The following is a 288,358-nucleotide window of genomic DNA, read 5'->3' on the forward strand; positions in this document are numbered from 1 at the left end:
GCAGGTGAATCCCAGGGAGGGCTGCAAAAGCAATAGAAGGAAAAGAAAACATTTTAACCCATCCTCAGCTCCCCATGGCCAGAGAAGGCACAGGTCTCCATCTTCTTGCTCCCAAGTTCACAGGATGACAGAATTGTTAGGGCCTGGAAGGGACTTTTGGAGATCATCCAGTCCAGCCCCCACTGACCAGGCAGGTTTACCTAGAACAGGCTACACAAGAATGCATCCAGGTGGGTTTTGGCTATCTCCACAGACAGACACTGCACGACCTCCCTGGGCATGTTCCCATGCTCTGCCACCCTCAATGTAAAGAAGTTCTTCCTCATGCTGAGATGAAAATCCTTGTGGTTTAGTTTATGGCCATTGTTCTGTGTCCTATCACTGGGGCACCACTATGAAGAGTCTAGCACTGTTGCCCACAAAACTGCATTCATTACCTGGTGTGTGACAATCAAATAATTACACACTCTAGAGAGACACTGGTTATTTATTTCAGAGTCGTGCAAGCCTGGGTATTCGGTGGTATTCCACGTATCAAGCACACGGACCGGACTTTTTGTGCCATTGTCTATAGACGGAAATTCAGAGTAACTCTCCAAGCGCAGCCTCTCTATTACGATTGGACAGTCACTTCCATACAAGTTTTGTAACTCCAGTTAACTTCTACATATGTTCAGGAAAACGATCTTTACCTGGGGAAGGGTCTCTTTGACCTGTAAGCATGACTTTTAGTGTAATAATTTAGTTGTTTCAATGATACCCCTTTTCAGTCTTAGGTCCAGCTGCCTGCGCTACCTCATCTGTCAGGGGACCAGGCAGGTCTTCGGGGCATGAAAAAAACAGGGGAGGGGGCAACATAAAGAGAGAGATTTATGGCTGAATGGGCTTTGTAGGGTGGTGGGGGCGCAGGGAGCACCGCAAACCGGGAGGGGCTCCGGTCCCAGAGAGGGGCACTCTCGGCTGCTGTGTCGCACGCCGGGCCGCACACACACAAGGACACACAGACACACACAGACAGACACACAGACACACACAGACGTATCCACACGAACACACCGCCACCGCCGCCCGCTACCTCCGCGCCGCCGCGGCTCAGGTGCACCAGCGCCGCCGACGCCTCGTGAATCTCGCTGCCATCGAAGACGCCGCAGCCGGCGAGCACCAGCGCCACCCGCTTGCCCATGGCAGCCGCCCCTCAGGCCCGGGAAGGAGCTGCGGCAGGCGGCGGCCCGGCACCCCCAGCCCTGCTCGGCACCCCCGGCCCCGGCACCCCCGGCCCCGCTCGGCTCCTCCTGCTCCGCTGCTCCTGCCCCGCCTCCTCCTGCCGCGCCTGCGCCGCCGCCTCCATCTTCCGCCGCCGGGCGGGCGGACTGGCGGACGGAGGGAAATAAATGGGGAATCTGGAAAGCGAATGGCACGCCCCTCTAGCTCTCACGGGACTGGCTCAGGCGTGTTTTCGGCCTCACGTCCGGCCTGTGCCCCGCGGTGGGGCTGTGACCCGCGGTGTGCTGTGGAAGGTGCGCGTTCCTGTCGCTAGCCCCAAGGTTGCCGGGCCTCGCAGAGCCTCGGGGGGGTGCCTGTGAGGTGGTGCTTGTTTGGTCGGATTGTTTAGCGCATTGGGCTATAATTGTGCTATGAAAATCGGCTTCCAAATTGCTTTGAAAGCCAAAAAAAAGCGTGGAGTTTGGTTAAAAGGCCTGTGGTACTGCTGGCTCCTGATGCTGTTAGTTTCGGTGACGCCTTGCTCTTCAGACCCACCTAGTCCTTTTTTCTCCCTTAACCTCATGCCTGGTTTCAAGGAGCTGCTCCTCTTTATCAGGAAAAACTGAGGTATTTTAGCAAACCAGCCTTTCTTTCTTGACCCATTCCCAGCTTAGTCCCTTAGGGCATTGCTCTAGTGAACCAAAAGGGAAAGAATGCATCCCGTGTCGCTTCCTTAGGACTGTGCACACAAATGCCACACCAGGATTCAACTGTATTGAATTTTAGTAAGATCCCTCAGCTCTTGGTCCTTCGTTTTTCATGAGCTGCCTCTCTTATAATAAGAAGAAGCTTGTGTTTAATAAGGAAAACTCATTCTTCTGTTGGACCAGAGAACTAAAAAGCTGGATCTTGTAGAAAAATTACAGTGTCTCCCAAAAATTCAGAGTATGGGTTTTCTGCAGAGGACATGAGAGTGAGTAGGCAGAACAAAAACGGCATTTGAAAGCAGAGCCTTTTCCTGTAACAAAATGCATTCAGTTTAATACTGATTGGTTGGGAGTCTGTGTGGCATGATGGACAGGGAGATTCTGGAACAGGACAGGGCCAGGACAGGGGAATTCCCTGCTGAAGGGCAGACTCCTGTCTGCTGGGCAATGTTTACTCCAAACGTGTGTAGGGCTTCAGCTCAGTCTACACCACAGCCCACACTCTGCCTTTTAGAATGGAGCAGGACTACAGCATAGCTCCACTGAGACTCTGCAGAGCTGGAATCCCACTGGAATCATCTTCATGCTTGAGAGCTAGCAGAAAGCTTCTGCCTGGAAGGAGTCTAAGCTCAATGCATTTTTGGAGAAACTAGTGTAGTCCCAAACTCTGCTGTTTATTAGGGCCAGGGTTAATGTTAGAGCTAGGGAAGTGCACGCTTTCAAAACTGCAGTTCCCTGCTCCTTTCTGACCTGACTTACTGGCTAGTCTTTCTGGATGGATCCTGGACCTGAACTGTTAGTATCCTCATCTCCAGTCTTGTTTTTGGCCCTGTCTCTTAGATGGACTTCAGATTCACATTACAGGTGGTCCTTTTTCCTGGATGGACCCTAGACTTGATGGCATATGATAGTCTTATCCCACTTCAGGTTCTCTATGTCTGACACATCTCTGTGCCAGCTGTTCCCTGATCCAGCTCCAACTCGCTCCTCCCATGTCCATGACCTGACTGTGTGACCTTGTCATGGCTCTCTGTGTCTTAGGTCCATGTTTTAATCCCAGCTCATGACATGTCCTTGCCCTAGGTCTCTGTCACCCCAAAGTAGCCTTAAGAGGACTCTTCTCTATCCTGGGCCCACAAAAGCAAGAGCATTTCACAAGGAGTAAGCTCTGAGTCCAGATGTTTGCAAGGTGAGGGGTCACACCTTGATGGGAGAAGAAGCTGTGGTTGAGGCCCCTAGCGCACTGGTAGCCCTTCTGCTGTGGCCTCGACCCACATCTGCTCCAGCCACAGATCCATGGGCACTTAGGCCTGGGCATCCAGACATCACCTGAGCTGTGTGTGGTGTGTCCTGCTTCCTGTTGTCCTGATGTATGGGTTGCTCTTCCTGCACATCCTGTGAATTGACCTTGGCACAAGTAGTGTAATCCCAGCCCCTACCCTGCGGTATCTGGGGCTGCTGCTGGATCCAGTCACTACTGTGTGCCTGTTTGCCTTCAGAAACTGAATAGCAGTCAGGTTCCATCATGAGTCTGATCACTAGAAAAATCCATGGTGATGAGGCAAATGCAAGGTTACGCTGGAATGACCAATGCATGGATTGTGTCTGCATCAACAGCATACACAGCTGGGTTCAGGTGTGGCTGCAGTGTAGCTCAGGAGGGAGGCAGGAGCTTTGGCTTAAAAGCAGCTCACCAGGAAAGGAGCAGGGAGCCCCTTCCGAGGTGTCTCTGCAGAGCAGAAGTTTCTGACTTTCCTCACAATTTTTTATCAGACCGTGAGCAACTAGCTACATAATCCAAAGGGAAGAGAGCAGGTACTGACCCCTCCAGACTTCAAGGGGTTGAATTACAGCTCTGTCCTAGACCCCAGCCTTTTTCCTTCTGCCCAGGATTTGTGAAAGATGTTTTCTCTTGTGGAAATCATGCTTTGAAGTGCCTTAGTTGCCTGACAACAGCTGTTACCTTAAATTTGACTTGGACAGCTCTTTGTATTTCACAGGCTGAAGAGTCACCCAGCTGACTCATCAATTCACTTATCCCTACCCTGCAGCAAATCTCAGAGGGTTCATCTCAGTTTAAAACTCATTACGAACTTCCTATGCATCCTTATCCCAACCCTCATTCTATCTCTCAGGCTTCAGCAGACCTCCCCTAGTATTCCAGCTTGAAAGGAAATAATTTCCATCACCTGCCCCCTAAGTTAGCAGACAGAGGAGCTGCCCTGCAATCCCAAATGTTTACTGAACTGCACATCTGTCCCAAGCACAGCTCTCATCCTGGCTGTCAAGGTCAAGGAGGTGGTGAGGGGAGCTCTTAGCAGTATCTTACAAAGCCCAGTAATTACCGCCCTCATGTAGAAAAAGACATGGCTTTTTCCCAGCCCAGCTCACAGTTCAGATGGTGTTTCAGGCTATGTAGCAAAGTGTAGGTGCACAGGAGCCCTGTTTCTGCCTCTTTTTCTCAAAATTCCTTTCTTACCCCTCAAAGTTCATCTGACTGATGAACTCCTGTCTTTCAAAGCAGCTTCAGCATGGCTTCAGGTAATGTTTGTATTTCTCATTATGCATCCAGCTGACTCAATTGCTAACATATGCCAGTGTGAGTGGGGAAAAATCTTCCTGTGATCAGTTAAGGTGCCAGATGTGTAGCTTTATCTGCTGTGATCCGTATATATAACTGTGACTTTCCTGCTGAATGGCACATTGCCAATGTATGCATAGGCTGGGAGATATGCAGCTGTAAGCACCATCCAGAGCAACCCATTTTTGTGAGACAGGGGCTGTTACTTCAGGTGCAACAGCCTCTCTGCTGTGACTTACAGTGTGATGACTCAAGTACGTGTCAAAGCCAAACTACCTGTTCAAACCCACATCTTCTGACTGAAGCAGCAGGATTTGTTTTCCCTTTTCTCTCAGTCCCTTCCATCCTATTCATGTCAAGGGTAGACATGGAGGAGGTACTGATTTATAATGGGAAACTGTTGTCTCAAGTTTGCTTGCTTTTCACTGTTTGCATTTTGTTTTCATGCAGCTTCAAGTAAACTATGTATATTTTTAGAATTGTTTACATTCTTCCTCTCTAGGAGGAGAAAGATGATTGATGGTGATGTTCACCAAGGAGGTCAAAGAGGTGGCTACCTGTGAGGCCAATCTTGACCTGTCTATAAAATTGTATATAATATGGAGTCAGAAAAATAAAGTAGAAGCTTTCCTGCTTGACCTCCTGCTGGCCTGCTTCGTCCTTTCGTGCTCCTAACAGCAGCCGCACGTGTGACCCTCTGTCACAGGAAACCATCAAGAGTCTGTTGTTTCAGTTTTCACTGACCAGAAAAGACAATACTCTGGGAAATGAGAAAAAAATTATAAATCCTGTCAGGCCTAGAATTTGATCTTTGTTGCCAGACTCAATATTTCCCCAAAGCCTGTTACTGGACAAAGATGCAGATCAGCTCTGTGGGTTTATAATGGGGAATTTGACATGTGTTGTGATTTTACTAAACCATCACAACAGGTTTCTGCATAATAAGCTAGACAGTGGCTTTTTAGCTCAAGTGTATTTATTCATAAATTTATTAGTGGTTTATTTTCTATGCTCACAACATAACTTGGGTTGCATGAGAAAAAGGTACATTGCTGCAAAAGTTTCCTGTGGGATGTAATGAGGTGAGATATAAAAATGCTATTAAAATTTAAAAAAATAAAGAACAATCCCTTCAGCATCCACATAGTGGAGATTAAATAATCCACACTGCAAACATATGCTGAGCCAGGACTAAGAACCTGTTCACACTGCATTTTGAGCTTGGCTAGTGAGCAGTTAGGGCACCTTCACTATGCCATTTCACTTCCTTGCATCCTGGTTTCAAAGAAGGGATAAATTAGCCTTCTTTCATTACATAAAGCACTTCCAGAGTTACACATCTAAATCTCTAGCACTAGGAATTGTGGCTGTATTCCAAACAAACACATATCTTTTTGAACAAATGAAAGAGCTGGTATACTGTACGACACTCAAGCTACGAAAAGTGCATGATTACTGGCACACTTTATTTTCTAACAAATAAACCAGAAATTTTATAAATCAGACACAATTAACATGCATGAGATAAAAATGGGATGTGGAAAGGTAAGTATGTATTGGGTATGTAAGCATGCATTACATTAATGTATAGTGCTGAATGGCATGGATTCTAAAAATAAACACTGTAGAATCTGACAGCAAGGAAGTGAAATAAAGAAATGTTGCTGAAATGAAAGGTTTTAAGGCTTTCTGAACATCCTTAGTATCCCCAGCAGTACTGAAACTGATTCAGCAGCCTATGCTGCATTTTTACGAAAGATGCAGGGTTTTCCACCTGCAATTTGGTTTGAATATATAGCCTAGCATAGTGCTGACTAGAGAACTGATTCTTCTTTAGGAGCTCGCATGAAATGACCAGGGATATATTTCTGGCTCCCACTAGTCAAAAGTCCACAGCAGTTATTATTTACCCAGTGAATAGGATACACCAGTGCTTTCACTCTGGATGCCAACTACTAAACTTAGCCTCCTGGACTCTGATGCCAGCATAGCCAGTTTTGAACTCTGCAGAGCTGGAAAAGGCTGTGTTTTCTGCAGGGATGCTGCTGGCAAACCTGTCTTCACAGTTTGTCTTAGTTCTGAAAGATACTTCTCACCATTATCATAAAGATGAGAGAATAAAGTGCTATATGATTCCCGTAATATAAAGTGTTATGATTTGAAAAAGCGTCCTGAAATGGGTGACAGATACACAAACTTAGCTTGGAGCCCTGAAAAAGCTTTGAAAAGTTCCAGACAAGACTTCTGAGCAGTCTGAAGAGGCTCAGGGTTAACAGGGTTTATCACAGCAAAAGCTTCTCTGCCATTTGGTGAGGCCTCACGTCATCATCCTGGGGCCAGACCCAGAGGTCACCCCCTCGGTGGGTTCTGGGTGTGAGAATGGGCACTTGATGTGTCTTTTACAGAATCATAGAAGCAATTAGGTTGGAAAAGACTTCTGAGATTATAGAGTCCAACCTAGGACTGAACACCCCCACGTCTACTACACCATAGCACTCAGTCCTGCATCCAGTCTCAAACACCTTCAGGGGCAGTGACTCCACCACCACCCTGGGCAGTCCAGTCCAATATCAAATCACCACTTCTGTCAAGAAATTCTTCCTAATGTCCAACCTAAATCTCCCCTGGCGCTGCTTAAAAATTATGTCCTCTCATCCTGCCACTGGTTACCCGGGATAAGAGGGCGACCCCGACCTGGGTACGAGTCCCTTTCAGGGAGCTGTAGAAAGCGATAAGGTTCCCCGTGAGCCTCCTTTTTTCTAGGCTAAACACCCCCGTTCCCTCAGCTGCTCCTCGTCGGACTTGTGCTCCAGACCCTTCAGCAGCCTTGACGCGTCTCCAAAGCAACGCGGGGAACGACAGACAACCCCTGCTCCAGCTGAACGACAACCTGGTGTGGCCGCCTGGACCCGCAGGAAACACAGTGGCAGCCAGCCGGGTGGCGTTCCTCAGGCATGACTCGGCACTTTCCCTCGGGAGGAGGAGGAGGAAAGGCTCCCGCCGGCGGCCCCGGCCCTGTGGGCGGCGCGGGGGCGGCCCTTTCCCGCCCGGCCTCCTCCGGCCCGCCGCTTCCCCCGCGCTGCGGGCCGCGCTGTGGCTGCGCCATGGGCGCCGCGGCTTGTTTCCGCCTGGTGCCGCCCATCCTGCTGCTGCTGCTGGCGCCGTGCGGCCCGCGGGTGGCCGGGGCACTCGGCGGGCCGCGGCGGCGCTGGCCCGTGCCCTACAGGTGAGTGCCGCTGCTCCTGCTGCTGCTGCTCGGTGTCTCAGACCAGAAAGGCCCTGGGAGGCTTCCCTGCTTAGTCTCGGGGCACGTCGAGCACTGACAAGGTATTTGGCAAGTTTGGCTCGCCAAAGGGGCCGCAGTTTGATATCTCAGCAGCGGGAGGGGTTGGTGCCCCCTTTAAACGCTTAATGCCCACCTTTAAACACTTAATGCCCGCACAGAAGGTGGTGATGAGGGAAATCAGTGTTTTGCTTTGTAAACTTAACTTAACGTCATGCTTGGTGACAAATGGTACAAAATCCCGTTCGCTGCTCCAGAGCTGCCTGAGCTCCTGGTGGTGTCGGGGACAGCAGGGGGACAGCACGTTCTGGCGTGAAAATAGCGATAGATTTGGCTGTGCCGAGGAAATGAGCCCCTTCAGAAGAAAAGCTACTCTTGGTTGTTTATTTTGTGCGGGTTTGCTGTTTGTAAAGGGAGTAGTTAGCAATGTTTGACTATAACTTAATAATGCACACCTGAAATTTTGAGAACCTATTGCTCAATTCCCAGCAGTTAAATTTGCGTCAAGTGATGCCTGAAGGAGCTGATCTTGCAGTCACGAGTTCTTGGGATTTTCCAGCAAGTTCAGTAGCTACAAGACTGGGTCTTGGGGGGGGTCAGATTTGGAGAACAGTTCTGTTGGTGTGAGATGCTCAGAAATGTGGGGGTTCAGTCCTTCTTAAGACGCTTGTTACCTTGTCACATGCAAGGGGTCATTGAAAATGTAAGGTGTGCAAGCTGGAAACGGGACTTGAATGTGTGGTTGGCCTAAGTCTTTGTTTTCTATGTGGTTTTTTTTTTCAGACATATTCGTTAGGGTTTGGGGGTTGTTCTTCCCCTTCTTTTTCCTTTTTTCCCCATACACCCCCCACCTCCCCCTTCCCTGACAAAATAAAGGCAGACATGGTGGAGTTCCCAGCAAGCCTGGGGATGAAGTCCACAGGGAAAATCAGTGATTCTTCAGCTGAGCTGCTGGCTTTACTATTGCTCAGGAAGTCCTGTGTCCTTGAGTCATCTCATGGCTGAGGTATTTGTGTCAGTAGCCCTGGGCAGCTGAGTGTGTTAGAATCTCAGGCTAAGCAGACAAGATCTGGACAAACTGTGCATGGTAATTCGTGTTGGTAACAGAAATATAGGAACCCTGTTTTAAGTGAAATACAGTGAGTGACTCTAAAGGAACTTGGAAGAGGAAGACTTGTTGACCTGGCTGGATGCCACGTGCCTACCAGCATCATTTCATCACTTCCCTCCACAAGTGGATGGTGGAGAGAAAATACAACAAAAGGTTCATGAACTGAGATTAGGACAGGGAGAGGTCACTCATCAAATACCATCACAGGCCAAACAGACTCAGCTTTGGGATATTGACTGAATTTATTACTAACAAAATCAGAGCAGAATAAGGAGATGTGAAATAAATCTTAAAAACAGCTTTTCCCCACCCCTCTCTCCTTCCCAGGTTCTACCTCCTCTCCCTAGTGGTGCAGGGAGATGGGGAATGGGGGTCACGGTTTTTTCATCAGATGCTGTTCCTGCTGCTCAGGGAGAGAAGTCCTTTCCCTGCCCCAGTGTGGGGTCCCTTCCACAGGAGACAGTTTTCCATGAACTTCTCCAACATGAGTCCATCCCACAGGCAGCAGTTCTTCATGAATTTCTCCAACATGCGTCACTCTTCCCTGCAGTCCTTCAAGCACAACCTGCTCCAACATGGATCCCCCAGAGGGTCACAAGTCCTACCAGGAAGCCTGCTCCAACATGGGCTCCTCTCTTCATAGGTCTGCAGCCTGCTCTGTGGGTTCAGAGGGTTCTTTAAAGCATCCACCTGCTCCAGTGTGGATTTGTTCCACAGGCTGCAGGAGAATCTCAGCTCCAGCGCCTGGAGCAGCTCCTGCGACTCCTTCTCCACTAACTTTGGTGTCTGCAGGGCTGAGGCTCTCACATATTCTAACCCTGCTCTTCTCTGGCCACAATTACATTGGTGCAATAACTTTTTTTTTTTTACTTCTAAAATCTTTTGTCTCAAAGGTGTTGCTGTCATTCCTGATTGCCTCAGCCCTGCCCAGTGCAGGGTCCACTGTGGAACTGGCTGGCATTGGTGTTGTCTGACATGGGGCAAGCTCTGGCAGCTTCTCACAGAAGCCTCCTCGGTAGCCACCCTGCTACAAAACCTGGCCACACAAACCCCACTTGTCAAAAAGGTTGCTGTTTGTATACAGTGTGATAAGGAAGTGGATTAGGTCTTTGGTTTTTGAGGTTTAATAGGAATGAAATAGAAACAATGATCCCAGCTATGTTCTTAGACCTTTTTATCTAAATTAGCATAGCGGGATTAAATATTTTTCTGATCTTGGCAATACTGTAGAGTCAAAATAGCTTCATTTGAGGACCTCTTACTACAGAATAGCAAGAACAAACTGGTCAATCCCCGTGTAAATAAATTTCCAAGAGAATGTTTTTGAGGCAGATTTCTAACTATTCTTTACCCACTGTCTGTGTCCCTGACCTTGTGAGTATGTCACTCTTTGTAATCCACATTATTTCCGCTCCTTCACAGTTGGTACAACATGACTTCCATTTGTGAGCCTTAAGTCCCAAAGTCCTGTTTCGGCAGATGGGCACCTCAGCAGCCTTTTGAACTCGTGTACTCCAAGTGCTGCAGTGCCTGGGTCACGGAATCTGTCTTTGGGGGTGCTGGACACGTAAGCTGTCCCCTCAGGAGGCTGTGCCAGTTACTCCAGCTGCACAGCAGCGTGTGTCATTCTGTGTGCTTCTCTTTCCCAACACAGGCGCTTTGATTACCGTCCCAAAACTGATCCTTACTGCCAGGCTCGTTACACCTTCTGTCCCACTGGCTCTGCCATTCCAGTTATGAAGGAAGAGGATGTCATTGAAGTGTATCGATTACAGGCTCCAGTATGGGAATTCAAGTATGGGGACCTGCTGGGACATTTGGTAAGGTGATGTTTTTAACAAAGTTAGAGTGACAAATTCAGCCGAATTTAACAGCAGGTGTCAAGAATTGGGACCTGTAAGGTCCCAAGAATGGGACCTACAAGATATACTTGTATGGAAGAATATTAGAGCACACAAGCTAGGCTATCTATAGGGACAATACTCAAAGAGCACTAAGTTTCAAACACAATGTACAGGATTTAGCTCAGCTAAAGACAGGAGCATGAACAACACTGTTGGTGGGTCCCACCCATGTAGCTGCATAATGAGTGCTTTGTATATACACACCATTATGTCTTGGATGTCTTTTCTTCTGTGCTATCACCACATCAAGAAAATACTTTTATTTGTCCCCTGATATCAGATAAAATAGTTGCTTAGTGTATTTTTTTTTCTCTTGTTAAAAACTCACTTATTTGCTTGGACATTGGTATCTATCAGGAGCAGACAGCCAGCTGGTCAGAATGGTGGATCATGAGGGTTTGGTTGCTTTTACAGCTCTTTCTTGAGTGTTATGATCAGTAGGGAATTGAAGGCTCCATTCATGGAGTCATGCAAATATGAAGTCTCAGCTTTAGTGATGTTTATAGTTATAGCAGTAGCAAAATCAATCTTCAAAGCATGATTCCTAACTAATAAAGAAATGTTAGTGAATCAAAACCAAGCACAAAGAGTCAAAAATGGAAATAGATTCAAATATTGTTATCTCAGTTAACTAAGTTTGGATTTAGGGTTTTACTATACAGCTTTTAAATGAAGTATTTATCTCATTAGTTTTATGACATTTATTAGCAAGATCTGGTTTTGGTAACTTGCTTCTGCTCTTTATTTCTCTGATACCCCCATGAAGTATGAATCCTTTTTTGAAGGATTCAAAAGTCAGCTTGAGTCTTAATGATGAGCTCCCACAGAGTATCTGCCTCCAAGTCACAGAATTTACAATGGAGGGATAGACAACCACTGGGACAGTGTGATGCTCTGATAAAAGTATGTGTGTCATGCAATGTGGTGTGTTGTGCTTCCGTGTTACTGAATCCAAGATGTTACAGGAACTCCCTCCCCTCTCCTCACCCTGTTACAGAACAGCTCCTGAGCATCTTACCTTCTGTACAGGTCAAGCTGAAGTTGTTACAAAATCAAAGTTTTGATGGTTTTGTTCTTTGTTTTTTCTTTATTTTCCAGAAAATTATGCATGATGCTGTGGGTTTCAAGAGCTCTCTAACCGGCAAAAACTACACAATGGAATGGTATGAGCTCTTCCAACTTGGGAACTGCACATTTCCACACCTGCGGCCTGGCATGGATGCACCGTTCTGGTGTAACCAGGGAGCTGCCTGCTTTTATGAAGGAATAGATGATGCACACTGGAAGGCAAATGGAACTTTAGTTCTTGTGACCACAATATCAGGTAGGTTTTAGATGCTTTGGATAATGTTAATACAAAATACAGGGTCAGCCTTGTCTTTTGTAAAGCAGTGTCTTGTAATTTATGTTCTGTAGGTTATTTGCAGTGTTAGTCGATGGTGCTAATTTCAGTCACACTCTTGAATACAGGAAGTGGCATGAGGCTGCTGCCTTTTGAACAATTCACAGTGAGAGTTGTTAAGTGAGAGTCATTTGGTGTTGCTGTACAAAAACACTTGAGTCTCTTGAGTGTAAAAATAGCAAAACAGCTTATACAGAGTCATTATGGACTCTTTTCACATGGCTTCACCAAAACAAAATCTTCTATTGTGAAGTGGCAGATGACTGCTGAGATAGAAAAACTGTTGAAAACATGTTCGTTACTGAGCAAACAAATAGGGCATATTTAGAAATAGTCTCAAAGGTATAAAAATATTAATCTCTATTTCTTTCTCCCTCATTATGTGTCCTAAAAACTGTGAAAATGTCCCCAGTAATAGGTCTCTGTCATATGTTATAGAACAAACCTAGGCCTTACACCTCGAAATACATAGGTGATCACCAGAAGAGTTTCCTGGTACATACTGTTCACTGCTATCCTAAAATAAAAAAGTAATTCAAATAAATCTGATTTGATTGCTCTAGCAATAGAGTGAACAACTTAGAAAAAAAGTTCACTGAGGACTTGGAGAGTTAAGTTTTGTGTGACCAAAATCACTTAGCTTCTGAAGTTGGTGTAGTGTGCAAGACACAGTGGAGAGTCCCGTTACAGCTCATGTGACATCGTGCTTTGTGTGTGCCCACTTCCACCCTTAGCAGCTTTGCTGGCCCCAGTCTCTGCATAATCTATCCAGTGCTGCTAAGAAATTCTAGGCAGTTCTTTAAACAAAGTAATAAAGTGGAGCTGCTTTCCTGTGAGTTTGTAGTTCATGACTGAAATACTTGATACCTGATACAGTTGGATTCTTTTGTATGAATACCAAGTTAAAATTTTTTCATACAGCTGAGGGAACTTGTCCTGCTTCCTCTCTCTGTGGATTATTTGATGCCCAAGAAAGGTGAGGCTACACTGGTGCCTCGTGGAGGCATTGTTACAGTCCTCCTTGCCTCTCTCACTTTCCATTTCCGTGAAACTTTTAAGGAAGAAGCATGTCTGAGAGTCTGAATTTCACAATAACTTTCAGATTTCTACTCAAAGAGGGTGAGTGGATGCAAGGACAGATCAACAGCATCATGAGCTGAACTTGCTCCCTTCAGAGAACATTGCATCTTATTTGTGATGAGTCTTACATCCCACTCATCGTTTGGCTCAATTCAGCTTTGCCAGCTGCAGAGCTGCTAAATCAGCAGGATGTCTTAGTCTGCATCCCTTTTCTGAAGAGACATGAAAATTTCTGCTCTGAAATTTTGAATTTAGTTAAAACTTGAAGTGCAGAAATGTCTGTTGGTCTGGTGAGCATTTTGCCAGCATCTCCTGTAGACTGTACTACCTCTGCCCTGTTTGCATGGGTAAAGCAGAATGAGAAGTGTCACGATTCTCTGATGCTCGAATGATCTGGCATAGTAGCAGGAAAAGGATCAGAAAAAGGAACCACAGTTTAAATAACCTGCACGTGAATGTGGTTTATTCAGTGGGTTATCTCTTGCCCCTCCAACTTAAGCCTTCTGTCTGCATGCAGTGAGGTAGTGTAGGTGAACTTCTGCAGTGGAGGCAGGTAAACCTTGAAATAGACGGAAAATATTTTGAATCTTGCATTAGTTATCTCATCTCTGCGATACTTATTTTTATCTCTTATAGGAACCATGTTTAATGAAATGGCACAATGGGTAAAATACGACAATGAGACTGGCATTTACTATGAAACCTGGACAGTTCAAGCAAGTCCTGACAAAAAATCAACAGTGTGGTTTGACTCTTATGAGTGCTCCAAGTTTATACTGAGAACCTACCAGAAGCTAGCTGACTTAGGAGCTGTATTCAAGAAGATACAAACAAACTATACAAGCATAATTTTATTCAGTGGAGAACCTATTTATTTGGGGAATGAAACATCTATTTTTGGACCACAAGGAAACAAGACATTGGCAGCAGCTATAAGAGACTTCTACAATCCATTTAAACCTCATCACAGTGTCAGAGAGTTCTTTGTTGATCTTTTCAAAATAATTGATCATGTTATCTTGAATCATCAGTTTTACCTGTTCTACAACTTGGAATACTGGTTTTTACCTATGAAGTCCCCTTATCTCAAAATAATTTATGAAGAAGTCCCTTTGCCTGTTGGAAGCAAAGCATCCTTTGGTGTGTGACTACCTACTGAAGAACAGAACCTGCCTTTATGGCAGAATATTCTTAAGGATTTTGGAGCACTACCATGATGGTGTTTTAAAGGGTGGTTGTATGTTTCACTGCTGACTGCAGAAAACTGTGTTTGGAAGGCTTTGCTGAAAGACTCTACATTTGTTTTCTTACTACCTGTATAACATACTCGTGAAAGCTTCAGCATCTCAGACCTGGCTGGGTTCTGTGTAACCACAGCCCCCTGCTGCCTGAAGGGAGACTGCAGTGGCTCCTCTGGCTGAGCTCTGCAGTGCCCGGGGGGGAGTGGGGAGGCAGCTGCCTGCTCTGGGCTCAGGTGCTCTCCACATGCATGCCCACGTGGCAGCAGATGGCACCTGGCCACCAACAGAGGTGGGACACAAGCTACAAGGACTAACTCGCTCAGCATGAGTGTCTTGATGTGTCCAGTTCCCTCAACAAGTGCCTTACACTGATGTTCCTGTAGTTCTTTGGTTTGTAACAGCTGGGACCTATGAACCATTCTCTTGTATTCTGGGGCAGTGAGTGAACTGGAGGGTGGCATAGGGGATGCTTTTTCACCACATTGCTTCCTTCAACTGCATTGTAACCACAATACATACAGATGGGTCTTCTCGTGGCATGGGTGTTCTGTGGCACAGATAAAAGCCAAACTGCCTGTTTTGATGTCGAGTGATGCATAACTGCAGTGTTCCTCCAGTCTGCTATCTTAAAGTCTACTTGAGTTTCATAGAACTTGTGTGATTTCTTTCAATTTTTTAACAAAACATAGAAAATTTATTATGAAAGAAGTAAGGACAGCTTGTGGGGCATCGACATTGGAGTTGAAAATCCATGCTTGTCATAGAGCTGCCTCTAAAATGTGACTGCAGCCTCTTGCTGGCAGTAATGGTTGCAGTATTGGTGCTGTGCCAGCTGTGCTATCCTTGAGTCCTGTTCCAGGCTCAGCCTAGTTAGTTCCTTTGGCAACTAGTTAGTTCCTTTAAACTCAGGGGACCAAAGAGGAACACTGGCTTTCTGGAAACTACTGAGGTGCCTGCACACAGAAAAACCATAGCTGCAGCAATGTAATTAGCTCCAAGTGTTCACTGCTCACTTTAATGTTGTTTTTAAAACTAGCTGTGGAATCAATAGTGCTCCTGCAGAGGTTATTGCTGTCTTGTGGCCAAGCAGGAACACAGGATCCCAACTCTGCAGTTATATTTGGCTTGAGCCAAGCTTATAGCCTGCTGCAGCCAGAGAGGTGAGTACACAGTGCTTGGATTCAAATAATAATAATGGCAGAAAATCACCCATGTATTCAGAAAGTCACTAAAATTAATTAGTTGAATTGCATTATCGTGTAATGGGATGAGTGTGAGAGGTAATGGGAGAGGAATGAGGGGATGAGCACACCTCTCTTCAAGCTGCTACTTCCACTCCTAGGTGAAACGTCATCTTTTGCCTCAGACTGAAAGACTTGAGTCTTTTTAGCTGAAGTGACAGACCATTGTGACTGAGCTCAGCTTTGGATTAAGATACTGTCATGGTTTCACACTAGCCAGCAACCAAGCACCACACAGCACCACCAGGAAGGTAATCCAGGGGGCTCTAGGGAAGTCAGAGGGGCTGCAGCAAGCCTGGCTATGGAAGTTACATTCTCCTTGATGCATGTTTTCATGACTTTGAAACTCTCAATGTTAAACCCACATTTTTCTTGCCAGGGAAAAGCCTCAACATCACAAACCAGTGTTCAAAGCTCTGAAGGGGAGATAGGATCACAGAACCAAGTCCACAGATCGCACTGCCACTGATGTAGGGATTCCTCCATGCAGCCACCTGTGTCTATTTCACACTTGGTACCTTTAAACTGAGGGTAGTCAAAGTGTCATTGTAGGAGTTGCTCTTTATGTAACATACATGAGTTCCTTCTGAGGCCAACACTGATTCCTTCTGAGCACACGGGTTGGAGAGAGAGCTCTCGCTTTCTTTGCTTCTCTCAACTGGGGGAGGACTGTGTGTTAATTGTTTGGGCTGAATGCACAGCTAGGTGGGAATAAACTTCACCAGTACAAACTGCAGTCCTGAAAGAGGTACCGTTGTTGCAATTAAACTGGAATCATTGCACTGGAATGAGTTGAAGTTGTTGAGTGCAGTGCTCTCTTGTAGGCAGAATCCCCAATCCTTGAGTTTGGCCTACAGTGTTAGATATAAAAAACCATGTGATGAATAGGCTAATTCTGCAAAGTTTAGATATGTCCAGGATAGATCCATAAAAATGATGCTTTTGTAACTTAAAAAAGGAGTGTTAGATGTCACAAACAGCTTCTGTGTACCTGATGATCTGTTTGTGATTGAAAACCACCTATTCACATCAAACACTTAAGGATGGCCTCCTCCTGAAAGTCACACAGGGAGCAGAAATAGGTAGGATCTCACCTCATTTCACTCACAGCCAGGTGCTATTAGCACTTTCCCAACAGTATGAACCAGGGGAGTGTCCAAACTGCCAGGCTCAAGGATAAGCCTGGCATCGTGTCACTGTCACTCAGTCTTTACTCACACTTTGAATACAGGACTTGTTCATCACTTTAGACTGTGCTTGGTTCTGCTCCCTGCTCTTAGACATGTTGCACTTTGAGGGCAAAAATACACAATCATTCTGTACTACAACACTTTCCAAGTCTGCACAGTGGTCTTGTGCAAAACTGCTGCATTGCCACGCCCGTGAGCTGTGCAAGGCACACTTCATTCCAGGAGGGTTCTCCAGCAGAGCACATCCTGGCTCATCATCCATCAAGATCAAATGGAGCGTGCTGCTCCTGTTTCCCAAAGGGTTGTGCAATGAAAATCACTGGTACCAATGCTCTCCGCCTTCCCCCTCACAAACCCACCCTCAGCTCTCCTGCCTTCTGCATCATAATTCGTAACCACTTGGATTCAGAGGTAACATTTTTCACTGCAAACATTAGGTCCTGTCCAAAACTGGACAACTGAGTTTTGTTATTTGGAAAATAAGAAAGAAAGGTGAACTCAGGGTAAAGCGATACATCTGTGACACTCACGTTCATGTTTCCAGTGAACTTTGTCAGTCTGTGGTACTCTTTACTACTAGTGCCATGATGTTTACATACTTACTATTAATTTGTTTCAACATGCAGAAAGCAAAATAAAACGTACAGAATTTGCACAAAAAGCACTGTAGGCTTGCCTGGCAAGTTTATGTTATGGCTGGATTATGTGAACCAAGGATGCAGTAATTGATTCAATGCATAAAAATTGCTGACCTCCACTGGAAGAGAGAGACAACTGCTTTTAAGTTTTCTTGTTTTAATTTTTCTTGTGCTGAACATCTTAATAACCAGTATAATGTGGTGTTGCATTGAGGAAGGACTTCTTGAAGTCGGTGCAACAACACAGCCTTCTCAGAGCCAGCCAGTTACCTTGCTGGGGAAGCAGTTCTGCTGCAACCAACCCTGCCACCTTCAGCTCCTCGTAAGTTCCTACACCGGGGTCTGACAGAGGCCTCTCTGTGAGCAGCAGAACGCTGTGTTTACAGGTGTGAATTCCAGGAGTGGGATCTGGTACTGAGGCCGTGCCTTGCCTTTCAGTTACTCCCACGACCAACATGCTGGTGACTTACCTTGCCAGCATCAGGACACCTGCAGTCAAAGTCCAAAGAGGTTTTGGCTCTGTTACTAATGGTATTATTTCACATTAATTTAATGAAAGCTAAATCCTATTCCCCAGACTACAAGTGTTGCTCCACTTTTCTCACACAGGCAGTTCTGAGAGTCGGGTTATAAAAGACACAGAGCTTTTTTACTTTTACGGACTAAATATATTGACACCTTTTGTACAAATAAAAGCAAATTATACTGTTACATTAATTTAACAAATTCTAATACAAAACCCGCGTATTTCATAAAATGCAATTTTTAAATCAAAGCTCTACAGAAACATACAACTCCCCTATAAAGATGTCCAGTCCACTGAGCATTGTTTGCTCAAAATACAGTTATGAAATTAAATACACTCATAAGTGTATTACACTAAATTATACATTTGGATAAACATGACTGAAATCAGAGATGAAGGAAATCTACTTACTACCAGAAGGGGCTGTACAGCTCGAGTGAGAAGCAGCCACCAGCTAAGCTCAACCCAGCCCGCAGGGGCAGCTCTGCCTTGCTGAGGGGCTGACCACATCTCTCAAACATGCAGCTGTCTGGGCAACACAGTGTTACCATCAGTGTTACCATCAGTAACCTCACAGAGAAAGTAACTGTTGGCAGTAGGAAATGAAGTCACAAGCCACATCCAGATCACAGGCAGTTGTCTTACCTACATCACTTACAAATGAAAAACTGTCTTTAATAAAACTGATTTATCAAATGTTCCAAACAAATTTTTGCCTATTGCTCTACTTCACCAAGTCTACTCCTTTTGGGTTGTTAAATATTATGAAATGACAGAACTAGCTGAATTAAAGGTATACAAAAATTATCTATCAAACATCCACTTTATACATAAACATTTCTGAAATAGATTTACAGTATACAGTTAGTTTATACAGCTTAAGCAACAGTTCCAATGTCATTTCTGTCAAACTGAAAGCAGCCAAAAGGTCTAAGGTTTTGTGAAAAGGTTCTTGGTCAACATTCAAATTTTACCTTTCTCACCTCACACTGCGCTCACCCACGTCATCAGAATAACATTGCTGGGTTCACTTCACAAACCATACATTATTCCATCTCACCTACGCTGCCAAACCAGTTAATGTGCAAGAAAAGCTCATTAACTCCAGTGTGGTTTTAAATACAATGTATCTACATTTTTCCCAGGAATGCTTTTGCTTCCTGAGCTAGACATAAAATACCTTAAAACAGGTTTAGACGCAGATCTGAGACCCCATAAGCAAACTACATTAAAATGCATAGAGGGTGGAAAAAACCCCACATTGCTTTCGGTAGCTCACACTACTGGTTAATGTTCTAAATACATTTTAGATGGATCTATTAACCTGTTGAACAAGGTGGTAAACTTACTACTTCAGTTGTCTAAACGTATTATTGTGTATTGCTCTTGCCTTGATGACTTAACAGAATGTGTGTATTTCACAGGCTACTAAACACTTCTTCTAATCATCATCTTGTCACCGAGGTGACTGGATTCAGAAATGCTACAGTCTGCAACAAAAACATGCAATTTTGGTGGGGTTTTGTTTGGCTTTTTAAGATCAAATATCATTGTGTCCAACACTACTAATCTAAATCAAGAAAAACAGCATATTAAAAATGGTGTTTTGCAAGTACATTTCAACATTTTAAATAATTTCTATTTCCAAAAATGTTTGAGGTCACTTATAATGACAAAGAATAAATCTAAAACAGAAATCTTAATTTTGTTTGGAAAAAACAGGTTTTGGAGCCGTGAACTCTCCTTTTGGTTCTTAAGTTCCAAAACAATTTTTGAAAGAAAAATTAATTTTCTAATCAAACCATTAATTAACTTGCACTAAAATCTATATTATTAAATAAGCTTATACAGGAAATTACAATATGGTAAGCTTGGGTTTAAGGTGCTACTCCATTCACCCTGGAGTCTTTTAAGGACTTTACCAAGTGGGCATCATGTCTGGGAACCAGACTCTACCGAGATGCTTTGAAACTTCCCAGTGAATCTGCTCTAAGCTGTATTTCTGATCAGGAATCAGAACTTCCTCCATAATGGAGAGCTGAGAGAGGCGACCGCCGCACATCTTCACGAACTCGACGAAGGCACTGCAGGAGACTTCGCACTCTCCGAGGCCCACGGCCGACAGGAACTTGCAGCGCTCGGCGATGCAGATCAGCTCCTCGTCCAGCGGCCGCAATCCATTGGCACACACCACCAGTTCCACCAGCCGCGGGCACGTCATCCCGACGCGGCCCAGCACGTCCTTGCTGACCGACCTCCCGAAGTAGAGGTGAGTGACGGGCGTCTCGTAACGAAAGAACGGGTCGAACTCCTCCTCGTACAGGAAGAAGTACATGACTAAATTCACTTTAGGAGAATGCTTGATGAAAGCGTCCCAGCTGCTCTTCTGGATGGTGTGGAACTGAGTCTGTCCGGGGTTTTCACTGACAACATCAATGCGCAAGTGTTCCAACCTGACGTGTTTCTCCGAAGACAAAGCCAGCAGCAGCTCGTCGCTCAGCAGGTGGTAGTTCAGCGCCAGCTCACGCAGGCCATGGCACTGGTCAGCCACACAAAGGATACCTGCCAGAAGAGAACATTATGCAAGGGGTCACACAGATAAAGGCACTGATGACTGAACAAGACACAGGAGGGAATTGGTTTATGTGTGTCAAGAGGGTGTTGTGGGCACTTGTTTCAAACGTGCAACCAAGACATTAAATCAAAACCAAATCACACTGGACCACCTGAACATTAACCTTTTTCACAAGCAGGATCTTGTGACTTCTTTGTACCTACATCTAAGGCAGACACACACACAATGTGACTACATCTCTATTTTGCTGGGAATCCTAAAGATTTGGACAAGTACATCAACAGAAGTGACATATATAAACAACATATTCTGATTGTTCTGCCCTGTTGTAAGACCACATATACTCAATCTCATTTTTGTAAAAGGTCCTTACTCATGATAAAAGTATTTCCTTAGCCAGCTCTGGAAGAACTGCTGACTGCTCTGTGGCTGACAAAGCAACTATGAATGAAATTTGTCATCTGAAGAAGAGCAAATATAAAGCAGAAGTAAAATAAATGTTAGATTTTAATTCAATACAGAGGCTGCTGCTGTCAGTATTTTTTAGGAAAGTATAAATGGTTTTTTCTAGTAAAGTATAATGATTAAATTTGGAAAAGCTACAGCAAAAAAGAGGCAAAACACTACAAACTTGGAGTAGTAACTTCTAGAAGAGCAATTTTCAGACTCTTTAATGATTCAATATAAGAAGGATTGCACACAGAAGACAAAAACATTAAAAAGAGAATCCAGGTCAGTCTAAGGTTTCCACTCATACTATTTGTAGATACAAGCGATGGTATTATACTGGTAACAGTACTGAAAAAAATAAAAAGCACTAAGAACAGCATACAGTCCTCTGCATTTCAGGTGACCCAGAAAACCGCATGAAATGTGGGATACGGCCTTTCCATTAATAGAGGGGATGAGAACATTGCATTTAACATGGAACTGAAAAACCTGAATTCAATACACTATAGCTCTGAAGCAACAGGAAGAAATTCAGAAAACAGCAGTTATTTTAAGGTGCAGCTATTAAACTTAAGCCTATACTGAGCACTGAAACACTTTCTTCAAAAAAAATCACTCCAAAAACATTGCATGAACCAGAAGGGTTGCTAAAACTCTCTAAGGAAACTCAGATATGCTGCTTCAGAATACCTAGGTCTGCTGAGATCTGAAGTATTTTAGGCAGTTTCAAGATCCATATACTGTTTTCTCATCTTGACAAAGCTTGTTGTCCTGGCTGCCATCCTTCCACAGATAATCTTTTTTAACTTTAAAGGGTACATTATGGACCAGTGCAAAGCGAAAAGGAAGAGCTGGGGTTCAACTTACTCTGATTTTTATGGGTCTAGAGCTGGATATGCAGAGTCTGTCAATGCAATTATGCATCCTCCATACAGAGCTGACAATGAATACAGTGTAGAGAGCAACTAGAGGGCCTGCCTGGAGCCCGTGTACTTCACAGAGCATCCCTATGCACTGCCTACACCTTTGTGTCACTGACAGGGAAATGGCTCTGCTCTCTGATCTTACTGCACAGAGCTGCATCAAAAAAATCCCCGACCCATGACGTCCCCTGATGTAGGCACACCTGACACCCACTCTGCTTCCCAACTCCCACTCCAAGAGAAGCAGCCCTCCTACCCCCATGCCAGAGCAGAAACACCTTTACAGGAATATTTTCCATTCCCTCTGTTCCAACAGTAATTTGGAGCAGAAACAACAAACAGAAGAAACTTCAGATAAGCTCACAAAGATTAGAAATATATCACTGCCTTTGTTTCTCCAGCCCAAACTCAAATGTGCCTCTTTATCTTTGCACAGTAACTTTGAGCAATTCACTGTTTGATACCAATCTTTTCCTTTATCCCTGCAGTAGTGGAGTCTCTTGCTCTACTTTCATTTCTGTCCTTCACTAAAAAATTTCTTCAGAGCTGACCTAGTAATGAACATTCTCCCCTCCTCCAATCTGAAGACATTTTAACTGCATCTCTAAGTAATTAGTTTTGCAACTCACAGCCTTTTTGGTTCAAAAAAGTTTTTCCACATTTACTGCAGCCTGCTAATTATAATATTCCCATTACAAAAAGAAAATCCAGGTCACATTTTCCTTCAAGAGTCTTATTTTTGCAGCCTGCCTGTTCTTGAAGCCAACTATCCATATACCAGCTTCTTTCTTTTGTTCCACTTGGTGGGTTGTCCCTCCCTGGACACCAGGTGCCCTTCAAAGCTGTGCAATCACTCCTTTCCCCAGCTGGGCAGGGGAAAGAGAATACAATTAAAAACTCAAGAATTAAGATAAGGATGACAGGGAGAGATCACTCATGGATTACCATCCTGGGTAAAACAGACTCAGCTTGGGGAAATCAGTTCATTATCAACTGAATCAGAGTAGGGTAATGAGAAATAAATTTGAATCTTAACACACCTTCCTCTCACTCCTTTGTTCTTCCCAGGCCTAACCTCCTCATGATTTTCTCTACCTCGTTCCCTCCCAGCAGGACAGGGAATAGGGGCTGCAGTCAGTTTGTCAGACATTGTCTCTGCCACTCCCTCCTCCTCAGCGGGAGACCTCTCCCGCTCTTTCCCGGCTCCAGCATGGGGTCCCTCACATGGGGGCAGTCCCCCACAAACTTCTCCAGCAGGAATCCTCAGACTGCAGCTCTTCACAAACTCCAAGCACGGGTCTCTTCCATGACATGCAGTCCTCCAGGACCACATTTCTGTCCTCCCCATGGTCAATTCCTGCCATCAAACCTGCTCCTGCATAGGCTCCTCTCTCAACTCTTTCTTCTAAGAGACTCTTCCAGCATGGGTTTGCCCCAGGCTCACAGTCTCCTTCAGGCATCCACCTGTTCCAACATGAGGTCCTCCATGGGCTGCAGGTGGATCTCTGCAGAGCTGCCTCACCATGGTTTGCACCATGGGCTGCCGGGGAATCTCAGTTCCGGCACCTGGATCACCTCCTGCCCCTCCTTCACTGACCTTGGTGTCTGCAGAATTGTTTCTCTCGTGTATCCTCACTCCAGCTGCAATTGCTCTCCTGCAGTACCTTTTCCCCCTTCTTAAACAAGTTATCCCAGAGGCACTACCACTGTCACTGATGGGCTTGGCCTTGGCTCTACTGGACATGGGGAAGCTTCTGGAAGTTTTCACAGAAGCCACTCCTATAGCCCCATCACTGCCCTACAAAACAGTGCCATGCAGATCCAGTGCATCCACTTGGTTCTCCATCTCAAGGCACACCCATACCTGAATTAAGCAATTAAACTCTCCTACTGTTTGCTTAGCACTCCCTGGTTTTGTTACTAATGCATCTTACCCCAATCTATTCACCTCCACTCCATGAAGGACAATAGTAGCAGTGCTCTTTAAACAGGCACAACCATTTCTTACCCATTGTTCTTTCAATTTAAAACCATGCAAGATAAATCAATCAGAACACACCCATGTCTCCTCCCAAATTATCAAGTGTATGATGTCCCAATGAAGCCTTCTAGCAAGGATTATCCACAAACCAGCAAAGTCTGCTGGAGCTGACAGGTTACTGTTTGATCCAAGCCCATGGTAAAAACTCTCTCTGCCTAGTGACAGAAATTCCTGTTGAAGCCTTTTCCTTTTGACAGACACATTGCAGCTCTTGCACTTCTCAGACACAAGGATTCTCAAAAGACAATTTTAAGTTGGAAAAGCCAGTCCCTCAAGCCAATTTAAACAACCCCCATCTATGATTACAAAGATTTGGAGGAGGCAATATTGCAGCTAAATCTGTGAATACTTTGCTAGACCAGGCTGCTGCATAACATCATTCCTGCATTTTCAGGACTTCTTTATACAGAATCAAGCACAAGGTTTTGACTACCCTACACTTGCAAAAGGTATTAAAGTTTGTTTGTTATCACTACAATAACACACCCTCTGCAGCAGTACTGCTCTCCCCTTTTAGGAATCCTACTTGTGAATTTGACAGATAAAGATCAAGCATTTAGAGCTGCAATGTATTTGCATGGAGAAAGTTATGGTGTTATGGTTTCCATAGTTTCTACTTATCCTCAAAAGAGGAATCATACTAAGTTGTCAGCATTTCATTTACAATTCCTCTTCCCTTTCTCAGTGGAAAACTGTAAGTGTTAAGCTGATGGGCTGTGAATAAATCTTAAACCTGCTGTGTGTTGCGGAAGTCTACCACAAATGTTAATTCTGTGAACTTCAACAATCTTGACAGATTTCATTCTGATATGAGCTGGCTTCTTTCTTGTTACAGACACACTGAAGAGTGTTAGAGAAGTACATTTGCTGACAGTCGAAGTTTTGCACAGCTCAGTCTCATCTCCCCTTTTTGATGCTGTCTACAGTTACTCTCCAGCAATGACTTTCTTTCAGAAAAGAAACCAGCATCTTCCTAATGCATGGCATGGCAACAGTCAAATCCCACACATATTGAAGTATGGGAAAGAAACTGGTATTCTAAAAAAGCTTACTTGTATTGGAATACTTTGTCATTGCACAAATAGTGCACAACCAATTTTATACATTCTCATTAAGTTCCACACGAGGTTAACTATTTGCCTACAACAGACATGCACTATTTTATTATTAGCCCAGTAGTCACTGTGAAGTGGTAGGATAGATGGATTGACCACCAGCTGAAAGTACTTTATTCAGGGACAATTACTGGTAATACCATACTCATCTTCCCTCTTACCCCACCCCTATTTTTTCACAGGTGTATTGGTTTCCAACAGAATTTAATGCCCGCATTAAAAAATCCCAACCAGCCAATAAATCCCAACCAGGCTAATCCCAAAACCACAGCAGCTTACCAGCTGGAGAAACATGAGGACAACTGCTCATTTTCAACAGTTTGAGCGTGTCACTGTTGTTAGCCACCAGAACCTTGAGAGATGGATCATCTACTGGTGTGTCATCAATCTTAAGTGAAGAGAGGGATTTGGAGTTCACAAACACCACTGTCAGTGCAGAAATAAAGTGAGACTGGAAAAATAAGAAGTAAGTTTAAATGAAAGAGTAGTATCTGAAGTAAAAATCTCAACAGTTTTACACTGTACACAGCAGTCCTAGTTTTTACTTCTTATTTGTTGAAAAAGCATTCAATATTGCATAATTAAAAGCCAACACTAAAACTGACATTTTTTAGTAGAGGAAGTGCAATCATTTTTTACTATCCATTTATGAATTGAGCAACTCAGAATTTGTAGCATTAGATGCTAATTAAGAACCTGACCCTGGGCAATCCACTGCACAAATTTAAACCTACAGAGGGATCACACACAAAGGGAAAGCCTAGTAGCCCTAATTCTGAGGATTTTTTAATGCCCTTTGAACAGATGAGGCAAGTCACACTCTAAAAGAAGCATCTTCTAGAAGAGGAATTCCTGCACGGCAAGTTGTGCTGCATTGGTGAGATGCAAACACAGTCAGAAGTGTTTGTATTCAAAGGCAAATGACTGTACTGCCTGCCTACCACCCACACAAAAGTACTTAAGGTTTGGATGGATTTCTTGGAAAGCTAACTGGAGTGGTCCAAACAGAGCCAAGGAGCAGGACATCACTTAATGACTGAATAAGCAGCATAGATAAGGTAGGACAAGGTGCTCAGCATTTTTGCATAATCACTGAATCTTATCATTAAAGATAGAGCCCTGGGAACCTGAACTTGAGAAACACAGACTAAAGAGCAGATACAGCAGTGATGGTAGAAACCCCTGGTGGTATGAAGTGAATAGTTAGTTCATGATTTCCTACAAGACTGACCAAACAGAAGACTTCAAGAAAGTATTTTCTCCATGCGCCACATTAAGTATCTTAAAAAAATTGACCTACTACTTGGATTTCAAGCCTGTTTCACTCTGAGGCTCAGGCACATATCCTGAATACAGTTATATGAGTGAAGGCCTGGCAACAATATTTGTTCATTCTTAGGTGATATATTTGTGATTTTTGATAAAATTGTCACACAATTAGATTTAGAACAGAACTTACACTGCTTTCACCTATACACAAACTTTCAAAGTCAGTTCATGTAAATGTGAACAGGAAGTTCAACTCAGAATCTTTATGCACTTCAGCTTTAGGGACCACTCCAGCTATCCTGACAGTATGCTGTTTATATATGTTATCTACAGAAGAGAAGATGCTTTAATATTATTTCAACTCTATGGTATGACAGTGTTAGTACCGTATTTTCATTCTCTGTGCTTTGAAAAAGAAGACTGTTAAACAGGAAAGCAAAGAAAGTTACCACACTTATAAAAAAAGGTAACTTGAAGCTTCCAGTTTGAAGAGCTAATGGGAAACAAGCAATAGTCCAATATATAAAAGCTGGTCTTCTCAGTATTGCTGCATCTGTAGTCTGCAGTATGCTTCTTTAAAAGATTATACTCATCTAGAATGCACTGAGTGAAAAGACAGGCAACACACCTCAAACTATGAGTTACAGATATTTGCCACATGTCAGGTCACTTGACAACCAAAGAGCACTGATGAGCATAATGCCAAGGGGTTCTGACTTCCTATACAGTTTGATAAAAATAAAACCCACCACCACCCCCCAAAAAAATCCAAAACCACAGCAAAGTATTAATGCCTCAAATTAATTCATCTTTGGCTGCTTCTCATCTGCTGGGCGTGTCCCTAACAGCTTCCCACAAAAATACAGTCATAGCCAAATTCAATTCTTTAGTATCACTAGCTGTCCCTTTTGCCAGTGATGAAGCTCTTGAAGTTGTAAACACCGTAAGGCAAATTATTCTTAGAGCTAATTTTGGCTTATTTTCAATCTATTTTTTTTAAAGGACAAATGTGAACTTACTGAGAACAAAAAAAAAAGGAAGCCAGTGCTTTGTAAGCCTTGAAGCTGAATAAGAACATAGCATGAACAATTACAAGTAATTACTAAGCAAGCTGGACATGACCCTAATATATCCCTCCAGTGAAACCTAAGAGAGCTAAAGCAGCATTCAGATTAATAAAGAAAACAATAAGAAAGAGCTGAAAGGACAAAGTATTTTTAACACAATGTGAATTGTTTTCACTACATTCAGGTTTTTTTTATCATCACACCTCGAAAAACATCAGAAAAGGAAAATAATTTGGAGCAAAACTAGTTAAAATATCTGAAAAGCCTCTTTGAAAACTATGAATTAAAAATACATATTGAAGAGAGCTACATGATGTGGCAATGACCACTGCAATAACTGATAACCCTCCTGTAGCTAACCTTACCTGCAGCCTACCTCTAGTTCTTCCATGTCCTTACTGCCATCACCAGCCACGACATCACTGAGATTTAGCTAATGGTCTGTTTGCATCTGCCCTTCACAACCACTCCCCTGCTCCTTAGCAATAGTACACATCCACCTCACTAGCAGGAATGCCTCTCTAGATGCACATGTAAGAGATTAGTTGTCTTCCAGATTAAATGCCTTCTAACAAGACCTGATTTTTGGAAAACATGCAAGGTAAAAATCTTGCCTGAAAATTTCAGAAATACAATGCACTTCACCAAGGATGCTGACTGCTTGACTGCATGACATGAAGCCCTGCAAATCATGATCCTGTTTCTTTCTGAAGAGACTGTGTAAGACCTATGGCAAGTCCACATGGATAAAACTCTACCACTCATTTGATTGTAACTGCCTCCTAAACAAACCCCACAACACAATTACACAGACCTGAACTGTCTACCCTCTTAAATTGCACCATGCTGCTCAGCACTACATTGAGGTCAACAGACAGGACAACTTGAGAGAACAAGGTCAGGCCTGCGTTCTCACATGATTCACAGAGTGAATGGAACTTGATATATCCATCACTGCACATATCACCTCCTCCCTCTATTAGAGACCAGACCACTAACAAACTTTTCTTTATCAAAGATTGATATTTCTACGATAGAACTGTTCATAAAGTTACAGAAGTACTGTATGAAACACTGCAATACTTTGCAATAGAAAAGATACATAATAAAATACCTTTGGTAAATCCATGAAGCTTGGCCGGGCAGTTGAAATTAGCCCAAGTGTTTTCAGAGAGCAATTCACAAGCTGTGATAAAATATCACAAGCTGCTTCTGCAGATTCCTTGCTACTGTCCACCTTAAAACAAAATGAATTTTGTGTTCAGAAAGCACTGCAAATAAACTCTTTAACTTTTTTTTTATGTTACCCTCTGAAATGTGATGTCAAAAAAAAAAAAAACTCTCATTGTGAAACCATCAGTGTTATTCTTTATTCCCCAAAAAAGTATGAACCAAAACTCCAAGACTATTTGCTGTAAGTTTACTATTCTTCGAAACACTTTGGTAAAATATAGCATGCTGAGGGGTCAGCTAAACAGTTTGTTCCAAGACACTCATTCCACATCAAGTAACAAGGGTCCAGAGCCTATTCCAACTCCTCTTTACATTCCTCCTTACCAAAATGCAAGAGTTCTATAAATCCTTTACTATGTGCAAAAGCCACTTCTTTTTGCAGTGGCTCTGTTCATAAAATTGAACTGCTGGAGAGTTAAGTGCACAATCATGTGAACCTGTATGACTGGCCTTACATTGGTAAAAACACAAAGGATGCAATGGATAGTCTAAACCAAACCAAACCAACCAACACAAACCCCAAAACCTTCATGGGTCAGCTTGCTACTCAACCAAATCTCTCAGTGTGTCTCCAGTGGACTTCCCCTGACACTCAGATGTGCTTTCTGAATAACCCCTGATGTACAGCAGCCATGACAGATTTGCAAACCTACACAACAGTACAAAGCTTGATCACAGGATCAGATTTAACTCTACCATAAGCCATGCTACCCTAGCAGCAATAGATTAAGTCCAATGAATGTTCATCTTCTCCTCAAACACAAGCTGAAAAACCTTGACTTTGAACAATTACATCTTTCTTTGCCTACACAAAACACCTTTCTTGTTTTCAGCCTTTACAGAGAAATGGTGAGTGTTGCACTCACTTCCTTTTGTACTCTGCAGCACTGAGGACAACTGAGGTGACACATGAAAGAAATGATGGATCACCGCACAAGCAAAGGGCACCTGAAATTCTTTGGGTGTAAAGCAACACAGACAGCAGATAAGACACTGGGAGGTCACTCCACTACAGCTCCAGGTTTTCTTTATTTGGATGCTGATAAAGCCCTGCAAACCTTGTAGTAACAGCTTGTACCTGGTATTGCAAGCAAGCAGTAGCAATACATGTGACCAAGCAGATGTGACTCAGCTACTCACATGCTGATGATTCCAGCATTAGAACTGCCTGATCTCAGAAACAAGTACGCTGAACTTGCTGCAGAACACATTTCCGTTCCAAATTTCTCACACAGCTGATGCATGTGCAGCCATGAAATTCACAGTACCCTTCCAAAACACGCTGGTATGTAAGCCTAGCATTAAAGGTTTTCATCTGCTAAAAATAATTCCATAATGTGAACAGAACCAATTCTCATCAAATGGCATTTCTCAGCCAGGCACAATCAGTACAATCATGCACTATCCTATGCAAGCCCCATGCACTTTTCCAGTCCCCTGAAATGCAGCTGTGCTGAGTACAGACAATCCCATACAATTTAATATTAAAACTGCTAGTTGATGACGAGTAGTACTGAAGTCACTCTTGGTGCATTACGTGTTTGCAAACCGTGAATATTAGAGCCAAGTACCCACAGGATGGGAAATAGGGAAATGCTCAACTTATGCATCCTGACTGGACTTAATTCTGAGGCTGTAACCCACACATGCAGTCATATCAGAACTATTCCTGCCCACTTCATGACGTAGAATTTTAAGCAGCTAAACTGCTACAAAAAAACACCAAAAAACCAAAAACCTCAAAACCAATAAAAAAATCCACAAAAAAAGAACAAACCCACAAAAACAAACAAAAAACCCCAAACAAACCACACCAACCAAAAAAATTCTCATCTAACAGAAGTAAGACACTGAAAAGATATGTTCAGTACTGTTATTCCAAGTTTTGGTCCAGAAAATATACCCAAACAAATTAATTGAGAGGGAACCACCATGTCTACATGTCCATTTAGAGAAACTATTTCTTCTGTATATTAAGCCTGAAAACAAGGTCACTTACCACACTGACAGCTGCCCTATTCCTTTTAGAATAAAAGTTACTTTTAAAAAGCAGCTAAAATACACTACCTTGAAGCTAACATACTGCAGGTGATTGGAATGCCTCTTTATTATCTGCTTGATTAGTTCAGGGTGTGTAGTCCTCAGGTTGGATGTGGCTGGCTGATTCAGTTCAAATTCAAAGCACCTCCAGAGATCAGGCATATGAAACACTTGGTTCCAGCTCCTGCAGACCTGGGAGGCATGAGCACGATCCAGAAGTGGCAAGTACTGGAACACCTGCAGGATAATGTCTTGGAGCAGGTTTGCCCAGTCAGGACTCTGCACAACTGTGGTTTTCTTCTCTGCGACCTTATGTCTCTTGGATTCCTTCCCAGCTGTGTCTTCAGATGAACTGCTGTTGGCCTCATTAGTTTTCCTTCCTCGTTTCATTCTATAAAAGTAATTAAAAAAAATTAAATTTATTTATCTTGTAGATGTAAAAGAGCTGAGAATCATATTGATAGAAAACCGTGGAGGTGAAAAAGGGTATTTTATGCAGCAACACCTAGGCAAGTTATTTTTTCCCTGCCATATATGAAGGAAAAAAACTTCAAGTAACAAACAAAAATGGCAGTCCAGAAATAACACTGTCATCTACACTGGTATCTTTAATATTACTTCTTTAATCATTAACAGTGCCAACCCATTTATAACAGTCACTCTCCTTTCAGTGTTTCATTTGTGTTTGAGAACACTTTGAACCTAATTTGCTTTCCTGTGTTGTTGATTATTACTCTACTGTTCTACTAATGGAAGGATAATCTTCCAAACAATTTTTTGAACACTCACATAAATATTGCTGCCCCAGTCCTATTTATTAGAAACAACACTTGAAACTGTAGAGATAAAAATCAGGTAAGGAAGTAAATAATTACTGTATGCATGCTTGCAGGCACTGCATATTGCAGATGTTTTATCAGAGCAAATATTATTTTTCTCAGAGAGGAAGAATATTTTCTTTTTTCATTTATTGATTTAAAATACATTACTTTAACAGGCATCTGTTTTAAATCAGCATCCTTGAAAATATATTTAACTAAATCCACTGGTGCACTTTCATTTTTCCAACTAACTAGTAAATAGGGATTACAGAAGATTTCTAGTAACAGTCTGGAAGTTTCAACCCACAGAAAAAATTTAGAGAAGGACCAGAAAGGTTTCTTCAAAATTGTATTACTTCAGCAAACTTTTTCCATAATGGCATCACTTAAACAACTTCTACCTTATATTATATGATTAGAGAGAAAAAAACCCCTTACCACTACATATATCTGAAATAAATCCAGGGCTCACTGGGTTTTAATCCAAATGTGTTCTTTTGTACATGCAATCTTACAACTGAACTTGGCATGTGATCATTTATTTTTAAAAGCCTCAGTGTGATGCACATCATTTCCTAAAGGGCTCTGCTACCTCACACTCAACTACAATGTGCTCAATTCCAGTCTCTGAAGAGCTGAGAGAATCCAGGGGTGGGGACACTTAGTGCACCCCCAGTCTTCCTGATTTGCAGAAGATAAACAAGGACTTCAAAGCCAGCAAAATCATCCTGAGTTAACATTCAAGTACAATTACACATCTAGGATTATAATTATAATATATGCCCAGTCCCTCTGGGATCTGAAAAGTTAAGTTTCCCTGCTATGTACTGGGACTAAGTTTGGAAGGACTTCTTAAAACAAAACGCCAGCTAAAAATTATACTGTTCATAATCCAATGCATCACAGATTATTTTCTCCAAGACAGCACCTCTCTACCTATCTTTAAAAGGCTTTAATCCCAGCTACTCACATGACAGAAGCAAGCTATCACTTAAGGTCTAAAGCCACTCATCAGATGATGCAGACAAACCTGAACATATGGTCACGAATGACTGATGAAAAAAATTTGTCTCGACTTTTTTCAACTCCTGGTTTTACTCCCAGCACACTTGGAGGCAAGCAGAGGATGAAAACAGTTCTGGGCAAAAACCTCTACTGGCTTCCTGAGAACTGTTTCCATGATTCAGTTCCTGTCTCTGGGACTATGCACAACACAATTTCTGTGCTGGAACAAGCTTTCTGTCAGAGACAGTTCTCTTGCTGAGCCACTTCACCAGTGAAGAAAAGCAAGAAAACTGAACAGTGACTCAGAACCATCTGCAACTAACAAAAATATAAAGGAATTGGATTTTGCAACCATGAAACTGGAATTCAACTTAAAATTAATCAAGAATTAATTGGCAAATCCACTGCAAGCTTGTCATGTTTCTGTCAGAGATAATAATTCAGCACAGTGCAAGAACAACATTTATAATGTTATAACATTTATAACTAGTAGTAGTTCAAGCTTTAGGCTAAACAGATATTTCAAACAAGTAGGTTACAATGGGCATTCACCACAGGTAAGCCATTAGCTTGCCAAATTCAGGCTTGCCTGTTTGATGTCCAAGCCTTTCCAAAGCCACTTGCAAAAAGCTACACAAGGCACTGTTAGACTGAGCTCTCCAACTCCTCCTTTACAAAGATCCTGTCCCACCTTCTGCTAGTAAACCTGCAGTTAAGTTAGGCTACTTTTATCACTGCATTAAGGTAGGGTTTGGGGGCTTTTTCTCTCTTTTTTTGTCTCCCTTTCAGAGAAGACCAGGAGCGAGCTGCCACTGACAAAACTGTATTCATTTTTCCTCTGAAAAATAGGCCTCTGGGATGTGATGTGCTGATAGGAGTGGAATAGGTCACTGACAGCTGTCAATGTGCACCTCTGAGCTAACTGGGATGAGCTGGAAGTAGTTCATATATGCTGGTTACAGACCAAAACTCACTCATGGAAGCTGTGGGATACTGTCCCACATTATTATAAACAGCCAACTGAAAAAAAAAAAAACCCCCACCCAAAAAAACCCCGAAAAGAGACTATACAGCCATCACTAGAGGTATACTGATGATGATATCTTCTCCCAAGAAAATAAAAAGTTACATGTTCTAAATGACTTAAAGCAAGGGATGGGGAAAAACCACACCTTTCCAGACAACAATTTTCTTTACTGACATCTTGTAATTAAAAAGAGATTAAGTATAACCTTTTGAAATTATTTCCTTGGCAAACTTTTTCCAAACAGGAAAAAAGTGCCTAAGCTCGGGATTAAAAAACATTATTTTAAGAACTGCATGACTGTTCTGTCATCTATTTTTTAACCAATTTGTTCATCTAATTTTTGGTTTCTCATTTCAGAACCTAAAGTATTAGATTAGTTTTTTTAAATGTAACTGCTTTCAACCTCTTCACATGCCAACAATAAAACAAATATAAAATTTAAAGACTGCATATTTGCCTTCAGAAGTTTGCAGAGCTATCTGAAAACGTATTTATTTTTAAAAGGCCACTTAAGAGAGTAAACCTTTCTTGGTACTTAATGTAAGAACAAGCAAATGCAATTAGAAGTTCAGTTCATTTTGCTTTGCGTATCAAGTAATTTAAAGAACTGACCATTCGAAATCCAAGGCAAACTTTTCAACAAGGAAGACATGAATGCAAAATTCCATGCTAGCAAATTACTGTATGAGTAAAACCTATTTTTCGAGGGATGATTGCTTATCACTTCTTAGCAATGCATCAATCTGGCTTTTAACTCTCTCAGGACATACACGCATCACTGTTTTTCAAACTGCTGCCATAACCAACTTTGCTTTAGAAGCTAAGATCTTGGCAGAAAAACAAAAACAAAAAACAAACCCACCAAACCAAGAAAAATACCCAACTCTACCGGGCAGAGAGATAGGTGAAAGCAGGGGTGCCTGACTCCTTAAGATTTTCCAAGTCAATTTCCCCACCTATTATAAGGACTTGTTTCTGAACTCCGCACCCGGGCGCAACCCACGCTATCTTGTTTGCAATAGTCATGTCCTTAATCACACAGTTCAGTCACCGAGCAGGAGGACGAGGAGGAGGAGCAGAGCACGTGCTTAACATTGTTTTTATTGCCGAGTAAGGTGCAGCCAGAACGGCAGTTTAAAAAAAAAAAAAAAAACACAAAAAAAACACAAAAAAAAAAAAAAAAAACCAACCAACAAACCACCACCAAAACCAAAAACCACCCTACAACCAAAACCAAACAGAACAAACTGTGCAGAGCTGTTTGCACCCGACTGATAACGCCTTCCCAAGAGCCTGCCCAGCCGAGCTCGCTGTGCCTCACCCCCGCACAAAGGCTGTTCGAGGAACACCAGGAATGCGCTAAAGGGGAGCTCGGGCTGAAAGAGGGGGCGACCTGGACACGAGCCCAACCCTCCCTGCCGCAAACAACCTGTTCCGCTGGACACAGCGAGGGTTTCACGACTTACTACCGCTATCACGGCAAGGCTGCGAGGCGGCGACCCCCAAACACGACGGACCAGGATTCAAGGAGAAGGTTCCCTCACGGGGTCGGCTCCTCCCGGCCCGGCGCCGCCCGGGGCCCCGACAGCCCGGCAGGCGCCGCACTCGGAGCCCGCTCCCGGGGCCTGGCCCCCTGCGGACGGTGCCGCCGCCCGCCCCTTCCCGCCCCATCACCTGGCGGCTCCCTGCTGCGCTTCGCATTAACCGGGGCTCGGGCCGCGCTGGCGCCTCCGCTCCGGCCACATCAGCTCTCTCCGCCAAAGCCGACCCCAGCGCCGCCGCCGCCGCCTCCGCCCGGCCGTCCGCTCCGTTCCCGTCCCGCCCGCGTCGCCGCTCCGCTCCCTCCCTGCCCCGCTGTTTACTTCCAGGGGCGGAAGCGACGCGGAGCAGCCAAAATGGCGGCGGGCGGGCGGGAGGCGCGGCCCCGCCCTCCCCTCAGCGCACCCCGCCCGCGGCGCCTCGGGCACAGGGCCGGCGCCGCCTCCCGCCCGCTCTGCGCCGCGCCTCGGGGCTGGGCGCCTCGGCCTCGGGCGGGCCGGGAGCCCTGCCGTGTGGAGCCTGCTGGGGCTAATCTCGCCATCAGTTGGGTTGGAAAAGGCTTCCGAGGTCATCGAGTCCAACCCATGATCGAACACCCCCATGTCAACCAACCATGGCACTCGGTGCCTCCTCAGTGCCGCTTCCATCTGTCCTTAAATGTCTCCAGGGGTGGTGACTCGGCCACCTCCCTGGGCGGCCCATTCCAATGTTTGGTCACCCTTTCTGTGAAGAAATTCCTCCGAATGTCCAACCTTAACCTTCCCTGGCGCAGTTTATGACTATGTCATATTGTCCCGTCGCTGGTTACCCGGGAGAAGATGCCGACCCCGGCCTGGCTACAACCTCCTTATCAGGAGATGTAGAAAGTGACAAGATTACCCCCTGACCCTCCCTTTCCTTCGGGCAAATCGCCCCCAGCTCCCTGGGCTGCTCCTCCCAGGCCTCGTGTTGGCAGCGCTCCCCCGGCTGCATTGCCCTTCCCTGGGCACTCCGCATTGCCCTTCCCTGGGCACTCCGCATTGCCCTTCCCTGGGCACATTGCCCTTCCCTGGGCGCTCCGCATTGCCCTTCCCTGGGCACTCCGCATTGCCCTTCCCTGGGCACTCCGCATTGCCCTTCCCTGGGCACTCCGCATTGCCCTTCCCTGGGCACTCCGCATTGCCCTTCCCTGGGCACTCCGCATTGCCCTTCCCTGGGCACTCCGCATTGCCCTTCCCTGGGCACTCTGCAGCGCCCTTCCCTGGGCACTCCGCATTGCCCTTCCCTGGGCGCTCCGCATTGCCCTTCCCTGGGCGCTCCGCATTGCCCTTCCCTGGGCACTCCGCATTGCCCTTCCCTGGGCACTCTGCAGCGCCCTTCCCTGGGCACTCCGCATTGCCCTTCCCTGGGCACTCCGCATTGCCCTTCCCTGGGCACTCTGCAGCGCCCTTCCCTGGGCACTCTGCAGCGCCCTTCCCTGGGCACTCCGCATTGCCCTTCCCTGGGCGCTCCGCATTGCCCTTCCCTGGGCACTCTGCAGCGCCCTTCCCTGGGCACTCTGCAGCGCCCTTCCCTGGGCACTCTGCAGCGCCCTTCCCTGGGCACTCCGCATTGCCCTTCCCTGGGCACTCCGCATTGCCCTTCCCTGGGCACTCCGCATTGCCCTTCCCTGGGCACTCTGCAGCGCCCTTCCCTGGGCGCTCCGCATTGCCCTTCCCTGGGCACTCCGCATTGCCCTTCCCTGGGCACTCTGCAGCGCCCTTCCCTGGGCGCTCCGCATTGCCCTTCCCTGGGCACTCTGCAGCGCCCTTCCCTGGGCGCTCCGCATTGCCCTTCCCTGGGCACTCTGCAGCGCCCTTCCCTGGGCACTCTGCAGCGCCCTTCCCTGGGCACTCCGCATTGCCCTTCCCTGGGCGCTCCGCATTGCCCTTCCCTGGGCACTCCGCATTGCCCTTCCCTGGGCACTCCGCATTGCCCTTCCCTGGGCGCTCCGCATTGCCCTTCCCTGGGCACTCCGCATTGCCCTTCCCTGGGCGCTCTGCAGCGCCCTTCCCTGGGCACTCCGCATTGCCCTTCCCTGGGCACTCCGCATTGCCCTTCCCTGGGCGCTCCGCATTGCCCTTCCCTGGGCACTCCGCATTGCCCTTCCCTGGGCGCTCTGCAGCGCCCTTCCCTGGGCGCTCCGCATTGCCCTTCCCTGGGCACTCTGCATTGCCCTTCCCTGGGCACTCTGCAGCGCCCTTCCCTGGGCACTCCGCATTGCCCTTCCCTGGGCGCTCCGCATTGCCCTTCCCTGGGCGCTCCGCATTGCCCTTCCCTGGGCGCTCCGCAGCGCCCTTCCCTGGGCACTCCGCATTGCCCTTCCCTGGGCGCTCCGCATTGCCCTTCCCTGTGCACTCTGCAGCGCCCTTCCCTGGGCACTCTGCAGCGCCCTTCCCTGGGCACTCTGCAGCGCCCTTCCCTGGGCGCTCCGCATTGCCCTTCCCTGGGCACTCTGCAGCGCCCTTCCCTGGGCACTCCGCATTGCCCTTCCCTGGGCACTCTGCAGCGCCCTTCCCTGGGCGCTCCGCATTGCCCTTCCCTGGGCGCTCCGCATTGCCCTTCCCTGGGCACTCCGCATTGCCCTTCCCTGGGCCCTCCGCATTGCCCTTCCCTGGGCGCTCCGCAGCGCCCTTCCCTGGGCACTCCGCATTGCCCTTCCCTGGGCGCTCCGCAGCGCCCTTCCCTGGGCACTCCGCATTGCCCTTCCCTGGGCACTCTGCAGCGCCCTTCCCTGGGCACTCTGCATTGCCCTTCCCTGGGCACTCTGCAGCGCCCTTCCCTGGGCACTCCGCATTGCCCTTCCCTGGGCACTCTGCAGCGCCCTTCCCTGGGCACTCTGCATTGCCCTTCCCTGGGCGCTCCGCAGCGCCCTTCCCTGGGCACTCTGCAGCGCCCTTCCCTGGGCACTCTGCATTGCCCTTCCCTGGGCGCTCCGCATTGCCCTTCCCTGGGCACTCTGCAGCGCCCTTCCCTGGGCACTCTGCATTGCCCTTCCCTGGGCGCTCCGCATTGCCCTTCCCTGGGCGCTCCGCATTGCCCTTCCCTGGGCACTCTGCATTGCCCTTCCCTGGGCACTCTGCAGCGCCCTTCCCTGGGCACTCTGCAGCGCCCTTCCCTGGGCACTCCGCATTGCCCTTCCCTGGGGACTCCGCATTGCCCTTCCCTGGGCACTCTGCAGCGCCCTTCCCTGGGCACTCTGCATTGCCCTTCCCTGGGCACTCCGCATTGCCCTTCCCTGGGCGCTCCGCATTGCCCTTCCCTGGGCACTCCGCATTGCCCTTCCCTGGGCACTCCGCATTGCCCTTCCCTGGGCACTCTGCATTGCCCTTCCCTGGGCACTCTGCAGCGCCCTTCCCTGGGCGCTCCGCATTGCCCTTCCCTGGGCGCTCCGCATTGCCCTTCCCTGGGCACTCTGCATTGCCCTTCCCTGGGCACTCTGCAGCGCCCTTCCCTGGGCACTCTGCAGCGCCCTTCCCTGGGCACTCCGCATTGCCCTTCCCTGGGGACTCCGCATTGCCCTTCCCTGGGCACTCTGCAGCGCCCTTCCCTGGGCACTCTGCATTGCCCTTCCCTGGGCACTCCGCATTGCCCTTCCCTGGGCGCTCCGCATTGCCCTTCCCTGGGCACTCCGCATTGCCCTTCCCTGGGCGCTCCGCATTGCCCTTCCCTGGGCACTCTGCAGCCCGTGTCCTGGCCGCAGCGAGGGCACAGAGCGGGACACAGCGCTCGCCTCTGGGCCTGCTGGGGACAATCCCTGCCCCGGTCCCGCTGGCCACACTGCCGGGATACAGCCGGGACGCCGAGGGCCTGCCTGGCCACCTGGGCATGCGGAATATTGCCGGCCATGGAGCTGGAGCCCGTTATGTTCTTCTGTGGTTTGAAAGCCCCATGTGAGGCTGGCCTTAGGAATAGATGTAACAGGGAAAGCAAACCACCAATGCGTCCTGGGGCCGGCGGGCGCTGGGAATGATGTGCTTGGGGTTTTGCCAGGCAGAGAAGACAAAGTGATGTGTGACATTTCCCATGGGCTGCAAATGCCTTGTCGTCGTGTCCTTCGTGCGTGTGGTACACTCCAATATAGCTCATTTTTCAGCCCTGTATGTGTCCAAACTCTTTACAGTTGTTGAGATTCACAAAGCTTAATTATTCATTTATTGCGAGCTATAGCAAATAAATTACGGCTTAAATTACTGTAATCCAAATTCCTGTCATTAAGTTCCTTGGAAACGGTACTTGTGATCCAGTGCTTGCCCCAGTCTTGAAATGGCTTTGAAACATTCTTCAGTGGTCGCTCAAATGTCACCTTCCCTGAGATCTTTAAGAAGCATTTTATAGAAATACATTTCCTTGCATGCTTTCAGTCTGTTAATTTTTTTAAGCCTAGCTCCTTGAGATTATTAGTGGGTGAGGAGGAAAGATTTGTCCAGAAACAGGATTGTCTTTCAGTGAGAAACAGAATTTTTTATTTTGAGTTTCTGTGAGAAAATAATCTCTTTTTCTCCATTTCAGAATGTTTTAAGCTGTTTACTAAAGTTCAGCCGTTATAGTTTCGTATTTATGCATATTTATGAATTTACATCTAGTCTTCAGCTCTTCAGGAAATGCAACAAAAATCTGGAGATAAGAGGTGAGTTATCACCTCGCCTTGAGCAGATTAATGAGTATCTTAGACAACCTTGTAACAGCAAATATGTTACTATATAATTTGCTCAGTTATATGGGACAGCTACATAAACCTGGGTAGGTAATGAGATGTGTTTAGGAATAAAGCCAATACGGTCAAGAAACCTACAATAACTGTCTTGCTGTCCTCATCTGGAAATGTTCTGTGTCTTCCATTCTCACTGCTTAGGAATTCCCTTTTCAGCACTCCTGTTCCAGTTCAGAGCTGGTTTCTAATGGTGGGAAGATAAACAGCGCCCAATTGCAGTCTCCAGTAAGGACAAGTCATATTTGCAAGTATGTAACTTGGAAACTGCTGGAGATGTGGGAGACAAAGTCTGCAAAGACTGACTGCAAAGGTTGGGCCCAGTGTGTGGGGAGAAGGATCTGTTTTCTATCAACCAATACAGAGCAAGTAGCTGCTCTTTCTCCTGGTCACCTCTCTTACTGTTTTAAGGCAGCATTACATGCATTGTGATGTGACTGAGCCATGTCACGTGAAGTCAGTAAAATTATATTTCCACCACATATCAGATTTATGCTCTGATCAAATTATGGTGTCTCCAGAAAAAAACAAAAAACAAACAAACAAAAAACCACAAAAACAAACAGACAAAAAACCCAACCCAAAACAAAACAAACTAACCAAACATCTTTTGATCAAAACAAATATTTTCTGAGTTTGTGTAGAAGTCTTGGGAGATGTAAGAGCTGCAATTGCATTATTTCTAAGGTAACATGATTTTAAAACCCTGCATTATCTGAGTTTTACTGTATTGACTTACTGGGAGGGACTTCTTAGAGTGCCGAGCAGTTACAATTTGCTGCCTTATCTTTGGAGTAAACAAAGTTTGGCTCACTGCCTCTGCCCTTCTTTGCTTTGTTGTAACCGCTTGTGTAAGTTTAGGCACCCTTTGTGTGTGTAGGAGGGGAGAACATGTGCAGAAAGAACTCCCAGCATCACGCTGTTTGGGGACACAGCAGCTAAAATCAGCAAGAAGGGCAGCTGCAGCTCTGTCCTTGGGGCCGAACCAGGACCTGGTGCAGCACGCTGACAAAAATGTCTGCGGTGTCTGTGGGCAAAGCACAAGAACCGGGCAGCTTATCAGAAGTGACTGAAAGAAAACCTGCGGGCAGCTGGTGGTGTGGGCTCTGGTGACCCCCAGGGCTGGCTCTGGTTTAGCTGCCAGGCAAAGCCCTGCAGAGCTCTTGGACTCAGGTAGCTGGCACTGAGATAGTGGCAGCAGGTTAAGAAGAGGCTGAGCAGTAAACGTTCAAAGAACATCCACAGGTCTGGGCTGGTCTGTGTAAGAGCCATTTTGTTGTCAACGGTGGCTGGGCACTTTGGAGCTTTAGTCAGTAACTTGGACACCATTATCAGGTGTGTCTGCATTCAGCAGTCTCTGCCTTACTAATCACTTAACTAACAACAAGTGGGTTTATATGTTGTTGTTGTTGTTGTTGTTGTTGTTGTTGTTGTTGTTGTTGTTGTGTACACTTTCAGTTCTAACAGAAAAAGGCTAGGGCCTGCGCTGAGCCCTGCTATGCAAAAATGAGATTATTGAGGAAACTGCATTGTAGCTTTTTATTTTTCCAAAAGAGAAGGATAAGCTCTCTGAAGTTTCAGTTTTTCTGGTGGGAGAGTCACTCACCTATAGCAGAGATGTGAAGCAGCCCTCATTGTCACCATATGAAGATGAGGAACAGCCCACAGACATAAAAGCCAAGAGATAGCCAGTAAAATCCCAGTGTCTAATGGGGGATCTCAGCACTTCAGGCTGAAGTTGTATAGAACACCTCATTTCACCTGACAGACTGGTCTGCCTGATGAAGCCACGGCAACATTTCAAATGCCAGGCCTTGATTGTTAAAGCTGCACCTCTTAGCACTGGAAGTGTCCTGTGCTGATTTTCTGGCCATATTCAAGTAGCTCTGAAGCATTCCTGAAGCAAGCAACTGTGCTCCACCCTGATAAGCCTGGCTTGCATTTGGCTGGGATAAGAGTGCAGAGGGGAAAAATCACAGAAGCAGCTAGAAGAGAGTTAAGTAACCATAGCAGACCAGATCCAGCTATGATGAAAGTATGTCAGGCTTGCAGGGCATGAGTAGCCCACTCTGATTACATGAAAATAGAAAATCTGAAAAATATGGAGAATATTAATGTGATTAGTACTGGCTGAAAAACCTGATCTAGAATGTCTGTGACAATCTTAATTCTCAACAGATTGTGCTGAAAAAGAAATAACAGAAGAAAGCTGAACCTATTCTTTATCAATGCCAAAAGAAGTGAATATTTTTCAATAATGGATATCATTAGGGAAACTTCCAGGTTTTATTTTCTTAATATGTCTATACAGGAAGATTTTCTGTGAGGAACTTTCTTATACTGTTAGAATGTGGTATTATGGGCTGACAAAATAACTATATTCTATCCATCACAAGCAAGACCTTACAGAACAGGAGCTGTAACTCAACTTCTTTTTTTGTTTTGTTTTTGTTTTTTGCTGTTTTTTTTTTTTGTTTTGTTTGGGTTTTTTTTTTGTTTTGTTTTTGTTTTTGAACAGTAGCTGCAAATGAAATGGTCTTTAAACAAATGGGCCTCAATTTAAGGCCCCATGGCCACAGAAAAATAAAAAGGTAAAACTTAAGGGGAGCAACAGCAGGATAGAGTGACACGCTGGTTACCTGGTGTTGCTCATGGGTCAGTAGAAGCAAAAGATAATTATTTTAAAAGGTTCCTCACTATCTAAATATTGTTTCTGTTCCTAGAGTCTCTAGTAATTGTTTCCAGATGAATGGCTTCCATGGTTGCTTCATGGGTAAAAGCTGTTGTACCACTCTATTTTGTTGGTAATACAGTAAAATCTGCAGTTTGCTGGAGCCCCTCTGATAGGGGAGTCTTGTGGCACGGCCTTGGCTAGGGCTGCCTTACGAACTGAGCACAGGCAGCACCTCATCTTTTCTGTGGTGTGATCCCTGCACAGAACAATGCTGCTGGAAAGGGCAGTGCCAGCTCATTGAAAGGTTGGTCTGGCAGCAGCCTGGGAGAGGAACTCTTTGGTTTACAAGAATTTTCTCTGTGCTTTGTGTGGCTCCTTGCAAATCAGTTCAGCTGACTCTGCCAGTGGGTGAGGAGTTAATATGATTAGCAAGCCACAGTGGTAAAAATTCCGAAACAGACTTATTGCTCAGAGGGGGCTTGCATTTGTATTAGGGCTGGCCTTGGTACCAAGGTGCAGAAGGAGGGTACCTTATGTGTCACATGAAATGTATCCTGTAAGGACACCTAAAGCTGGTTTTCAAACACGGCTTCTTTCTAAGTCTTGTATCCTAGCACTGGAGGCAAAACTCAGAAGTTATTCACCAGTTCCTTGAATGCATGAGAGTGCTGGATGAACAGACCCAAAGTCCTGCCAGTGGGCGCCTATTCATGGAAAATGTCAAATTCAGTCAGCAGTAAGGCACTTGGGGTGTACTGAAATGTAGGATTTGCTTGGTGGGGGGGTACACAGTTGTGCTCAGCCTCCATCAGGAGGGAAATAAAGGTTTATGAACCCAGGCAATTCCACAACCCACTAGGAGTACAGAAAAACCCAAAGATGTAGAAATAGAGACAACAATCTTATGAGTAACAACTGGAGTGTTGTTGCTCAAATTCTGTTTGTATTGGAGAAAAGGGAAACAGAGATGGATGCAAACCCAGCAGATCATCTTACACACGTGATGTCCATTAGAGCAAAACGTGTGGGGAGTTGTGTTTACTGTGTAGCTTGGATCATCCCACTGCAATTACTGCTCCGTGACAGAGTCCACTGATACAACCTGCCCTCAGGCAAATGCTTTTAAAAAGCTGTTGTTCAGGTCTCCCAGCCAAGTTTCAAGTATCCTTGTTAGGAATTGGCATTAGGATGGAGAGTTACTGCTAGCAGATCATACCCAAATCATACCAAACCTCTAGCTTAAAGTGATGTGACACTGCTGCCCACATGGTCACAGTGGAGCATGCATTCCCTTTGTGTGCCAGCATACTTAATGCCATCCTTCCTCTAAGGGCTGTTCTGACAGAGTCTGTGGCAGAGGTGAGACCTGGGACTGGGTTAAACCGTGTGGGAGAGGATGTATACAGAGTCACATTCAGGAAAGGAATATTACTGAATGAACACACAGGGAGGTGGAAATACTAGATTAGCTGAGACCTAACATGGGCTAAGGATACAAGAACCACCTGGGATGCAGAAATGAGTGGGAGTATAGAAGGAATGCCATGGATGGCAATAGCAAAGGACACTGTGTGTGCTGCTCAGTGGATGATGCAAAGCACCACCTTAAGTATCCATCCAATGTTTCATGTCCAAATCCCCTTTCAGGTAGACAAAAAGAAACTTGATACATCCAAAGAGACTGTATTTCAATGAGCAGCCAACAGCCTACATGAAACATTAAGAGAAGTGCAAAGAGTACCTCCTGAACCCCAAGAGACTGCAGAGGTGGGTAGTACCACCCCTGGACCAGCTGGCAGGGGACATCTTTGGGTGATTAGTAATGACTCACAGCCCCCATTGCATCTGGCCGCTGTGTAATCAGTGTGTTCTGTATTTAGCTGCATCTCTGCAGGAATACCTGGTGAGGAGCCAGATCCTGGAATGCTTGGCACCACAAGCTCACTACCAGACCTGTCAGTGAATGGGGGCTCTGACAGCACAGCCCTTCCAGTGCACCGTGGGTGAGGGTCAAGGCATCTGCCCTACAACCACTGCACTCTGGTACCTGCAATGTGTGCCGCGGCTTAACGAGAGGGCTGTGGAAAAGCTCTGCCAAGTTTGAGTTCTATCCTGAATGACTGGTGGGCCTGAAGCTCCCTAGCTAAGCCTCTCTCTAGGTGAAACATGAGCCTAGTATGATGGAATTAGTAAAACCTGTTTTGTAAGGACCAAGCCTATCATCACCCTGATGGTGACATGGTAATTAGTTGTATCATATTAACTTTTACTGTTCACATTGTGTTCAGTGGGTGGATACACCCATAAAAGTTTAAGTTATTTTTAAACCAATTACCCAAGTGCAAGCACTGAGGCCTCACCTTGGCCAGGAGCTGGGTTTGGTATAAATTAGCTGAGTGTGGTGGGCTGTGGCAAAGGGGGTGGTACAAACAAGAACTGACTATTTCCATTGCGTGGGCTATGGATCACCAGCTGACAGAAAAACATGTGAGACTGCTAGAAAGGCATACAGCAATCTTATTGTGGACTGATCTGATTAGTGGCCTGTGCTGGCATCTGCTGTAATCACTGGCAGAGATCGGCGTGGGGGGGATGTTGTGACGTGAATGCCTGAGACAGTGTGGGAGCAGCGTCCAAGGTTCAACCTTTACGTGAGGAGCTGAGCTCTGTGCAAGAGCCTGATGTTCACACGTGGCCGTGCTGCCTCCCTGGAGTGGTCAGTTCTGTGGGAGAGAAACATTTCTGCAGTACTGCCTACTCCCTACTCCATCAATTTTAAATAAACACAAACAGTGTCATGTCCTTTCCACACCATAATTTCAATTTCATAAATTAATACCCGTATTATTCTAAAATAAAAGAGAAGGCTGAAAAATTAAAAAATAGAATTAAATTGTAAAGATGGTGCTACACTCCAATTTTCTAAAAATGGCCATGGGTCAGACACGCAATACAGGGACAGTCACTGTCCTGGTCCTGCTGGCCACACTCTCTTTGACACAGGCCAGAGGCCACTGGCCTCGGCACCTGGGCACTGCTGGCTCATGTTCAGCAGCTGTTGACCAGCTCCCCCAGGTCCTTTTCTGCTGGGCAGCTTTCTCTCTTCCCCCATCCTGTAGCACTGCATGGGGTTGTTGTGACCCAAGGGCAGGATCCAGCACTTGGCCTGGGTGAACCTCACACAACTGGACTCAGTCCACAGATCCAGCCTGATCCCTTGGCAGAGCTACAGTGAGTAAGATCAATTGTACTTCACAGGTGTGTGAACTATTCAGAACTATTTCAAAGTACAGATACAGATGCTGCTCTAGGTGGACCTGTTTCAGCAGGGGGTTTTGGACAAGATGATGTGCAGAAGTCTCTTCCAACACCAGCTTTCTGTGATTCTGTGATTACAGATGTGTGAAGTTAGGCAAGATGGAGCCCATGGTTCCAGTCTGCTCAAGACTGTCTGGTGTGGATGCCCTCTACCAATGTCTTAAATGTAACACACTTTTCATCAGCTTCAATACAAAGATGCTAGAAAGGGAGTTGAATGCATCTAAGAAAAAAAAAATCTAAACAGAAAATCTTATAAAAAGATATAACTTGAAGTTATATTTTGCATTCACTAGGCAGGTGCAGAGGACTTTAAGACTCTTAAGAAATCAACATTTTGAAATTCAAAAAGCTGTTTGTCCTAAAAGTGGGAGTGATTAGGAGTCTTTTAGGAGTCTTCAGTAAAATAAAACTGATCGAAAATAATTTAAAATGCAGTCTTCTTTTGTGTTTTAAAACACTGTTGGTAATTGAAATGGAAATACAATTCTTTTTACGAATGCTAGCACATTTAATTTAACTTCTCTGTTGAGAAATGGAGCAGTGCTTTTCATGTGTTAAGTACTTCCATAAGCACCAGTTTACCCAAAAAACTTCCCTACCTTTGTTCAAGAGTCTGCTGAAATAATTGAAGGACCCGTCTCTTCTTCCCCTTCCCTCCCACCCTCACTCTGTTTTGAAAGTGGAAAATGGAGGCTTACACATTTGTTAGACTTTCACTGTATAAAAATGTACAGTGGCTTTATTGACATGTACATTCCATTATGTTTACAGCTGCAAGATATGAGGCACACTCAGTATTGCACTTCATTAAAATTTCAGGCTCAAACATAACCCAGAAGTTTAAATGAAACTGCTGTTGTAATTTAATATTTCTTATACAGGACAAACATTGATACCTTTATATACAGTGTGATACTTGTTACATTTATGCCTTCCTAACACATTTTTTTAATAACAGTCTAGGAAATAAACCAGAATATTCCTCTTTCCCATCCCCACTTGTGATGTGTTACAATTGTACAAGATTACAAAAAGTCAGTATACAATAATCAATATTTTTTTCCTTTCTCCTGAAAACCAGCATCATTCATAGTCCACAGACACACAGATCCTTTAATAACAATTGTTTATTTGTAAATGTCCAAATGTTTCCTAGCCGATGACTGTAATGGCCACATGCAAACACCTCACAAATTTTGATGTCTCGGTTCAAAAAATGTCAATATCTCACAGCAAGAATTATGTACATGGTATTTGGCATCCTTCTTGCACTGTAAATTGTTCCTTTTACCTGGGTTATGGAATGGTCCCATCCTCATCCCAGCTGGACTTTGTTTTCAGGACACTTGAGGGATGAGGGCACCTGTTTTGCTCTGGTTAAAAAAAATGCTAGTCTAAAAAGTGTGAGCATTTCTGCAAACCCCACAACCCAGAGCAAATTCTTCACCAGTGGGTGGATGGACAACATGAAGTGGACATTCTGTTCCTTCAAGTTGTTTACCTTTGGGACCTACAGAGAATTTAAGAATGAGGGAATAATAATAAAATAAAAAAAAAAAAAAAAAAAAAGAGAGAACAGATTAGTGCTTGCAGACAATGTAAACAAACATATATCACATTTCCTACCAAAAAAACCCAAACAAAACAACCTCCCCCCCCCCAAAAAACAAAAAACAAAACAAAACCAAAAAAACCAACCCAAACTAAGTAAAGGTAATGTATCTTGTTCAAGTGTTGAATGGATTTGAAAAGAAAAAAAAAAAATCAAACTGCCATGTAATTGAAACCAATCAAATTCAAATTAAAAAAGGCAAGATGATTATCAAGAGTCACTTAAGGAAGTTTCATCTCATTAATACTGTCGAAGAAATTTGCATAAACTAAGAGAAAAACTGATAATAATGAATGAGAGTTACATTCCCCAGTAAACAATAATTCTAAGGTTATAGCAGGAGTGGTAATTTATTTGTTTACTTATTTTATGTAAATATCTTAACAAAAAAATACTCTTTTTACCCTCCACCATTTACTAATATCAAATCAATATACAGCACATGAACTTGGTAACTACGGCATTGGGGTAACAGTTTGCAGATAATGGCTACCTAAGTAGAGATATATCACTTAATAATGTGTTAATTTCATCAATATATAGCTTTACACATCATTCTACAGCTGGAGTCTGACCTGGTATAGGGAAATTGAAATGTCTTTCTCTATCAAAGTTGCTAATGTTGCAATGATCAGTGCAATGACATTGCCAGAAAACAAACAAACAAAAAAAATCACCAAGAAAAGCCAGTATAAATTAAAACTTGTTACGTATTTCAGAACTCAGTGTGGTAAATTTGCTTGTTCAAAGTCCTACCTGCAGGACAGTGTGGGAGCTCTTCTTTAGGGATGCTTGTCATTCTTTGGAAATCATCATGGCAAGCATTGCAAAAATGCGTTGTCCCAAAACAGAAAAAAACAGCAACTGAACAGCAGTAGCGGCATTTGTATTCTAAGAAATCCGTACCGTGTTTGGGACACATCTGAACAAAGGAGAGCAAACACAGGTCAAGGAAGTAGTCATGTTCTAACAATCCCAGCAACTCACTTCTACATTCTGTAGAATATATTAATAGTAGACAAGATTGTACAATACATGTAATTACAAATGACTGTGAATTATTGTACAGCTCAGGTACTCAGAGTTTCAGTATGAACTAAAAACATGAACAGAAGTTATCTACTCACCTGAGCCCTTGAAACATCAGAGCATGCACCACAAATAAGCTCTCTTGGATCATAATCATCTCCTTGTCCAGCCTCAGCATCACAACGAGCTTCACCACCAAAATACGCCTTAATTGCATATAGAAATGATTGGATGTTAAACCAGAGACAATTATTCTTTTAACTATTATTTTCAGTTTAACCAATTCCATTTGTAAGGGGAATATGATGAATGACTGCCACTTCAGTGGCCTCCACTACTCTCATCTCTGTTGACTCTGCCTGTAGGTACATGGTTTTGAGGCACTCAGACAATGTCCCTCAGTCTCAGGATGAACAAGACCAAAAACTGCAACATACCCTGCTCTATGCAGGTGCCTGTAAGGCTTTTGGAACAGTATTTGGATGCTCTATAACCCTGTGTCAGAATTAATATCAGCTTGAAGTGAATAGTTACTAGAGGAAGTAGGTACTGCACCTTCTTGTAAGTGGCCATTGACCCAAAGTGCTTTTGAAATACTAAATACTTCATTTTGCTCTGTATACACACTTGAGCTTTACTAGCTAAGATGCTATGTACATCTCATTAGCCCAACACTTGATTTTTAAAATTATGATTCTATAAACAACATTTTTTCCTGCTTTTCTGCTCCATACAGAATATATTAAACCCATGTTCCGTTTTAAGAAACTACTGTTGAAATGATAACATACATTTAATAAATAACAGCATACCTTTTTGCACTTGTAGCAAACATAATAAGCATATCTGTTCATAGCATAGCCAGCTGGGTCATTATAAAATCTAACACCCGGTGTTGTGATGGCCTCGCTCTTGTGCAACCCCTCATACTCCAACCTCATTAGTGCTTTTCTCCTTACATCTTCATAGAGTTCTTTGATTGGATCAAGCAAATCCTTTAATACTGTGTGATTGATTTTGTTCTGAAATTAAAAAAAAAAAAGCTGATTAAAGTATCTTGCCAAGAGCTATGATCATTTGTGTTATGGTTAGGCACAAATAGCATGATAGATGTCATAAAAACATATGGGCCTGGGCAATGGACATTTAAAAAAATGGCTGATATAGAATGCACTCTTTTTGCTGCAAAAATAGTATCCACAAATGCTTTTTCTATGGCCTGTTGTGATATGCGAACATCAACCCTTCCAACAGAGTAACAGCCAGGGAGATGGTGAAGAGTATATGAAATATTCACCACAGCACAGAATATTCTGACTCCGTATTTTCTGTAATTTCCTTTTTGGCTTACTGCTCAGCAATTAAGCATAATGACTGACAGTCCTCTATGGCAGCTCTTTATCAATTAGTGACCACGAGCTACTGTCATAAATTACACAACACAACATGACAGAAGAACCACAGCATGCAGAATGGCTGACCATTCCCAAATTTCCAATTCTTATGCTGGGGTAAGGTGCTCTTCTTTCCAGCAGCTATCACATGCTTTTGCTTACAGCAATTTAAATTTTATAGGGTACAAGAGGAATTGTTAGTAACTTAGCTGAACTAAGTACCTGCATTCTTCAGCTCTGCCCTAACACTGAAAAGCAAAGCAGCTTTAAAAGTGGTTAGTAAAATGGAGAGCTCCTGCTTCAAGACAGTGTGCTTTAAGATTACTTCTTCTCCCCACCATCACCAGATCCTGGGAATTTGTAAGCTGATGGTGGTAAGAATAAAACCAATATTAATACAATATCTGGACTGTGCTTTCTTTTTAAGAGGACACCTCAGGGAACAGTAGGAGAAGGTAAAGAGATGCATCAGTGCTAGTCTTTCTATAGCAATATGTGGAATTAAGGAAACAAGTAATGTAAAATCATTTATACTCTAACAAGCACTACAGTATTAACAAACAAATAAAAAAAGGGAAAGCAAAATATGAGGTAAGTTGCTTGACTTAGGCAGGCACACAACTCTTTTACCTTGCAAATTGGGCAGGACATAAACCCAAAAGTTATCCTTGGCCCAAGCCATCTGTTTTCTAGTACTCGTTGACAGCATTGCAAATGGAAAACATGGCTGCAGTCCAGCTTTAGAAAAGAGTAAGTGTAAGTGAATATTGAAGTTACATTAACCACTAAAGTAGAAGTAGCTATTTGCTTTTAACTGGCAACACAACATATATCGATTCCAATATAAATTAATTTAAAATCCTAGAAGACCCCTATTTTCTTCTTAACGAGAAAGAACATAAAATGGGCATTAAAATCATAACCATTCCAAGATCACCTACAGATATATAAAATACACGTGGAATTATATCCACTAGTTACCTCAGATGTTTTTCTCCTTTACAAAACACCTGTATTTTAATAAAGTAGACATAGCAAACTAAATTGATCCAGTTAGCTTTCTTGAAATAGAATGCCAGACAAAAAGAAAGCTTTTTAAGTAGCTTAATTATTGTTATGATGCCTGTTTTCAAATTTTGAAGAGCATAATTTGAAAGACTTTAAATTTTCACTTCCTCCACACTACACATTACAATCATGATAGTAATCTCTTAAAAGGGCAGACAAATCAACAAGCAAAAAACCTGGATAGCTGGTGCTGCTGAAAGTGCTTCAGTAAAGCAGATCATGCACATGTCATCAGCATCTTGTTTAAGAGTTGTAGCGTTTTTATCACAGCCATGCAGGCAGGGCAAACAGTGCTCTTCGTTCTTAACGCCTCCACAGGGGTGACCGCAGGGGTGTGTCTTGCTGCAGGCAATCTTAGCATACTCCTAACAAATTTAAAACAAAGAGTTAATCAGCTTTTCGCCTGCACTGAGTGTTCTGACAGTGTTGCTTTTTGAAGGGCTGCTGGTCCGTGCAATAAACTGAGATGGAAGAATCATTATTTATAGTCTGCTCCTGCCTCAGCTACTTGGGAAAACCTGAACCTTGTGTACTTGAAATAACAATGTTTCCTTTGTTTACCTGCATTGCTCCTGAACGCAAATGGCTTAATGAAACTGTAATTTTAAACTTTCAGTAGAAAGAGAACTGTTCTTTGATCCTCTGTGTGCTTTTTATATATTGAGTGCTTCCTGCATAAACACTGCTGACCCTGTATTAACAATATCTGCAGATTTTGGAGAAGTTTCAAGTCATCCACTCTAAAGAATACATTATAAGCTAATCATTAATCAGCACAAAGCAATTTTACATGGAAATAGATTTTTAACCACCTCTAATTTCCATCCCTAATAAATAGACAACTTAATAAAAGTTACCCAGAAGCTAACAACAAATTGAACTGAATTTAATTAACGTTAATATTATGTCTTCATAGGCTGAGAGAGAAAAGAAGATGACCAATTTTGCTTCACTTAGACAGAAATAAGTAAGGCGAGGTAAGAAACTGGTTATGATTTGGCTCTCTGCCAACTGGACCCACTGTGGGGTACAGAAACACTCAGGACACATGGATACAGATGAGAAACCTGGCCAAGTCTTATACACATAACACACAGACTGTTGGGCCAACTCTTTTTATCGAGCTTTCTGGTGCATCTGACTTTACACTGACAGTGTGTATTTTACTCTATAATTGCAAGGCTGTTGTGAAAACTTGAGATACTTTTGAAGATGATAATAAAACTACCCAGTATGTTAGTTGACTATTAGTGTTTGTAGTCTGTAATTAAAACAAGCATTTACAAACTCAGAAGTATTTGAATGCTAGCATTCAATATTGAAACTTTTTTGTATGAGAGATCTGATATAAAATGAACCACAGGGATAAACAAGGTTTATTCAAAATAAGAAGCCCACTTCATCCTATGATCTCTTCTATTTATGTAATTAATGATGATTGATACTTGCTAGTACACACCTGGCAGTCTGTATCAGAACAAACACTTCCCACTGCTGATAATTCTGTTCCACTCCTACATCCACAGAAGCGACATGCTTCAGAACTGCTGGTGGTCGGTTTGCCTATGGGCCACAAGAGAGAACAAGGCCAAAAAAGTTCTAATGAAACACAGGGGACTGACACTTTATCAGACATCAAAGCAGCAGTCACAGAAAACAACTAGAAATCCAATGATTCTTATGCAGCTAAACTATTCTACTTTAATTAACAAACACTTAAAAGTATTGCCCTAAAGCAGGTGAAAAATCACAACAATCAGGATAAAGAGCAAGGAGTAACAGTTGTGTTTTACCTGTCTGTTCTCTAAACTCCACCATAGCCTTCATAGTTTTAGAATCTGCTAATGCCATCAGCCAGAAAAGTTTGGTCCTGCCACAGCCCTCATGGAGATCAACTTTGATAGCTTCTTCTTCTTCTTTGAACACCTGTCAAGTTAACCAAACAGATACTAAATAGCATGTTCAGTTAGAGCATGGTGTCTGTTATTTTTGTCATTCTCCCTTTGGATTTACACCAGGCATGTTACAGGGTCTGTGGAGATTGACTACAGCAAGCTATTTTTCCTTTATGCGTTCTGTAATTTGTACATATTGCAGATATGCAGGATAAAGGTTTATGTTCTTAGAAGTAAAAATTAATAAAGTTAACTCTTGACCTAACCTGGCAGAGAAACAGTAGTGCAGCAATGCTAAGAATAGAGCCACATCATTTTTTTCTGATTTAATAAATACAGAGCTTGGACTTCATAATTCCTACCCAATACATCCAGTAGGCCACAGAATATTAAAAGCACAAGGTAACATCAGAAATATCTTCACATGACCATGCTAGTAGTTTATCAAAGCAACATTGATAATTAGGGTCTTAATAACATGTACTATAGAATAACAATGCTAGAAGTATGTAGTATTAGTATTTTTGACTTTGATATATATACACAGTGGATACTTCTGGCTACAGTGAGGAAAATATAAAGTTTTTTTCAAAATAAAATAAAAAAAACAAACTGCATGAGATCCTTAGGGAATTTCATGCAGTCCCTTTATTTGCTCCTTTCCCAAGCTTTGAAGGCAGTTCTCTTTGCATTTGTTTCACCTGCAATGCAATAAAAGTTAGAATTTTCCCAGTTATGGAAGTATACAACTCACTTTAGTTCTTACTAGAATTAGAAAGAAAACCCCTAACTGCTTCACAAAATATTCACGTAAGCACATCTGAGTAACTTACAGGCTCTCCTTTCTGGAGGGGAGAAAAAATACATTAAACGGGTATGTATGACTGAAGTCAGACAAAGAACAGGAAGCAAACAGAAAACAGGACAGAGGGAACATGACAGAATTAAAACTGAATTTGAGAAGCTTAACACGTGAGATGTAAAGGTAAAAGTGGTGAATAAAGAGCAGAAGTTTAAACATGCTTTTATAAGTAAATAGGAAAATCTGGTAAGTAGCTATTTTGGACAGATAGAAGGAAAAATGTGAGGTTTTCTAGGAGATAAGAACTTACTTTGTATCAACTGTAATCTGAACAGGCTATATAGGAGAAATCAGAAAAATGAATGAGACTAGACTGTGCTGTGCCATGACAGAAGAGTAGACATAAAATGATCTTCTAAGGATGACGAAATGGGAAAATTTTAAGGGGGATTGCAAAGACTCTGGCTAAGAAATAGAAGGCAATAGACATATATAAAAGTGCCAGGCTGAGACTACAATGCAAATGCTGTGGCACCAGAGAGGAGTGTTTCACTGGAGAGTGAAACTCAGTACCAAAGGTCTGATGTTTACATCACATATACTCTCGACCAGCTGATCCCTTGCACTGAATGACCATTAGCAGTGTGTCTCTACATCTGTCTTTTGATTTGCTTTGAGTTTCACCTGACAACAATCCAGTTCATGCACTCCAAGGCTGCTAAATAACAGAAAACATTGTGTTTTAAGGAGATATGATCATCTCCTTTAAAGGCCCATTCCTGAACATCACTAAAAAGTTAATATATATGCATTGTAGAAGAGGGAGAAGAGGACTGAGTCCCACTGAAGTAATTTTATTAATACCATTCATTATTTTAATCTTTGTACAAAAATAAGTAGTCAGAGGGAAAGGGGACAATAAAGGTTCACAAAAACCCATAAATGAGAAAAAGTGGCAGGAAACAGGAAATACAATTCCAGAAGTAAAGGTATCTTCAACATTAATTTCAATGACAAAAAGAAAAAATCCAAAGAAAATGTAGTTTCAAATTTAGAGATGAAAAGGATAAAAATACCATAGAAGAATAGTAATTAGCAGAGTACTCAGCAAGTTATAAAAACTCACATCAAGTCAAAGTTTCAATCCTAAAAACAAACCCAAAAGAAGTCAGGAAATTTTCAAGCTTATGGATAGGGCAATATATTTATCTGTGAAAACACAGTGAGAGCTAGAGGAATACTGAAAAATAAGAGAAGACTCATAGGAGAACCAGTAGGAATATTTACTATCAAGTCATGTTCCTGGATATTAAAAAGGAATACACATAGATTAGAAATGAAGGGGTTGGCAAGCACTGACTCATATGAGAGAAGTAGTAAAGGAGGTAAAATTCAACAGGAATAAAGAGCCAACATATACTTAAGAAAGTCTATGCAGCTTTAAATTCTCCTAAGCAATGCTAAACAAGGGAGAAAAAGCTGATGTAGCACAAGAACTAGAATTAGGAACTGCTGCCAAGATTTTCTAATCTTTGTAAAAGATAAAGGACACGAGAATGTAACCAAAATCAACTAAAGAGAATTAACTGGAAAGACATCTATCTCATCTCCAAAATAAATAACACCCTTTTCAGATTCAGTATCTGCTACTACCTTTTGGTTATATTTTATTTGGGGAGACATCCACAATGATGCAGCGCACACAACACGGGGCCGTGTATACTCTACCTGTCTCTGGTGAGTTTTTGTTCGCCGATGGAGATGAAGGAATCGGTCACAGTCTGTGCACAAATTCCCACAAACATTACATAAAATGATTGCAGCAGTTTCACCATCATCATGGTTGTCACACATTGGCTGAGAGAAAAAAAAATTCCTCTATTAAGTTCTTCACTTCCTTTCAGCATCTGTTTTTATTCTTCCCTCAGTCACACACCCCACACCTCCCTTCCAATTTCTAAAAGTGGATAAAGAGCTTGTTTGGACTATTAATGCTATCTTTAAAATAATCAGGATTTAAACAACTATTCCTTCACACAAACCCCCTCAATTTATGACATCAGTTTTTCTGATACTCTTCATCTCATCTTTTGTGTGATGCACCAAAAATGTGTTTTCCAACAAGACAATTGAGACAGTTTTCAGCTAGTCTGAGAAGATGTTTATGTGGTAACAATGGGTTATGGGCATGTTAACAGAAAAGTTCAGAGATATGAGTACTCAGGTCAGTCAAGAGGCATGATATTTACCCTTCATTACTTTGACATGGTATGTTTACACTTTTCAAACATCTAAACAAAGCTGTAGGTCATCCATACCTCAGTGACAGTATGGTTGAAGCAACGAACTTCAAAATCCATCATAAAACTAAGTTGCTCTACTGATAGAATTTTTCTTTTTAATTCAGCAGGGTTCTGTTTTGCAATTCAAAATATCCCCACAAATAGACTTCAACAACTGATTTTTTCTATGCACATGTATGGAGAACAAGGTTCCATTGTACTACCAGAACACATGGTTTTCATGATACTCTCATGAAACATAGAACAGAGCTCTTTCAAAGCAGTTGTGGCAGGGAGACACACAGTTGACCTCAGCATTTGAATATTCTGATGTGAAACACGACCGGGGAAATTCAGGCTGGGATCAGCAACTTGAATTCCTGCTTGACAATGTCTTGGCTGCTCCTCTGACAGTTCTAAGACTCCTGACTTTGTTGGTCACCTCAGAAACCTCTGGGTTTTCTTCTTTCTCATCAAAGTTTTATCCCTTGCTGCTGCTGCAGCTCTATGCCTCCTGTATTGTTTCTACCTACACTAAACTGCTTTGGATGCTTCTTTGCTCTAACTATGCTTGGTTGCTATTGCACACCCTTCCCTTACTTCTCACAGGGATCCACCTAACCAAGATACATAGAGGCCAGCTTCATTACTGTGCTTTTTCTAAAACGGTATTAAAAATCACAAGCTTTCTGTCACAGTGAAAAGTAGAGGCATTTTGTCAACTGAAAAGTATGGACAGAATCACATTCCATATCAATTTTATATATCTTCTGAGTCAATAGTACTTTTACTAAATTCAGTTAGAACAAGTTTCTCCCTGGGGTAATCATTCTCCAGTGAGATGGGGAAGAGGAAGCAAAATTACAGAGACGTAGTTATTGAGTAACACAAAAGAATTGATTTCATTTCATGACAGGGGATAAGACGGAAAAAAAAGCTCTGATAGAGGATGCTGTATAAACTGAGTCAATGTACTAAAAACTCATCTCACAGGTGTTAGGAAGGTCTTGTTTCATCCTGAATACTGGTAGAATTGCAACATTTCTGTTTTAATTTTGAATTTTTGTTTTCTGAGCAGTGCTTATCTAAAATACAAATACTTCCAACATGTATATACAATCCCCACCGGGATGGAAGAAAAAGGAGAATGGTAAACTTGGCCCTTCTCTATCATTATTCTAAATTCTTTGATGAATGAATAAATTAAAAAAAACCCACACAAAACTGTACAATTTTCAGTCTCACCATTTGTTTCTGCTGCCCATCCTTTCCCATCCATCTTCCTGACGATAATCTATCAACATGATCCTGATCAAGTACACAGAGGGACGCTAAGGCCAGCCACAGCTATTGAAAGGCAAGGTAGAATTAAATGTGTTAGAGATATCAAACTGAATACTGAAGAGATACATTTTGTCAGAATGTCACCATTACCTGCAAACCATTACTGTTAGCTGAAGCCTGCTCATACAATGCAAGTTTATTTTCCAAAAGAAGTCAGGAACACAATAAAACTTACTTAACTTTTGGGAACTACTTCGTTTCTTTCAGGTATGTCACTTTATGATTATAAATACAGTAGTCAGCACACAGGAAAGAAAAAATGGAGAAAGATCAACCAAAACACATTATGAAGAAATACGACAAACACAGACTTGCACATTGCTCCCAAACATTGCAGGCTTTGGGGAAGAAGAAATTCAAGGACACAGACTAATAAAAATAAAATCAACCCCAAAAACAACTACCCAAAACCTTCAGCTCAAGTGAGATTGGTTCCCCTGTTCCCTCCTCACTGCGCAGGGCAATTGGCATTACCTAGAAAAGGTAACTGAGTCAAAGGAAGCTTTTCTCTCTTCTTCTCCACTGACTACAGTGAAATCCTGAACAGATGAGCTACATGAGGGTAATTGGTCAGTGCAAACAAAACTGAAAGGCACTTGACAGCTGCTTTTTAGAACAACCTTTAAACAAACATCTGATTTGAATAAAATTGCTTTTTTTGAGAAACTGTACTGGACTCTCCCCCAAACCCCCACATCTCCAGGACAGAACTACATTCAGTTACAGCTGGGCTGACATTCAGGGCTCCTCTAAGATCTGATTAAACTAATATGATGACAGCAGAAGCCAGTGGTAGTTTGAGACTGTTACCTCCAGAAAGCAGAGACTATAGGAGTAAAAAAATAATGAAAAGAACAACTGGTACAACCTTTTAAGACCCTGCCTTTTTTTTTTTTTTTTTTTTTTTTTTTTACACTTTTACATGTAATTATTAAGCTTGAGAAGCTAAAATATGTACTCCCTATGACAGCAGGAATGTCGTAATTTACAAATATGCTTTTCATGGTATTTCAAGCAATCTGTTCAGGTTAAAGTAGTCCTTAGTTTCTATAAAAGATTTGAAATGAAACTAAGAAATGAAAACCACCAGGTTACACCATGTCAGTAATAAAGGGCTCAGCAAATATTTTTTGAGACAAACACGTGAAGATTAGCTTAATTGTCCTAGAGAACATCTGTTTGAGTGTTTTCATGATAGCCTTGACATGTGTCAGCTGATTACCTAGAAGTCAAACCACTTATAATAATTGCTTAGAGAGCTGAAAGAAGACAGCTGATACATATTGTGCCACTCTTCACACAGATGATCTCGGATTTAGTGTTAAGGCAATTGTGACAAACTTCAAGCAGAGTTATTTCAAGACTAAACCCCCAAATGTGTAGAGGCATCATACTTGGTCTTCATTATTTCTGAGATTCCCAAGATGCGTATTTCATTCTAATTCAGTTTTGACTTGTCTATTTCTGACATACAAGAAGGTTCTTGAATGGGCTCCTACTGCACATTTACAATGAACTAACGCTAAATTTGGTGAAGTTCTTACTCTGGTTGTTGCAATGCACCTCACAGGTGATCTGTACTCTTCTTCCATTTTGGTCAGAGCTATGATGGTTTCAGCAATAGCATTCTTAGTTACACGTGACCAAGCTTCTGAGAGATGACCCTGTTAAAGAGAAAATTTATTACAGCTTTTATTAGGAGCAACTAAAATTGCTCCTAACGTCTTAAATTTCTAGTATAAGCACTTATTAAAAAGTTTATTTCAAAACTGGATTACTGTTTAGCAGAATCAGAACTCAGTTGCTACTGCTCTTAACCCTAGACTCTATCCAGAAAACTGTATGCTTTTTTTTTCTTGAGACCAGTTCACATTTAATAGCTCAATCTGATACTAACTGCAACAAAAGTAATAAAAAATGTAATTTTCATTATCAGAAATATTTGAATATCATCCACATTTAAAGGATAGAAACTCACTGCTGCCATGTCTTTAATGAGTTTAATGATGATCTCTGAAATCTGAGTAGGTGTTGACCCCTTCATCCACCAGTGACTTTCACCTCGCCGAATATAGCTGCAAAGGATAAATGGTAAGAGATGAAATAAACTCAAATAATTAATATTGTCAGTATTTGTCAAAATCCAGCACAAAAAAATAGTGTACATACTCAGCATACAATAGGTTGTAGCTTGTTACCTATTTTTAAACAAACCTGGAATTGAAGATCATTGGAAGTGTGACTGTAGTAACTCCTTTGCCTGCAGTAGTGCCAGCAGTTCCTGTGATAGTAGTTCCTTTGGCTTTTAGCTGTACAGTGAGAGCTTTGGCAATGCATCCCAAAAACATGTCCAAGATACCTAGTTTGTTCCAATCTCCTTTTTCTGTTGAATGAATTATATCACTTATATCTGCTGGTGGAAGAGACTTCACCCCTATAATACTTGCCAGGCGACTGGGGGTTACTTCGGGCAAAACACGCCTCAGTAATGATGTTACCTGAAGAAAAAAAATAAAATCAGACCACCACAATTCCTACCAAGAGTGTTCAAGCAAAATCAATTAAAGTCCTGCTTCACAAATTATTTCAGTTAGAAGGACTCAATCTAATTGCTGTAGTTTATTACTCCTGTAAGAAATTCTGCAGTATGTCTATCTTATGATGAAGTGTTTATTAATTTAAGCAGCGAGACAAGGCCAAAGAGTCTAAAACTGATCTCACTTAAACAATGCTTAGTCTCCACTTAATAACAAAATTATGTTTGGTACTGGACTTAGGGTAACGGTGATACAAAAGCTTGTAGAACTCTGATTTGCTTGCATGGTACAGACATGTCACACACTTCTCATGCATTACTGAGATGTCAGAAACTGCAGAACAACTGTTAGAGACACTTTAGACTTCTAACAAAGTATTTGCCTGAGATACTGAGAATTATAATACTCTTTTTCCAACTCCTTTGTGTTTCCTTTTGATAGTGTAACTGGAATTTTTTGCTGTGCTGATAGCTCTGGACCTAACAAGAGTTGTCTTGAAATGACACAACCTCACCAACTGGTGAAGCTGGGGTTGAAATTGCACATATAATGCAAAGTTTGGTCCAAATCAGCATGAAAGCTGATGAAAGCTTAAGCATTTAACATTTCATACGTAATTTTGCAAGCCTTCAATGTTCTCTTGAAAAGCTATTCCGCATCTGCAGTGTATCAAAATTACTAAATATCTGCCTCCAGGCAAGTTGAGATGTGGAATTTTAACAGTTCAAAAACTGTAGAAGGAAGGATAAAGAGAACAAAAACTTCTGCAACAGAAACTTAAAATCCACCTGAAGGCGGCACAGCACCTAGCAAAAAAATAGTGCATTAGCTGTACTAATGCAAATATTTAATATGTTTATATATTCTTAACATTATTAAACATATATATATATGTGCGTTTATATATTATATACTTATAACTAACTATATATACACTCAGACAACACTCAAATTCAGAAAGATATTAAAACTCACTTTGAGGATACCAAGAGTAGAAAGGAGCTGTCAAGTTCCACACTACTACACTTAGAGCCTAAGTAAGAGACAGATGCTGAGGACCCATGCCAGATCCATTAACAGACTCTGATAATTAAGAACATCTCATCTTGCCTACAAAGGCTGCATGGGCATTATATACACTTAATATAAAATAATGAAAAACCATTGTGCCATTCATCTGACAGATATTTCTACCATGCTCTACTTATTAAGAAAAAAAATGAACACCCTACAATCCGACACTCAATTCCCCAAAGAAATCCTGTATTTTTTTCAAGCACGTGCTTTTTGGATTCTGAAGACGCTTTTCTAGGAATACCGAGCCATTGGAGGAGCGGTCAGCACTGACCTGCCTCTGCACCCTGGGAGAAGCAGTGTGCAGCAAGGAGAAGAGGTCCTGGAGCAGCGTGAGCTGCTGGGCCAGGTACTGGCGGCCCACGTTGGAGCCGCTGAGCGCCAGCACCATGGAGAGCAGCTCGAAGCAGTAGGCGTCCGAGGAGGCGTCCTCGTCGCTGGGCTGCGAGTTGGCGTTCTCCTTGCTGGAGATGGCGTGCTCCCACTCCTCGCGGACGCGCGTCGCCTCCATCCGGATGGCCTGCACGATGTGGGCACACACCTGCACACACAGCAGCCACACTCACAACAGTGCTCAGAAACCTCCAGCAAGTGCAAAATCTTGTGCTTTAGGTACTTTGGTGAGCATGGCTTCAATAGGAAACCTGTGAAATCTGGCCTGTACTTAAATGACTTTTTAGTATAAATTCAGACAAATAATAAGATGCTGAATTTGCTCGTCTTTATTCTGGAAAAATTTAATTGAAATTACTTTTCATTTTATTTCAGATCCTGACTTTTAATTTACTTTTTACATACAATTCAGGCTAAAAAACCACTCCACACAAACCCCCTAAGAAATACATTTACTCAAAACACACAAACAAAAAGCACTTATTAAAATAATCTCTTGTTCAGTTTAATAGTCAGAAAAATTTAAAAAAATTTAGACGCAACAGCATGCTAAAAAGTATTTTTAGGAGACTACAATGTTTGCAAAGATATGTGACAGAAGAGTAGATTCTGCTTAATTTACTAAATTTACTTAAATTTAGTAAATCTACTTAATTTACTAAAAAATTTCAAAATCAATCAACAGCTCTATTATTGTGAAAATCTTCACAGTAATATTCATTGAAAAATAACTTATTTATTACAAGACACCAAGATTTAATCCTCAAAAGATTTCAAAAGGAACAAACCTGTTTCTGCAAATTTGTCAGTTTGCTCCGGCTGAATATGATCCCTACCATGTGCTCCTTCAGGTCTGCATCTGATGTTGCCTTCATGAAAAGCATATTTAACATTAGATAAAAGTTTCAAGAACACTTCCTAATTACTGCAGCAATTAACATGGAAAGTATCAACAAACTGTGTTTTATAAGTTAGTAGCTAATTTTACAGAAAGATATATAAGCAAGATCAATTTACCCATGCTTAATAAATACCTCTTCAATGTATTAACTTCCTCTTTGTAAATGGAATTTAAGCATCAAATGAAATTATTGGCAAAGCAAGTACTGTGTTGTTTCTTCATACTTTTTCTCTACATATTAACAGAGCCTCTCTTGAGGCAAAAGATAATAGCCAGGACTTTCAGGTTGACCATTACTACAGGTGTTAAGTAGTTCTGTAATTGTAGATATCATTTGCATCACCATTACTGTGGTGTTTCCCTTAAATGCCTTCGCCTCAGTTATAATTTACTTTAAAAAAAGACACTATGGTTTACTACTAAAAATACACTATGATACTTTAAAAATAAACAATTGTGACATTTTACTTCTGTTTTGATCTAAAAATTACGCAGCATAAGAAACAGAACAACTACTGAAAATCATCCTGGATATTTTTTTTCAGCAAAGTATTATTGATAGAATACAAATAAATACATTGTGTACTTTTTCTTCTCCTTCTGGGGAAGACAACAGTGCTTTTTCTTCTTGTTCTGGGGTTGGCTCAGCATCTCCAGAGATAAGTTTCCCAAATACCTGGAAGAAAGACAATGATAATTAGCATATCTCAAATATAAACTTGTACAGATGTGACATTTTCCATTAAAACCTAAAGTACTTAAAGCCTACAATTCATAGTAACTTTACGTGTGTAGCACATCATTAAAATCCCACCTGGGATGTTATAAGTCGGAATACTCGCAGTGTCTCAGATTCACAGTTCCTTTGTTGAGCCACGCTTGCAGATATCTGGCCTGCTATTTTAATGCTTTCACCATCCTTCCATCCAAGAATTTTTACTTGTCGAACTCTCAGTGTGTTCTCTGGACCCTTCAACTCAATTTTGATGATGTGATTATCACCCCCAGGAAGTTCACTTGTTACCCAGCCAATGTGTCTTGAATCCAAGTCTACCTATTGAAGAGGAATATAGAGTTGTAAACTGACATTACATCAAACAAAAAGTCACCTCTCATCACATATCACTGTAACAAATACTATGCTTGTAATGAAAATCTCAACCTGAGCAGTAAGACTTGTGTTTAATCATAAAAATATTCAACCTCCTAAGTTCAGATTAAAAAGTGACATATAGCCATTTCTGTTTTATCTGTAAAGCTTATTAGAAATAATTACCTACCTATCTCTTTTATCCTCAAAGCAACAGTTCATATATATTTAAAAAACAACTCTTAAGACTAGTATTTGGTCACTACTTTTATGAAAAAGAAAAAAACTGCCTCTATAATTTAACTGAAAATATAATACACAATTATCATTAAATACATTATTACATCTCTATTCACACAAACCCCTGCCAAAGAAATTGTTACTCTCTGCAAGTCGGGATTTGCTACCCATCCCAAGACACGCAGGACTTAACTGTAAAAACAGGACATGAACTGTATCAAATTAAGTTTATTTTAAAATAAGTACTGTTTAAAAAGACCATAAATAATGCTATATGAAATCATGTATTTCATATGAAACTGCAATGTCACTACTGGAAACCAAGCACTGATAGGGTGCAGTGCCTCATCACTACTCAGAGAAACTGAAGCCCTGAGCCAAGTGAGCCCTCTCTCCCATCCATGGCCTCATTTATAGCTAATATTTGTTCTTTCCCATTTCTATATTAATTCTCAGTGTCTGCATGGAGCTATGCTGCAGCAGACAAGGCTAACTTCTTTTTTTAATACCATGAGACAGGATACACTATGTGGGTGTGCTGGAAGGTAAAAAGCTGTTGAAAAAGTGTCAGAGCAAAGAGGGAGCAAAGCTGAATCAGTCCCTGCCTGTGTTCTGTGAGTTCTTTCTGGAAATCCTTGACAGCCGAAAGGATAAGTTACCATATAGTAATTAAAACTAGATTAATCTAAGGAACATTTTACATAACCCTGTTCTGTTTCAGTAGATGAATAAAAGCATGATCAGTAGTCAGTACACATAGCTGAATTCAGTCATTAATAATACAGTAGTTTCCAAGGCTTAGTATGGTGTCTAATATTTGCTAAGTAATTTATCTACTGTAAGAAATGGAAACTATTTGCTCAGAAAAATCTCTGGTATGTGCACAAAAAATGACAGCAATTTTTCTATATCAACTGTTAAAATGTTTACCTGCTTTATTCTGCAGAGATCTTCTACTGCCTTGCCAGTTAGGAAAGTCATGGAAGTCACTTTGTTCTGCAACAAAGAAGTTAAATAAGAATGAAACATGAATTGAGACAGTTCTGACAACTTCTTCTGTATTAGGAAAGTACATACATAAACCAGAAAAATTGCTTCATTACAAAAAAATGCCTGTGATCTAAAGCAAGGACAAAGAATTCCAAAATACAGCTCTCTAACACAGTCTGCTCTTTGTATTTGAAAGCTGTAGTTGAAATACAGAGTTTATATATATATATATATATATTTATTTAACATCGCTGTATTAATCAATAAAAAAGAATGTAGAAAGTCTAGAAAATTTGGATTTTATGACAGCTCCTTATTTCAACACTTCTGCAGAAACCATGAGCAAAAAAAACCTTAAAATAATTAAATGACTGAAAATGCAACTGAAATAGAACATGCCACTAAGAATTAAGTTCCCCAGTTTCAGTTTCATGTGACTACACATTCAGGCAGACTGGCCTGATCATAACAGTTCCTGCTTTCTAAATCACAGGACCTTGAATCTTTACTTTGAAACATGAACTTCTGAATTAGAATTACCAGCTGACAAAGAAAACAGTGCTCCATGATGAATAAACACATACAGCTCGGACTATGCACCTTCAATGAGAGAGAGTTTTATTTTCCTCTTACCCCAAGATCTCTGGAATTGTCTACATGAACACAAACATAACGTGCATTGATTCCTTTTACACAGTTAATTGTGATGTTTTTGGTTTTGTTTTTGTCCTCATCTCCTGACTCCCAGAATGTTTCTGTAGACCCATCTGTTAAACTACCAATCATGGCAGGTCGGCTCGATGTTTTAATGTCAACAATACTGGTTAGGTCTTTCAGACAAACTACTATACACAGTTCCTGTGAAAACAAATGGAAATTTTTAAAATACTTGAGAGCAAGTCCAAATACAGGCATGATTTAAAATTATTAAAACAACACATTTCTGTTTTGACAAATGTGTTCTCCAAGAAATTTGTCCTCCAGTGATTGAAATTATTCAGTCCTTTAAACTGAAGGAAACACTAACAGCTAAGAGCTTAATATATTAGAAAATGCCAAAATATATATTAGTAAATGGAAGAAAACACTTCAAAAATATTAAACAGAAGTATTAATTCATGCCCCTTGGAACAACAGAAGGAAAAAGATGTAAGCAAAGAAGAACTGGAAGTACACAATATTTAAAAAGTTAACCAACCCCATGACATTCCCCAAAAACTTCACTTGCAAACAAGCACTGACAAGCACTACTCTGAAATTTAGGTTTGAGTGATACACAGGCTAAGGGCCAATATTTGAACCTAAAGCTAAATACAAAAGCCTAAACAGCAGGGACAAGATCTCAAAATTAGATATGTTCAAGGAAATAAGACATTGCAATAAGAAATATTTTAGTTTAAAGAGAATCATCATATCAAGTACAGACTGTTGACAAATGATCTTTGCTTCTGAGCCAGAGCTGTAATACTTGCCTGATTCATGACTTCAAAACCAGACTGAACGCTGATACTGAAACTCTCTTCACTATCTCCATCATCAGATTTCGACAAAATATTGTTGATATGATGAAAAACATTGCTCTGGTGCAGGAACTGGTGATCAGATTGTTTGAATTTAAGACTCCAGCACCTGAAAACACATTTAGTTGACACTGAAATTTTGAATGTTGGCAAAAGACCTAACTTACCCATGAAACTATTAATTACATTTTTGCTTCTCAAAGTATTTTCTATAAATATTTAACTTCAAATTTTGCAGGATCTCAAGTGTTTCCAGTGTACCATTTTGAAGAAAGCAGTAATAAACTTTTATTAGAATTTTAATAGTTAATGCAACCATTAGTATTAATTTTGTGTCTTTGAGACAATGCACAGAAAAAAATCTCCAAGTTTAAAGGCACTATCCAGGTGACAGATTCCTGAGCAAAGGGTACTACACTACCATGCACATACACACAGATCCTAGCGCATTATTCTGTAAGGTGTTTTCTTTTTCATAGTAGACACAGTACAGAATTTAAAAGCAAGCACTTCCCTCTTTACAAAGTCTTTTATACCACTATTTATAGGTATAAACACTTCAGTGTCTTCTATGTATCTTTTCTTGAGTGGTAAGGATGGATGTGCTCCTTCTCGCACAAAGTTTTCAAGCATCCTATTTACATTGCAAAATCTTTTAAGCTGGAACTCGACAATATTTCCAGCCTTTTCAAGAATTTTGATCTGTGCTTACCTTAAGGCCATTTGCTGTAATGCACTACCACTGGGAAGAGACATCATAAGATCAGAGATTGTCTGAAGAAGGCGATGAAAAGTGTGGGGTAAAGGGTGAGCAGCTTCCCCAGCAATCACTATATCTGACAGAGGGTGTTCACACACTCGTGTGTCTTTTTCCTATAGAGCAAAGCAATTTGTTTCTTACTAACAGACATTCTGAGACAAAAGGTTAAGTTAACAAAAGCATTTCTGCTATTTAAGAATAACTGCAACAATCTTACAATGAATGTGAACTTGACACAGTTCTTGGCAGACAATTTGAGAGTTTTTACAGTAAGTTACACATGAGCCTCGAAGTGGGAATTTGGGAAGTATATTGTATACTGCCACGTATTTCTCATGATTTAAAGATGTGAAGCATTACGCTGCAATAATTTGAAAACAAAAGAAACAAACCAGAAATAAATAACATATTCCAGCAGTTGAAACCAACTCTATCTGAGCAGCAAAATCCAGACATAGCAAACTTGGTAACTAAACTAATGTTATCAGTTGCTGCATTTCATTAGAGCTGTGAAAATACTAATTCTTAGTTGTGTCATTATCAGAAAAGCAGTGTACCAGGTTACACAGCTGAAAAGACTAATTTCAGAACAATTAACTTCAAAACTGGATTAGATTTGAAGTGATAAAGCCTATCCTGACTTTTGACAGCACTAGCATGTGTTGTTTTTTTTTTTTTTTAGCTATTCATTGTGGACATGATAATGTTTTAAATCAGAGCTAAACCTAGAAGAGGTTGTATGAAGCTATCTTTTGAAAGATATATTACACTATATCATTTTGCATGCTACGTTTTCAGAACTATAGATTTTTCTTATATCACTAAACTATGTATACTTTGTGCACATTCAATTACTTATTTAATTATTCAGATATATACACATACACAACAGTATGTAAATTAACTAGGCACTGTTATAATTAACTATGGACTTTTCTTAGAACATTAAGACATAGTAAATCAAACCACGAAGATTCTCTGAAAAATATTTTCTCTCAAGGCAAAGGAGGAATAAGAAGCAAATGGTTATTTTTTTAAAATGGATTAACCATGTGTTTGTGCTTTGTTTGCTTTCTTATTTCCCGTGAATACTAAAAAATAATGCTTTAGAAGACCTCATGATTCATCAGCACATAGAAAGTGATGATTGAGAAGAAAAAGTAATCTATGTCTACAACATGAATTCAACTACAATTTAAGATTTTGTTTCACAGAGGGACAATTAAGCATTTATTTTCTTCACATGGAAGTATTTTTAATTTGCCTACAAAATCAGCAGAACCTCACTTACTTGTTCTGCATTTTCTTTGTTTGATTTATTTTCTTCATCCTCTTCTTCTTCAGGCTCTACAGGTGCAGGAGTCAGGGAAGCCACAAAATGCCATAAGATATCATGAAGAGAGGTTGTTTGAATGACATTACAAAGAAGCCAGTTGAAGGCCTAAAACAAATTACACAGAAGGAGTTACCAACTGGTTAAGCAAACCTGGAGCAAAACCATTTCCTAAAGCATTTATGTAAGGAAGTGCATTGATGATTTGGACAGGCAAATAATAATGCAAAGGTCTTCAAGTAAGACATTACTGCTCTGTAACTAAATCAGTTTATTTAAAATGACAACCATATTACAGGGAATGTAGCATAATCTTAAAAGAAATCCAAGACAGAATTTACGACCACCTTATTTTAATCATACAAGAGCCATCAGGACATAAATACCTCCATGGCAAAGACTCGGCAAGCAGATTTCCGTAAGGCTTGTTTCATTGCTATTTCAAGTCCTTCCAGATCATGATGCTGGATTACAAATGCCAATACTGGCCACTGGAAATTTCTCTCTCCTTTGGAAAGAGAGCTGTGGGCGGAGATTAACCGAGAAAGTTCAGGAGATGGATGTCTCAGGAGAGAGGACCCCACTTCTATTCAAAAGCATAAAAATATGCATACATTAGATTCCTTGTGCATTTCAATTTTATAGGCACAGTAAAAATGAAAAGCAATAAAACACTTTCAGAATTGATTTTTTTTTTTCTGAGAGAAAGCTGCATTAAAACAACAATATGGAAAAATGATGCTTTAACTGAGAAAGAAAATACCACCTTTACTTTTAAATCAGGCACAGAGGATTCACCACAAATTTTAGAATTACAGCAAATCCTAATCCAATTTAATCCTAATTCTGTGCCAATTAGCAAAACCCTAATATTTACTATTATTTTGTTTTATAACTAAAAAGTCACTACATGTATTTATAAAAAATATATTTGTCTACAGTTTCCAAGAACTGCAAATCCTTGAATCATTCTCCCCTATTTCCAGTATCTGTGCTCTTACCCGCATCTCCACTGTTGACTCGTCTCCTGGGGATTGCCTTGACACGTGCTGGCAAAATCGAGTGCTGTTTGTCATACTCTGATGCAACAACTGAATATGATCTTTGAAAGACTGTGCGCTTTGCAAGATCTGTATCTGTGATTGGACTGGTTTCCAAACTATGAAGAAATCAGTGAAGTAATACACCCATTAAACAAATATATGGAGTATATCTGAATTATACACCAATAATTAATAAGGATACATGCATTTCATAATCATAATGTTACTACTGCATGAAACTTTGTCTTATGTACCTAATAACTGTTTAAATGCTGGAAAAGAAGGAACACATATTAGAATTACAAATGGTGAAGAATCATGCAAGTGCTTTATAAACAAATGTAATGATGGACATGAGTTCCAAGAATTTAGGTACTGCTTTTAGAGGGATACAAACATTCAGATCATGCCCAAATTGAAGTTTCAGACCAAACTTCTCCTGAGAATGCATGTGAAAACATCTATGAAGTGAATTTTTAATACGCAAGCCAACTGAAATTTGGAACTTTATGTGAAGTAATAATTTCTAACATCAACAGCCTTAAAGTCAAATTTGAATTGCTATGGCTATACCTCTGACATGTTTTACTCCTTACCTTCAGTGGACTTCTTACAGTCTGCAGAAGGACTCCCAGCTTATGCTGTCCCTATAGGCCTCAGGAGACCATGATGTCCACAGTTTTAATAAAGGAATATACCAATACGATGCACTCTTAAGGAGTTTTGTTAGAAAAGTTCTATTTCTGAAAAGACTACATTATAGATTGTAGTATTCCAATAAACTATTTGTGCAGTCAGTATGAAATACAACAAACTGAAATAAAAACAGATTAAAAGCAAATTTTCTCTTCATTACATCCTCGCCGTGAGGAATCACTGACATCTGAAAACACTAAGCATTTAAGTAGATTCTGGACTACTATTAATAGTAAGAGCCATTTTTTCCCTGGTGAAACAAAACTTTTTATACTTGCTTGAATTAGATCACAGTACACTTAACAAGACAAGAAAGCGGCTTAACCTGGCAGAAACCATCCAGCACTCTTGGTCCTAGACAGTACTGTCATTTCTTCAGTGACATTTGTATGTCCCACAGAACAAAGCAACAACATCTGCTTTGAAAAGTGTAGGGTAATGAAATTTGCTCCTGTTCAAACTTGCCTTCAGAATTAAATCCTGAAAGGAGAACAACAGCTACTTCCTTTCAACAAGGCCATTTATCTGCACTCAATCAGTTGTGGTAAACAACAGACATACAGTCAAAAAAATCTGCTACATTTTCAAGGAGTTTGCAACAGTTACAGTACTTGGATTATTGATCTTTAGATCACTTCTTTAGTTCTGTATGGGGAAATAAGCAGGTGGGAAGTAAAGGTTATGGATAAATTTCTCTGTATGCTAAGAGTCCTTATCACCTGAACAAGTATTTTTTGTATTTGAGTTGTAAACCCAGGATCTTTCTAAAGAGAAGTAATTGGTTTGAAGTACAGTAAAAAGTTTCAGTTCTGATTTGTATATTCCTTGTGTACTTGCATATCCAAACATATTCCACTGCTAACAGTTGAAAATATACCTGATATGCTATGATTCACTGAAAATTTCCTAACTACAGCTTCTTATGCTTTTGGCATTTATTGCTGCCATTTCAGAGACTGATCTGATACTTTGGCATCTTAACTGCAACAATTTATTATTTTTTTTAAAGAATTAATGTTATGCTACTGCTTTAACATTTGTATGTAGTTCCTAGAAGTACAAGGTAGTACCTTGGGGGCATAGATTTCATGTTACTCTCTGGCTCTTCAAAGACATTAGGGCTTGCGTCAGGAGTAACGGAGATGTACGGCGCAGGTACTGAAGTTGAGCGCAGGTATCTCATCTCGTCCTGGAAGAGGTTGTCATCCTGGTACCCAACAAAATTTTCATGATGATGCCTACACCAAATGAGATTTTTAAATTAGGATTAAAGGCTAAAAATTGCTGAAACACACGCATACACAAAAGCTGTTTTCGAATACACTTCGTAAGCCAATGCTATTCACTTACTCTTCACCTATTAATGCTTTTAAGCTGGTTGTGACTTCAAAGTGTTCATGGAAGATACACTGGCATTCTCAACCAACAGGTAGTAGGGATCATCACCCTTTTCTATCTTCTAGTATTTTCATAGGTTTTTCTAGAATGTATTTTAGGTCCAAACATCTACCCAAAATAAGCATGAGACACTACAGTGCAATTTACTTAGATTTACCAAGAAAACCCAAGTCTTCTGGTTTCCTTTTTACTATTTTTAACTGTGAAGAGAAAAAAGTAGCACATATGTGTGCTACTAAGTTAAACTCCTTGGGATATTTGGAACTCTTTGGACAGAAACCGAACTGTTATAAAATACTTAGCATATGAAAGCTACTGAGGGTATATTTGACTCTAGGATACAATCTAAAAAATTGAACAAGATCATGCATCAAAACAGAAGAACAAAACACCATGAAGAATTAGGAAAACAGGTCCTTTTCTATGTATGTTTTAGTTTAGTTTACATAAACATTTTTATCCAATACTCTACACAGATGAGTGTACACTTCATACACTTCCTCTAATTACCTTGCTAATGTCTGCAGGTAGAGACATGGCATCTTAATGGGAAAGTCTTCAGAAATTCCTTCTTTGAGACTTGGAAGTTGAGATTGGAATGCTTTTGCAGGGTTATAGCAGAGGATACTGGGCTCAGCAGCACTACTCAGGGACAGTAAATACAGTGCATTTGCTTTAATCACTTGATGAGCTTCCATCGTTGGCAAGGCACGAGGTGTCTTAACTTGCATTGGTTTTCTCCTAGATTGTTTAATCTGGATAAATTTAAATAAGACATAATTATATTCACCACCGGAAAATCTGACAAACTAGCTCATAATACAGCTGCTTAATTCTACCTGCTGTAAAACACCTTCTATAACAAAACATCTCCATTACTTTCCTACCTTTGCAAACATTTAATGAACAGCTGGTAGTTTTGACATTTGCCTTAGGATTAATTTTGCATGCAAAAAGTTTCAAAAAGTTTAGTTTAAAAAATAAAGTTAAATTAGCACCATTAATATCATCCATCAATATATTTGCATACTTTAAGCAAGATTTTGAAATTAGTCCTTGAAGGCCAGTGCAAGAAAAACACTTTTTGCACTATTCCCATTAAAAACATAGCACTATTAAGCAGACAGAAAGGTAAACACATGAGCTGAAGATACCTTCTCTCTTGCTGCTGCTTGCTTTTCACGGAGATACTTTTCTCTGCATCGATCGCACACCAAATACCACGTGCTCCCTCCAATTCCACCATCGCCACAATTTCCAGCCCATCCTCCACAGAAGTGCCCAATGCTGTTGTAACCTTGGCCACCGGCATAGCGGCCACAGCCTACATCAGGGAAAAGTGAGAGCAAGTTATTTCAAAAGCAGGATTCTTATTCTATTGTTCATTGCTGTAAAAGAGGAATGAAGAGGAGAGAGAGGAAGATGCTTGTCTATTCCTGGCTTAAATTTCTGCTTTTCTGTATGTCTGAATTGGTTACAAAACAAGGTTCTTGTCCATATGTCCCACCAGTGCCCAAAGAATACTAATGCACTGTAGTCCTCAAGTTTTTATAAAAAACTTGTCCAAAGCATGAACAGCTCCCTATTCAGACAGATAAGTTATGGTAAGGTCAGTATTTTAAGTTAGTCAACAGTAACTGTAATTTAACAAACATAAAAATCTTGCCTCCTAGCTAACAAAGCTTAAGAGGGAATGAAGGATATTCTTTTGCTGATTGCAAAAAGTTCCTCAGAAAGATTCACACTGACCTAAAAGAAAGTACATACCAACAAGTACAACAAAAACATTAAGTCACTGACACCTAGTACTGACAAAGCAGACACGTTTTCTAGTCTTGACCTACTAGTAGAACAGTAAAACTTCTGTCAATATAGACCCTTTTTTTTTTTTTTCCAATTTTTTCAGCAGTTTCAAATCCTCCAGTGTAAAACATGGCATATTTCTGAAGAGGTACTGTAAAGTCAGAGCATTATTCTGACCTTGTTTCAAACAACTTTGAAACTTCAGATCCATAACTACTTACAATTATACATGAAGATGTGCAAATAATTTGTATGCAAGTGTAACTTTTAATTTAATGTATGTAATAGAAAGGATAAATTATACATTATTATAACAGTAACTAACACCAAAATATGTGTGTGAAATAAACTTTATGGATGGACATGGGAATTAAAAATACTAAGTCTTACCTGGATGAGCTTGTCGCATGTGGTAAGTCACTGGATATGGATGGGACTCTCCACACAGCTCGCAGATGGTGTCTTTTTCAGGTCCTCCCACTGCAAGCTGAGCCATCTCACCAAAAAGATTTCCCCGTGGCCTAGCCTCAACCTTTTCTTTTTTCTTTTTCTCCTTTTTGGCTTTCTTGTTATCTTTGTCACTTTCCTTCTTCTTTAACACTGCACAAGAACCAGGACTTGGAAAAATCATGTTTTGGGAAGCTGCTTTAATAGTTGCTAAAGAAATATCTTCCCAGAAAGCTACTAAGTGCTGCAGTGTTAATGGAAGAGGAGACTTGGATTTCATTGTGTGATGACTAGATGTTTCAAAGGAGGTAGTTTCAGTTTTTCCATCCTCACACTTTTCATGCAGAGGTGGTTCTTTTAACATTGAGAGGACTTTGTTTTTGTTGATGCTACCCATTTTAGAGATATCTGGTCCATGAGGTGAGATGTTGAACATGTTAAGAGCAGATGATATTTCCAATGAATGTCTATTTTTCAACTTGGTTTCTTTTTCCTCTGCTGGTTGTTGAGTAAGACTGCTTCGTATGGGTGCATGCTCTTTGGACAGTTCTGGATTAAACTTCAAAAAGGATGAGCATGCCATGGCATCGTGAACTATTCCTTCATGCCAAAGAAATGCGGCAAATACGGCTCGAGCACATTCTGCAACAGAAGGTGACATGGCTTGCTTGGCAGGCTCTATGGGCTTTGATCCATCTCCTTTGAAAAGGAAGTTGGATTTTTCCTTTTTGGGTCTTGTGTGCCTGCCAGCACATTTACGGCTCACTTTTGGAGATGCTCTCATGTCTTGCTCATCCTTCAGTGGTGCTTTTCCAATGCTGAAATGAACTTTATTAGAAGCATCGTCCAGACTTCTGAATTCGGTATTGTCATCACAGGTGGTATCTGTAATGCTATCAGTCTTTAAAGTACTCGAAGTACAGACTTCAACTACCTCACTGTGAAGATTTTCTTGTACGACATGAGGGGAAGGAGCTCTATTTTCAGTTTCTGGTGCAGGTTTTCCATCTTTTGTAATAATTTTTGGTTTGGGCGAAGTGGACCTCCCCCTTAAGGGTTCTGTTAGTGGCACTTTCTTTTTGCGAAGGGTGTCTGGATCTAACGTGTAAGAATCTGATTTGGAGCGTTCTCGAGGAGGATCAAGCTTGGTTTTTACAGGGGATGAAGCTTTCTGAGGTAGAGTTTTGTCATGGGGTGATGAGGATCGTGGAGAACTAGCACCAGATCTAATGCCTGTAAGTGTCTTTGTCTTTGGAGATGACGACCGGGTTCCTGGCCCTGGAGATTCAGCTCTCAGACCAGGAGTTGTTCTTCCATCAGTTTTTAGTGTCTGCAAAGTGTTATGATTTGGTGACAAGGACCTGCTGTGCGAGTCTGAGCGCAACTTTGCAGCGTCTGATTTCAGCATCAGACACTCACTGGCTGACAAGCCATCGGTATTTCTGGGCTTCTTCTGCTCAGCAGCAGCTCTGTTCATTCGCACATCCAGCTTGGGTGACCTGCAGTCCGCTCTGTGCTTTGATGACATGTCTGATTTTCCTGCTGGAGAAATGGGTCGAGCAGCTCCTGTGAAATTCATTCGGTCACCTGTGTAATATTTCATAATTGAATTGTTACATGCTGACAGTGACACCTTTAATAGCCCAAAACAAGGACTAAAGACCTGAACATAAGATAAAGATCAAACACATGCTTCTGTTCACATCAAAATGAAAGGAAACATGAAGGGATCTTTTTCCCCCTAGAACATATCTGATACATTTAATTTCCCAAAGATACACAGAAACAAGTTTTAGGAAGTTTTTGCAGAGAAAACACCACTGTGGAGGTATCAAAAGGCACACTTCACTCTTTCTACAAACCACTAGTAAAAGAAGCACAGTTTACATCCTTAGGTAAAATTCCAGGAGTTAACTAACTTTACCACAGTTGCAACAGAAACCAGGGACTATTTATCTATTTCAACATGTCACAGGCTGACTGCAACATGAGACTTGCATAAAGATCAAATGTATTGCCAGCTTTATTTTCTTTAATGTTCAAAAGTCAGGAATTGTAGGAAGTAAATACTCTTAGTAAGGCAAATTGGGCAAGAGGCTTGCAAATATGACCAAAACTACTTAAATCAATAATCTATGGCATCTACTTTTTAAAGTCCACAATCTACCCAATGTTCTGCTACCAAAACACTTAAAACTCCCCTTACAAAACACACTTTTTCAGCTGCTAAGTTAAATGGCCAGGTCTGGTCTATGACATTCTCTAATCCTGATACACTAATTTATTGTTCCTATGCACACTGAATTTGTACACGTATTAATCTACAGAACTGTAAGACTATAAGAGCTGTAAGAACTACAGGTAGCTTAGTAAAAGTACATACAAAACAATTATATGCAGAAAGTAGCTGATTAAGGCAATCTGCTTCTGATACCTCTGTGAATCAAGTCTCTCTTGTAGAATTGTATTTTGAAAATTAATCCAAGCAACATGGGAATTACTGGCATGCAATGCAGCAGTTAATACAGCTGATTCTCCATAAATCCTTACACAGCAAAATCTTGAATGCAGAGTTAAATCCTTTTGATTTGAATGGGTTTTCATTAATCAAGCACAAGAAGTGTTTCCCTAGTAAGGCCAGGAGAATTTGGATACAGTACTTAGGGATATTTTACCTTTCTAGATATTAAAAGGTTATTTGCACTTGTCTGGTCATATTTTTTGGAAAGCAAATATTTGTTAAAAAAAGAAATTTCAATTAATCAGAGAATATTTGCAAATTTAAGCCTTGATTTCTAATGGGAACAGGATAGACAGCCATCTTTTATATAGTACCTTTAGTATTAGAAGATGTGAAATCAGCATCTACTTTCTTATGTGTTATGGGATCTGAAATAACTTCATGCAGTTCTCAATCACCAACCCTTACCCCTATGCTAGAAAATATACAGATGTATTTTCTCCTACTATTATCTGTCACAGTATTAAAAAAAAAACAACAACCAAAAACCAAGAAAGATTTTGAGCAAAATTTAGCAACCAAGATGCTTCCTCAGGTCATAAAAAACTAATTTATTTGCTATTTCCATATTTAAATATACCTTACAATAAAATTAACAACAACAGGAAAAAGTGAAGGTGATTAATTATATTTGAGTATTTAACAAGCCTGAAAGTCAGGGTACTCTCCTGCCTTCCAGAGACATGGCAGAAGTTTATACTTCTCTGAGCAGAGAAGAAATATTGTGTCTATATTCAGGAATAATACATCAAATGTAAGCAGTGGACTCTAATGAGACAATCTCAAGTATTTACCATTCTAATCAAATATGAGAGTCTAATCTGTCTTTATTTTTACAAGTTCTATAACTGCTCTTCACTTGGGGGGGAGGTAGAATAGGAAGGCAAGAAATAACACGGTACATTGTGGTTTATAAAATGACTGTTCTTGCTAAAACAAACAAACAAACAAAAAGTTTCAGAAATATCAGTTCACGCATTTCAACCATTCCAGCTTAGTCATTCACCAGCTTTACTGATGAGCTATTTTGAGATGCTTATTTTGTGACAAGATAAATTCTGAAATGCAAATTGGAATTACTTTTATACACATTTTTCTCAGTCTGCCAGATGAGAAAATACTTTAGATGGAAACTTTTACAGAATGCCTCATAAAGAGGGGAAAAAAAAGAAGTGAAAAGATGACCATCATTTTAGAGGACATAGAACACTTTGAGCCACTCAGCAAAGCATCAAATTTAAAGTACATGCATGATTAGCAAATACAGATGAGGAAAACATTCCAGAGTAAAACTGCTTATGAAAGATATAGCCTAACAATGGCTTCCAACAACAAAAGTATTTTGTTTTTGAAAAGAATAAAGGTTTGGATTTGCACATATAAATAATCCTAAGTAGCATTCCAGAGTGTCAGCACAAAAAAATTAAAATCTCCCAAATGAAAAACCACATAAAATAGCAAGGTGCTTTGTCTGTAAGAAAAAAAAAAAATTCCCAGATTTTATTTCCTGTTTCTTCTTATATACTTCTTTTGCCTATTGATTGAAAGAGGTGTAATTAGACTATCAATCACTTTCCATTTTACAAAGCAGAGACAGCTAGGTTGTGTATCCTGGAGCAGCTGCAACTCAGGAAGGCAACGCAGAATGCTCACATCAGATGAACTCCCAGCAAATACCAAACTTGAACATTCACTTTCAAAACATTATTTTATTACGTGAATTAAATGAAAATGAATGGAAGAGGGAAAAAAAAAGACCAAACCAAACAAACCCAAAACATTTTGCAGGTAAAATAATCTGAATAACCTTGCTACGTTGGCATGCATACCCACCCTTCAGTTTGTGAGAGAGAGATGAAATAGCAGAGGCAGGCCCAGCTACATCACTAGTTTTGTAAATACGCTCACGAGAAGCAAGGCAGCAGGATGAAGTTTCTACAGTGGAAAACAGTTGCACAGAAGCAGCACAGATTCAATGGAAAAGCAGCAAAGATAAAAACAAGCATTTCAAATGATAAGCATCTTCCTTGTTATGGATTCTGAATTCAGTGTTTAGATTCCTATATTAGTTTCAAATGACAGACAGTAGTTTGTAGTAGAACGTAGACCAGCTTCCTTGATCTAAAAATGCTGCAATTCCAATATTAGTTTCTATATTAGTAATATATGAGATTCATGGTTTATCATAAACATCAGCAGTGTCTAGTTTTGAACTGAACCTGAGTTTGAAATGTTAACATTTCATCTGTAAATTCAGAAATTAATTATTTATAGCTTCAATATAACTGTCCAGATGATCAATTTACACACTCTTTCATGGAAGTTAGAGAACATCTAATTATTTGCGGTGGAGTCTTGGTAATCACTGTAATGGATTAAAAAATATATTAAACACATCAAAACTCTCCATTTTCAAAAGGGGTTGCATCTCAATAAGGTAATGTTTTGATGAACTTCACTTATGTAATGATGAGTTCCTCAGTACATGACATAACAAGCAGTAGAGGAGTGTCAACAGTACATGAAAAAAAAGTATCAGCTCTTAAAATAATTTTGACTGAAGAAACATTGTGATGTCATCCATGATGATTTCAGTAGAGTCTACTGACATCAAATCTGTTAGAAGTACAGCTCTACAAAAATGAAACTTGGAGAAAAATAAGGACTTTTTGTTTCAATCTGTCATTTTATTTTTCTATTTTTTCTATCTTTTCCTGGTTTTAGTTCTAACTCTAATGTCTATTCCCTCCTTCAGGAAAAAAGAAAAGTAAAACTCTTACTGAAGTAATAATTGTAATGAGAATGTGTATGTTAGAAGACACTCTCTTTTAGATACTCCCTTTTGTACAAATGAAGTAAAAGGCAGTTGTGTTGAAAATAAGTAATTTCAATTCCTACACTACTGAAGACATCTTTTTGTTCTCATAATACATTTACTAACTTGCACACATCAACTCACCAAGACTACTATCTTATGCAACAAGCTATGGTTCTAGAAACTCTACAAGGAGAAGGTGTTCATACATTTGAAGTAGGAATTTAATTATTTTAAAAAAGAAACTAATCCTTAATTTCTCAACACTGTATTAACATAGATTTAACACTAGTATTACCTACTTTTGATAAGTACAAATGATTTGGAGAGATCCAATAATAACCATATAGCTTCTGAGTAGGAGGATGTCACTCCATCAATTTTTAAAGGTAAAAGGCAAATAAACACTAGGAGCACAAAACAGCAGTAGCAGCAAACCTAAAAATGTCAATTTGATAAACTAGCATCCCACTAAATGAATAATTAAAGGAAAATCTTTACTAAATCCACTTTCATTAATGCACATTTATACTTCATTCTTTCACTCTGTGTCTGAGAATACTTACATTTTAGAGTGTTGTAATCTAGAGCTGAATGATGCACTACTACTATAAAATCATTTCAAGGAGACAGTGGGTCCAAGAGTATGATAATTTATGTATATCCAGGATAACTGGACAGCCTCAAGGACCAACATTTTGATCAGGACTCCCTTCTGAAATATCCTCAAAGACTGGAAATACAAGGAAGGCAAGGCACATTCATGAGGCATCCAAATGTGACAGGGTGCCTTTAGTCATGCCCTTTCCTTCAATATGGAAACAGCTCCAGCTTGAAAAGTTACCCAATATGGAGACATAAGAAGCAATTCAATTTCTATGGCAGGATGCAGTCTTTTAACAGCTGTGCCTACTTCCTCTGAGGAAACCTAGGAAGCAAGACATACCACTAACTGGTACAAGTGAGCCTTCTTTAAACAAACCCTGTAACAATAACATAAAATGTCACTGGAAAATGGAGTTAAGTTCACGTTTCTTCTGAAATGCCACTGCTTTTCTGCATCATGATGAAGGAAAGCACTAACTTGCCTCTGCTGTGCTGCCTCAGCAATGGATGTCTCTTAAAACCAATGTATTCTTCTTTCACTAACTTTTATTGACATGGAAACTACAATACAACTGTTTGCTGAATTCCCTCAAGCAATCAATGTATCTTTTTTCACCTCCTGAAAATGCCAAATGTCAAACTGACAGTAGGACTAGGACTTTTTTAGACATTATTTTTTCACTAATAAAATAATGCACTGAAGTTGAAAAAAAGCTTGAATATTAAAAAAGAAAAAAGTTATTTATTATGGTTAAAGTAGGTGTATGAGTGAATGAATTGAAGCAAAAGCTGAAATATGGTATCCTGAGAAAAATATTAGCAAAATTCCGTATCAGTGGTGTGGTTTGGAACATCAAAACGAGCCACATAAGTTTATTAACTGAAAAAAGCATTCCTGTGCTGGAAAGATAGGAAAAAAATCTATGCTTTTCTAATTTATAACTACAACTTTTGAAGATGTGATATGAGGAAATTAGTTCTAAAAAGACAGCTGACACTTTGTCCTCTTCCTCCAACCTTTACCATACTAGCCCCCCAAGGCCCCTTGGCAATGTGCAGCATCTGAAAAAACAATTAGACCAGTTGTCATTGGTTTAAGTGATGATTAAGTCACACACAGAGGAGATCACCATGCCTGGTTGAAAAGATTCTCTCCCTTCAGTTTATTGAAACACTACCAAGAAGCATATGTTATGTGCTCCACATGTGTGCTGGTCTTTTGTGCCCCCTCTTTCTAAATCTATTTCACCAGCACCTAAATGGGAAAAGAACAAAACCAAAAATAAACTGATCACAAAATACTGCAGGGATGTATCAAGGAACTCCTGACAAGAATGGCAGGAGCTGAAAATGGATGGTTGGACTGCAGCACTGCAGCATGGATTGGAAAGAAAGCAGCCTGACAGGACACTGTATTGAACAGCAGTTCAGCACTGCAGCTTCTGCCTGACCAGGAAGCAGTACCTCAAGCAAGCTGCCAGGGCTGCACTGGAAGATGGTTAACATATCACAAGTCACAGAGGTCCAAATCTTTTTAGCCCAGAAATCCATTCCTTATTTGCAGTATCAACTCAGCCGTTAGGACACATGGCATAAAGGTCTAACAGTGGTGACTGCAGTCTCATACTTCCCTCCTTAACTTCAGAGCTCAACAGCTGATCATCCAATTTTGGTAACTGATGCTGGACAGCATGTCAAGATCCTCTTACCCACACTTGCCACACCTAAGGAGATTTATGACCTAGCATATATTACTGAAGGTTGAGAAATAAGATCTTCCATGACCCTCTAGGCTTCCACACTTCCCCAACACTCAGAACTCAAACAGAAATTTGAGTCTTCCATGCTCTTAACAAAGTTCATTAACAAATAAACCAAGCAACCAGTAATAATCTTGTGGCTATGGGAGTTAGCAGTCACAAGCAAGTCTGTTACTGATCTTACAAGCTTCTCAGAAGCAAGCATAAGCAGGCTGCAGCAATTACAGCCTGTTTTGGTCAAATATCCAAGGAAGAAACATACATAAAAAATTCTTGCTAAGGCTCCAAGTCAATAAAAATATTCTTGTACTCCAAGTAGGTTTTGCCAGCTCTTCTACCTTTTTTTAACTTTTGGTTGGATGTAAGACTGACAAAGAATTAAAACAAATGGCAAGAGTACCTTAATTTTGTCTGTCTTTGTGAAAAAGAAAACAATTTCTAGTATAACTACGTCTGAAAATTAGCAAAGGAATTAAGCAGGACAGAACAATTAGCCCTTCATAGAGCTCTAGCAAGTAACACAAAACTGAGTAAAAGTGTTTCCCTTTTGTTTTTTCTAATATCCCTTCTGCAACAAATTCTTTGATATAACACAAATATATATTTGATGTAATTCTTTGGTTTTACCTATTTATGATGAGAAAAGAGTAACAGAGATACTTTCTAATTCTTCAAGAATCATATGCCAAGAGGTAACTGTCCGAAACTGTAGTATTTCTGAGGAAAAAAAAAAAAAAAAACAACAAAAAAAAACCCCCAACCAACCAACCAACCCAAAACAAAGAAACAAAAAAAACCCAAACCCATAAACACCCTGACACTGTGTGTGTTGAAGGATAAAAGGTTCCTTCCTTCTTATGCGAATTTGCAAACCAAACCTCAAGGACAGAAAAATCCCCCAAAAAATCACCTACCTACAAACACCTCTGAAGAAAACCAGCACAAAGTATGTTTTTATCAGATCAAGATTTTCCTTCCTATTATAAAAATCAAATCAAGGAAATAGTTCTAGAGGGCATTCAGCAGGATCCTAGCTTTCCTCAGAATTATGTTTTCAAACCAAATTTCTCCCCAGGAGTACAGAGATCTGAGGAACAACAGAAAATGTAAACAGACTGAACTATTTAGGCTGACTTGCAGTCAAGACTGGTATTTAGTATATAACCTCTGCAGACAGGGAAATCTAGGCTGGCACAACTTCTTTTGACTATTAGACTATCATTAGTCTATTTAATATAAGAGCATATTTGCTGTAAATATTAACTTTAATTTTAAAATCTAACTTTTCAGATTTTAAAAGTGCTACTGCAGGAAGCACTTAAGGATGGAGTACATAATTGGAAAGTAAAACTAATCATGTCTAAGGCAATTCAATTGACTTGCTATGGACTCAAGATACATTGTTTAATGGATTTAACTTTTAATTACACATTTGGTAACAGAAGGCTATAAAGTGATTTAGAAATAATTAAAATTGCATACTTAGTTAGTTTGTTATACTTCTAATATAACTGCACAAAACTATTAAATGAACAAGTATATGGATGCAGTCTTACTGGCATCCCTGTCATATGTTGAATTTGGATGAACTTGCAAAGAACATGGAAGATGAACAAGTTCATAAAAGTCTAAGGAAGTTTAAACAGAAATCTTCTCCTATATTACTCAAATTTTGTGAAAACAAAAATATTAGTATTTCTCTCCTTTATGTGCATCAAACCTGACACTGGATAATAAACTGTTTAAAAAAAATAGTCCTTGTATCAAATCATTCAGTGAACCAGTACACCAGTTCAGGGTGACAATTTTTGCCCTTCTGGGAGGGTAAATAACCAAATTAGTTGAGACCTTATATTAAGCTAAGATACCAAATCAGACACAAATTTGAACAAATTTTCTTGTATCATCAATTTTTTATTTGGTAGACCGCCAGTGCTCCCCACCACCTCACAAAAAAAAAAAAAAAAAAAAAAAAAAAAAAAAAGGCACCTCTATTTGAACTGGATCTTTATGAAAACACAAAACATGGATGTAGCTTACTGAATACAGTTATCTACACATCTTGGACAAAGAAATCCCTTTAGCAAGATCTTGTTGGGCAGTCAAAAATGATGCTTTTGTTTTCAAAAGCAACAACACAGGTCTACAATGCTAAAGGAAAAAATCTTTCAATACAACATAGGTCTAAATGCTAAAGGAAAAATCATCTGGAATTTGAAATAAGACAATTAGGGTTATTTTTGAAGCAAAGCTGAGTAACTGATTTTACATCTCTGAAGAATAGAAGAAAAACCTAAAAGTGATGGGAATGAATAAATATTTAACAATTTCTTAATGAGGGTGTGCTGGTGCCACTGGCAATCAGCTGTTTTATCTGAGTAGTTTGAAATAACACCGACATCCTGAAAGCAGAATAAGTCCACCAAAACTACAGAAGATTGCTGTCAAAATATTTCTGACAGTCCTTGCAAAAGCAAATTAGAAATATTATTAAAAATCTTATTGTAAAAGTGAAGTAGAAATCTTAATCTAGTTCTCACGTGCAGGACTTCACGGTCAGTTCAATAAGCTGAGCTGGAGAGATGCAGGACCGCACGTACACAGACACTGAACTGACTGACAGGGTCCGACAAGAAAGAGCTGAGACACCTCAGAGAGGCAGTTTGTGGAGACAGGGATAAACTAGTATTCCTGTGACCTGTGCTGTAACTGTTCTGCATGTAAGAGAGAAATCAGTGCAGTATCAGCTGTCCTGAATGCTGAGCTTTTTGTTTTCGTTAATCAAAACGGTTTCCTGTCCTCCCATCAGTAATCAGGTTAGCTGGTATTCACCTCAACGAGCAAACTTTTTTTACCATGCCAATCCTATGAGCACCCAACAGAAAACAAACACAACATTTCTTATGAGTAGTGCCAAGTTATTCCCACTGTCCAGTTACATCCCTAAAGTTAGAAGCAATGACAAAACTCGAAATATAGCAAGTAAGAAAAGTTAATACCTATATACTTACTGCAGTGCATTTTTGATGTTAACAGGATTATCAACATTTTGTACTATATGAAATATTTAAGTTAAGTTATACATACAAACCCAAAATATTGTCAATATAAAAATTAAAGTTGAACAAGTATACTTCTTTGGGAGCATTACCTCACATGCTTCTGAATCATGAAAAACTTAAAAAAACAAAACCAGAAAGGTGCACTGTGGGATGAGCAGTAGCTGGCAAGCAACTGAGAACAGCAATGTCAAAGCTGCAGAAAATGGACTGATGAGGCAGGTAAGGCTGACAAACTTACTCTGAAGCTGTGGCTGAGGCTGCTGGAAGGAAAGGGGCTGTCCGAACACAAATGGACTGTGGACAAGGGAAGAGGGAGGTTTTGCAGCTTGATCAAAGATGGAAGGAGCTGGGAGATTTGGCCGTGACTGAATGGAATTCAGTATGGCACTCAGTTGGTCACCTGTAGTGGGCAAAACAGTCAATACTACAACCTGTTACCTGTCATTCTCCAGAAAGGCAGAGTAAAATGGTACTCAAAGTTTAAATGATGATAATAGACAAAGCTCGTAAATGTCATTTAGCCACACACAACTCTGGTTGTGGCTAAACATAAAAATCTCACTCCATGCATGGCAATAAAACTACTGTTTTTAAGGATCGTGGCTATTACTGCAATTATTTTAAACATTTCAAGATAGAGATTTATATTTGCCTTGCTAAAAAATGAAGAGCAGCCAAAGGAAAAAAAATCCCTAGCATTTACAATAATACACACATGCAACAGTACATGCAGAAAAAACATTAGAAAAACTGATGAGAAGGGAAAGCTAACATGTAATTAGGGTTTGGCAAATGTATTTCTGTGCCAACAGGTTGGTAAATATTTGCTCATTTTTGCAAATATTTTTAGAAGTATTCTGTCATGCTGTTTTTCAAGGTCAGATTGAAGGTGATTTTAAAAATCCGTAAGTACAGCTTAAGAACTGGAACTGGTTTTCTGAAGAACTGCCTACATTTGCTGAGAGGCTAACAAAGGCCTTCAACAAACTAGCATGTTAAAAACAAGAGTTTTAATTTCTGAATGCCAATTTTCAAAAAACTTAATGTGAGCATTAGAAATACATGACGCCTCAGTAAAAAGGCCACACCATGTTGTAACTTGAAGTATACTTAGCAATATGAGGTAGGAGGCACAAAATTTGAGAGAATCTCAGATTTGAACCATCACCAGGACAAATCCTAACAATATCACTTTATTCTGCAAATTCCTATAATTTTGACAGCACTGTAGAAAACCTAGTAAAAAAATTTAGTAGCTAACACAGAATTTACAAAATTTTTGGATTAATATCAATTGTCTTTCTAAGGAATTAGAAAAAGACCAGCAGATGTACCATACCCAGTATTACCTAAGAACTCTAAATTAAATTTATTTTCTTGATATTCTGGGTTAAAAAATAAGAAGAGAAAAATACGAGAAGATAGCTGGAACGCCCTTCTAAATAATCATCTACAGGAATCAGTGAATCAATTTTATTTCCCTGTTTTGGAAGTAGCATACCTAAAAACTACTGGAATCTGTACTTCAGCAGCAATCATTCCTACCTTAAAAACCTAGAAGTGATTGAACAACCTGGTCTAAGGGGGTTTGGACCCAGGTGATCTCTAAGGTCCTGTCCAACACCAGCCATTCTGTGATTTACATGTCTGACAAACTATTATTCTTAAATGCAACATTCCTAATTCCTAAAATGAGTAATTATTTTAAAGGGAAGAATATCTGAGAAGACATTGAAAGTCATCTGCCCACAGCAATCAAATAGGGAGGTGAATAGGGCCAATCACGAGAAATATTAAAAACCTGCCTTTAACATAGAAAGCTGGAAGAGAGAAGACACAGCTAAATGAGATTCTTTGTGGGAGGCAAGTCTTCTTTCATGCAGGTAATACTGTAAACCTAAAATTGGCAGTTTTACAGTAGGAAACTGTTACCTACTGTAAAACTACACACTTATTACAGGGATCTTTATATTTCATCAGTCATTTGAAACACTCTTGGATGGGACTGAATTTTCATCAAAACTAGGGCAATTCCTATAGAAGTCCTTTTAATAAATAAGCCCCTCCAAAAGAAGTGCTTCCTTCAGAAATCCCCCTAAGAGATCATGCCTGTGCTTTCCATTTTTAATTTTTCATAAAACTCAAAGCTTCTTAGACCTGAAAATACAGAAAGACTGCATATAAAGTAAAGGTACAGGTGAAGAATTCTGGTTTTTGGGAAAGTAAGACCATTATTCTTTCAATGTAGTTGCCAACAGCTCTCCACTCTGGGGCAATTCAGAAGGAAATACAGTACACAGATTGAATGAAGCCATGTAGATGAGTTGTTCATTCACACTAAACATCACAGCTTGAGGGTATGTTGAGAAAACAATGCATACAAAACAGAATGGAATTCAATGCCAGGAGTAGCTTCCAAACATTTTGCAGCTGTATTATCCCAAAACACCACCTTAGAAACTGCTTAAGATACAGTAAAGAGCAAATCACAATGTCTTCAGAAATCAGGATGCCAGTTAACATAGTATATCAATCTCTAAGATTTTATCTTAGGACAACATAGAAAAAAACTGTTGTCTTAATGTGTTTCTGCAGAAAAAAGAAGATAATACCTCTGCACTATCAAACAGCTGACATTGAGAGAGAAGCTGTAATACTGCCTCACATCTTAGACACTTCCACTTCTGTGATTCCATTACTCTGAAATGCGTATGGATGAACTGGGAAAAGAAGGCTTAAAGGCCGTATAAAACAAAATGAAAATGCCTAAACTTATCTAGCCTTGGTCCTGTAACAATGCATGGACAAGTACGAACCACTCTCTACACAGTAAACCAATTTAAAAGAATATAAAACTATTTCCTTCTGTGACATTAATGGACTAGACTATTTAGGAATAATTATTTTCCTAATCTTCTCTCCTTTAAAAGAAGTTTTTAGTTATTTTATTTAGGACACAATGAAGAAATACATGCTGGTGCTAGAAACCACGCAGCACACCTTAGGCCCCTATTTGTAGCAACTTAGACTATAGCAGTATAAGAATACAATGACAGAGCTCCATGTTTCAGGAATATTTCTCAAGAATCTCTGCCTCAAGCAAAGTCCCTTCTGTGTTATTAAATCTGCTAGAACTAATCAAGAAATGAACAGAAGGCATGCAGATTGATTTTATTTTGATGGCTTTTATATATGTGCCAGCAAAATAAACCATGATGAAAAGAAACAATTATTTTATATCAGCAAAAGATAGCAGTTGTAACTGGTACCCATGTGACTGAAAGGTAACTTCAGTTTTACAATTTCTTTTTTTAATTTCACAGCACATTTTAAATGGCAAGCTTTATCTTGTCAATCCATTAAAGGCACTTAAAAATTGTCAAGAGACATGTTTCTGGAATTTTAAAAACACGTGCTTTCTAAATCAAATAGTCTTCTAATCTTGTTTTACATGTATTTTTCATTTCAGCATTTCAGTTTTGTGCCTACCACTGCAGAAATTCACACCTAAATTCCAAATCTTCGTTGATCCTTTTTATACAGAATACTTAGACTGAGTAAAACTAAAGCAGAGAACAAAGCAGTTTTAACACTTTGCAATTCGTTATACTACTGCTTTGGAGAGGACCTGTGGTGCCTAATAAAGCAGAAAATGAGTAATAAAATAAGCAGAGTTAAGATAAACATAGTTTTTTAAAAATATGAGTGTAAAAACATACCTTTGTTATTTCCAAGGCCATAATCAAACCCTTGTCCATTACTACAGCTTGTCCCCTTACTGAAAGCTTGTATTGAAAAAGGACTTGGGGGAGGAGTCTGCACATTTTGATCTAGAAGGACTTGCTCTGTAAAAAAACCACATCACTTCTGAGTTAGACCTTTTAGTAACAGATTTACATTAGAAAGATGAGTCACAAAGCAAAAGAGTGATATTTATTTCCACTGATAGCACTCTTCCTCTCGACTAAATTCTCTCCAAAAAAACCCCACATCGGTTCCTCAGAACTCATGCTCTAAAAATATAAAGACAGAGGACTTAATACCATGTAGACGGTTTTTTGTTCGACTGAGTTGTTGCCAGCTATGCCATTATTTGACACTTGTTTTTTGCCAGTAACATCACTAAGCAACTGTTTAAATCCCTTTGAATCTGAAGATAAACCTTCAAGACGAAGAAAGGACAGTTTTCAGAGTGGCAAACTAGAGCCAAACAACATTGAATTGTGGCTACCCCAATAGTTCATGGGAGACAAGGTATCTTTTGCTGACAGATTCATTTGTATCTGTAAACCAGTATTGTAATTTTGATTTCTGTACGACACTAACACACAACCTCCAATCCAAACCAACCTGGAGTATTTCATAATATTCAAAACTACAGTAGAACTAAAATAAATGAGACAGAATCCATTTGACTATTTAGATTTACAGAGAAATTACTGCCTTAATGTGGTCAAGAATACCATTCCAAATGACAATATATAAGAAAGCATTCAGAAGAAATATCCCAAATGCCACATTGAAAGTGTGAGCTGGCACATTGAAAAAAAAAATTTCTTTCTTGTCAATGCACTAAAATTAACATAGATTAAATAAATAAACCAAATCACAACTCCTCAAAAAGTAATTTTAAAAAAACTGCACTTCAGGACAAAACTTCATTTCAGAATACAAACTTAACATAACATATGCAAGTTAAAAAAATTACTAGGGAGAAAGCCAGGAATGCAAAGTCAGTTTATAAAAGAAAGGGTCTAGAACGCTTTCAATCAGAAGCTACTCTAGATCTTACTGTAGTATTTTAACTGGATACAGACCTAGCTATTCAGACTTTTGCCTTGTATCTGACAGAAATCCTACCTTTTTATGGGAATTTAATGACAATTTTATTAAATAATGAAAATACGAATGTAATGTGAAAGACAGTGCTATTCATGGATAAAAAAAATAGACATTTGGAAATCTGGAGCGGACCTGGAGTGTACAAGGTAGTGAAGACTGGCCCATCAGGTTTCAATGATTTTACTAGAGAGAAATAATAAGGATCTGCAGGAGCTCTAGCCAGATTTTTTTCTAGATAATTTCATGGCAAATAAAAGCCATCAGTTTAAAATAATCTTCAAGGCTCGAGTGCATAAAGTTTTACATGGCACTCAGGTGGACTAGGAACCTAGAACAGGTTGAAAAATCCCAATAATTGCACTGCTAACTGCTTCAACTGCTTTAGCTAGGTGCACAAGAGACATCCAACTCCACCCTACCTGTAAAAAGAAACTCATGTAAAAAAGGTTAAAAACTGGTATATTGAGGCACGGGATTTGTATCAGCTTCTAAGCTTCTAAGATGGTATTTCTATGAACTGTTTTGCAGAAATCCTAGCACAGAGTTTTGCCCTCAAAGCCTGAAGCTGGCATTTCTTTTTCTGTGAGAGCAATGCTATTTCAAAGATATCCTTCAGTGACAGTGTGTGAGGATCAAGAATCTGAAGATAAACCTTCAAACAAGGGTCTCGTTTAAAGTCTTTGTGATTAGTGAATTCTTTCTTAGAGTACACACGTACTCCGAGAAATTTAAGACAATATGAAATGATAGCTCACTTACTGAAGATGAAAAGACTACTTAAAAATGCCAAATACTGCCAAGTTACTTAAATTTATTTCCCAAAGTAAGCACTCTGGAATGGCAATTTTTGCATACTGCTTAATTTATTAATTTCAGAGAAATTATTTTCTACTGGAAAAGCAAACAACCCTGTATAAAAATAGAAAATAATGAAATTAACAACCCTATTAAGAATACATGTACTTTCAACCATAAGGTACTGTTCCAATTCACAATTATTTAGTTTCTGGAATCTACTCGGGCTCTTCAAGCACCTGAGAACTTGACGCTATCGGATACAACTAAAATGGAAAAGCTATGACTTCTAACAAAGTGTTTGGAGTATTATGTAAACATTTATATATTTAATGAAAAACTCTTCATCATTGCCCTTCTTTGCAGAAGGCTTTATGCCTGAGAGTCAAGCTGCAACAGTCTACAGAAAATATTTCTGTATTAGCAAGGACCTGATTTGTTCTAATACAGTAATGCATTGATAATTGCTAGAGCATCTATGTGTGAAATGAATTTCAGCAAATGTCAAAACCAGAAAAATGGCAGAGTCTGTTCAAATGAACAAATAAGAGGCTGACAATAAGTGTGACCTAAAAACACAAGCAGGATACGACTGCTAAGGTCAAAGGTTTTCATGAAGACACCTTTCAGAAAACAGATGCATAAAAATTAACCCCAGAGGCAAAAGAAAAAAATATGGTTAAAATTATTGTCCATAACCATAACTGGTACAGAAGAAATCATACACAAATATTTTAACTGTTTTTAAAAAAATCATTTAAAGAATGCTTATAAACAACTTTTAAGTCCAACTGTGTAACAACTCAAATGAAAATGCATAAGTAAATGTTATACCTGTTCAAAACTCAGATCCTTCTTTATTTGTCCTGTTTAGACTGCTTATTTTTTACTAAGTTAATTTAAAAAAATAAAACAACCACTTGCCATCTTCATGTCGGAGGTACTGGTTTCCACCTCTGTCTCTAGCTAATGACCATGCCTCGCCTTCATCACTTTCACAGAACTCTACCATGCTGTTCTTATCCATTTGCACCCACGTACCTTCTGAATTAGTCACCTGATGCACACACATAAAAAAGCAAAATTTATTGACTTCTCAAATAATTCAGTAGCATGATTCAGCAACTACTTATAGTATCTGGAAAACACATTAAATTTCAATCTGTCTATTACAAATTAAATGTTAAAAAAAAGTTTCTTAAATTAAGGCCACAGGCTGAGGCAGACTGAAGTACCAAATCTATTTATGGCACATTTACATTAAGGAGTAATTCCAAAAATTTTAGACCCATTTATGTTCAGAAAGAAGCAAAACACCAACACCAAAGCTTCAGAAAATCCACATAAACCTAAATAAAAACTTGAGGGAAATAGTCACAAAGATAAACCCTCTAATAGATGGTGGCAATAGGAGCGTTATAATACCAAGATATACATGAAAGGTTTTTATGAGTATTAATTTTGTTCTGATATTATATTTAGGAAATAGCATGACACACTTCATCCTTAAGCCCTTCTTAAGCATAAAACACCACAACTGGACAACCCAGAACAATAACAATAGTTCAGCAACTAAACAAATTAATAATAAAATCAGTACAGAGAGACAGGAATTTTTTAAATGGTTAGGTCCTAGGAAAACATTTTGTCAGTGAAACAGAATTCTTTCAAAGAATAGGACAAAGAAGTAAGTAGATCAAGAAACACAATATTGTAAGGAATACTGTAACAGAAATACATCAGCAAGCACACAAAACTGCAGTGCAATTTTAACATTATTCCAATCAGTGCAAAAAGGCAGAAGACACATTAGTACTTATAATATAAACCAAGTCCAAAGGCCAGTATTTATGATGAGCAGGGGAAAAGCAAACCTGTAGAGAGGCAGATTCTTTTGTTGCGGTTACTACTGTTATATACTGGTATCTATGAAGACATGAACTGAAGCTACAAGGATCCATACCTCGCCCACTGCCTTGACTTTGTTTCCCAGAACTAACATTCCAATTGGGATACCTCTAAGGTTAGGGCAGCTTCTGATGTTGTGACCTGATGGGCCAGTCTTCACTACCTTGTACACTCCAGGTCCACCTCGAAGGAATGGCATGTCTTGTTCTTGCATCACTGCTTCCTGTGGGCAGTGTGAATTTAGGTCTTTGAAAAAATCATCAGCACTAGACCTAGATTCCTGAGAAATTAAAAGAAAAGGGCAGAACAGAATAAAACCTATTAATACCATTTTCAAACTACTGAGATAAGAAATACTTACTTCAAGACTACAAAAGGTAAATTTCAAAGCTAAACGAGATCCTAGTTACATTGCTAATTTTAGTGTGCAGTGCTGAACAACTAACTACTACTAAATTGCACATTAGTTGAATTACTTCTGACATTACTCTTAAAGCAAAAGTGCTATAAATGTAACTATTTATATAAAAATAATAGCTCACATCTAACATTAGATACAAATTAATTAATGTAACTGCTTTCACTAAACCTTCACCCTCACTGACATTTCTCAGCATACACATTCATTAATCCTACTCTATTTGTGAAATTTTGTTAAAGTCTGGGGCTATGGAAAGGGAGTTTCAACATTGTCTCTCTCCATATGACATGCTTATTATTTTGATTTCATATTTAGAATATATTGTTAATTTAGAGTCAAGGCAAAATTATGACGAAGAGGAACAGCAATACCATAGACTTTTAAATGCACATGTAAGTAATAGTGTGTACTTATTGTTTCCACAATGACAATAAAAAAGGGTCTGCAAATTCATTTCACCTCGTACTGATGAAATATATATCCAAACCTGAAGTAAGAAAACACTTTGAATTTCCTACCAAAAAAGTGGTAGTTGCTAAAAGAAGAAAAAAATTAGCATAGATTCTTCAGCCAGCAACAGCTTAACTGAAGGGCTTTTGTACAAAAAAGTACGAGGGATGGCAGTAACAAATGTGGATTTATTTCAGAAGAAAGCAAGTAAGAAGCAGGAGCAAGTTCTGTTATTCTGAAAGTCAGAGGTGTTTTTAAAGGAACATCTGAAAGTTACAAACTACATAATGTCCTAGTGGATGAAGCCAATGGTTCACCTCATTCAGTCTATTTTATTCAGCAACAGGAGATGCTCTTTGGAAGCAGCATAAAAATCTTTACTAGTGGTCTGTCAGTTAGATACCAAGAGCATTTAAAACCTTTTTATTATGGATGTTACAGGTTGTACCCTATTTTCTTTAGTGTTTGTTTATTAATCTGATTTCTCTAAATTTAATTTCTTCTCAATATGCTGATACTTTCTGCCTTGACAATCTCCCATAAAAACACCTTTGAGGAGTTCACTTCCTGCTGTGACAAATAATACTTTTTTCTGTCAGATTTAAGTGAAACTTCTGGTTATATTATTTGCTTTTAAATGAATGCAGTTTTCTCTAATCTCTTTAATTATCACGTTTTCAGATTTTTTTGGTATGTAAGACAGTGCACTGTGTCCAGACTAATACAGCAGTTTTTTCAAGAAGCCTTTATACAAAAATGATACTGTTATGTAAATATGTAACTTACAAAGCAAGTTAATGCAAGCTGAAGTAAACTGGTTCGAGAAAAAAAAAAAAAAAGAATTTAAACACAGTTTAGATCTTGACATAATAAAATCTGCTACCCTGGGGAAAAACAATCAGTGGACAAACAAGTTTTAAAATCTCTAAACCAAAATGTACACAACATTATCATCATAACAAAGTTCATACAAAAAAAAAATCCATCTCAAAACATTACAGAACTGATATTCAGGCAAACACTTCTACAGTCAATTTAAATACCTTAACTGTACATAATATATCTTGTTCCTAGAATTAAATAATTTTTAAAAAGCATTAAGAATGGGCAGAGTATTTATTACGTATCTGTAGCTTTACTCATAGAAATATCTTATTAGATGCTGCAACTTTATTTGGAGCCTCCAAAAAAGTAAAAAATTACCAGTAAATTCTACTCTCAGGGAGAATGAAAGGCTTTGTTACGTTACTAGGTCATCTCTCTGAATTTCTAATCTGGTTTGTTAAAAAAGGAAAGTGCTACTCATGCATTAATAAAACTTCAATAATCTGCCCTGGTAATTTTTTCTCATTTTAGAAGAAGGAGACACAGATACAGCACCGAATGCAAATCTGCTATTTCCTACAAAAATAATTCACAGTAAAACAGACTTCAAAGAATATTTAGCATAAAGTTGAGTCATAAGGTGCATTCTGAAAACATGAGATAGAGTGTGACTGTTCCTGAGATTTAACTCACCTTAGGGGGTAAAGCTTTGGAAGTCCATGAAAAAAAGTCCAAATCCCTTACTCCTTGGCTAGCATTAAAGACATTCTGAGCAACAGAGTTTGAAAAAAAAAGACATATATCAACAAAGAAATGGGAACAAAGAAATATTGGAGGAAGAAGCTCAAGGTACTATAATGCAAACTTTCTCCTCAAGTAAATTTGCTGGTAGAATGATTTGCAAAAGGGGAAAGTTTTGTTTTCCTAATCAAGTCACCTGGATCCATTGCTCACCATGGCAAATCATCCATTACACAGAAACAGTTTAGTATGTCAAAAGCTCAAAATGGATGTAGTGTGTCATGCCATTTACTGAAATTAAGAGCCAGACATCTCTTATAAAGCTTGAGACTTCATGCTTTATAGAAGAACAGAAAAATCTCATATATCTGTTACACAGAAATGGTAGCTGATCCCACCACAAAACCAGTTTTCTAGCGAGACTGTCTCCTGTTCTGAAAGATGATTTCAACCAGTGCAGGACAAGTGCACACAGAATTTTAGTCACCCAGTCAGAACCAAGGAGATGTAGAAGGGCTAAGCTTGCTGTTACTGAAAAGAGTTCACTTGTACAGAATGATTCCACCAGTTTGCACATCAAAATTGTACTTTTTACCAGAGCCAAAGTTTCAGCCCTATATGGAGAACAATTGCTAAGATTTCATTAGTTTTGGAAAACATACTATGCATTAACTAGTTTGTTATGAATAATCATAAACCAAATACAGCTTCCAGAGAGACACCACTGATTTTATAACCAACTGATCACACTATAGAAATCAGCACTGTTGTTCTGTTTAATTTTTCCTCCCACAAAACAGTGAGGACAGCATTTTTTAATCACTGGAAAACCTGAAAAAGAAGCCATCTTTTCTTCATAAGCTAGTTCCTAACCATTTCAAAGAAATTTTCACTGTTTCTATCAATTGAAAGAATAGTATACACCTAGCAGTACTAATAATCATATTTATGGTATTTATGATGGAATCCCTTCGACAAAGTACCCATTTCATCTCTATGAACAGAAGTATCAAAATCTAATTCCCTATCCCATCCTGATATGGGAACCAAATGAAATCCATGCTTATTTTGACATTAAATCAAAATTTAACAGCAGCTAAGATAGTAAATCCCTTCAGGCAGAAACAAGTACAAGACATCCTTGACGTGCTACATTTATATTTCTTGGAAAAGCACTAACATGTTAAAAGTAAATCTACACTTTTATTACATGATAGAAGCAAATCATCTACTATATACTGCTTGTGAACATCAGATTTCAATAATACAAATTATCTGCCATTATGACAAAGAGGGAAATTATCACAACACTAGCATTTCTTCAGAATTGAGTACCTTTACCCACAACTGAAGGAGGTAGCAATGTTTAGTGATATATGCTCTTGGGCACTGGGGAAGGTGGGGAGGGTGTTAGACAGGAAGATGAGCAAAATAAAGGCTCATCAATTTGGCAGGAAACTGTGGCAACTATAAAAAGCCTACATTGTGCCTAATGAGTGTACTCCCATACAGGCATCCAACCTACTTAAACTGTCTGATTCCATTACTTTGCAGCATATGTCCTTTTTTCTGATGGACTTCCACTGAGAAACACAGACTATCCACACCTTAAATATTTAGGTATCATTTCAAAGATATCTTTTTCTGTATCATAGAGTCCTATGTATAAAACATACAAGTAAAGCAGTGAAGTGGGACCATGCTGATTTAGAAACACCAAGAAGATCAGACTAGAAGCTCTCCTTTGCTCTGGGAGCTTCAGAACTTTCTGGCTATTATAACACTGTAATGCAGTTTAGAAGAATAGATCAGGCATCTGTTTGAGAACTAAGTTTTCATTCTGAAGAAACCACTGTATAGGAGCTTTTAATTTAGCCCTTATGCTACCACATGTAGATTTAGTTAATGCTTTCCTTCAAGACTTTACCTTCCAAGACCTAAAACTAATTTTAGAAATTCACACATTCCCCAATAAATTCTAAGTTTCAGAGATTAAAAAAAAATAGTTTTGCCACAAAAAATCATTGAACCATGAGGAAGTATTTAAAACCTCAGTTATTGTTTTCTAAAAGGACTGCTCTTAAACAGCCATCTTAATGTTTTTTCCAACATAGTCTTACTCTCCAATTGCTTGCCATCGTGCTTAAAACAACTGTAAAAATCTTTTGTGAATGCCCTTCAGTGTTTCAAGTGAACATTCAGCTTTCTGAGGTTCTGTGACCAAGCACTGGAGCCTACATACTAATTTTGATTCTTTCTGCCATTGCAATAATGGTTTGAAAAATGTGCAGTTTCTCAATCCTTGATTGCCTGTGCTGGCTGGGGAATGTAATATTGTAGCTGGACATCAGGGTATAATATTCCTTCTTACAAAGTTTTAAATTTAAAGTGAAGTAATGAGAACTTAACCAGAATGTGATTTTTTTAAAAGACAACTTCCAGAGCTTGACCAAGATACATTTCTATTTTTTCCTAGTGTGCACCCTTTTGTATTATATGTACCTTTCTATCATGTACTGTGTGTAAGCATGAATAATTGTCTGCATAAAGAACTTTACAAGTTTTTTCCAAGAACAGGTATCTGAACACCGTAAGACAGAAGGAAAAATAACTACCAGGGATGGAAACAGTTTATCCAAAATTACAATTAAATTCACAATCTCATAATTATATTATCTACAATGAATTGGATGCACAATTTCAGATCAGGGGCTGTAAAGCAGTTCCTTGTGAAAGGACATGAGCAACAGAAGAAGAGCTGAAGACTTTCTAAGAAGGTAAATGACCACAGCTCAAATAAATAAAATACTGGTAACTACCATGGACCTCTCCTTTCCTATGATCTTTTATCTTCAAATATAACAGCTCTGATAAAAATATAGGAACTCCATTTATGAGATCCACAATATTCAGTGTTTGCTTTATCATAAAATACCTAGTTAATACTAATATACATACATAAAATGCAGATACAAAATATACATAAAGACAAAAAGAGGTCACAATTAACACTCCCCAGAACCTCTACTGTTTTTCATCTGCTCACTGTTCCATAATACAGTGAAGAAACAGAATAACAAACTTTTAAAATTTTTTTACATATTTTCCAAAATATGTAAGAAATTTTATTTACTTAAGGTATTGATTATAAAAAGTCTATTTAAACATGACAAAGCAATGCAATTGGAGATGACAAGTCTGCACACTAAACAGAGTTGAATAGAAAATGGAGTCTATTCGAAGTAAATGTGACATTTATTTGAACAGGGAATACATGGCCTAACTCAGGCATTTGATTTTCCCTCTGCATTTTCAGTCAAAAAAGATACTTTCTCCAGTCTTCTTTTTAAGCCAAAACTGGTTGAACAGCTTGGCTCCAAAAAACCTTGCACAATCACAATTTTTTTTACTGCATTCTGCTCATCATGTCATTCAACTACCCAAATCAACAGGACTGAGCAGATATGAATTCTATCACAATTTAATCTAACAAAACTTTAGTAATTTTTACTCAGTTCAACATCCTTTTTTGACATAAGTCATCCCTCTCTGGAGGACTGCAGAAGTCAAATTTGACAACCTACGAACAGTCCTTTTTTTGGGACAATTCAGAGAAAAAAAGTATAGTTTGAAATATTTTCAACATTGTAATCACATGAAAAAGTTTTTACAACTTCCTACCAAGAAAACAGTATCTGTGCAAAGGAAGTATCTAGTAATAAAGCAGTATATGCTTGATTAGCATGCTGTAAAGACTTACAAATCTTACTGCTTATTTACTGAATAATAATGAAATCAAATAGTTTCAGGATGTAAGTCCTCTTAAAAATCTCAAAGTAACAGCTATGCAAAGAAACTTTTCTGAAAGTAGCTCAAAACACATTTCTTGCACATGCCTCCATTGTTTTAAGAGTTACTTTCATAATCCTTTTGCTGTGTTTGCTGTCACTTACAGAGCAAAAGTTAAGAAAGCACATGACTTTTAACTTGTGTCAGACAAGCCATATGACTGGCTACCTAAAAGAAAATTAAGCATTCCTAACAGCTCCTAATAGTCTAAATAGTAACGGAACTAACTCACAAGAGTGTTAAAAAAACCCCAAAACCAAGAGATAATCTTTTATCTGAACTTTACAGACACAAAGAATGACATGTTTGAATACTGAATGTGGTTTTTCACATTTGGTTGTACCTGGCTTCCTTACTCACACACAGGCAATTTGAATTCACAAAATTATATTGCCAAGATTGAATGTTCAGTTATTCATGGGAGACATTTCTTTTCAGCCTTCTCTCAAGGAGCACAGCATATGCTCTTCCTCAGAACTACATGTATACCAGCGCTGTATGAAATATGCCAACCAGTAGGTTCATGCTATCCACAGACAACTGCTGAGCTCAAAAAATGTTCTTTTCAGTAAGCAAAAAGGTAATGAAGATAACTAAACTAAAAAAAAACAAAAACAAACAAACAAAACAAAAAACCCCACATAACTAAGAAAAATCTACCAGACTATAATATCCATCTAGTAATACAATACTTATTGAAGTTAGTTACTTAGTCAAGATTAATTCACTTTTACCATGGGTGAACTGGTAAAATTCAACTACTGCACAGAAATATTAATATTTCATGGAGGTATAATACAGCAATTTTCTAATGGTTACCAATTCCTAAGGCAAAAAAATACAGGCAAAGTTTCGAATGAAGCCTAATTTTTTCCATGTTTTCATATATTCCACAACAGACTGAAAAACACTGTGATGACAGGCATATTCGAGTGACTGATTTCTGAGTACAGAAATAATTTGCTTCCCAAATGCAAAATTAAAATAACTTCCTCAATAAGGATTCTATTGAAAGAAATCTACAAATAGAAATATATCAACAAATAATTTGTAGACAAGAAGACCTATTCACATCATGTAACAGTGTTTGGTAGAACAGCCACAGGGTATTATGAATTTCCATATTTAGCTACTAGCAAATAGCCCAATTTCACAGGAACTGGGAATATCTCATTTCTTCTACAACCAAAATACATGAGCAGCATGATATTACTGTGTTTAATTTAATTAAAAATTTCTCAACTATCTTCAACTGCAGCAGCAGCTCACTCAGATAAGATGACAAATCAGATCTAAATAGCAGTATCAATTAGATATGATTCTCACATTGTGCCCAGAAGAAGAAAACTGCCCACTCAGGGAATGCATGAAAACAGATAAGCCCGAAAAGCCCGCACTTTCATCAATCTTTTGAGAAACATTGGTTTAGCTAATACAGCTTTTCCTGTTTTGTCTTTCATATTTTTCAAAAAAGCATAATTCACTTCCAGAAAAGGTGTAACCTTTCAACTGTAGTGATGATGATCACCATTAAAGTTATTCAAATAAATTATTTGAAATTTTTTACTCTTATTGCAAATTCAATGTTTGTCTTGAAGCTCTGGGATTCTTTGAATGAAGTGACAACTTAAGGATTCAGGTATAAAATTCACATGAAACATCCAGAAAAAAACCCCCAGAGCCTAAAGAACTTTTTGTCTGCTTGGCTGTTTTTTTATAAAAAGCATCAATTACATTGATTCACTGTAGCCTGTGAGCCTCTTCTGAAATCACAGCACCAGTGGACCAGTTCACAGACAGTGCTATCTAGCATAAGAAACACCCTGGTGCAGACCACAATCTAATACTACTCTGCTTTTGTTAGAGCAGTCCCTGCACTTCTCTTTCTCTTCCAGGAGAAGAGACTTGAACGTAAAAAGTCTCATACTTTTCTACACTCCACCCTCATTACACAGCAGCCCTCCAAAATGCAAACACGTAGAAGGTTGTATTTGATAATTAAAGTATCATTTACCTCAGGACTTTTTGCAGCCTTAATTAAAGAAAGTCTTGTAATGAGGATAGAGTGTACTTTTGGATATTTTTCAAAGGCACCTTTTACTTACGTCAACAGGTACCAGAAGGCTCTTGCCAAGATGCTGGTTAAAAGACAGACACCAGGCTTCAGTGTAACCATTCATGTTAGGAACATACTTCTTTATTGTTTCATCATTCAGCCTCAGCCAAACACCATCATCATTGTGGATCTATGGGAAACAAGCAACAAGAACGAGCCATGCCCTCCTGTAACTGTTCTGTAGCTAGCAAGGATTAACAGACTTCAGGCAGACAATAGCAGCAAAGAAGCAATGATCTTTACAATGCTGATACAACATAAGTAGAGATAAAGAGGAATATTGACAAAATCAGAATTCCAAAGCAATAGGGAAAGCATATCTTTTTATAAGTCAAGCTGTGAGGATAAATTTAAATCAGATCATGCAGTAATAAGAATTGCTTTGAAATAAAAGAGGAAAAAAAGTCAAGCCTTTATAAGCTTTATAAATTCCACACTTCCCATTTTTCCATTGCTGGTATGACTTGGTAAATCGCAAAAATATTCCTTGCATATGATGTTATGTGGTAAGAAAAACACATGCATAGTAGTCTAACACACTAGACTACTACTGATCTTTCAGATCAGGACATCTACATTTGAATTTTTGTGTAGAGTTGAAATAAAAAGTTAAAAGAGTGAAAAGTTAAATCTTACGAGGGATTATTGTAAGATAAACTCTAGAAATTTTCTTTCCTTGTATCAGTCTCAAATATTTGTTACGCAGGTCTTGAGGTAAGTAAATTATAAGAAATGACAGTTTGAAAAACTAAATTAGTAAATTTAGATTTTTGCAATTTATGGTCTTAAGTTGTATACGTCAACATCTAAACATGGAAAAAACCCCATTATTTGCATGAATTACCTTCACATCTTAGCCCAATTTTCAACAGAAATGTCTTATTGATTATTACCTCGTCAATGAAAGTGATGGATCCATTGACTTTCACTATGCCTATTTGCTCACTCTGAAGGGAAGGGTGGCTACGGATACGAAGCCCTGCACTGTCCTTGGCCACAAATTTGCGAACCTAAGAGAAGCAAAGAAAGACAGTAAGGAAGAAAAAAAATTGGAACAGAGCTCTCAGAGTAAAAAGAAATAGGTTTAACAGATTCTGAAATGCCAGTGACAAGACAGCAGTCTTAAGAGTTACAGTTTGTTGCTAGTTTCCCATGGCTGCTGTGTATAACTACACTTTTTTACTACAATCAATAAAATTAGAATGTTCCAAAAAAACCCCTGTACTGTAAGCATGCATTGACTTGGAAATAGTTCTGTTATACCCTACAATAATTTTAACACACACATTTCATTTGTTGCTGAAACTTTCACCAGATTTGCATTTTCAAATTTATTATTTCTCCTATCTGATCAGCCTGGGATTACCATCTTTCAGCTATGCTACTGTAGTATTCTCTTTAGTCAGCTTTTTTTAACCAAAATTTGGATAATTTCCTTAGCTACAGAGTTTAACTAACCTTTTAAATAAAATTATCTTTCTACTTCTTTATCTTTCAAATAGCTATTTCAATAGTTTCTTCTGTTTTGCACAGGAAGGTTACAGCAGAGGCTCCTCTGGACTTACTACAGCACCCCAAAATCTCCTACTTGTTATTCACTATATCATTTTTTACCATTCAAACATTATCAGGCACCTGTCCCATAGAGAAGAAATGCAAGCCACCCTATTGGTCTCTTAAAACCAGAGATACATATTTTTTATCCATATAGTGTAAGACCATTTTCTTGGAAGGTTATTATCAAACTCCACAGGTAAAAGGGATAGAAGTATCAATTGAAATATGGATTTAATCTTTACCAACATAAAGCACAGAATGATGTGTAAGGAACAAACTCAGTGATACACAATGAAAGGTAACAGCTAAGTGCATTAACCTTTTTTCCCCTAAAGAAATTATTTAAGAAATTATACTTATTCTGAGGCTAATTTAAAAAAACAGAATATAAAACAAACAAGACCCCAAGACCAGAAGAATGTAAAGGATTTCATACAGAAATTACTCCAAAATGTGCAATGTTTTGTTTATTAACAGTCCTCTTACTCATAATACTTAGAATCTCGCAACAGACAAAACAGCAAGACTTTCAAGGTCCTTGTAAAAGTATAAAGCTGAATTACTGCAGGCAGCATTCCGAATACAGGCAAGCCGAAACCAAGTCTTGCAAATTAGGGGTCCTTGCATCATGTTACTTCAGAAAATCATTATGACAGTTTGGAGGAATTCGATTTAAAACTTTAATTTAGACAAAAATCTCACATTCCAGATTTTGAGTAGGCACAGGTCTGTAAGGTCTGGAAAGAGCCTTCTTCCTTTTTGCAACAGCTAACCTAACTAGTTAATAAAAAACTTCAACCTATAACTAGAAATTGCTTAAGGATCAGATCCACTGACAGTCAGTACAGTAAAAAAAACAGATTAGGAGTTCTTTTATGCTCATTTCTGACCATGATAAAATTTATCATGTCTTCTTTTTGGTACAGAGCCTCTTTGCTAGGAAGATTTCTGCATAGCACAGTGGTTGTGTAACTCTGTAACACCTCCACAGCAGTTCTTCCATGGAGCATACACAAATCGGATTCCAACCAAAGAACTGACTAAGGCAGAAAGGCTTAGCAATTAGGATGTACATTGTCTCTAGCAGTTTTCAAGAGCTGGGTTGCCATGCTTTTTTATCTGATGAATCTGCAAAGAGGTACACATCACACAACAGGAAAGCAGTGCTGGCTGGGATGTAAGGGGGTTGATCTTCTACAAAGAGGTGAGAAAAAACACCCCCAGCCCAGAGCTTTTGGGTTTGGTGGTTGTCTTTTGGTTTTGTAATCAATGTTGCAATCAAAAGTAACTACTTGTTGTGTCAGGATGGTAGAAAACACCAAAACATGCTAGCGACCAGTCATTCTGGTACCAGTCTTGCACCTTCAAGTTCAACTAAATTAGGTCCATTTTCTTCTAGATGGTTTACATAGCTTGAAAAATAATGTTTTCCTCAACAGGATGTGGAATGAAGTTTCCTGCAAGTTAGTTAATTTAAGCTTTGCAGTTAATAAGGAGGCAGCAATTCTTATGGGTCATATACCCCAGGTTGTATACAGATCACTATCCCAGTCTCCTTCAGATTTTTCATTTGACTTCAAGTAACAGAATGAAAAATACACACATAAAATCATAACACAGTACCCATTTTTAGATGCAATTTAAGTAAGGTTTGGCTACAAAACTGGAATGTTCCAGTGGCTCAATGAAAATATTTTGGTGTTTCTAGTTGAGAACAGATCACCACTGAGAATGCACTGTTAGTGCCCTTTGGTTACAACTTTGAAATTTCAGGCTGACAAAGATGACGAAGAAGCATTTAGAGCTCAACTAAACCCTTTTTCTCAGCAAAACATGATTTGGTATATTGGACTGTCTGCATTCTTGGTTTCAGAAATATGGAGCACAGTACAATTATTACCTTGCTGTATTTCTTACAATACTGCTGTTGATATACAAAGAATTATCCTGGTTTGTTATGTGACTTATTATGACACAAAAGAAAGCTGACTGATTAAATGATTTATCATGAAAGGTCTAGTTTAATTTTTCAGCAGGCTCTACAGACACTATTTACAGGACAAAGATGGCTCCTTTTTCAAAGAGACTAAAACTTGGAACAAGAAATGAGACACAAGAAATGCACACAGAACAACACAAGGAGAGGATTAAACACTATATAACATCTCAGAAGAGCAGAGGACTGACTTCTGTCAAGTACTTTGTTTTTTTGACTACAGTTTGTCATGCATGAGCAAGTCACCTTAATTTCCATTGTGATAATTGAAAAGAAAAACAGAACTTCTGTTCAGCAATTAATCTCATATCAAACTAGATTCTCTCAACTTGTTGGGGACAGCAAAACAGACATATGACGATCAGCTTGGGTGGAGGTATCATTAAGTTGCATGAGCTAAATCTCTCTTAGTAGGAATTGGGAGTTCTAATTAAGATAATGAACAAACCAGGAAGTCTTCCTTCCAAGACAAGGGAGAAAGTCTTAAAAAAGCTTCTTGACAAAACAAAAATAAGAGACAGTGAGGGGTAAATGTTGCATTGAAACTAAAAGTACATTTATTCTTTTTAATCTGAGGCATGGCTGCAAGGAAAAAGTGTCTTGTTGTTAGCAGAAGATGCTGAATGCATTTTTAAGACTTGGGGCCCATACAACAAAGTTACTGTCTTTGGATTATCCTGAAGTCTAGGAAAAAAAAAATCAGGATGCACTGCATAGGTAAGAAGTTGCCAGAAACCTGATCCTTTTTGTAACCATGTATTTCTTAATCACCTTCCCATTTCCAGTAGGACAGGAAGCATCACTGTGGTATTTCAGAATTCCACATCTTTTAATACAGGTTTTGTCCACAAACCCCCCCCCCCCAAAACCTGCCAACAAAATCAACACCTCATTTAATATCCCTTCCTTTGCATCTAAGAGGAAATGCAAGATAGTTCCCTCATCTGGACCTTTTCTTCATATCACTGCTGCCCATTCCAGCTTACTTGCTTTACTGTGTCCACTTTAGTCCTTCAGGGTAGAATGATACAGTGAAATGGGGATGCCAAAAGCTACAGAAAAGATACCTTTAAAAAACAATCATGCCACTCTCTAAGGAGAGAAAATATACTAAAGAAACTGTTTATGGATTTTATACTGACTAAAGATGTTTAAGACAAAACAGAATCTTTGTAAAATTTCATGCACAATTAATTTCATAGTATGATATATAAGAAATAGAACTAATAATAGTGCTAATTTTTTTCTGTGGCATTAATAATAGCTAGTTAATGTTTGTGTGACAAGCCAAGGCAAAAGTAGTTTCTGTAGAGCTTGTAACAGTTTTATGAATTCATGTACAAAAAGAAAATGAAATGAATTTATTTCATTTTATCCAGTATATTAATTTCATTTCATTCAGCATGTTAAAGTGATCTGCAAATATCTTTAAGTCTGCAGCACTATTATGTGATAAACTATATATCAAACAACAATAAAGTCCCACCCAAACATAAGTATCTGTTTTGGGGTTTTTTTGAGTTCTCCAAACCTTGTTTGGCTGAGGCTCTGCTTTTGGTTTAATAAGTTGGGTTCCAGGAGGTATCATTCCTTTTGGAGGATCTTTTACTTTCACTTCTAGTCCAGCATCTATAAGCAAACAAAGACTAAGTTTAAAAAAGATAAATATAAGGGGATATAACTGTTAAAAAGTAACTACAGTTTATCTGTGCTACAACTTAGAATAAACAAAATAACCACTTACTTGTCTGCGAAAATCAACACTTGGCCATTGGCTTCATGGTTCTAGGTTATTAATTTTTGAACATTTCTATTTTCATATGTGGAAATTTACAGAGATGTAGTTTCATGCTGTTGTTAGATATCTATCACAGTGTATGTACGAAGCACTACCAGGCAATTTTGTATCCTAATTTGCCTGTAGGGTTATGTTTCAAGAAACGGTCAACACAGAGTGTAATGTTTGAGAGGTGCAAGTGAAAGCTTCTGGAGAAGCAGTAGCTTATGCTACTACAGAAGCTAATTGTTACATGTGAGATGTAGATGTAAGAGCCTGAAAAGCCATGTTATACAACCAGGAAAGGCCTATAATATAAAGAATTGGTATATTTAATTACCAATGATGTTATAAAACCTGAAGGCAATGGAAAGTGACATTCTTGTTTGTGAAGAAAAATACATGTAAATATGTGTGAGGAAACACACAAAAATTGAAGTAATAGATGAATATACCCCTGAGTAATAACTTTCAGGGAAACTGCCTCAACAATCAGCGTTAAAAGCAAACTGCAACAGTAGATAGTTTTTCGGCCTTTGTTTCATTTCAGAGTGACTCTCTGAAGAACATCTTGAAAAGAAGCATACAGACCTAGCAATACAACTGTTGGTTTTACTAACACCTATAAGCAAGCATGGCAGTAACAGAAGAAATCTAACAGAAGCATCAAGAACATAAAAGGTTTGAAACAAAGAGGAACTGTTACTAGTACTTACCCAGTCAAAGCCGACAGAATTATGGGTCAAGCATAGGGACATGAAAGTTTCAGAGGGCATAGTCTAATAAAATGATTGAGTCAGAAAGTCCCATTGCAGAAATACAGCACAGCTAAGTATTAAGAGCATACTCATACCTGTTTAATAATGAAGGTTAAGAGCTACATTTATTGTTTCTAAAAGTTCACCCTACACACTGCTTGAGGATGGTAGAATCTGTGTAAAAGTATAATAGCAGCTGATTCAAACTACAGTGTCAAGCTTGCTCCAGAGATGACACACTGGAAAAAAATACAACTGAGTGCATTGCAGGCTCCTATGAAGGCAAATGTTCCTCTGTCTGAGGAATACAGATAACCATTAATAATACTTTATGTCTCTTATCCTCTGTAGTTAACACATAATACCAAATCCCATTCCATTTCTGTGTGAATTATGTGTACTTGTATTTAGGAATATCACTATGTGTTTACTAAAGGTGCTGGTCAGTACTGGGAAAGAGGAACTGCTGGTGCTTGTGACCTCACCCAAACCCTCTTATCAGATGTGGGTCCAGCTACAACACTGTCAGTGTTTCCACTGCCATCTTCACCATATCACCAGTAAGGCTAACATGAGAGCATTCAAGATATGGAATATTTTTGGAGGGGCACACTTCCCACCATGCTGTAGTACCTCATAGTGCAGCCCCCAAGACTGGCAAGATAACTAGAAGATTTCCAGCAAGGAATGCACTAAAAGCATTTAAAAATTAATACAAATAATTAAGAGTTCAGATAGAGTCTCAGTTAAGACCCACTTCCTCAATTTTCCAAAACAAATGACAGTACATATTTCAGCATCGTCAGGAACAATTTTGCCTTTCTTTAAGTTCTTCAGGGTTGGGCTGGATTTTTTTTCCCTTTAACTATACTTCTCTGTCACTCTCAGCTGAAACAAGACATTCTTTTTTCAACACTGAGAGCTGAGAGAGAGTCTGTTAATCTGGTAGTCTAACCACATTATAAATACATGATTTGCAACACATATTCCTATTTCAGAGTGTGGGTTTTTTTCTTCTGACAAAGTAGTGATTTAACTAGAAGGCTTCTGAATGAAAACTTGACAAATAAGTTTTGCTATGAACTGTAATATTAAACCTTATGAGCATCAAAACATAAATGTGTCAGTACAAATACAAAGTGGAAATAATTTAAGTTTATGCTTAAATATAGTGAAAATTAAGTACCTATTTCAATGCCATCTATGGTAACATGAATGGTATAGAGACCAACAGCTCCAGGAGTCCAGTTTGCACAGTATGTACCATCGTTATTGACTCTGATCAACATGTTTTCACTGGGTCTAGGCATAAACAAGACAATTAAAATCACTAACAGTTAGTGTCTTTTTGGACATAATATATGCCATAAACATATAATGTTAGCATAAGGTTTAATTTGGAAACTACTTTTTTTCTAGCAGATCATATAAATGTATTTTTCCTTTTCCAATATACTAACCTCCTATCATTTACTATGAAAATATAATCCTCTATTCCACATTTATTTATATCAAATTGATAAAATAACACATTCAGAGAGTAGCTAATGCAAATAAGGAAACAACATTAAAACAATTAAGAAAAAAAAGATTTTAAATAAAATTGCTACATATAAGAAAACATGATACTTGACTTCTCTGTTTCTACCTTCAGAAACAATTACCTGCTAGTCACACTTGGGAATCTGGGTATAAGCAGAAGTATCAGGACACGTTTATTTAAGTCCCTATCCAAGAGAATTTTTTTTAATGTTTACCTCTTTGGTGTTGGTGAAGCAAAACGTAGTTCTTCAAAAGAGTAATTTTCATATGCCTATAAAGAGATTCAATTCAAACATAAAACAAACAGTTATCAGTTATACCACTGTCTTGAATAAAAGAAAGCAGAGTATTTTCTTAAAGAACACATCAATCTACTTTACACACCCCAGAAGCATTGATCAGGGAATCAGAAACAAATTTCAAAACACAGAAATATATATGCACACATGAAAGAGTACCTTCACTGTCTCATTTAACAGCCTTTATTTAGCTAAGAAAGATTGCTGCTGCTAACAACAAAACCTTGTCTCTTCAAATCTGACTTGTATAAAACCCTTTTGAATCCAGACAGTGTAATGAAGACCACTAGAATATAAGAAAGCAAGTATGTTGCAGGTAAAACCTGCAAACCAGCTACGGGGCTTTATCAATGAAATTTCTGTTTCTTTCTACTCCAAGTGAAGATGAAATTCCCTTAACATTGAGAGTATACTTCCATTAACTTCCACTACAAAAAAAGACCTGGTTCACCTCCATAGTGTCTTGTGCTCTGAAAAGCCACATAAGAAAACAGGTGTAGTCCTAGAAGTGCACAAAGTCCCTCAGCAAGAATCTTTCTGGGCAGCAATAGTTGCTGAGTTACCAGATTTCCTTGTTAAGTCAAAACCAGCAAAAGGTAGGATTAAGAACCTCTGAACATATTTGCAGATCAGTAATTTTAGGTCCCTATATAAGGATATAGTTTTGGTTATCAGTCCCCCAAACATGTAATAATTTATTATAAATATTTTTTTATGAAGTGAGAAATTACATTTTATAATCGTATTTAGGTGTTTGTATCAAGTACTGATACAATGTACAGGCTGATATAAGATGAAAATATCAGAGGACATCTGCATTTTACACTGAAATGAGTGTTCTTAATTATGCAGCCAGGGAAATAGAGCAGAATATTTACAATGCCTTGAATTCATAGGTTTGGATGGAAAAGACTTAACTTGAAAGGAACCTTGGGAAGATTCTCTTGAAGAGCACTAAATATGGAAATCAAGCATGTTTCAACAAGAGAGATGCTTTTTTAACTTAACCTTGGTGTCTTTTTACTTTAATCTTTATGAAGAGTCATTCTGTTATTATGTACTAAGAGGATTTAAAATGCATCCCTCCATTTTCATTTTCCCTTAGCCTTCTTTCAATTAAAAAATGATTCCATATTAACTAGCTGATATTAAGCATTCCTCACTCCATCAAATCTACAAAAGAGTTTTTGAACACCCTACACTTGCACCACTGTAATTTACCCCAGAGCATCTCATGCATTACAAGGTACGCCACCCTAAGAGTTGTGTGGGCAGATTTGACACTTATAACTGGAAAAGCAGAAACAGGTACCTGTGGACTGTGGCTATCAAAAATATCATCTAAGCCCCAACCTGGAATAAAAAACATATTTCTGCCTCCCCTCAAGTCACTTTTAAAAGAAGCATCAAACCAAGTAGTGATACTTGTAGTAGCCCAAATAAAAATGCCCAGATCACACCTTGATATGCACACAATATAGCAAGTTCTTAAACCATCTGTTGTATACTACATTGATTTAACAGTTCTTTCATTGATCTATTAAGACACTATTCAGTACCCAGCTGCACTATTTACACACAGCTACTGCAGCACCATCCTTTGCAAAAAACCCCCCTTGTACCCTCTAAAAGGTGCTAGTTTGCTGGTTCTGCCTCCACAACAAATCCATACTGATTACGCTAAGTATTATCCTTCTCTGCCCTCCTGGCTAATCCTGTCTCATTACACTGTGCAACTGTTAGTTGTACAACAACATGTCACATCTCTTAACTGGGTCAGTATGGTACACATATGTAAATTTACTGTATGTACCATAATATACTCAATCAAATCAACACTAGCTGCTCAGTTTTCACTACTTTAAAAACTGTTTCTGGCAATGTCTGGGTTGATCCATTTAACAGTGGCTCATTTCATCAGATGCTGCTTAACAAATGATTCATGTATCAATGCATGTGTATGCCTTTTTTTGCTATGCTGAGATCTTATCTTTTCCTCTGTTCACCTATTCTAGTTTTAAATATATATCCACTGCAAAACCTCAACTCCATATAAATAAATACACTGGTTTAACTTTCCTTTCACCATTTCAATATCTGTTTTTATTTCTCCTGAGTGACTCAGAATAATTTGTTAATCTGTCTAATCAAAATCAAAGACAACTTTCCTTTTTAATGCTAATCCCATCTAACTGCTTTAGAGTTTAAGCAATTGGCCCTCTTGATGTATTTTATTGAACTAACATATAATCAAAGTAATTCGCATTGAATATATTTTCAGATTGGGACCAAAAGTAAATATACATTTTTTTTCTTCTCTGTTGCATATCTTTACAAACTTTGAATGCTGAATTCTATAGTTATATTGCCAAAATTACAGTAAATTACCTTCATCATGGTTATGGCAATATACCGAGCTTCTTTTACTATCATTGGCTCATAGGAGGAATCAAGCTTTGGTGAAGGAAGTCCTCCAAAGGTCATATCACTACTGGGGGAAACAGCTGTTGAAGGACTCCCTGGTATCCGCTGCACCTTTTTGACTTGTTCTTGTTGCAAAGATGTTTTTTTCTGAGAAACAGGAATAGCTTTGACTTCTACCTGCAATAAGATGTGGAAGAGGCAATATGATTTAGTGAGAGAACACAGACATTCTTTTAAATTTGATGCAATGCAGTGACAAAGTGCTTAGAGCACTTCTTGTAAATCCAGCTGTGTCAAAACCCAGTGTATCTACACTTAATCAGCAAAGCCAAGCAGAGCACCTTGGAAAGAAGCACCCAACTGACTCAGCACACCATCAGCACAGGCTGGTGTCAGTTCTGCCAATCCCAGAGCACTCTCTGGGAAGCAGCACACAGTCTGGTATGCCTAGGGAAGTTTTCCTACAACAGGAAAGCGCAAAGAAGTAGAAAGAGAGCCCTCCAGTTGAGTGCCCAGATTTCAGAGTGGATCACCATGGCCACTAGATCTGGATCAGCAATGGCCAGGTTGGATCCTGGCTGGCTCTGCCACCTCGCACCAGCACAGTACATTTATATCGTGCTCTTCGATGCATATCCTGACTTTTTCCCCCAGGGGTACCACCGCTCTCCATTAGTGCAGGGAACAGTTAGCTGTACACTATTTTCTGAGGAAGACAGACAGACTACCTGGAAAATATGTTTATGTGTTACTCATCCTAAATCTGCAATAAGGTACAGATGCTTAAATACTGCAGTTTTCACACACTGATTAATCAAAATTTGACTTAATTTACCAGAAGTTACATCATTGCATTGCACACCAAATGAGTCCAGAAGAATGATTAAATTGAATAAAGATTTTTGTCACTTTAATATATTTGCAAACAGAAATTAAATAGTAAAACCAGCAATAATTTTGATATTTTGACATATCCTTTTCCTGACTGATAGGATAAAATCACTACTGAGAGTTTTGTATTTGTTCTGTCTCTAATTTACGTCAGCAATCACAAAATTTTCACTCAAGCAGTGTTTGTGACTAAGCTGAATCTTGTGCTACTGCTGTGGAACTGCTGTTCATTATTAGGTTTACAGCTCACTGTAAGAAAACTCTCAATTGTTACATCATATACAAAGAACAGATTTGGGAGCTTTTATCACCGGAATCATGCCTTTGTAAAAGAAATTTCATCTACCTGTGGGCTTGAACAAATCCAACTACTCCGCAGTAGTAGTGGGTTTTAAAACACAGAAGTAACCTAATTTATTAAAACTACATGAAAATCATTTTGTGATTGTTTGCATTGCTTCACTACTTCAAACCAAGCAGCCCACTTGTATCCATTCCACGTAGTTTTTACACCAAAATGCACAAAATTCTTCTAACTCTAACTGAGGCTGTCAAGAACACCTCCTTGCCAGTACTGAAAAACATTGGTTAACTGAAGAGGCTGAAGGCAAATACAGGAACACCAGTCCTTGCCAGTTGTTGTTAACTGCAAGGACTACAGGAACTTCCAATAATAATAATAAATATAGCTCTTAACCTTCATAATTTCTAAAAGTTCTAGAAAGAGAAAATGGAAGATTATTGTTCTAGTCTAAAATAAAGTAACTGTAAAGTCGTTCATCAATGTACTTCTGATTCTTTTTTCCCATGACGAAGTCTACGGTTTATAACAGAAAATGACATGGTTTATAGTAACATATTTCCTGACTTACAAATTAAAAAATGGATTCATGTCACTTATATACATCATCAACATCAAACCTCACTTATGACTGATTATTTAAGCACCTACACATGCACAGTTCACTACAGGCAAGTTATGAATTGCATGAAATGGTGCTGGCATAATACAGAATTCGGCAGTTTTGTGGACTTAGAGGTAAGAAAGTCTGACTACAATGAGTTTATGAATGCCACTTCCTGTCCTATACAGGAATATTCTGTGGAATATCTATAATTAAAACCAAAAGACAGCAAGATGAAACAGGACAGCCAAGATTATAATAATTACCTTCATATTAGGAACATGAACAACATCTCCATATTGGTCTTTTGTTTGTACTGTAATGACAGTTGGCCAACCACATCGGATGTCATCCTTATTCAAAATCAATGATGTTTTTTGAGGATCAGCATATGAATCAGGCTGCAACCACCTACAGCAAAGAAAACCCCCAAACATTAAAATCTTTTACAGGCTCCAAAAGACAGACTCTTACTCTGTACAAATGTGACATAGAGCTAAGAAAGGACAGAGAACATCTAAATGCCTACATGGTTTTAACTATATATTAATAGAAACAACATTGCCAAATAGTTTTATTTAATTAATATTTAAAATAACTGTGACACTTCCAGAGCCAGTTAAAAGGACAAGCAGTTTTACCTTGCAAGTCGTCCACCACTTGATCCTGGTACACAAGCAATAAAATCCTCCAGAAAGGACTGCTCGTTGCTTTGTACCTGCAGTGGAAGACTTCCCTCAAGAGCTTCCAATATGGTTGGTGAGTGAGATAGTGCCAAGCCTTTCCCAAGAATGCCTGAGTGAGATTTGCACACCTTTTTTTTTTTTTTTTTTGGCAGAGGTTGGGGATGAAAAGAGAGACACAGAACAGCTTTTCAGTAACATGTTGACATTTACCCATAAAGTGACACAATTGGTACAAACATTTTGGGCATTTAAAGCCATTCAAGAAGAATAAACTTACCTGATAAAATCTTTAAAAAAAGCCATCTCAGTCTATTAAACAATAATTATGCCAAAAGAGGTTAAATAACCTTATGTTAAGGGAGATTCAGCATTAGCTCTCACTGCACTAAATAAAAGGCCATCAGCAAACCAGAACAACTGCAATCATATTATTTGGGACTTGATTAACATCGCTGCTTGCTGAAGAAGTGATTTTATTTCTCTAATTACAAAAGACATGTAAAAGACTGATTTTGGTAACATTTAAAACTTGTCAAATACTGCAACTTCAGCCAAACAGATACTTTTAAATATTTGGTCATCTAATGTCCTATGTGACATAGTATGCATTTTTTTCCAAGCAGATTCATCAAAAACATTATTTCATGTAAATACTAAAAGTCTGTATTATTTTCTTAAACTGCTACATAATAAGCTGGATTCCATTCTACTATAAAAACCTTATAAATTATTTTTCTCTGTAGCAGTCAGAAAAAATTAATGCAATTATGTGCTTGGAGTACATTGCAATTGATAAAAACCTGCAGCATACCTGTAAGGCAGCCTCTTCAAGTATCTCAAGATCCTCTTCAAACTCACTACCTGCTGGAAAAATGTAACAGTTATATTGGCAATTATCTACATATTACAGAATATGAGATTCAATTCTGTTTTGGGAAGACTTTTATATTACAAATTTCAAGTTTGCATAATGATGGGTCATACTGTTCAATCAGCAGTTGAGATACGAATATTTTCAAATTACATGGTAAACATCTATTGTGTAGTTCAGTGCCAGTACTCACACAAAAGAACAACGGAAGTTACAGAGGACTAAAAATTCAGTGCTTATCTTTTTATCTCCAAAACAGTATGTATGGAAAGTCTTTGGATGTGACTAGATACTTTCAGAAAGATTTCGAGGTCAAGATAGTTTCTGGGAAGCAGTATCTCTAAGTATGCAACAGCTGCCCCCTTTTAAGAGCTTACCTTTGTAAAATTATTTGAAAACCTGATAAACTCTGCACTATTTTATAAATTATGATTCCTCCTAAAACACAAAACTCAAATACATACTATTACACAGCATTTCCTTCTCACAAATACAACTCAAAAGTCTGAGTCCAGAGTGACCAGAATTTCCAAGTAGTCTTTTAACAGAAGAGTGAAACAGATAAGGTTACCATATTTCTACTCTCTTTTAAAAACATGCCAGGCAATTCTACTAGTCAGAAGATAAATAATAAATATCAAGTCCCAAGGCAATTTTTCAAAATTCAAAGAAATAAAGAGATCTAAAAGTTGCCCTCAGAAATAAACTTCTACCGAATTTGATACAATTAAGAATATAATTATGTTAAATGCATCAACAAACTTCACACTGCTGTGTAAGTCAGATCTTGGTCATAGACTAGATTTCTCTTGGGAAGAAGTATCCTAAATTTAAATCTTGAACTGGCAAGAAGGAAAACCAACCTTTTGAACATGATAACATGAACAGTATTTGGGTGTAACTCTGAAAATAGTTTTCCTAACACGTGAAGAAATCACCTCCTTGTCCATCTTCCTTTGGAGCAAAAAAGGTTTAATCTATTTTAGGTTAGGTCCCTCAAAACACTTTTCTTCCTAGTATTTCTAGAGGAATATTCACACAAGTATTCGACTACTTGTACACTGAATATAGTCACTACAGCAATTACTAAAAACTGTAGAAATTATAACCAAGTATGAAAAGTCGACTAAAAAGGGCCCTGCTGTGTGTATGCACTACAACAAAGACTTTTACATGATTACTGCTTCTATTATTCTAAGGGACATTCTCCCACATGTAAGATGACAGGGCTCTGCAGATTATGAATGACAGCATTAAAGAACCATTTCACTTGCAGCAAAAGGTAGAAGATAGATAACCTAGGATGCAGAAAAAGAAAAAAATCTGATACTAAGGCATTTAAATGTTGCACTAGAAAACCACAGCTTTACCTCTTTTTCTGCCAGTGTTTTTCTGCAATACCAGGCAAAACACTCAAAGCAAAATTACACACAACTGAAAATCACTTTAAAAGGCTACACAGTAGTTTCCATTTGCAAATACTACCACTGTTGACTATAATTCACCAGTTTTGTTTACTCAGAAGGTCCAGTGGTCTTGTAGAGAAACAATACACTTATACAGCACAAGCACTGTAATCTTACCAGCAACATTAACATATTTGGTGGAAATTTTTGAGCTAATGTTAGATAAAGAGTCAGACAAATCAACTGTCATTAGATCAGTAATCAGGAAACTCCTCAGAGGCGAGCACCTACCCCTCCTCTCGTGCAGATCATACACAACCACTTTTATATGCAGCTGTGACTGCATAGGTAACTTAACTACACATTTTATTTCAAATTTCTACGGGATAGCAAAAAGCTAATCTATGTGTCACCCTTCTTGTTTTAGGCATTTAAGCAGAACAAACATAAAAAGCTCCCAATAAGAAGCACAAAGTATTGTAAAATATGGGAGATGAAGTGATGAGGATTTCAATCTTTTTGTTGTTGTTGCATAGAGAGCAAGAGCAAAATTAAGACAAGTCAACAAAACTAAGGAACCTGGGGAATAAGAGATGAGTGCACTAGCTAAACCGTAGAATTGCTTGAAGTTTGGAGAGTGAAATATACATTTACTAGCGCAACTGACATGCCTCCTTACAACATAAAGTAAGAAATTTGTCCAAAATCCACATACACAAGCACAATACTGGATTAAAAATATGAAGTAGGTTTTGTGATTATAACTCCACACTGATCAGTGCTCTCCTACTCATTAATCCATGCTTCCGGTGTAACAGTAACCAAGCTTTGATTTGTGCTTCTAAATTAAAATGATCTGATATATATGCTGATGGTATTTAAGAAAAATCCTAGTACTCATAATATGGCTGCATCATTAGAACTTCTAATTCAATCTCCATATCCATTAATTTCCACAAATTCATTTGTCCTTATGTTTTTAATTGCAGTTGGATTACTATAAACTTTATTTCCAGCATCTGCTGTAAATGTGATTTCTTTTCTAATGGCAAAAAAAGAAAAAGCTATAGTAGAAATATTTTTAGCAATAAGGTTTGCAGATGAAATGGTAACTTTCAACTTTGAAACAGTAATTTTAAATTTTGCAATTCAATGCTGCAGGTATTTTTTCATTCAGAGATGTGTGGAGAGAAAAAAAAAACAGTGAAAGAGAAATACAAAGATGGTACCTGCACATTTATGAAGTACCACAAGGAAACTGTGGGCCACAGTTCATATACTCATCACTACCTGTGGATGGGGTGAGATCATTCCAATTTGAATCATCAGGTCTCCCCTCCTCCCCATATGGACACAAAGGGGAAAGAGCAAGCAGAGAATACTGCTAACTTTATTGTTTAATTAATTCAGTTTGAAGACTCAATTTTGTATTATTATTTCCAATTAAAAGTAACAGTAAGATTTAAATGTACTATTAATTCAGAAAACATGGACAATGACGAAATAATCAAGTATGTTCTTACCAATAGGAAGCGCTAAATCTTTCTTCATCAAAGCTGCTGCACATGATCCCCCTAAATTTGCCAGTTCTTTCTCCAGCTGAATAATTCCCTTCAAATAAAAAAAAATTTAACAAAATTAGTATCTCAGATAGCAGGCACATAAATACATTTTCCTGACAATGTTTTATCTTAAGAAATACTGTGTGTCCCAGTTTGAAACTTCTCAAGAATGTATTTCTTGTCATACAGCTACTGCCATGTTTTGCTGTGACACAGGACAGTGTAACAAAATATTTAGAAAAAAAAGGTATATTTGAAAATAATTACTTGAAACTTTTCTTTAGATGATAGACTTTAAATATTGGCTAAAGCATATTTTAGCATTGAGTATTGAAAACATGAAAGCATTTTGTTTGTAAATACTTTGAAGAAAAAGAATAGCATATGAGCCAACATGTTTTTTTGCTAGGCAAAAGTTATTTCTATTCAAATACAGACTAATTAGATCATCATTAGTAGGAATTATAAATCTGATTTTGCTGAAAGCCAGTGGGTCCTCCACAGATAATAATCTTACGGTATGTTTTTGTCAATGATACGTAAAGAAATTCCAAAGAACTCGACATTCTGAAAACCTGAAGACATGATTTAGCTTGAGCAAAATCCAGGAATAAGATGAGGTGAATGTTCTGTGAGGGTTGTAGTGTAAGCAAGATGCAGACCTTACAAAGTCCATAAGAAACAACAGGCCCTTATTCCCAGGATTAGGGAAGACTTATTTTTCTGGAATTATTATAAAATATATTCAGTGTTTTCCATCTCTTAAAATAAGCTAAAGGACAGAACAAGGACATGAAGAATTTTGATCTTCCCTTTGCAATAAACAGTGGTGAGAATTAATCATGTCCTTAAAGACAAAATGAGGAGACTACTGGGTAAAACCTGAGGCAGTTTAAATGCATACAGCATTTCCATGGAGTCTGAGAGTTCTGGTGTAAGTGAGCACTGGAAAATGATGTAAGTATGTCATTCAACTGGCAGTGACAGTAGAAAGGCCCAAACCTTCGGATCTCTGATGCAAGAGTAGGCTAGAATTGCAGGAAATCTTATATGCCACTGACATAAAAGATAAAGTCATACTATGTTTTTGCAGAGTGCCACAAACTAGGCAAAAAGCCATTACAACAATATCCCAATTAAAGAATTCCAAATTAATAATGTCTTTAGCAAAAAATGTTAGAACTTTTATAAAATTAATCTAAAAAGACTTCGCTAATGTCACTTAGTTGTAAGTGGAAATACAAATATTTTACTCTCAAAAATTTATTAGGTGTATGTATTAGGAGATTTATTAGGTGCAGCAAGTATAACTATCTCACTTTGTCCCTTACCTCATCACTTCCTGGACTAAATTCATATCCAATTGCATAACATTTGAAACCATAAAAACAAGCCTTTTCATCTTTCACATAGTCTGATGCAGTCTCCAGAGAAAAAAGAGCTTCATTTCCTTAAAGAAGCAAAAGGATAAATTAAATAAATAATAGATTCCTCCTCTTTTTCTGTATTTCTTATACTTAAGTATATATGAAACCCAGCCTTTACATATAAACTGTGAATTAAAAGCATGGGAAAAACAAGCAAATTAATACTTCAAGGAAGAAACCTACTACAGACATAATTAACTTGCCATCTTGGAATAAGACCCTTCTTTAACTCTTCCAAGATACTTCCTTTAATTATTGTAGTAGCTCACATTACCAGTAATTACATCAGTATCTATGCATTACCTGGCAATACTAACACCATGGTAGGCCATCCTGAAGATCCAGAGAACTTTTTCAGCTCTATCCATGAATTAAGGTTTTCATGAACAGAGGTATGCTTTGGTCCAAATCCCAGGCTCTGTGCAACTCTGACAGGAATTAGTAAACGAAGAACATCCTCTGACTGAGCAGTGCCACACTGAGTGTCAAACTCTATTGTAATCCACCTGACACACTCAGGAAAAGTCACCTAAAACAAAGCAATAGTTGAATTATGCCCAAGCTTTTGGGGCTCTTGGGTTGTTTGGGGTTTTTTTTACATTTACTTCTTCATTTCCATTTGGTCTTAACTCTAATTTAGTCTACAAAAGTGATTTAATTATGCAATTCTATACAATTGTTTTGACATACTTTCAATTAACATTAACCTATTTTATTCTCTGAAATTCATGTACACCTGAAACGCTCTGCACTTTACTCAATTAGAATCCTGTATTATAACTTCATATTCTGATTAAGTATTTGCACTGGCCCCACTTGTGATTATTTTTAAGTACTCTGTACAGGTTCATTAAACAAAACAACCACAGACTACTACAAACACTGAACTATCAGATACCTTTTTCAAACTCAAACTTCAAGAAACATAATTAATACCTGTTTTGTGCAATCTCAGAAAAGCACAGAGCAGCTGAATTCCACTTGGGAATGTGGCCTGCAGTACAATTGCATATAACTACAGAAATTCAAATGCAGTAACTACTCAACCCATGGCTTTAGACATGCTCCATAAACTTTTAGGACAAAAGTAATTATTATTGCATCAGGATGATCACATGGTAACTTCATTTTCTGCAGTGGATACCTTGCTGTCTCACAAGACAAGCACTGGAATAGTGGAATAATAATGTTCTGTTCAGGCTCTTGATTATAGGTTTGCTACTCCTGGATGTTAATTTGACTAGAATTGCCTTGAGGTATTTTTACAAAACATTGTTTAAGCATTAGGTAAGACAGTCTGACTAGTGATTATATACTCCATATGTATATGTCTACAGTCTGTACAGTAAGATCAAAGAAACGCTGTATGACAGCAGAAAAATCTAAGATAATGCAAATTTAGGGACTTAGAGCAGATAACTGGATTAGGGGGTTAAAAGTTCACTATTTTCCACTACACTTGATGTGTCAGGCTTTTAAGGAGCAGCATGTGCACTTAGAAATGGTGCTCACCTTATAGTGTGTAACAGAGGCAGGTTTATAGGGATGCTCACTTTCTACAACAGCATAGTGATTGGAGGTAGTACAAGCTGAAAGCCCTTGCTCTGGCTGGTTTCCAGTGGTGCTGTCTGTAGACTGATTTGGGTTAAAAGCTGGAGGGGCATATTTCTGATTCAGGACTGCCACAGAAGGAAGTAACTGTTGTACCAGGCCAAAGACCTCAACAGCAACCTGTAACATAACACCACATGTGTTATTACAAAGTATTATAACTTGGTAAAACAATACTCTAATACTTCCATTTCTCTTCAGTGGTTGTTTGAACATTCTCAGAATATCACTAATAAATCACTAATAATATTATATCACTATAATAATTCATTCAGTCATTTGCAATTCTGTATCTACACAATCGTGACAGAAAAAGCATCAGTACATAAATCTCTTCTTGGAGACTCACCAGAGCTGACAGAAGAATCTATATACAACTGTGACATCCTTTCCCTAAAATAGCTTCTACTAAAATCTTGAACATTAACAAACAATAAGCACATGCTCACAGAAAGTAAAAGCCACACTGAAGTAATAATTCAGTTATACTTTATAATCATATTAATACTGGCGGTTTTTCAAATATTCAACATATTTTAATGGATGAAACCCTAAGCATTGCACTGTTTCCCATAATCTTCGCTGCATTTTCTAGGCAGAGGAACACTTCTACATCAAGACACTTGGTTGTTTCAAATCCCAGTTCCATGAAGAAATGACATAACTAGAATCTGACACTTCCATGACATGTCTGCTAGATTTTAAGTGATCAGTTCTATTTCCTCCCACTTTAAAAAGAAGTCAGAAAACATCTTAGTGCTCATGAAAAAGCAATAAAAGGCAAGAGTGTCTACTAGTTAAGGTTTATTGACATTTGTAGATCTAATAACAGATTTCAAGAGCGTCCCAGATCAGGCACACACAAGAAATGCCACGGCACTGGAAAGAAGTGTTCTTTTATTTATAGCTGACATCTTTCGAACTCTGAATTTGACAGAAATACTCTTAATTTAATGACCAAATGCTTTTAGTCTTTACTGTAAAAATAAAATTTATATAACATAAAAAAAATTTCATTCCACCAGTGTTCATCAGTGAGTTGTAAATGACATTCTTCTCATTCCTTATCTTTTCCTACTACTAAAGCCTGTTATATTTCTCTGCCTCCTTAAGGTATTTTTTAATCATGTTTTCAACTGAAGTTAAAAAAAAGTCATTACATGTTTTTAAAATTCTTGTATAGTGGAAAATTCATGAGTCATGTTATCAAATATAAATGACTAATTCACAAAATAGTAAGAAATCAAGATGTTCAGATTTCCAGAGTAAACCTTTTCTTAGCATAACATTGGCACACTTCAGTAATGTCTGCTGAGGAGCATACCTTGGGAATAGCTGCTGCTACTGGTCCTATGTAGGCTATGATGAGGGGAAGCAGCATTGAAAACAGACTGGAAGAGCTGAGTATTTCTGGAATGTCTTCAGCTAAATAGAGATAATTACAACAGAGGTATTATTAATATACATGCGACGGTTCAAAACATATCTTATGTGTCTGGTTTGCCCCCTGTGAGTTAAACTTCTATTTCCTAGACTGTTTTTATTTCAAATTGTTTTCATTATTAAGGCACTGTTGAATTCTGAGTCTCCCAAGTCCACCCAAGTATGTCATATACAGTTCTCTGTTGAAACATGAACTACTCTTACAGCATTATTTTATTGCATTCCTTGCCATTTTATGAAGCTGTGTACATATTTTATACAGTATAAAAGTTAGCACAACAGTCCTCCCAGTCCTTCAAAATGCATTTTATAGCACTATGTAATATTCTGAACACTTAGGCTACAATGGCTGATCTCCACATTTCTCAAAAAGGGATATTTAAGTGCTTATATATTAATTATATTAATCAAGTCCTATTGATTACAACCTGTCTGTAAAACACTAATGAAATCTGCAAGTAACCCATTCTGGAACATCTTTTGAAAATAAAGAATCTTACCAGCTTTAATATGATACTTGCTAAATTGATGAGCAAATTTATACAAAGTATTTGACTAGGATATCACAGGCATAACTCAATGACATAAAAGTTACTCACACTGATATTTACAGGAATGAAAGGTTAGAAAAATATTTGGAAAGCAAAAAAAGAAACATCACAGCTCTTGTATTCAGGTGATATCCTACTATTGTGGCTTGCTAGCAAAGTAAAAAAACAAGCTTTGAAAAGTAAAGCAAATTTTCTCAAGCCTTACCATCTACAGCAAGAGCTCTGTGCAACAAGTCTTTGGCTGCTCGTACAACAGCACTCACGACAGAAAGAGCCCTGCTACAGTTTTTGTCTTCTTCATTAGCTTTGTTCAACAGCTGTGACTGCAGATCTCCGTCATACTCACTCCTGGATAGTGGATTAAGTTAAAGTAAGTTCACAAATATGAAATTACTTTTAAAAAATGGCTAATTTTTAGCACAGAATAAGCAAAACAATTTATGATAAAGCAATAAGAAAACACAAAGAAACCACAGAGAATATTTTGGAGGAAATGTCTCACTGTTAATCCTTTGCAAAAACTTTAACAAAAAGTATAAATGGCGTTTTTCTAAAAGTTTCTTTGCTCTAGATGCCTTTTGAACTACAGAAATGTATTAATTACTATGCTCTTCCAAAGCCAGTTACCTGTCTTGGTAAAAACAGAGTAGTGTTAAATGCATCACAGAAACAAGTAAAACTTGCTTAATGGATATTTCTGCATTTTCATAAGAGACAAAGATTCTCCCTTCTTATTTCAAAGATTAATTATGGCTTTGAAATACAGTCTTGGGTTTACCCTTAACAAATAATTCTTTCTTTTAAATCAACTCTTTATGTCAAATTAGGCTCTCCTACACAACATTATGTGTGAAACCATTCCAGTAAGGTTTGATTTGCTCTTTCAAAGCTGTCAAATGACAATTACAAACTAATTTAAGCCTTCAATACGACAGTGATTAATCCTTGGCACAGAGAAATAAAATCAACTTAGTCAACATATAAAACAAAATCTACCATTCTCTTTTGGATATCTTATGTTTGTCCAGTATATTATTTCAGGACTAGCACCTCAGAACGTTCAGAAATTTTACTTTGAGCAGTTCACTGAACAAGGATATCTCTCCTTCTCTGTAATATGAATCAACCATTCATACAAAAAGATTGTTTTTTCAAAGTGTCCTAGAATTGTAGCTTTGCTGTCAGCCTCAAGCCACTTTCATTTGAATTTTTTAGCCACTGACGGTAGGCGCAATTCAAGAGTACTTTTCAAAAAATCCCTCCAAACCTTTTCTGCCATTACCAAAAGTGTGTTAACTTCTCTATGTGGCTTTTCTTTGCATATGACTAAGAAACAATTCTATTGATATCTGAGCATCCTCCAAACAAAATGAAGTGTGACTTTTACAAGCTGTTCTATAATAGCTGATAGAACGGCTATTTCTATTTCCAAAATCTTTTACCTAAAAAAATTATAATTAAAAAAAAGGGTGGTGGTGATGGTAGTTTACATTCTCAATTCCAAGGGAAACTCTGGCTTTCCCTGACAGATACCTGTCTTCCCAAACCAAGACACTGAACATTTGTTTCTTTGCTGTAGGCAAATCAAAACTTCAAATCATTATATATCAAACAGTGAGTCCTCAGACAAAGTCCATAACCACAGTCATGCAGCAGATAACATTAAATTTATCTTGTCCATGCAAACTACAAAAGGCATTGTGATTACAGCACAGCAGCTGCAATTTTTTTCAACACCATTTATTTTGTAGCAGTTCCGACTTGTACCACTACAGTCTTTCGAAAGCTTCTTTGAATTTTATCAGTTGAAACAAAAAAAAACCTGGGACTGTTCTGAAGACAGGACTTTGGTGTGGTTTTTTTTTCATGTTAATCTACCATTGTTAGAATGCCTTGAAGTTTCCATTACTGAAATTACATCCCTTAGCTTTTCTGAAATCAAAGAAATTGTTATTTCTCCCTAATTTTCTCTTCTGCCTGTATAAAAGCAGACAATCCAGGAGTGAAAACAAATGTTTTCCATGTCTTTCATCCTTCTTACATAATGATACTTTCCAGTTATGATACTTCATAATAAAGTCCAGGATTTCAGGAGACTAGATCAATTAAAGTATCATGATCTGCACCACTGCAATTCCATTCTTTAATAAGCAATTACTGTTTTTACTGACAAGGTGGATCTTTGAGCATGATCTCATGTTTTAAGGTAGTTCAGAGCTGTCCTGTACCTTCAAATATACTATTACTATAATTTTGCTAGCTACTTTATTTCTTCATATTTCACCTTTCTTAAAACCTTCTTAAGAGCAACATGTTCATGGACTGGTTAGTCCAAAATACATCAGTTGGTGTAGCATTACTTTTTCATATCTTCTAAATCTTTTACTATGTAGGTACTTCTCACACAATCAAAGTTAAAAGTAAATTATTATTCATTTATCTTTTATTCCTTCCATCTTCTGTTGATGAGCCCTGTACTGCCAGTTTGAAAATCATGTCTTCATACAAATCAGGGTAAGCACCTCAAACACAAAAGCATTACCACAAGTGAATTCCTACTGTCATCCTGAACGGCTGAAGTAGTAAAACACCCCTGCAGGATGGTCAAACCTTTCAGCTGATTTTCTTCAGGCAATTGCAATTTCTCTTTTCATACCTTTCAACTCTAAGTAAGAGAGGAGACAGTACTTATACAAATAGACCTTGTTTCACTACCTGATGCAATTATTTTTGGAAACTGAAAAACTCAATAAATCAGAGAGATAAACATGCCTGTGAGTAACCTCTCAGGTATCTCTTATGGTACAGAAAAAACAGAAATTGAAATAGTGTCTCTTACTAGTTCCCCATATTTAAAGCTTTAAGGTAGGAAACAATGGACCTTGTAACAGGTTAACCATGACATTATTTGTCAAGTCAAAAAAAAACAGAGAACCTAAAACAAGACTGGAAGAGGCATCACAAACACACTCAGGACACATTTATTTCTGTCCCTCCTTAAACACAGATGGGGTGTAATAGCACTGCAATGGTTTTGTTCACTTTTCTTAGAAACGAATCATTACAACACACAAACCTGTAATAAAGAATCTGTGGGATTTGCCCTCGTGTTTGGTTGGTGCCATTACTACTCAGACTGCAGGTGCTGAATGTAAATGTTACACCATCTGGACATTGAACTGTGGTCATTCCACCATCTCCATTGGCAGTCCTGCTTCCATAATTCCTCAAACGAACTGCGTATTTCACATTTTCCTTAGAAAGGAGAGCAAAAAACAGGTTGCAAAAATAGGTATAAAACAAGTATCTAATGGCTTCATGGTATATGAAAGTTATTATTTTACATTAACACTGGAGAGTCCGGAAAGTACTTCAAAGCACTCTACAAATGAAATTAAACAAAAAACATACAGCATTTAACAAAAAACAGGGCTATTCCATGTTCCTAAACTACAGACTGTAACTTACTACTAATATGTGAAGAGCAAGCAGATATCCAAGAAAATTAACCATTAATTGGGATATAATTTCTTTTAGCTGACAGGATTTGGAACTTTTAATTTATAGGTTGAAACCAAGACTTTATGAAGCACATGTCAAGATCAAGGTGTGGATGTGCACTCAAAAACCCAAAAAAATTATACTATTTCAATTTTGTTGTCTAAAGAAGTTGTATGAAACCTACAAACGTGCTTGTATTTTATTTACCTTCAGTGGCACAACTTTGTCAAGTCTGATTTCAGCTATGTCACTAGGAGAATCATCTGTGGTGTAAGTTCCTTTAACCAACTCTAAAGATGTCCATCTATGAGAATGAGTTGCATCTCCAGTATGATCACTCTGATTCAAAGAAAATGGAATTTAAATACATTTATAATATAAATACATGACACATGCAATTGTGCAACTTATGTTTCATTACATAAATTTTTACACATGGCATTGCAAACAAAAAGATGAAAAACCTGTTCAGAGTCAACAGTAAAGCCTCTCCCCTAAAGAGGAAATTACTGAGCATAGAGGTTCATTTCCCACAGTAACCAATGCTTGTCCTTTGGAAGAGATCAGAATCATCAGTTATAGTGAGCAAAAGAAATCTTCATTACAAGAACCCACAACACAGTTTCATGCTCCTTCTAAGAGAGAATTTATCAATAGCATGTGAAACATCTTCTAGGTACAGTCTGATCATGCTGGCAGGCCATTACCATTTTCTTCAACTTTTGGTTTTAATGTAATTTCTTATTTTCATTCATGGTTTACAGAGAGGTAACTTGTACTAATTTACATTTAGCTCCAGAAAGTGAAAAGTCCCTGATACTTCAAATATTACAAGTAATAAAGAAAGTGTTCAAGACAATAACCAAGATGAGGACCCTATTAGATATGGTATGAAGCTTGTGGTAACAAAAATCTTCACCACTAGCAAGAAAACCCTACCACCAGTGCCCTATTCTACTAGTAGCCTAGACTGAATAAGAATATGAAAATATCCCATTATAAAATATTCTCTAAAAAAACCTCTGAGGTTACTTTTGTTCAAATTGTTTTCCCAAATGCAGTACTTACATCATCTACTAATACCTCCAACTCATACTCATGAATTCCTCCTCCACCATAAACAGAAAATCCTACTACAACTACACCAGGTTTGTCAACAGAGAAACATATTGCATCAGGGGATCCATTCCCAGTATTCCAGCTTCTTCCCTGACTTGTTTTAGTGAATCGGTTTGGAGTGGATTTGACAGAATGGAGAGAATTTAGTCCATCAACCTGTAGAAAGTTAAATACAATTGCCAGAAAATATGAAGAAATGTTAGACAACTTTAATAAAGGAAAGTTAAGTGAATTAAATTATCAAATTTTTCAACTGGGTAAATTTCAGAAGTCAGCTGATAAACCGCAGAAGATGCCACTACTTAGCTTTCCAGTTAACATTGACTAAAAAGAAAAAGTAAAGTATTTCTGATAATTAGAAATTAACTAGGAATAACTAGGAATGCAGCTCGGTTTTTTAAAGTATTTAAATACATATTTTATAGGATGAATTAGCAAAAAACAGATTAGCTGTACTAAAAGGAAGGTTAGGTATTTCTGCCTTAGGTACAGTCAAGATTATGAGAGGGCAGAAAGAGATGTTACATAATGATAAAAACACCTTGAATCAAGAAGTTATCAATACCTAGATTCTTTCTGTGAGAAAAGCATGACACGCCTGTACAAAGTCAAATACTCTTCTGTCACTTAAAGTTATAGCCTCCTGAAAGGATTGTGTATGGATACAAATATGCAGGCAAAAAGCAAAAAAATTGCCACTTTTTAAACAATCTGCAGTATTCTGCAGATTCAATGTGAAATAGCTAATTATCAACAGTACTTCCCTAATACAGTGAATATATGCTTTTAAATTAATGCACGACATCTGCACTACTCAAAACAAAGAATTCAAGAATCTCTGAGAGATCTGCAAACCCATAAAATACCCATCCTAGCCTGTATCACATTCATAATATGTTTGTCTTGAAAGACTTCTAAAAGTGATTTTAAAGCAGCTTTACCTCAGATCCTAATGCTGATGCTGTAAGCTCACTCACAATACTGGCAAGCAACCCACAGGTATTAGAAACCAGATGTGAAGAGAAAAGTTCATTTTCTCTTCTAAGGCTGTTCCGTACTGGTAAAACAACAATGACCAACATCTTTTCTAGCACTTCCCGAAAACTTGTCATCCCTGAGATATTTTCTTCACTCTGCAATATGAAACAAACAACGACAAATGACATGGTTATTAAAAAAACCAAAACACAAACTTTCACATATTATAAGTATTAAATTGAAATATCTGGGATTTCATAAAAATAAGAAATGTCTAGAAGGTGGAAAAAATTAAAATCAAAGCTATCATGTATTCCTTTGTCAAAAGAATTGAGTAATGTCCTTAATTTCCTGAATGAGGTGGTGACAAGTCTTTTATTGCATTGGAATGATACCATATGCAGGTGTCTTTTCCTAGAGAGGCCTCTTTTTTACATACTATATAGCCATAAAACCTATGGGCTTTAAAAGCATACACTAAAACATAGTGGATATATAGGTACCTTTGGAACTGTCCATATGCTCTTCTTCTGCAGTGTCTATAAAAGAAACTTGGAAGCTTTATTGTTTTGGTGTTAGCAAAAACAATCCTCTATGCAAAGAGGTAAAACAAAACCAGAGGTGAAGTGATTATAAGCACAGTCATTTTTTGCTGAATGAAGTCTGTGAAACAAATATAAGCTTAGGCATCCCTACCTAGCAGGGACACCCACTGTTTCTTATAACAGCTATCCATGCTGAAAATCATTTCTGATAAGAAAAATAAAATCAGCTCTACTGATGTAAACTTAAGGTTTATCTATCTTACCCCTTAGCTTAAAAAAAAAAAAAAAAAAAAAAAAAGTCCAAGTAGTGAACAAACATATGGAAGACCATCAGGTGAAGGAAACCTGTACAAAACACTTTGCCATCTTTTATAGTTAGGATGCCGCTGTATCCAAGACACAAATATTATATTGGCATTTAATAGTACCTGGTGGGTTTTTCATTCATTAATTTGTACAGGTGCTTTCCAAGTCCAAGAAAGCTTTTAGTGCAATAACGGCCGACAGGAGTATGTCTCCCAGCTTAACTGTGGATTTTATGAATAGCAGAAAACTTGCAACCTTACCTTTTGCTCTAAACTTCTGGTAATGGTAGACTCTACAACTATTCTTCATTTACTTTTCTTGCATAATTCATAATGTCATACTATCTGTTTTCTTCCAAACTGAAGAATACTGTTTAGCAGTCTCATTTCCCTGATTATTATCTTTACCCTTCTCATTCCTGTAAATCAATTCTAAAATAACAGAACTGCAACAACACAGGATTAAAGAGCCCTTGATTAGGAAATTGTTTAACGTTTGCTAGGACAGTATGAACTGGTATTCTTTTACTGACCCCTTTAAAAACTCCACTTCGGGACATGACTTTTTATTACTTAAGTTGTGTTGACTCTTGCTCAAAACATCGAATCTATCTACCATGATCCTCCTTGTGATCACATGAAAAACTTGAAAAACTGTTGCAGAAAACACTGTGCAACAGAATACTACTCCAAAGGATATTTCTTCCAATTTAATATTCCAGGATAAGAACCATCCTCCTTAGATATTCTCCAAAGACAAAATAGTTGGAATATTTCAGACAAAAAGTTGAAAATTGTAAAACATAAGTTTCTGAACGAAGCCTTTTAGAAAGAAAACACTGAGGCAAATTCATGTAAATACTTATCAAGCAAAGACTTGCAGGTACATAACAGCCTTTTGCTGCAAAACAGAAGAAATGATTAAATTTTTGGAACACATCCTAACCTGACTAAGCTTTTCCATGTGTGCAACCAGCAGAGGAAAGCGATGGGCCAGGGCAGAGTCGTTCTCAGTGCTGACTTGTTTAACCATGGAGCGCAGCAGGGCCTCTCCGTCGTAAGCAATGGGAAAGATGGAGGTCAGCTTCACTGATGTGTGGCACAGAGCAGACATGACCGCAGCAAGGAGCCGGCTACTGGAGGTCTTGAAGTTTGCTTCCTGGATATCCTAAAGACATAAAAGGAATTAACAGAATGGCACTGCTGCACTGAAACAACAGAGGAACTACTTTTGAAAGGAAAGGAAACTTTTACCAGCTTTATCATAATTAATAAAAGTAAGCAATTTGGAAAAACCTTTCCTATGAATTTTACATCATTTTCTCTCATAAGCTTGAACTTAGATCTTCAAAACTGGAGTAATTAAAATTTATTGGCAGCATATTTTAAAATAATGAAACCATCTAATATTACTTTTGAAATTATGGTATCCTTTGAAGACAAGGCTTTTCTTATAATTAAACAACTTAATTAGAGTAATACATTAAAGAACAGATTCTTCCTTGAAACTGTATATGCTAAATGAATTTTCATGGAAAGCAGCAAATCGTTTATATTTCACCAGAAGCAATGCAAGCAAGCAACTACACTGTTTAGATGTGGGATGTTCATTCACAACAAGCAAAAGAAGAAAGCTGCTGATTGTAGAACAGTATTTCCAGATGCTTCTCATATACTTGACTGCATCAGTGCACTGTTGTAACATTTAATAATGAGGAATTACTCAAGCACTAGTGATAAAAAATACCATATGGATGCTCTTAGGCAACATGCAGCAAGAGTAAGCACATACAAGGCACAGCCTCAACACTGAAAAAGCAGGTGCTGACAGCTACCAGCACCACAGATTTTCTTCACTGCCCACAGAGAATCTTAAAATCTAAAGATGACAAAATTGCTAGGCTCTAACTGCACTACATTTAGAGAACACCCTGAACAAACAAGACCAGAAACAAATCCAATACCCAGTAAATAAAACAAAAAAAATCCAAAACACAATAGAACTCATGTTGCAAATCAGGATAAATGCCAAAAATTAGTAACAGCTTTAAGTATGACTTGGTTTCTGTTTGAGCAAAAGGGTGCTCAATAAGCTGCAATATTTACTTGTGCCATTTTAATGTACCTGGTCCAAGCAGTTCAGCAAGTCACAAAGACATGCCCACTGGAGAGCTGGTGTTGGATAGAATGAATGGAAGCAAGCTGTGAATGTATTATGGCATTCTTGAAGGACAGCTTCTAACAGGCTGAGAGGCTGACTGAGATATCCTTGTGGATCATTGTCCAACTTCACCATGCAATGGTCAACTCCTTCAGATAAAATTTTTCTCAGCAAGGTCCTAGTTTTTCCAATGCAATCTGCTAGTTTGCTGGTTTCTTCTACAACTGCCTTAGCTGTAGCTAGAAGATTACAGAAACAGAAGCATTAAATGTACAACAAGGAAACCTCTTCATGTTAAAATGCACATTTTACATGCAAATAGAAGAACTGAGAATTTAGCAACATGTTGAATCTACATTCAAGCAAGTTAATTCCAAAAGTGACACAGTGAAAGGGTGTTAAACTCTATCAAAATAAACCAGAGCATTAGGAACTCCTACTTTTCTGATAATTTATAATATATAATGCATTTAAATTAGCATGTAAAACAGATACAATCTTTCAAATTCACATTGTGTTCACCACCACAGCAAACACTATGTACAGAAACGGGGAAACAAAAGAAGATACAAATAGCCCATAACAACTGACAAGTCAAACAGGAAATTAAAATACACAGGCTACAGTGTAAACCTGTGGTACTAGGATATTCAGTTATGCAGACAATTGGAAATTTCCTTTTTGACAGCAAGTCTTTTAATTGCTCCAATAAAACCATCTGTGTGAGCAAATCTATTTTATATCATATCCTACATGAATACTTAGATCAAACCAATCCTGTAGATTATTTGATAATAAATATGAAACAAGTGAACTGAGAGGAATACCTGATATTGGATATATTTCACAGGTGTAGACCCTCAGCAATCTCAGGCAGCAAGTGCCCACAAAACGCAACCTTTCTAAATCCAGAAGAGTAGCAGTGTACTGGAAACCCTTCAGCCCACGAAGTTCTTCAACTCCCAGCACCAGTGTTGTCCAACTCCAGTGAAGAATGCTCAGCAAAGATTCAAAGCATTCCTGTTTCAGGAAATGAAGGATACCGAAGACCGATTTAGTGTTAAAAACCAAGAAATTACTGTTCTGCATCAGTATTAGACAAAAGGCAAACAGCATCTATATCCATGTTTATTATGGAAACATATTTATGTCTATGGTCAATCTACTGTGCAACACACAAATCCTATTTCGCTTGATAATAAAAAACAACATGGAGAATGCAGGGGAGGGACACTTCACTGCAATACCATGATAAAATCTATGTAAAACATATGCTAGAACATTATGTTCTAACATGTTTTCTTCATTATGGAAGTCTCTCAGTTATTTAAGAACTAACAACTGTATTCACCTGTAATGGAGATATTTCAGTAAATTTTACTTGCTTTATCTACAGGAGAGTGTAATACCTATTTTGGACATAATACATTCTTGTCATAAAGTATTATCAGGGCTGTCTTCACATTGCTTTTAAACAGTTATGATCTGCATGATCATGGCCACTACAGGACATTTACAGTACCTGAGAGCTTAACAGAAGCCCATGATAGTTCACAAAAATCTGAGTATTTTTAAAAGTTGTTTCAACTATTATTATTCTATGTGGTTAATAATTTCACAAAGTTGTACCTGAGAAAGCAAAATAGAAGTATTTGGTGTTGAACACCAAAATGAAGTCTTCAGAAGAAGTCAGAAAATGTAATATTGGATCTATCAGTGGACCTAAATTCTGCTTGAGAAAGCAACCACAAAACCATCATTATTTCCACACCTACCTCTTTCAGTTTCCTAACCAGGTATGAACTTGAAGGAAATACAGAAGATTTTTCATAGTACTCACCACTGAGACAGTCCTGGCAAAAGATCTCTTTAAAATATGTACGGGTTCACTGGTTTGCTGTTTGCCTTTGGATGCACTGCCATCACTTGTTGGCAACCTGGAAGAATAATTTTAGAACTTGAAATCTCCAGTATTTACTTTTAGTAGAGTTTTGGGTTGGGTTTGGTGTTCTATTTTTTACTTTTTGTAGTTTCTACTGTTTTTATTATTCAAGTGGGGAAAAACAAAAACAAAAACCAAAATAAACCAGTGAAAAAAGTTCTAATTCTCTTGTTCAGTTTCAACATAACTTCTCCTAGTTTCCTAATAATTCTTGACCAGGAGCCACATACCTTGAATTCTGTTTAACTGGCAGTACTGTGACCAGTTGAGGATGAGATTTAATTGCATGCAACTATTACAAGTATCTACTGTATTTCCTCAGATGACATGAGGACAAGAGATGTTATTCCTTAAAAAAACACTGGTTTTGTTAAGGGAAAATATATGTGGAGACTAAAAATACAGACAGCATCTATCACTGCAGCACCTTCCCCTCTGTGCCACTCACTGGTCTCTAGAGGCCTCAAGGCTGGTTTGTGCCTTTTGGCTATAGTCATCTCTCCAAAGAAATCACCCAAATGATGAATCTGTCATGCCAGGACTTGAAATACATCGAAATGAAACCTCCACCTGGAGGGACAGGGCATCTATGGACAGAAAGCTTAATGGCATAAGCGAGCTGTTCTAAGAAGGAACTTGGAAAAGGACATGCTTAGAAAGACATAGAAGGGAATTGGTAAGAAAGAATTCTAAGTTTCAGAATCAGTGTGGAGGCCAGGGGAAACACCAATACACAGGATACACACACAAAATAGAAAAATTATTTTAGGTATATATCTGAGGAAATCTATAACATATACTATCAACACAGTGAAAGAGTTCCTGATTATTAAAACTGACATAACATTTATCATGGCAATGATAAGCTGATGGTAACCCATTGTAAAGCACAGTTAATGGTTGATTTTGGCTTTGTTTCATTAACATTGTCTGTTCAAGAATATACAGCTCTTAAACTGAGGGTCACCAAAGAGAGCATTTCCCAACTAGCAAAAAATATTACTCATGTTATATGAAATCATGACCTTCTATGGATGTAAATGAAAATCTCAAGACCCATGCAGGATTGACTGCAAGGAAAATAGCAAGGAAGTAAATGTGAGTATCATTTCATTACTTTTCTCAAAGACATGAAGTTTTCCCTACATTTTTCAGATACTAATTTCCTTCACTTAATACAGCGATATTTTCACAAAACATTGTTATAATTAATTAAATATTTCTATTTAAGGAAACATGTCAGTAAATTGTTCCAGAGCTTAAAGTATTACCTGTAGAGTAACTGTGGAATCTGCCCTGCATTCACGTCTGTACCATTATTTGATTTCTTGGAACTTTTAAACTGAAATACAACACTGAAAGATAAATAACCCAGTTATTATTCAAGTCTTACTAGAGTTCTTCTTTTTCAATAAAAAAATATAGAAAAAATATACCCATCATCTGTAGTAATAGAGGCCTGTCCATGAGATCCACAATCACTGCTAGGTCCTGATACTCTTGCCCAGGCTACATACCACCAACCAGCTTGCAGGAGTACCGGCTCATCAAACATCATTGCATATTTCTCTCTGGGAGAAGTGTATTTTGGAAAGTGATAGATGTGAGTTATTTTTATATTAACTTTTAACAATTCACACCCTAATTATAAAAGAAATTGAGAAGTAATGATAAAAAGTTTTATCTTTTTATATTCAAAACACAAAAATTTGTAATCTAAAAATTTTGTAGTAATTACAAAATAGTAATCCAAAATGACCTACAAATGCCTAAGTCGCACTTGCCCTCGTGTTGTGAAACAATCATATCAACACCAAACAGAGTAAGAGACATTAAGTTAAAGTAACAAACATAAACCAAATTACATTTAATATATAATACTGCAAAGTATTAATTATAAAGTATTACATAATAGTGCTTTCAGAAAACGTAAATTACAAGAACTTCTACATAAATTCTTAGTAATTACAGTAAGTATTAAAGAATTAATAGAATATATATATAGAGAGAATTAATATGCAAGATTTAAACCTGAAAGAATTAATCATGTATCATTTGAAATTTAAATGACTTCATCAGAGGGAATGAAAAAGCAGCTACAACATGGCTAACCCAAACTGCATGCACAAAAGAGCTGCTGCAATATTTTGTCTTGTGGTCTCTAACACAGGAAGATGGGATTTGACTTGGATTTATACTAGAGCAAGAATTTGATGATCTTTCTTCTTTTAATTTAAATACAATAAGGGTTTGGGGACGTACGCAGCGTTTTACTATTTCTGTACACAATTCAAGTGTTTTACATAATTTGCTACAAAATTCTAATGATGTAGACCATCTTGGTTGATATTTAAAGTGACACTAAAATGTGTACAGTGAAACAAAAATTAAGATCAAAAAGCAGGTCTAAGTAGGTAAGCTAAACATCTTACCTGGCAGCACAATCATATGCTAAGACATCTGTCTCAGCAAGGAGGTCTCCATCCGTCTCATGGTCTCCCCCATCTGGACCCAATTCAAACAACTGATGAAGTAGAAAAAAGGTAAAATTATGTCTTAGATTTTAAAAAATCTCATAATCCCATTTGTTTTTGTCTGGCATTCTGGAAATCCTATACTACTCTTTCTTCCCAAAACCAACTACTACTTAATATCACTGACAGGCAAAACCCCATTTGGAAGTCAGGCATTAACTCTTAAAAGCAATTGACACTGACCTCCCGGCCTTATGACCAGAAATATTTCTAAGAAAAGAAACTCCCTAAATCTTGGAAACAAGACAAAAGCAGAGCATCTGAAAAAGGCAAAGTTGTGCAGAAGTTGCAGGTTTTCCACCACCAACTGAAATCCATTATATAAACATTAAGATATACTCAGCTTCTCTGGAAATAGACAGCTTGACAGTTTAGCAGAGACTGTCAGTAGTGTTATGAACAGTTGGTGACTAGGCCAAAACAGGATACCTAAGAGAACTTTGTTTCCCTACTTAAAAATAATTTCTACCATTTGAAGTATAATATTAGAATATTATCATAACGTTATTATCTCTGGTATTTAAAAGGCATGATTAACATTAAATTTCTTGTTTGTACTTAGTCATTTGCAAGTCTCAGTCATTATTATCAAGTAGAATAAAGTGCAACTTCTTATTTTTTATTTGCTGTTGACTTATGCAAATGTAACTGCTAAGCATGTCATCCATTTCCCTACAACAAACCCCAATACCTACTCATCTGAAAATAGAGGAAGAAGACTCAATCCACTAAAGGACAAAAAACAACAATAAAATGTTCTGAATATACAAATATCTAATAGAAATCTCACATATAACATCATCTTTTACCAAAATCCTTATTAAATATAGGAGCAGAGAACACTTAGCCGAAACCAGAGCTGACACCACAGTGCGTGTTTCTGTAGGTTTTTTTAGCCAAAGCCAGGTTTATTTATTTTAAAATAATCAGCACACAATGCTCCACCTGTAATCATCCCTACATTTGGCACAGAGAAAATTGTATTTGGTGCCATTTGCTCTCAGCTGAGGAATCCCAGCCCAGAAGCTATCCAGACAATAGTCTGGGAAACAAGTGGCAAGGAAAGTGGAAAGCAATGGCTCCTCATAAAGACTCTTTCTGCTTTTGAGAACAGCAGCACACAGGATGCCATTTTAACCTGAAGCCCACAACACCAATTTTCTGCTGGTGGACCTTGGAGTTTTGTGTAAACAGATCACAAAAACATCCAGACCACTAAAATACCTGCCCAAGATACCTCTAAGATGGCACAGCATTTAGTGAAGGTAAGAATGGGCCAATTCATGAAAAGTAAGAATGGTAATTCTCAACTCTCTACTTCATCCGCTGTGCCTGCATAATGCTTTCCACATATAGCAAACCACTCATTCATCAATAAATAAAATGAATCATGGTTTTAGATAGCATTACCGAAGTTGTGAATTTGAGACATAATATTGCTTAAAACAAAACAAAAACTCCTACCTTTATTTTAGCAGTGTATTCACCTCTACCGCCAAAAAGACCAAGACCACCCAGCAATATATCCGTATCAGCACAGAAACGGATGGCTTCTACTGAGTGGGCTGAATAACCCCAGCCTCCTCCATGACCTGCAGAAAAAAGCCCCAACAAAAATATAATTAGTCTTTTGCTCTCCAACCTGATCAGCTTGTGCTATAAAATTTTAGTGGGTACATACTTTCAAATCTGTTAACCACACTATAGTCTTCTTTAGAATAAACTTTCATTACTGCTTGAGTCTCCTCTTCTGTGTTTGCAACACCCATTTTTAAGTCCTGCATAGCAGCCAAAGTATCAAGGCAACCTAAAAGAAAGCAAAACCAAAAAGAACCCAAATTTTCTCACTGTTGATTATAATCATTGAAATGGAAATGAAAACCAGTTAAGAAAATCAAATCAATCAAACTGTTTTATCCCTAAACCACACACATGCTACCAAGTAGCTTTATGCTTTTGATTAGGTGAAGGGTCATTGCTGCAGAATCTCAAGGCTTGTTACTGAAGACCAACTTCATTTAATTTACAATCCAGAATAACAAACAGATGTGACTAAACCTACTTTTTGACTTTTCCAATGGCAACTAAACTGCCAGTAACACTTTTTTCCTTTTTACACTTAAAATATTACTCGAAGAGTTGAAGTAGGAATTGAATTATAAGCAGGTTTGAAAGTCTTCACAAGAGGTGTTTTGCTTCACACACATGGGTACCTTACATGCCTGACTTTGACTCAGACATAAAGTACTGTTCAAGCTGAAAGTTATCACATCTCTAGCACACAGTGAAGTGAGTATATCAAGGAACAGATGACTTATCAAAATCAGTGGACAAGTGGGTTACAATCCCTTCCAAAGCTGTGCTTTGAAGTACTGGGTACACTGCATATGGCCAATTTATACATGAACACAGTGGAACTAATTTTTGCATTTTTAGACTACAAACAAACAAACAAAACCCCCCAGAAAACAAAAACAAACAAACAAACCCCCACAAAACAAAAAAACCCTAAAAAACAACAACAAAAAAACCAAAAACAAAACAACAAAAAAAAAAAAAGGAAAAAAAAAAACAAACCACCACCAATACAAAACAAAAAAACCCCACAATCTACAAAAGGAAGCCATAATTTTCTTAGTGACTCACTATATAAAACTGCAAGGATTGTATTTTAACTATATGTACTGCATTTACTTTAAAATAAAAGATAAAAGTAACTTATTGAAGAGCACTTTTTTCAGGTTTAGGTGGGGTTTTTTTTGAAACTACAGGTTATGAGTACTGACTTTATTCTGCAGACTGTCCAAAGAGATCATCGAGGACGGTCTCTTCCTTTATTATGCTGGCATCTAACAGCAAGTTCCACCAGAACTCTAAAATCCTCTAACATCCTTAAGATGGCAGAAGATAACTCCAGTAGCCAAATTATAAAAGTTAAGAGCAATGGTGAAAGACTACAAAGTAAAATTTCAACTGAAAAAAAGGTCAGGAACTTTTTAGATTACAATTTGTTAATGCATTACATGTTACTTTATTTCATCTAAGGTTCTGACTAGTGAACTATAAATGTATACCTAGAATATGCAAAGCTGCATGAGATCTGGTGGTTAGAGCTTTGGAACCTGTTGGCAGTGCAAGCTCTGGACTCAAAATACTACAGCGGGATTGCATGTCTGGAGCTGAGGGAAGCCTGGAATCGGCAACTACTGCGTTGTAACTCCACAGCTCCCTGGCATTGGGGCGAAACCTAGAGCAAGAGAAAACAGAATGAACAAAATCTTTCATCTACTGAAAAAATACAAAACCTAACCAATAATTCAATTTTTAAGATACAGAATGTAAAATACAGATCTGCTGGTATCAGCTCTTGAAATTGAGTATCACTATTGCAAATACATAAAAACTTTACTAGCTTAATACTCCAGCAAATGAAAAGATAGAAAAACATTTTTATACTTTAAGTCAAACAGTCATATTATGGGGTTAGAAATTTCAGAAAATGTTGAAGACATTTCTCAAGGCTAACAAATGTTAAAACAGTGTCTTCTACTAACAAGTATGAACTAACTAGCAAAGTACTAAATAGAATGGCAGATGTGCTCAAAAATTTTAAACATACCAAGTGAAAGTATAAGGCCTACCTTCAAGTAAGAAAAAAATCTCAAGCAATCCAACATTTTTTGGGAGGGCTTTTTAAAATGGGTAACATCGCCTCATGAATTTTTAAGGGATTATAAAAAAGGGCAGCATAAACAAGGGAATACAAAGACTTTCTATAATATAGATTAACACAGAAAACAAAAATGAAATCTTGAAACCACTATGAAAAGGAAGACACAGGAAGAAGATATAAGTCTACGGGAGTGCTCTGAAGAAGCACAAAAGGAATTTTCACTTGGTACATTTTTAAAAACCTAACAGAGAAGGAAGTAGTTTTAACTAAAAATATTCAAGGCCACTATATGTATTCAGGATTTTAACAAGTTAGCAATGTTCAAGTTCATACACATATGTGACATTCCACAACCACTTGAATTTCACTATGAGATTAAGTCACAAAGTTTTGAAGAAATGTTTAAGCTGCGTGCCATCATAATGCTGTCTATGTACAAGAAACTGAATCCATAATTAAAACAGTCATGAATTAAAATGTCCAGAAATAATAATATACCAAGTATTTAACTACTCACAGGTATATTTATTAACATGTCTTCTTCAGACTGTTTTAGTATTTTCTATTGAACAAGAATGGGCCATGACAGAAATAAAGCCACAGCTAAAGTATTTGAACTCTAGATTTAGTTCTACAGTCCCCCAAATACTGCAAGACGGTAAAATACCTCAATTCACGCTTATCCATATCTAACATGTGACTTTGTACTTCCTCAAGCTGAATAACCATTTCACTGTCTTCAAGTTGACTACATTACCTTGCCTTCCCTGAAACTTGCTGTGTTCCTATGGCCATTGAAAACTGGTTTATTTCACAAATTGAGTGGCTCAGTGGATTTAAACATGCTGAAAATAGAGAGCTCTAAGAGATGTGGGTGCTACCTTTATTTCTAATCTCAGCATAATGTAAATAATAACTGAACCAGTGAGATTCAAACGATCCTGCAGATGTAGAGCTACAACCACCCAAGGTACTTCCTATGTCACACAGAAATACGCCTGGCAAATGCATGCTTCAATGTTAATTGCCTGCTAAGTTCTTGAATCTCAATTTTGGACAAAGACATATAAAGTAGGATGCAAGTAGCTTTTAAAGATATACACCTATGAGATAACCATCTTTTCCAGATCAATGTTGGCTAGTTGGTTCCCTGTATCACTCTAACTTGTTTTGTCTTCAAACAATTTAAACATCATCAATCTCTCAAACTCAGATTGAAGTTTAGATTTTTCTCCCAATCCTAGCTAACATAGCTTTTAAATTGTTATAGAAGAATTAGATGTTATGATTCTGTGTTGGAACAAAGTCTTATTATCTACATTTGCTCAAAGACTGCATTCCAAAGACTGAAATAAATACAGTTCGTCTGAATGTCTATGCCATCTAAATAAACACCTTGACTTCGACCTCCCAAAATGTCAGAACTGAAAAGAATACCATTGCTCCACTCCTCCTCTAGTGGTCTTAACCACTAACACCTGACAATGATTCAAGACACACACATATGTCAGCTGAATATGACAAGGAAGTTATTCAGTCAAGTGTGAAGTAGATGAAGGAAAGGGAATAAAGAGAGTAAAGAAACAGAACAGATTTGAATCCCCAAAATATTATGAGATTGGAATGAGAACGATGCAAAAAGAAAAACAAAAACAAAGACTTTATAAAAATGCAGGCAAGAGAACATGTTTGTTTTGGGCTTACTTGAAAAAGCCATCCAAAAAAATGTGAAAAATATTTATGGAAGATTAAAAGTTTTTTTATTTACGGAGAAAATAAATATAATCAAATGTCCAGCCTTGCAAAATACTTTAAAAATTATTTCTATATTACTATTTTAATAGCTATAATCCACACTTGCCTCCAAATAACATCATAGACAGGATCCAGACACACACCAGAACCTTGAAGGTCTTCCTGCTCAGAATCATTGAATGTTTTGCAACTGCCATCTACTTTGTTTATCAGAAGACATTTAAAAGGAGGAGGTTCTGATATCGAAGCTGGTACCAAACCTAGATCAAGGAGCAAAAAGAGCAAATGAACATGAGTCGACTCATTAATGCTTCATGCTTAGAAAATGCCACATAATACAGATATACTGCTACAACAGAAAAATAAATGGTAGTAAGATTTAAATGCAAGTGAAGGTTAGGCTCTTATATTATTATTTTTAATAAAATTCATCTTTCTAAAGAAAGGATCATCATATGCAGTAAAACTAGAAGGTCAAAATATTTTTGTTCCCTCTGTCCATGCTTTTGATTTGTTGGTCCTCTCCTGTTTACACAACTGAACCCACTTTCTTCTCCAGTACTTCTATAAGCATTTAAAATAACATAGAGGAGTTCTTGCCTATTATATGCCTGCTTGCAAATATCTCTGACGTAGCAAGCACATGAGAATTAATGAGAGCTTCATCGATCCGGAGAAAAGTCTGGTCTCCACTCGCTCCAATCCACGTAGCTTTGCGCCCATATTTGGAGCCTATGTTAGGCATAGGTGCTGGTTTGGCATTCCAGTACGGCATATCCAGAATTGGCCTGCCAAGCTGACCTTTCTGTAGAAAGAATGCAAGAATCAATGAGTGACAGTAACAGTAAGTCTCAAAGACGGAAAAATTACTTCAACAATTTTATCACACAAAATTGGTAGGCTGGAAGAGAAAATTTACCACAAAATTACCTTCAAAACACAATGGCTGCTCCAAGTGAAGTGTTACACATTTAACTACAAGTTACTGACAGATGTACTCTCCCTTTTCTGTTAGATTTTTAAGTTTTTGTTAAATACAACTCAAACTCTCTATGATGGATAATTCTCCATCCTCAGAATCAAATATAAATGTATTATTTTCCTACAATGTTCAATATCTGATCAATGTCAGTGCTAAACAAGGAATAGATTCTTAAGAAAAAAAATCTAGATTCAGATATATTCAGATAGACAGTACAAGATCCATTCAATTCTGAACTGATATGGACTGAGTTTTATAGAAGAAATACCTCTTAAATGTACCTATAAATTGATCAGCACATCAAACTGAAGTTAAAGAAGCACAAAGTGCTCAGCAAGCTTTTGCACATGCTCATTAACAATTATCTGGAGACTTAGGCCCTTACCTCTATGTACAACTAGTTACTGAGACAGACCAACAGCTCCTGTACAGCATCAAAGTACGTAGAAAGAACTGCTGCCAGAAACCTGGTCACGCTCCATCTACACCTCCCTCAGGCACAGAAAATGCACTGCATGCCAATGAAGTCAAAATGATTAGAGAAAAGAAAAATGTATATACAGCAAATGTCTTCTGTTCAGCACCTTACTCATCTTTCTCTCTTCATAGCAATGTAAGTAAGTAAACCTAATGAAGACATTTTCAAGTAATACGCTTTGGTTTGATTTTGTCTTGACTTTATGAAGCTTTCAGCAAACTTTCAAGCACTACATTATTAAAACCAGACATAAAAAACAAGTGGTCTAAATATGGCCTAAACTTATTTTTTCTTTTGGAGAAAGGAGAAAAAATCCTCTGTCAACTATCAACCTTTTATATTCCATTTCTGAGAGTGGGCTTGGTCTTTTCAGAGGCCAAGTTTCACTGTAAGACAACAGTGATTAAAGCTTTACATGCTCATGTCAGTTTCAACAGGAACACAGACACCAAAGCTCTTGCTTAAAAGTCTGAAAAACAACAAAATATTACTTTTAATTCAAACTATGACTTTCGCCTTCCAAAATTTCAGCCTTCTCTTTTTCTAATATTTTTTTTTTGGTAAAAAGATTTCAAAAGATGAAATTTCTCTTCTGTTATGTTTGGCAGCACATAGTTTTTAAAGCATGTAAAAATATCTCAATACCTATCTTCTAGCTTTTCAAAAAAAGATCCCCAAAAAAAACACTAGAGGAAACATGCAAAAAACAGATCGACTCTGCAAGGGGCATCTTTGCAAACACAGGAAGGCACAGAGGGAAGTAAACAATGTTTAAATGCCTATTTAGTGAATATAAGAAATGATTCTACAGACACATGGGAAAATATACACTATGTAGACATGAAAGAAGACTATTGGAGTTGTGATTTTCTACAGTGAGCAATAACCCCTCCCCTCAAGTGTAGGCAGAACTTCTGCCAATCACTGCTGTTTCTATGAAAGAAACCAGGAAACCTTTATTTCTGTGGAATGGAGACAGGTAACACAATAGGCAACATTTACTTAGAACCAAGTGAGTTTGAAAAAATCTTATAAAATTTATATATGCATATATATTTATATGCATCTTATAAAATAACACTATTTTTAATCACTATCTTCATTAAAACACCCCCAAGAATTCCTGGCATTATTCTTTTCTAATCAGAACAATACTAAAGGCTACGTTTTAAAACATTACAGGCACTGAAGACATGCAGAAGTCATCCACAGTTGCACAAGAGCAAGTATAAGCAATCTTGAAAGGTCTCTGAACAGCACATTAACTACTAGCTTATTCCCATAAGCAAGTAACATTTCCTTACTGAGAAACTTCCAAATGTGAAAACCTGGCCATCCATTAAGAGAATAGCTGTGTGGTTGCTCCCAGCAGTAACTTGTGTACTAGGACCTGGTAATGCTTGCACCAAAGTGGGACATCCCCTATATAAAAATAAATTAATTCTGTATCAGTAAATGGTCACACAACATTTAAAACATACATTAGTATTATCAGTATTTCAATTGCTGTGAAATATATTCACTAGATTAACATATTACAGAAAATTAGAGCCAAGAAACATCTTGCATATTAAACTAACAGAGGTTTGAAAGACTGCACTAGATAGTTAAGTTTACGCCCTTCTGTTACAACGAAACAGATCAAGGACCCTCTCTTCAGTTTAAGTCAGAAATTAGCATAGAGTAAGAATTATTAATCTAATATATAATTTTAGAATTACAGTTGTGTAGATACAATAACATATACATGTGTGTATTTTTATTTCATTTCACTGCAATGAAATGTAGCAGTAAAATACGTTGTGAGAGCTCCACTTGAGCACTTAAAAAACCCCTGGAAGTAATCTAAGCCTTATATGGCTGATACTCTAGTACAGTTACCAGAAGCAATATTGCTACAACACTCTAAAGATCACTGTCTAGGGAATTATAAAAGAAATAAAGGTCTACCCCTCCACCAGCTCCTCCCCCACCAAACTCAGACTTAATAAAAAACAGACCTCTCCAAACTATTTTTCAGAGAGATATTAAAAGGTCTAATCCATTCGTCTCCCACATAAGAACAGACATAAGAAAATAAACTTTCCATTTCAGAAAAAATGAAGAGGGAAAAAATGACAGGGTGCTCAGGATGCAAAGAAAGGAAGCTTGAATTGATGACTTTTAATAGAAAGAGCACAAAAGATAAAAAGTGTGAGACACTAAAATTTTTATTTCAGTCCCAACAAAGGGAACAGAAACCTAGAAGACTTTGAAGCCCACAATGAATGCCTACCTAGACTTAATATTTTCTATGGAGTTAGAAAGACTGAATTTGAAGAACAAGTTATTCCCACATAGTTTTATGCTCGGAAACTGGGCTCAGTTATACAGAGGATGACAGCACTATGTGAACTTACTTTCAAACACAGCTTTTCAAAAGTAGGTTAATCTAAAATAAGAACAGGTTGATTATACCAGAATAATAATAAAAAAAGGCCTGCCGACAGTTACCCAGTGATTGCTTAGCAGCTGATGTGCTAAAAGATGGTTCATCTCAAAATTCTGATTTTGACTGAATTGCAGGTAAAATAGAAGTCAAGAAAGTATGAGGAAAGTGAAGCATCATGTTCAGCAGAAAATGGGTAAATGGGAAGATGTGAACATACAAAAATGTGGAATAGAGTAATGCAGCATGAAGATAGGCTGATGACCTGAAGAAGGATGAACACAGGTATACAGAAGTAACAGTATTCTTTGGTGGTAAACGTAGCTATCACAGGGTGACTAGTGGAGATGGACAGACTGAAGGGTGGAATAAAATTAAGTAGAGGATGTACAACATGACACTCGAATTTAGGTGCTTTTCTTAATCTACAGGCACATGGATTTGGACATTACTATGTTTACACACAGACACAGAGCAAAGTTTAGCAGCACCGATGACGAAATAAAACCCCTCAAACTTTACATTTGTCTCTCATTAATGTTAACAAAACTCAAAAAAGCATCAAAACATAAAACATAACTAGTAACTAATACAAAAGCACTCTTGTTAAAAGGAAATATTTTTATCATAAAGTTTTTCTTCCTCTCCCTCAACATTATGATAGCTACAGGCATGGAAATATCAACCATATCCTTATTCAAAAAACAGTAGTGAATATTTAATCTTTTTCATGCTTAAAATCTAAGCTATTATCACCATAACTATTTATCTGTTTTTCCAACTGAATCTATCAGCAATGTTATATGAATACTGAGTTTGATAGTCTCTTGCCAACAGCAGAACAAAATCAAATTAGCACCTAATGTAGAGAGATTAAACACATTACCCTCTTAAACAGCTTTTTCATTAAGATCACCCATATTTTGGAATGGCCAACAACAGTTGACTAGTTCATTTAGAAATGAACAGAAAAAAACTATGATAACTACTTCCTAAGTACATCATAAAATAAACATGAATTGCAGAAAACTAGTTTTCATTTCATAAAAGGAAGAGGGATTTAAAAAATACAGTAAGCCAGTTGAACTAGTGCACATGGAATTTAAAACCTGTGATACTCCTGAGTATTTTCTTATATCCCTGAAATTCAACACAGGAAACCTCAGAATAGACACTGAAGAGTCTGGGAGACTCTGGCAAAGTTTTAACAGCCCAAGTTTCTCCACTGAATCAAAAAAACAAAGACTATTCTTCTCGGATGGAGTGGAAAGACATGCCGGTGTTAAAGTCACAGAACGCGTGGGCAACCACAGAAGACCAACCCCAGCTATAGAGAAAGTAACCTGAGATCGCTTGGGAAAAAGTAACAATTACTGAATAATTGAGCAGATGTACATGAATGAGCTAATTCGGGATACTGAAGTATTCTGGCTGCCGACATGGAAACCTCTACCATCCCCAAGGGTAAGCATTTCTGAGAGCAGCCATAGTCTTCCAAAAGTCATCATGCATGACCTGTTTGAACAATTGCTGTCCATGGTACTCATGCAGCCAACAGCTGCCTGCCAGGTACCAAAACATGTCACTTGGGGCAGCTGACCGTGGTGCTATAAACATGGGCTCACTGGGAGCTGTTACTGTGTAGCAGGTAAGGGGAAACCAGCAGCAACTTCTGCCCACTGCAAACAGAGTTGGACAACTCCATTACAGCGAAAATTGATATTTTTATATTTTAGAAGTGACTCCATTTTAGAGGAAATTCGGTGAAAAGATGTAAATATGACCTCAACTCCACCACTAGAGTAAAATAATCAAAAAATACACTTAGAAACACGGTCCTAAACAGAGATGATGGAACACACTTTTCTCCTCTGAAGTTCTTAACAGAATATAGTCTTTATTATTTATCTCAAAGTGGGAAGGAGCTGACCATCTATGGAAGGTCTCATCAGTTTTGCTTTATGTTACTGTTGAACCTTTGGAAGCAAAACCCTATCAAGATCGTATCACTTCAGTAATTCCAATTTTGGAACCTGACTGTCAGGTCATGTGTTTGCTACTGCAGTGCTGAAGTCAGGAGTTCATACAAAAAAAAATGCAATCCAATTTTGAACAGTATCAGAAAGATCCTGGAGTTTTAACTTCCAGCTTCTTGAGAGAAGCACCAGCAACAAAGAGGCCCTTTGCTTACCTGTGCACAATACATACTATTTTTCACCAAGACTAGATACCGCAAAGCACCTCTTGCTTCCACTGAGTTTCTATTCACCAGCATCTAATTTGAGGAGAATATAAGCACAGACTGACAAATCTTCCATGTGAATAGTGCATCAACATCTGCCACTGTGGATCTTGCAACAAAAAGCCTGTGCAGGCTTTCAGTAGTTCCAGCTTACTGATAGGGCAATCCAGCTTACTGATAGGGTAATCTACCGCACTCCTACTGAAGTAGAGCAAGAATTTATGATGTTCACAATATTCTAATCGAGGAGTCCAGAATCCCCTCAATTAAGGAGAAAGGCATATCTGAACAGCTGTTCAGAATTCAAAATACTTGAACATTTTCAAGACTTTTAAAAATACAGTCTCACTACTAAATCTTTACACTGCAAGACCAAAGTCTCTGAAAGGATGCCTCAATATTACTTTTTTTTTCTCCTCTCTCTTCTCTTCTCTCTGTCTCCCAGAAATACAGTAGAGTATCAGTTCCTGGATTCAGAAGATGATGATGCTCTTCCTGAGGTCAATACAGGCAATGTGACACACTGCATGACTGACATACCACTGACCTGGCAGGAGCTGGCCATCTGAGCACCACTGCGTTCCCAACTGAGGTGGAACTCTGCATAAGGATTCCCTGTTTCCTTCTCTGAATCCCTTACTGTGAGGACAGAGGAGAGATCTCTACTTAAAGCTGGAAAAAGAAGTACATCAATGGAGAAATTATAATTTGAATGATTGTGCTAAAAAGCAATATAGTACTATAGCCAATTCTCATGCATAGGACATACTCCAAATTTCTTCGAGTTTTTTTTCAGACATTTTCTAGAGTCTGATGTAGAATGACACAAAGGTCTGTGCCAAGTCACTTGCACCTCCTCAGCTTCTACTTCTGGTCAAGCACTATCCTTCAAGCACAAGATTTTTCATATTCTCCTTAAGGTCTCACTTGGAACTACTATTGGTCTTCATCCAGTTTCTATCTAAATAAGCAATAGATGCAGGGCTTACCACCTGAAATACTGACAAATATAACAGATAGCTCCAAAGCCTTGCAAAAAGACAAGTAATTTCATCAAAGTTGGAAATAGGTGACATTAAGTTACCAGTACAAATGTCACTGCTGTGTGTACCTCTTCAATCTTTAAGACAGAAACTGGCCTTATTCTAATAGCAACTTGAATTGCTAGTTAAAGCCATTGTTCCTTGGAACAAATACCCAAGAATTTCCAGGAAGGAAAAACGAAGTACTTATCTTCATTTTAGAGTGATATGACTCTATCAGAGACAGAAACCTAGACTGTATTCACCAGTCTAATGCAAACTGAGAAGGGGTAACAGTTCAGAGGCTACTATCAGGCATAGCAGCCAATACAAGGCAATATTTCCAGTATATTTTCTTCCCTTTCCCTCTTTGGCTTAGTGAATCCAATGCAAGTTTTAAGATGATGAAGATTTCCTCAGGAACTTGACAAAAGAAAGGGTTTTGAAGTCTCCAAAGAGATTAGGAGGATAGATGTTCAGTAATTTTCACCTGCCTGCTACAAGAGAAATGAGAGAACTGAAGACAGGTCATGGATGCTCCACTCTATGCCTTTTACATAAGGATACTGAGCATTACTGGACATACACAAAGTCTCAAAGATTCCTACTATAGAAACCCCCACCATGTGCATTATATGGCATATGTACATGTCCAAAGACCTAAATCACATTTCATCTTATGGCAGGACAATGGTTTTTTATTTACTTTAATGAATAGCTGAGACATTAAGCATGAGATACTAAGGGTGAGATTGAGCTTCACATTAAAGACATCTATATTTAATTATCTATGCTCTCACTGTTTTCAATGGAGACCAAGCTTACAGAGCTACTAAGTAAACCTACAGCACTGGCTCGTTAATGAAATACTTCTCTAGTTCCATTGACCACAGAGAAGGCACACATCACTCCTCTGCCAACATCCAAAACAAGTGACTACAAAATGCAGCTGAGATCAAAGCTTAGGGACTTCATTCGGGAGATAACTGATGAGCAAAAAATGAGGCTTTATCATAACTGAACTGAGATTAGCTCAGTTGGTCAGAGCACAGTGCTAGTAACACCAAGGTTGTGGGTTTGATCCCCATACAAGCCATTCGCTTAAGAACTGGATGTGATGGTCCTTGTGGTTTCCTGCCAACTCAGAATATTCTGTGATTCTGTGAACTCTTATCAATGATTTAACAGGAACAGGTTTGTCTATGGTTAAAATACCATACTATTTGAATTATTGCATATGTAGTATTTTACAGAAATAATGAAATCTTAATGATACTTCAATGTAATTTTCATATATGCAGGGAGAATTAAGAGACAGAAGTCTTTTAAACAATTATCCAAGCAATGCCAATAATCATGCACAGAAGCTTTAAAGTATTAAATAAATTAGTTACACAGTACCAGAGTACTGTTATTGTATATACAGTCGGGCTTATGGGGAGCAAATGCAGAACAAGACCTTTTAAACTTTATTTGATCTATATTTGAATTTTCACACTTGCTAGCTAAAGAGAACCAGAAATTTAGTCATTTCTTATGCAGCAGTACAGTAATACACAATCACATCCTTTGATTACCAGCTTACCTGGAATTGACATCACCGTGTCCAAGTTGACCATGCTGCCCATATCCAAATGTGTAAACATCACCATTCTCCATCAAAACCACTGAAAAACAACAAAATATTTTTCCAACATACACACATGACATGGCACTGCACCAGTGCTGGTTACCTTTCTGAGTAGCAGTTAACGATTCCTAAGAGATCCAGATTCCACAACCAATCACATCTCTATGCAGGAGTAGAGCTCTGCCATGCAGATATTTTAAACTCACTCCAAAATTGCTTACAAGCTCTGATGTAACTCAATATATGATACTTATAGACCTTTTCAATACTGAAGGACAGTGAGCTGCCTTTCACTGCTGGTATCAGGGACATGATGTGGAGATTTGGGTGGTGATCTTACTTTAGAGCACGTAATGAAATGGCATGAAATGTGTCAGGGAAGGTTTAGGCTGGATCTTAAGAAAATGCTCTTAACTCAGAGGGTGGCTGGACACTGCAATAAGCTCCCCAGGGATGCGGTCACAGAAGCCTGACAGAGTTCAAGGAAGGGTTTTGACAATACTCCCAGGCATATGGTGTGATTCTTCAAGATGGTCTTGTGCAGTGCCACGAGTTGGACTCTATCATCTTTGTGGATCCCTTTTACCTGAAGATACTCTATGTTTCCATGACAGTGTAGGAGGCTAAAAAATGACCCTGCCACATTTTTAACTTTCAGCACTCCTGCATATTAAAAACTGAACACAAAGCAGTGAAGACACATTTGGCAACCTTAAAAAAAACAAACCAAACAAAAAACTGTATTATAATTAGCACTGATTTGTTTTTACCTGAATGATGAAATCCACAACTGACTTGTACAGCTCGCAGTTCGCAGTCAAAGCGGACAGCCCCTGGTGGATATGTTGTGATTTTGCTGGCATCCTTCTCACCTCTTTCTCCACTTCCATCTATAAACAAAGCTCACACTTATATCCTATGCATTCTAATAAAGCTATATTAGAAGAATAGTAAATAATAGTAAATAAGTCCCCACTCCACCACTTGTAAGGTAGAATAGAGAACTCACAGAGTAGCAAAAGAGACAGCTCAAAATGCAGCATCAAAGCAGATGTGGAAAATGACAGAAACTATTTTTAAACACTGTACTATGAAGGTACACACTGGAAAATATCCTCTACAGTAGCTACTTCCCAAAGTGGAAAAAAAGAACCAGCAAAACAAAAAATTCAAACTTCAGAAACTTTGCTTAATAGCTATGGCTTTCATTCTTCAATAAGGTAACATTATTAAGTAGGCAGCACTGTAGTTAAACTCAACAGGCTAGTTCTCCCAGTCTACCTTTTCCAATTACTACTCTTTAAGGAGGTTACTTAACTCCAATTCAGCCACAGAGCTCCTATTTTAAGCAGCTGACAATTACTTACACAGCTCTTTTCTATCAAAGCAGACAACTCACCAAGAGTGTATCTGCTTCCTGTCTCCTTTTAGACAACATTTCTGTGACTTCCTTTAGTAAGCATCTATGTGTTTAGTAAGTATGAAGCACAATATTGGTTCCTAAAGTCAAACTGCCTCCACACTGGACAAAAGCACTGAAGTGCAATGTCTTATTCCTAAATTTCTTTCAAGCTACCATATTTTTCAGGAATCACAGTATTTCCATCATCTATCAAACTTTAGTCACATGCTATCTAGCATACAGAAATGACAGAAACACACAAAGCAAAAAATAACTACACATAAAAGACTGCACATTCTTTCTGTGATAATTCTTTTATTGCAGAGAAACTGCTGATACCATAAAATAATTTCACACTTTTGCTACATGCCAGTTTTAAAAAACATTACTGTTCTAAGAATAAAGCTATTTTCTAGTGATGGTTTGAGTACAGAAATTACATGAATCTGCATGTAGTTCACATCTATAAAGGAACAGTGCATACAGGTACTAATGCTTTTGAAGAATTAGGTTTAAAAGCACATGTAAAGTATCCCTTTGAAACACGCACTACATGCTGGATATATGTGAAATGGAGACATGGTTTAAAAAAACCTGTCTCTCAGAATTGCTATGGGATTTTTGAGGATGCGTACTACCAGACTGCACACAAATTAGAAGAAATGTCTCTGAAGGTCTGGCTGCAGCTTTTTTAATACATAAATAACAAAAGCAAATATAAGGAGACAGAATCATCATTTAACAACAGCCCCCAATATTACAGTTTTCCTCTCTGTCCTGCAATTCTGCCTTAAGCAGCTGACAGTATTTTAGTTAAGGTATACTACTTCTCAAATACAGTATCTTTCGACTTTTTATGCCTACTTGTGCATTAAACTCTATGTGCCGAAGTAATCAAGAGGTAGTTCTAGCAGCTGATATTGTCACCAGAATTATTTATTCAGCAAGTGGTCTGCTTACCCCTTCCCAATTTGATACTTCAGACAGGAGCAGAAAACCAGCTGATTATTCTGGAAGTCTACCTGTGGCCCCTGTCTCCCCTCCTCCCTCCAGACACTGCTGAATAATGAAAAATTTGAGGTCTCCCACTGTGCAAATGCTCTTGAATAATCATCTGTCAGAAATACACGTGTCCAGTAAGAATATGTCATGGCTGCATGCACCTCTAATGAAACACACTGGGCATACAGCAACCAGGTCACCCAGGCAGTCACATTAGCAAAATGTAGCAGCTGGCCACCTAACAGCAGCATATCAAGGGATCTGCAGAAACTTAGAGGCACATGTGCATTTTCTGTCTCATTGAAAGAAAAACATCCTGCTCTAAAGGGCTTCAAAAAGTACTACTAAAAAGTTGGGGATTGCCATTTTCTCACCTGATAAATATGCAATACTACTTTTAAATAAAACTTGATTCTAGATATATCCTCATTTTCTCCAAAGTTGTAAATGAAAGAATAACACCATACTTCCCTTGAGGAAACACTAAATATTAGTCTGTAAAATCTGGTGACAAGTACCTTCACATGAAACATGTCTTGCAAATACTTATCTGAATAACAGATTTATTTTAAAGAATAAAATTTTACAAATTTGATGTTTTTAATTTCCAAAGCTAACTTCTTGAAGCTCTAAGAAGGCAGGAATAGAAGCAACTGTCTTTCATACATATCTTATTTTGCTCAAGTGTGAAATTTTTAACTGAAAACAGAATTACTCTCAGCCTTCTTTGCATGGTTAGTAACTGTCTTAAGAGTTCTGAATGTTTTGGATCTTCAAAACTTGATAAGCACTGGGTAAGTTACGTGTAGTTAAGTAACAAAACCTTTGCAACTACAACAGCTAATCTTGTGGGAAAAAAACAGTCTTTTGAGCAAAATATATAAAGCCAAATAGAATACCATTACTTACTGTTAGAGCAACACTTCTGGACTACAGTGTTTATCTGTTACTCCATTATATACTCAATACATATAATATTTATCCAGTAGCACTGACTAGGAGAACTTACACTTCTAGAGATACAGCTGCAAACAAACTGGGTCATCCTCCTTCCTTCGAATACTTTCAAACAGTCAAAGTTTTTTCAATATAAATGCGATTCAAAGGTGGATGCTGAAAGCTTAATTGCAAGTCTCAAGGAACAACTGTAACTAGGGAGATAAAAATTTGTTTTCCTTCAAACAACTGTGCATTTTTTCATTTCATCAAAAGTAATATCAAAATACTTGTTCCTGAAAGGGAAGCATAAAAAGCCTTCTGAAGCAGAGATTGTTCTTGCTGGATGCATGGAGCCTTTAAAAAGAGCAAGTTCGTACCTCCAGTGTTATCCAACTACAGTACTACTGAACAGAAACTTTGACTTCATCTCTCTGAGAGAGAAGAAAGCCCTAAGGAAAAGCTGTGAAGGGCTTCCTGCTATCAAGACAGGGGTGTGTTCCATGAACAGCTTCACAATGACGGGTTTTCACCTCTGATATCTCAAAGTTGGGGAAGCAAAGAGAGAAAACTGCAAATATAACCACTCAGAAAATTCTTAACTCCTGAAGACAATTATCCTCCTCCATTAAACATGCTTAGAAGTTCTCTTGGCTCATACTGCTGCCACAAAAACCACTGCTTTCCAGGAATGAAGAAAAAGCTCGTTCAGTTCCATAAGCAAGGGAAATAATAAGTTTTAAAAAACCCAAACCCAGCATTGTTACAGAATAACACTGTGGACCCTCACTAGGCCCAGACCAGAGGAAAAGCATTTTGTTAGTTTCCTCAGCAGTAAGGGTGGTGACAACTCTATTCCTCACTTACTATCCATCTTTGGAAGAGAAAAAAAACCACTTCTAAAACTGTAAAATACATGTCTTCTCCCCATAGATGAAAAGCTTCAATGGAATATGACTGTACAGTAAAAATTCTTACAGTAACTGTCTCTTCAGACCACATCATATGCCAACAAATTTTTATTCTGTTCAGCAGCAATTACCCAAATAGAACATATTGGTCAAATTACTGGTTAGTTTCTGTGATGTCCAACCTTTACAAGGTGTTCTGAATGCCATAATATAATTTACAGACTTTATATACAACATTACTTTTAACAAATCAGCCTATGCCTGCAGCTTCTTGGCTGTCGATCCCAGGCTGCAGCTGAAATATCTGTAATCAATTTTATTGCTACAGTGCAGGAGTAAGAGACATACACTCTGGTTGTGAAAATCATCCAACCTATGAAGGCAGCAAAAAAAGTCAGTCTGTTGGATGCTTGAGAGGCTGCTACAGAGCTTACTTGAGCTTATAGGTAAAATAAAATATGCAGAATCAGAAGTACATAATAAGAACAATAAAGTGGTAACAAACTCACATTCTAATTATAAACTCAGACTTAGATGTAGGTTTTTCATTGTCAGCTGTCTCACTTCAAGCACAGAGTGCTTCAAACTACTCTGCCATTCACATGGTATCTTAGACAGCTGTAAAGTTAAAAAACAAATTCCAAGTAAGTTTTCTTGAACATCTGGTAATTTTCTCTTAGTATCTGCAACATGGCTGACCTATATCTTCTTCCATCTATGCAGGTTCATCTTCACTGACCCTTTGTCATTTTCAGGGTATTTGTTTCACATTCCTTAGAACATTTACCACTACTTCCAAATACAGGAAAAAAGTGGCATTCAAATTGCTGAATCTTAGCTGACTTAAGGAGCTTACTTTGTTTTAAATTGCTACTCAGTTCATTTCTACAGTTGGGAAAATTTTAGACTTTTATTGATCTTTTTTACTCAGATCTCCAGTTATGGGAATCCACAGGGATTGGAAATGTTGACTGGAAACTCACTACCTCATTAAAAAATGAGGATGAAGAACAAGCTCATTTCTTTCTTAGTGTCAAACCACTCCATGAATATCAAAAATGTAATACCTAATAACTTCTATTAATAATTGTGGAAGACACAGATCAGGAAGACTAGGCTTAATTATGCAGTTTTTTTACAGTAACAAAGATTTGATATGCAGAGCCTATAAATGTGAAAAGAGTAAATGATGATGGCAAGATTTCTAAAAATCAGATTTTTCAATGAAGTTGGAGTTTTCAACTGGACAATCAAATAGAGGAATTCCACAAGTGACAGACATGTAGATCATTATGAAAAAATTCTTTACTCTGAGGGTGATGAAGCACTGGAACAGGCTACCCAGAGAAATTGAGGATGCCCAACCACCATAAGTGTTCTAGGCCAGGCTGGATGGGGCTTTGAGCAACCTGATCTAGTGGAAGGTGTCCTTGTCCATGTCAGCCGGTTGGGACAGGATCATCTTTAAGGTACCTTCCAAGTCAAACCATTCTGTCACTTCATGGCTTGACAGCGTGTACAAGTACACAAATACACTTTTTTATTAGACTATAACTGTCTGAAAAAGTCCTGAGGAAGCTGTGCACGTTCAAGTTTAAATATAATTATCAATAGAAGTTCTGCAGCTGCAAGCATAGAAGTGGCAACAGGTAAGTAACAGCAAGCTTAGTACTGGCCTTATCAGTACTACAAGCTGAACTAAATGTTCCTTGCCCAGGGATCTTGATGGTCTGGTTGGTGTGAAGATTACTATACAGAAATATCTGAAAGAAGAAGACAGTTTGGAAAACATCCTGTTCAAAAATGAATGCTGATTTCAATGTGATAGTGTCCTTTTATCTCTGCTCTGTTATAGCTTTTACATTTTGCCTCAAGAAGACAGAGGTGTCTTCTAAGATAAGAAATATACACGATCTTTTTCGCAATTCCCACCTTGCCTCTTACTTAGATAACAATCCATTTCACCAGTTTTCCTTCTTCCCTTGGAATCTCTTGGAGAAGGGGTGTTTCTAGTTCCTAGTGGAATTTACTGGCTATCTTTTGAAAGGCAATCTTCTGAGGCAGAGAAAGGCCTAAAAGTTTATTTGAACGCCTCCTTATCTTTTCAAAGTAAGACACAAAGAACTAAAATAAACTGAGTATTTCCTTCCATGTAGCTTTCCTTTAAGAAAAATAGATGTTCAGTTCTACATGGCATATCTGAGAAAAATCTTCCAGTACAACACAGATCTTTACATTGTTCTTACAACTGCAAGAAGCAACATAAGCCTCAAACTGACAGTAGTATAAGGAGATACTTGACCTGAAGTAAGCTCTCTTTCAGCATGCAAGCTCTCCAGTGAGATTATGATAGGCTATTCTACTGAATCCATCAGACAAAGCTCGGACAACATGCCTTCCAAAGACTGAATGCTATGTAGATTCAAAGGATCAGATTTTGCTTTCATTTCCATAAAATAACTTAAGATGATATTACAATCCAGTATGTTTATAACTCAGTAAATCTATCACCCACACCCACTGAAATTTTATCTCATAAGGCTTCAAACTGACAAACAGTTTGTTTGCATACGTACCAAACACAATCAGTAACTTCCACTAATTCAACAGAAACGCCCTACTAACACTTTTAATATTTAGCTATTATTAAGAAAATAGTTGAAGTATTCTGGGTTCACCATTTTTAGGAGCTTCCTACTTACTTTGATCAGTTCTGTAACCTCCAATTTACATATTTACCTTTTATATATATGTACACATATAATGTATGTAACACACACATCAGTACACAGATATATACAATCTACAATCTACAATCAGATTTGAGACAGTTCAACTTCAGTTGAAATATTTAGTAATACACTACCACTTTCTAAGAAACATATATGTCATTTATATCTGAACAAATGACACACTCATAAATGAAGATATAATGAATTGGCTTGCCAGACATACAAAAATGTCTGAAATATCAAGAAACTTTCATACTTATACTCTGTAAAAAACATTTAACTCAAGAATATTGCAGACAAAAACCTGTATTTTGATTTGCATTCTCCCCATTCAAAGTTAGCAACAAGTAATAATTACATTATTTCAAATACTTCACTCCTAAAAAGGTCTTGCTGAAAGATTACATACCTATTAAAAGATATATGCCAGAATTAACAAGCCTGGAACTGATATGTTCAAGTAATCACGCCAAATACACAACATAAAGGATAAAAAAGCCAACACAAATGCAGTGCAACAGTCTTGAGTCACTCTAACACATAAAGTTTCCTACAGTAAAAATAACCTCAAGAATGAGACAGCATTAGAAATGAGAGAAGATACACAGAAAGACAATGCATATTTCACGAAAAAAAAAAAGGGGGGGGGGGGGGGGGGGGGGAGAAAAACAAAGATGATGCAGACTAACAACATTTACACTTCTAAAGAAAGGTCAACATTTAAATCCATTTTCTTTCTCCTCAGGTAAGATACTAACAGGAAGAAAGGCAGAACTCATTTTGTGCAGTTCTTTGAAAAGATAGATGCAGTATCTGGAAGAAGTGACTGGGAGGCTGGGCTTATTTCCACCCTAGTCAATAAGGAAGACCAAATACCTTTGTGCTTGTCCCGTTTATGCTTTAGCGGTGCTGGAGAGAGTCTGATTCTGGCTAGAGCCTGTTCTCGATGGTTCATAAAAATAGGACCAGGAATTACAAGGGGGCCTGAGGAGAAACATTTTGCACATGCATAGGAAAGCTCACAAAATGGAAACAGTGTGTTAAACAAAATTCAAATTAAAAGCAATGAAAAAACCAAAAATAATTATTATAATCTGGCTTTCTTAAATTAAAAAGACTTTAAAATACAAGAAAGTTGCCATTTCTTGATAACTTGTGCAAAAAAAAACAATAAATATCCCATAGTGATAATTTCACCTGAATTTCTAAGTATGCAACTGTACTGCAAACAACAGAAATACAACATACTTACAGTAGAGTAAAAGTTAGAAATTTGTCTTTGAAAGATAAGAATAATTAATTACCTTGCCTTAGATCCTACAATATAACATTCAAAATACTGATCTGGAACAAGATCAATATCAAATTTAAAAACCACTACCATACACTTGTTTGCAATTATGATATTTAAGATGCAGAGTTGTAACTTTTAAAGAAGTTCCACATTTCATGAAGTTATTCAAATAATGAGATTCTTTTCTTATCTACTTAGTAATTCTGAAATCCATTTATTTCAAAAATACTTTTCCATCTATTGAAAGGTCTTCAAGTGAGGGTTTGATTTAAAGAAAGCAATGATACACATATTTTAAATGTTTCCAGATTGCTTTTTCTTTTTAAAAATCTAGACTCAGGCAGTGAGGTACTAAGCTTAATTGAGGCTGAGTATAAACAGGTCATGGACAAGCAATTTGTTTCTTAAATCTAAATTTCTCCTGTTTTATAGGTAAAGCATGCCACCAAGAATTTTTTGGACATGTCTTGTCCTTTCAGAAGCCTCATATTCAACATAAACCATGAATCAGGAGCAACTAATTCTGCCAAGTGACACTCAGTTCCATAGGTTCCCAAATCCAGCCCTTCCAGGAACAGTAAACAAAAGCACCCCAAATCAGGCAGTGGTGTTATAAACGGTTTATGCGAAACTTCGAATAAAATATTCCTCCTTCTTCTGCAAATTCATTGATACTCTGATTCTTTAGCTGAACTTAATATTAACAAGACAATGAAGGTTAACTTTTCATAAATGCCCACTGCCTGAGGTTTTCCGCTATCAGCTTTAGACCATCACCTTCTTCACTAATACTAAACAGCATGGATAGGCATTTAGGTGGAAGTTAGGCTGAATCTGTGTAGCTTTAGAACCTTTAGATGAAGAAACTCTCTATACAGAGAAGCTCCTGAATTTTAGCATTTACTTAAAAGACAAAATGAAAAATGTTTTAAAAATACACTACTGTTTATCTCCCTAGCTTAGGGGTTCAAACATGTTAGATAATACAATGGTCCTCAACTTCCCCAGTCATGTTTGTTTCTGCACACAGCACAGAATTTTTGTTTTTGTTCTACTGTCTTTATTTGGACTCTCTTTATTCCAGAACAGTCCCTCTTGCTAATTCAGAGCTCCTTCTCCTAATCAAGGGTCATAATTTGCTTTTGATTTACCTGCATCTTGCAGATCCTTCCTCCAGTTGTCTTGCCATTGTGCACCCCCTTTTCACAGTCTCCTCTAAATTGGAACTTCCATTTAATAGATGCATTTTTGGTAAACATTACTTTCCGCCAAACCACTTGCTATATTTAATATTGTGTTTTCCAGAGTTTTGACTTACACATAAAATCACACATTTTGCTTCTTAACAAGTTGGAGGGGATAAAGTGAGGAGCATCCTGAGGCACACCAGGAAAAGGCAAAAAGGGGAAGAGACAAATGACAAGCAGATTAGAAAAGCTAAAGATGTCTGAAGGACGAATGGTACACAGGAAAGGTGAATGAAGAACAAGAGAAAACAAGGCAAAAGTAGGACTTACTGAAAAGGTCCTAATGAAATTAAAATCTGAAGAAATAGAGAATTGATAGGACAATGTGACAGAAGTGAAACTCAGATTACCACAGTTGCAAAAAGAGATACAAGGACTGCAAAGAGTGTGGCTTGAAGAATGTACATCTAAAATATTTGTGCATGACTGAACGATCTCTAGATAACTTACACAAACATTCCAGCTCAAAATAAAATGCTTGCACAATGAACAGTGCAGGGAACAAGATACAGCCCTGAAGGAAGCCTTTGGCATTTTAGTGCTAAGAGCAAAGCTAACAAAAGAGAATTTCAGGAGGATAGAAGGAAGTGAAGCACAGTAGGATGAGCACAAGAACTACAGGAGATTTGTAAGACAGAGGATGTTTAGTAAGCATAAGAGCCTGTCAGCTCCAGGATGGTGCAAGCACACAGCTGCCATTGGTTTCCAAGCTACTCATCTGAATCACACTTTCCTAGTCAACACGACAATTCTGTGACAATCTATTCAGGATTGATCTTTGCTTCTGGATATTACTATATACTCTACACATCTACCATTGTGTAAACAACTTGATTCCAAAATAAAGTTAAATGCAATAGATTGCCATTTCACAGTAATTTGTACCCAAATCCATTTAACGTATCTGTTATCTTCTTCGGCTTTTTGTGCATGCTAAATCTGTAACATGATCATAATAGAAAAGGAAACTACAAAAGTGAAATCAAAATCTACATTTTGATTGCACTGTGATGTCTGCCTCCTTGGTCATGTGCTGGCAAGGTGCAAAGTACCTCCCCTTCCAAAATAACACAGGCAACAAAACATTACAACCATTCGTGGTAACCGTATCTGCTTTGTGTTTACATCTGAGGTTGCCTGTACAAAGGGAGCAAAGTTTAGGTGCCAAGAATATTCTTAGTGGAACAATCCAGCCATGCTTTAGATACTACTTTTAATTTGTTAAAAAATGCCTGCAGAGCATTATTTGGAAAACTCTTTCAGAAGTCTCTAAAACAGATCTGCATGTGGATTAACAATCTATTACTATTACTAGTCTCCACCTTAGAAGATCAAGTGACAGAGATAAGCAAAGAGGAGTCACTGGTAGACTACAGAGCTATTTTAAATCAGTTGCTATATGATGCAAAATGACATTTAGTCTCTCCCTTGACACACTGTTTTTCCACAGCTGAGCTGAGATTCTGAACAGTCCTAGCTGAAATGTCAAGATTAGCCTTCCTTTCTGAGTCCATACTCTTCAAATTGGACATTGTTTGGCAAGGGATTCAAAGCATGTAAAAAGGATAATTAACCAAAGAATTAATTTCATTTTCTCCAAATAGAATGCAATTATTAAATAATACAGGGGACTTCAGAAAAATGTATACAATTACTTCACTCTACATGCACTTACATGCTTTGGCACTCCCTCTTGGTCATCTAAGTTCTCAGACAAAACTATGAAAGTTTAATTTTGACTTTACATTAAACATTCTTTGATTTCTTCTAGTACCTCACCCTAAACAAATGCTATTTGGCAAGCTGTGATTGCAGGAGACTGAAACCAATCATCAAATGCTAACTTCTGTACCAGAGCACTGAACACAGCAGGCTACCTGAAAAAAAAATAGTACACGATGCCACATACATAGAGAAAAGTAGGATAAATTCAGATTGCAGAACAAAGTCTGAGGTTGGATCATAGCCTCTGTTGTAAAAACCTATTTTTGGCTTCTTGAAAGAGACCAAGCACTTTTTTTTTTTTTTTTTTTTTTTTTTTTTTTTTTTTTTTTTTTTTTTTTTGGGGGGGGGGGGGGAGGGGAGAGAATATGGAATATGTTTTAGGCGTTTTTTTAAATAATAAAATGGGAGATAGAACCTTAATGTAGGAAATTAGTTATCCAACAGGTCAACAGATTGCTGATTTTGAAAAAATATACTTCATAAAATGGAACTGGAGACAAATACTTCATTTCAGTTCCACTAGAAGCAAAAAACGTTATAGGGAGATAACGTCCCACCTGTAAAGCCTTAAAGGAAACAAAATTTAATATTCTTATGAGGCAGGGCTCATATTAATGGAGCATGTTGTTTAGAACTGTATTTTTCATTGCTATGACTAGCAATTTATTATTAAGGCAAAAACATTCATGGAGAACATCATGTTTTGCAGGCACTAGGGTTAACTGCAGTTTGCTACTTTTGTTCAAAACACTGAAAATAAAGACAGGATATGTGTCTCTTCCTCCAGTCTTAAAACAATATTTAAATTGTACAAATCAAGTGTGGAAGGAAAATTAAGACCTTTTTAAGGAGAAAAAGAGATGCATTCTAGCCAAACAAGCATGCAGGGCAATATGGAAGTAATACGAGAATGAGATGGAAGTTTATGATAATATTAATTTTGATCCTTTCTCTATTCTGAATACTTGACTTTGTATAGATTGTTAAATAAATATGAAAGATGCCTTTCTACATATAAATACATGAAATAAATTTAAACAGCAAATATTAACCAGAATTGTTCTTACTGAGTCTACTATAAATCTGACTTCTGAAACTATAATACAAATATTTTTACTTTAATCAGTCTTAGTAACAATAATTAGCTCTTTCAGAAAGGAATCATGGACTCCAGTGTAACAATCTAACTTCACAAAACCATACCTGATGGTCATTAGGGGCAAAAGCCTACAGCTTTCTCTTGAAAGCATTCCTAAAAAGTCATGTGTGAGTTTAATATTGTTTCAAGTAAAAAGGTTTTGATTGGTTTTGAATTGTTTAAAGAACTTTGAAATAAAAGTAATCCTGAAAGCATCAAAACAAACACTTAACTAAACCCGTAAAAAGAAGCTGCACAATTATTTAGTAAGTAATATTGCACTTGTACAGATAGTTCTGCAGTATATTTCGGTACATGTTCAGCAATGAACAAACAAACTGATTCCAAGCTCAGAGCAGCTTGTACAGATATTAAACAGATTTATATGATACTTAGCCTACCATGGTAAAACTAATCACTGAATTAATTGAATCAGTTACACTTCAGAAAAATGAGAAAATGCTCAAATCTAGACAGCTCAGATGATATTGTCTTAAAACAGAGCAGCTTGGACTAAAATTAATCAATTGTCTGTGGGTTCTTTGTTGTTGCAAGTACGGTAAGACTGATGAAAATTAATTTTCCTTTTCTGTAAGGGCATCAAAAGCTAAACCTTGCTTAATTACACACCAAATCTGCATCTCAGTAATGATCACCTAGAGGTTTTTACATCACAGGCTGAGAAAGAATAGTAGTGAAATACCAGGGAAACATGAGACCATTTATTGCTGCTGCATTGAGAACCATCTATGTATTTTTTTAGCTTATTAGTTAAATATAGTTTAAAAAGCTATTCTAATGTTCTCATTGCCTTCTGAAAAAAAAAAAAAAAAAAAAAAAAAAAACCAAAAAAAAACCCCACCAACCCAGAATTATATTCAAGTGATAAACTGAAATCTTTGACTATTCCAACTTCCATTACCTCAAATACCAATCTGAAAAAGTCTCATGAAGAGCTTTCAAGATAAGCTCTCTCAGAAAATGCTAATCTTAGGTTCATTACATTAACTGTACAAAGTGGCCCACAGATTTCTGTAATCCCTTAAGGTATAATTTAATGTCCCTCGATGAAAAAAATAAGTTTCATAGAAAAGAAAAAATAATTAATCATGTTTTGAACATTCCAACATACAAAACTTCTTCATTGCCACAGAAAACAATGAAATGTAGCCATTTCCATATTCATCTCTCATTACTCTCATCAAGCCCCAAACCAGCTTGAAAAAAACCCAAACATTTCACCATATGGAAAATCAGCTCCTTCACTTCTCTCCAGAAGATAGACAGTGAAGAGCTGAGATAATTCCATCAATAATTATGTTGAGATACTATGATTTAGCATAGAAGCTGTGATGAACACAGCTGGCTTTATTTCTCAGAAGGTCATACACCCAACACAACAATGTGGAATTGATTTTGAGCCCTCTTCACTGTTTGTCACAGTCACTTCTGTGCAGAAAAGAGCAAACAACCATAATAAAAATTAAGTAACTCAGAAGAAAATTTAAATAGTTGATTATACTAAACAAACACTTTTTACCCACCATAAATTTCAAAGATCTATTTTTTTTCACTAAAGCAGAATTTCTTTCTTGAATACAGCAATATGAACAACTGATTTGAAACATAAAAATTATTAGCTGGCTATAATTCCATCACAGGAACTACAGTTTGTGACTCATTTCAAGGTAAAATACAAAGGAATCTTCATCATAAGCACTTAAAATTTCTGAAGTTACTTAGTGTGCTCCTGCTGAGCAGCACGTATACAGTCCTTTACAACACTGGCAGGCTACTTAGATGATGTTTGAGAAGTGAGTTAGTTGCTTGTGACAGTAACACCGAACCAGGTCATTGATATTGCAGCTATAAACTACTTCTGCCCAGAACATTCAAATTCAGAGTCAGCATTTTCAGATAAATGCAAATAAAGATGAGCATCCTTATCTTCTTCAATACAAGAGACCACAACTGGTCTTGTGAAGGAATTAAATGATTGTAACACCTGCAGACATAACCATCACTTTCGCTCTTAATTCAAGTGGACCCTAAGAACATATTTTTATATCAGAGGTCACTGTAACAGGACCAAATCCAGAGCTTTGGTAAAGAAGCACAATTAGACAACTTAAAAATCAGTATAATTCCAGCACTTGTGCTCTTACACCTCACTCCTAAAATTTAGTCCTATTTCAACACATTCAGTGGGCAAATGGATGAGAGCTTTCTTTGTGATTTTTTTGTTTTATTTGTATGACTGTTTTAGGAATGAAACATTCCTGTATTTTTAAATCTTCCATAGTTCTCTTGTTTATAATATAATACAAACAATATAATATAAATATAATATGATAAAACACAAGATTTACTGAAATATTTGTATTGAATAAAGGTTACAAATTGGAACTAAAGAGTTTGCAGCTACATTCAGTGATGGATCCTTGACTATCATAAACTACGCATGCTTTGTTTCTTACAAAAGAACAAAAGACATGCATTAACACACTAAGTAACCCAGAAATCAGAATCCTGACAAACTAAATACTGTGTACCTCAATAAAAGGTCCTAAAGAGCTGGTCCGGCCTTTAACAAACTAAGCAGTGCTTTCAGAACATTGAAAGTTTGAAAGTTTTCTTCGCATCTCCAAATAGCTATTTCATTAGCACGGATTTGTTCACAGTTACATATGCACAAATACTAGAATTCCTGGGAAAACTAAGCAACAAGTAACCTGTCTGTTTTTTTTAATCATTGTTATAACTATGTTTTTTTGGACTGCTAAACCTTTTGCACAAAAAATCTAGTAGATTATCTAAATGTTCTCGTTCTCTCTCATGAAAAAAGCAGCATCATAAGAGTTGTCAAGAATGGTACAATTCTTTGCACCAACTCATTAATGAAAAACTGCAGCATTTGGATGGAGAAGCAAAAAAGCTCTTTAATCTGATTATGAAAATCAAGATTGATTACCAAACCAAATATTCATACTTGATTACATAAATCAAGATCTCTAAGTATTTGTGAAATGCTGCTCCCAGCTTTATCCAAAGAAGTCATTCTGAACCAAAACAGGAGACTAATCTCCAAGCCTTCCAGACTGGCCTACCCACTACCTCCCACAAGCACACAGGTACGGGAATTCAACACCTTTTACATAGAGAATGTAACACCAATGTGAGCAACAAGCTGGCCAACAATATCATTTTAGCTATAGCCCCTATATAGGATCACAGGATCAACTAGGTTGGAAAAGACCTTTGAGATCATCAAGTCCAACCAATGATCAAACACCCCCAGGTAAACTGGACCATGATACTAAAGGCCACATCCAGTCTTCCTTTAAATACCTTCAGGGATGGTGACTCCACCACCTCTCTGGGCAGCCCATTCCAATTCCCAATCACCCTTTCTCTGAAGAACTTCTTCCAAATGTCTAGCTTAAACTGCCTGCAGTGCAGTGTAAGACTGTGTTCCTCCTGTCCTGTCACTGGTTGCCTGGGAGAAGAGACCAATCTCCACCTGGCTACCACCTTCTTTCACCCATACATCTATAAAATCAAACATAACAGCACATTCCTGATAACGTTCAACTCTTTTTTTGCTTTTTGAAACAGATGGTAAACAGAAGGGATAAGCAGCTCTGATTCTACTTCTAACCAGAGAAATAGAAGCAAATGTAAATTTTTCTCTGCCACTCTTCTTTTAACTGAAATTTACCTCTCAGCTCTGTCATCACTGATGAGCTGAACAGTGGCACCTTTCAATAATGCCTGGGCATTTAATTAGGATTCAAGAAAAAATTGTTAACTACACTTAACATTTGCCAGCAGCACACAGCAACTCTGACCTAAACAAAGGCTTCACCTCACAGCTAAAACTAGCCACAAAGATGCAAAGAAATATAAAAATTCCATCCTTTTCCATTTGCATAGGCAATTGCAAGCTTTCTCTTTCTTGTTGATCCTTATTTGTGGTTAAAACCAGCAGTTTCTTAATGCAAGTGAAATAAAGGCATAATTCCCATTCACTGGCACAGTCTACAAAATAATTTAGATTACAAGGCACATTTTGTATTCAAGTAAAGCCAGTATCTAATTCATAAAAGAAGAATCAAGGTGGTATTTACTAACACAGCAGGAACCTGAAAGAGCTCACATCCCAATAAGCTATTCCTCTTCCCAACACACAATAATCTTCGCAACCACATCATCATGCTTTACAAAAATACTACAGTTTACATTCAGTCTAAATTTCTCAAATTCAATTTGACTAAGGTATTTCAGAACATGAAGAGTACTGAAAAGTTCTTAAGGTACCTTATTATTTGTGTGGAAATTCAACAGCGAGGTAGATAAAACATAAGAACATTTTGAAATGTTGCAGTGGGGTTTTGTTTTTTAATTCAGTCTGTGTCAATATTCTCATGTTATGCAAACAGAGAAAAGTTCATTTTATAAAAGAAAATTCTGCCTATTATACAACAGAAATTCAATAATTTATTACATTAATTAAATAATTCATATAATAGGTAAATAGCATGCAACAGGCTTGTAGTCTTTTCTTCATATAAATGTTTTAGGATCTACATTTTCAAAAGCAATCATTCAACCAGGAAACAGGAAAAAAAATCTAAATGTGAAAGTGATATAAAATGCTTCTTTTCATCATTAAAATTCTGATTCTTATGTGTTGACTTCATTAAACACAAAGATCTCCCCCCGTTTTCTGAACGCAAGCTACATAACAAACTACCTACTTAGGATCGAATTTAGTTTGATTACTGAACAGATTCCCTGGAGGAAGACTATTCTCATTCTTAGACAACAGCCTCAGAAGTTGCTTAAGCTATTCAAGCCCCTTCTCAGTAAGTCACTCACCTCTCCCTTCTTCCAATCTATGTCTCCTAATTACACGTTGCCGTTTTTCTTCTTGTCGTAGCTGGAGGTGCTCTTCAATATTAACTCCAGGAACAGGGACAGCTAAATAGAGTAAGAAAATAAAATACGCCGAATTATCTTTAAAATTGTTATGGTGGCAATAAACCCTAAAAGAAGTAAAGTAAATGAAAACTGAAAACTTACTTACTAGCTGCTCCCTACATGGCCCTGACAAACAAAAAGGATTTGAGTAAATTTGGAGGAGTTCTAAGCTTTTTCTCCTAATTTCCTGGTTTTCATGAATCTGACAATTCCAGCATCACTAAGTAGCACTTAGCCATATACATATATACAGTTATGTGTTGTCATGGGCATCTCCATTCTCCCCCAGAAAGTTTCAGAAAGCATTATTAAACCAAGTCCATGATTCTCTGCTATATCAACAATAAATAAATCTGTTAAACATCATTTAAACAATATTATATTAAAACTGCCCTGTAATAAAAGTTTACAAACAAATGTACTGAGGAAAAAAAAAGGTGCAGTAAAAATGAGAATTAAAAGCTATTTTCTAATTTTATATCACTTACCCAGCAAGAGATCTAAAGGTATCATCTCTTTTACAGCATCAAGGATTCCTCTTTGCCTTGCTTCCTGGCCATCCAGTTCTCTAGCACATGCCTTGCAGCAGCCACACACAGCACAGCCTGACTCACCTGAGCCACAGCCACAGATTCTGCAGCAAACAGAGTTGATTTATCACTACCTTATTTTTGTGCATTACTGATGCCTTTGTAATTAAAACACAGATTATTACTTTGTTCTATCTGTGGACATGCAAGTTTTCCTGAGAGAAACAGGAACGACAGCTAGTTTAAATCCTAGTTGCTGTTGCATGGTGCCAGGACCTGGCTGACCATTGAATTAACTTCTCAGAATGAGCTTTTCTTTATTTAGTTTAATGTACACCACGTGAAAACATGAACAAGCAAGCAATGAGCACACAAAATGCTGAAGAAATAGTAATGGTGACGCAGAGGCTCTCTCCAGCTCAACTAAGAAGTTGACAGATAAAAGCAACTTGAACAGCAAGATAAAAAAACGGAAGGATGAAGAAAGGTTACCCTGAGCAAGCAGCTCTGTCAAGAGACAGAAATTATGTTGGTGCTCATATCCAACAGCTTCTAGTAAAGAACTCCATGATAAAGTAAAAAAAAAGTCTTTAAAATTAGATCACATGCAGGCACATACTATTTACAGGAATTTTAAGCTATTTCTGATTTTAAAAGCAACATACAACTACATATACAGCTATAAAGTTACTTTAGATGGAAATTTCAACTCAGTTCACATTCAAGAAGTGCTTCAGCCATCCAACTGACTGTTCCACCCACATTCCCACACATTTGCTTACCCTCCAGGTACTCTATCAGGGCGCCCGCTACTAACACAGCTGGCTCCATAGCCTGTGCAATCTCCACATACAGTGCACACCATACACTGCTCCAGCTTCCATTTATGCATGCCTGGAGGGCACATCATGGACTTCTCATCTTTTTCATCCAGTTCCTCTTCCAGGTCTTCATCCATTGCTGTTGCCATGTTCTCAACTCCAAAACCTAATTAAGATATTGAAATAAGAAATACTTGCTTTCTGAGGCCAACAGAGAGGATTCTGATTACTCAGAGAGGTAAAGGACAGGTTGGACTGGGCTCTGGGCAACCTGGTCTAGTTGAAGATGTTCTAACTCACTGCCAGGTTGCACTAAATGACCTTTTAAAAGATGTCTTCCACCTCAACTATTCTAGTGTTTATGAACAGTGGCTTACTGCTGAAGCTCTGAAGAACGCTCACAGATTAGGTTTTAAAAGGAATGACTAGGAATGCCTGATGTGCCTGCTCAGCCAGCACAGTGAGCTTTTTGAAAACTTGAAATCGCTCTGTGCATGGGCATGCCTGATTTTTTAAATCATGTTGCATGTATTCAAGCTTTAGTGTTGAAATTACATTTTTTAACAAAATGTTTAGTTTTGTTTTGCCTTCTGATATTTTCCAGCACACAAAAGGAAAAAAAAAAAAAAAAAAAAAATCAAGGCCCCACACCTTTTCCTCCCTGGCTCATAGAGCCTGTGTCTCGTCCACACTGTCCTTTATTATTCACTCCAAATGTCCAAACTTCTCCATTCTTCATTAACACACAGGTGTGAGCTTTGCCCATGGCTACTTGAGTCACAAAATGGCCTTTCAAATCTGTTACTAAACCTGCAAGACATAAAACACTTGAATGACAAATTGCACTTTCTAGCCAAGAAGGAAACTGAATGATGTAACAGAATTGTTAGTGGATACTGACAATTTTTAAAATTTACAGCAAAAGAGAAAAATAGATATACAAAACAAGTGCTAGAATAAAAAGTGAAAGGAGATCAATGCTTAGGCTACTTGTTCTGCAAAAAATAAGAAGTCAAAAGAAAACCTAAAACTGCTGCAAACCACTTGTTTTGAAAAAAAGTTGTAAAAAAGTCATAAAGCCATTAGACCTTATTTCACTAATATTTTACTTAAACTAAGGTGTACAGGATCATCTGCTACCACATGAGCAGAGAAGCACATTATACTTAGTTTCCAGCAGCCTTTGTTCATAGCAAAACATATCTTGTTTCTTTGACTTTTTCTTGTATGGCCTTCTTATGTAAGATTAATAAGTAGTGATTTTTTTTTCTTCTCCTTAGTGGAAGAATTAATTTGGATATTTGTCACCACTGACACTGAAGTCTTCTACAGAACTTTAGGAAGTTGTCTTTTTCTATCCTTCTGTCGTATTTGTCTGAATCAACAGAACATCAGAAATACATTACGAAAGTAAGAAATACACATTTTCATAGGCTAAAAACTTCCATACTAATTTCAATTACTTCAGTTAAAAAATCGTTTAAAAGGAAAATATTAACTTACTTGTACTATCAGAGTAAATGGCATCTTTCCCAAACATGTAGAGTTCTCCATCTTTGGAAATCACAGAACTGCTTCCATTATTGCATGCTGTAGATATGACAATCTTTCCTTCCATTTTAATAATTTTTTTAGGCTTATATGGTTTTGATTGCCGTCTGCTTTTAGCTTTAAATAAAGAAATAAATTACAAGTAAATCTACCAAAAAATCTCCAAACCATCACGGGCATAATCATTAGTTTTCACACCACTAATGAAAAAAAACCCAAACAAACAACTAACTATATGTGCAATCTCCTGGTCTAATTTTAACTGGATTACACCAGCTCCTCCCCAAAAATTCAATGGCAGGCAAAGATTTGATAAGATCAGTATCTTTTAGAAATGATTCTTCAAGTATTTCAAAACACTTTAATTATTCTTATTCATCTAACACATCATCACCTACCATCTGTTTCCTAAAGTGAAGTATTTAATTTAATATTACAGCAGATCACAGCATCAGGGCACTTAAAGCTATCTTTAATTGTCTAACAAACTCTATTTCAACCTGAAAACACAACTACAGAAATGAAGACTAGAAAATATGTTAATTTTGTATTGATGAGGCATTTGTTGGTCTGAAGGTCAAATTAATCTGTCTAATGTCTGAAGAATTCTGATTATCAAGCAGAGAATATCCACTTCTACAAGTTCTTATCAATCCACCTCTCCACCAGCCAGGAAAACACCTACTTCCAAAGCTCAATAAAACAACAGCAAAGAAGCAGAAGTTTGGCTCCACAGTTTTTCAAGTCCCAGGCAGACAGCATGGCCTCTTGACCAAATTTACTGTCTTTTCTTGGAACAACTCTAAAATAGCACTTCCACCACACAACCCAAACTGTGGTAAAACAGATAGCTGGGAAAGGTTACTCTTCTTTTCAAGTTAAAACTCTTCAAGAGGCTTTTACCAATGACAGGTCAAGTAAGCAGTGATACATACTTGATTCACCATCCTCTCCTTTACTAGCAGAACCTGTGAAGAATATGCTTCCATCCTCAGCCACAAGTAAGGCATGAGAACCATCATGTCCAACAGAAAACTGAATAATCTTTGGAGATTTTGTGATTGGGAGTTCAACCCATTTGCCAGCTGAAGGGCCACCTTGTTTGATTCCCAGACTCTGATATTTGCCAGTATAATAAATCTAAGAGAAAAAAGTTGATCAGTTTTAGTCATGCCACAGCACTTCAAGCTTACATAATTCTGTATTGTTTTAAAATCCTTTCATTTTAAACCACACCTAACTCTTCCTGACTTTGTTTATGCCATGTCAGTATCTCTGTATCAAACTGATCCATTTTGACTTAATGGGGGAAAATTCTGGTTAGATTCTTAGATCAGATTGTTTTAAAATGTGCTCTCTACTGAGCCACTGAGTGAGTTTTCATATGTAATTGTTTGGCTAGATGAGTTGAATACACAAGAAAGAACAGAAGAAACTACTCAGAGGAAACTAAGCATTTAAAATACTTCACAAAAATGTCTGGTCTGTGTAAAAACAAGATGGTACTACAACAATGAAATCAATTTATAATAACAAATTACTACATATTTTAATATGCCTCAAAACATTTGTGAAATTCGATGCACAGTGGCCACAGACCACATAGTAGCAGAAAAAAATTTGACATGAACACACGCAAAAATATTGAGATGAGCTAAAAAGTTTCCTTTAGAACCATGCAACTCAACAGCTCTATAAAACTGGTATGTCAACCTATGGGGCACCTAAAGCCATCTGACATTGCCTTGTATTTTGGATTACCTACTTTCACAAACAACTTTATACACCAAACCCAGAAAAATTGTTAATTTTATACTGAACAGGCATTTTTGGCAGTTGAATGATAAAGTTAATCTGTCTCCCCCATTGCTGAAGAGTTATATTTGCTCAAATTCTGTTACATACTATTACATTTTCTTAAAAACTATTTACTCAATAACATTTTCAACAATCTCAGTGTTCTGACAGCAGAAGAACAAGGCCTTCGTTCCAACAAAGCAATAAAATTTTGAACATGTAATTTAGAACTATGCTTCTACAGGATAAATAGCATTAGTCTTCCACACCGAAATAGAAACACAGTAAATAATGTAAAGAGTCAGTGACAGTATTATTTCTAAATTTCAATGAATATGCAAATGCCTCTAAAAAAGTCTCGTCTGAGCAGAATAATATATCAAATCATTAGGAATAGGCTTAAAGAAATTACTTGAGGAATCTGCATAGGGGAATCAATAATTCTCAAAAGGATCAGAAAAAAAAATCAGGATGGGATTTAAATTACTGTGTTCAGACTATGGAAAGTTATGAGGTGGTAAGGTTTGCAAAGGTGCCAATACATCATTATAGACAGAAGGCAATTTTCTTCCCAAATTTAAAACAAAGTCCTTCACTGTACGACTGACTCTAAATTCCTCTAAATTCAAGTAATGGATTTCTCCGCGGCTCCAACTACCTGTTTATGCTTTTAAATAACTATTTGTCCTTTATGTTTTAAAGCAGTCTCTGAAAAATATAATTGAATACAATCACAGACATACATTCTAACATACTGAAAAGGCAAAAATAAAAAACAGAAAATAATGATTAAATTAAAAACCATAGAAATCTATTGGTGCCATTTTGCTATTTACAACAGAACATTTTCAGTACCTTTCCACTAGCAGTTTTCATCAGTGCAAACTCTCTCCCAGCACCAAGGACAGCTGATTCCTCATCAAACCCTGTACCTGTGCAAGTAAGATTGTGTTAACTGAAGAGTTTAACCAGGCAGTTTCACAGACCAGTAACCTACCCAACTTTGCAGCTCCGTGTAGCCAAATATGCCTTTTTTTTGTTCAGACAGAGCCAAAACCAGGCTCAACAGAGAAAAATACCCCAAAGCAAAGCCTAAGTGATATTTTCTCAAAATACCTTCATAGATACTAACAATTCTTCACCTCAAATTCCAAAGCCATTTGTAATGTTTTTAAATGTAATTCTTTCTCCCTTTAATCCAGTTCAGTGGCCCTTGTAACTGGTTAACTCTGACCCACACCAAGGGGTTCCACAGCATAACTATGTTTTATAAAGTCCAAGCTTCAAACAATTATATATTTATTACATAACTGAAGGAAAATACTGGAAAACCATGAATACTACTAGAGACAGAAAGGTGCTTCAAAAATGGATGTATGGATTTGACTCTGAGTTAAACAACACTTACACAGTTTCAAACACCTCTCCATGTGTTTATTATGGAGCAATACCTTCCTGCACATAGTAGAGTCAAAGGACAGCACCATGTTTCAGCTCTACTGTTGGAATTACCAAGCTTGTTATTAACCTTCAAAGATGAGAACTTACTGATAATGTGCAAATCTTTCTCCAGATCAAACAATGAGATGCCACAGGCATGTAAGCATTTTCTTGCAAGCTTAAGCTGCAGTTCTTGTTGCAATACTGGCTCAGTACTTGTGGCAAATATTCGCACTACAAAGCCATCCTGCAAGAAATGCAAAAATCCACTTCATACTGTACAAGAAATGAATTAATTTACTTCTCAAGTCTGAAGTGCATTGACATAATATTATTTGAGAGTAAATGTCAGAGGACATTGATAAAGTAGCATTTATTATAACATAACATTTACTGCAGAGGAGAAAAGAATAAAGTGGACATCAGGAGAAGCTAAAATAAGTATCTGACTCCTTCAACAGAATTTGAGTTCTATGAAAATGCCATGAACACTATAAAAATAGCAAACTGCTGCAGAAATCTTACTTTCGTAACTATTTACATCTATGTTTAAGGCCTCAACATCTGATTCAGAACCAAAATTCTGCACGCAGAGTGACTGCTGTTAAGAGTAGGTAGAGTTTTCTGTTTACAGGTGCAGACTATCTTCATATGGACATGTTAAAAAAACCCAACAGTTGTTCTGTTAGGAGAGAAATGGATTAATCCTGGTTTTCGTACAGTTGATGTTTAGCATCCGTTGACAACTAAGTTTCACCTCCATCTCTATTTTACAGATTTCTCACTACCAAAAAACCACACCAGAACTAAAACCATACTGTCTGCTGAAAAGGAAACAACCACTATAGTTTTGTCCCCAGCAGGTGTACTTCTTTGATTGCGCTTCTACAGCTTTGGCCAATAAGCAATTTTCACACGCAAAAATTAATTGAAATGTAGTCTATTTCCTATCTCTTCCAGTAAAACTGTCTGAAATGCCCCAGTAAGTTCCAAAGCAACTACAGGAAATTAAATCAAGAAAAAAGTTTATCCTTAAGCTCTATGAAGCTTATCCCACAAAGAACCTGTAGAAGATGATAAAAAAATATTATTCAATGTACAAGATTATTTTCCTGAAAGAGCAATGGAGTTTTTTTAAAAACTTATTTGAAAAATAAAAAATCAATCACAAATCAAAATTGTGTGAAATAACACCAAAATACTGGGGGGTTTATGCCCAAATATGGAAGTTTCTCATTATTTCTAGTTACATGGATTTCTTAGTCGTGTTAGTGAAGAAAAAGCCAAACATGAAGCAAAAAAGAAGCTATAAATATTGTAAAATAAAACCCAGCTGAAAAAAAAATAGTTTACCCATCATTTGTAAAACTTACATCTCTAGATGCTGCTATTTGATTAATATATTCTCCATCTGTGAAAAGGATATTCTGCCCTTCAGTATGACAATCTGTGAGAGAAAAATGAAGTGCACTGCATCAGTTTATATCAGCATACATTCACACACTGATCTCTGCTTCTAATTCATTCTCACTCCGATCAGATTATGAGAGTTCTATGTTGTCTCAAGTGAGATGATAGCATTCTGATAATGTATTCTTTTACATGAAGATATCCTGTCTCACCAAAAGCATGTAAATCTCCTTAGCTCTTCTAAGAGTTACTGCAGTACTTTCCATTGTATGAAATGTAAGTGGTTACACCTCAACATTTAAATGCAGAAAAAAGCACGTTGTAGTCACCTGAGACGCATATTCTAGACTATTACAACACAACTAAATTCAAATATTCCGGGACTACTAAGTCTTTCTCCTTCCCCGAAGACTTTTTTCATATAAAGACCATTATCTTTAAAGAAATGTTTCCTCAGCCCAGCATATAAAACCAACAGAAATAAATGAGTCAAGGTTTTGGTTATTCATCTCATTTTTTAATTATTTACAAATTTTGTCAATCTATTAACTGAAAATCTGGTGGGGTTTTTTGAAAACTAATTAAGTATATACTTGAATACATCACTCATTTATTGATAATAGGTCAGCTAATTCCAAGAAAAATAATAGGGAAAGAATTCTACCCAAATTAGGAGAAAAATTAAAATACTACCCTACACAATTTCTTTTTCCCTTCCTGTGCTGTTCATGGAGCTACTGGCAAACAGATTTATATGGTTTGTAAGGTGTTTGCCTCATTGACTACACACAGGAAAGAGACCTCTTCTAAAAATACTACAGGACAGCCATTTTACACTCCAAATATTTGCTTCATATCCTGAACAGAGATCCAGTATTAGCATTTTACCTAATAAATTTAATGTTAAATGAAGCATACATAATATCTTTCTAGCATAACCAGGAAGCTTGCTTGTTTTTTGCTACCTCCCTGGTGCATTAAAAATAATACAGCTCAAAACATCCCACAGAAACCCATTGTTTACTTTTTCCTGATAAACTGTCCAATAGTGTCCTACCAGGAATCAAATATGCATTAGAAAGCCTTCTGTAACTCTCACATCTGGAAGCAAAGTACCAAAAGCAGACAACTTCCCTCCCCCTTAGAGCACACCCGGGTATGGATCACAGATCAGGTATGCAGCAAGCATAATGGAGAATGGCAGCAATAAGACTGAAGTTTGAAATACTGCTCTCTCAAAAAACATCTCAGATTTAACAACTAAAGGCAGTTCACACTACTAATTCTCTGCTCTGCAAAGCAGAGCTAGTGATAAAAAGTATCAGGAACTGGATGAGAAGTTCCAAAACTAATCTAAATGACATTTTTCCAAAGGTTACAGGAAGCTGGTCAGCATGAAGTTTCTTTGAATGACTGAAAATTACATGCTCACACAAGCAGAACAGCCAAGGAAGCAGCACATTCTGTCCACCAGTAGGTCCATACTGCACTATTTAGCCTATGGCTTGAGTCACCTCAAGAAAGGTGAGTCTCCTGGTAAACATTTCTGGGGGTTGTTCCTATGTTTCATAGATCTGTTCAAAGAGGAAATCTGGAACAGGGAATGTTTTGGGTTTTTTTTAAATACATGCTCTCCAGAAGACTTCCTAAAAATTAGCACCTGATTAGCTAACAAACAGGTCCAGCACTCAAATCAAACGAACAGGAAGACTAAAAAATGGAAGGTAAATGGTGTATCTGGGAAAACTAATATAGTGTCTTGGCTAGGAAGGAGCTTCTATGATTAATCCTAAATCTTATTCAATCTGACTCTGTATATTACCATGAGGGTGAGGATAACAAAGCTTTCTGTCTGGAAACTGCTGTAGGAGAAAGGGTTTATGTTTTAGTAAACACACGTAACTACAGACATCTGATAATCACAGCCTCCTTAGAGACTTCAAAGGAAGATGACTGTGAAGCACCACCTTCCACATTCACACTGTGCATTCTGCACCTGCTAATAATGGCGACCTTGAGGACATCTAGGCTACCCTCAGTTAGCAGCACTTCTCACACTAAGGAAATAGCCCTGAGCCTAAGATACTAATTTGCAATTTCACAGAATAGTAAAAGCTTGTGACTTCAATTTCTCCAGCTGAAAACAGAAACTGTTTTAAGGTACACAGTAAGCATTACTGTTGAAAGAAATGGCAAAGACAAAAACCTCTGTCAATTCATGTCTAGTCACCTAGCAAATTCTCATGGAATTCAGACATTCTTTTATGATATATGGACTGAGAAAACAGATGCACAACTCAGGTACAGTGTATAAATTTTGACAAAAGCATTAGTTACATGACTGTTGACATACAGCCTGGTAGTTCCAGATATAAGGTTGGATTTGCAAGATCATCTGTTAGAGTGGAAAGACTGCCCTTTAAAAATAGAAGTTTATGGTTTCAAGAAGATAGATCCTCCTATATGAGAAAGGAGAAAATGTTCCATAGTTCTCTGACTTTTCTAAGGTCATGTGACTTCTATCTAGGATCAACTTCTAATCACATCTCCTAACCTTCTATGCATCTCATGTATGAATAAATCTTAATACCTTTTTTTTAATGCACTATAACCAGTCCAGGCATTTGAAAGAGATTAATTCCAGATAGAGCCATGTCTGAATACCATACCAACTGGAAGCAAATATTTGCTGTGTTCAGCTGTTAGCAAGGTCACTGGCCTGTAGTTCTATCCAGCATGGCTTTTCAGAACTAGAAGAACTTGTAAGTCACCATAAGATTTGAGTGGGGCAGCCACTACTATTCAGAGTTAAGTATCTACTCAGTTTTCCTCAGGTTAGACACCTTCCCCTACCTTCATTTCATTTTTTCTAATGGGAAAGGAAAATAACCAGAAGTGGACCCCCTGCAATTTGTCCCAGGCAAAAGAACAAGGTCATATGTGCTCACAAGAACACACTGAGATAAATGTGTAGAAGTGCACAAAGCAAAACAGCAAAGTTCAAGGACTGAGATACAAAGGACTGGAGTTACAAAGAACATCTAACATCTACTTTGACACCATCAAAAACCATACAAAATGCAACTGTGCAGACAGTTTGGGAAATTTCTGAATGGGTTCGCATTCAGATTTGCTTTTCAATTTGTTCAGAAGGTACACTCTCATTGTGCCTTTTCACAGTATAAATACAAGGCAGAGTTGCAGAATGACACTTGTCACTGAGATTTGCAAAAGCAAGCTAGCAGCTCCAAAGGTAGACTTTAAACGTGCTCAAATCTCTGTCAAGACTGGCATAAACAACACTGATTCGTTTACAAATGGTAACATAATTAAAGGACATCAATGAACCTTACTGTGTAAGTAGCTGGCCTGAAGTGAAGGAAGTTAAAAACCACTCTGAAAGACATTTTTTCAGATCCTTGAATGTCTTCTCACTGAAATATCTCATCCAGTCCCCACAAAGAGCAAGAGCAGCTTAAAAAGACATCCATACTTTAAGGATGTGTAGAAGGTTGCATGGACTAGATTCAACATTCAGAACTTGTTTAAAAAATTGCAGCTTGCATTTTAGAGACAAAAATCCTAGAGAACTTTTCTGAGGTTTCAGTCAATGTTTTCTTACTTATGTCAGAATGAAACAAAATCTTTCTTCTGATGTACAAAATAAGCCTGACATTGATTAAAAAACGCTCTTTTTGTCCTTCTGCTATTTATGTGCGTAGCTAAGAACAGATGTATTTTACTAGAAGGCCATCAAAGCATGTTTCAGGAACATCCCCATTCTCTAAACAGACTGAAGTTATGAGGCTCCTCTGAAAAACGACAACAAAATGAAAACAAACAACCCCTCACAAAACCAACAAATCTCACCCAAAAACCCCAAAACTGAAAAAAATTTCCCCAAATAAATGAAAATCCACCACCAATATAAACATCAGAAGCATGGTCCATCAGTGTTCATTAGCTGCTGTTGCTTTTTGGATTTATTTTTACCCTATTAAAAAGCAAAATGTTTTTTTGTTCATAGTCTATAATTGCCTACATGTAAGAGATCCTGGAAACAAAGTAATACGTGAGCCAAACACTCAAAGTCCAAATGAGAAAGAAATGAAAATTTTTAGGGAGGAATTTAAGCGCTTGTAGTGTTTAAGATGATCACATATTCTAAAAGGTTGCAATATTCTTCCAGCAACTGGACTAAGATGCAAGGCCTCTAAGCGAAATACTGAAGCTGGTCTGAAGTGAAGCAAAATCAAAGTAATCTGAGATCTCAAAATCCCTCAGTTCCTCTTCTGCTTGCCTGAAAACACATAACATGTAAACAGGAAACTATAGCAAATTTTTCTCATCTGGAGGTTCTTACCTGGCAAAGCAACTGTACCGTCTTGTTCCAAAGTTTCAGGATTTATTCTTATGGCTGTCATACTGTGATTATTCGCATCTCTATATAATAAATAGCCCTGGCAAGAACAAAAAAAATATAGAGATATGAAAATACTCTTAAATATATTAACAGGTGTTAAAAGGGAAAAAAATGCCATCATTATTTTAGATATTGCTTTAAAATAGTGGAAGTCTTTTACACCAAATTATGATCAACATTTTCTCTACTAATCAAGTTCCACATTAATAACTGTAAATTTGACTCTCTTCCTCCACTTTCTACATGCCACAGATTAGCATGCTGAAGCTTGCATACAACTTCTGAGGCCCCACATATTAATTGTTATTTTTATTTGTATACAGATAGAGTTAAAAGCCACAGCCACAGTAAAAACAGTGTTTCTGTTTCCATCTTTCAAATCAGTGAAATAGTCACAGGAATTCCACAAAGGCAACAGATAATGTTGCCCTATATGGAAGGGCAATCATAAATGCAAGCATTAAAACCTAGAATTAAAAGAAATATTAATTAACTACTTTGACTCCCACATTAAGACATCATCTTCCACTGAAACTACTGGATAAATAAATCTCGGGGACATGAGGAAAACAAACCCACAAATTAAGCAAAGAGCTTTAGAGTAGATAGAAAAGCTTCAATCTAAAGATAACTAATATGATTACATAAGAAAAGTCACTTTAAGTTAACCAAGCACCTGAAGGGAAATGACAATAATGACATATTTTATCTCTTATGGACACATAACTAGCAACAAGAGCAACTCACACACCTTTCTATAAATACAGCCTCAGAATGACACTTGTCTGAATTGCAGTGCCTTTGGCTACAGTCAGGTGCTTTTGGCCACTCACTGTGTGAGTGCGTACACCTGTTCAAGCACTCAAAAAGCACCCCATATATTTACAGTTATTTACAGTTATTTACAGAATGTCCAAACACATAACACCATATAATTAAATCACATGAATCCTGCTCCTTTCCAAACTCATAAAACAGGCTCCAGAATGAATGCATCCACACCCATTTGTTTTGTGCCAGTGTACCTTTTGGTGATCTGTTCTTACATTAAATAAAACCAGATTTCATGTGTTTGGGTATACACACACACACACACACACACAAAATAACTGCAATGAAAGAACCTATATTTGTAATGAACAATTTCACTTCAAAAGCAGGGCAAGAAGTATACTAAAAATCACACTCGGACAATGAGATCATCCAGTCAACAGAAAATACACAAAAAATTACGTAATTTAATTGTTCTCTAAAAGGTATTTTTGTAAGTTTTGAAGGGTCTTTATAATGGCTAATAAAGGTATAAGACAAAGTGATATTCCAGAAAAAAAAAGAAAAATTAAGTTAATATTCCAGAAACTAACTCTAAAAAACCCAAACCATCCAAATATAGTTAACTCTGCAATGACAATGTCAACAATTATCTCTAAGCATTGCTTATATATGCTCAATCCACTCCAACCAAAACAGCATTTTCTTATTTTACTGCAGATGTTTTAATGTCAATTTCTTTTCATAAACAGGTACTTCAAATATTTTTTACATGTTTACTGCAAACAGCACATTTACATCCATTGACATGCACTTAGAAACACTCATCAATCGACAGCACAGTTCATAGGCTAATGTGCTAAACCACCATATTTTGCAAAAGTCTTTACAGTGACAACACAGAGCAAGGACACACCATTATTCCTTTCTACAGGCCAGTACAATCACATGGTCATCTTCCATAACTTAGAAGCCAGTACCAAAAACTTTGGTTTTTACAATGAAAGCCAAAGGAATGATAAAATATCCATGTAAGCTTACTCTAAGCTAGTGTGTCTACTTAAATTACTCATGAGGGATGAGAAGGGCTGCATATTTTATAAGTATTCACCTACCTGAGCATAGCCTAACCAAGACTTTTTTTCTTTTCTGTTTTTGATGCGGGATGTAGAATTGTATATATGGCCCTGAAAAGCAAAAAAACGTCCATCATTTAACAAATACCAGAGTGAAAACTCAACACATAATCACTTATCATTTAAGTAATGGCTTCAACCATATTGCAAAGTGAAAATTCTAAGAAAATGTTGTCAAATTGTCATAGAAATCATCAGAAAAATTTACACAAACTGTAATAGAACTGATGATTAGCAAGCTATGTAAGATTCTCCATGGAAACAGGACATCATGAAAGTTAAATTAAAACACTAAATAAGTATCACCCATCAGACAAAAAGCAGCCACATTACCCTCACTGTCCCGCTATATCCAGAGCCAATTTTGTAAAGTCCATCTTTGCATAAGAGATAGAGGAAAAAACCATCACTCTGAAGTAGGCACTGGTCATCTTCATCTACAGATATTTCTTTCAATGGCCATTTGTGCATCAAGGCTGCCTTCTTTATCCCATTACTGAACCAGTCCTGGATTTGGATTTTGCCCACCAGAACGGCCTGTACACTCCGCTGAAGAGAGTTTAAAATGGTTGGCACCTAAACAGTAAAAGAAATAGTGAGTAAAAAAGGTGACAATTTTTAAAATGTTTTATTTTCTGTTCTAACTCCAACTCAAGAGAGACAAAAAAATACTAACTCATCTCAAAAACAGTGAGGGGGAAAAAGGTAACAATTAAACAACAATTAAACAATTAAATGTATCCTATCAGAACTCATGAGAAGTACTCATCTACATATATTCCCAGATACAGAGAAGCTTTAGTGCAAGACCTGAATAGTCTGACAAGCATGGCTGCCATTATTGGTGAGGATTGCAGAGATTGCTTGCAACGTCCTTCCTGTCTCTCCCCAGGCAGCGACCAAACTGAAGAGGCAAGCGCAGGAAAGCGCTGTCAGGGACTGTCCTGTACTGTCATTCATTCCTGTGCTACGGACAGTTATTTCCAGAAGCAGCTGGAACAGGGATTCTGCAGATAAAACACAGTCATTACACAGACATGTCACAAAATGATACAAAACAATTCTACTATCAGTAGGAAATTAATCTAGGAAAGTACCTTATATCTTTCCTCAGCCATTATGTTTAGAGCTAATTTCAGATATAAAGGCAACTAAATTATCCTTAACTTTTCTTCTTTTTCAGCCAAAAAACATCAAGTCTGGATCATCACCATGGCCAAAGAAGGAAAACTGCAAGTCTTTCTGTCACAATGGAACACATTAATAAGAATTGGGCCAGAAAGTTTTATCTGACCTGCCTATTCAGTCCACCCTATCACTGAGATGATGTGTAGGTACTGAACAAACTTACCCATTCTTTATGACCCTTACCCAGGTTGAAGCACAGCCCATTTCACAGAAATGAGCATTTCAAATCAAGGCTTGAAAATTATTTTGATCACATGTCTCTCTCCAATCACTGGTAGCTGAACAATCAAGGTATGAACAGAAATCCACCTGAATTGTCCCTGAAGCAGACACAACTAACCACTAAGACAGTAATAAAATAGTCTTCTTTGTAGCTTTTTAATACTCTGCATGCACATCAAATGTATGCACACAAAACAGAAGTTTTCTATACCAAATTACTGTTTAGAAATGGAAAACTGTTAACTCATAAAATATGAAAAAATATATGAAGTCTCAAGTTTCCTTTAAGTTATTTTTAAGCAACACAGGCTACAGCCTAGACTTCCCTGCAACTCTATAAACAAGTAAAAACTATGAGTCAAAAAAACATATTGGGATTTTAACTTGAAGGATATTGTCAATCATGCTCTCAAAAGCATCAGAAGTTCAACTTCTATTTTCAGTATCATTAAAAAGAAAATTAATTTTCAGAGAAGCTTTGGATGGCCAGGGAAATTAAAAACAAAAATTCTGACACTCTGCTTAGCAGTTCCACAAAAATTACAGAATAAATATCTCTACAAACCACAACAGCAGATTCCAAAACAAATTCACTCCAAAACTGCATTATTTCCAGTAAGATCAAGTATTTTATGTTTCGGTGAGAAGTGAAACCCAATTTGTTAGGCTGTAAGGTTTATTACCTTGCTTCAGTGAGGAAGTACTGCACACATGCACCATTAAGAAGTGTACACTCCAGAATAAGGTCAGTCAGTTGAGAACTAGCATGTTACTATCTCACAAATACTTGCCAAGAACCATTTTCTTCTATTCAACATAATTAACAGATGTATGCTAATACAAATACAGTAAGAGATGAGATATTACCTAGGACTTCAGGAGGCTCTGACTGCAGCCCTTCTGGCTGTTGACCTTGGAGCACATTAAGTAGAGCTTGTAGGCTCCTGAGACACAAGGATGGATGAGAAAATCTCGTCTCCTTTATCAATTCAAAGACTTCACACAATCCAACTTCAATGATCTAAAGATGCAGAGATTTATCAGAACAGACGTCAATATAATATTTTTAGATCTACATCAAAAAAGTATATCCCAATGCTCACTGAACAAGACAATTGCTCAAATAAAACATTATAATATAAAAGTACTAAATCGAACCAGAATCAAAATCAAGAACCCACCTATACAACTATACCAGCAAATATTACTCATTAGTCAGCCACTACAAGGAAGAGCATACTTAAGCAGAGTTAAGTTTCCTGAAAGAATAGACAAACTTAAAACTTTTTGCACAATAAAAGGCAAACTGTGCCTCTAAACCCTTCTAATTTCTATCCAGTTCACACTTTGACAGTCTATTTCCTTGCTCATTAACATGAGCCAGCAAACTACAATGGTCTTGCAACCTGGCTTCACAACCTGAATAACAATACGTTTGACAGCTGATACTGGAAGCTCTAGCACTTGCCCCTCCAAAGCCTCTGAGATTATTTTTTATATTGTGACAAAAACAAAGACTAATTTCTTGTCACTAAAACTCCATATGTACTCATCACAGACATGCATTAAGCCAACTAACAGAACATGTTTAAAAGCCCTGTTATAGCCATCTCTACCTCTCCCTTTTAGAACTCCTGACTATTCTGAGATTACAATCGTGTTTCTCTCCATTGACTGCTCCCTTGCACTTCCTTCTCAAACTCTGTATTTAATAATGACGAAGATGAAAGAAAAGAGAGGAGGGTTAGCACATTACCAATAAGCAACCGTTTCTTAAAAACTTCACTATGTGTTCTGGTCAGGAGCACGGCTCCCACCTATAGAGTGTTTAACAGAGACTCACCCCCGAGTAAAATCTAGGGAAAAAGACTGAAATGTGAAAATAACATTGCTAATGCAACTGCCACTCATGCTTAAAACACATATATTCTGGCAGTCAGCTCTAAGTTCTACTGGTAACCTGTATCAAGATACTGTGTAACTGTCTTTGCTGACATTCAATTTGACTCCCATCTTTCAGAAATCATTTTACCATCTATTTTATTCTTGGAGTAAGGATAAAAACATAATCAAGTCCAGTCTTCAAAGCACAACAGCAATTTCCCTCTGCAAATTACACCTTGCATTTCATATCTGCAATGGAGTGGGGGGAAAAGACATGCATGGAGAATCTACAGGGAGAAAAACTGCCAACATAATAATGGCATAATGCTTTTTCCCAGGATCCAAAACTCAACATCATGCTGAAAGGTAAAAAATAAAATACATTGGTCGTATATTTTTAGAAATGTCCTTTCAGTTCAGTTACACTCTCTTGGAAAGAAACTGGGTTTATTTAACTCTTCACAATCTTCAGAGAGAAGACCTCAATTAGGAGCTGACATAGGCAGCTAAAGAAAGTAGAGAACACAGTGGAAAAAAAAGTTTGGTGAACTTCCAATGCAGTAGGAATCCATAATATTTAGTCATGCTGCGATGTTGCAAATTCCACACAGGTTTTGGGTTGATTTTTAAATATCTGAGATCAAGAGCTTGGGTAGGCTTCATAAAAGAGATCTATTTGTGTATGAATATCTCATTTATGTATCTCTCCTCCAAACTATGCCCTGAAAGACAGAATAAGCAAACAGTTCTTTTCAAGACTTAAGATCATTCTCACTGCTCCCTGTAGGGTTTTTGGGCCAAAACAAGCACTGCTGCCTCAGCTGCTGTGTCACAGTCTGACTGCTCTTACTGATGCTCTCCAGGCAGCCACTCTCCCATTCCCTTCGCAACACCTTTGAGACTTTGGATCAAAAGCCTAAGACCACTTTACAAAAGGTACCCAAAATTCTAGGCTGGATTCAGACACTGTGACTCCTAACTAATTCCCAAAACCCCTCCTATTTCATCTTGAAGTCTTATCTACACTCTTGTTTTATTTCCTTTATCTCTCATCTCATAGCATTGTGAGCATTATACCAAATCCTCACATTAATATATTCAAAATTACATGCTACTCTGAATTAATTTCTTATATACATACAAAAAAAGAGAACATTTACAAAGGTAACATTCTCCTAATCAATTTTTAAAGACAAAGTCAGACGCTAAAGAAAGTAATTATTTATCTTTAATTTTTTGTTACAACTTAAATTTAATTTTTGCTTAAGCTTATTAGCAAAATGTATACCAGTGCAGAAACAAAGAATATTTAAGTCAGTTAATTCCACCTTAATTACTTTAATCCCATACTTGTTCCTTTTAGTACAGGGCTTTTGTGGATCATTCATAACTCAGCATTAAGTTTAAAAGTGGGGGGGTGTGTGGTGAAGGTGAAGGGTGTGGGAAATACCTCTTCTTTACTCTGCAAATTACAGATCTTATCAATAGAACTGAACCTACTCCATTTTAAGTAGAGAGAATTCCTCATCATTAGCTAACCTACTAAATAAGGTAGCAAATAAATATGTCAGACAAAGGCAAGTATTTCCTGAGAAACCAAAAATATAAAGCTAACAAAGCAAGTTACTAAATGACTTTTTGATGTTTTTACCCCCAATTGCCTGTTCTGTTGGTGCTGTAAATTAATTTCTGTGCCTTCTGGTTTTTGAGAGTAAAGCAAGGAAAGAAAGCACACAGTTTGTTTTGAAAACAGCACTCCTCTGCATTCTTTCTCTAGGACTCTGTGTGTTCGGCTGATGCTCAGATAGACTGCAGCACAGAGATCTACTTTGCTCATAGTTATAGTTAACTGAAACAGGTAAGTTGTCTAGACTGGATTTTTTTTTTCTTCCTTTTTCTGTTTAAACCTACTCTAGATCAAAAGACCCAAAAGAGGACCAAGAGCTCGGACCTGCGGCCCACCGGAACCTGGACCACCAAAAAGACTAAAAAAAGACAAAGAGCTAAACTACACCCACACCAAAGACTTTCTCAAGTTGCCTTCTCACTCCAAAATAGCAAGTTTTGTTTCATATTATTCATTCTTAATACTTGTGAGCACTTTGTTAATAACTTTTTCCACTTTTCTCCAAAGAAGTTCTTTCCCAACAGTTAGGGAGAGGCGTCATTTAAGTTTGCTCCCCAGAGGGATCGTACACAGGAGTTTTCTCCCAAAATTACCCTAAATCAGGATGCTAAACTATCTGAACACAACAAAACCACATTTTTTTTGTTGTGCTAATATCTGAGGAGCAGCGAAGTCTTTGTCTCTCTTAATGTTAAGAACAATTTTCTCAATCTTATAGAAATTGCATAGGACAACTTCTGATTCCAACATATAGTCCACTTAAAGGCTCTAACAAACCTGACTTCAAGTTACAGGATATGAAAGAAAATAAAGGTACAAAAAGACTCTTTACAACTTACCCTCAATTAAACAAAACAACACCAACACACCAAGGACTATACTCTGGACAATCTGTAAAAGCACAAACCCTAGCCACACTTTTTAATCTTTCACCTCACTGTTACACTCAAAATATGAGTATTCTTTTTAATAAGCTAACAATTACTATCAGAAATTTGCCTTGTAAATATTGTAAACCACAGAAACTTCATAATAACTTTCTTCTTTACAATTAACAAACTAAGTCCTACACAATATTGTTCATTCTCATGAGACAGACACCTGTATCCAGGATACCAAGGCATTTACATAGTCAGTCCCTAGGAATTTTACTACAAGTGAGACAGTTCCAAGCAGAAGTTTTTTTCAAAAGCATGAATGCAAGTCCTATTGTTACCTCCAAGTGACCTAAACAACCCTATATTACCTAGATAGTTATGAAAAATACTGAGGTTGTATCAGGCATCTAAACATATTTTTGAACAAGAATTCTCAAGTTTGCTATTTTTAGATTCTTTACTAAAACTTAATAGTTTGATAACATACTGATTTTCACCAATTTTATATCTGCTGTACTGAATGTAACAAAATCCCAACAGTTTTCTATTTTGAGAGAAGTTTGTTACTTAGTTTCCCTACCATTTTTTCTAAGCTACCACCTTCTTAAAACTGTGCTACTTTTCCAAGTCTCATTGTAATAAACTGCCCAACACAATGCCAATGTTTTGGCTTCCACATGCAGGTCTTCTGTCCACATCACTGATAAAAGAGGTTCCAAGAAGGATGAGGTTTAACTTCAACATCTCTTTAAAACGCCATTCCATTCTTTATAAATGCTAATAGCTACATTGTCTTTTACTTAAAATTAAGCATGTAAAAGCCCTTGCTGATTCATTTGATACAATCCACAAGGACTCAGATACAGTTCATAAACAATGCTGACTTTCTTTCTAGTGACCACATATTTCGCAATCATCAATCATGAAATTTCAGTTGGCTGACTTGGTTATGCTTTTTGGCAATTCGCCACCACTATTTTCTGGAGTGCCAACTTTGCCCTTCAGATAATAACAACTAAATGCAATCATCTATAAAATCCTAATTTTCTAAGACAAGACACTCAAAGGTTCTACATAACCACAGCCACAACCACCTTTTTAATTCAGCATTTGTATTGGGTTTAGAGTAAATATAAACAAGCGAAGTTAATCTGAATATGCTTTTTAGATTCAGAAGAAGAACAAAACAAAGCCCAATCCATAGCACTGGTAAGGCAGTAATCAACAAAACTAAATGCACAGTTTTGTAATACACAGTAAAAAACAAGTGAATCAATAAATTGAAAAAAAAAAAAGAAAAATCAGTAAGTCCTATATTTCTGACTTTACATCATTAATCCTACTGAAAGCACAGAAGCAGTCAAAAGTAAAAAACCACTCTAACTGTAAAACTATAGCATCAAAATCTTAACATGCATTAAAATCTGGAGCTGTCAGTACCACTGAGGGCACTAAGCCAAAAAAGGGAAAGAATAATTGACAGTTACTGCAATGACATGCATACTCGGCAAAACATGTTAGGAAACATTCCATCAAATGATTTCCATTGTTAGAAAGACTTACTCTTTTTGGAGGATAAAGCAAAAGAAAGCACCCTTTACCATTATGAGCTTGTAGCCCCTCAGAGATATAAGAGCTGCCTTACTGGCATAATTTCCATGTAGCTTTTGAGGCTGTAGGTGTTCAAGTACCAACACTTTAAAAGGAGTGCAACTATAGTATTTACCCGATGTTTAACTGACTTGGGTATGTACACAGATCATCCAAACTAATCAAATGATTCTGAGCTAGATGGACTACAAATAAAACTACTGCAGTGTTTTAAGCAGCTGGCTTATACTGCTGCTCTTCAATCCCCAAAAAGAAGATACCAGCCTTAGATGACATACATGGCACACTTTAAGTGGTATCAGTTACTTGCCTTTGGAAGTTTAATAGGTGGCTCTTTGGGCTCCTCTTCTTCATCACTGTCCGAATCCCCACTCTGGACACTGCTCTTTGAAGCCAAAGACACAGACGCTTCCTTTTTCTGCCACTCCAACACACAATGGCGGACATTGCAGTAAACATTAAAAGCTGAAGGATTGCTATGTAATCTGATATCTGGTATGGTTATTGTACTCTCTAGGTTTTCAGTCTGAAAAACAAGATAGGTTTTAATTTTAGTTTATTAGTTTAGTAAACTTTCAAGCTTTGCTAAATATAACTAATCTCAACAGTCTCAATAATTTCAACAGATCAAATTATTTCCAAATTGGAGACAACGTTCCTGCTAGTTATATTTCAGGCAGGGAAGAAAGAAAGAAGAAATTTCAATAGGTTGTCTCTAGCTTTAGTCTCTACCTCTCATAACTTGATGAGAACACTGGGACTAAAAATGAAAGCAGAATGGTCCAAACCCGTGCTACAGTGATAAGAGTAGCAGAATCAAGTTTTATCTTCCCAACAACAGTCTATTTTGGGGGGTTTAATTATAACTGAGTTTTTAAATGCTTGTCTTGTTATGCCAGTTATTAGCTTCAACCTGCTTGTAAAAACTAAAAATATAAGCTGTTTATTAAACATATACTAGACATTAAGAAAACCCACTTGCTTTGTCATTAAATGAAAACTGATGACAAGTTTAAAAACTCATGTCAGGATGCTCCAGATAACAGTTTTGAGAATAATAACCTAACGACTGATTACTAAATAAAGAAGTCAAGGCCTATGACTCAACAGGACACCATTCTGTTTTCAGAAGCCCTTCTGTGAAGAATTTCCACTCCAGTTCTTTCTTGTCAGCATGGCTAAGTCTTAGATCCAGAAGAGCCTAACTTCTGTAGCTCATAGCCTTATTTGAAACAGACTGGCCAAACTGTTAAACTAGCACAGTTCATTTTAGATATTACAGTGCAAGATAAAATCAATGTATGTTTTCTTGCCTATTAATAACAAGCTGACTAGTTTTCAGAATTCAACTCGTTATTCTCCATACTTTACAACTATTAACCACAAAGTACAAGCTAGGAAACTGTTCTGAGAAACTACCACTACCCTGGCCCACCTTGGTACCTGCTACTGGTGTTTTACTGTCAGCCTTGGCCAAGACACAAAGGAGCCTTCCTGAGGTTGTCACTGGACTCAGAAAAATTATAAGAAAAACATTTCTTAAAAACATTTCTTAAAAAACATTTTTTAAAAATCTGCTCTGTATTTTCCCAGTCTGCAACAGTAAGATGAGAGAGGAGGCATGAATGACTTGAAAAGAGAAAACTCCACAACAATTTATTCCCAGGCAGGATTATTCCTTCCATTTGGTTGAGTACTAGCAAAGACCAGGCTGGTTTGAGCACAGGCTTTGAAAACTGGATTTCAGGCATATGGGAGAAAGCGAGTCTCTGTAACACCTTGCTGTAGACAGAGGTCACAAAGACCATGTAAGGAGAGAAGGCCCGGGTTTAAGAGTGCAGGACAAATTTACTTGACCATGCAAGGGCAAATATGGGGGATTTTTAGGACAGACAGACTCAGGGTCATGACTAACTTCACAAGGTCATTTTGGTTTCTTGTACTCTTGAGGGATAGAGGGAGGAGGGACACAGTGGGAGTGGAGGCTTTTTGTCCTTTTTTTTATTTATAGGGTATTAATATTGTGCATTGCCACATTCATTTGGCACAAAATTATGCAGTGAATTACACTACAGTGATTTGAAACAGACCACTGAGAGCAGTGATGGGAAAGAGAACATTCACTAGCAGAGGAGAGGTAAAAAGTTTGAGAACCAGTGAACTGGAAAATATTTTAATGGGGTGATTTATTTTTCTACAATATGGATGCCACAATTTTCTACATGAAAAATATTTTTATTTGCACATTTTTATTAATACCGGAAATAACACAAGACTCTAAGGCAGACCTTTTAACATCATATGTTAGAAATAATAACAAAAAATTCTGAACTACTTGAAACTATTTCATCATTTACATATTCCCTATTTTTGATTATTATATTATTCTGACTGCACTAGTATATATTTGCCTATCCTTCCTTTCCATTATTACTAAAGTTACTGTGAGCTAGAACATTAAGAAGCTAAGCTTTACACTATGCAACCTATTTTATCAAACACAAATTGTGTGTTAATTTTTCTCACCTTCATCAGTGTTAGCAATAGCCACAAAAATATAAAGAAAATGAAGGGGGAAAAGGCAAAAGCTGGAAAAAGTTCTCTACATACATATTTAAGTTTGGCAGGTTTTTTTCTTTAGCTCAACAGAACTTCTGCCATTAGTGATTGAAAGACAGCAAAGTTTACTCCTTGCTCAATATTAATATCTTTGAAATAGTAAAGGTCCTGCTAAAAACTCCACAATATTAATCAGTGCAAGAACCCAAAGTACAACCTCCTATGTTATTCCAGTATCAAACTGTATCAAAATAAATTTGGACTGGCCCTACTGTTAAGGAGCTCCTACAAATTTTGAAGTTTATTTGACATCAGAAAACTGAACAGTTGGTTATAAGATGTAAGTCATCTGTTATCCATACACATTACCCCAAAAGTTTTTGCAGCTCCTGGCAAGGCAAATAAATAGTATAAGCTTTCAGCTTTAAAGCTAGCTCAATTGAACAGAACAGGCTGAATTCCTTAGTAAACTTAGTTTACTGAAGTTTTTTACTGACAGTTCCAGAAAGAAAAAGATATTTCAGGGGCTCCAGATATTTACCTGAAAGTTCACTTATGTAGTTAATATCACATATTATAATTGTAACTTCTGTGAAGAGTTTCCACTCCAGTTCTTTCTTGTCAGCATGGCTAAGTCTTAGATCCAGAAGAGCCTAACTTCTGTAGCTCATAGCCTTATTTGAAACAGACTGGCCAAACTGTTAAACTAGTACAGTTCATTTTAGATATTACAGTGCAAGATAAAATCAGTGTATGTTTTCTTGCCTATTAATAACAAGCTGACTAATTTTCAGAATTCAACTCGTTATTCTCAATACTTTACAACTATTAACCAGTAAGCACTTTAACTGTTCTATCCCCATGTTCAGTGTTTTGCTTTTCTACAATAGTCCATGAACAATACTTAGATACACTAATAGCCTATCCAGACCTCAGTACAGCACAACACCCTCAAGAAACTTCATCCTAAGGTAAAAAACACTGATGTGATTTGTGATGGATTTGCTCAAGTCTAAGAGTTCTATTATTTGCTGTAAGTCTAATACTTGTAAGTATTATAATTCTATAATACTTATAGTTAATAGGTCTTAAAAAAAAAATCTGTTCAAAAGTGGATGTATATAAGCCAGTAGTACAAATATCACTTTCTTAGATTTTCTTTACGTAAGGTAAGAATGAAGCTGATGACAAAAAAAAACAGTAAGACTTTCTGCCCCTCTAATGCAAATACTCATACAGTGAGCAGCTTTTTTTGTTGTTTTTTCTTTTCTTCAACAATGGTAGAGGAAAGTAGTCAAAACAGGTATCAGCAGTTTTTTCCATATGAAACAAGTGTTCTTCGTTTCTAGATAATAGATTTCTAACTTCACTGATGTTGGAGTCCAGGACATCCCCTTGGATGGCCTGGGACCTGAGCAAAGGAGTTTGAGCCCTGGCAGGGGGGTGTGGAGCCGGTCGAGGGGGCTCGGAGACCTTGGCACAGAGCCCAGGAAAACACCAGGTTTGATTTTAATCCATGGGAAAGGCTTTCAACATTGCAGAAGTAATTACAAACCTCCAGGATGTGAAAATTGTAATTTAGCACAGTAGACGATATAGAATTTATTAATTTTAGAATTTTAGAATAGAAGTAAATGGGGACAAGATGGTGGAATTTGGGTGGTACCTTATGTACTTCTCCTTCTTCCTCGTCCTCCATTTTTTGGGGCGGTGATGGCACAAAGTAGTTAAGAGTGGATTGGATCGAAGTGGAATGTCACTTCTGGTGTGGGCACTAGGTATTGGTACAAAATAGTAAATAACTAGTACGTAATTATCTGTATAAATGTTAGGGGACATCCCATCTGTGGGGCAGTCGTCTCGTGTCCCAGCTGCTGTCTGGACCTCAGCTGGGAGCAGAGAAAATTCTGAGATATCGAATAATAAACAACACGAGAAACCTGAAAACAAACCTTGAAGACTCTGCTTTTTTTACACGGACGTGGCTCAGAGCTTTTTAGAGGGCCAAGGACTTTAAACCACCTAAAGCTCGGGCGAGGAAACCCCCCTGACAACTGAGGTCAGATACACTGAAAAAGTCAGAAAACTGCGATCTAAGTTCATCCCATTATCACCTGAAAGTTTACTTTTCTGCACCGAATGAATACCTTCTACATAGCCATAAAAATTTCACCAATATTATAATATGATACCATCTGTACAATCTTGCTGCTGACTCACAGATTTTGAAGTAGAATAGATCAGTAAGAAAACTAATCAATACCTGTACCTACAGAACCTCAGTTTGTAATTCTTCTATCAAACTAATAAAAGTCTACTTTAACTCACAATTCTGTTAAAGATACTACATTTCATGTTGGCACAAAATACTGCCATGAAAAACAGTAGAACATTACACCAAAATGTTAATCAACTTCTAAGAACTCACTAAAGCAATTTATTAATTTTCCACAGATCTAGAATTATTAATAATCCAAACAGACTGCTCTTGAGCTATAAGACACATTATTTCAGGAAGAAATGCTTTAAAGCTTGTTTTCATGGTGTTAAGAGTACTGAAAATCACATGACACTTGGGAATAAGGTGAAAAACAACAATCACTTTCTCCACCTCTGAATGTCCTACTCTTAATGGCTACTGGAATATTGCAATCCAAAATACTCATTAAATTGACTACAAACTCAGCCTCCAGAGTGCCTAAGTAGAAGATGAGATGATAGCTTCTATACTAGCTTTTCTCCCAAAGCACCTGGTTTCTTGGAAAATAAAACTGCTACCACTTTCAACAAGAAGACTTACAGACTGGAAAATAGAATGATGCTGTTTGACTCTCTAACACAGCGAGACATTTTGAATCTTCACCTTTGCTGTTTCACTTGGTATCATCAAAAATTAAATGTGCACCTTCTTAAACCAAGATACATGGTGAAACAAAATGTAGAACTTAAATATCCACCATTGGTGAACACTGTTTTAATATGTGAAGATTTTATTTCTTGTGTGTTACTTTTTATCTTCTGAAAGATAAGACACTAACTTATGAGAGATCAAAGCACAGATGCCTACACCCTGATGCTTGGCTTGTCCTTGTAAACATACAGTCCCTGCTAAATGGAAGAATGAATTATGGAGGAGAGGGTAAACAGCACAGGTTTGGTTCAAAAGATAAGAGCAACCTAATCCTAATTGCTCTTCTCAGTTAGCCTTTTGTAATGTCCCAGTACACTCAAGGAGAGGAGCGGGAAAGACCAAAACCTTCTGGTCTCTTTACACTTCTCTCACCCATAAAGAAACTGTTTTCCCTAAAGATGAAACCTATACATAGCTTATCTTCTGACCTATTTGTTTTCTTCCTCTTGAATCAGATTACTGTAGCAATGGTTTATTCTTAAATATGATGGAAATAGACTATAATCTAGGAGAGGAAAGTTAATCTGCTGTTAAAGATGGGTCAGGTTATAATAACCATCTGATCTAATCCATGTGTAACACTGAGAAGAGAAGCTCACAAAATTCTTCTTCGGACAGTCAAAAGATCTCTTAGAAAAGGATGCCCTCTTGAGGTTGAAAGACCAAATAATACAGAAGCCACTGAAAACAATGCCAAATTATTTGAGAACCTGTATGTGTTTTTAATGAGACAATATTCGTCCCACTCGACCTGTTTTACACATCTATTCATTAGCTTACAATGAATTTGTCTGCTACATGAACCTCCCTTAAATTTTACTCCTTCCATTTGTAAAAAGCCAAAAAAGGCACAGTTTAAAACTTCAGCATAAACTAAACAGGTAGATGCCAATCATTTCAAGTATAAGCTGCGTTTGGCGGACTCCAATTTTTCATGTATTCTTCAAATAACATTTTGAGAACAGAAGACAGTGAACTCTGGTTTTTTGTCTCTCTCAATCAAAGTGCCCTAAGCAGCACTCGCATGAGTTAACAAAGGGGGAAAATACCCAGGGTGTCTGAAGGGATGGGAAGCTAGCTCCAGTATCCACAGAGTTGGGAAAAGCTACATGGCCTTACAATTTTTCTGGCGATATTCTTTGCCAAAAGGAAAAAAAAACCAGGGTCAAGGCAGGTAGGGACTGGCATCCAAGGTGCTACACCCATGTCTAACAATCAGATATTTGTTTTCTATGTAAAAGTCACTTATGTCAGCAGTGAATTTCTAAAGCCAAAACAGACTGCACCACATGGAAAACTTTTACACCACCATTTAAAAAAATAGATACTAAACCACAAATCCAAAAGTTAATGATAGCTCAAATACCAGAGATCATAGCATGATCCATCTTCGAAACAGAATAAGGCTTAAACTACTGGGCTGTGTTAAACACCCATTAGTTTTATACCTATAATGTTCTAATATTTAATGCTTAAATGGTATAAACAATTGCCTTCTAGTTGCTCAACAATTACTTCTCTTTTAAAGTGCTCTCCTCTTCCATTACTCAATCATTTTTAGTAAGCATAGGATATAAATAAATTTTTTAGTTCGTTCACCTTATTCTTGATTTAAGGCCCTCTCTGCCTCTACAAAGTATATTAAGAGACTAAAAGTCTGTTCAGACTAAAAGACCCTGTTTCTTCAACAAATAAACCAATACACACAAACTACTGCTCAGAATGTCCAGTAGTGAAAGGCTTTTCAATCTGCTCTATTTTTAAAGCTTCCAGATGAAAGCTCACATTTTCCTGACAATATACAAATCCACAGTTTTCAGACATTCCAGTGCAAAAATAATCACTGTGCTGATTCTGCCATGGTAAGTACTGGAATGCATTGAAAAAGCATATTAAAAAACACAAACAAAAACCCTCCCATCGCATACCATCTATAAAAAAACCAACAAAACCACCACCCCACTTTGTCAGTTTCATAATCTCAAGATATGAAGCTGGTTTTATCTTCCCCTTCTCAGCTACATTTTTCAGGAAATACACAATTTTTTGCTACTATGCAGAAATAAACTAGAGTGCCTTTCTGTACTTAAGTCAGTCAGAATGAAGATCAATTTCTAATGGTCAACCCCGGTCTGCCTCAAACACTGTCTAGAACAATGGCATCAGTAAAAAACATACAAAAACCCATTACAACTTTCAAAGATACAAATCTCAACCCTTCAAGCAGAAACTGACTAAAACCCAAGGAAAATGTTGAGAACAACCTTCCATAGGGATGAGGTCAGGAGATTATCAGTTAGTGCCATACCTATAACTACTCACAAGAACTAGCCTTTCCTATGTTGACATCATCTTGGCCAAGGATCCTGCCATTGCATTTACCCAATGCAACTAAACCCAAGAACTACATCTGACTGTTGAGCTTGTGAACAGCCATGCTGTATTTAGCTTTCTACTTGGCAGTAAAACTAGGACACCACCATCCAGATGGACAAAGGTCCCTTTATAGAGTAACAACGATCAAAGCTGAACAGTTACCTTATTTTAAAAGCACAAGTTTGTCACCAGACAGAACACAGACACTCTGCAAAATTTCTTTGAATTTCTAACTTTGTTGTCTTTGTTGACAGTGGGTTGATAAAGTCATGGAGAGGACAGAGCTAAAACTTCCCTTAAGTGAAGAAGGGACTGAGAAATTCAGTTTGGACCACAAATATTTTACTGTACACTGCTGAGAACAGAACTGAAGATAAGCTCTTTCTATACCATAGTCTGAAGCTGCACTACTTGAGATAAGCAGAATAATGTGCTAAGTTTCCAAAATGTCAATACCAAATTAATAGATAGAGGGTTTGCTTCACCCTCCCAAAGTCATCTGTCTTGCGATACAGTAACTACATGAGGTTTGGCAAAGAGGGATAAGATGGCCAAGTGGCTCTACACTGAATTTGCACTATAAGGACATTCAACTGACTAGAACTTGTTTTCACCGGATATTTCAGTGGTTCTGTCCCTTAGAACCATTTCAAAAATGAGCTCGCTTTATTAACTACAAGCCTTCATTTCTGCAGCAAAATTTCATGAAAATCTCTCCAAGACTCTAGCTTACACAGAGAAATAATAGCTTCCTAATAGAAAAAGCATGTAGCACAATAGTGTTTAAAAATACCATTGCTAATTTATTCTCTGTAAAGAGTGAAAATGTAAACATTTTTTATTAAGTTCATGGTAGGATTCCCATGCCTTTAAAGTGATATATGGCACGGGTTACATAGAGAAAAAACATTAGTAGAACCACTTAGGTATCATTTATTACATTTTCCACTATGGAGGAATTTTCAGAGGTAACTTTGGAATCCTTAGAATGCTCCCTTTCTTCTTTAGCTGATATGACCAAACCTTTGCAGCAGTAGTCTTGAACTGTTGGCTAGAAACAGACCTCAAAAATTACCTCTAAGACAAATATGTTTAGCTACACTTAGAGTTTAGGAATTGGAGAACTAAAAACATTATTTACATTATTTCCTGTAGAACAATAGTAGCAAAAGCAGCTAAATAAGTTTAACATTAGTAACACAGTCATGTAGGATACAGTAAACAGACAATACTGGTCTACTATTGACTCCTCTAAACAAACAAATTGTTAATCACACATAGGTTTTCTTGCATTTCTCTCAACTGAAGTTACTGTCATGTTTGAGTCAGAACTTTGTCAGGTTAGTTACAGGCTTACCTTGTTACGTGTTTTTACTTTCAATTTAGTCTTCTGTTTTCTTTTCAACTTTTTCTTGCTAAAAAGTTTCTTACTTCTGAAAAAGAGAAGAAAAGCAATGAGAACAAAATTAATAAACTCTCTTCTGTACCCCATGGTAAAAAGCACAGAAGGAACAATGTCAGAAGCACTCTGAATTTTTTTCTTGTAGACAAAGGGCACAATCACAGGTAGAATTTCAGAGTACAAATCAGAATACAAAGCACTTAAAATTATGCTTTCCTAATGCTCCACTGAATTATGGGTCCTTACTCTCATCAATTTAACCAGAATATATGCTAGGATAGAAACAAGTCCCTGAGCTTTCTACTGGCTTACCCTATTGTTACTATTACAAGTTAGTGCCACAGCAATGCTAGAAGCAATAATTATTGACAATTCTCAGCACAACAACCTGTTAGTACAGAACATTGCTTTGTGAAGTCTTTACCACATAGACTCAAGCCTTCCAACACAAAAACTAAGCTTTAAAAATACATTGTTTAACAGAAGATTCAGTTCATGGAAGAACCTGCAGCTTCCTTACCTTTTGTTTGGACTTTTCCCCACCCTTTACTTTAGACACTTAATGTCCATCCCTTCACATTACAGACCTAGCTAGCACAGTTTTCTAAGCTCTTTTAATCCACTTCTGCCTACACCTCATTTCTACCACACTCTCTTTCTCCTCCATTTTACTACCCAGGAAAAAAAAGAAAAGACATCATACAAAAAAGACATCATATGTGCATATACTTGTTCTGTCACCATCACTGAAATTACTCTGAAATGCATGATTTTTAACCTACTAGCTTTTCAGATAAGTCCTCCAAAATAAAGAGGAAACCCAAATGTTAACTGTGCAGCATACAGCTCACCTTATATAGGACTCCAAGCAACAGCTACTAACATTCCTCTGCACCATAAACTTTACTCAAATAGCTTACAGCTCAGATTAGCTGAAAAATAAAACTATTTCATCTGAAAATCACAGGCAGTGAGAAGCCGCATTTTCAGTAACAGACTGAGAATCAGAACAATGAGTATTTCATTCAAACAATTTTGTTCTAAATAAAAATTCTGAGGTTTTAAAAGCACAGTGGTTACTTGTCCCGTACAACATTCAGACTGCAAGAATATAGAAACCTCAGAGTCCAGCAGCTAAAAGCTGGAAAAACTGAAGCCTGACCAACTGAAGCCAGCAGTGAGGATACAAGCTCAAACAAAGAATTCCTGTAGAGTATGCCAAGAAAGCTGCTTCCTATAAATGTTACCACTTTCCCCCTCTTGACCTATATTAAGAGGAAGGTACATTTCTCAAGACACTTCCTGCAGAAACAAACCAGCCCACCACTTTTCTTTTAAGGAACAACCACCATTATCCTGGAGTTCAAAGAACTGACTGAGTGAGCAGTGAGGGGGAATTCTCCCACCTTCCCCGGTAAGTTGAAGCTTACAAAGAGAACAGAGATGACCGCTAAACACTGTCCCAACAGTAAAGTTTCAATAGGTAACAGTATATAAGCTATTTAAGAAACAAGGCAAAAAAACCTCCATATAACCTTTACTGCTCAAATTTCAACAATCAGACTCCATAGTTCAACTCATTATTTACTTTTTCTTTAATTAGACAGATTTTTCTTACTTATTAGCACTTAATGCATGTCAATCTGCTGTAAAACACAAAGAACAGTGCAGCCACTTCCACTCTGGAGCCACTCAATGTTCTGCTCTGGACCTCATGACCTTTTATGAAACTTGAGCCCTAACTCTCAGTTTAAAAGTTCTGATGAAAGTATCTTCTGGGTTCTTTCAGTCCATACCACACGTAGACCATGTGGACCAAAGCTGAAAACAGTATTTGTTGTCTGCTGTTAGGAACAGGAAGAAGAAATGTCTCATATGCCTCCAAGGTCACATTTTTAACTGCATTCCAGGTATTATTTGGCAGCTTCACAGCAATATGGCATAGCAGACCTATTTAACCCAGACTAGCAAGAAAAGATTTCACTGCAAACCTCAAAATTGAGCTACCAATACTTTTTATCTATTTATACTAATAATTATGCCTTTTAAACAGAGTATAATTTGCACTTGCCACAGACAACTTGATAAGCATTAGCTTTTTTCTTTTTAAAAGATACTAATTCAAGTTGCCAAGACATTTCAAATTTAATCCTTCCTGCCAAAATCCTTGAAAACTCTCCAAATTTGTTGCAGTCTGAAAACATCATAAACACTTTTTCATCTTGTAAATATTTCACTGGACCAGTCCCTGTAATTTTTGCTAGTATTTCTTTGTGTTTACACATACATCTAAAAAACCCCAAATTAAGCCTCTTCCCTCCCCCCAAGATTGGGCTCATTTCCATAGTAACAAAACCTCTGCCATTTGGCAGATTACCTTCATTTGTCAGGACACCTACACAATCTTTTTTCCAATTAGCAAACAGGGAAGACCAGCAATGGGTTTACTGATGGTGCTATGATCTCCCTCATTCATACAAAAACCATTAAAGATGCTGCAAGTAGCAGCACCTCACAGTGGAGCACTGCTCCACTGTGGCAATCTTTATCTTCGGCAAGGTTTGGGCTTGAATAATTTTACATGGAAACAGTTCAGGATAGAAATGCCATAGTAAGAATCCACAATTATCTCCCTGTATTTTCTAAAAATGAACTCTCAATGATTTGGAAAGTAAACTTCCTTCCATATCTAAACAAACCTTCAGAACTAGTAAGCAATTAATTAATAAAAAATACCTAATCACATTAATTTTAGAAATAGTTCTAAGCAACCTACAATTACTATGCATAACACTAATATATTCACAATGTATCTGGACATAAAATATATATATATATAATTGTTCACAGTTCTGCTTTTATATCCCATAACATTAAGATGTTTTACTATTCAGAAAAGAAGTGTAAAAAATGGGCAAATATATTCATGGAAAACAATGTTAAGCAGATTATGAGTAATTTCCTGTTGGAAACCACATGTGTTAATTATAAGCCCAACTCTTCTATTGCATGAAGATTAACAAGATCTGATACAGCTCAGCTGGATCTTTTAGCTAAATTATTAATTATATTGCTGGTTAACAATTGTAAACTGCTGCTAGGTGTCATTTGTAAAGGTCTTGATACTCAGCACTGACAATCAGCTTCCGCTGGCAAAAGGCCTTTAGCCTCCAACTTCTAACTCAGCTGTTGATACCATTCAGTTCACAGAAAACAAACATTCATTATCAGCAATCTCAAGCAGGCTTTCTGCAACCTGCTTCAAGATACTGCAACACTGGAGACCATGTTTTGAACTGGACCACAAAGGAAGTGCAAGTCAAATGAGCAGAGAACATAAAGACACCTTGACAAAAACTACTTGTGCCAAATGCACACAAAGAAAGAGTGAATGGTGCTATTATAGCCTTTACAGAAAAAAATCTGTTGAGAATAAAATAAATATCTGAAAGGTTCAACCCTGGAATATGAAATTATTGCCTCAAATCAAAGGCAGGAAAAAAAAAAGAAGGTGGAAGGGGAGGGTGGCCAATAACCAGTTGCTTGACAATTTAAAATAACTTGTTGGGAGTTAAGTTTTGTTCCTTTTTACTCTAAAGAATTTTTTCCCCATAAGTTACTAAGGAGACTAAATGTTGTACTCAAGACTATTTAACAAAACAAAGGGATGGTCGAAGCTCAGAGGGGAGTGGAGTTTTGGGGCAGAAAAAAAGGACAGAGCTTCAGGTAGCCGGGCGCTCTGGTTTTCGGCGCTCGGGGAGAAAGCACGGCTGGGTTGGTGCTCCTGCTGGAAGATTTCACTGCAGTCCAGTCTTGGGAAATCTGCCATCATCTGCTTGCCCTGGAGTTCTGAGCTCCTCTGCCGCCCTGCAAGAGCTGGGCCAGGCCTGCCCTGCCGTGGTGGTTCCATCAGCGCTGCTCCTCTGCTACAGAGTGACCCTGGGTCCCCCTGCCCTGCTGGGACACCCTGCCACTCTACAGCTACCGAGACTTTTTTACCACTCTTCCAGCTTGGTGCTCTGAGGATCCTACAAAGGCACCGAGACCAAACTGCCCTGAGTTTTTGTGAAGCAAAGTCCTCAAGTTCTTGGTACTGTTTTTATTATCAATGCTGTAGTTGTTTTTTTGTTGTTGGTTGGTTGGTTTTTTTTATACATACCAATAAAGAACTGCTATTTCTATTTCCACAATCTTTTGCCTAAAAGCTTTTAGCTGAAAAAATTATAATTGGAAAAAAAAAGTAGTGGTGGTTTACATCATCCATTCCAAGAGAAACTCCAGCTTTCCCTAGCAAATACCTGTCTTCCTAACCCAGGACATAGGTAAAACAGCTGTTACATTACATGATTACAAGCCTTCTAATCAGGCTTGTAGCACCTGTCTTGGAATAAATGCATGCTTTAGTTTATTTGTTCTAAACAAGAAGGTAGCATTACCTAGTACTTGGACTATTTGATGCATTATTAAGGGGATATTGTTCAGCTGTCTCAACACCATTGCTCTTATTATGCTTAAAAGAGATGAAGAAATGCAAACAGAGCACCTTCCCTCAAGGTGAACTGCAATTCATATGCTTAAATTTGAGAGGGAGGCTTGACATATTAAGTGTGTGTTCCTCCCCCCAATGCTGTTACTGAATTACTCAACATGGGTTAACACTATGTGTTACACCCACATAAGATCCTCTAGACTAAATGTTACACCAAATATGTCTCTAATGAGTGGAAAAAATATTATTCCATCTCTGCTGCTAAGGAAGAACAGGAACAACTGAAGTCTGTTTAAGCACTTTCTGACCTAAAACTTTTGCTTCTGAAACAATGGTACCGAAGACAACAGTAGCTAGTACAGTATTAGACAGTTGTTCTGCTGTTGAACCTTCGAGTACACTTCTGAAAAAATTGTGAATTTAGTAAACCACATGCTAACACATGCTCAATTTTTTAAGACTTCCAAGTGACTGTAACTCAGTGCATTTGTCTAAATTTGCTTGCTCTGGTTCAAGAGCTACAAATCTTTGGGAAGAAGTATACTGTTGGCAGGATAGGCTAGCAATGAGCTGTTGTGTTCAGACAAATGACAAATACATTCTGTTACTCTGTTCACATAAGTGCTTACTCAACAGTTAAGATTAAGCATTCAAGGGCTTGTGGAAATTCACTCAGGAGGCAGCATCCAGTCAGTAAACACTGAAAATGAAACAGTCGGGTTTGTGGTATCAAAAAATTCTTTTGTTTCCTCTACTAGGTGAGCTATTGCTGCTGGTGCTCAGCTTAGTTAGACAAGATGCAGAAAGCATTTGCTTCTGAACAGTCCAAAGTGAAATCCCAAGCTCAGATTGTCAAGGAAACCACAACAGCAAGCTACTATCACGCATGTAATGATCATCAAGTCTGACGGTGTTTCATCACAGCATCATTATACTGGATGCAGTAACAGAGCAGGTGAAATTCAGGAACCTGAAAGAAGGGAGGCAAGACAAACAGCAACACAACCCTAGACTTCCTAAGAACAGAATCAATCAAGAACAACCTGTTCCTCGAAGAATCCATGGGTTACAGTTCCCTGGAGAGAAAGGGGTGCAGAAGAGCTCTCCCATGCCAGCAGTGTCAGGGACCTGACTCATGCTCTACACGCTACTCGTAATGCTGTATCTGGAATACCACCACCAGCTCTGGGTGTCCCAGTGAAGATATTTGTTTACTAGAGTGAGTCCTGAGAAAGGCCACTAAGATGCTTAAAAACTGGAGGTTCTGCCATAGGCGGAGAAACCAAGCAAGTAGAGATTGTTTAGCTGTGAAAACAGAAAACCTGGGAGGGCGGAGGTGGAACAGTCTCCACATGAGTATCTCCACCTCCACTTGATGGGACACAGCAAAGATTATGGAAACACTACTAAGCAATACCCAGTGACAGGCCAAGAGACAACGGAGAAAAAAAATAAATACAGGAAGTTCCAATTAAACCTAAGAACTGCAAAAAAAGGGTCAAAGACTGGAACAGGCTGCCTTGAGAGCCTACACATTCTCCTTCCTTTAAGATACTGAAAATACAATTGGGCAATGTTAAGAGCAACCCACTCTGGTTGATCCATCTTTGAGAGCCCAACAGTCTCCCAAAGCCCCTTCTAATCTCAGCTATTCTGTGATCTTCACCATTGGCTTATAAAACAAAGTAAAAATTGACTGTACAATAAACATGCTTCTGCATTGTGGAAAGAATGTATTTTTTCTCGTTCTGAGTTTTGCATTTCTCCTGGTGTCATGCCATGTTTCTGATTATGCTTCCAAGTAGAGACATACTGAGCTTTTCATCTGTTCACCATCTGGATCAGCAAACACACATTAAAATCATGGCATAGGAGCACTTCTATGGGAATTAGTCAGCATAATCAAACCTACAACAGTACACAAAGCTAGCAAGAGAAAAACGGATGAAAACTACTTTATCACATTTAAAATATATGCCTGCATTAAGACAAGCCAGTCACTTTAATCAATCCACACTTTCTTGGATATAACCAAGAGGCACACTAAGGAAGGCATGACAGAGAACATGCTTATATGCAACAATCAAGAGCTTCTCTGTGCAGATGAACCAAAATGAACACTATACAGGACCTTTAACAACACTTCTTCAAGGAAAGCTTGTGCACACAGCATGTCACCTGGAAGACTAAAACACAATTTGAAGATACTCTAGAATCACTCAAAAGAGTGTCTGGAAAGAACCCCAAAAGATAAGCATTTCCATTTCCTGGTCCATCATTAGAGTCCTGGTCAATGACAGGCTGATTGTGAGTCAGCAGCCAGAAGGGCCAACTCTGTCCTGGGGTACATCAGGCACAGCACGGCCAGCCAGGCAAGGGAGGGGATTGTCCCACCCTGCTCTGCACTGGGGCAGCCTCACCTTAAGTCCTGGGGGCAGTTTTGGGCACCACAATGTCATCTAAAGGAGAGCCACGAGGATGGTGAAGGGTTTGGAGGGGAAGCCGCATGAGGAGCAGCTGAGCTCACTGCTCAGCCTGGCGGAGACTGAGGGGCAACCTCACTGCAGTTATAATTTCCTCAGGAGGGGAAGGGGAGAGGCAGGAACACATCTCTTCACTCTGGTGACCAGGACAGGACTTGAGGAAATAAGCATGAAGCTAAGTCAGGGGAGCTTTAGGCTGGATAACAGAAAAATGTGGTTCATCCAAAAGGGTGGCTGAGCACTGGTGCAGGTTCCCCAGGGAAGTGGTGACAGCACCAAGCCTGACAGTTCAAGGAGCATTTGGACAATGCTCTCAGGCACGTGGTGTGACTCCGGGAAATGGCCCTATGCAGGGCCAGAAGTGGACACTGATCCTTATGGGTCTCTTCCAATTCAGCATATAGACTAATTCTAGTCAAATTCCACTGCATCCCAACATCTCTTTTCCCTGGAGAGATATTAAACACTGCTGATGACCACACTCCCACCAGGTCTTATAAAATCCTACTAGAAAAGTCTTCTTGGGGTATTTTCTGAATTGTTTTTATGGCAGTTACATGCCATTTTTTCATATCTTCATTACAGAAAAATCGATTTATTTTTCTCATTTTCCACAACTTGAATTTTTTTGAAGTCTGAGAAATGAGTCTTCTGACAGTTAAGCAGTGTCAGTTCCTTCAGCCTAAATCATAACTGATTTACATCACTAGCATCTGATTCCACCATTCTCTCACAGTAACCAATCCTTTTTCAGAAAATAATGACAAAAAAAAAAAAAAAGTAAGTGGGAAAAAAAAAGTCCCACAATTCTGAAACACAAAGAAATGCTCATACTTCAGGTTTCCTACACAAAATAGTCTCTCACAATTTGAAGTGAAATTCTGAAATACTCCAGAAGTCTGGCTACTTCTAAATCACAATCACTTCATAATTTCATAGAATGTGTAGAATCTCTCATAAGGTACCTTTTATTCATTGCTGGTTTTACATTTTTGCTTACTGGTTTGGTAGTGGAATTTCCTGAAGCTAAACATCTACAATCTTAAGTATATCTAATCTTCCACAGTTTTGCATCCTCTGTTAACTTTTTCATCTACAATCTCAATTCCAACTCTGAAATTGTCAGTGTAAGACTATACCATTCAGGACCTAGGACAGATCCCGATGTAGAGCAACCTGTTCTCACAGGCTTCTCCCTCAACAGCCATTCCACAGCATCTCTCCAGGGTGGGCTCCTGTGTAGTTCTAAATCTACTTTACAGTTGTTCTATCTAGAAGATAGACCGCCAAATCGTCAGGCCAGCCAAAGGCAACACACCTAAAAATTCTAGCTGAAGGAGAATACAGTCCAGGCAATGAGACAACAGAAGCAACGTCTGCTTTTCTTACTTGCACCTGCCTGAAAATCGTAGAATCATAATTGACGCTTGTCAGGGTTTTTAAGTCACTCCAAAGCTCTCCATTTTGCAGGCTGAACAATCCCAATTCTCTCAGCTTTTCCTCATAGGAGAAGTGCCCCATCCATCTAAACATCTCACTCCAGGAGGTCCATGTCCTTCCTTAGCTGGATCACATCCAGCCTCTCACCCACCAGCACCTCCAAATCCTTCTCTGTGGGGGGCTGCTCCCTCTGTTCATCCTCCAGCCAATGTTAATAGCGAGGGTTGCCCCAACCCAAGTGAAGCACCTTTTGCCTGGCCTTGATAAACTTTATGAGATTCCCATGGGCCCACTTCTTGACTGCATGCTTCCTGGTGCAGGCCTAAGGCTGGAGTAAGAGCGCTGATATAATCAATGATCTGTTACAACAAGAACCTCAGATCTGCATCAGACCTTCCTGCTGTGCAGAAAACCACAAGGTACTCTTCCATTGAAATAAGACAATGTGCATTTTTAAGGTTTTTTCCTTCTCTAAGCAGGTAATCTATCTGACACTTGATCACACAAAAAACAATATCATTATGAAGAGTAACTTAAAAGTAACTGCAGCCTCTGCTGGACTTCCTTATTTCCCAAGCCATCTACTCCATCCTCTGAAGTGCTCCAAAGCAGTTCTTAAATTTGTAATGGAGCTTCAAGGCAACTTAGTATCAAACAAAGCAAATAAATACCAGTTCACTTGCAACCAAGAAACTTACTATACACTCATCTCATTGCTGTAATATAGTTTGCTATATTATTTGCTACATTGTAGTTCAACTACAAGAGCTTCAATATAAAGGAAAGCGAAATCTAAAGAAAAAAGGGTTATCAAGTCTGCTCAGATCTGAGAAGACCTCAAAATTGTGGGATCATCTTATTTTAAAGGACATCCCAACTTGCTGTCAACAACTGAGAAGCATCTGGCAAACATACAAGTCAAGGGGAAACAAAAGAAGTTTAGCGATGGCTCACATGAAGGAGTTGAGAATGATAGGAAATAGAACAAAGGAAATGGGCAGAGCTTCAATGGCCTAATAATCTACAAACAGAAAAGAGGTTTTATGACCAGAGAACTGAGTATCAATAAAACTACATGGAGGCTGCATGCTGCCAAGGAGATGAAGAGGTACCATGTGGCAAAATGCAACCAAAAAACCTTGCTGCTAAACAGAGTTGCTGCTTGCATACTCCCTATTTTGGTACCTCTCCACATGTACATAAGCTTCAGTATTCAGCAGTCTTACTTCTATGAACTGGAGAGTCTCTATGTACAACATCTCCCATATTTAGACATGTACTGTCTCTTTGCAAACAAAACACCCTTTGACTTCTTCTATCTCAATGTAATCTCTGCACTGTTATTTCAGCTGCCAAGAATTCTAGCATCTGTAATGAGAAACAGCCTTACAAAAAGCCCTATGAAGTAATCCAAAGTAAAGAACTCACACAAACAAAATGCTATACACCTTCTACAAAGCTGGCACACAGAATGCACCTCTTTAGGGTATGCGCTTCAGCATTGCATCTATAATTGTAAAATGGGAGATGCTCAGAAAATGGCACTAACATTAGGTCCAGCCTATCCCAAACACCTAATTCTGTCCTCACTTTTGTGTTTCTCCATCTAACTCATACCAACACAAATCTACCGTTTAGTGTCAAAGTAGTGCAAATCAAGAGGACCCAGAAAATGTCCCACGACATTTAGAAGTTGTTGAAGCATCCAGCAACAGAACTTTCCTAAAGCTTCCCATATACTGAACTTTCTATCCTTGCAGATACCTTCCACTGACAACTAAGCAGACATGTTTATCATTTTTTCTACTGCTGGAACATCCAGCACCTTTCAACCATGGGGAGGGACAGTGTCAGTAGGCCACAAGAAAAAAGAAGGAAAATAAATACCGCTCAAAATCCCCAATGCACTCTTGCCTTGATAAACAAAATGTCTGCTTACAAACAATAGCTACAAGAGCTTTTTAATGCTTCATTTTTCGTATCACCTACAGTAATACATATCAAGTTTCCACAAGGACTTGCCATAAAACAGTCAACAGAGAACAAAATACGTACATATAAGGTGAAACCTGGCACAAAACCGCCTATCACACAAATATATAAACTCTTATGTAATGTCAAAATAAATATTAGCAAGCTTTATGAAATAAACACGCACCAAGTATATACTATATCATACACTTATATCACAAACTGACCCAAAATTTTACAAATCACAGATGGAAAAAACCCAAGAATATTGATTTCTGAAGAAATAAATACACTAAATCTTTTCACTGAGATTTAGCAATGAAATCTACAGAACACCCGAGGAAAAAAGTGCTTTCTGTGAACACTGGTTAGTATCCCTGGATTTTAGAGTATTTCTGAAAAGAGAACTATTGCTTTGTAAAATACTTCATGAAAAAATACCTCCATGAAGTTGCTTGACCTTCCTCTTTGCACAGTTGCAGGCAGGCAGGCAAGCAAAAATAAGGTATTGCTTTGGTCAAAATCACAGCCAAAGTACCCCAGTTACATGACAGTTGGCTCACAAACCATATTTTTGCCTGTTGTGATGTATTACTAGTTTGAATATATTTGCTCCCAAGAGGAAAAAAAAAAAAGTGGAAGGCTGTAGAGAGGAAAGTTAAGGTTTTTGCAGTAATATCACCAAACTGGCAACTAGGTGCCACTAAACACCACCCAGCAAGACTTCAACACGCAAAACACCTTAAATTCAAAAATATTCTAAATAATAAATCACTTACATTTGGATTTTGTTACCATGTACAAGAATGCTTGGATAAATATGCTGCTTTTTCTTATCTATAACTGCAACTGGTCCTACCTTTTCAGTTCCTCTCATATTCCCTTTATTCATACCGAGCTATAGCATGAAGATCCGATTCATGTTTCTAAAAGTATGATTAAAACAAAAAGAAGGGGGAGGACAATCTCTATCCTGTAATGGATGAGGAAAATGCTGAGGTACTTGAAGCCTTCTCTATCTCAGTCCAGTTGTGTTTTCAGGGTATTCAGCCCTCATCATCCAAGGGGAAACGATCAGCGACCTGCTGCACCAGTTAGACACACACAAGTCTACGGTTCTGGTTCTGGGTGAGATCCACCAAAGAATACTGCAGGAGCTGGCAGAAGTGCCCACTGAACAACTTTCCATTACCAGTTACCAGCAGCTCTGCCTAACTGGGGAAGTTCCACTTGACTGAAAGTCAGTGAATGGGCCACCCAATTACGAGAAAGGCCACAAGGAGAATTCAGGGAATTACAGCCCTGTGAGCCTGCCCTCAGTGCTGGGGAAGGTCATGGAGCAGGATCATATGGAGTACAACCACATGGGACCAAGTAGGTGACCAGGGCTGCCAACATGGAAAGTCGGTCCTGCTTGACCAACCCGATCTCCTTCTATGACCAGGTGTCCCATGTAGTGGATGAGGGAAAGGCTGTGGATGTTGTCTACCCGGCCTTTATAAAGCCTTTAGACACTGTTTCTCACAACATGTCCTTAGAGAAACTGGTGGCTTGGGAGGGGACTCTTTGCTGGGCTGAGGCCAAATGTGTGAGGTTTAACATGGCCAAATGCCAGGTCCCGCACTTGGGTCTTGACAACAACTTGCAGCACTACAGGCTGGAGAAAGCGCTGGAAAGCTGCCCATCAGAAAAGGATCTAGGGTGCTGGTTGATGGCTACTGGGCATGAGCCAGCAGAGTGCCCAGGTGGCCAAGAATGCCAATGACATCTTGGCCTGTACCAGAAATATATGGCCAGCAGGGCCAGGGCAGTGATCACACTCTGTACTAGGCACTTCTCAGGTCACACCTTGAATCCTGTGCTCAGTTTTGGACTCCTCACTCCAAGAAGTGCTGAAATGTGCCCAGAGAAAGGCAGAAAAGCTGGTGATGTGTCTGGAGAACAAGTCTTATAAGAGAAATGGCTAAGATAGCTGGGGTTGTTCAGCCTGGAAAAAAGGAGGCTCAGGGGAGACCTTATTCCTCCACACGACTCTGAAAAAAGATCGGAGCCAAGTGGAGGTCAGTCTCTTTTCTCAAGAAGCCAGCAATAGCACAAGAGGAATTGGCCTCAAGCTGGACCAGGGAAGGTTTAGGTTGGGTATTGTGGGAAAATTATGCAGCAGCACAAGGGCTTTCAAGAACTGGAACACACTGCCTCGGGACTGGTGGAATCACTACCCCAGAAGTATTTAATGGGTGTGTAGAGTGGCCTTCAGGGACATGGTTTAGTAGTGGACTTGGCAGTGCTGGGTCAACAGTGGAACTCACTGATCCTAAAGGTCTTTTTCAACATAAACTAGTAGTGGTACTACTTCTAGTACCACAACAGCCACCATCTTACAACAGCTCCACTGGAAGATCTGATTGTTCAGCACTGTGTTTGTTCCCTCTGACACATCTTCTCAGAGGACAAATAAACTTCATATTGATCCCTTCTCCTTCTGGTCTATTTTCTTAAGGATTACAGAATCACATAATTCAGGTTAAAACGGACCTGTTAAGGTAACTTTTTTTTATTTATTGTGAGGGTGACTGAGCACTGGCACAGGTAGCAAGCAAGGCTGTGGAACCTTCATACTTGCTGATATTCAAAGCCATCTGGACACCATCTCAGGCAACTGGCTCCAGCTGGCCCTGTTTGAGCAGGAGGGTGTACCAGATGAAAATCAGGGGTCACTTCCAACCTCAACCGTTTTGTGACTCTGTGTCTGAGTCTGTCAAACTTCCTGCTCAAGCAGTGTCAGAAACAATAAGTTGCCCACTACTACATGCAGTTGCATTTTTAGTACTACCAAGGAGATATTAAACATCTCCAGACAACACCTGCCAATGCTTGACCCTTCCCACAGTGAAGAACTGCTTTTCTTAGAATGCACTGGAATTTCCTGAGCTTTAATTTTTGCCACATCAGTGCCATATCAGGGTAGGGGACAATACTGAGAAGCATCTGGCTTTCCCTTCTTCATTCCCTCACTGCATTAGCAAAACAACTCCTGAATCTTTTCTTCTCCAGGATAATAGTCCCAGCCCTCTCAGCCCTTCCTTACCAAAGAAAAGCTCCAGATCCTTAATCACCAACATGACCCTGCACTTAACTCTGCAGCATCTCTCTCTCCTCTACTGGGAAGCCCAGAACTGGACAGTCCAGCTGCAGCCTCACAAGTGCTGAGCAGAGAGCACCTCCTTCAAGCAGCTGCCAACACTCTTCCTAACGCAGCCCAAGAGGCTGCCTGCCACCTTTGCCATGGCACTGCACTACTGGCACACAGACAGTTGCCAACCAGTACACCAAGCTACTTCTCTGCAGAACTGTCTCCCAGCTGGTCAGCCCCTCAGTGTTATTTCATCCCTGATGGAGGATTCTGCAATCCCCTGCAATCCCCTTGTTGCACATTAAAATTCCACTCAGCCCAAACTTCCAGCCTGCCCATGTCCCTCGAAATTCAAACACAACCACGTGGTATATGAGGAACTCTTCTCTGTTTTGTATCATCTGTGAACTTGCTGGGGGTACACTGTGCCAACATTTGGGCCATTAATGAAGACGCTTGACAGCATTTGCCCCATAACAGCTTCTAGGGTACATGACTGACAACTTGACTCCAGCTGGACTTCGTGTCACAAACATCTAGGCCAGATCATTCAGTCAGTTCTCAATCTACTTCACTGTCCACTTATGTAACCCATCCATTGTCAGCCTGTGCATGCTGACAGAGGCAGTGTGAAATGCCTTACTCGAGTTGAGGTATAGCACATCCACTGCTTTCCCTGCCTGGAAGGTATCTGTAGATTGCCTACAGTTATTTTTCATCAGGTGTTACAGATCTTTAAGGAATTCAGCTGCAGGAATCATTATAGGGGGAAATTGTTCAGCTTGATACACAGACCTCAAAACAGCACTGAGAGCACAACCAATATTTTCCCTAAATAATCAAAGCTTAGTATTTTTTGATTGCTGATTACCTCAGATGACCTCAAATATTTAAAATTATTGGTATTTTTATTTAGTAAGCCTAAAATTTAATAATTTTAGTGAAATGGACAATAAGTCAACTGTCATTCAAAGAGCTGTGTGTACATTCTCTAAGCCATTACCAGCTTACACACTATCTTCTTTGAATAATTAATCAAGCATTCTGATGTGAATTTTCATCCATGCCAATAATAAAAGGAAAGTCACTGCTTAAGCAGCATATCTACAAATGGAAAAATCATCACAATCCCATCCCCTAAATCCGTAAATCGGGGTAAGGAACATCAGCTGCAATCCAATTACCACAGGCTTAGAGGAAAACATAGGCAGACTAGAAGGACAGGTTTACACTGAACTTCTAAGGCGTCTGAAAAGGTTAAAAACTCAGAACAGAAGAAAAAGGCCACCCTACCCACTGATCTTCCCGTTGGGATTTTTATGTGCTATTGTTAGTAAGCTGAAAACACACATCTCTTTAATAATTACTTTAATTTCATAACTGAGGACTATTTCACTGTGACAATAACTTTCTTAACAACTACCATTTTTCTGAAAGCCAAAATTCTGGAGGCTTAAGGAAGGAGTTATTCCAGCTGCTGGAATACCCTACGGCCCCTCCAATACAGACAGAAACAAATACTACAGGTTCTAAAAATTGAAATTAAAACCCAACTGCACAAGTAAGATGGAACTCATTTTCATTTGACCATAACAGAAGTGCAAAACAGTATCTGATCCCTTTTGTAACTGAAAAGGTTGCCAAAACAGCATAAATCTGTCTCAAATAAAAAAGTAACTCAAAAGAACGCATCTCTCCAAAGTGTTCTCCACACAAAGAGAATGTCTCTCAGTACAACCACTGACAGTTGGAGTTTCTTTTCTGTAATTATCTGATTTTTCATTATTCACTTCAATGCTATCTATGATATTAGAGCCGCAAGAGCACATGCAAGGAAATTTGTACTCAAGTTTGTCAATGCAGACAAAATATTTATCCTTAAATGTTTCTAGGCCTTTTTTTTTTTATATTGGGAAACTCATTCAACCACAGCAAAGACAAGATCTGCACCTTTTGCTACTCTCCTATCTAAACACAATCACCAAAACCAAAGCATACACTAAGCGATTTTACTCAGAATCCTATCAGCAGAATTTTAATTTAGAAAATATAATCCATGAAGTCATAAAGAATCTGTACTTATTAAGAACAAGCCTATTACCAGTGGTTAATGACAGTGTAAAATCTTTAAAGTGATCACAATCAAAAGCAAACCACAGAAATTCTAATTCAGTCTGCACCAGATATCAGAAAACACAACTGCAAAGTGGAAACAGCTGAAAACTCACCACTTTATACATGTCAATGGTCGACCCTGTATAACAATATATTCTAGAAATAAAAGTGGATAAAGCATCAATGGGTTTGAAGAGAAAAAGAACATAGAAATGACTACTCTGAAAACACATAAGCACAATATAGACATATGAGCACATCAGTTGGAAAGAATTATGCATTGGCTAGTGGGAGAGAAAAGCAAGGCCAAATCAGATAGGAAAGTCACAAGTGACTACATGTAACATAGTGAAACAAAATAAAGAAGAGGCTGAAATAATAAAATTAGAATAAGGTATTTATTTAACAACAAGCCCATCTCAGCATAACATAAATGACTGGCTGCAGATCTGTATAGACACAGCAATAGAAAAGATGAGCGATGTTATCAACTGCAACAAGAAGTGCAGTAAGAGGAAGACTTCAGTTTTAACCCCATCGAGGTTAAAACTCTCAGCTAGAAACTTTTCTAGACTGACAAAGACCATGGCCAAAATAATCTAAATACCATGGCATCTGTGAATTTAAACTACAAATAACAGACTTCTACTTTTTGACCTCATCTGGCTTTGGCTCCAATAAAGCAAATTTCTTCCCAGCAGCTTGTATCATGCTTGTATGTTTTAGATTTGTGATGGAAACAGTGTTGGTAACACACCTGTGCTTTATCTGTTGCTGACTAACACTTAGACAAGGTCAAGGCCTTTCCAGTTTCTCACACTGCCCTGCCAGCAAGTAAGCTGGGGGTACACAAGAAGTTGGGAGGGGATGTAACAGGGACAGCTGAATCCAGCTGGCCAAAGGGATATTCCCTATCATATGACATCATCATGCTCAGTATATAAAGCAGGGAGGAAGAAAGAAGTGGAGGGACAGTACATTCAGAGTTATATCCCATTGCAAGGGGAAATAACCAAGGAGTCACGTGATGCTCAGCTGCCCACTGAGGTTACACCACATACATCCTTTCATAGCAGCTACAAAGCATTTTCCAAGCGTTTAAAACAATTGCATACAACAATAATGCTTGGGAACACAAGCTTAAAAAAGTTAAGGAAAGAAAGCTAAAATAAGGAACAGCACTAATCTAACCACACATCTCCAGTTTCATGTGGACACAAGGAAATTCAGTTTTTCATTTTTCAAAAATGTGTACAACAGGCATAAATTTAGATTTATTACACTAATAACAAAAATTCAGTTTTCTCAGATCAAAGTAGTCATAGGTATACTAGATGCAAAGAAAGAACTATCATTCAGCTTAAGTTCCTCTAATTAAGTTCATCAACACAATCATCAGGCTGAAGGGAATGAGCTGTAACAGGATATACACTATGATACGCTAAGAAAAAAATCATATATTAAGTGTATTAATTGCTCTGAAACATAAGGAACACTAAAAGTACATCTCCCTTAATGCACTCACAGCATAAGGAGCCTATTCTCCAGTGCTAATTTCTACTATTCATCCTTTGAAGTGGCACAATGGTAAGAATTGGCTGTGAAAGACCAATGGAATAGATCAGCTCCAAAATGTATTTACAATATAAAGTTAATTACAGGAGCACTATCCCACTTAGCACTTCAGCACAAAGCAGTATTTATGGAAAGCAAGGTAGGAAAGAAAAAGACAAAAATGTAACCATGTGTTCAAGTAATGCTGTAAGGGATCACGTTTTCCAAGTAAACTAAGGACTAGGAGAACCGTTTGCATAAAGTACCAAAAACTGTGTTATTGATACATCCCATGTGGTTTCAATAAAGACATAAATTATCTTTAAACCATGGGTCTGGCAAAACATACACTGTCATATGTCAGGAGGAGAATTTACTAAAAAAAAAAATCTTCAAAATATTTTGGCCAGAAGGAATATCACAATATGGGCGGAAAACCAAACCTAAACCCTGACAGCTGATAGTTAACATAACAGAAAAACAAATTCAACATCAAGTTTTTAAGTATGCAGGAAACACATTTACCACATTTAACATGACTAGCAGTGAGGAATGGTAACTTATTAAATTGCTCCTGCCCAACCTTGACTGCCCCAGCTCACCACCCAACAAACCACCAGTGTGCCAGAGCAGACTGTGTAACAAACTGAAACTTCAACTAGCAGGTTCCCTCAGTTCAAACTGAAAAATACAATACCCCCAGAAAAAATCACAAACCATGGACTTGTGTTTTAATTTTTCCCATTCTTATATATATTATGATAATTATTTTTTATACACATACATATATACACATATAGATATACACAAAATACCCATCTAAAGCCTCTCGATGTAACATTATTGGGTTTTTTCCAGCTTCTATTATGTTTTCTACACCAACACTGAAAAAACACAACCATGTTAGACTAAGAGTACTAAAAGTTTTTTAAAAAACTACTACATAAAGCTGTTTTCCTTAACAGAATATAAGGTAAGTAAGTAAAAATACTATTAATGTAAAAATGACTATTTTAGTCATTTGCTAATCACTATTAACCAACAGGGCAATACAGTATCAAAACATTACTACACTGCAGCCAAAAAGCATACAGCAGACAGCAATTCTCATCAAATCTTCTAATGCACAGCTTAATCTAAGACTCAACAGTACATCATTTTCCCAATTTAAATAATTTCACTTTACACAAGACTTGAACTTTGTTTTGTAAAATTACATCTACAAAACATAAGATCTGAAAACCAGAGGAGAACATAAACTAGACTAGACTATTTCAGTTGGACCTGTGGAGCAAACCTTTGTACAGAAATAAGCAGGAAAATGTAGGTAATGTAACACTACTACCATTTTGCTAGTATTTATAAACAAAACCTTTATTTTTTTTTAACTAAAGAAATGCTTCCTAACTCTTTGCAATTAATATTCCACATTAGAAGATCAACAAATTCCAAACAAACAAAAAAAAAAACCTAAAAGCTTTTTTAAAGGCTTTAGAAGTGAAGAAATTAAGGCTTTCTACCAACAATCAAATTAACACAAATCTCATATACTTAAATTTACTTGAAAATAGTTTTCACAAAACCCTTAAATCCTGGCAAAGCAGATCTGAAGCTTCAGTAACATTTCTGCACTAAATTTTCAAGTAGGTATACTCAAAACATCCCAAATAAGCACTGCATTATTAAGCACAAGTAAGGGTATAAGGGAAGCCTGTCAATTTTGAAAAGCCTAAAGACTAACCTAATGTCCAGAGGATGTACAATTTACAATTACAAGTGTGAATGAATGGCCTACTTTCAAAATTTGCTGTAATCATCCAGTTGAAACAATCAACATGAAATAAAGTTGGCTGGCTCTTCCTCAGCCAAAATAGCTAGAAAAAACAGCCATCTAATTTCTCATTAATATAAGAAATCTCACATTCCTATCATCACTGAAATTTCCCTGGCCTCAGTGAGACCACAACATTAGAGTGCACAACACAAACAGAAGCTTTTCTTCTTTGAAGGCTTTAAGTTGGGAGGCAACATCAGCAACAAAGTAATGGTCATTTTGGAATGAATAGAAACTTACTGTCATATTAGAGCACACTGCCATTGTAATATAACAATTTCAAGTTAGTCCAAATTATGTAGTAAGCACTTCCACTATAAAACAGGTCACACTACAGCTATTACGAATTTATATAGCTATCCATACTTTAGTCTCAAAGAACATACTGAGCCTAACTGATAATTCTGGTAGCACATAAATAGGTGAAAGAACAGTAAAAGGACTGGCAGTTCAGGCAAATCCCTCAAGACGCACAAGCAATAATAGCAATAATAGCAGCAATTCAGATAGATAGGGATGTTTGTTAGGGTTAAGTTAGACTACAGGGAAAAAAAGGTGTATTTGAAGACAGTGAAAATGTGAAAATCAGAAAGAGCTGACTTTGCAAATACAGAGCTTTGGTACAGTACTAAAAGAAGTACACACCTACAGTTTTGTCCACCCAGAACCCAGCATACAAGACAACAGTTTAACATGGATTTTTACTTGCCCTCTGAAGAGGTCAATACTTCCTACTAGTGTTTTACACGCTTTAATGGTTATAGTAGTCATTATGCAGTTATTTTCAAATATTTCAGTGGCCACAAAGCAGAGACTATAAACTGAAGCATGCTCAGCAGATTTTTCTTCTAAACCAATCTTGAATTGACAACTAAATTTCACACTGCTGGGAGTACTGTAAAAGATTCTTAACACTGTTATCTGCACAAAGATAACCGCATATAAATTGCAGAATTAGATACTTTTTTCTGTTTCCTTTCATAAAATTATTAGGCTAGCACGAGTGACAAAACTAAGTTTCTTTGCTCCCACCTCTCTGTACACAAAAATCTTAGTGCAACCCTTCACCTCACACTGTCACAAGTGCAATCACAAGGTGAGCCAGATCAGGGAATTAGTCCGGATTACAAGAAACCAGTTTTGCCAAGTTAATTTTAACCCAAAGTGACCTAATCTGTTACTGCAAGATACTATGTAAGTATTATGTCAGCGTGGCAGTGGGAGCAAGCACACTGACCAACTCATCTCTGCTGCTGTGGAGACCAGCATTCATGACACTGCAGCCCGTATCACATGAGGAAACGCGAAGCACTGCTGGTTCTGTTTCAAAGCCAATTACTGCGTCCTACTCAACACGTGACATTCATCCCTTCAGATGACAGCCAGCACAAACACCTTGCAAATGTGATACTAATCTTGTGACTTTCAGATAATCTCCACAATGTTTGATTTCCTTGTCTACACACAAGCATTTTCAGACTGCCTGCCAGTTCTTCACAAGCATTAGAGTTAGGTTGGGAATATAAACACTTACTGAGACAGGCATTGGCCATGGCCCATGAAGTTACAGAGTATAATTTTGCAGACTTAAAGCAAAAATTCCACATCAACTTACTGCAAATAGGATGCACTATCATTCATCAAAGTAGTCTTCTTAGAACACAGGAAGAATTTTATTAGTGTTGATAAGCCAATTGGTTTAGCTTCTTTTCAGCTACTTTAAGCCATTTTTCTAGTCACAAACACTTTTACTGACAATCTTACTGATTAGGAGGCTTCCAATTTTCCATATATATATATCCAAAAACCAAGTCAAGACTTTTGTCATAAACTATATTATCTTAAGCTCCATTTAATTTATCTAGCACTGTTTTCCACCATAGCAACTAGATGCAGCCACAGTTAAATTTAAAGCATCTTTAGAAAATATTTGGAATTTTTATTATTTTTGTAAAAAGGCATTTTTGATCATTTCTGTTTAAGTCTACCAGGTGGCTGAAGTATTTTACAGTATTTTGACACCAATATGGTGAAAGAGTGGAGATCGCAAGCAGTATCTTAGCTGCCACCAGTCTGCCACATAAGATAGTGAGGGTAGTGATAGCAGGAAACTAGATAATTATTAAATATTCATCCTCTCAAAAGTCCAACACACATTGGCTGTATTCACCAGTATTAACTACCTGCATTTACTCGCAAAGCTTAACACAACCTGTTTGCTCCATATAAGGAATCTCTCTTCTTTGACTGCACCTCAAAAACATCAATTAAAAGAAGCATTAACATTTACAACCACCTAAAGTTAGCATTTGCTACGATTTTAAGTATAAGGGATAGCACTTGAATCATCCTGAAACCAAAATACATGGAGGACATGACTAATACAAAATTACAGCTTTAAAATATACAGACCCCTCAGGGCAAAATACAGACAGGTATCTGAGCACTGAGGAGCAATTGCATAGCTGACTTCCTTGCATTTGGTAGTATCCTTACACTTAGCACTTGCAATCCCTGGATTAAACAATATGAAGCTCAAAAGCAGGAAAAGATTTAAGGGAAAAAGTATAAGCACTGGACTAAGAAAACATTTGCAGGTCTTCAGGGGGAAAAGAAGAACTATAGTTTCCCTATCACACACTGAAAAGAAATCGGTAGTTGCAAAGATGTCAAGTACCCACGTTATCAGGCCATGTTTCCAGCATTTACCACAAGCAAGGTGGGAAAGGTGTGTGTCTTATGTTTAACTCCACTCCTAGACAGAGCTTTCTGTGGCGAGGGTGGTGGTGGGTAAGCCCTGCTGTCAAGTCCGACTAACAAAAACCTGAAGAAGCCAAGCAAAGCAACCTCCTCGCGCTTTACAACCGTTTGCAAACTCTGAACTACGGTGACTGAAAGCTCTCCAAACGACCCGGCCACCCACACCACAGCCTCAAGAGCAGCAGAGGCTAAGAACACAGGAAGGTGCCGGTTTCATGTCATGCACATCCTCGGCGACCTCCGGAGGGAAACAATGGGGAGGGCCGGGCACGGCGGGGAGCCCCTGACACAGGAGACCGGGCCCTCCTCCACAGCCCGCAGGGTCCGCCCGGGGGCTAGGGGCGGCCTCCGCTCCCGTCCCCCGGCTCCGCACCGCTACCGCCGCAGCTCCCGCCCCGCCGGGGAGCGGGGCAGGGCGGCATTCCCGGCCGGAGGAGCAACAGGCACCCTGCCGCGGCCCCAGAGCCGGCTGGCACGACCGGGAATGGGAGCCTGAGGGGCATCATCCGCCAGGGGAGGAGTGCTCGGGAACCAGGTGGGGCCGCACCGCACCCCACAACCCCCCGGCAAGGCGCTGCCTCCCTTCAGACACCGAGGCCGCCTACACCGAGGCGATGGCAAAGGGAGTAGATAACCTAAAGAGGAGGAGGAAAAATAAGGCAGGGCAGCTAAAATCAGCCCCGGTACATGGAAAAAAGGGCCGAGGTCTCTCGCTTGGGTAACACTGCCAGCGGGATCCGTGGATGCCCTGCGCAGCCTGTCTCAGGAGAGACCACGGGGTTCAGCCCGTTCCGGCAAGCCCAGTCGGAGCGCGGTCTGCCCAGGGGCTCAGCACGGGCATTCTCCATCCCCCGGGGGAGCTGGGCCGCACACTGGGGCGGGTACAGGTAACTCTGCCCCGGAGGGCCCCGGGGAGGGGGCGGCAGCGCCATCTGCGCGCTATCGCCGGCCAAGCGAGCGGCGGGGCCCGGGCGGCACCTGGGCAGCCGCCGGGTTACATCACCGCCCCTTCCCTCCCTCCGTCCCCCGGCCCGCGGCGCCGGCGGCCACATGGCAGCGGGGACACCCGCGCTGCCCGGCACGGGGGCGGGGAGGAGGATGAGGAGGGCGGCTGCCGGGAGGGAGGAAGGTGCAGGCGCCGGGCCGCTCCCAGCCGACGATGGGAGGGGTGGCGGGGTCGAGCGTCTGGCCCAGGAGGGAGCGCGGCGCGCGTTACCTGCCCGGGTGGCTCCCCAGCTCACGGTCGCTGAGCGCCGCCGTGTAAATCCTCCGGTATCTGTCGGCCAGGGCCTTCCCGGAGAGCAGCAGCTGGTAGCGGCTCCGGCAGCCCAGCGGCGGCGCGGGCAGGGCTCCCAGCCCGCCGGCCGAGCCTTCCTCGGGCCCCATGGCCGGAGCGGCGCCGCCGGAGAAGGAGTAGCCGCGTTCGGCCCCGGTGCAGGCGGCGGCGGCTCCCGCAGAGGCGGCGGCGGCTGCGGCGCTGCTCATCCCCCCTCCCCGCCCGCCCCCTGCTTGCGGCGGCGCCGCCTCCTGGCGCGGCACGGACACAGGCGGCTCCCGCTGCCTTCACCGTCGGGGCCCGGCCATGGCGAGGCCGCAGGAGCCGCCGCAGGAGCCGCCCTTCAGGCTGCGCATCCACCCCCGCTGAGGGAACAGCCCCCTCTTCCCCTCCTCCAGCGGCGGCTCCAGGCCCCAGCTACCCCGCCGCTCGCCTTCCGCCCCGGGCGCAGCGCCGGCCGCCACCGAGTCCCGGGAAGGACCGTGCACCGCCGGGACCGGGGAGAGGGGGGCCGGCCGCTCGCTTCCCCCTTCCCGCTACAGGGTGTGTGTGTGGGGGCGGAGGCCGGCGGTGCCGCTTCCCCTCCGGAGTTTGTGCTCGGCGCTGCCGCCGCCCTCTCCCCGCACGGCCGCCCCGGCCCCGCCTCCCTCCCGCGGGCAGCGCGGCCGCCGGGCGCATGCGCCGCCCCGCCCGGCCCGCGCGGCCCCCGGGAAATCCGGGATCGCGGGCGGGAGCACCTGCTGCGCGCCGCGGGAGCGCGGCGGGAGCGCGGCGCGTGGCCGAGGGCACAGCCCGCGCCCCCGCGGGAACGCCGGAGCGGGGTCGGGCTGCGCCGGCCGTGGGGCGGGTGTTGGCACGGAGCTTCTCCCGCGCCCTGTGGAGAGTGCGCATCTCAGGATCTCTTGGGTCGGGAAGGACCTCAGACATCGTCGAGTGCAGCCTGTGACCGAACCATCCCCTTGTCGATTACACCGTGGCATTAGTTGCCGTGTCCAGTCTTCCCCTACACACCTCCAGCGACGGTAACTCCACCGCCTCCCGGGGCAGTCCATTCCAATGTCTACTGACCCTTTCTCTAAACAAACTCCCCTAATGTCCAACCTAAACCGCACCTGGCGCAGTTTAAGACTTTAGACTTGTTCTGTCCCTGGCGCCCAGGAGAAGAGGCTGAACGCCGCCTGACTTAAACCTCCTTTCAGGTATTTGTAGAGAGTATCTGTCCATCGTATTTTATTAAGGTGTCCAATGCCTCACACCTTGTTTCTGTGCTATATAATGCTGCCTGAGAAGGATCTTTTCCCAGGAGCAATATCCTCCTTGACTTGAGGCAGAGTCCAGTAAATCGAGTTGCCACATTAGGCAATATTTTCCTTAAGTTGCCTTCACTATCTCCAGGCCAACTTACCTGCTTTTAAAGGATAAGGGAGGCATGGCAGCAGGCGCTTTCTTATCTTCAGGTCACTTACATTATTGCTTCTTATCTGTTGGAGCTGTAGCCCTGCAGTTTTGCCACACTTTCTACAACTAAAAGCTTCAAGTGTATAAGCTAGGATATGTGTAATTAATAATAATAATAAAAAAATTAAAAGGCCTTCATGCCAAATGTGGTTCGGATTGCAGTCTGCAGAAAGCTATCATCCAAAGAAGGTATGTGCTGTCGTATTTTCTTATTTTTAATTCTACATTCCAAAAAATGCCCTAAACAAAGTCCAGAGCTCCCCTGCTTGTAAGTACAGATATATATTTTTGCAAACAATTTCTGCATAATCACATAATCACAGAATACCCGGAATGGATGTGACCCACAGGGCTTCTTGACCTGCTCAGGACAACCAGAATCATACCATGTGCCTGAGATCAAATAATAGCAAATACAGGAGAACTACGCAATTGTCATCTTCCTTAAGCTTGTGTGTTGCCCACCCATGTTTAATCTTTCAAGCTAAATTTCAAGTACTTTTTTTTTTTTTTTAAACAGAGAACTAGAGATGTTGAAACCAGTAAATTCATACAGGTTTTCATAAAGGTAGCTGTTCAGGTAGCACAAAGACAGGCAGAGTAGTGCCACCACTGGAGGAAAGCTCTTTCTGATGTATTTAGAGGCAACTAGAGACCATTCCAGAAATATTTAAAACATTAACTATATAAAAAGCTTTCCATTATAACTGTTATACTGTAGTGGGTGGGAGGAGAAAAAAAAAAAAAGAGAAGAAAGAAAATAATAATCCAGCAGTGATTAAAAGGAGCTATGAAAAAAGTACCGTCTTAGGGTGTTCACCACCACCAAAGCACATTTCCTGCAGGAATCAGTGATAAGTCTTTCTAGCTCCTAGGAATTACCTAGAACCATTCCTAGAGGCAAGATACATAAAACCAAAGAAACAAAAAACAAATAAACAAGAAAACAAATGCACCCCAAACAAGCACACAGAGAAAAAGACAAACATGAAAAAGCAAATCCAGCAAATCCACCCTGTTTAAGTTCATTCCTGTTTTCTTTTCACAAAGCTGTTACTTTATGTCCAAATGGTAATTTTTTCTTCACCAAAGGCACACTGCATGACAAAAGGGCTGTGTTCAGGTATAACATTGTCTGTCTCATATCAAAATTATTCTGTACTGCTGCCACTGTAGCTATCTTACTGCATGGGCAATAACTGCTGGCAAACTTTTATGGAAGTGATGCAATTTATTGCAATTCTTGCACATTGCTGCAAACTCTAGAATTTGTCTGGACTTGCAAGTCACACATAGTGGGGTGAGCATTATTTGCAAGCTGCTACTCCACATCTGTTGTTATCTCAAGTGTTTTTCAGTTTGGGTGAATCTTGCAAGGCGCCTGTACTGCAGAGTCCACCTTCCATAAGCTTCAGTCTATGATGAGGAATGGAGTTTGACAAGGTAACTGGGATTTTCCAGGCCAGGATAACACTGTAACTTCTAGAACATCTCCAGCCTCACTTCACTCAAAATAGAAATGAATATCCGACTTGTGAGATTCCTAATGGCACAAGTGAGAGCTGGATGTTCAGGCCTCATTCACAGCCATATTTTCACTTGTTGCATTGTCCTCCAAAGGAGCCGCCTTTTCTTTTTATTTTATTTATTTATTTATTTGGACTGAGGTGCTCTTGTTTCATATTTTGACACCAATTCTGAGCAACAATATCACTACTATGCCACATAAGAACATTCAGGAGTACACACTTGATCTGGTCTGACCTTATGCTAGATCTAGAATTGACCATACTCCTGTAGTTAGCATAAAGCGTATTCTGTACTTCTGGGATAAAATCATTACCAGTTCAAATCTATTTCCTTGTTTGTTTTTGTTTTGTTTTGTTTCTGTTGTTGTTGTTTGTTTGTTTTGGGGGGGGTTTTTTGTTTGTTTTGTTTTGGGGTTTTTTTGGTTTTTGTTTTGGTTTGGGTTGGTTTTTTTTTTTTTTCTTTTTTTTTTTTTTTCTTTTTTTTTTGTTGGTTGGTTGGTTGGTTTTGGTTTTTTTTTCGTTTAGGGATAGTGCCATTTTGGAGACTGTTTACACCAGATTAGCCCTTTACTTTCTGTGGCTGCAGTGGTCTAGCAGTACAACAAACTCAGTGAACTAAGCAAAGCTCTTTCATGCAAGGTATGTCTTACTTCTGACAGCACTCAGCTCTTTTCCATTTGCAAACATCTTCCTGCTGACACAGAAAGGAGTGCTTTGTCCATTGGCCTCTCCCTTTGACTTTAAGGTGGGGCTTACAGTTATGTTCATTCTCTTGACACCTTTATAAATAAGTTTTAGCAGAACAAATTGTTCGTGTGTCATCAAGAATCAGAATCTGACAGTCTATCTTATTCACTGTCACAGCTCACATGGATCAGCATTGTACAAACGTGAGTTTCAACACAGCAGAACTAGAATTTCCACCAGGTAATTCCCATATCCTGCATGAGAGAATGTAAAGTAGAAATTTCCAGGGTTTCATAACCTAACCCTTACACTATTCAATTATATTTCCAGGCCTTTTATTTTTAAGCTTTCAAAATACTATACAAACCAACACAGTAATTTTTTCACAAGCAAGCAGTGAATCTAGAGTAAAACAACTTTAAAATTTGTAAACTAGATAGTTTACAAACTTAAGCCAGGAAGTTATGAACCATAGAACCATAGAATTCAGTACTTCTGCAGTAAAACTTGCAGTTTACTGCAGTCAGGTGATGTTAGAGTTCTTCATTTGCCTGAAGCAACTAGCTCTTACCAACACATTTGCTCCAGAAATAAGACTTAAATCAGTAATAACAGAAAAAAAAATCTTTTGGCCGTTAAGCTTATGTCATTGTCAAGACGTAAGGCTTGTGAGTTAAAAGGACTATTTTTCACCACATAGTTCCAGCAAAGCTGGCATCTGTTTTGGCATTATTACTCTGCAATGGAAATCTATCATTATTTAAGTTGTCAGCATTTATTTTGAGACTTCATTATTTTTGAAGTCTCACATACACACACAAGCACCAAACCCACAAAACTTCACAGCATGATTCTTGTCCTATGCTTTTCTATTATAAAGAGCTCTTTAATGATAGAAAGCACAGGACAGGCACTCTACTGCCTCCCTATTGCAGACAAGGCTTTCTTCTCCATGCCACAATGGAGGTGCTTATTCCTGCCTATCCAATTGTTTTCCAGGTCAAATAGTGGCACTAACTTATGCTTACCCAGGCTTAGTTTTGGTTTAGAGAACAAATGAAGGGGAAAACCCTCACATATTTAAAAAAATAAAAATAATTTTTAAAATGCAACTCAGCAAATTTAATTTGCTTTGTCATGGCTTTTTTCAAGTCAAGATTTTCCATTCTAAATTGTAGAGACATGCTAAAGGAAAGCAATTGAGCATACAAAACTCACTTCATTTTTTATGGCATCTGTCACAAACACCAGAGTTTGATAGTCAGAAGGGTGCATGATACTCTATGCACCCTTTAACCCACTTTTGTCTTTATACTGTTTATTGTGCTAAAGTTTAGATATTAATTCCACCTTAGAAAAACCCTGTTGTCTTTTCCTTTAAATGCCTTCTTAAAAATTTATTTAGTATGCACAAAAAAAAAGTTGTGCAAAGTAAAAGTTTACAGTTTAATGCCGATGAATATATATAAGCTCTTCAGTTAAGATAATTATTTCCTTTTGGCGGGGAGCTCAAGAAAGAAAACTCAACAACTTCTGCCATGGTAATATAATTGGTATTAGACTAAATAAAAATAGGTACAGACTGAAATAAAAGAGAGTATTAATGAGTGATTTTTCCTTTCAAAATTTCAATAATTATTGTTTAACAGTATTCCATCTGATTTCCCCTTACAGAGAAATTCAGATTTTTATATATAGCTATGCAGTACATAAAGAAAAACACAGTTGAAGAAGTATTACCAGGACACAATTTTTAATCCCCCTGAAGAGCAAGAAAATTTATTCAGAATATTTTAGCCAACAGTACTGAAATCTGTGAATGAAGTAGCAAAAAGTAAAAAAAAACCCAAAAAGTATCAGAAACCCACAAAAATACATATTAGCAGTGTTTAATAATATATTACTGCTTTGAAAATACTATATAGATTAAAAGGAAGAGGTAGTGTGGCTTGACATTCAAATCTATGTATGTCAGAAAGCTTTAAAACTGGACCCTGGGCTGAAACTGGTCTGAAACTTGGAAATTTCAAGTCCTCTTCAATACAACATATGAAATATTCTTTAGTGGTTTGTCACATAGCATGAAGAAACAAAGACTAGGATAAAAAGCCATTGAAAAGTCCTAGAAAGACTGGACTGGAAAATTCTACTTGGGTGATCAATACCAGTCTTCTGCCAGAAATGATTCAATATACATGAGAAACTATAAATCCTGCATCCTTTACAAGGCAGGGAACACCTGAATTCTATTGAAAACTAAATGAGCTTGTTAGGGAAAAAAAACCCTAGCAGTTCAAACATGTTAATCTGCAAGCAATAATCTTGGGTATCCCCAAAGCAAAAGTAGATCAGATTACATTTCCATTTTTTCCCATTCCCTTATTTCAACACAAGAATGAAACCAGTTTTTGAGTTTTCTCAAATGGATAAAGCAGGTCAATTTAAATTCAAATTCCAGACTCAGAACAGAATGCCAGGGATATATTTAGAACAAACGTGTTGTCAGTGGAAGCTTTGGAAGTCTAGCTAAGACACTGAAGAAAGAGATGGTGCTGTGATCACAGGAAAAAAGAAAAAGTAGTCTAGGATGCAACTGCTTAAAACTTCACACAGTTATCCGTGGACATATTTTTAGTAATTGTAAGTCACTTAAAACAGTTTTCTTGAGCAAGTGTAATTTACATTAATACCGTTCAGGCTTTGTGTTGTTTATGAAATGCCGAGTCCAGGGGTTCAGTTAAATTAATAGCTCAGTGAACTTTCTCAGCTCTTAAGTTCAAACCGCCAGAAACTTCCTACCCATGAATCATCACATTGGATTTACTGAACTCTGAGGTATGTGCATATACCTGTTGCTGCACTAGCCACATTATTCCCTGTGGGATTTATTTTTCTTGTAATCTTATAATTACTAAGAACTACTACATTAGTCATTTAACTGGTAATTTTCTTACAAATATATGCATCACTAAGATAGCCGAAAGGAACTTTCCATTTCAACTGGTCCTGAGAACAAGCACTGATCCAAATATTTCTAGAGCATGTATTAAACAGTTAGATCAAGAGGCAGGCACCCAACACAGAGTTTATTATAGGCAGCCCTACTTACCTTTTAAGGTTGTTAGATTTTCGAAGCACTTGGGCAAAGCATATTTGGCCATTATTTGTGAGAGAATCTACACCTCTACTACTGCCATGCTGTACTCTGCATCTGAAGGTATGAATTTTGATGTACTGAAGTTTATCATACAGTTTAGTAACATGTTTTACTAACATTGAGAATTGGTCTTTGTCCTGGACACTTGCAACTGACCTGATAAGGCTAGGAAGGGATCTCACTCAAATGACTTCCTCACTTGTTGCTCTCTCTTCTGCTCTCATTTCCTCCTAAAGATAGAAAAATCAAGACATTTGCCAAAAGAGGGGTAACACATCAAAGGAAAACCTAAAATTCCTCCAAATGGATAAAAACCCCAAGGAATAAATGGCACAACAGTAGCTGGAGAGATAAACAAGAAAGACTTGAGAGACAAACTAGAGAGACAAACAAGAAAAAGTAAGCCACACCAGAGTACAGTGACACTCTGTCCTGATTCCAGCTGGGATAGAGTTAGTTGTCTTCTTGGTAGCTGGTACAGTTCTGTTTCGAATTCAGTGTGAGAATAATGTTGATAGCACACTAATGTTTGAGCTGCTGAGTGGTGTTTACCCAAAGTCAAGGACCTTTCAGTGTCTCATGTTTTGCCAATAAGCAGGTGCACAAGAAGCTGGGAGGACGTCCTGGTTTTCAGTGTAGGATGTGCACAAAGTATTTATTCTATCACCATCTTCATGAGCTGTTGAAACCAGGTAGGACAGTGTTTTCCCAGGCCCTTTCTCTCTGGGCTATCTTCTGTGCATGGCCCATCAATGCCTTGCCCATGACTCATAGATAACTCCCTCCAGGAGTTATCTCTCTTTAATGGGCCATCAAGGACCTCCTGTATGACTCATCATCCCATTGTGAGATGCTCCGTCCATAGGGAAGAGCCAAGCATTCTCACCTGGATATAAGCTGGGATTTGGGACAGTACAGGCAGCCCTTAGCCACTGAATTCCCAGAGGACCAGAGCTACCAGACCTTTTTTTTTACCAGCTCTTTTTACTAGATCACTACTTCAGGAAGACCACCTCACCTGGACTGCTTCCGTCACCCTGATCAGGTTATATTCTGACTCTGTCAGTGGTCTTTCTGTATTTTTGCATTTATTTTATTTTACTTTTTTTTCCTTCCTATTAAATTTTATTTCTGACTTGGAGTCTTTCACAGGTTTTGCTTTCAAACCACTACAGAGGAGCGTAGGACAGCTGACCCAAACTATCCAAGGGGATATTGCATACTTAGAACAGCATGCTCAGTATATGAACTGGAGGAGCTGGCCCGGAGCTGCTGATCACTGCTTAAGGATGGGCTGGGCATCAGTCAGCAGATGGTGAGCAATTGTTGCACATCACTTGTTTCTCTTGGGATTTATTCCTTTCTGTCTCCTTTTCATTACTATTATTATTGTTGTTGTTCTGTTTTAAATAGTTTCAATTATTAAACAGTTCTTATCTCAGTGCATAAATTTTAGTGTTTTTTCGTGTTTCTCCTCCCTGGCAGGGCAGGGAACTGAGCAAGTAGCTATGTGGTACTTAGTTGCCAGCTGGGGTTATGTCATGACATATACATACGCTCAGAAAAATGTCTCTATCCATCAACATTTCTCACTTATTCAAATGCTACTGACCCACTTACAGAAAGTTATTTTCTTGAAGTACTTGCATTACCAGCAGCCAGGCACTTTTCATTCCATTTACACTTAAAACAGGTGTTAGGAAAATCCACGGGACTGTTTTTTTAAAACTAACTAATCACAGAGGTGAGCCACATTAAGAAGTCTAAAATCTCTGACTCCAGATTCAAACATTTTTTATTTTTTTTCTTTAACTTCCTAGATCTGTCCTGGTACTTAGAGATCTTTAAAAAGAAGAGAAATAGAATACTAAATTTGTGCTGTTATGAGGTACCAGCAGAATGACAACAATAATTACTCTATAATTATTTTAATGTCACTCCTTAGGTAACATAAAGGACTGCAGTGCTAGACAGTCAAAGATGAAATAGCTTTAGTTATGCTCTTACACAAAAGTAGGTCTCATTATGTAAATCTTCTCTCTTTGACGGAAGTACAGGTATAGGTTTCTAGGTTAGTACTACACAACATTCCAAGTCAAACATCAACACCATATAGAACATAAATAGGTTACTGATCAGATGATGAATAAGTACTTTTTGAGATGTATCAGTGTATGTGCTTTATCCATATTAACTTAATTTACTTCTATCTTCTTCTACAACTCAACAATTTCCAATTCCTTTTACAAGACAGAGTAACAGAAAGGGTAGTCTTGTACAAGAAAAAACAAATATCAAAAAATGCACAAAAAAAGCAGGACACAAAGCTACCTAATGTTTTAATTTTTACAATCAAGTTACCTAATATTCACAGGTAGCATATGCTTTTTAATATCAACGTTAAGAAAAACAATAGTTACCTCTGTTAAACTCTTTTTTCCTTTTTTTTTTTTTTAAGAGAAACAAGACCACAAAAGTAGCATGGCTGTGACAGCTCTGTACCCCTTCTGCTATTAAACAGACAGGCTTTATTTTTACAAACTCAAAAAAGTTCTGTTCAGTTCATTCAGTTGCCATAGACAAAGTGAGCCCTCTCATGGAGTCAATTTTTCCCTAATATTAAAGAACAGTGTAGGAATACCTCTTAAAATTCAAGGCCTTCTGAATTTTTTTTAATTAGCAACGTTTCTGTATAAAATTTGTGATGAAGCTGCCAAGGCTATCTGGATTTGCAGAAGTGAGATGAGTGAAAATTTAAGTTTAAGAAATTTGCTTTATTTGGATAAAATTAACTGAATAATGGGCATGATGATAAATAAAATTTTTCTAGCAGAAGGACACTAGTTGTTATTTAAAAATCTTGCTCAATGTCCAGTAAGAAAATGAAAACTATATCTTTATGAAGTTAGAATGTCTTGGATGCTTAGTGCTTTGTATTTGAAAGCAGTCAAGTTCAAAGTTAAATTAGTAGTTTAGCTATGGTGACTTGGTAATAAAAGCTAATACAAATTCAATTTGAATGACTGTAGCTAATTAGATTTGACATAGAAGTTAGTGTGTTTGGTAGTTTAGGAAGTCTAAAAGGTATGAGGAGGAGAGAAACTTACTTATCTTAAGAAATATGTTTCTCCATAATTTGTTTATTAACATGAAGCTGTGCTTTCTGCTAGATCATTTTAGAGGTAAACAAGCAATCAGACTGGAACTGTGATTCTAGTAATTAAATAAATTTAAGATTGCTTTTTTGATTTCTACTTAATGAAACCGGTAACATCCTCTAAGAATCCTGAAGTGAGTAGTCCAGAGTGAACACACCAAAGAAACAAGCGTTGACTGAATCGTAGCAAATCAATGTCTGAACTGACAGCTAAAATTTTAGAGCTTTAAACTTTGGTCCTGGAAAGAAGTGACCAGCCATAACTACACTCTGGGAAGGTAGCCTCAACAGAAAAACTAATTTCTACTCTTTATGTTCTTATTTGACTTTCTTTCTGCTATATGAATAGCACATAGGCCAATCTAAACTGTGGAACATGGAGGCATGTCCCAATGTCTGGGTCCAGCTACAAACTCCAGCTACATTCCAGCTTCATATCAGAAAGAGAGCAAACCTTCATCCCTTTCCACTTCTTGTTTACAAAAGCATAGGGAACAGGAGGTGACTTATTTGTGCATCAACCGCAGACAGTGCTCACAAATTCTGACATACAGGAATTTTTTTAGAAACTATGAAAACATGCCTTGCAATTTATCAGGCAATAACAAGAACCAAGGGCACACCATAAGAAATAATGATTAAGAAGACACAGAGAAATGGATCACTAGAATATTAAGAATGCTAGCAAATTAAAGAGAGAGCAGCCAGCCAGTCTCATAAAATTAACCAAAGAAATACAGTTGCAAATGTGATTAACTCATCTTCCTTGGGCAAAACTGAAAGCAATTATGTTAAAAAAAAGTTGACATCCTAATTAAGGTACTCCTTTTAAGATTGATGGTGATAACAAGAATGGCAAACTCTTAGGACTGCCAAACTTGAAACTGTGCTTCATCTCATTATTTGGTTTACTTATGTGGAAAAAATAGAGGTATTTCTGCTTTTCCCAACTCTGCTTTCTGCTCTGCAGATTGCAGTTCATTCTGTGAGAGTCAGCAGTAGTTTAACCAGCCAGTGTGTTGAAACATTTTGTAGTCCAAATTTTTCCAAACTAATTTTAGACAAATGACCAAAGATCCTGTATTGAGAATGTAATTGCCTTGACTCTTAGTTTTCACTGGGTGACTCAGCTGCAAGGTGGGCTAGTCTTTGCTATCTGGAGGTGCTATGGAGAGTACTCGAGTCTTCTCCCTTCCTCCATGACTTGAAACAGAAGCCATGATGGCATAAATTGCAAGCCTGTTGACAGATACAAAAAATTCATAGCCTTTTATGGTGTCATTTAAGCCACAGGACCTTAGTTTGGTTTCAACACTAGCAAGATAAAATCTTTGTCTGATAAGAGAAGTCTTTCAATTAGTATCACAAGTCATCTTGCTGTCATATTTCTCATGGAAGAAGACTTCTATTTCCAGTCAGAATTTGATTTGAAGAGGAAATCTGCATGATGAATCTGTTCTTCAAAAACAATTATATACATGGGGAATTCCAGTTTAAACATGCTAGAAGTTGCACTTCTTGCAACTGTATCCGGCTTCTCACACCTTATATCTATATCCAAATTTGGATCTATATTTATACCTAATCTGTCTATATTGTTTTGCATATATCACTTAATATAAAATTATTTATCTATGTCACTAAAAGGTCTTGTGGTCTGGACTCTGTAGTCCCACATAGAGATATAAGGACCAGATTCCCCTTCTACACCACTTTTTGTGACTGTTGCTTCATTTGGAGGGGAGAGGATGAGTTTGTCTAACCATGTCCCCCCTGTAAGATGCATGAGAGGAAACAGCAAAATCATAAAACCATGAATGTTTTTTGGCTCCTGTATTCTGTTTGTAACTTATTTGTTATGTTTGTAACATTTGTTATGTTTTCAGCTTTAATATTAATTTTATTGTTTTAAGTGAAAACCTGAGCTGCTACTGGCTCAGAATCTGACTGGACACAATCCCTTCTGTTGCAAGAGTACTGAAAGAACTGACAGCCTTTACTAGGAGTGAATGGTCTCATGGCAGAAGGGCAGAGTTGTTGCCCAAACATAACTGATGAGCATCACTTGAGATGTCCTAGAGAATTCAGGATGTGTTTGATATCAAATACAGAGGACCTGCAGGTATGACACAAGTCCTGTGAGAGACCTACACCTTTGGTGCGTTTGTAGAGGCCACTGTATCAGACCCTTGTTGTCCACTGAAATAAATGTTCCAGGTGGATCTCAGGTCAGTGGACATAACATGGCAGAACTCTGTCATAAGCAATATCTGGAAACTCTTCTCAGAGCCAACAGATCACTCAGCATACATCAGAGATAGGGAAGCTGAAGTATGGCTGAGTGGCTGGCATTGAGATAACGCTGCTTCAGGTGATTCTTGTTGCAACTCTTATCTAAAAGATGATGGAAGACTGTGAGATGAGAGGACTTAATATTGTGACTGGATCTATGAACCTTATTCTGTGCAGGTTGCTCCATAGTTGAGAGAAAACTACAAATTGCCAATAAAGATACAGAACAGACTGCTTTAATGGATTTGGGTCAGTTAAAAACTGAAAAGTTAGACTAATTGTGTTCTAATGATCTCATGATAGTCCTGTGTGGGGAATCCCTTTGTTTAGTCCCAGGCAAATTTAACATAGAGTTTCTGAGACTGCTGGGTCTTTGTGGAACCAGTGACCTCAGCACTGCTTATGATGGGATTTACTAGTCCAAAAGCAGTTTACTCAAGATTTTTTTTCCATTTAGTGGGCTGAAAATGTCAACCTGATATTTTTACCACAGCCCAAATTGTTCAACAATTGTCCAGGAATGCAAAGAAGAGGGAACCACTCACTTCTCACTCCATATACCCACAGAAGCTAAGGTTGAATTTGGTCATGTGGATGCATGTGCTATGTCTACATTGTTTGCTGAATCAGGAAGCTCAATGCAAGCCATGCATCTTGCAACCGCTGCAAGTCAACTCCATCCTGGTTTGGCAATTATCTGCATTGCTCTTTAACCCAGACAAACAGTGTGGAGCTCAGCTTAGGGATAAAGTTCAAACTATCTCTCAGGACTTGTTAAATCTATCCATATCTTAAGGGACATCCTGCTGAAGGCTTGAAAAGTACACAACTAACCTCTTAGTAAAAGAATTAATATTACCTACACACTTGTTGCTTCTTTGACTGACCTTGATGGTTTCAGGAAAGTAATAAAGAGGGAAGACTGCATTAGAGCTTTAGAAGTCTTTGAAAAGCAGTTTGTCCACAGCTACAGAGAGCATTCCAAAGGAGTTTGTCTTACAGGCAATTGCTGCAGAGGTAGGAACAGCAGGTTATCCCACAAGATTAATGGAGAGGGGCACCTGATCTGTTTGTGAATCAGAGGCTGTTCCCATGGGGGAATTCTGCTGAAGGACTGTTTAGATATTAAGTGTGAAAAAAAAGGTCAAGTATTTTACTGAAGATGTAAATGCTTGTCCAAAATAACTGCATCCCTTTCCTGAGATTAACAAGTGTAATTAGGACATTAATAACCAGATTAATAGGCAGTATTAGGAAGGCTCCTGGAAGCATACCAAGTATTGGGTGTAGAACTGCACATACAGTTAGAGAGAGCTGTCAGATGATATGGGCATTTCAAACAGGAGGGCAAGGAGTGCTCTGGGCTCTACATGTAATGATAAGAGCAAACAGACTACAGAAAACTACTAAAAATAGTGTTGTTTTGCAATGTGCTTATTCTGTGTGCCCCACTTGGAAGGCAGAAGTAACAGATATCTGGAAGCCAGCTGGGAGCAAATAGCTATTTCTTCATAAGAACCTAAATGGGAAACAACAGGGAGGCTGATGTCAATGCCTGTGAAAGTAACACCTTTTGAATCTGGTCAATGTGGTTTGTTCAGCCTCAGCACTGTTCAGAACATGAACCTAAACTCAGATATTTAATTTAGAGAGTATGTGAAGATTATGGATTAAACCATGGTGGTAGCTTTTCTTTCTGTAGTGAGGAGTAAGATGTTGACTCTGTACTCCTGATTTGGTCTAAACTCCAGAAATCAAATAACATTTCAATATCTTTATAAGTTAGTAGGTTGTCATTTTTATTTTTTTTAAAGTCTGTCCTATAATAAAAAGGACATTAGAAATGTCCTACAAGTTTCCTTTTTTTCGTTCAGTGATAAACTTATATAGGACAATTTTTCAGGGTGGTAGGTTCTTTGGAATTAGTCTTTTTCCATTTCCCTTTGGGATTCATTAATTCACTGCTGCTGAATGTATCTTCCTCACAACTGAATTCCTGGGTAGTACCTCCAAGAAAGACAAATAAACAACTGTTGTCACTGGTTTTTTTTTGTTTTTTTTTTTTTTTTTTAGAATAGGTCACATATTTTACATTTCTCTACAGCTGTGTTTCCTGAGAGAGCTGTCAGGTGGATTTCATGTTCTATTATGCCTACTACATTTTTGTCTTGCAAAAGTGACATCTCTTAGCCATAGAAAAATCTCAGCTTTGCTTTTAGAATATGACTAAAGAGAAGAGATTGTTATGCTAAAAATTGCATTAGATTTAAAAGTAGTGAATATGATGATATAAATTTCATGGGGCAGTTCAATGCAGTTTATACTGGCTCATTATTCAGTTGCTTTTCAGAATAAATGTAATTAAATTTTTATATTACCTTGAGAATAAATCAAATGCAAACCAGAACGTTTTCAAAGTGAAATGAGCCTAGGTGGATATAGGTTTCAGTGTAATTTTAATTTGCTGTGTTTGTACATACATCTGCCAGTTGCCTTTCCTCTTACAGAGTTTAGGGAAGTATTTGACTTGGAAAGAAGAGATATTCAGCCACCATCCGGAAAGAAGCTGTAAGCACCTTCTCCACAAAAAAAAAATTAATTAGGAAACAGGAGGTCAACTGATTCCAAAAACCACATCTAGAACTCTCACTTAAATAGAAAAGAAAGGCAAGTGAAAATTTTGCAGAAGAGAGGAGTGCAGCATGAGATGTAGAGATGTTTGACCAGCATAATTTGTTTTAACCCATGACACACAGACTTCTGGGGACTGTAAATTCCTTCGAAATAATGAAATCTCAAAGTAATTAAGAAATGCAGGATGGTTATTTCCCAGTGGGTATACATTGTTCTGTATGCTACTGGAAAATGGCTAATCTTCCAAAAGTAGAAAAGGCTGAAAATAACATCTCTAGCACATTAGCTCACCATTATGGGAACATTTGAACTGATCCTGCCTTTGGAGTAGCTGTATTCAGTTACTAGGTCATCCTTTGACTGCAAAGCACTTTTATGAACCATAAGGCTCTGAGTTTGTTCCAGGTAGGACTGCTAGTTTTAAAATAGAATTAAAAAAAAAAAAAAAAAAAAGGAAGATAAGGATTAAAATAAAATCTAAAAAGTTTCTGACATCAACTCTTCACTAAATACTTTTGGAGCCTTTATAAGATTTTGAAAACTTCGAGAAAACATAAACAGTAACTTATATATGTTTTTGTACATCTGTGGTGAAATAAAAGAGGGCCACGGTGATCTTGAGCATGGTACTTAAATGTTAGCTCAGTCACTGTGTCTCTGTGTTGAATTTCCTCCACATCAGACATATCTGTTCTGGAGCCAGCACTAAGCAGATTCCAGGTGGTTAGTGCCATTTGCCCTTGGATTCCCATCCCTGTAGGTAGGTGAACTATATGGGCCAAGTTATTGTTTAAATAGAATTATTTAAATGCTGTTAACAGAAGTGTTAAATACTCTTCCGTTAGTGACCAGGCCAAATACATCATATATATTTTTTGTGGCTGCTTTTATGGTTTCCTTTATCATCTTATCCACTTGCAGTAAAATGCATTTAGCAGACTGAAAGCTTACAGAGCAGCAGAGAGTACCTGAGAAAGCTTTTACTTGAAAGTAGGCACCAGCAGTCTCTTCTGTAGAGATCTCTGCTGGGCTCATGTTTTTCTTTCATAGAATTACCTAATGATTAGCACAGTTGCCAAGGAAATGAGAGAGACCCATGTCCCGTTACCTGCTGTAACTGTAAACCAAAACTTCCTGGGAGAATACACCAAAAGACTGGATATTTGGATAATCTTCAAATCTGTCTTTTTTCTCAAGAGCCACATGAAAATACCTGAAGGATACTTATTTTTGGAATCTAAGGTGTAAGGCCCCCTCTAGTATGGCAGAATACCACAGTTCAAGTCACAGGATATTTTCTGCATTTTCTTTAATAGAGTGTTTCACTGAAACTGCAGGTCTCATGGCAGAAATGTCATTTTGTGGATTTTTTTCCCCAGATTTTTCATAGAATATATTAAAGCTACTGAAACAGTTGAATTAACTAAAATTTTATTATTTGAGTTTCGCATATGTGGCTAAAGCCTCACAATCCCATGATGTTTCATTTCCATTGCTGTGATAGTCTCTTGATTTCTTCTTCTTTGTTTCATGTCTGGGATAATAACTGAGAAGAACTTTGGTGGATCTCAGTCACTTTGGGAAGTCAACTCCCATTCCCAGACTCCCAAAAGCTCTGGCCTTCCTCACATAAAATGCATTACTTTAGTGAAGAGTTACATAATGTAATAGAATATCACAGCCTTTCCAACCTTTGTCTTAATTATGAAGCTGTAGACTGTGTCCAGAACTCCATAACTTGGGTCCAAAATAGATAAGAGACTGAGTGAGTAGTATCTATCCTACACTACTTGCCAACAGTTATGAAGAGAATTGTCTGGTAATTAGAAAAGACAATACTGATGATGCTGCAATATTAGCAGTTTACAAGAACATGCTTTCAGAGTGTTTTCATAATCCAAATAATTACGAACAATCAGAGTGGACTGTTTGTTACAAACTTTACTTAATTACAGTCCACTTCTATTCACATGTACCTTATGCCCTAGACTTTAGCGAGTTTTAATTAAACAGAACACCTAAAGATTGCAGTGAGTCCTTCTGAGAAAATTTCATGAAGTGATGCTGCTTTTGAGGAGGCTTTTTCCTTTCCACAGTTTCAAGAGCACAAAATGCACACTTGTTTGTGGGTAGAATGGCAGATCTTTGCCCTTTCGGAGGATAGTAGTGGAATCAAGAAAATGGCTGTCTTTGCTAAAGTAATTTTTGTGTCTTTCTCATCCAGTACAAAAGAACACAAAAATTCCTAAAGAATAGATTATTCAGTGCATTAATTTGGAGAGATTTTTCTCTCCATCTGTGTTAAAGAAGAAACTAAAATCAATTAAGGGGAAAGAAAAAACTGCCATCAGTAGTATGTAGGTATTTTATTAATGTGCAAGATTTCAGTGAATTTTAGCACCCTGGAAAGTTTCAACAATCTGCTTTTCCCTTGTTAACATAATGAGGAAGAGGGGAAGATGAAACACTGGGTGTTATATTTCTTAGGGCACCCATTTGGAATAATTGTTTGTCTGCAAAAATACCCTGCCTGCATTTCCTTTCCTCACAGAATCTGCTAAGCTCAGAGCAAGCATTGCTATGGTGATAACGTATTGACTTCTCACAGAGCAAAGAAATAGAATCCCTCCTATGTCTGAAAAAGATGCATTTTTTTACTGCTTACCTGTGACTGGTGCCAGGGAAAGCTTCCAGAAACCGTAATAGTTATATTTTTGTTTTCAACCCAGGAAAAGTTACACCACAAGCAAAGAAAACAGTATTACTAACAATTTTAAATATTAAGGCCAAGAATAGCTGTGAACAATGAAGCAGTAGAAAATATCACTTAAATTTTCAAGTTCCACTGTGAGTCATTGTTCAGAAATAAAAAAAGAAAAGAGAATAAATCAGTTTATGATACAGATACTTCATTTTGATCTCAGGAGAAAATTACTTTAAAAAAATATGAATGTAGCAGGGAAGAGACATCCATTGTGTAAATAGGAACTCAGCTGCTCTCCACCTTCCCCATCAGACCTATTTCCATCTCATATCAAAGTAATAAAAAACGACTATGACATAAAGATGACTAGGATGTGTGTGTTTGCCACAAATATGTTCTTGGCAGCTGTGTAGCAATAGTTTGTGGGATTTTTTTATTATTTCTCATCTTTGCCAAATTCAGTTATACACTTTTGTGTTGTACAGGAAAGGGGATGTGCAAATCGTTAACTCGGTGGCTATTGAGATTGGTGTTTCTGCTCCTGAATCTTCCCACTGTAAACCTGTGGCTGAAAATTACTTAGTATAAAGGAAGAACACTCAGTGAAAAACAAGAAAGAATAAAAAGAGAAGAAAGAAGAGAAGGCAAAGTTTTTGAAAATTTAACTATTTTCATCTTTTTAAATTGCCTCAGAAACTGATCTACCTGTAGACTTTCCAGTTTTATGTGAAACAATTTACCAATTTGCTGTTCATTGAATAGTGAGAGGAAAGCAATATTCCTTCTCCATGCTAATTTCTAGTAAAGTGACACTAGTGGTCTTCTTGATGTTATCAAAAACAGATAAAATATGATAGTGTATAGTTGGAAAGACTGTTTAGAATTAAAGTTTGACATTTTTCAGAGCATTCTAACTGTTTAGACCATTTTGAAAATTCTAGATGGCCTTTTATATGATTATGGAGGATATGGACCCAGAATATTTAAAAAATGCAGAAAATCCTTCAGATGGCAGCTCTATATCAAGTTTCTCTCACCTGCAAATAGGAGAATAGATAAAAAGTGGTGATCTAATATCAGTCTATTTCAATATAATGTAAAATATGATTCACAACATTTCTCGTATGATTTCCTTAGAAACTGTATGAGAATAGAATGTTGGAGGAATAAACCACTGTAGAATTTGCTTTTACATACATCTTAAATTAAAAAAAAATCTAAGGATCATTTTATTGAAAATTAAGATCTATTTGAATATCATTTTGGTTTGCATCTGATAGTACATTTAGAAATTAATTATTTAGAAATAAACATGAAAGTATCTGAATTTTACATGACCTCATTAAAATACAGTGTAGATTATATTCCCTAATAATTTTCAAAGCACTAATATTTTTTCATAAATACTCATGAAACAATTTCTAGGCACAGTCAAAACCTAATTCCCCAAATTTAACATTTGAAGCAGAGGAGAATTCAATGAAAAACTACTTAGCAGCAGCCATAATCATGAAAGAATCAATAATATTAGCAAATGTAAGAGAAATCAACCTTTTTTTTTATTGGTATAAGTTGGATTTTAATGTGAGCATTTTAAAATGCATTGTCAAACTCTTCTATAAGAAGGGCCAAAGTGAAAACCTAAGAAACTACGTGCTCATTAGTCTTACTTCAGTTTTTGGGAAAATAATGGAATTAGTCCTCCTAGAAACTATTGTCATCCAAATGAAGCAAGTGATAGAGAAAAATCAGCACAGATTTACCAGAGGTGAATCATGCCAGATTAACTTGAACACCTTCACAACAACATAACATCTTCTGTCAGTGTGGGGAGTGCTTTGGATTTTGTTTACCTGGACTTCAGCAAAGCATTTGACACTGTTTCCCATAGATTTCTCCTAGGCAAACTGGCAAGATACAGATTGGATGTGTGATCTCTGAGATGTGTAGCAAAGTGGCTAACAGGCTGCACTCAGTGGGTGATGATCAATGTTTTTTACTCAGGCTGGCAGTCTGTTACCAGCAGGGTCCCTTAGGGATCAATACTGGCCTCCTGGCTCATAAACATCTTCATAAATTATCTGGATGGAGGGATTGAAAACACGCTCACCAAGTTTACTGATGATGCCAAACTGGATGGTGAGGTGGCCTTGTCAGAAGAGAGAGCCGTTTGTCAGAGACAGGGACAGGCAGGAAGAGTGGGCCAGCAAGAACTGTATGACATCTAACAAAGATGAGTGTGAGGTCCTGCACCTGGGATGACATAACCAAAAACCCTAGTGCACGCTGGGATCTGTGTGGCTGGGAGCAGCCTTTCTGTGAGAGACTTGGGGCTTCTGGTGGACAACAATATGAACGTGAGCCAAGCTGCAGCAACAAAGGCAAATCAAGGCCTGGGCTGCATCCATGAAGGCTTTACTAGCAGAGATAAAGATGTGGTCACCCACTGTATTCAGCAGGTATTAGGCCACACTCAGAATACTGTGTCCAGATCTGGTACTCACAATTCAAGAAAGATGTGGACAGAGGGTCCAAGGAAGGGCCAGGAAGATGATCAAAAGGCTGGAGAGCCTGTCCTGCTGGGAAAGATTGAAGGAATTAGGTCTTTTCACCCTGGAGAAGAGAAGACATACGAGGGACTTCATCATGGTATTCCAGTACCTATAGAGTGGCTACAAAGAGGACAGAGTCCTTCTTTTCACTAGGAGCCACATGGAGAAGACATGGGGCAATGGGTACAAGATACACTGGGAGAGGTTTCACCTTGACATAAGGAAGAAATGTTTCCAGTTAGGTCAGTCACTGGAACCATTTTCACAGGGATGCAGTAGAGTTCTTATCATAGCAGTTTTTTTTCCAAAATGCAAGGTGACAGGATTCTAGACAATATCATCTAGCCTCCCTTTCCCATGAAAGCCTGGATCAGGTAATATTTCATGTTCCCTTCCTGAAGACTGTGACAGCCTGCTTATTTAGTTGTCTTGTATAAACATCAAGTCAAATTATTTCCAGGTATCTTGTAACTGATAGTATGTTTCTGTGAGAAATTGAAATGCTGTTTTAATTAGATGGTCAAATGAACATCTGAAGTAGTCAGGTGAAGAGTGAGGACTCTAAGTTCCTTAATTTTGCTTTTCGTTGAACATTTAAAATTTGTATTTAATGAATGTAGACACTCTGGAGTTCAGAATAAGTGTTTAACATTAGCTGCAAAACTAACTGAAACAGCTACTGGAATACTTCTGCGACCTAGTTTGGGGAAGAAATAGAGTATTTCTACATTTTATGGTAGGGCAGACATATATAATTCGTCTAATATAACAAGTGAATTATTTTTATTAGCTCATCTGTAGTAATTCTGTGTCACAAAATTCTTGGTCAAGGACATTGAATCTTATCATGCTGATCATGATGGATGCTATAAATCATGAAATCTCACTGAACTCAATATATTAGGAACCTGATTCTCTCCTGAGAGAAAGGCATTGACTGGTAATATGAGCTTTTTATTATAAAGCAAAAATGTCTTTGTTTTGCCTTACTGGACTTCAGTGCTTTACACTTAGTCAGTGTGGGATCTATTGTGAATCAAAAATGGAGCATTTGTCAACAATGCAATGATGCTTTTTGTTTTAAAGTGTAATACTATTACATGTATTAGTAGGAACACCATGTCCTGTGTTGGTCACTGTGTTCTTCTAAAACTCAGATGAACTGGAAAGTGTTCAGAAGAAATCAAAATCAAAAAAGAATCAGAAGAATGATAAGAGGGTTAAAAAAGTTTGAAGAGCAAAGATACCACTGTGAGACCACTGTTGGTTATCTTTGAATGTTTGTGGTGATTGAAGGAGGTCCCTGATGACTGGGGAAAAGCAGATGGTACCTGCTTTTCAAAAAGAGCAGGAAGAATGATAAAGTGAACCATAGGTCACTCAGTCTCCCTTCACTCTCTCAGAGTATTACAGAGAAAAAAACCCACAAAAATTGTTTTCAAGCATGTGAAGGACAAGAATGTGTTTGGGAACAGGCAACATGGATTTACCAAGGCCAAAGTATGCTTGACTGATTGCCTTCTTAGATGCTAGTGACTCTTTGTACAGGCTGAAGGGAGTGGTGTACGTCATTTGCCTTGGAACAGGCAAGGCAAACAATCTCCTGTAACAAACATGTAGCCAAACAGACTGGATGAAACATTAACTGGATGAAAAACTGTCTGAAATTCCAGGCTTTAGGGTAGTGGTCAACAAACTGAAGTCTAACTGGCAGGTATTCCTTAGTATTGTGATTTAACCTCAGCTGGCAGCTCAGTGCCAAGCATTTCCCCTGTGCTGGGATTCTGGAGAGAGCTGGAAGGGTAAAAGTGATAAAACTCATGGATTAAGATAAAGGCAGTTAAATAGGCAAAGGAAGAAACTGCACATTCAAGCAAAGCAAAAATAATTAATTCACCACGTGCTGTGGGCAGGCAGGCATTCAGCCATCCCTAGGAAAGCAGAGACTCAATGCCATTATGGTGGCTTGGGAAGACAAACATAGTTATGGCAAACATCCCCCCTTCTTTCTCCTTCCCCCAGCTTTATATGCTAAGCATGACACCATATGATGTGGGGTATCCCTTAGGTCAACTGGGGTCAGCTGTCCCAGCTGTGTCCTCTCCCCACTTCTTGTGCACCCCCAGCCTCCTCTCTGGTGGTGTGGGGTGAGGAGCAGAAAAAACCTCGACACTCTGTAAGCTCTGCTCAGCAATAACTGAAACATCCCTGTGTTATCAACACTGTTTCTATCAGAAATCCAAAACATAAACCCAAATCAGCTACAACAAAGAAGATCACCCTAGCCAAAACCAGCACAATCAGGGGCCAGTATTGGGAATATTATACTTAATACTTTCATGAGACAGACCTCATGGAGTTTAGCACATGCAAAGTCCTGCGTCTGAGACAGAACAAATGCATGCAGCAATACATGCTGCTGAGATAGCAGTAGTACAGAAAAGGAACTTGCGGTGTTGGTGGCCAAAAAATTGGATGTGAATCACCAGATTGGAGTGTAGGTAGCAGGTCAAAGCTGTCAAACAAAGTATTTATTCCCTATTTCCTGGCATTTTGAAGACTACATCTGGTACATTGTGTTCAGTTTTGCATGCCCCGCTACTAAAGTTAGTCCAGCATAGTGTTATTAAGAGGATGGAGTGAACTCGACCACATATTGCATGAGATGGAATGAACTGGATTTGCTTGATCTGGAGAAGAGAAAGTTAAAAGAGGGTTAAATTTCTGTCTTCAGTGACCCAAAAGTCCCTTGTAAAGCCAGATTCTTATAGGAGGTGAACAGCAAAAAGACAAGAGATTTTTAATTGCCACAGGCTGCAATAAAGAAAATTGTAACTGAATATGAGGAACAAAATTTTAGGGTGAAAATTGTTAGGCACTTGAATAGATTGACAAGAAATGTAATGATATTTCCATCCTTGGAAATCTTCCTGAACAACCCTATATACCCTTCCATTCTGTTCACTCTGCTGTTAACACTTCTAGAAAGACAAATTGGTCAATATGTTTTCGGTTAAAAAAAATAAAATCTGATCCTGCCTAGGAGCACAAGAAAGATCTTTAAGGTACTTTCCAGAACTTCACTTCTGTGAATCATTCAAGGCTAGCCCTACAAAACACAAATTGTGTTTTGCAGCATCTAGATGTTGGGTTCCTTGATAAATATTAAAATTTATGCCTGCAAATAAGACATAAGGAATAAAGCTTTGTCTGGAGCTCTGGAGTATCCAGGCACCTAAGAACTGGAGTCACAAAAACCAGTGTGTGGATGCACACTGTGAAATGTGAATAAGCATAAATGTATATGTGACAGACAAATCCCTTTTTAAGTTTAAGAAATTTATTCAGCCTTGTCTGAACTTGTGATGGTCAGTTTCTGCCCATAGTAGGGACCTATTGCAGAGTTGTGTGTTCATGTAAATATTACAGAGCACAGGTAGAAACTAGACATTGAGGTATTCTCTATTCTCTCTTGGTTGGTTGTTGGTGTTTTTTTTTTTTTTTTTTTTGGTGTTGGTTTTTTTTTTTTTTTTTTTGGTTTTGCTTTGAATCAGCTGTTCAATTGTTAGTATACTCAGCAAGGTTAGACAAGACACTGTGAGAATTAATGCCAAATCAGCATTTCTTAAGTGCTTTGAAGATAAAGGACAATATAAAGCACTAATTATCAGTACTAATTAGCATCCCGCCAAACATGACTCACTGACTAGTTTTTCAAGTCTTTAAAGGGTTGTCAGTAATCTTCTGGAAAGCTTGAAAACCTTTTTCTCACAGACAGAAAGTGAGAGCTGGAAGGCATTGATGTAAAGCCAGTGAACAGCTCTGGGCTTATCTGACTCCAATCAGAGTAAATTCAGTGTCAGGTAAATCAGAGGCTGACTTTGGGACCACTCACCAAAGCCATGTAGGTAATCATTAAACAAATGCGTGGGGTCAGGCTCATAACTTATACTATGAAATTAAATATCCTCTTTTCCAGGATCTGTACCCAGTGAGTCTGCTCACTAGATACAATTGACTCCCTGGATTCTATCCCTGAGGATGTTTTTCAGATGATAATGTTGAATTTATTCCCATGCAAGTCCAGTTGCATAAGAGAGTCCTGTTTCTTTTTCATCCCAGATTATTTATACAGCTAAGGTAGGATACAGCCTATCAATTTTAGGGGTGTTTTCTGTGTGTGAACTAGGTGTTTTAGATCTAATTATAGTTTATCTAGAGCTAGATATGACTGATAGCTATCCATAGCTGGAGATGTATTCAGATGATAAAGTGTGGGTGTCCACCCCAGGATGACATCAACAGCTTTCTTGAGTCCAGAGACTGGAACAATTATCTCTCTGTTAAAGTAGCAGAAGCCTTCAAACTTCTTTTAAATGTAGAACATCTACATTAGAGAAACAGACCTGAGCAGGTTGAATATCATCTGTGTCTATCAGGCAACTTTATGTTTAATGTCTCCATTGGCCTAATCAATTACAATTGAACTGAGCAAGCCTAACATATGTGAGAAGAATTAATTAATCCCTTCTCAAAATGTGGTAGAAGGATCTTAAGGAGACAGAGAGTGTCAGAGTGTGCTATGTGATGTTACCCTTCCACCTTGGAGCATTTGGGAAGAAGCAGCTGGTTGGCTTGAATAGCACCCTCTCTCTGAGGGATTCAAATCAGTCTCTCTCTCGAGTCAGCCTAAACAGCGGATGGTCTGTTTTGGGAGCAGATGCTTTCCATCTCATTTCCCAAAGACGTGCCAGCTATTGCAGCAAGAACTTCAAAGTTTATTGCACCATAAAAAGGTAATTGAGTTTCTTCCTGGGCAAACCATATAACCATTACATTGTCTTACAGGAAATGTCATTCCATTTTGTGAGGAACCTGACCCCATCTATTATCACTGGGCAGGTATTTTTTATCATTTAGCTATTCCCTGATATAACATTTGATAGCCTGACACTTTCACTGACCTGTTTCAAAAGACAGGAATTGCCACACCTGCATTTTGTGCCTGCACCTTGCTGTCACTGCCTTGGAGAGCCTGTCATGGACAAAGGGAGAGGACAACTTGATTGCTGGTCACAGGCAGGCTTAGGCCAAATCACTTGGTTTTTAAAGACTGTTGCTCTTTTAGGCATGCATTTATGTTCAGGACATGTGGGGAACATGCAGAGTTTAAACAGTTATGCAGAAACTGAGGAAAGATTATGAGAATCTCAGATTTGGATTTATATGTTCAAGTATATATGCAAGTGCTTTTTAGGCTTCTGCCCAAGATGTTATTGTAACTACTAAAAATAATTCATGACATCTGTCTGCAGGCACAGTTTTAAATTACAGCTGCTTCTCATTCACAAACTTTCACGTGTGTGTGTGTTCAGGGTAAATACATTCTTCAAACCTTTATTGATTTCTGGGATGAGCAGATCTGGCAGTAATAGGAGGCAGAACTGCTAACTTCTGCAAGCTTTCAAGATTTAATGTAGTTTCTATAATCCATGAGAGTATGAAAAGACCATCCTTAGCCTATTAATTATCAGCATTGACAAATAAGGTATAAATTAAAAACCACAGAATGGGTCAGATTGGAAGGGACCATAGCAGGTCATCTGGTCCAAGCTCCCTGCTCACCCTGGGTTATTCTAGAGCACAAAATACAAGACTTAAGATATAAATCAAAACATGACTTCCCTTAGACAAGTGGTTATCCAGAAAGTAAAAATTTTGGCATTGTTCCTGAAGGAGAAAATAGAAAAAAAAACCCCAAATTATTGTAATAGGAGAAGTTCAAAAACAGCCTACAATGTTAAGACTCTATAGGTTTTGAAAGGAAATTCAGGCTGAGGATGTAGGCAATAAACATCTTAATTGTTTAGAGGTCTCATATGCTTTTAGGCATCTGTGCCTATGAGCAGTATACAAGAAAGTTGGACTGCTGACCTGGACATCATGTGCTTGGAAAGGAAGGAATTTTGAGCTCCAGAATAGAAATCTGAAGTTCTATTCCAATAGTATCTGACTTCATGGAGCATGCTGCTACAGTAGAAACATTTAGAAATGTACCTGAGTTTTCTCCTTCTCTGAAGCCCTGGTGCCTTCACAGGCTGCAGAGAAATGTCTTCTTATGCTACAAGTGCACAGCCTTGAATTCCATGTAAAAGACAGTGTATATGTCACAGTGTCTTGTGCAAGGCCAGGAGCTGGAATCAATAATACTTGGAGGTCCTTTCCAACTCAGGATATTCTATGGTATCTATTTTCTTCTAACAATCAAGTAAGCCAATTTTATTTAAATGGATGTATAGGCTGAATTATTTTTCTTTTTCATATTTTAACCCATAATTTGGGATTATATTGAAGGCCATCTGGAACAGGAAAATTAGAGTTGGATGGATTTATCTTCATAGATTAATTAGTGTCTTTTTATATGTGGTAAAATATATATATATTGGTTTTGTGATGGCCACCAAAATGAAAATCAAATGCCACAGTACCAGCTTTGTTGTCACATTTGCACAGTTTCTACAACCCACAGTCATTCATATTCTTGCTTGCAAGTTGCTAAGGGGATTCTTGGGTTTTTTGTTGATTTGGTTTTGTTTGTTTGTATTTTTGGGGGGATTGTGCTTGCTTATTTTGGGTTTTTTTCTTTGTTTTGTTAAGGTATTCTTGGGGTGTTGCATTTTATAATCCTATTTTATTATACTTTTGAGCATACATACATGTCATATCTGAGAGGCTAATCAAAGAAGGATGAGTGCAGAAGACATTTAATTTACACAAGTTCTCATGGCACAAGTGTTAATCCAGATTCCTGACAGGCTTTTCTGGGAACTGTCTGGATCTGCAGTCATATTCCAGTTTGAGATGCTGATGGAACTTGAACAAGATTAAAATATCTGCTGGGAAAACTGAAAGTAAATAAACTACTTGAAAATATAAAACATGAGGTGTTGAAAGGAGGAGGTGGGATGATCCTCCTGTTGTCAGTGAGTCTGCAAAAGGATATTTTCAAGCATTACATTTAGGGGCAAAAATAATGATGTCAAGGGATTGTTCATTAGTCACTGGGTTTGAAATAGAAGGAGCTGTGTACTATGAATGGCTTCAGTCATCAAAAATGACCTCTTAGCTTACCTGTAAGTGGTAACAAGGACTGACCTTGTAACAAAACAAAGCTTCTTTAGAGACATATGGAAGTGAACTGCTAAAGAATTAGTAAAAGAAATCTCAGTTATTAGCCGAAGAACAAGCTAGTTGAGATATGAAAGATAAAATGAATTTTCAGTGGAGAATGAGCAACTCATTTACCTGAATTAAAGAAAGATGGGCTTGAATCTTACTGCGAAGGCCTGCTAGTGCATATAATTTACTGCCATAAAGAGAAAAACATGATATTCATGGTACATTGCATTTTATTTCTTCTGCTTTCTACTTAAAGAAAAAAAAATCTCTTCCCCAAGAAATGCATAAAGGTGTTATATTGCAAATATATGTTTATATAATTATATGTATGGACATAAATGCCTCCTACCAGAAAGGAAGGTGAGTCATTTAGATGCTAGTATTATCACTTCTGAGCAAATTTTTAGGCATGTATGTCTTAAAGAATCATCATCAGATTTCACTATCTTTATTGCTGTCTCAGATTTCATGATCAGTGACTCACTGATTCAAGCCAGGAGCTCCTATTTCTGAGGGGTGACCTCACTGTTGGGATTTGACGAGGAGGGTGGCAAAAGCCATTTCTTTCAAAGCTCCACTATTTACGTGGCAGAAAATAATTCAAGATATATTATGCTTCTGAGAAATAAATAAAAGAGTAATTTTGACCTTAATAATCTGGTTAGGACGTGGAAGGCAGACTGGTATTCCAGTGGCTGAACTGCTTATGTGTGCTAAGTAGGTTTGGGCCAGTTCTTCGTGCACTTCTAAATAATCTTCGGAGCTGGGAGATGGTTCTGCTTAAAGATTATTTTATTCCATTATTCAGATTGAAGATGGAGATATGGAGGGACAACCTAATGTGAATCGAATTAGAGCACTTTGGAAAGTTAGTACTGAGCCCTAAGAGCAGCAGTGTATTCTCCCAAGGTTTCTTAAAGGGAACTAAGGCAGTCTAGCTCAAGTAAACTAAAATTCAACTGTGTTTTCATATAACCTTAAACTAACAGTTTTTGTTTTGAAGGTGGTATCTTCTTAAACAATTGGATTTTTTTTCTGTAGGATTGCATATGACAGTCAGCAAATGTTTATTGCATTGTTATCAAACAAGTGCTCATAGCAACTGATTAACACCAAAGAGCACTAACAAAGACTTGTTCAAACATTTTTCCTAACCCAGGTGTTGGAAAAGGGTTTTTTCTTTGGCTATACAGCTCATGTATTGGGCAAGTTAAGTCTTTTCATCTGGAAAAATATTTCTCCATTTTTCACTCAATGTGAGCATTGCATTCATTACAGATAGGTAGGCTGCCGTGGAAACTCTAAGATCAGTATTCTTTCCTAAATAAAAGTTTCTGTGTAAGTTCTTCATAGGTCACAATGGGATAAAAAAATATGCATTGCAGCACAAAAGAAAATGCAGGAAATTGTAGTTCTATATGATAAGAAAATTCATCTTCATTATGCAGTACGCTTAAAAGTCAGTATTAAGTTCAGTGATACTAAATTTTGGGTTCTGAAAATGATCAAATCAGAACATTTTGTACACACAATATCAATATTTTAGACTTTGTAAGGAACAAGAAGAGACAAAAAAAATCTTTCTCAAAAGTCCTTCATCAGTCAAAACTGATTAAGGCCACTGTCTTAGGATTCTTACATTTTCATTAAACCGTATGATATAAAATTTAAAAGTGTTTTGCTTACAAATAAAATATCTTGCTAATTTGAGTGTCAATTCATTTAATATAATGGATAGACTGGATACCTTCTTCCTGCACTTCTATTTACTTTCTTTTTTTCTGCTTTTCTTCCTTGCATTTTAATTTTTTTTCTCTCCATAACTCTTTCTGACACATCTTCTTTTACCATTCAGAGTCTATTTTTGACCATATATGTCTTCCTGGCAACCCCTCAACTCCAAGTGAGTTATTAAGAGCACATTTTATTATTTTTTGTGTTTTAAATGCAAGCCTGTTATCCAGTTTTCCATGTAAAGCCCTGACTTCATTGTTACTCATTTTGGTCCCAAACTTCTAATGACCTTGATGTGTGCAAAATCAGTTCCTAGAATTGAAAATATAAACAGTACTGTAGGCGACCTGGGACGCTGGGAAAGTACAGAATAAAACTTCTATCTGAGCATAGCAATGAATGACTGCAGTCAGGTAGCACTGGTGGCGAAAAGTGGAAGTACAAAAAGGCACAAGCTCAAAACAAAACAGGTGAAATACACATTTCTCATTCTTTAAGTCAGTAGAAGAATATACTAAAAAAAAGTGTAGATCGACAAGGAAAATTAGTGTAGGTGTGAGAACTAGAGAACAGCAATTTCAATAAAGAAACAAAATACTCTACATCACTCTTCAAAGTATTTTGGTACATTTTCATTATTTTGTCGTGGCTTAATCCGAGCCAGCAGCCAAGCCCCATGCAGCCACTTGCTCTCACTCCCCCAGCAGAAAAGGACTGGGGAGAGAATGGGAAGGGTGAAAGTGAGGAGACTCATGGGTTGGGATAAAGGGGGTTTAATAGGGAAAGCAAAAACCTTACATGCAAGCAGAGCAAATGCAGAAATTAATTCACTGCTTCCCATGGGCAGGGAGGCGTTCAGCCATCTTCAGGAGAGCAGGGCTCTGTCCCATGTCAGGTTGACACAGGGAAACAAACACTGTGACTCCAAACGTCCCCCCCCTTTCCCTCCTTCTTTCCCCCTCTGCCTGTATATATTGAACATGATGTCATAAGGTTTGGAACATCCCTTTGGTCGCTTGGGGTCATCTGTCCTGGCTGTGTCTCCTCCCAACCTCTCAGTACCAGCTCTGTTGCCAGTGTGTCAGTATAAAAAGCAGAAAAGGCCTTGACTCTGTGCAAGCCCCACTCACAATAACAAAACCAGCTCTACATCACCAGCTCTGTGTTCATCACAAATCCAAAACAGAGACCCATAGCAAACACTGTGAAGAAAGTTAACTCTACCCCAGCCAAAACTAGCACAAATGCCTAAAGAGGTACTTAGAAACTTGAGTATTTTATGTATTTCAGAGCTATGAAATGAATTTGGAAGTTTGTCAAGCTAGGCAAAACTGACCTGCTTGAAAGAGTTTGCATGTGTGAGAATGATGAGAAACCTTACATAACTTTGATGTTATGTAAAACACAAAACTTTCCCCTCTTTAGTACTTAGTTTTTAATTGTGTGTCTGTGATAACTGGTATTCTATAAGGTGCTCTGATTGGAATACCACCTAAATGGATGCTTTATTATTAGCCTATATTTTAAAACTTTAATGTGGAAATTAGTTTTTCATTTCTATTACTACTGTTTGTATCAGTCTCATCTTATTCTTCATACTTTCTCACATTCCAAGTAAGCCTTAACAAATCTTGTGCACATTAAAAATACAAGTTAACAAATAGTGGAATAAAATATTTACCCATGTTCTGAGTGTATATAGTTCATAATGTTATCATAAATAAGACTCAGATATCTGTATTCTACAATTTTAAAGATTTGATTAATTTTAAAATTAATAATAAAACACCTAGATTAAATGTTTTCCATTTTTAAATTTTATATATAGGGGGGGGTATTTTTTTTCAACTTTCTAATTCTAAATTACTGTACATGCAGCTTAGAAGCCCATTCAGGGGAATGGGACAAATTAACTATTGATAGTTAACATAGTCCTGATTTTATTTTAATAATGCAACAGAAGGCATTTGATCTTGCATCATTTTGCATCCTATGATAGAATTGCATCAGGTGTCTTCTCTTGTACTAGATTAGGATGAGAACATAAAGGAGTAAAAGTGTATCAAGTCTCAATTCTATTTTTATTTCCATGAACAAGCATTGCAACATATTTTTACTTGGATAAAATTGTTTGCAAACCAGCAGGTTTTTTTGGGAAATGTTATATGTCATTGCAGCATTTGAATAAAAGATCTGCATTTTAAATACAGATAACTAGCAACTTGTCACTGGTGTCTTTATTGGTAACTTTGTTTTTCAGTGATAACAGAAATTACTAGTGAGGAAATGGAGATGACATCCCTGAAAATTGATGGGTTTATAGATCCTTGACTCAGAGAAATCAGATATGGAAAAGACCTTTCTCCATGAATCCTTTAGTATAGTTTGCTTTCTGTTAGAACTTTTCTTGTTTTTTTATGTTGAAGCACTTTAGTGTGTTAAGTGAAGGAACATATAGTTGGCTACCTTGGGAGAATATTTTGAAGTAGAGATTTCATTGGGCCTCCTTTTGTTTACATATATTATTGCTCATTTTATTTACACATACAATAACAATGCAATTAATAGGACAAGATCTGTTTGCTACCAAGGAGTTTTTTTCATGTTATTCACTGTCATTGCTACTATTCAGTTTCAACTGTTTTTCTTAATAATTCTTGCGAATTGAGATATGCTCAATTAGTTACCACTTGGTGAGCTTTTTCCTTTAAACAGAATATTATATAGGCAAAGTTTGAGTTTGCATGATCTTTCAAAGAGGCTTGAGGCAAGGGACAGTTTACTGTCATCTCCCAGGGAACTATATAAAAGGTAAATATATGGAAGTACTAGATTTTTAATTATTCACTTTTTTATTTCTATCCCTCCCTAATATTTTTCCTAATTTTCCTTTCTTTAACATTTCTTAACAAGCCATCAAGAACTATCTGACTGCTTCTTGGTGTGAATATTTTTAATCTGTATATAGTTTAGAAGCTGTGACAGGGTAGGTGTCTTATTGTGGATGTAGTCAATATGAGCTGAGGCATGTGAGAAAAGAAATCTGTCTCCTGAATATTTTTATCTTTCTCAAATTCATTCTTAATTTTGTATCTAGTTTTCTCTTTGTACCTTCCCTAGAACCATTCCTGTTTTATCTCTTTGCTCTCTTCCCCCAACAAAGCTGAAAATGACAGTGTATTGCAGCTGCAGAGAGACAAGGATAATATTGCAATAAGGCCACTGACCTGCTATTGGAGACTGATATTGGCCTCAACAGCTTTGGGAACATGTACCTGCATGACAGAGTAAGAGCTGCAAACCCAAGTAAAATAATTGTGAAATAGAGAAAAATAATTTCTGAGAGTGACTTGAATTTGTGAACATACCGTGGATGGTTGTGCCCAAGAGAAAAGCAATCTATTCTAAAAATACAGCAGGGAAAAAGGCATTTGTAGACTTTGAATTGCTAACAGAGTAAGCTGATGAAAAGAGTTGACCAAATAGACTCTATCAAAACACATTTCCAGCCTAATAATTGAGAAATGATAATTTGTTTAAATATCCATTTTTAAAATTAATTTTTATTAGCATTACATGAATGGATATAGCCTGTTAAAAATGCATTTGGAAAGGAAAATGCCATACAAACATATGCCATATTTCTTTGGACATATATAATGCAGAAGTCTAACCATGTAAGTCTTTGGACCAAGTATTTCTGTCGTCATCCTGAGAGCTTTTTGGGAGTTCACAAATGACAATGAGATAATACTCTAAAAATAGAGAATTTAAAGAGATCAGACTGATGAACATCAGCTAAAAATCTGAATGAGCATATGTTGTTCTAGTAATTCAGAGGAAAAAAATTACAGAAAATCAAGGAAAAGCTCTGACCAGTGGGAAAAAATTTGCAATCTTGAGGTAAAAGTTCTTGAATAAATAATCTACTAAGAGTTGTTACAATCATAACAGAACAGGGAAGTGAGATCCCACTTAGGATGTGGAATACATTTATGTGCATCAGATTAAGTGAAGAGAATAAATGTTATGAGGAGTGGAATGGAGCAGTCAGGTGGGTAACATTTTTCAAATTAACTAGGAAATAGTGCTTTTTCAAGGGACAAGGGAGAAAACAATGTGCTGGAACCAGAGAATAATAGTGGTGGGAAGGCAGATTAATTTATTTACCCAAAGTCCTGGCATTAATCGCTTTATAAGACTGAGTCATAGACTGTGTGGATGCTGCCAGAGGTCATCTAAGGCAGGTAAGTGACCACATAGCTCCTGGAGTAAAAATAAGAGCTCAACTGGAATTCCCTTTAGTGCACATAGCTATTGGTAACAGTCCACACAGGTATAGATAAATTGAATAAAAATGTGTAACTGCAAACTTGTAGGCAGGATGGATTTGTTTTCACTGCCCATGGGTGATGTTCTTAGGGGGACAACTGAACAGAGATGAGGTTCATTTCTTCCACTGGAGTTTTCTCTGAGGTCATACCAAAGATAAAGCTACATTCTCAAAGCCAGGGAAGAGAAGAATTGTAGTTTAGATTAGCAAATGATGGCAGTTTATAGGTCAGTCTTAAAGGTTTAAAATAGAAAAGAGGAAAGTTACTGTGCCATAATGGTGATAGAAAGGATAAAACTGTATTTTAAACATTTTAGGTGTTTCATCTAACACAGCAGAATAGATTTAGGTAAGTATTGCAAATGATGGTCTTGATGTCTTAGTACACAAATGAAATAATTTCATTACAAAAAAATTAGTTCACAGAATTAGAATATTGATAGTATTGAAAGTAAGGTTTGATTTTTAATAAAAAAGAAAGAAGATATTGCCTTTAATATAAAAAATATATGTAAAGGTATTCAAGCTCTCAAAATGCTAATAGAAGGTGTTGAACCTAATTGGTGTCATGGCGTAATCCCAGCTGGCAGCCAAGTCCCATATGATCACTTATTCACTTTCCTATGGTTGGATGTTGAAGAGAATTGGAAAATAAAAGTGAGAACACTTGTGGGTTGGGATAAAGACAGTTTAAGAGGAAAAGCAAAAGCTGCTCAGGCAAGCAAAGCAAAACAAGGAAATACTTGACCACTTCCCATGTGCAGGCAGGTGTTCAGCACTCCCCAGGAAAGCAGGGCCCCATCACATGTAGCAGTGGCTTTGGAAGATAAATACCATCAACCTGAACATGTGACCCTGAGATGAGCTCAGCTGGTCAGAGCATGGTGCCGACAACACCAAGATTGGGGGGCTGATCCCTGTATGGGCCATTCACTGAAAAGCTGGACTCAATGACCCTTGTGGGTCCCTTCCAACTCAGAATATTCTGTGATCTGGAAATATTTACAGAACCTGCCCCTCTTCCTCCTTCTTCCCCAAGCCTTAGGTACTAATGTGATGCCATATGTGGTGGGATATTGCTTTGGTCAGCTGTCCCAGATGTGTCCCCTTCCAAGTCCTTTTGCAGCTTCAGCCTCCGTGCTGGTGGTGTGGGTGAAAAACAGAAAAGACCCTGACCCTGTGTAAGCACTGCTCAGCAGTAACTAGAACATCTCTGTATCATCAACATTGTTGCCATCAGAAATCCAAACCACAGCCCCACACTACTGTGAAGAAAAGAAACTCTATCGCTACCCAACCCAACATGTTCAGGTGCCAATGACTAGGGGTTACTTACTATTGTGTTCAAGGTCTCCAGCTGAACATAAGCAAGTGTTGGATATTGTGCTTTTTAAAGTGGAACTACCAAATGAAAACAGGAAGGTTGCTTTTTTTTGGTGTTTGTTGTTGTTGTTGTTGTTGTTTTTCTTCCCAGTGAAAATCTTTCAGCTCTTCAGCCATCAGCTTGCAAAGAGATAGAACAGATAGGTTAAAGTGAGGTGATGGAGAGCAAGACTTGTTTGAACTTGGTTGTGGCCAGCTGGGAAGACCTTGCTGAGAAAGTGAAAGTAGATGGATAAGGGTTAATATGAAAATATTATTTTTAAAATTCTTTTAAGATGGAGAAAGAGACTAATAATTTTTTTTTTCAGGGAAGCAGACTACCATGAACTCAGAGAAGTGATAGATAAGAAGCTAGGGAAAGTAAAGTTACAGAGATAAAGACCACAATGTCTTATAGATTCTTAAAAGCCATTTACAAAATACAGAACTCAGTGCAAAGAAAGGCTAGAAAGTATGCTATGCCATGAATTTAACTGGGATATGAACTCTTCAGCAATCTCACACACCAGAAGGAATTTCTCAGGTATTAAGGGTGAGTATAAAAGAACAACATGAAATTTGTAGAGACAAAATCAAAAAAGTGATTTCTTTTTTCTTTTCTTTTCTTTTCTTTTCTTTTCTTTTCTTTTCTTTTCTTTTCTTTTCTTTTCTTTTCTTTTCTTTTCTTTTCTTTTCTTTTCTTTTCTTTTCTTTTCTTTTCTTTTTCTTTTCCCTTTATTTTCTTTTCTTTTCTTTTCTTTTTCTTTTCCCTTTATTTTATTTTCTTTTTCTTTTCTTTTCTTTTCTTTCTATTCTTTTATTTTATTTTATTTTCTTTTATTTTCTTTTCTTTTCTTTTCTTTTCTTCCTTTTCTTTCTTTTCTTTTCTCTTTTCTTTTCTTTTCTTTTCCCTTTTCTTTTCTCTTCTCTTCTCTTCTCTTCTCTTCTCTTCTCTTCTCTTCTCTTCTCTTCTCTTCTCTTCTCTTCTCTTCTCTTCTCTTCTCTTCTCTTCTTCTTCAGTAAAATACCTAGTTGGTTAGTATAGTTAATACACATGGAAATAGAGGTAAGAACCAGTGTACTATAAGTAAAAAAAGAGGGAAGAGACTCATGAGTCATTTTCAAATCTGTTCAGTCAAGTAAAATTTCCAGCAGGAGATTCAGCAAACTGAATGAGACCATCTCAAAGCCGTTAGCATTTATATCTGAGAACTCATGCAGAATGGATGAAGCTCCACAAGACCATAAGAAGGCAAAAATAGTAATAATCCTTGAAAACTAGGGTGGGAAAAGTAAACCAACTACAACTAAACAACTTGAATTCATGTAAGAGCACAATAACAAATAAAATTATTGAAAGCAAGATGTAAAGTAACAGCTCTCATCAATTTGTCCATTACAGATCATGTCAAACCACATTATTTGTCTTTTTGACAAGGTAATGGGCTGATGGGTAAAGAAGGAGCAGATATGATTTATTTTGACCACTGAAAGGCTTCAGGCACCATTTCGCATGACAGTTTCATGCAGGAGCTGGGGATCAAAATAGTCCTACTGTAAGGCTGCACAACTAGGTGCAAAAATAAAGCTCAGGAGAATAGTTTCAATGGTTTGCTGTCAAACTGTAGGGATGGATCAAGAAGAGCTGCACAAAAGCCTATCCAAGGCTGGACACAGTGCCACTCCTAATGTCTTGTATCAAAGACAGAGAGGATGTTTTCTACATTTGTAAGCAATATAAATTTGTCTATGAGTGCTAAGGATGGCTGAAAGTGATGTTGAATGACAAGAGTCAGTCAGACTGAAATAGTTACGTTTGAATTATATAATGAAGAATGAAAGGCTTTACACATTGATAGAAAAAAAATCAAGTGCAGAAATATAACATGGAGATGGCTGTCCTGGTCCTAATTTTTCTATGAAGGAACTGGTTTGCTGATTAGAAACAAGTGTAGCTTAAATATTTTATATGTTAATTCATTTTAAGGCAATAATGTTTAATGAATAATACTTATGACTGGAGAATATCTCCCTGTGCACAGGCCTTTAGTCAGATATATATCTCCTCTCCTCTCCTCTCCTCTCCTCTCCTCTCCTCTCCTCTCCTCTCCTCTCCTCTCCTCTCCTCTCCTCTCCTCTCCCTCTCCTCTCCTCCTCCTCTCCTCTCCTCTCCCTCTCCTCCTCTCCTCTCCTCTCCTCTCCTCTCCTCCTCTCCTCTCCTCTCCTCTCCTCTCCTCTCCTCTCCTCTCCTCTCCTCTCCTCTCCTCTCCTCTCCTCTCCTCTCCTCTCCTCTCCTCTCCTCTCCTCTCCTCTCCTCTCCTCTCCTCTCCTCTCCTCTCCTCTCCTCTCCTCTCCTCTCCTCTCCTCTCCTTTCTCCTCTCCTCTATTTCATCATTTAGCAGTGGATGGTCCATTTCTGCTGTTGTCTTCTGATGTGTATCATAGTATATAAGCTTCCTTTATCTTTTCTTAAAAAAAGATATAGTGAAATGAAGTGAAATCTTTTATTCTTCGATGGCTCTTCTTCACCAGCCAAGGAATGTAACTTGTGTCAGAAATTCAATGCTCTACTTATTTCTGGGTAATGGCTACCGTGTTTGCTTGAACCTCAGGATGCTTAACTGATGATACTTGTGAAGTACTGCTGTGAATATTACTACTTTCTGTCTCCAGGACAGTGGGGCCACTCCCTTGCCAAAAATGTAGAATGAATTAGGCTTAGCTGATCATTTCCTGGGAAATAAGAAAGGATTAGGCACTTGCTTGAGGTCAGGTCCAGGGGCCTACCCCTCTGTAAAGTTCCACACCCTTGCCCTAAAATTGTATTTGTATAAAAAAAAAAAAACAAATAAACAAATAAATATCTGCATATCTAAGTAATTATTAATATACTTTATAAGTTTGTACAGTTTCTAGACATATATATATTTGCATTTTCATATATATCACATATGCACCATTTAAAATTGAGGAGTTGGTTAACTCTAAATGACTGGACTGGTTGAAATCTAGAGACAGAGTTGCTCAGCAAAACTAAGCAAATTCATGAAATTTAAGATTATCTGGAAAAATGCCTAGGGTTTGAGATCTATTGCACTATAGTGGTCATTCTTAAATTAGACTAGACAGAGTAGTAATTAAAGCATTTTAGCAGGATGTTAAATGCTTCAGTGTTAGGTTCATAACACATAAATATATAAGACTAGTGAGAGGGTTTGAGGGAACTGTGAAGTTACCCAGCTGTCACAAGAGGAATGAAAGTGGGTTTGCACCATAGATAAGCTTTCACAGAAGACAGACTGCCTATGATCTCAGACCAACAGACTTAGAATTAAGCTAGATTATTATCTATTTCTAGAATTAAAAGTCTGCCCTTATGAAAGCTATCATATTTAAATGTCAGGCCTTTGCTACCATAAGCATTTTTACTCCTTGTGTTAATGGTCTAGTAAGAGTTCTTCCTAGAAAAAATTAGTTTGCTCCACTGTGAGTCACACAAGAGCCTGATGAGTAAAAAATGTTTAGTATGAGCATGATTAACTCTGTATACAATGACACAAAGATGAAGGTGAACTGCATGCAAATTATTTAAATTGTTTTAAGGCAAGTATGAAGTATTAGCATTTTCTTAGATAGAACAGAGATTGTATTTACATAACTTGTCTTGATTATAAATCTCCATACAAGGCTCTGGGAAATGGTGCAAAGAAAACATCTTCAGAAATGTTTTCATTGTCTTAGTATTGGGATGCATAGTAGATAGTGTGAGGATGTTCAAACAAGTTATAGCCTAGACAAGAACTCAGTGAAGTTTTAGCTTTTATTGAGGCTTTAAAAGATATATTATCAAGAACTATCAAGACTGGCATATCCAAATAATGAACATTTCATATTCACAGTTAATCCAAATTGAACAACACTGAATTGTGATTGTATAAAGTATATGCATTTGTAACTAGGATTTAATGGCATCTGTGAAGTCTGTTTTGTTCCATTGATTTATTTGTAAACACGTTTTAGGTAAATTCCAATGGCATTTTTAATGAGCAAGACCTTTCCTTAAATAATGACATCATAATTAGGATCATATGCACAAGATGGTAGTGTTTCAATTCTGATATTCTTTTACACCTAACTTCTGTGTACAGTTACTAATTTTTTTTTTTTTTTGTGTTGACACTCGCCTGTGAAGTTGAAACTAGTAAAATAAAATGCAAAAACTGAAAAGTTATCTACAAACTACTTTTGTTAGTGAGGTCTCTGAAGCACAAACTTAACATTTGACAGATCAGTGACTTTTCTGATTTTTAGAATATGACACGTAAGGAAAATGATGGTCCATTGACTGTTTTTGTTTGTTTGTTTGTTTGTTCTGTATTGACTCTATGCCACTACATTTTGCAAAAGGCCTGAAGAGAGAATAAGTTTTGTTACCTTACAAGGAAAATATTCTAAATATAAGCATAACTATTATGTGTGTGAAATAATCAGTGCCATGGACAATTGAGACTGTATTGTCCCAAGACTTGCCCATCTCCTAAGAAGAACTAAGTGAAATTTGATGATACAAGAGCTCTAAAAAACGTGCTACCCAGAATTTATATGGCATCTCTGTCTTTAAGCTCCCTATCTAATTGAGATACTGGACTGTGAGGTCACTAAACTCTACCTGAGTCCCTTAGGGAAACCCAAGCATTCAAGCATTTTAGTCAAGCTTAATCCATGCAAATTGTACTGAGGCATGCATTGTTTTCATTCTCAAAAACCACAATTGGCACAACAGTGCCTTTGTTTCACTGGAGACTCATCACTACAACACATACAAAAGAAAGGGGAAACCTGAGCTCCTATCTTCTCCTGCCTGAGGTGATTCATTTGTTTATAGGTCCTTTCATGAGGACACCTTCACCTCTATCAAAGTGCCTTAGTTTTTCTGAGGAGTGGTGCCTCCATTTTTCTTGAAACCAGGATATATTGCAGCCAAAAATGGGAAAGGTATAGAAGATGACAACTCAGTAATCCAGGGGCTGGAGGCACCTGCACAGTTTTTTAATCAAAGACCCTTCTAAAGAAAACTTTACTGGAGGTTAAGTTCTTATGAAAAAGACAAGTTTCCTATCTAATTAGCTGCCTACTCTGTAAGAAGAGTCAGATTTTCTTAGTGGCCGTAGCTGCCTAATCTGCAGTGTGGGAGATATCTTTTCCGTGTGTGCCTTTATATGACTGTCTTTTCTTTCCTGTGAAAGTTACTTATTCCCATCAAATCCACTTCACTCATCTCACCTCTGGCACCCTGAGCAATTCCAGTTGATCAAGGTGCTTAACTGCTGGACAGTATCATGCCAAAGCCTCTGATCTGAGACACACAAGGGAGAAAAACCACCAAAAATCGTGGGCCTTCTACATCTCAAAGGCTCCATCTGAAAGGTTAATACATAGAGACACACACTGTTGGAAACTCTATACTATTACTATAAAGGTCTGGACTGTGAGTCCCATGTGGGTGCATGAGATTTCATGGACAAAATAGCAGGGTTTAAAATATGCAGCTTTTTTTTTAGGATAGCTGTTCACTGCTCTGAAGTCAGCCACTCTTCTTGCACTCTGCATGGAGGTCTGAGCTCTGTCCTACTTAAGGGTAACCTGCTGTACTGAAGCCCTTCCCCTGAATCCAGCCCTAATCCCCTTTTCATAATATAATGTATATTAAATATAACGAATAGAATAGAATAGAATAGAATAGAATAGAATAGAATAGAATAGAATAGAATAGAATAGAATAGAATAGAATAGAATAGAATAGAATCATCCTTTAAAATATGCTAGTAAAAGCACAGAATCAGTGAGGCCTGACCATTGCCTAAAACTATTTCTAACTGCCTTTTAAAAGGCAACAAGAGTTTACATTGGCAGTTATCAATTGTTCAGATGATACTATTTTAAAAAAATCTCATATGAGATAACAAACAGACAAGGAATCTTATAATATTTATTAGAATATATCAGGGTTTCTAGTTCTTCAGGATTAGACAACAGTCATAAATGGGACTGAGCCCTAGAAAAACTACAAAACAAAAATCTGTAAGGGAGAACACATGACACTTCAAGTTTATGACTATTTGTAGTAACATTATTACTACTAATAATGAAGTAAATGCACACTGTATTTGATCATGTATGAAAAAAATACAGGAATAACTTATTATTACCTAGGAAATTAATTTGTGCCACACTATAGATATCTTGTAAATTAGCAGTAAAACAAAGACAGCTTTTATCGGTCTAAATTGTTATCTAGTGTTTGGATTTCACAAGTTTAGTCTGATCCTGGCACCTCTCTCAACGCAGCCGATTCTGTCCCTATTCCTTTGATTGAAAGAAGTGGTTGATTGTGTTACCCATATGAGCAGCAGCCTAAATAACAAAGATTAAAGGGCACATGATTGTGTTCTTGCCAATGATAACAAAAGAATAGTGGCGCATTGCCACCTTCTATCCTTGCAAGCCTGCCTGCGATTCTTCCCGCTGCAGTTTCAAAAGAGGAATTTCAGCTTTAGTTAAAGCACAAGGTAAGTTTTTGTGAACTCATTCAGTAGTATCAAATAATGATTAATGCATTCCAGGAGTTGCTTTATTTTCTTTCCTTCAAATGAAAGATATTTTCTTACAGTTTTTAATCAGTTTAAGCAGAGCATCCTGTTGGTAAGAGATTGAGCTGCTTTAACGGGAATGTAGTGCAAAGGAGATGTGATTGACTCCTGTAATCTGATCAAACCAGGGGGAATTTTTTTAAGATCCTGTGGAGACTACAGCAGGTAAAAGACTGTAAGGCTGTATGGATAAAGTATGTTGATACTTGAAATAATTTTGCCTCTATCCAGCCTGAATTAATTTGAATTCTCTCATGCAGTACCTACAGAATAATTTCCACAGTTTATAAGGTGGGACATAGCAGATTAGGGTGTTCGTGGCATGAAATGATAGACATACTGCTGGTGTGATATGTGCTTTGTAAAGTTCATTAGGAGAAAGGTGCCATGTTGATATCAGATTAACATCTTCTGATGATCCAAGTATCACCCTGTGAAATGAGTTGATATTTCTGTCTGCTATAAATAAAGGTTTGTATGTTTAGTTAAACATTTTTGTTGCATAACAATAGAACATTTTTTCTTTCTCATGGCTTTATTTTATTAATATGTTCTTGGTTGATATTGATATATATTTATATAAACTGTCTTAAGCAATTAAATTTTAGATGAATTTTTTTTCTGTTGTTTATTTATAGGCATCATAATTTGCATAAGTGTATCAGTCAAGGTTAAGCAAGCTACTGCCAAATTTTCTCGCTTGCTGTTCATGATTGTCTATGATGTTGGCAACTCAAATCGTAAGATGTCATTTTTGTTTCCTAATTAAAGTCTCAGAAGTAACAAGTAGTTGCTGCCCACAAATTAGTTTGCTCACACATGCTTTACTGCACTTGTGATTAGAGGACATGTCATACATACAAATATCCATTCTAATAAGAAATCCTTCATGAAAAGCTTCATGAACATTGGACCGTGAGATAGGAGCTTGACTGAGCAAAACATCTGTTGATGACTGCCTTCTAGGTGCTTGAAAAATATTTGACTGAGCCAGGCATCCACTGTGTGATTTAAATTGTAAGAAATGTTGCAAAATGTAAATAAAGCTGCAGTTTAATACAGAGCTTGCAAAGAGACTGTTCTTCAGTAGCTGAGTAGAGTGAACAAACTTAATAGGCCTATCTTCAGGAATCTGAACAAAGTAAAAACTTTGCTTAAACATTTATTTTTCTATGTAATGAAATGAGTTTGCATGAGTTACCATTTACCTGTTAAAACCTCAAATTATAAAATGTGTGTCTATCCAGCTGGATTTGTGCTCTTCTCTACTGTTTTCTGATTAGATAAGGGAGTGGTACCTAATGTCTAAAAACTTGTTGTGCTAATAATTACTAAAAAATTCTATTTCACCTTTTATTTGTGTGGCTCCTAGTACAAGGAAATTTTAAAAAAAAGTAGAACCCAACAATGTTAAGATAAATTATTTCCTATTACATCTTGGGAGTTGAATAGACCAGAAAATACAGTTACTCAGTATCACTCCTGAACTTATGTGCAGGCCATATTCCTGCTTGGCTGGGAACATCAGTATTTAAATAATATCTTCAATAATTCTCTTGGAACAATCATTCCATTAGCAGTTAGAAGCAAAAGGTGTGGGAGGCAGCTCTTAACTTTCTCACCCAGTTGGGGTGAGAAAATGTTGAACAGCTGAGCTGGGAGATTCGTGGGGTCCCTCAGGCTGTTCAAACCTGCAGCTCCCCTTTCAGGATAAGTCTCACAACAGCCATATAGAAGAGTGAGCGACCCATCCTAATCCCTGAGGCTGGGTCAGAATTACCTTGCTGGTTAAGGATTTGCCTTAGGAGTCCTTGTATTGGGAATATTGTGACAATGCTGAAGTTTAGGAACAGAGAATATTTCAGAGTATATCTTTATAGATTTGCCATTCCCATAGCTACTTCTGATTATTTAGATAGCAGGACTCCATTAATGACTTAGCAGCTGGGTAGCTTGTACCTTTCTCTAGGAATCTCATTAATAATGGAAAAAAATACAGAAATTATAGATACAGGATGATACATATTTATACTTTATGTTTCAAATCTCTGAAAATCTGATGCCAAGTTTCAGCAGAGAAGCTGAATCATGTTATTGAAATAAGAGTTGCTGCATGTGGTGTCCTCATATCAAATAAAACAAACTCAAATGAAAATACAAAAGTAGTAGATTATATTCATGAATCTTACTTATGTTCATCTATGTTAAGTGAGAAATTTGCATGAAGTGCAGCTAAAAAGCTGATCTTCTTGAATGGAAATCATTGGTCCCTACAGAGGAGAAGAAAGAAGGTCTTTTAAAGTGACAGCTGATTTCTGCAATCTGTTAATGATTCCCTTGGAGAGTTTTTTGAAAGCATCCTGGAGACAAATGAATAAAAATTACAGCATCAATAGTTTTCTCTGGCAAAGCACTGTTGCTGCAAAAATTCCTTGTTCCAGGCAGAGTGGGAGGTGTAATTTGCAAGCAATCTTACTCCCTGCAACCTGAGACCACATAATGTGGGCCACATTAGCTGAGAGAGAAAGCCCACATCCCTATGTACTGAGCTCATATGTCAGCAATTACTTCATTGCCAGTCCATTCAAGTTTGGAACATAAGTAAACAAGCAGATGTGATATCTGTGCTATAGTCAACTAGAGGCCATCCTGCTAAGCATCCTTGATGGAGCTGAGAGAACCAGTGTGGGGGTAACAAAATTAAAATTCTGATATAATGAAAATGTAAGATTTTTTTTCACACTCAGATTTATTACAAAGCATTTGTAAGATGTATCAAAGACCACTGCTAAAATCTAATTAATCAAAACCAATAAGAATACAAAGAATGAGGTCTTTGGGTAAAAAGTGGAGGAGAAAAAAAGGCATATCTTTGTTGAATATACTCTGGGATATTTAACTTCTAGAAGTTTAATAAATAGATAATTTTCATGTCTCGTTCTTATCCATCTTCCTGAAAGGTATTGTATTCTAAAAACTCATCTGCCCATCACTTGGGGAAATGAATTGTCACCTTTATCTCATTTAGTTTGTCAGATTTTGCCCTGTGGGTTTGTTACAAAGTTTTCCACCATTAATAATGAAACAATTGCATGGTGTATTTTTTCTGGGAAGTTTCTGACATGATGTTTATGCAACAAAATCACCTTGAATTATCATAGTGTGTGGGCAAGGTAACCTAAATAATTTCCAATTTATTTTCAGCATCTTTTTCAAAACTTGCGGATGCCTTTCTGTCAGTACTCTGCATTATGTTCTACAGTAGCAGTTAAGGATAATTGAGTGCCCAGTTTAAAATATTTTCATGCTGAACCTGACAAAACTAGTTTTAAAGCTTGGCTGAAATGTTCTGCATAGACCTAAAATCTGCTTGGGCTATGAGATCATCTGGAACTGCATAGTTGAAGTAGACATTCTACAGAAGTGTCATTTGTGCACTTATATTTTGTACCATAACTGGTCCATGTAGCATAACCTGTCTTTCCCTTTTTCAGAGGGCTTTGATGAAACCCTCCTCTCCATTTTCAGCTAGCAACTTGAATTTAAAATTTATGTAAAATATAATAACTATTTTCCTTTTTTTATTAATTCAGTGCAGACAGTAAGTAAGACAGAGAACTTCTTTGTGATTGTAACTGGGAGACAAAAACATCCACAGGATTAATTTATAAACCACCTAACCATCTATCCATAATTTCTCTCTTAAAATCTAGGTCATATTATTAAATAAACACTTGGCTTATGGTTTAAGTTCCAAGCTCTAACTCAACGGATTACTGCACTTTTAAGAAGTTATCAGCAAATTTGAAATACGTTTTAAATATGCAAGTTCTGACTTGCCTTGGGATTTCAATATTCATACTAAGACTCGAAATGGAAATTATTTCAAATACCTAATTTAAATCTATGAATATTTTAAAGACTAATTTAATGTGTAGGTTGTAACACAACGCCTAAAGACTGTTTGCGAATGACTGAAGTTAAATGAGATGGTCTCCGTATTTTCATTTGAAGTAGTTTTAAAATATAGGTAATTTCTATGGAGTACCACATTAAGCTTTTTAGCTTATGTTTTGTTAATTATAGCATATACATGTATATTTAAATAATACAAATTATTTAGCATTTATTCTTTTCTTTACACAGTAAACTGATGAATCATGTCTACATGGGGCTCTGGTGTGCTGTTTCAAACAAAAATGAGCACAAAAGCACAGACAATACCCATATAAAATATTATAAATTATCATCTATACAAAAATATTTAAATACTTTTTGACATTAACATTTTAGGAAAAGGCAGAGGAATTGGGGAATTTATTTTACAATTTTTACTATGAAGGCCTCAATCATTCCCCCAGGTTGCTACTCATGCTGTCAATAAATTCATGTTTTTCTGTCACAAAAATTGTTAAAATTACAGTCTCAAGACTTCCTTTCAGAACTGAAATAGGGGTATATAATTACGATGATTGATAGACTTATTTCCTGAAATAAGAAACAGAAATCTAAAGCAAGAGTACTGAATTGCAAATATTATATTAATCAGTATGAATCACAATTATAATAAACAATAATCCAGGTATTTGACTTTTTTATCTGCACAGCTGTAAATGCTATCAGTCATGATGGCATCCATGTACTACTGTGAACACAAGGAAGGAAATAATGATCAGCCACAAAACATGGGCTTTTCCAGGTGCTGAGCAGAGAAATATGGTATTTCTATAAACTTGACCATGCAGGTGACAGCACTGTGCTGAGTACAGCTCTGGTACTTCCTGGCTTTCCTCTCTTGGTCCAGCAAATACTCTCATAGAAAAAATTGAAATAAAATGGTTTGGTTATAGTGGTGAAGACTGTTACCATGCATGTCTGCCAAGGAGGATGCTCTCAGCTAACTCACCCGGCCCTAGCACCTCCTTTGAGTCCCATGGGATTCTCCTTTCATCGCTCATAAAACAAACCAAGTCATTTTCCATGCTGTTTATTTTGTTCTTATTTGAAGAGTTCTGGAACCACGAGAGTATTGCATTTTTAAAGTATGAAACCAAAAGCATGAATCCAAGCAGTCCTACAGAAGGCTTTTCAAAATGAAGCAGCCTTCCAAAAGGTTTGTGTCATACCTACCAACCTGATGTGGATGCAGCGTAAGCTATAAAACATCCAAAATGGCACTATACGCTAATGATGGTGGGTTCAATATCAAATTCCCTTTTGCTGAGGGAAGGCATATCTTCAAAACTGTTCTAAAAACTGGCATATTGCATGTGCATATTCTTGCTGCAATTAAAAAAAAAAAAAAAAAAAAAAAAAAAAAAAAAACCACACAAAACCAAACCAAACAACAAGAGATAGCCAGTAAATTTTGTCTTTTAAAATAACAATGATATCATATTAAGTCAGTTGTTTCATTAACCTTGAGATATTAAAAAATGGAGAACTAATAGCTACAACACAACATTTGGTTTTAGAATGTCAGTCTCATTAATATCCCCTTTCCAAATTCTGATCAACACTTCATCTGTTTTCTGACCAAAATTTGGTCATATAGTATGTTAAAAGTTGTAATGGCATTTTTCAAAGCTACAAACCATTTCAAACACAAGTGATTTAAACACTGACAATCTGATATCAAACTCAGATTTCCTCTGCCTTTGTATTTGTACTCCAAGACAAAACATGTACTGGAGCAAAATTAATTGAATGAGTATTGAATATTATATTGGTATTAAGTGGAAAGCATACATAAGTACAGATATGTTGGGGTTTTTTTTTACACTAAATTAGATAAATACTATTGTTGCAAGTAAGCCAAACATATAATGAATCTTAGATTATGAGCAGATGTGTGTTTGCCTTTTACTTCTTTCATTTCATCAAATTCTCTTGTAACAGGATGACCTGTTCTGAAATCAACACAATTGAAATCAATACAAATTGTCAGTTTGTTGGAGACAAGTATATATCATACCCTTCCACCATAAAGCAATTTCAAAGAAAATCCTGAACTTCTTTAAAATGCTGGTGTGCTCTTGTATATATCTAAATGCCTACACATATATTTCCTTACTCCCTACACTTTTCTCAAACCATCTGATTAGAAATGGTTTCCATTTAGGAAGCATTACATTTAGCAAAATTTATTACCTTACTTAAAGGCCCTAAAAAATGGGTTCTCTTGTCCTTTGCATATCCACTAACACACAACTCACATTTCAAAAGAGCTTTTGGAGTAGTTCCAGCAAACATAATGAATCAAACGTCTCTTAAAACTTGGTTGAAAATGTCTCCTTTCTTACTGAAGAGAGCTAGGAGAAGGAAAGGAAATCATTCTTTTTGCAGAAACCCAGAAGAGTGGCCACTCACTCAACCTGTGTGATTGACTCAATGGTGTGTTTGAAGGAGGTAGAATTTACTAATTTCATGGCAATGTCTTAACAGCAGGCTCTATCCTGCTCAATGTCAAACCTGTAATCAGTTCAAAGCTTTGGGAAGAAAAAAATAGTAAAGAACCTAACACTACAACATAGAAATGCTAAGAATAATCATTGGAAGTTCAAAATCTGGCTACTGTGCTCTAAGGCTAACATGATTTTCTTTTTAGGAGTCAGGTAAGTACGAGCCTTGTTGAGTAGTGACAGTGTTGTCACTAATAGTGCCATCACTTTAAAAAGTCATTTGCAGTTATACAAAGTTCATTGAAATATATAATGTGAACTGATATTTTCAAGAGAACATTATGCAGATCAAAAGACCCTGAGCTTGAGCAATTGGATTTCAGATGTGTTTTAGTTAAGTCTAGACACTTGCCTGCTTAGCATGCTGGATGTTTTCAATTCCATTCTGAGACATCTCCCTTTACTGTGACAGTGCAGATCATTCTCAGGAGATGTTTTATTACATCATGTTACTTCATCACATGACTTCAGGCCTCTAAGTTCCTTCTATGGATTAGTCTTAAACTGATCTTCTCTGACATTTTAATGTGTGAATTATTTTATGGAAAATGAAAGTTAAGCATCATTCTGAAAGGAATAAAATTGCTTTTTGCCATTCTATTTCAAATATATTCTGTTATTGTATTGACAATCAGTTAAAGCAACAAAATCCAAGCTATTTCTAAAAACATGCATGTATTTCAGTATAAGGCAAGACAGACTGTGCTGAGCAGAGGTGCCGTGGTACCACTGTCAGAGATTCTGAGCTATGGGCTAAATGAAGCCTCATCGAAGGACCTCAGTAATGAAACCTATTCCTGGCTTTGCTTTCTACTGAAAATGCATTTCTGTGGAGGGGAAACTCTATACCTTTATTCATGAATATTTTGGTTTTGATCTTATGAGTTATGGAGTTTCTGAGCTCAGCATTAAGGGTTTGAGAGTATGACCATGTGTCTTCCACTGATCTGTCAGATCTGCTTTATGTTGGTTACTCAACAACCAATGGAGAGAATTCTACTTCACAGAATCATAAAGTGATTTGGGTTGGAAGGGACCTTAAAGAAAATCTAGTTCCAAGCCCTCTGCCACAGACAGGGACATCTTTCACTAGACCAGGTTGCTCAGAGTCTTATCCAACCTGGCCTTGAACAACTCCAGGGATGGAGCATTCACAACTTCTCTGACCAATCTGTTCCAATGACCACCCATACAGCAAAGAATTCTTCCTCGTATCGATCCTAAACCTATTCTTTTTCAGTTTAAAGCCATTTCTCTTGTCCTGTCACAGCAAGTCCTTGTAAAAAGTCTCTCTCCATCTTTCTCATGGTCTCTCTTCAGGTATTGATAGACCTCAGTTAAGTCACCCCACAGCCTTCTCTTCTCTAGGCTGAACAATTCTCTCAGCTTTTCCTCATAGAAGAGGTGCTCCATCTCTCTAAGCATCTCAGTGGCCCTCCTCTGGGCTTCCTTCATCAGATCCATGTCCTTCCTGTACTGGGGACTTCACTGTATCACATCAAGGCCCTCATCTAACCAGTACTCCCAAGTTCTTCTGGGCAGGGCTGCTCTCCATCTGTTCATTCCCCAGCCTGTGCTGATAACAGTGGTTACCCTCAATCTGGCTGCAGCACTCTGCACTTGGTCTCATTGAACCTCATGAGATTACTGTGGGCTCAGTTCTCAAGTTTGTCCAGGTCCCTCTGAATGCCATTCCATCCCTCAGGTGTGCCAACTGCACTGCTCAGCCTGGTGTCATCTGCAAATTTGGCAAGGCTGCACTTGAACTCTTTGTTTGTGTCACTAAGGAAGATGTTAAACAAGTTTAAACAGTATAGGCCCCTCAGGGATACTGCTTGTCACTGATGTCCATCAGGACTCTGAGCTGTTGACCCCCACCCTCTAAACGCAATTTATTACTATCCAAGATCTACTTACAATCTAGTTACTCCAAATGGAATGCAGGTTGGCCATATATTTGTAAATTTGTCAGTTGCCTGGGCCTACATTTGATATTAGTGAAGTTCAGAACTTTTTTAATCCTCTGAGCCATGCCAGACCTCTAACAATCCTATGATTAAAGAACCAATACATTGAAATTAATGTTTCATTTGCAGCCCATTTTACCTGCAAAATGTTTATTGCAATACATTAAAGACTTGCTTGGGTATCTTACAGAGTTAAGCATGCCTTTGTTTTGGCAAGTAATTTGTGATTTTTTTTCATGTGAAATATCACCAGGAAAATACCACTTTTTTCACTTAACTCTTTTACGCTGTTTATAAGCCTTTGTCTGCCCCATGACCTTGTAATAAGCTTGGTTGACTGCTGTCTGTTGTCAGTCCGAAGAGCTCTTTGAAGAGTAAAAGCAGGTGTCTAATTTGTACCTCACTATTAACCTGGTGTATTATTGTGTCAGACATCTTTCCAAAGTTTGTTACCCGTTGTGGTTTAACCCCTGTGGGCAGCTCACCCCCACAGAGCTGCTCACTCACTCCTCCACCTGCAGGATGGGGGAGAGAATCGAAGGAGTAAAAGTGAGAAAACTCATGGGTTGAGATAAGAGAATTTAAGAGGTAAAGTAAAAGCCACACATGCAAAGAAAGCAAAGCAAGGAATTAATTCACCACTTTCCATGGGCAGGCTGGTGTTCAGCCATCCCCAGAGAAGCTGGGCCTCATCACACGAAATGATGGCTTGGCATGACAAACACCACCACTCCAAATGTTCTTTTTCTTCTTTTCCCCCAGCTTTATCTGCCGAGCATGACACCAGACAGTAAGGGATATCCCTTGGTCAGTTGGCATCAGCTGTCCCAGCTCTGTCCCTTCCCAGCCTCTCGTGCACCACTGGCCTCTGCGCTGCTTGAGTGGGGTGAGGAGCAGAGAATGCCTTGGCTCTGTGTAAGCACTGCCCAGCAACAACTACAACATCATGTTATCAATCTCGTTTTCACCAGAAATCCAAAATACAGCCCCATACCAGCTACTATGAAGAAAATTAATTATATCCCATCCAAAACCAGCACAATATGTTAAATACAATTTAAATATTTAAATATTAGAAAAATAAATACAATAAATACAACACTCAAATCCCAATTTCACTGTATTTGTTATGCCTCTTTCAGGAGCTTCTGACTTTTTAAAGCCAGATCACATATTTGACTTTGCAATTGAACTATAAATTTATCCAGGGTGTTTATTGCTGCTAAATCAAAATTTCCAGGTAATTGATTGGGGTTTTTTACCTTTTTTATTAAAATTTGATCTGAATTTGGTATCCTAGACTCCTATATTCTGAGGCATCTTTCCCTCAAATGAATCTTACTGCCAGTTTGGGACAATGCAGTGTTAAAGCCAAAGCAAGAAGGTTTGAACTGGCAAGACATTAAAAAAAGCCAACAACATTAAAGCTTCAAGAAATAAAACCTGAAATATTTATTCAGAGAAATGTGCCAACTTTTGAGCCTTTGCTCCTCAGTCAGAGTTGCAGGTAGAGGTGGCACGTACCCAGGATTACTGACTTCCATAGAGTCAGAGTAGGCATAAGCAGCTGTAAGCCTGCTGTCCAAACATTCAGTAAAGCACCTAAGTTTCTGAGGGCTACATAAATATGCTGTTTCTAATAAACACCATTTTTCAAAAAAAAAAAATTACTTTCAGAAGGCTGAACATTTTCACATAAGCAGCAAAGACTCACACAGTGATCCTTGCTACAAAGTTAGAAGTGCTTAAAATAAACCATGGGGTTTGTTAAATAGAATTTTGAGACACTATTAATGCAGAGAAATGGATCGTATTTTCTTAAAATCAGCTTCAACATTTAAATGTGCTAAGCTGTATCTTTTTTCCTGGTTTTTCCTCATTTTTTGGTTTCTCTTTGCAGCTCAACACCTTGGTATGACATATAGCCTCACAATATATTATTGTTTTCCTTTTGTAACAATTTCCAGTGATACATAATGTGAATTTTAATTCCTTTAAAATAAAATAAAGAAATTATAACATTGACCTAATTTGGGATTTGGGTTGGGTTTTTTTTTTTGTAGAAAGGTAAAACATAGGTTTATTGACAAAACAAATAAATGATCAAAAAGAAGCTCTGGAAAGATTCAGCATAGATGTAGAGGTAAAAGTATGCATTTTACAATTAGGAATAATTTGGTTCAAGATGTGGTAAGGCTTCTGATAAACACAGGAACAGTCTCCTGTGCTGGATTTTTCAAATAATTTAAATAAAAGCAAAAGAAATCTGCCAGCACCCTATCCAAAATAGCAAATATATATGCTAAAATGACAGGTTATATATTAAAATTGCATTTCAGATCAAAATATGTTCTTGGTTACAGACGAGTTAATATTGAGTAATTTATGTAACTTGCTGAAGACATTTTAATGAAAGCAGCTATAAAGTGGTTTCACAGGAATAGTGGCATCAGTTGTAAGATAATGTGTCTGTTTCCTGTTCAGTCAGTGTCCCTCAGCATTACAGTGGGGTCAGGAGGTGAGAAAAAGCTTGTCCACGTAAGAGATAAAATAGGTACAAAACCATGTTGCAAACTGAAAGCTCAGGGATTCAACTAATGGAACAAATTCTCTATGAGAAAGTTTTTCTGTCTAGTTTGAGATATTTTTATGCATCAATATATCTTGGTATTTATTTTAAAAATTGTAGAGGATTTATTGTCCCACTTCCATCCCAATTTTCTATGGAAGCTGAGTATGTTTGTGGTAGAGAGCAGCCTAGTAGACACAATCAGGTAGCAGAATCAGAGCCTCATTGTGCTAAACAACCAACAGATGAATCAAGCTGACAATTGAGAGGCGACTATTTGCATTTGAAAACAGAGTGAAATGAATTTGCCACTCTGAGGTCTTAATCTTTCTACTTCTAATCCTGCAGGTAGCTTAATCCAAGTCAATGGCATCACTTGCCTTAGTAAAACAAGCAAGATTTAGCTCTTCCTCAGTGCTGTGCATTAATTAAATGAGGGGCAGAGAGCACTGAAACAGCCATACAATGGGCTTGCCTTCAACTCCTTTGTGTTTGCCTGAGAGGAAGATGGATACTCAGAATTGCTGTTTTTCCTTTCAGAGGGCAGATTGTGCATGCTGTTCTTTTCATATTTTAGTCTTTCATCAGGAAGTAATGAAAGACACTGCACTTTCCTCTACAATGCTTGTTTGCACAGAAAAATTCACTAGTGCATTTATGGGGGGGTATAATCAGACCTCAAATTGGGAAACAAAAAATTGATGAATCAAAACCACTACACAGCCCATTGCTAATACTGTTATGCCAGAATAGTTACACCAGAAATTTCTCCATTTTAAACAGCACCTTTGTTCCAAAAATATGAACAGCCAATATGTGGCTGCCCTGCTACACCTACAGAAGTCTTCACCCACTGCCTGGGATTATTTTCTATGTATTTTAAGTGTCCTCCTGCATACTGGTTGATGCTCTTGTTGAAATACTCAATGATATATTTACACAAAGAGCTCCAACAATCACCACAAAATCCCCTCTAGTTGAGCTTATCACAGACACCCACAATGCCTCCTGCCAATATAATTCAGGGAATTAATCCCATCCAACAGGGAATTTGGAGTTGCATATGCCCACCATACAATCAGGGCAATTATATGATCAGCCTTGACCTCTTTCCACCGTGATGCTTGTTAGACCTTTCATCCCTTATCTCCAAAGCCACCACTTCTCTTCTGGCTAAGGACCAGAACTAATTAAAATCTTGTGACAGTGACAAGTTTTTCCAGAGAAGCAGGTTTCTAGGAAGCTGGTGGGATCCCACAGGGATAAGAGATGAGAGAGGAAGATCTGTAAGGCTCTAAGGAAATGACAGGTAGGACCAATAGATAGCAAGAGAAAAGGGGTACGAGATGCTGTGAAAAGGAGACTCTCTCATTCCTCTCTACGGCCACTGCTCTCCTTCAGACTTTTCTCATTCGTGTGGTGGTCTGAACAACCATCTTGCTTACCTCTTTTTAATCTCCAGAAAAAAGGCAAAGGAGGCAAGGCTATTCCATGGAAGAAAGAAAGGATGTAAAGCACAGCAAAGTCAGAATGACACGTATAGTTGTAGGCATATATTTCTCAGGTGGAACACAAGACTGTATGGGAAGACACAAAATTTTTCAGGATAAAGCAGCTCCATTGCCATCTCAGGAACAGAAAACAATCCACCCTGCCATAAAATAGCTGCAGGATAATATGCCCTGGAAAGCAGCTTTGTGGAGAAGACCTGAGGGTCCTGGTGAACAACGAAAGGTCCATGACCCAGCAGTGTGCTCTTCTGGCCAAGAAGGCCAATGGTATCCTGGGATACATTAGGAAGAGCTTTGCCAGAAGGATGAAAGAAGTGATCCTGCCCCTCAACTCAGCCCTGCTGAGGCCAAATCTAGAGTACTATGTCCATACTCGGTCCTTGGTACAAGAAGGACAAGGAATGAGAAGAGGATCCAGTGGAGGGTTATTTTAGAGGACTGGAGCAACTTTGTTATGAGAGAGCTGGGCCTGTGTACCCTGGAGAGATGACTGAGGAGGGGATCTCATCAATGTATACAAATGTCTTAAGGGCAAGGGTTGAAAATGTGGGGCCAGGTTCTTTTCAGTGGTGCTGTGACAGGACAAGGGATAAGGGGCGCAGGCTGAAACACAGGAAGTTTCATGTGAATATGAGGAAAAATTTCTTTACTCTGAGGCTGACAGAACAGTGGAACAGGCTGCCCAGAGAGGCTGTGGAGTCTCTTTCTCTGGAGACATATAAACCAACTCCTGCTCACAATCGTGTACAGCCTTCTCTAGGTAAACCAGCTTTAGCAGAGGGTTGAACCAGATGAACCCAGGGATCCCTTCTAGCCCCAGCCAGGGCTTGAATTATTCTGAGATACAGGAGAGCCAGTACTAGATCCAACTGGAAACCACAGGACAAGGACTTCAAGTGCAATGATAAGACAAGTGAAAAGAAGAAGAAAAGAGCACCTTAGCTGACCCTTATTTATCTTCCCTACTCAATAATTTTCTCCATGTTAATTTTTCCACCTCGTCTGCAATGCCAACGAATTTTTTCAAGGCAAGCTTCACACCTGCCATCACCATGATTCTCCCCTTTACTAGCTCCTTTTAAATCTCAGGTTGGGTGCAAGTGGAAAAGAAAATTAGATCCATACAAAATTAGTTACATCAGTAACTGTTTCTGGGCTGTTTTGTTATCAGAGATGTAAATCGCATCATATGAGACGACATGTAATATTTTTTTATTAATTTTCAATGTTATAGTAATTAGGTTAAAAGCAATAAGCTGGGACACTCAATGCTGTTCCTAATGTGATGTCTCAGTCCTGTGATTTTAACAAAAGGCAGAGTGAGAGGTATTGTGAGTCACTTTAAGTCATCTTTAAATAGGAGAGGAAATAAAACAGATTTTTTTTTGTCTTGCCTTTTTTGTAGTAAACAGCAGAACAAATGTTCTTCTAACCTAAATGGGAATGTAAAGCAAGTGCTGTATCATAGCAACAGCCAGAGGTTTGTCTTGATATTTGAATGATTATGAACATCCTTGTTAAGTGTGCAGTATACTGCTATGTCATAAGGAAAACCTAGTAAATTATTGCTATAAAAGTGAGTTGTTGAAGCTGAGTATCCTAGATTCCTTAACGATGGTATTTAGCACTGCAAGGGTGAATTCTTATTCCCAGGCATCCTTTTTAATGACAGAAGACAGATTAGAAGAAGAAGTCCTGATATACTGGGAGCAAAAACTCTCAGATATATTTTGAAATTTTGCCTCACAATTTTCAAATCAATGTACAAAGCAACCTTTTTCAGGAATAAGTTTTCATGTCTACTGTTCAAACCAGGTGAATTGTCAACAAGCTGTAATGGGGAAAGCTTGTTTTATTGATGTCTATGGCAAAAAATAGCATCTTTTTAAGCATTTCATCAGTGTTTGTCCAGAACAGGGGTTATGTGGTTGACTGGATTTTGTTTTTCAGATGATTTCTTGCACCAGGCTACTTAAGTCTGTTTTGTCCAGTTGTTAAATATTGGGTGTTGTAACCAAGCAACATGACTAACATTTTGAAAAGCACCTAACTAGGTTCTTAGACCAGGGCTGCATTCACAGGAAAATGTGCTGTTACAAAATGTGCCTTGCAAAGACACTGCTGGCCAGGGAATTCACTCTGTAGCACCGTGGGATGAGAGCACTGTGCACACCAGGAGAAATATTTCTGTGCTGATGTGTTAGCGTGTGCATGTGTATGTAGAAACAGGGCTTCGAGGGGGAAGCATGAAACCTCATCAAGGCAGATAAAGAGTTGTGTAGAGCTTCTGGTCAGTAAGACATGTGGGGGAAAGATGTCTTTTAAAAAAGACAGTAACATGACCCTGCATGAAGTGCTTGCATTAATCTAGGATTCAGAGTAATGAATCTAGTTGGCCAATAGGCTTCATTTTTGTGCTGACACAAATGAGTTGTTTTATTCAAGGTAAAAAATATTCAGCAGGAAGAATTGAGAGTATTCTCTCTTTCCAGGACAACCTTCTTACTGCCTGAAAAATGGAAATGGTTATGAGGAACCTGGAGAGTGCAGCTGAAATCACCTAACACAGCTCATTACCCTTCAAATGTATTTTAAGAAACAGGAATAGTTTTTGAGATGTGCCTTTAATCTGCAGGAATCAGTAAATATTTCCCAGTGGCAAATCCTGACTGGAAAGAGCCACTTGTTTCAGATGTGACCACACCTTTGCTTGTGCAACTCAAAGAACTGCCAAACAGGGATATTTTTCTTCAGTGTGAAGTTTGGAGGAAGAAAATGCATCCCCATTCTTTAGCCTTGCAGGTTAATCAGTTTTTCCCTAAAATTTCATGACAGCTGGTACTCTGACCATGTCAGACTGGTTAGGGCTTGGCAGCACCCCCATGGTTAGTCCATGAGCACCAGTGTAGGAAGGGAACCTCACCACTTCATTCCATTCTGGTGCTGTGTGCCAGTCTCTGAATTCTAGTCTGTGGATATGTCTGTTTTGTGAAATACTGATCTTGAGGATTTATTGGTCATGGCATGAACTGGCTACTCAGGGTGGGCTTTCTCTGTGGCAATTTTTTTTGTTGTTTTTGGAGCAACAGTATTTTGATCTGATTCTAAATTAAACATACTGATTTTGCTAATGATGTGGGCCAAAGTAATCTAATATACTCCTTTACAGAAGCTCTAACAAATACAGAGAAAATGCAGAGAAAGATAATAGAAAGACTAAATAGGATATGCATGGAATATCTTAATTTTGCTACAAGCTGAGCTAATTAACTCTAATTCCTTTTAATGAAAGGGTGATAAATAAAGCTATATTCCAGCTCTTGTCTTTTATCCTTTCCTTGCTTCAATGCTGGTATTACTCTATTGTTTTTCTCCCCTAATTTCTGTATGTGTAAGAGAAGAATCTGCCCCTTTCATTTTAAGGAAGAAATCCTTGAAATGAGGAGTCTGCTCTGTCACTAAGAACTAGTGCAGAATATGAAAGACAACAATTTTCCTGAGCCGGTTTTTAGAAGTACCTGAAGGTGTTACCCCCATTGGAAACAGCTCATCTACAATGTAACATTATTTCTTTTGGAAAGATGGGCGTGTTCGTTTTTCCTGAACATGAAAATCTGACATGTTTCGGTCAAGTTTCTTTTTCCTGTAACCACCCTCTCCTCTCAAATTGCTATCGTAGAGGTTGATTTTTCCTTAAATTAAAATGAGACCTTCAGAGTGCCCCTCTATTGTGTAATAGCAATGGATAATGGCCTGTAGTCCTTGTCACTGAAAAATACATGCTTTCAGCTGAAAAGATGCATTTTTCTTATCCTTGGTCTCTCTTCCCAGCCACTTTGAAATCTAAGAAATGATGCAGCAGATGCTGAGCTGAAAACTAGAAGATATATATGATTTAAGTGTCAGCTGCCTGGTATTTACTGTTCTTTTAGTTCACTGTGACAGAAGACTGCAGCTGTGGAAATTAAAATAGAAATTTTAAAAAGATCACAATTTTCATTTCTTTTTTCTTTCCTCAGCTATTTTTTAAATTTTCAAACCTATATATTCTTTGTCAAATAAAATCAATATGTATCTTATTATACTTTTCTACATGCTAACTTTTTTGTTGCCAGGGGCAACTGCAGAAGAAATAAACACAAATGGCCAATGTGTTCCATGCTTGTTTTCTGTTTGTTACTGTGTCATGGGCAAAATTTTTTGGGAGGATTAACTCATTGTCATAATTTTTCTCTGTTAAATTGGCCAGTTCTTGGTTCTGTTCACAACAGCCTCAACAGATCCCAGGGAGACAAAAGGGCTGCTGGGGTACATTCTACCTTGTTTCCACATGGGAATTTTGGAATCAGGTGGGGTTTTATAGTTGATGACATAATCTACAATGATCACCTGTATTGTTTAACCATGGGTCATAAGCTACTGCTTAGGAATGTTTTAAAGATTAAAATCCTGGACATTACTGTTATGTGGGTTTTTTTGAAACTCACCCTTCTATATAAGCAATCATATATAAAGGAGTCAAAATAAGTAATATGGGTCTGCTGCAACAAAACAGCCTCTATGTTGTATAAGGGAAGCTTCCTTTATTGTTATGTACTTTGATGATTGCATTTTCTTTTAATTTGTTCTCTTAAAACAGCTACAAACACTACATCAATTTGGTTTCAGTGTCACAACTCAGCCCTATAGCTCAAAAGAGAGAGTCCAAAGAATGATGATTTATAAAGCAAAAAATTCATTTGAATGTTTACCAAAAAATACTTTGTAGCCTTTGCACTTGCTGCTTTCCTGTTTCAGATTCTGGTTTAGGGTACAATCCAACTTGAATGCATTAAGGAAAGAGTATTTTTCCCACCCTGTTCACCTTTTTAAATTTTGAGCACAGACTCCACTCCAGAAATGAGCAGCCCAACAGTGCATTTTACTAATATCAGAAAAGGCAATGCCCGAAGCAGTTACAAAGATCAATGAGCTTTGGAGAGATGATCAACATAAACATTTCAACTATGTAAAGGAATGAAGCTATTGAAAAGGGAAAAACGCAGACTAAGGAACCAGAGACCTCTAAAACAAAAGGTTCATCTCCAATTCTATTGAAAATACACTAAAGCCGTCATGATTTTTCTGTAGACTATAAAGAAGGTTTAGCTTTCAGCTTGGTACTTTGTTAATAAAAGTTACTCCTCCGTGTATAATCAAATGTTTTAAGAAAGGTGAAATATTTTGCAATGTTTTGATGCTCTCTTGAGGCATTCTCACATCCTCCATATGTAGATTGATTTTTTCCTCCTTTTTTCTACCCGTCACCTGATAATTTTATCTGTTGGATGGATTAGAGATTATGTTGCTGTGATGGTTAATCACTTGTATTCAAGGATAAAAACATCACAGTGGAGCAGGATGAGTTAAATTTAATGGGTGTGTAACTGACAGGCATATACAGGATAAGCACTTTTATTACGTACTTCTCAGCGCCACTCAGTTCACAGCATGCTCTACAAATATTGGCAAGGAAATATGTCATGTGCCAGGGAATGAGTAATAAGAGATTTGTGTGAAATATGGATGCCAGAGAATGTTTAATTATAGCTCATGAAAGACCAAACAATAACCAATAATAAAAACCAACAGAATCATTCCGTCAAACCAAAGGTGGATTAATGATTTTTGCAGACAACTGACAATACTAATAGTCACTGAAATGCCTATGTGGTCAAGAACCCACGGGTAAAGAAGTGGCCTAGATCTGTGGAAGAGAAGTTCTTGTCATGACAGAATGCAGGATGAAATCATCTTTACTTGTGCAAAAGGCACTCCAGCATCTTAAATATAAAACTGAGTGTTAAGCCATGTTGGAACCGGGGAAGGAGCAGCTTTTCCTCAAGTAGAAAAAATAAATCTGACTTGTACTTCCAACATTCAAAATAAAGCAGCAGATGGAGTTGCTAGGAGACAGAAGGCAAAGAACAAGAGCATGAATGTGCTCTAGTGTCTCTACACAATAGCAGAGTATATGAAATGAGCCGGAGCTTTCGATCTCACTATCAGCTGTAACTGTTAAAAGTGATGAAATGCAGTCTTTGTGCTAACCAGGTAAATGCTAAATCTGAACAATTTTAATAAGAGGATCTATAAGAATTGTATTATGTGATATTTAATGCTGCTCTGCAGGCAATCCTTGTAACCACAGAAATACAGTATAATTCGGATAGGAGGGACCTTGGGAGGTCTAGCCCAACCTCCTCCTTAAATCACGACCAGCTCTAAGGTTAGATCAGGATGCTCAGGGATTTATCCTGTCATCTCTTCCATGAGTGGAGATGGCATAACCTCTCAGCACCATCCCCTCCTGACAGTACCATGTGAGGAAAGGTTTTCCTCATATCCTCTCTGAACCACTCCTGTATTAATTTGTGCCTGCTGCCTCTCAGCCTCACACCTCTCACCATGAGTCCATTGCCTTACTGTCATCCCTGAAGATACTGGGGGCTTCTGTCCTGTTCCTCCAGAGCCATCTCTGCTCTTGACTGAGCAAGCTTCAGTCCCATAGCCTCTTTTCATGGGACTAACGGTCCAGCCACCATCATCCTGGCTGCCTCTGCTGAACTTTCCATGTTTATTGCATAAAATTGTTTAGATTTAGCTTCCTGTACTGAAGGCCTAAAACTGGACACTATTATTCATATGACCTAAGGAATGCTGGCTCTTTTCCTGTTCATACAGTTCTGGATGATGTCATCCATCTTCAGCATCAGAGGTGCTCTGCTGGCTCGTGAGTGGCTCACGCTTAATTCTGAACCCACAAACACAGGAGGTCAGCAAGAGCCTGCTGCCACTCCTGGGATTTTTGTGGACTAGACAATTTAAATACAAAGAGATAGTGCAAAGTGGAAAGAGCAAGAGAGTCATGTGCAGTGTTGCTGAAATGTGAAGTGAAAGTAAAGCCTGGCTGAGAAGTCGTCTTGGGAAAGATGAAATGGATGAAGAATGAAAGAAGTGTCAGTAGACTTTGATTATAGCACACCCAGAGTAAGAAAGATTTTGTAACTAATAATTTTGTTGTAGAAGAATGTCGGGTAATTTGATCACCACTAGATAGGAAACCATCATGAAATGGGCTTTGTGAATTACATTAGAGAAGAAGTTTAGAGTATAGATATTAAAATATCCATTGAATGCTTAATTTCTTAATCCACTTCTTATGATAATTCTTAGTGGTGAAAAAAATGAAAAAAAATCTATCCAGTTACAGAAAAATACTTATATTGAATAAAAAATATAAGAAGAAAAGAGTTTATTAATTATAGTACTATGAGGTCAATAAATTTTGAGACAGATGTCTGTAGAACAAAGAAATATGATGAGCAATATCTAAGCCAGTACTTAATTGGTTCTATGAGTGGAGAAATATTGCCAAAGAAAAAGATTTGCTGGAACAAACACTGGGTAAAAGGCATAAAGTAGTATATTTATTTTGTGAATTTTAATGAACAACTTGAATAACTATCAATTATTACTTTAAATATTTATTCCAAAAGCAATTTTCAATAAATTGTCACTTAATTTGAATAAAAAATCATAAAACTGCAAAGATTGCCACTTTTGAGCCATTTATTGAATGTAGTTGATGTAGAACTCCACTAGTCCTCTGTAGATTTCAGAGTTATCATCTAATCACAATTGTTAATGATCAAAGAAAATCCCCAAACCTTGAACTATGTGTTTGTGTTCTTATGCAATAGGTTTCAGGTAATCACAAAGCTGACATACAGAAAAGGGAAAAACAAAACAAACCACAAAACACCCCCCCACCCCAAATAAAAAAAATAAAAGTAGATAAAAATAACAAAATTGTTTGCAGATCCTAGAAAGTGCAGATAATAAGACATCTGGACAGAAACACAAGAAGGACAGAAAATAGAAACAGACCTTGGAGTGAAAGTGGACAATGAATCCGGGAGGAGTCACCAAACAAGAAAAAGTAGGGTGTGCATGCAGGAATCTGTACACAGCATGAAGCCCCAGGGCAATGCTGGTTAACCAAACCTGATCTACAGCATTCAGCACAGGCTCTATTAGTGGTTAAAATAAAAACAGAAAACACCCCTCCAAAAATAGGCAAGTAAGTAAAGTAAGTAGAACATTCAGCGCATTACTAGCTGGTAGTAGTTCTCAAGCTGAGAATTAGGAGAAAATGAGCTTCAAATAAGTGTCAGTAGTTGGCAGAACCAGACTTTTCTCAGTTGCAATTAGATAAGTTGGTTTGGCTTGCACACAACCTCTGTCTGAAAGGATTCAGCAGGGAAAGGATGATTGTGTCTGTGCTGGTCCCACCACCTGCTCTAAGGATGGATTCCCACTTCTTCAATCAGCGAATTGTGTCCTACAACTTGCTGCACGCCCCCTCGAGCAGCCTGGATCTATCTATAGCACTAGGATATGACAGATGCAGCAGCTATCCCTTGCAGCCACTTACTCCCAGGCATCTTAAACACTGGTGTGTTTGTGTAGGATGCCAAGGGTGTGTTTGCATAAGGAGTTATGTATTATGACAGCTCACTGCCTGCTAGGAAGGGGTTTGAAGGCTGGGCCAGGTGGAGGTGATGGGAGCTGGCTTGCTTCCACCCAGAATGCTTATTGGAGCAGGCCCTGAGATGGTTTTATCACTGAGTCATTTCCAGGTTTTAGCTGGGTGGATACCAAGTTGCTCCATGAAGGATCCAGCATGTTCACGTGGGCAATAGGAGCAGGCCCAACTGACAGCTCAGATGTACCCAGAACTCATGTTTGCCAGGTACTTTAACAGCCTTACCACCTGGCAAGCCTTCAAAGTGAAACCAGACACATCTCATCCAGGAAAGCAAATGTTCACAGTCTTCAGTGCAGTATGGAAACCTTCTTGCTGCTAATTTTCAAGTCTCCACATCCAGAGTACTATAAATATTTACAATGTTTTCCCATGTGCCTATAGAATGTAAATACCAAACTTGTAGAGAAATCATTTAATAAGATTCAGACCCCAAACATGCCTTTTTAATACCAGTATAAAAATAAATAGCTGATAATATTGCCAATCTTATTATCCAGGGACATTATATCTGTGCTTTAAAAGGCAGAAATTCTAGAATGAAATTAGATAAGAAAAAACATTAACTGAGTGGTGAGAACACTATGCAGTGTCAGTATGTTTTGTGAATGGAACAAGTTCCCTAAGCTCAACAGAAGGTTCACCAAGTTAGATATGAGGGAAAGGACAAGGCTCTGCACCTTCTTTGTGTCTTGGCAGAAGAAAAGGTAGGAGAGAGCAGAAACCAAAGGATGAACTGAAACTTCCCTCATTGCACTGCAGTTCAAGAGTTTCTTGATGCCTTTGCAGCTGTGCAAAGGTGGTGTAAGTTTTCCTTTACTTTCCTGAGGGTAATAGTGGTTCTATGCATTGAGCTGGCATTTAAAGCCAGACTGACTAGCTCTTCATGGTATGGCACCACCAAACCAAGTACAGCATCTGAATTGGCACAGCATGTGCTCTATGAGTCTTTTTGTGCCTTGCTTCTTTTTACAAAGTCTTTTCTACTTGTGATGCACTAAAAAATTCTCCTCCTTAAGAGAGTTTTTTTTCCTTCAGGGTGGACACACTTCTTATTTTTAAAGTTGAAATCATAACATGGATTTGTTCTCTTTGCTTTTTCTTTATAATTTTAGCTCATGCTTAAGCAGTGAAAACCTAAGCTTCAGATCACTACTCTGCTGGTGGAGAGCTCAACCTGACATTCTCCATATCCCAGATAAATCCTCTCTCTACCAGGCTACTTTGGGCTCAGACGCTGCCTCCTTCTGTTTCTGGAGCTATGCCACTATACAATGCTGCCATTTGTTCATTTCTCTGCATGACTCGCAGCCCCATGGTTGGATTACCCTTTCAGAGAAGAGAGATGTGGGCTTGAGTCTCCATCAGGTTCAGAAGAAAAGGTGAAATATGTCTCAGGTTCTGGTGAGTGTCCTAATATTTGTATCATTAGACACAGAGTGGGTAACACCATCACCTTTGCCTTTGGAGATACATAAAGAAACATTACAAAGTTCATTAGCTATTTTTATGGAACATGACTTTATTGTAGTTGATCTTTTTTTCAGATCAAGTACTGGATCGGGATCTTTGAGGAGGTGAAGCAGATGGAAGGTATCAGGTTATAGTTGATGTGACACTTGGGATATATTTGTTAAGTCAATCCTCATTAAGCAAATTAAAACCAAACAAGAAGGTGATTGGTGAGTCTATGCGATTTTAGGTGTAGGGCACATAAAGCAACCTTGCTCTTGCAATGTTGGATACAGAGCCATGTATTCGTTCCCAATACTGCTTTTACCCTTTCAGGTAGAAAGAAAGTGGATTTGTTCTAGAGGATGTCTCTGTTCTTCCTTCTCTTAACATGCACATCTCTGGTGTGTCCATGGCACTTGGCACATTGCAGTCTGTCCACAACTTGGCTTCCTGTGGTATGAAATCATTAAGTGACTTAGACTTGTCAGGATTAGCTCTGGTCCATGGTGCACTGGGAAGACATCCCTGTAGAGATGACTTCAAATGCACTGGTGCCACCTAGACAGTAAATGCCATGTCAAGTGGCACTGGCAAACTGGGACAAAGACTTTTCTCTCCTGTGACCATCTTACCACAACATTCAAGGTATCTCTATTATATAGTCAATTTCATGTGATTCTTGCTGGAAACGAAATTTGCTTGGGGGCTCCTACATTCCTTAAATTTGTGTATTCTATATGTTGTTGTCTTAAGTTGTTCTATGGGTGTGGCAGTTTAATGAAGTTATGGTGAGGAGGTAATGGGTGAAATGACTGTTTCACAAGGCAGTAAGAAATGCTGTAAGATGATCTCCTGTCTTTCATTAGAATCTAGTGTGTTATTTATCAGTGAAAATGCCATTGCAGAACAGGTTCATACAGGAAATGAAACTTCAGCAAAAGTAGATGTCAGATAAAATCAGCATTCAATTCAGCTCACTCTACATAAAATGAAAATACCCACATAATTTTGGGCTCAGGGACATGCAAAATCTTTGCTGGCTTGGGGTTTAAATTGACACCTATCTAAAACAGCTGTTAATATGCTTTAGTAACCCATTGTACCAAGAGTAAATTTATCTTCTAATTAAATGAAATAGTCAAAACCTAGCATTTAATCTATCTTAATGAATTACTAAAAAAGCGGTAGTGTTTAATAGCCTCTTTTCACTTAGCTGTGGTAAAAATGATAAAGGAAAGGAATTTAAAACTGGTGAGTCAAAATGATTTTTTTTTCACTTACAAACGCAATTGAAATAATCCTTATTTGTTTCAAAGTAATTTTGAAGGTGATAGAAACAGGCTTTTAACCTGGCCAATTGGATAATCTTAAAGAGGGTTATTGATGTAAAATTACCACTCCCTCCTCCAACACAAAGCAATTATTAAAATTTATCAGCCTGACTTCTTGGGAGATTTCATCTGACTTCTTACTGCAGAGGCAGTGAACCTTACCACCAAATTCAAATTAATAAAGAGGGCTTATTTTTGCTGCTCATCTTGATGGTCATCTTTGTCTACAGATAGAAAATCCATTTGAAAAGATTATAAATAGCAGTGATTTAATAGATGTGCACTTGCTTCTTTCCATTCAGCTTGATTAGCCTTTTATACCTCACAATAGTTTGTCAAAAAAAAAAAAAAAAGAAAAAAAAACAAGAAAAAAAAAAAAAAAGGCAAATTTGAGGGAGTTTGCTCAGTATTTTGAATTTATAACAAAAGCCCACGACATGAGAAGCCCATCTTGGTTTGCTGTAATGCCAACAGCTCCCAAACCCATGAAATATAGTTGACCAAGAGACAAAGGAACACAAAAAAATCTTGAATCTTGAAAATATAGAACACATCTGCAAACAATGGAGAATAAAAAAATAAATAATTGGACTTTTAATGTCAAAAATGTGCTGGGAGGAGCCTATTTCCTCTCTCACCTCTGAATTGAATATCCATTCACTCCATCTGTTTTCCTCCCTACTCAAATCAGTATTTCTGCTCTACAGGATAGAAGCTGTTTTTCACCTTTCTAGGTCTCTTGATTCTCCCACGAGTGTTATTAATGTTAGGAGTCATACTGATTTTATCCCATCCCTAGGAGTAAACACCACAGCTTTTGTCTCATCAGCACAGGGCTATCCCCGTACTTGCAAATGCAGCAGTGCCAGGATCCATGCTCCAATCCTCTCTGGCCAGCTGGCTTAGACTAGTCTTGTTCTTACAACTGAAGGCTCATAAACAAGCTTGCTACATCCCAGCTATCTGTTGGGAAATAGTGCATGGCTTTTTCTAACTCTGGGCCCGTGCTGAGGATTTGTTTGGGAGCTGGTCGGGGCCTAAACCATACCAGGGACTGTTTTACTTCTTTAACAATAAAGAAGGCAAAATTACAATGCCAGTGTTGGTCTGCCAATATGGACATAACCAGGTGGACTTCTTTTTAAGATCTTCCTGGATCTCTTTCTGGATCCACAGTCTCCTCTGGAGCTGGTGGGGCACCTTCTTGTGGGGAACCTTCATCTCTCTACTCCCAGCCCAGGCAGTGGCAGTACAAGTGCAGAGGGGACCCCGCAAAAAATATTTCTTTAGTATCCTTGTCCTGACTGTGAAAAAGGGAGAGAAGTCTGACTTTTGTTGTACAGGGACAATGTTGCTTCTTTTTTACAGACAGTGGCTTTATTGTCTATCCCTTTTGGGAAATCAAAAATTTTTCAGGGGTCAGAGTCTGAAAGCTTTTCAGAAGGGAAAACAACACAGCACAGCAAAGAGGTTAATTTTTAGAAGATTCATTTCAACTAACATCTTTGACAATCTGGCAAAATCTTAGATGTTTTGTAGTAAAATATACTATTTCCTTTATTTCAGAAAGAGCAGGTTAACAGCCTGATATTTCCAACCCAGTGCAAAGAGAGCATTATGAGAGCTGAGGCAGCACTTAAGTCCCACGCAATGTCTGAGATTTATTTCTGTAGACTGACAGCCACAAATTCCAAATCATGAAACTGAAGTGTAAAAAAAAAAAAAAAAACCAACAAAAAAACCAAAAAAACCTCTATTGCAGAATATCTTGTCCAATATTAAGCTTTCAATATTTCTATTTTTATAATAGCCTTTTTAAAAAAGTTTTTTCACACAGCAAGAAGGGCAGAATTGCCACATCCTTGCATCTTGTGATGAGGTATGTAAGTCAGCTGAGTCCTAGTGTGAAAAAGAAAACAAAGCGTTTCTAGTTTACCCCAAACACTTATTTTAATTGTAGTACGTTTAATTCATCATGGGCCTGTCAGATTTCAGACAACAGAATAAACAGGCTTTCAGAGAGGCTGATGGCTCCAAGCGTGACTTTTTAGTTCTGTTTGTTTGCTACAGAATATTTTCCTCAGTGCTGGTTTTATGCTGAACTGAGACTTGGCAATGTTTTCCTCTGGAATGTAACACTGTCATGTAAGGTCAAAAGGAAAAATGCCAGTCGATGTTTCCCAGTGATTGTACACAAGTAACATTATGTCCTTTCACTGAACTCAGCTTTTATTTCTGAGAAATAACTGTTATTTTAGCTTGCACCAGTGCAGATACTATTAGTCATAAACCTATGCAACTATTTATGTCTTATGTTCAATAGTCAAAGAAAAATTCCTTCCTTCCTTCCTTCCTTCCTTCCTTCCTTCCTTCCTTCCTTCCTTCCTTCCTTCCTTCCTTCCTTCCTTCCTTCCTTCCTTCCTTCCTTCCTTCCTTCCTTCCTTCCTTCCTTCCTTCCTTCCTTCCTTCCTTCCTTCCTTCCTCCTCTCATTTTAGATTTTTTTCAGGGGATTGACAGATAGGGAGGAGTGTAATAGCAAGGCCTAGACCTCAGACTAAATTTTGTCAGTGACTGCTTGTACACGCGGTTCAAGCAAAGCTCCCTCATGTCTTTTGCTTCTAAAATAGAGATGGAAAATTCTTTCTTTTATCTGTAAACTCTTTAAGGAGTATCTGTATACAAATCTATTATAGCCTCTGCTAGAATCCCTCCAAGTAGTGTCTAGAAGCTTTTAGAGAAGGAGAGGATTAGATTCATTCATTCTTTATTTTGAATTGCAGCCTTTTGAAT

At 38.1% G+C, this 288,358-nt stretch overlaps 4 protein-coding genes across 22 annotated transcripts in view; 1 reads left to right on the forward strand and 3 right to left on the reverse strand.

Moving 5' to 3' along the window:
* LOC136357816 (glutamine amidotransferase-like class 1 domain-containing protein 3, mitochondrial) overlaps positions 1–1,225 on the reverse strand; it is a 4,831-nt gene extending 3,606 nt beyond the window's left edge. The window contains exon 1 of the mRNA XM_066313398.1: positions 1,076–1,225. Coding sequence (XP_066169495.1) covers positions 1,076–1,183 — 108 coding nt within the window. The 5' untranslated portion in view covers positions 1,184–1,225. The remainder of the gene's footprint in view (positions 1–1,075) is intronic.
* Positions 1,226–7,591: 6,366 nt separating this feature from the next.
* Positions 7,592–18,520, forward strand: CLN5 (CLN5 intracellular trafficking protein). Of its 2 annotated transcripts, XR_010742959.1 has the most exons (5): positions 7,592–7,717; positions 10,540–10,705; positions 11,888–12,113; positions 13,908–15,672; positions 16,133–17,604. XR_010742959.1 is itself a non-coding variant. In XM_066313419.1 (4 exons), exons 1-4 carry the CDS (start codon positions 7,596–7,598, stop codon positions 14,417–14,419), a joined length of 1,026 nt encoding a protein of 341 aa, XP_066169516.1. In that variant the 5' UTR covers positions 7,592–7,595; the 3' UTR covers positions 14,420–18,520. The 2 variants fall into 2 exon arrangements, 1 of the variants encoding a protein (XP_066169516.1); XM_066313419.1 differs by having other exon boundaries at positions 13,908–18,520.
* A 241-nt stretch (positions 18,521–18,761) lies between these two features.
* On the reverse strand, positions 18,762–35,586 carry FBXL3 (F-box and leucine rich repeat protein 3). Of its 3 annotated transcripts, none has more exons than XM_066313417.1 (5): positions 35,348–35,586; positions 30,848–31,211; positions 28,662–28,784; positions 25,491–25,662; positions 18,762–20,669 (listed from the first exon to the last, which is right to left on the reverse strand). In XM_066313417.1, exons 2-5 carry the CDS (start codon positions 31,208–31,210, stop codon positions 20,026–20,028), a joined length of 1,302 nt encoding a protein of 433 aa, XP_066169514.1. In that variant the 5' UTR covers position 31,211; positions 35,348–35,586; the 3' UTR covers positions 18,762–20,025. The 3 variants fall into 3 exon arrangements, with proteins under 3 accessions (XP_066169514.1, XP_066169513.1, XP_066169515.1); XM_066313416.1 differs by lacking the exon at positions 35,348–35,586 and adding an exon at positions 32,672–34,306; XM_066313418.1 differs by lacking the exons at positions 28,662–28,784; positions 35,348–35,586 and adding an exon at positions 32,672–34,314.
* Positions 35,587–46,637: 11,051 nt separating this feature from the next.
* MYCBP2 (MYC binding protein 2) lies at positions 46,638–220,894 on the reverse strand. Of its 16 annotated transcripts, none has more exons than XM_066313401.1 (85): positions 220,199–220,886; positions 197,159–197,234; positions 188,266–188,481; positions 182,823–182,976; positions 181,356–181,552; positions 180,879–181,121; positions 180,525–180,596; positions 178,579–178,675; positions 174,179–174,252; positions 172,914–173,052; positions 172,221–172,297; positions 170,504–170,708; positions 169,521–169,685; positions 168,669–168,827; positions 167,979–168,183; positions 167,155–167,300; positions 166,565–166,666; positions 157,159–157,266; positions 150,070–150,189; positions 149,255–149,336; positions 143,282–143,399; positions 141,118–141,322; positions 140,624–140,777; positions 138,164–138,336; positions 136,771–136,896; positions 136,554–136,681; positions 134,988–135,079; positions 133,992–134,126; positions 133,827–133,910; positions 132,454–132,550; positions 131,441–131,633; positions 130,578–130,852; positions 129,399–129,620; positions 127,566–127,757; positions 126,574–126,780; positions 125,713–125,844; positions 125,081–125,259; positions 122,210–122,352; positions 121,335–121,435; positions 119,912–120,130; positions 118,703–118,928; positions 118,304–118,422; positions 116,934–117,021; positions 113,945–113,994; positions 113,089–113,261; positions 112,714–112,858; positions 110,616–110,828; positions 108,144–108,199; positions 107,573–107,688; positions 105,383–105,480; positions 101,192–101,308; positions 100,288–100,428; positions 94,286–94,360; positions 91,952–92,176; positions 90,913–91,045; positions 88,071–88,196; positions 84,590–84,751; positions 73,531–75,174; positions 72,492–72,661; positions 71,848–72,092; positions 71,010–71,177; positions 69,202–69,359; positions 68,587–68,786; positions 68,159–68,308; positions 66,820–66,980; positions 66,060–66,216; positions 65,221–65,445; positions 64,528–64,593; positions 63,082–63,321; positions 62,845–62,943; positions 62,155–62,235; positions 61,248–61,514; positions 59,577–59,860; positions 59,341–59,437; positions 58,907–59,026; positions 57,264–57,365; positions 55,465–55,593; positions 52,833–52,965; positions 52,499–52,602; positions 51,216–51,404; positions 50,602–50,709; positions 49,390–49,599; positions 48,676–48,783; positions 48,305–48,470; positions 46,638–47,446 (listed from the first exon to the last, which is right to left on the reverse strand). In XM_066313401.1, the coding sequence occupies exons 1-85, from the start codon at positions 220,465–220,467 to the stop codon at positions 47,331–47,333; spliced, it is 14,241 nt and encodes a 4,746-aa protein (XP_066169498.1). In that variant the 5' UTR covers positions 220,468–220,886; the 3' UTR covers positions 46,638–47,330. The 16 variants fall into 16 exon arrangements, with proteins under 16 accessions (XP_066169498.1, XP_066169502.1, XP_066169497.1 ...); XM_066313405.1 differs by having other exon boundaries at positions 92,060–92,176; positions 113,945–113,997; XM_066313400.1 differs by having other exon boundaries at positions 113,945–113,997.
* Between the last annotated feature and the right edge of the window lie 67,464 nt (positions 220,895–288,358).

The sequence above is a fragment of the Sylvia atricapilla genome, chromosome 2 (genome assembly GCF_009819655.1).
Source record: "Sylvia atricapilla isolate bSylAtr1 chromosome 2, bSylAtr1.pri, whole genome shotgun sequence".
Classification (NCBI taxonomy): Eukaryota; Metazoa; Chordata; class Aves; order Passeriformes; family Sylviidae; genus Sylvia; species Sylvia atricapilla.

Excerpts from the sequence above, each read along its gene's own strand:
- CLN5 (XM_066313419.1), top strand. The coding sequence starts at position 7,596 with ATGGGCGCCGCGGCTTGTTTCCGCCTGGTGCCGCCCATCCTGCTGCTG. Across the intron at positions 10,706-11,887 it reads GGGACCTGCTGGGACATTTG|AAAATTATGCATGATGCTGT; the intron begins GTAAGGTGATGT and ends TTTATTTTCCAG. Across the intron at positions 12,114-13,907 it reads TCTTGTGACCACAATATCAG|GAACCATGTTTAATGAAATG; the intron begins GTAGGTTTTAGA and ends TATCTCTTATAG.
- FBXL3 (XM_066313416.1), bottom strand. Across the intron at positions 28,785-30,847 it reads TGCAGTATGTTAGCTTCAAG|GTGGACAGTAGCAAGGAATC; the intron begins GTAGTGTATTTT and ends TTTTGTTTTAAG. Across the intron at positions 25,663-28,661 it reads GCTTCATGGATTTACCAAAG|TCTCACTTTATTTCTGCACT; the intron begins GTATTTTATTAT and ends TTATTTTTCCAG.
- MYCBP2 (XM_066313400.1), bottom strand. The coding sequence starts at position 220,467 with ATGAGCAGCGCCGCAGCCGCCGCCGCCTCTGCGGGAGCCGCCGCCGCC. Across the intron at positions 150,190-157,158 it reads TAAACGGGACAAGCACAAAG|ATGGAAGTGGAGAAAGAGGT; the intron begins GTATTTGGTCTT and ends CTTTGTTTATAG. Across the intron at positions 75,175-84,589 it reads GCCTCAGCCACAGCTTCAGA|GTGACCGAATGAATTTCACA; the intron begins GTAAGTTTGTCA and ends AATATTACACAG.